Source organism: Giraffa tippelskirchi, chromosome 3 (genome assembly GCF_054371585.1).
Source record: "Giraffa tippelskirchi isolate mGirTip1 chromosome 3, T2T-mGirTip1v1.2.pri, whole genome shotgun sequence".
NCBI lineage: Eukaryota > Metazoa > Chordata > Mammalia > Artiodactyla > Giraffidae > Giraffa > Giraffa tippelskirchi.
Window position 1 is genome coordinate 92619069 of NC_137277.1, and position 248921 is coordinate 92867989.

A 248921-nucleotide genomic window follows, 5' to 3' on the forward strand; every position below is an offset into this window, starting at 1 on the left:
AGTAACCTGTGGCAGTGGACCTTATTTGGTTATGGTACAGAGGAAATGACTTTGCCAACTACTAAAATTCAAAATCAATTACATTCAGAAATCATTTGGGTACCATTAAAACATTCAAGGATCAACACTAAATTAAAAATAAAACAACAGCTAACCTTGGGCAATTTATATTCTAGTTTAAGATATTTGGGTTTTTCCTCTTTAGAAGAATTCAGATAAGGATTTCATTTCATTTCTTCTTTCTCTTTCATGTTTAAGTATCTTTTCAAAATGGTATATAGATCTTTGAATTTTTTTAAAAGATAGGCGCTTTATTTATGGCTAAGGAGAAAAGCTTGGTGGCAAGATAAAAAGAAGGAACAAAACAAAATTGGATAAATTTTGCTACAAAGTTAGAAATTTCAATTTTATTTTTTATAGGTTCCCTACTTAGAGACGACAGCAAAACCATATTAGGAGGTCACACCCCTGACAAGGTCATTTCTGGTCCTACCCAACATGGCAGGAGAGCTTGATAAAGAGCTTGGGTGATAGAAGCTCCTAGACAATTTTTAAAGAGATATTTTCCAAGTCAATTTCCCTTCTAAAAATACTCAGTAATAAATAACTTGCAATATCCTGCTAAGCCAGATAAAAATATTGGGAGAAAGCCACAAGAGAAAGGAGAATACCTAACAAAGAAGTATTCCAAAATTACAACTTAAGTCATTCAAACAGGTCACATAAATTAATTTAGACAAAGGCTAGGCTAATTCCTACCATAAATTTGTCTTCTCCTAAACCCTTCTAATCAATATACATTAGCTTAAAAATATTTAAGCGGCCTCACACGTCACTAGAATGAGTCATTGAACTGAGTTGATTATCGTCATGGTAACAAGTAATGCAAAGAAAGGAATGCCACCATTAGTACGCTGAATACAAGCACTGTCCAACATAAATTCTACATTCTTAAAACTTCAGTTCTGCCAGAAGCTTCTATGAGATGAAATAAAATGACACACGAGTTAGCTTTTTTTGAATTATAAGCAAGTGTAGAGTATCAAGTGAAAACAATTACCCTGTATAGTGATATATTTATCACAAGTGAAAGAAAGGAGTCAACAACCTGACTTAAATCTTTGAAATTCATTTTCCATGAATGTACCAAGTACCTGAATTTACTAAAATCACAGGCTATATGTTAGATTACAAAAACTGCATATAAAAATGAACTGGCTTAGGTTTTGAATCTGGTTGTACAGATCTTCCTGCTTCCCATCATTCTATCTGAATAACCACTGCCAGGATACAGAAATCAAGGCATTATTACACTTACTATCCAGACAGCACAAAGTTAGACTAACCCCAGGGCTGCTTATCAAGTAAAACCCAGGTCACATCAAGCTTTTAAATTTGAATTTCTGATAAGAAAGAAAAAAACCAAAACACTTGCATTGTTAGAAAGGGAGGAGTCTCTTGCTCCCCTTTGTAGGAGAGGAGTTGAAATAAAACTTGGAAACAACTGTTTTAAATAATCACATTCAATATACAGATTTGGCAGGTGAAATATTAAAGAGCTCTTTCATTTCCATATTCATGACTTTTCACAGGAATCTATCAGTCTTTTTAATATAAAATGTGTTTACATCTTTAAAATATTTTTTTTAATCATGCTGTACTCCATATTTTTTTTTTAAAGCATCAAATTATTTTTAGATAGGAAGATGTAATTGATAGAAATAGTAGCTCACAGATGTGAACACCAACTGGTGTTCACCAACTGTGAGGGTCCACACTGTAACTTCTAGGTTTTGGGTTGCCATTTATGAATACAGTGTTTCTAGTAAAATAAAATTCTAGTTTCTCAGCTCAGCTGAAACTTTATGATTCTTAGGAGACATCATAACTTATTAAGCTTATAGTCCATCCTCACCCCACCCGAAATTTCTATAATTCTAGTGAGTTTTCAAATTGCTGATATTCAGTTGAATTAAGTCAATTACATTCTTTAATGCTACAGAAAACATCTGATGAGCTGTGCTATTTGTGTAGAGCTGTCGCATTCGGCTTAGGCATTTAAGTTACTCAAGCACAAGTTAGCAGATTTCAGAATGAATAATGTAATCAGTAGTTGCAAATTTGTGTTAGAACTAAGAGTGATTAAGGCTTTAGCTTTTGGTATTGGTTATGGTAAGAATTCATAGCTTAGTTCCAGTTTTGAATTATAGTTGTCTTGCCTTTAAAAGCATGAAGCTAGTTCCCGTTTAAGGTTGGTAGTTTATTCACTGACTACAATAATAAATTCTGAACTATGAGACAACAAGGAGCAGATGCCATTTTGAAGAGAAAGATGAAGTCTGTATTTGGAGAAATGAAAGTCTCATGGCACCTTCTAAAAGGGCAGTCTTTTAACTTTGGAGGATGTCGATTTTCTACCTGCTAATTCAATGGTTTGTAATCCCTGGCTAAAAGTAAGGATGCCGAGTGACCTCTCTGTTTTCTACAAGCTGCAAGGCAATGCTGTTGGAACCAGGAACTCAAGCTTAGCTATTTTATAGGCTCTTTGTAAATAGAAATGAGTGATGGTGTTCTACATTGTTGCTTCAAAGGTTTCCTGAAAGGTTCCCTGGGTTATGTGTGAGTCAACCTGCCTTTGAAACTGTCTGGTAGGAGTGCTGGTATAAATTTAGTATAACTTACATAGGTCTAACACCAAAGAAGCAATTACGTGAAAATCTCTTTTTCATTGGGTTAAGTTTCTCTAGTTGTGGCCGAATTTAATTCATAAATTTCAGATAGAGAGGTAAGTAGGAGGATCCAGTCAGTTCTAATTTAGGCAAAAGAAGTATCTTTTTTAGTTGCAGTTTTCATGTAGTCAGACAAGAATTGATGTCATTTTTTCTAACATTACTTTATAAAGTCATAACTTAAAAGGACTGTAATGAGGCTTGATTATTTCATTCCACTTTTCATCATTATCATAATCCCTTAGAATTTGTAGTGTTTCCCCCTCTTTTTAACCACCTAGGACAGTTCCTCTAACATAGTAGGTGTTCAATAAATATTTTTTAAAAGAAAGAATTGATAAACACACTCTAAATATGTCAAGACCAAAGGATTTTGACTTGTACAACAATCTCAGAAGTTTAACCAAAGAATCAGTGATATATGTTAATAGGAAATAAATCATTCATTTCCTTGCTTAATGACAACCAAACCAGAATTCTGCCTAGAAGTCATCTGTCAGAGGATAAAATTTTAAAGAACATAATCATTTATAATCTCCTTTTTCTTTTGTTAACGTGTGACCAGTGTTTCTGTAATTCATTGTTTTTATTGGGGGAGGTATTGCTGGGCTATATATGATTATGAAGATTTTAATAATAAAATTATTAGTATTAGTTTGAAATTTTATATATGATTGGTACTCTGGGAAAAATGCTGTTTCATCACAAAGAAAAGACTGGCTTTCAGAAAGTAACCATTTTCTTCAATTAACCAAAAGACAGAAGACAAATGGATTTTACTGATGTCTTAAATAATCAATGATCAAGAGAAGGGAAAAAAGTAAATCTCATTGATTGATTTCTTTCTCCCAGAGGAAACCTAGAATGACAAAGAAAATGCAAGCTGCTCCAGCCACTTGACTTGCAAATCAATTTGGCCTGGATTATAACCAGGAATTAAACCCTAATAAAAGGTAGAGGGCTGGTGCTAAAACAACAGGGACTAAAGCACGAAGCTTTGCCATTGACAGTGAATTACTAAAAAGCCGTGTGTCAAAACAAGACTATAATTTGGCTAGCTATACTACGAGGGTAATACAACAGCTGCAGGTCAGGTTACTGTGTCTCCGTGTAAAGATCTGAAGAATCCACTGGCTGCGTCCAGCTCTTGGTCCCCATTTAAAAATGCTTAGAAAAACTGTAGCCCTTTCCTGGCATGTGGGCATTTTTTTGTTGAATAGACGATCTATTAATGGAAAAAAAAAAGTCAAATGGCACACTGTGTTCTCTCAGCTTTTCTGGGAAAAAGTAACAATGAAATGATTCCACCGTTAGTATTATTTACAACTTTGAGCCAGTATATTTAAACTATAGCTTTAAAAATTATCTTCATTTCCAGACCACATTTTTAGATCATAAAACCCAACCAAATGCTAGGGAAGGGAAAATTCAGTACTTGTTATTGACCTAACACCTGTCATTCTCTGATGTGTGGTATTACACCTACTGTGTGTGTTGAGGGAGGCATGTGCATGAGTGTTTTCATAGGTAATCTGTGTTTGCAGGCAATATTTAGGGGTTAGGTTATAAATATATATATGAACATTTGGAACAGAAGCTCTCATGGCTGGAAGGTTAATCCTGTGTAGCAGTGACTTTTGACCCCAATTAGACAGGGGAAAAAGCTCTGTTTTTTTGTTTGTTTGCCTGTTTCTAGGTTAAGCATCTTTTTGGAAATGAAGCTACAAAACAGAGACCCAGTCCAACATAAACAAGTAGGTGTCAACCTTCTTGTGAAAATAAAGCTGAACTGAATTAAATATCCATCCTTTCAGAATCTAGACTGGCATTCTACCCTTCAATTCTGCACAGAGACACCTCTGCCCCACTCTGCCTCACTATGTTCCAAGCATAAGCTGAGTGCTTCACACATAAGTAACTATTTCAAAGGCTTGCAATGGTCTAATCAATATGGCACACAGGATTTTTTATGTGCTCAAATGAAGGAACAATAGTTTCTTGTCATTTTCTCTTTGGGCCTGTGCTCTTTAGATTGTATTGATAGGGGGGAAAATTTGGAGATCAAGCACTAAAAATTGTAATTTTACAGACAACATGAGATATGCTATAAAGATTTGAGCAAAACCCCAATCTGAACAGCCCAAAGGGCCTGTCGTTCAAAAGGAGCATCCCTGCCCCCATAACTGCTACCTCCATAAAGACCAGCCCAAAGCTGCTTTAGTGTTAATACTAATGGTTCTAAGGTTGGGTTGGCCCATTGTGGGGATAGAGTAGGGGCTGTAACCAACTGCACAGTGGAAGAGCTGCCAAGTAAACATGTTTTCCCCAAGTCAAGTCTTAGTAGAAACTCTTCCATTGGAGGACTTTCTCTAGACCAAACATTTTTAAATTCAGTGAAATAAAATAGTATTTTTTAAGGACTTGAGATCTACAATGTATTTATATCCATATTTCTAAACATCCAAGTCTAAGAGACAAAAAATAAGCAGTGATGCAGTCACTGAATAGCAAGGCATGTCCACATTTCAAAGAGGCATAAAATGTGAAATGACATAACAATAGAAGGTCAAAAATATGAAACAGATTTAGCATAGTCATATTGCATTGGAACTAAAAGTTAGAACACACTATTTAGTTACCTAAACTAATTTACAGGAAAACAGGATCTTAGAAGTCCTCCGACGAACCAAGTGCAGATAATCTAAAGGTGGGGAGTGCATGTTTTATTTCTATCTGTCCCCTTTTATAAGAGAACATGAGGTAATTAGAAAGTATTCAACGCATTCTGGACTGTTCTGCTAATTGTCCCAGGCAAGAGAAATCAAAATGCTTCAGAAAAGTAAGGCCTAGTTGAGTATTTGGGTAGAGGCCCCCACTTCAGTCAGCTAGTCACTAAGTGTAAATTTCATTAGACACTCATTTTTGTAGAGACGGATTGATCACGCTGTAGAAAAAGGCTGGTTGCTGAGGCTGTGTCTCTTCCATGTTTTCTCAGCCTCCTCTGCTTTGACCGAGTTAGGTCTTGAGAGTGGTGAAGGAAAACAGGTCATTTTTCCTTCATAAAGTATCATTGGATTGATTCCTCTATTTAATTCTATGAACCTTATAATAGTTACAGAATTTTAAAATGTTTTTTTGTTTTTTAATTTTTCATCTCAAAGAGTTCTTAGTCCCCACCCCTCACAAGGTACCATGAAGGGGCACTAAAGTGCATTTTGATGCAGGGGAGTAGAGTTTGAAGGTGCTGTCCAAGCTAAGAACCAAGATGATGCTGTGTTTAAAAAAGAAAGGCAATTCCTTCTACCTCCATCTCTGGAGTCAGCTGAGGGAGGGCAATGAACTAGGCCCTCACCAGAGGATTGTCCTAACTCTTAACTTTAGAGAAAACTGTGTAACGACCTGCACATACAGACTCATTTGTTTGTCCAAAATAGCAAAAATAGGCCTATTTCACCCTTAAGAAAGTATTTGCAAATCTGATCAGACATGATCATAAAAACGTGAATGGATTCCAGAGGCAATCCATGTGGGCATGCTCGGTGGTACTAACTATGCATCTTCAGCTGAAAAGAACATGCTGCAGTTCGTTTTCATCAGAACATAACTTCTAGCTACCATAAATAAAATACACATGGGGCAATTAAATCTTTTTCTTACAATAATAACTTTTACATTAAAAAGTCACCGTCATCTTCAGATATATCGAAAATTAGGACTCTAAATCTTATTTCCCAGTCTTAGTTAACAATCTTGCACAGGCCCGATAATCCAAAACTTGGAGCTCTGATCTACACAGCTTGGCAGGTTTCACACAGTTTGACAGGTAGGCAACTGTGAGATATGCTTTTTTTTAAAATTAGCATTTTCTATCAAAACAGTCTGAAATCATTTAAAATCCTCATAGAGACTGCGTTTGTGCAATGGCACAGTCACGTAGCTACAAAGGAGAAAACAAAATACAGTCTGGAAGCTTCACCACGGGCCAAGTTTTCTTGGTCCTCAGTTGAAACCACAACGAGCCCAGGAAATCCAATTAAATACAGCGCTTTAAATAGGAGAAGAGTTGGTCCTAGAATAACTTAAACTACTAAACAGGGACAGTCTCGACCACGGGCGATTTGATGCACTCTTCGTGCAATCTACTCTTTTCTGCAAGACTCAAAGGATCCTCAGCAGGATGCTCTGAAATATGACTGTCACCATTCACCGCAGAGACAAACCCTTCCTGGGAAGGGCCTTTCAAGTATGAGTGAAATTCCACTTGAGGATGACTGGACCTGTGTTCGGGATATAAGCTATTGCAGGGCACGCCGCCGTCATTTTCCGAAGAGGAGCAGCAAACGATGACAGAGGGGTTGGCGGCTGGATAGTGGGAGGCGCCGTACGCCTCTTCGGCTTGCCGGGCGTAGTCCACGAACTGCTCCGGGGTCATGGTGTAAGGCACCAGCGAGAGGGTACCGCTCTTGACAGTCTCTCTTTCCGGATAGCTCTCAGAGATCTGGTTGGGAGTTCCTGGAATGTGGCTATCTATTTGGTAATAGAGGGTCGAAGAGTTGGCATAAAAAGGAGCGTTCTTTGCGTGGCTCTCGTGGACGGCGGTGCCATCGGAATAACAAAGGACGGAAGGAAGAGGGACCACCTCGGCGTGGGGACCCAGACCTTCCACGAAACTGTCCCCTTTCTCGTCGTCGTCGTCGTCGTCCTCCTCCTCCTCTTCCTCCTCCTCTTCCTCGGACTCGCTGGGGGCCAGGCTCTGCGTGCTGGAGTCCGTGACTCCGCTGCAGAAACTGCTGCCATCCTCTTCCTCCTCCTCCTCCTCCTCCTCCCCCTGGCAGTCTAACTCCTCGGCCGACTGCAGGTGCAGCACGGCGGCCTGCGGTTCCGTTTCAATCTCGAAATTGTCTGCGAGAGCATATTCGACGGAGTGAGCCACCGGGCCCATGGAACTACCGTGCGCACTTATCTCCCCGTGGCAGCCGTTCAGCGCGGGGATTTGCTGCTCTCGGTTTTTCTCCAGTTCAAGTTTCATTATTGTGTGCAAAAAGTGAGTCCGGACACGGATAGGATTAAATTCAATTCTACCTGCTGTGTTACTACATCCTTCTTTAGTGCAGCCACAGGGGAAAGACATTCGATCCACCTTGGGAGGAAGAACACAGATTAGCCCCCCTGGAACTCCTAACAAATCAAATCAAAATCCAGTACCTCACCGCAAACCCTTGGAATCTCGGATGACAAACCCACTTAAAAGCCAGAATAAATGACAATCAAGCAGCAAACAGAAACAAAAGGGGAAGCGAAGGCTTAGGACAGAAGAGTTAAACTAATTTTAAACCTATGCCCCGAATAAAAATGAGTCGATGGTATGGTTTTAGTTCGTTTATCCCTCCTGTGCTTTCTTTACTTCTGCTTCCATCCTCCCTTACCCCTTCTCTCCAGCCCATTAATTTCGGTCCCATGTTTTTTTTTCCACCAGTGCTTCTCTCCTTTTCCTGAGCTCTCCTTTTTCAGCAGCAAGTCAGCTTACATGCCCAGTTTTAAACAAATTTACTGCCCTCATACCCATCTGCTATTTTTAGTCTAAATAACATGACACTCCTCACACTCACCATGAGTTTTCTTTTCTTATTATAAAATGAACTTCTCTGCCTGAGACACCATTTAGTCTCATGCAGCCTGATAATTCATACATATTGGTTCACTGTCTTATTCTTTTGGGTCCTTGGTACTTGATGCACTGTGGGGGCTGCAATAGGTATGCACATTCATGACTGGGACCGGTGGACTCCGGTTTAGTTGCTGGCTCCTCCTCCCCTGTCCCTCCCTTAGACTACAGGCTTCTCTAGAGAAGCTGCTTATTTAATCAATACCCCCAAATTACTCCAATAATTGGACTCTGTAGATAGAGTGATTGGGTTCAGCAAGGGCTGTAAGACTGAGCTCCTCACTCAGGTGATGAGTGGAATTCTGGGCATCCCAAGGAGCGCCTAACATATGCTTACTGTCTAAGACCCCCATCTGTATGCAGACCAGAGTATAGGCAACCAGGAAGAACTTGCCTTTCTTGCTACCTTATTCAAGCTCAGGAATTTCCTTTGTTACAGAGAAGAAAGCAGATTCGATCCCAGTCATCCTGGCCCCAACAAAAAGCAGTAGCAGATGTCAGAGCCAGAATCTAGAGCTGCTTTCTGAGCTGTGATTTCCTTTTCTGTAAATCCACCTCAAGCAACTGCTCAACTGATGAGAACTGCCTTCTCCTTTTGTCTGCCTGAGGGCTTTAACTGAAAAAGTTGAATTTCTGCATAAAATACCACCCCCTATCTAATCACATAGTACCAATGATACAGATGGATAGGAACCTGAGAATCATCTAGTTCAGGGTTTGGTAAGCTTTTTTTTTGTAAAAAGCCAGAGAATAATTTTAAGCTTTGTGAGTCATACAGTCTCTCCAGCAACTACTCAACTCTGCTGTAGAATTATGAAAGCAGTTATAGGAAACATGTTAACAAATAAACAAAAACATGGCCGTGCCTCCATAAAACTTTATTTACAAAATCAGGTGGTGGGCCAGATTTGACCTGTGGGTAATCATTTCCCAACCCCTGATCTAGTCTAGCCCATTCAGGTCAGAGGTGCGAAAACTGAACCCAGTAAGCTTACCTGACTTGCCAGTTTCACATAGTGGCAGAAAACAGAGCCAGGAGAACTCAGTTTTCTGAAGTTCCAGTCTAATCATTATTCCACTAGTCTGCACCACTTCTAACCAATCATCATTTTATGGCCCATGGATGGATTAGAGAATGCAAACTCAAATGGTGGGGACGACATGATCTCCCTGGCTGCTTGTTACAAGCCAAAATGAGCTCGTATAATAAATGAATCCGAGGGGAAACAATTTCAACTGTTAATTGCAGCTTGGATTGCCTTTCACACTATGTCATATATGTGTATATATATATTATGTAATATGTGTATATATACACATTAATATATTATGCATACACATACACATTTATATATTATGTATACTATATATAATACATATAAATATTATATATACATATATTATATTATATAATATATAAATAGATTTATGTGTGTATAGGTAATACACATACATGATATATAAAATATTATGTACATGTATATTTATATAAATATGTATATATAATATATATTATGTTCAAGTATCTATATTACATATACTCATAAATGTCATTGAATTGGTGTTTCTCTCTTCTTGAATCATGTGGCTTGCCTTGCTTCAGAGTTTTTTCCACATGTGGGAAACTTCATTATATGTAACACAACTGCCTCTTTAGTGGGTAGTGTATAATGTCTTGCCTTTGGGTTCTCTGAAATCCCAGTCCTTACCTGACACTTAATGCCTGCCAGGCTGCAGGTACACGTTTCTGGATCACAGAACACCCGGCAGTCACAACCACAGTCTTCTCGAGATAGGCGGATGGCCCTCAGCTCATGCTTTTCTTCCACATCAATCTTTTTAACTCCAGAGGCCCGCAGCAGTGCTCTTCGTTTTTTTGTTGGCAGGGGTTGAAGAAAGAAGTACTCATCCACCTCGGTGTTGTCTAAATCAATATCATCATCAGAAATGTCATCCACTGTAAGAGTGCTCGCTTCTTCAGATTCCACGGTGCCATTCTTTGTCATCTAGAAATACAAAGCAGCAAATAAGAGACTTAGCAGGTTTGAAAATCCCCATTTTTGCACTTGGTAAGAATGAAGTTATTATATAACAATATGTCCCCATAATCCGTAAGTGTTTGTGGATAGTGTGGGAGATTAAGAGGTCTACACTTCCACTTACAAATGATTCATATGGGATGAAAACAAAAACAAACTGTGAGTCAAATCATTTCCTCTTACTTTTCTCTTTAGAGAAGTTACAGGAAGGCACATGAACATATCAAAATGATAGGCTTTTATATGGACACAAGACCTGTTAATTGGAACTCTTAACCTCCTAATCTAGGAGCTACAGTTGTTGGAGCTTTCAGCCAGCATGATGTGAAACAGGCCAAAGGTTACAGATGCCCATCAGTGAAAGCTATCTTTAGACTCAGTTTGTGATGGACACATTTGATGTTGGGATAAATGTGTCCTTGTTCAGAGGTGATAGCATCTTAGTGGAAGCTACTGCCACCTAAATCAGCAAAACATGTCTCTGAAACGACAACTCTGTCTTTTGGACTCCAGAGAAGCCATGTACTAGGAAATAAAGTTGTGCTGCCCTGTGCTGTTGGGATTACAAACATGCTTTCTCTACAGAGTGTTCCATGAACGAGGCCTTGATACGAAGCAGTCAGTCAGGTCAGTGTGCTCTCAGTAAGACAAGAGCAGATGGCAGTGAGGTAGGCTCTTGCACACAGGTACCCAAACAAACTCCGCCCTCAAAGGAGTTCATAGGAAACTACCCACAGCAGTACCTTCTGCAATATAGCCCCCGTGGGCGGCTGGGTCTCATACCATAACTGTTCTCTTCTATGTATATTTCTTTTCTAAATTAATTTCACTCATCAGGAAACCCAGAGTCAGTATTTCACTTCTTACTGCTGTATCACCACATGACATGTTTTCTTCATAAAAAAGCATTTAGAAAGAGACACTTTCTCTGAATATGAGCAAAACATATATCCTGAGAAGCAGCATAGGAATAAATGCAGAAACTCAGTAAGGGACTATTCAAGGAAGTTCTAAATAGAACTTTTTTGATTCTTTAGCTTTTCAATGTATTACTTTATGGATTTCACTAATTGTAATAATTACTATGCTTTTTGATCTTAACAACAATTCAGTTATTACACAGTTCAAACACCCTGGTGACACCCGACATCATTTTCTCATCTTCATAGGAAAAAGTCTGACATTTAGAGAAGAATACTTATTACCGACCAAAAATCCCAAACTTGACAGTTTGACAACTCTGAATGTATTGAAAAACAAATAAAAGGTTGATCTTTGCCCTCAGGTGGAGGAAACAACACAGTAGCAAGCATGTGTGTGTGTGTGTGTGTGTGTGTGTGTGTGTTGCAAAGAGTCCCTGAAATACATTCCCAAAAGCTGTTGATTTATTATATAAAATTTTTTTAATTTCAGAGCTTAAATCTATGTTCTAACAAAGGTAGGCATTTCCTTTTATTGGGTTTTGTTTCTTGCTGTGATCTGTAATTCAACCTTCCTTGAAATTTCTTTCTTTATAAATGCGTTGGTTAAGCTGTTTTCACTTTCCTTTGATGTCCACTAATAGGATGTTACTTTGTTTGGCTGCTATTAGCACTTTTGTTAATTCTTATTTGCCAACAGAAGCATCTTTCTATGTGTAAAGATTTGATTTTCTAAGGAATTCAAGTGTATAACTGCTTAACATAAACTCAATCTTCTGAGATAGGTAAATCTGCATTAACCAACAGGAGGGGTACCTTTCCTATTTTGTCATCTCTATGACATTTAAATTATGTTTTCATTAATTCTTGGCTTGTATAAGTGAACTTCATAAAAATTCTGACTCCATAGCACATGCAGGACACCCAGGACTTAGCATGATTCATTTCAGTACCTCTTTCCTACTTAATCTCCGTGTTCTATAATATGTATGCTTCCGTGTTTAGCTGGTAACACCACAAAAACAACAAAGAACTTCATTTCATATTAACAGGGTTTGATTTTTTAAAAAATAATGGTGGCTGTCATGTAACACATGAAATCTAAAAATCAATAAAGATAAGCAAACATTTTAAAAACATGAAAATTTTTAGGATAACATGAATAACCCAGTTGGCATCTAAGAATGAAAAAGAAACAACTGTATCTCAAATAAACTACAGATGATGCTTATTCCAATACTGCACGATCCACTGATCCTATTCCTGGGCATTTATCTGGAGAAAACTATAATTTGAAAAGATATATGCCCCTCAGTGTTCATTATAGCAGCACTATTTACAATAGCAAAGACATGGAAGCAGCCTAAGTGTCCACTGACAGAAAACTGATAAAGAAGATGTGGTACGTGTATATATACGTATGTGTGTGTGTGTGATGAAATATTAAAAAGAATGAAATGATGCCATTTGCAGCAATGTGAGTGGACTTAGAGATTATCATACTAAGGGAAATAAGTCAGACAGACAAAGATAAACACTGTATGGTATTGCTTACATGTGGAATCTAAAAAAAAAAAGATAAAATGAACTTATCTACAAAACAGAAATAGACTCACAGACAGAAAATAAATTTATGATTACCAAAGGGAAAGGAGAGAAGAAGGATAAGTTAGGAGTTTGGGGATTAAAATATCCACACTACTATATATTGTATAAAATAGATAACCAACAAGGTCGGTTGTTGGTTCCCCGTATAGCACAGGGAACTCAATATCTTATAATAACCTATAATGGAAAAGATTCTGAGAAAGATACATATATATATATAAATATAAATATATAAAAACTGAATCACTTTGCTGTGTATCTGTCACTTAAATTACAGTAAGCAGTTTCATTTTAAAATAAAAATTCAACTAAGACTCTGAAAATCCTTGATACAGAGTGCAAACTATTTTTACTCTTGTTCAAGAATACACAAGGGCTCTAATCAAGATTTTCAAAATCTCACATTATCACTGAAGTGGTCTGGCAAGGTTTTCTCCTCACCTATCCAATATCATCTCTGCCATTTCTAGTGAAGACTGGAACTATTCCAGTTCATCCTAGTTAACTGGCTTATCTTCCCTCCTCACAGTATCTGGTTTGGTGTGTAACCACTGACAGGTACTATATTCTCTACTGTCCCCTCGGAAGTCTTTCTCCAACTCCCTCCTCCAGGATATGCTCATTTGCACCTTTAAAACTCAGGACAAACCTACTCAGTTTAAATGCTCTTATAAATTAGAGAATTGCATACATTATTTTCAAATGCATTTTCTATATTAGAGCAATGGGGAAATAAGTCAATGAGCATTTTATTTCTGTTCGCTAACTCATGTTCATTTTGCTTTCAAAATCTAGTACAACAAACTCTGGGGAGTCTTCTAAGATTTCCTCATCTGTTTTTGCTGACTCCTTTACCCCATGACCCATCTTCACAGGAATATTTATTTTGTACAGTTTTTTTCTCTTTGACATGAATGATACCTTTAAATGTCTTTTTCCCATCTTAAAATAGAATCATTGAATTTTCAGACATTAGTTCATCAAATGCAGCCTCCTTATTTTATGCATTCCTGAAGCTCAGTTATTAACAATTACATTTTCTCTAAGACATGCTTATAGAATCTAATCCCCTGACTCCTATTTTAGTATGCTTTTCCCTGTATAATACAGATGGATTCCAAGTTTCCAATGGTACCTAATGCAGTATGGGGACTATTAATATAATGTGGGATTAAACCACAATGTGTCTAAAAATCCCTTTGTTTATAAAATAAATGCATACAGAGTAACAAGCACATTCCAAAAAATGCTCTCTTTTGAAGCTGATTCCTTAGAAGACAATCTGTATCTTGGACTATTTCTGGCTCAGTGTTGTTTCCCAAGAATGCTGCCTTTCCAAGAGCTCAAAGAAGGCTTGCTAAAAAATGTGGTTTAAGGAGACCTTCAAATGATACTGACCTTGAAACCTGCTTGTGTGTGTGTGTGTGTGTGTGAGACAGAGAATGAGAGAGAGAGATTGGAGGTGAGGGTGAAAGAGAGGTGAGAGATATGAGATAATAATAGCAATATGAATAACAATAGTTTTGAATATACAAGTCACTGCTTCAAGCACTTTACCTGCATAAGTTCACTGAGCATCACAAAATATCTCATAAAATAGATATTATCGTTAGATTATTTAACTGATGGGGAAACTGAGGCATAGGAATGTTAAATAACCTGTCCAGAATCATAGGCAGTGAGGTATGTACTATGTCAGAATCCTAAATATTTAACTCTGCAGCTTGTGTTCTTAACTGCTTTGATAATTACTTAGATACACTCTTTATATATTAAATATATATTCAATAATCTTTTGTGCTTATTTTACATTAGGCTCTAGGTGTGTTGGTGCACAAAATATGGGTCTTGAAATCAATGGATTAAAGAGAAGAGGAATCTAGTAATTTTTGAAGGCAGGAGGAGAAGGGGACGACAGAGAATGAGATGGCTGGATGGCATCACCAACTCAATGGACATGAGTTTGAGTAAACTCCGAGAGTTGGTGATGGACAGGGAGGCCTGGTGTGCTGCAGTCCTTGGGGTTGCAAAGAGTCAAACATGACTGAGAGACTGAACTGAACTGAACTGATAGAGATTTCCTAACTGAACTTGGACCCAGGGCATTGAGACTATGTAGAAGGGGCAACTGGTGGCTCAGATGGTAAAGAATCCACCTGCAATGCAGGAGACTGGGGTTTGATCCCTGGGTTGGGAAGATTCCCTGGAGAGGGAAATGGCAATCCCCTCCAGTATTCTTGCCTGGGAAATCCCATGGACAGAGGATCCTGGTGTGCTACAGTCCATGGGGTCACAAGAGTGATACAAATTAGTGACTAAACCACCAGAAAGGGGACCTAGTGGTGGGGCAAGTGGTGGAGTGAGGAGGGTAGACTTCACATCTAAGCTTGAATCTGAAGATGGGGTAGCAGTTAGCTGAACAGGTGGAGGCAGAAGGCATTCCCTGCTGAACAACAATAGCTTTAAAGGCCTGAGTGGGGACAGAGCTTTCACTGGCCTACAAAATATCCAGACTGGATGAACCTGTGTGGCATCCCTTCCTGTCTTGGCCCATAAGCAAAAAACAAAAAGTAAACAAACAGAATGTTTTCAGAAAGTAACATCCCCTTTCCTCTGCCTTAGCCATCTTCAGGTGATAAGTAATGTCTTAACTCATAATTTGATTTAATGATACTTATATTTATCTCATTTATGTGTACGTGTGTTTATACTGTATTGGAAATATCTCGAGGGATGGTGTGTGTGTGTGTTTGCTTTGTTCTAATGATGCTACTTAAGATAGGACTTAGTTCTTGAGCCACTGTGTAAATTTGTCCAGACTCACTCTACAAATTAAAGGATTGTAGCTTTTCTTAAACAGAATCGAAACTCCTTACTTTTGTAAATCTATCTGATATGTACTGATAAGTATGAGTAAACAGTTCCCAAAGCCCAACAGAGTAAAAGTTTTGCCCATCTAAATATGTCTGAGGGATGGGACACGTTACACATTACTTCCAGAATCAGCGGAGTGATTCTTAGACTATCCTGAATCAAGGACCAGATGGGATGGGGGAGTGAGTCGGGTAGGGGATTGGTGAGTGGGAGATAGTCAACTCAGTAGTCAATCTTTTTGTTTTTTTCTATATCATGTAGTGGAGATATTCCGCTGTAAATTCCAACAAGATGAACTTTTTGATGTATTGAAGGCTTAAAGAAACTAATTTAATGTAAAATAATTATAGCGAGGGAAACAGTACTGAAAATGTGGATTGACCATAATGCTAAAAACAAAGCAAAAACCCACAAAAATTAAAACACTTCCTTTCAGTGGTTTAAAGTGTTCTTAATAATAAAAACTCCTGGTTATTACAAAGTCATTAACACATGTAACAATGATAGTGGCAATAAGAATGTGAAAAAATAATTCAATTCCACAAATACTGATTACTGCCTATAATAATGAGGATGATGTGGAGAATGACCCAAGCCATCATATATTGGAAACCAGGTCCTGAACTCTCTACTTTATATAAATTATCTCACCTGATTTGCAAACAATCTTAGGAAGTATTTTAACAGTTGAGAAAATTGGAGCATGGAGAATTTGAAAAAGTCTAGCTACTTAGATAATTGGTGATTGTACTAAGAATCAAACTCAGGTTTGGTTTGACTCCAAAGCTTGAGTCAGGCTCACAAGACCAGTTTGGAGTGAAAATTCTTAGAGTAATATTAATAGAAAACCTGTATAGAAGAAAAGAGAAGGATATGGTTGCATTTACACTCCAAGAGCTGATCTCAGTGCTGTGGGGCAGGAGGTAAGAGAGCAGAAAAGCTTCCTTATAATTAGCTCATTCAGAAATTTTAAAAAATATGTGATTCATACACAGAGAACAAGAGCTCAAAAAAGAATACAGGAAGCCAGCTGAAGATATGACATTCTCACCAGTTAGCATTTCCTTTGAGTAATCTATTTTGTGAGCTTGTGGAGGTGTTCTTTCTAATAGACATGCCAGCAAAAGAAGCTAGTCCAAGTGATAGCTACCACTGTTGAACTCATGTGTTACTTTTGATTTTCTCAGCTGATTTGTAACTCATTTACCCTGTGCTATATGCTTAGTCACTCAGTCATGTCAGACTCTTGGGACCCCATGGACTGTAGCCCACCAGGCTCCTCTGTCCGTGGGGATTCTCCAGGGAAGAATACTGGAGTGGGTTGCCATTCCCTTCTCCAGGGGATCTTCCCAACCCAGGGATCAAACCCAGGTCTCCCGCATTGCAGGCTGATTCTTTACTGTCTGAGCCATCATCACTTACCCTGGGGGGCATTTAATCAGCAGAGTATGCGCCTAATTTTGTAGTAATATATTAATTTTGGTGATTGGTTTTATGTATATCTCCCTCATTATAATGGGAATATGTTGAGAACAAGGACCACCAGCTACTAGTCTGCTGGGGAGATGACCGTGTAATAAATATGATAGAGTGTGGTAAGTGCAACAAAATATATGAGCAAGTTATAGAAGCAGTGGAGAGGAGGAAATGACAGACAAATAAAATGGGAGGGAGATACAAAGACACAGAGTAGAATCATTTACTTCCTATTCTGATTCCATAGTCTATATCAAGGAGAAAAACCTTTAAACAAGAAATGGGAGAAGAGATACATTAGGAAGAATTTCATGTAAAAAAAGAAGGTGGGAGATACTGAAAGAGTGCTCAGCAGTTTTACGTAAGAATCCTTAGGCCTGGGCTATTCATGTTTTAAATCAATGAAAAAGTTGAAAGTTATGACTGCTCTGTCTAGTATCTGTGAAGAGTCATGGGGAAAGGAATTAAAAGGTAATCAAAATGCAAGTGAATTATTATTTTTAAAAGAGCAAATTCTAGATAAAATTCCAAAAAATGATGATTTAAAAAGATGATCTCTGTACAGGTGAGAACAGCGAACAGTGACTATTAGACTATTGCTTGGGCTCACTAGGGAGAGAATGTCCATTTGTCAAATTAAAGTCCATGCAGAATCTTAAAATATTAAACAAACAAAAGTGAGAAAGGTATCCAAAGCCCTGACCCCATGGAACATAACTGGAAAACCAGTGATCCAGTCTTGAGATTCTCTGACAAAGTTTCTTATGTTCTGTACATGGAAGGATGGAATACCAGCTAATTAATAAGGGTATGGTTGAATGCGTGGATTTTAGTTAGTCGAAATGTTGGAAATGTTTCAAAGAACAGAGATGCTCAGCCTCTTTGCACCACCAATAAGGCGTGTGCTGCATAGAGATCCTATTGGCAGTAGAGACCAACCCAGGAAAGGAATCTCCATGAAGGTCACCATGGGGTGGTGACAAGGACCCTCTGAGAGGGTATCATCAACTTGGCCCTGTCTTGTTAAATGTAGTTTTTAAATAATATCTTGGATGGATAACTAAAAAGCAGGTTAGCACATTTTTCAGATGACAAAATCAGGTTCATTCAAATAAAAAACAAAATTTTATTGACTGCTCTCTGTACACCATGTATAGTACTAAAGAGGATTCTTAACCAGGAGATGTTAAAAAGTTTTAATTTGCATGATGATGCAGACCTGATTTACCAGGCCTGATATGCATGTTTGCTTCCTTGTCTTTTTGTTGTTGTTTTACTTACCACCAGCATAATATGAACAAACAAACTGATTAAGATCCAAAAAGCTCCTGTACCTTTAGCATATATCTGTGGATAGAGTATCTACAGCTCGGTTAGCAGGTAATGTAACATATTCATATGTACTGAAAAAATCCCATCTTGAGTGCAATGTCCAGATCAAGTTCCATAATTTTTAATTGAAGTATAATTGCTTTATAATGTGTTTGTTTCTGCTGTACAACAACATGAATCAGCTTTATGTATACACATATCCCCTCTCTCATGAGCCTCACCCCCACCCCACCCCCAGGTTCCATATTTTGAGGTGGACATTAATAAATAGCATTATGTTCAGAAGAAGTAACCAAGGCTATAAAGTGTCTGGAAAGCAGGAACGTTAGAGAAAAGAACTAAGAATGTTTAAATCTATAGAACAGAGACACATGGAGCCCATATAACCTATTGTCAAATATTTGCATGTCTATCAAGACTGCTTTCAAACACTTGGAGTTTGGAGAACAAGGACAAGATTCATTCTATGTCTCTGGATTTATTATTAGGGTCAGAAGGTATAATTAGATGATAACAGGTTGATCAATATGAAGAAGAGCTTTCTAACAATTATCACTACAAAATGGAATGGGCTTTCTCAAAAAGCAGTGTGTGTTTATATACAGTATGTGTGTGTGTATATATATATATATATGTTAATCCCAACCTCCTAATTTATCCCTCCCCTTCTTTCCTCTTTTGTAACCAACTATACTTCAATACATTTTTTTTTAAAAAAGCAGTATGCTTTGGGTTGCCAGAGATGTGTAATAAGAGGCTGGATATACATATCTGCATTTGTATACCCAAATACACATAGGATACATATTTGATGAAAGGAATTCCTGGTTACATGTTATGAGTTGAATAAACAGCCTGGGTGCTAATGTCTCTGGCAAACCAAACTAAAACATTCATATCACTTTGATGTTCTGTCAAATCTTACAGTATAAGTCTTCGGCTCATTAGTTGTTAATTGTAGGTGGCAATTTGGAACCAGATTCATTATGTTTGGCTGTTTTGTCAGCTGATAAGAATTTCAACAACCTGAATTTACAATGAGTCCTTGGTTTACATATTACCCCAAAAGTCACCAGAAAAGATGATAATATCAACAAATAAGACATAAATTTTCCATACATTCCTTTATCCTTCCTTCTGGTTTAGACAAACATTGTCTCTTTTAGCAGAGGCTAGTAAGCAAAATGAATCCAAGAGTATTCTGGTAAATATTTAATAACTATGTCCCTGAAAAAAAAGGGAGGGGTGTTTTTAATTTGTTGTCGAGTTTGTTGTGTTTGTCTAATGTTGTGCTTGTTTCGTGCTTGTCAAGCCCCACAGTATGACTATTCCCATCACTGGTGATTTCAAGCTACCATGGGGAAGAGATGAGTCCAACCCACTTTAGTGAGGAAGTTTTTATAAGCTGACTCCAGAACACCACTGCATGAACCCCACATATTAATGAGAAGAATCAGCCGAATGGATGTCTCCTGAACTAGAAGATCACTGTTTATTGCATAGGAAAACTGTAGAGATTTGATTACATATGTTTAATTTTTCCACTTAAATAAAAATGCCAGCATTTTTGAAGGAAGCTATTCTTAAATGTATTGCATTTGCTCAGGGCTGAAGCCCAGCCTCTCAGGATGCACCACTTTGGTTAGGTGTATTTTCTCTGATCCTCTCAAAATATGTTGCATATATGACATGGCAAGTATTTGGGAAGTTCATGTTTTCCATTTGGTGTCGGAGCAGGCCTGGATTGAGCAATGCATTCTGAAGTACTGGTACTATATTAGCTTTTGAGTAATCTCTACAGAGGCTGACAAAGAAATTCTGTACGGAGTTTAAAAATACTAAGTGGAGTTTAAAAATACCAAGACCAGCACACTCTGACCCATCTAGTAAGAACTGTAGTATGAGGAAATAGTTAAAAACATGTCCCTAAATTTGGAAACTATAGGTTAGAGATATTTGGCGTCAGTCATCTCTCACAAACCTCTAATGGCTTCTATCTCCTAGAGCACTTAGGAATTTTACTTGAAGGTTAGTTAAATGACAAGACTGTTGAGAGGAAACAAGGGGGCAAGGCTGGAAGATGGGGCGTGAAGGTGGAGAATTATAACACTGTACAGGGAAATTACCAGCTGAATAAAGCACAGTCATGAATCTAAGATTTGGGGTGAAGGAAATTTAGATAGAGACATTTTAAAGTTTGCTCATTAAAGGAAGACTTACCATCTGGCAACTCTTTTTTTATGAAGAAAGAGAGCAAACAACCAAGCATTACTCAAGGAACACATGATAACCCCAAAACGTAGAAAAAGATTTGACCTTAGAAAGGAGAGGAAGAACAATCAAGGTTGAGAAAACATGGAGAAAAAGAATTCAGTGAAAGCTGTGAAAACTAAGTTACATTTCCTATACCATAGTAATAGAATCCAGAAAAATATAACCCTGAAGGCGAATTCAATGCCAAGGTTCTTTTGAAACATAGAAGCAGCCGCCAAATGGATTTTACAGATACATGTGAAATGGGAATAAAGGCTAATGTAATTGTTCAACAGTGTGGTGCAGATGATGAAATCTAAGGACTTAATTTGGAAAAATGTATAGTATTAAGATGACTGCAATGATTACTGTGAAGAGTATGACATGTCTGAATGGGCTTGACAGGGAAAAAGAACTGTACTCTGTAATTTAGAAATCTAAAGCTAGTTATTTCTTCTAGAAACATGTACTTTATTCAATAAGCTTTCTCTATTAATTGTTTCTAGACAATGTTTGGAACAACACCACCACCACGAATAAAGGCACACTTGAACCCCCCAAATAAAATTGGATTCATTCTACAAATCTAATTATATATATTACTTCTCAATATATCAAACTCATAATTAGATTGAGATGAATCACTAAGAAGACATTTTACAATGAAAATACAAATTTCTATCCTTATTTTGTTTCTGAAGTATTTTATTATAAAGAAACACCAAAACACATGTCTGTGTTCTTTTTACTAATCTTAAGACTGTCATATGGGCTTCCCTGGTAGTTCAGCTGGTAAAGAATTCACCTGCAATGCAAGAGATCCTGGTTTGATTCCTGGGTTGGGAAGTTCCCCTGGAGAAGGGATAGGCTACCCACTCCAGTATTCTTAGGCTTCCCTGGCGGCTCAGATGGTAAAGAATCTGCCTGCAATGCGGGAGTCCTGGGTTCAATCAGTTGGGAAGATCCCCTGGAGGAGGGCATGGCAACCACTCCGGTATTCTTGCCAGGAGAATCCCCATGGACAGAGGAGCCTGGCAGGCTACAGTCCATGGGGTTGCAAATTGTCCGACATGACTGAGCGAGTAAGCACATAACACAAGACTGTCATACAGAGCAAAGTAAGTCAGAAAGAGAAAAACAAATACTGTATATTAATGCATATATGTGGAATCTAGAAGAATGGTATAGATGATCTTATTTGCAAGTAGAAATAGAGACATAGACTTCGAGAACAAATGTGTGGAAACCAAGAGAGGAAGGGGGGATGGGATGAAATGGGAGTTTGGGATTGACATACATACACTATTGATACCAAGTACAAAACACATAACTAATGAGAACCTGTAGAATAGCTCAGGAAACTCTACTCACAGTGCTCTGTGGTGACCTAAATGGGAAGGAAATCCAAAAAAGAGGAGATAGGTGTATACATATAGCTGATTCACTTTGCTGCACAGTAGAAACTAAACATTGTAAAGCAACTATACGCCAATAAAAATTAATTTTAAAAAAAGGCCCCATTGGAGGATATGTCGTTGTATAAACTGATTCACTGTTTAGAACCTGAGACACCCTGGAAAGACACACAGGTAGAGTAGAAAGAAAAACGTCTCCTTTATGTCCTTTATGTCCTTTATGGAGCGTTTGTTTCTCGGGTAAGTAGGAAGGAAATGACCCAGTTCCCAGTCCACTGAATTTCCTGGTGTGTTTTATCTGGTCTCCATAGTGAAGGCTTTGGAAAAAGTTTGACACTGAAAGCTTTGCAAAGTGTTGTTTTTTTTTTTTTTCGTCAGACGTTCCTTCTCTCTCCTCCCTTAACGGGTAGATCACTGTCACCCGCAGAGGACCACCTCCAGGAAAAACCAAAGTGGCAAAGTTTGTCCTTAATAATCCTCCCTTTCTTCTTTGGGTCCCTCTCTCTGCTACTGACCCTCTTTAGCTGCTTTAGCCAAAAAAAAAAAATGGAATCAATTTAGTCACATTCTGTTGCTTATCCCAGAGGTATATTTCAAAGCAAATGTCATATTGAAAGTGAAATCTCAAGTATCTGAGTGAAATTTTTGGATCCATAATGTTTTTGGATAGCTAATTTTAGATTTTGGGTAGCTAAACCTTAGACAAGCATATTCAATGATATTTAAAAACTCATAAAAGTTAATATACATTTTCCTCTATTAATACCCCTCAGATTTTTTAGTCAATGAGTCCACATTGCTTTGATCTTTTATCAGTTTTCTGTGAAATGTGTTTCCCAGTTTCTGAATACTTTCAGCAGGCTTAGATCAGATCACCTTAGAAACCCATTCATTATCTTTTTGCTTGGTATTCATTTGAAAGGAGTGATGATATCCAAATGCCTTTTGTTTATATCTTCACCAAAATGGAAAGTTGCATGTTTTGAGTTATCAATGACAAACCAAGGCACGACACCCACTCAGAAGATTGCCTCTTCAACTTGCAACACTAAGCACAATGACAAAAGTAAATCAATAACAGAAGCCTCTTTTTGCTTCTTCTTCAGCTTGCTAAAAGTAAAACGGTAGAGGTAACTGAATACAAATTATAGGATCAGAATACATCACTGCCTGGTAAGGAGGAAGGTTCCTGCAGGTACGCAGGTCCCTCTAATAGTCACTGTGTGTGTGTGCTACAAAGGTCACCACAATAAATCTTCTGGTTCTCAGATAGAATTACAGTTCCCCACCTGTTAAAAACCACTACACACCGTACCAAACCCCAGACAGGGATGACTCCCAATAAGTACAGAGGTACAGAGATTGTCTTTCCCAACACCTCTCAGGGATAATCAATTAATTTTAGAGTAGTAAGTAACAAGATAATAGTTTTCTACTGAGTGAGCCAGTTAACATCTGTGTGCTTCTTTTTCTTCAGTTGTACACATGGTCTCATAATTTATCTATTCCAGGGTTTTTGTCAGGATTAAATTAAATAATGTTTATAAAATGTGTGGCAAATAAAAAATCATTTAATGAATGGTAGCCATCACTATTGTTCTGCCAATATTTGAGTTTGGAGAATGACTTCATCTTTTGAGTAAGGGTTACGGTTGGTTTGTAGTGAGTTAGAAAAGCAGAGAGTGGATTTCAGAAGCAAATCTGAGAATTATTATTAAATTAGGCTACATTCAAAACTATCATGAAGAACAGCAATAATAGTGACTTGTTACCAAAAAAATCTTAAGGGCCTTTCAATGAACTGTGTCAAAAATACCTCCAAAGGAGTTATGAGACTTGCTCTAGGCTAGGTTGTAACTAGCTTCATTTAAGCAACTGTCTTCTTGCACAATTGAGAACAAAACACATACACAAGGTACAAAATACCTAAAAACATGGTGTTTTGAAACACACATGACACCTCTGCTAACTGACTTCATATTGGCAACTAAAGGTACCGGTAACACAAGTGTGCTTACGGTGTTTCTACTACTTAACCAGTGATCCTGTATGTTAAGCATCCTGGATTATGTAAGAAAAATCTTTGTCTTTCTTCCTTTGTCATTAGATAATAATGGGAGGTCATTTACCATAAGCTGATAAGTTGATGGATCAATACAAATATAAAGAGTGTCTCTGATCGAGGAAAAGGTTTTCTGAGCTGTGTTTCTCTCCAGTTAATCTCTAAGATGGCACAATGATAGTTATCTCTACCTGGATCCCTCGCTGACATCACTTTAATAACTCAAAAGCGTCTCAGAATCACCTGGATTCCTTGTCATATTCTTGTCATTGAGAAAGGTACTATCACCCACAACCCATTCAGTTTTGCAAGCCAGAAATTTAGGAATCATTCTTGACAGTTCCCCACTTTCCTTCCAAATCCAACCCATCATCAAGGATGGTTGATTTTATTTCCTAAATTACTCCCTCTGTCCATCTCTCTTCATCTCCCCTACCATCAATGTAATCTAACCTACCATCATCTCTCTCCTGGACTATTGTAATAGCCTCTTAAATGGTCTGACTCCATAAGCTCCCCTGACACCCTTGCCCCTAAACCATTCTCAAATCATAGCATGAACCAGATCACATCATCCTGCCACCTGACCCCATGCGTAAAACTCTTATATGACTTCTGATGGCATTAGGATGAAGAGAAAAACGATGTCTTAATCAGACTGACAAAGCCCAACCCTACCCCCTTCACGTTACTCTACTCCTTCCAGCTCTGCTCCAGGCTCACTAGCCTCTGCGTGCTCTCTGTGCTTCCTTCTGACACAGGTAACTCAGCGTTCCCTGCTGCCTGAACCGCTCTCACCAACCCTTTCTGCCTAATTACCTGTTCAGATTTCGGTTCAATCATCACTTTCTTGAGGAAACTTTCCTTGATATCTGGCCCACATCAATTCTCTGTTAACATACTTTTCTAGCACCTAGCAACTCCCTTTTATGGTACTTCATAAAGCTGTAATTTTGTCTACATGATTAATATTTTTCTTTTCTGTTAATATGTAAGTTCATCTATTTTTCATAGCAGTTAGCCCCAGCCGAAGCACAGGGTTTATGACCCAAATAAATATTTATAGGGCGAATAAATAAACGATGTCAGGGAACTTTTCTGCCCTGTTTTCAGTGATGAGACTATACCGTTTTTCCTTTAAAAAAGCCTCAGCAGAGAGTCTGCTTGGAAAACACCCATTTTAATCTGCAGATCTAAATATGAAAATGGGTTAATGCAACCAGATTGAGGTAAGGATAGGGGGTTTGACAAAAAAAAAAAAAAAAAAAGTGCATTTCTAAGGTTGTTTTTACCTTTAGTTTTAGAGAATTCAGTTTTTCCTCCCTGAGGTGTTCTCTCAGCATCTCGCGGTGGAGCCTCTCCTGCTCTCTGGCAAATTCGCCCAGAGTGTACTGGCGCACGCTGTTGTGGCGGTTGGACATGCCCAGGGTGCTGCCGCCTTGGCTGGGCACACTCGTGAAACCCTGCCTCCTGGTGAAGTAGTACACAGTGACGCAACTGAAATGCACATTCTTGGTCCTCAGCCGCTTCTCTCTTTTGAGGATGGAGGAAGCTGAAAGGGAAAGAAACAATTCAGAGAACAGCCCCACAGCAGTTTTCGGATGAGGTGAAGAATTAGAAAATGCCACTTGATTATCTTAAATTTATGGTCCACCCTTTCTGGCTGGGAGACACTAAAAATGTTGTCACTCAGAACTGGCACAGACTTCGCATTCCTTGCTTAGATTTTCTCTAGCAGTGGTGGAGTAGACTTTTAAGTCCTCTATAATGGTAGTCCAAGCAAACTTATAGGCAAGTTTCCAGTAGTCTGTGAATCAGTGGCAGAATTTAATTTCTCATTTCCCTTAACCTTTTAAGTTTTGCTTTTCTGATTTTCACACGAGTTGTATTTTACTATAATCAGAAAAGACACATACTACAAACTCTGGCTCTCATTTGATATGGAAGGTACTTGGTGTGAAATAAATGTCTATTTTTAAATTTTAGAAAATTCCAAAATGCAATAAAAATTTATAGAAAAAGGCTCAATGGCACTATTTAGGCATTTTTACAATCTAAATCTAACCAAGTTTTCATCCGATGAAAACACCAATAAGTAACATATGGACAGTGGGACTTTAATCCAAGTATACATTGAGAATATTGAAAATGTCATGAGATATATCAGAACCTTTACTATTAGTTACAGAGACATCAAGATGCACAGAGTACCATGGAAGGTTGAGATGAACTCTGTAGTTGAGAGAAAGAGAGTTACACATTGACCTTTTAAAGTTGGAGGATGTGCCAGTCTGTTTATTTTGTTGTGAAGAAACCCAGTCTTATAGAATTTGAGTGATTTCTTTCAATGAAACAAAAAGAAACAATGAACCCCTCAGATGTTTTATACACACACACACACACACACACACACACACATATATATCAGCTAACATTTATGGACTGTTCAAAGAATTATGCAAAGGACTATCCATGAATTATCTCATTTTATTCTTATGACTGCTTGAGTTGGAATAATCCAAGCATCCATTTTGAGGAAAACAATCCACAAAAGGTTAAATGATGTGGCCAAGGTCATATAACTAGCAGTGAAAATGGGGTTCATTGTTCTAGAACCCAGTCTTTTAGCCATCATGTCACAGTAGAAAGCTGAGATCGAGCTAAGGAAGATGAACAAGGCTAAGATTTGGTGTCACACTGCTTCTGGGAGTTGTCAACTGCAGCAGACTCCAAAGATGATTTTTATTTGTAAGACTGTATAAACAATGAAAGAAAAGTAACTACAGGAGCACTTTGGATTTATATAAAAAATATGCTTCTAAGGGAATAGAATGAACTTCCAAGTTCAGTTGTCTCATTTTCTCCTTATAAAACCTTGAAGCCAAATAGAGAGGTTGCTGTGATACATATTATTTTGAAGATTTATATATTCAATAAATATAAATCAGTAGTTTTTCCAGGCACTTTCTAAATGATTGGATATATTGGTAGAAAAGGCAGATAGTGATCCCTGCCCACATGGAGCCTTCATTTCCAGTGATGAGAAACTCAGAATAAATAGACTCAAACAGAGTAAAAGAAATAAGACATTTGGGCAAGAACTTAGCTGTCTCAACTTTTCCTCCTCGTTAATGCTTTACTTCTCCAGAAGAGATTGCCAGGGAGCAAATGCTTCCAGCATGTATGTGGTTTTTCTATTTATTTTTTTCTAGTTATTTATGTATATGTTCATGGCAACATACTTGTACTCCTGGCAGTAGTGACAGTTTTCAACTTAGATTTAAAAGCTCTGATCTGCTTCATAACTGTAGATTTAAATCATCTCAAAACAAAGAAGATTTGTCAAAATGTAAAAGATTTCATCATAGAAAGCAAAATTCAACCATCTGCCCAGTAATTTGCTACCTGATCTGACAACCTCATCCATCACCATCTTACAGCAGGCTAGAGCCTCTGCTTTTTGGGTGATAACCTTGAACTTATTTTGTTCTTCATATCACAAAAATGATGCCCTGAAAATATTATCTTTCAAGGCCATAATTTACAAATAAAATAAAAATATTTTAATGTACTTACTTAATTATTATAAACACATCTGATAATTTTCTTATTTGTTTTTTAGATAATTCATAGTACTCTACATGAATTTCCTTTAGAAATTTTTACTCAGATTTTATACTTGCATTTTTAGATTATAAAAGAATTCCACCTTTTGGATGAATCTACTATTCCATCCTTTCACAAAAAGCCATATTATACTTTCCCCAGAAAACTGTTAAGAGATGATTTTCCACGGCTTGGAAGAAGACAACTGTGCAGAGAGTAGGAGCCCTTCACCTGGGCTCTTGGCATTTCTAACATTGTCAAAGTGCACATGGACTTATGCTTTTTCCTATCTACTACGGCTTATAATTCAAACGTGCTTATACTTGTTTCAGCACTTGCATATTATAAGTAGCACTGTAGAAACATGATCAAAAAGCCTATAGAATACATTTAAAAAGAAGGCTTTGAGATGCTGTAAGATTAGCCTTATGAGGAATATTTTAAATGTGGCTTTCCTAAACTTAGGAGGCACTCATGTCTCTCTTCTGATAATTGAACTGGAGCCCTAGAACAGGCCCTTGTGGGCTATCTCTTGCCTCCAGAACCAATTTGACTAACAGTCACAGAATGAAGTTATCAAAAAAGAGTCTGTGTTTTTCAAACCTGAGAAAAACAGATTAAATCCACTCAGCACATCTGCCGCAGGGAATCTGAAACCTTGATGGTGCACCTACCTAGTAATCTGTGCCCTTTACAGAATAATTGAACTCAACGTTGTGTCTCTACAGAGTTCAGGGTTCATTTTACTACTGTGAGGTTAAGAGCATGAAAAAAAAAATGAAGGAGAAGGTGGCATTCATCACTGCTTTGAAAAATAACTATTTTGTTTTCATATGCGATGCTAATATTTTGCTGCCTTCCAGCTCCTCTTCTTTTATCTCATTCAGTTACCATCCTGCAGCAGAAGTGTCTAAGTGAACAGTATTATTTGTCCTAACCAGGACACAGCTCTTGGAACCACCAGTATGGCTAGCACATCAGGGTGTACTGGTATTGCTGTAAAATCATCACATATTATGGAGATAATATTGATTCTTGTAAATTAAAGGAATAAACAGCACAGAGTAACCAGCATTAGTTATCTGCAGAAGCTACCCATCTTTAAAATGCTTTTAAAAATGAATGAAGAAGAGAGTTGAGAAACTAATCCATGATGCCAGGGTGAGAAAGTAAGTAGATAAAATAAAATAAGTTATACCATACATTCATATAAAGAGTTCATGCTCAGAGTGGATTAAAAATGGAAGCCATTTGGAATTAGCAGATGCAAACTATTATATATAGAATGAATAAACAACAAAAGTCCTACTATATAGCAGAGGGAGCTATATTCAATATCCTGTGATAAACCATAATGCAAAATAATATGAAAAAGAATATATATATTTTTATATATAACTGAATCACTTTGTTGTATAGCAGAAATAAACACAGCATTGTAAATCAGTGATACTTCAATAAAATACATATTTAAAAAATGGAAGCCAAAGCTAAGAGTTGTACAGTGTGTTTTCAGGGCCATCCAGGGGAGCCAGTGCTCTGAGGAGACACACATTCTGAATATTCTGATCCTACAGAGAAGATGAGTATATCAAGATATCAAGGCTGCCTCACATCAGGCTCTAAGAAAATGCAACCAACCTTGCTCCATTTCTACACACATAAACCAATCTGTTCATTCACATTGGAACATAATTTCAAAAGTCAACAAGACTATCTGATTGACTTGTCAATTCTATTTCTTGCTGAAAATAATCAAATTTGCTTTCAGGTTTATACTTTAGACATTTGTGAATGTGTGTGTCATTGCATCTGAGATTGCCCTCTCTGTATGCACAGAGACCATTGTGTGTCTGAGCCTGTAAAACTGAAGACAAGATTCTGGATCATTGATTCCACTATAGCGCAGTCACTCTGGGGCCAGTACTTGAGGAGTAATTCAGTTACTTTCTTAATGCACATTTGGCTCTTTTAGTGTCAACAACTATCAGCAAAGTCCAGATATAGGTAGAAAGGCAGACAGCAGTAAATAGAACTATGTATTTTGGCTCTGAAGTTGGCACATGGAGGTTGAGAGTTTTTGGTCCAGTCTGATGTTAAACAAGGGGAAAATATGGAAAATATTAATTCTACCATTTGGGTCTGACGAAGTTAATAGTATACTTCTTTCTCCTATGCAGTATGTTCAAAAGGAAAATACCAGATGATTTGTAAGTCAATGCTGAGTTTATTTTTCTTTTTTTGGGGGGGGGGCGGATTTAGTAGAAGCAAAGTGAGATTGTTGAAATTAGTTTATCTTGGTAAATCCTGGGTAATAAAAACTTGTTTTCTTAAATCATACAGGCCAAGTTAATCAGGGGCTCTGAAAGTATGTTGTTTCTCACCTTTTAAAGAATAAATCAAGATCATATCAGTTATGAAGTCATGAAACCTAACTTTCAAACAAAAACCCCAGTGTCATCAGAAAATATTTTGCATAGGAATTAACAATAACAGCTTAGATATTAAATCAACTTCCAATGGTTAAAGTTATTAAGATTTAAAAAAAATATGTCCTCCATCTTTCCAAGTGACTTCTACAAATCTCCTGTGATCATATTTTCACATCTTCTCCAGCTTGACACAATTGTCAAGATTAGCCCCTCTTGATCATGGTGTCACACACATGGTCTCAGATCTTAACAAGTAAGGAGTGAAATGGATCCAGCAACCAAGCAATACAGGATTACTTCCTTTGAAAATGAAGCAAGTTTGCTGTCAAAAGTAATTCTTCCTTGTTCTAATTGTTTCCTTTTATTCCTTCATGTCACATTCTCAAGTTTCTCAAATCTACTTACCACAGTCGTATTTTTGTGTTTTTTTTTGTTTGTTTTTGTTGTTTTGCTCAAGTAAGGTATTTAGGGAAATAGTAAATCTTTCAAGTGGGAACAATTCCAAAAGACTAATAAAAAGAAATATCTTAAGGCATGGGTAAATGAGAGGCAAATGAAAGTAAAGACTATTTGGGAGTATTTTCCTTCCAGCTGTGAATAGCATTTAAATTACCTGAAGTATATAACACAAAGTGGTGGCCAAATCAATAGTATGTTATACTCAGATGTTATTTATCTTCAGTGATGAAAGATATAGGGCTTCCTTGGTGGCTCAAACAGTAAAGAATCTGCCTGCGATGCAGGAGACCCAGGTTCAATCCCTGGATTGGGAAGATCCCCTGGAGGAGGCATGGCAACCCACTCCAGTATTCTCACCTGGAGAATTCCATGGACAGAGGAGCCTGGGGGGCTACAGTCCATGGGGTCACAAAAAGTCAGACAGGTCTGAGTGAATAACACTTTCACTTCATGAAAGATATAACATGTGCAAAAACAATCATGAAAGAAAGACTTTTCCAAACACTGGATCTGTTAGAGACAATATTGGGGTATTCCCAATGTTTTGGAATTGAAGTGCTTTGCACTTCCCAAAAGGCCATCAGAATGGAGACAAAGTTGGTAAATATAAGAAAATGTCAGGACTCATCAAATTAGGGACTTTTTTCTTTTACTACTGCCCTTATTTCTATGAAAGCAGCATTCAAAAACAAAAATCAAGGAAGAGTAACTCCCACTTGAAGTGATGCTTGAGATATCAAGTCCCAGTTTGTATCTGGTTCCCTATAGTATGAATGATAGCTCTAACTGCTTTTCAAACTGCAGCACATCTGTCTCTCTACCCCTAAATGCCATTCTTCCCCATCTCTAACCAACCAATTTATGTACTAGTAACGCGGCAAACCGACTGGAGAATATAAAGTATGATAAACATATGTAAGAACCAGTCAGCATTCTGATGTCAGTCCTTCTGTAGAGGAGGAATAGGTTTGCAATTCACAGACAAGGTTAGGTAGTTTAACCATTTAGCCCTAAGTATATTCCATCCTAATAACAGGTTGAAAATATTCACAATGGATTACTCTGAAGACTAATAACGTCTTTGGTGCATTGAAGCTTCTGAGTGGAAATAATTCAAGATGAAACCCTTTTGTTTAAATCGTTAGTTTTACGAAAACAAAAAAGAAAAAACCCTCTCGCATGAGACTGTGATAATAAATTTTCTATCAAGACATGTACAAATACTGCATATGCATTTAAGCAAAAATTTTAACAAGAACAGAAATAATATAAAAAGTTGACCCTTCATGCCGGATGACCAACGCTTTGTTTTGGATAATGAGCATGCGCGTCACGTCATCCATCTATTCAGTCTGTCAGCTACGTCCACGCAAGCAAGCCAGAGATCCGCGTGCAGGGAAGCGGCTCTCTCCCCAGTCTCTTGACAGCTACAGCCCAGGCCGCTCAGCACACTGCAAGCTGAATTTGACATTAGAGAAGGTGGTTTAATAGTGTAATCATCTACTTGCAATTCTCTGCTTGAAAAAAAATAAAATTTATTGCCCAGGATTTTGATATATATTTAGAAAGCTGCAAATAAAAATTAAGCGAGAACTTCGACCTCTCAGCTTTGATGTTATAAATAATTATGATGATTAACTCACAAAGAGTGGTCATTTCTCAGAACTAGCTCTTTTTTATTCATACATTTGAATTTATTAAAAATGCCCTCTGCACTTTCCTCCTAATTCTTGTGAGTAATCTAAAAAAAAAAGGGAGGGGGTCATTTTATTCTCATACTTATTAGAACAAAAGGAATAAATGCTGTATTTTGAAGTTATAAATTTGAAATAAAAAAACTGAAATAAATGAATAAGGACCTACTATATAGCACAGGGAATTCTATTCAGTATTCTGTAATAACCTATATGGGGAAAAAATCTGAAAAAGATAGATGTTTATAACTGATTCACTTTGCTGTACACCTGTAACTAATACAACACTGTAAATCAACTACACTCCAATATAATTTTTTTTTAAATTGAAAGAACAAAATTTTAAAAAGAAATCATGTTCGCTCTTATCTTTAATCTTTATAGCTGACTTAGCACTAACCCTTTCACTGCTTACATTAAATTGATGCCCACTGAAAATGCAATGTGACTTAGAAAGCCCTATCCATCAACATCAAATGCAATTAATACTGGGAATAGTGAACTGTTAAACTAAAACAAATTTAGATTAAACCATTGATTAAAATAGTACCATTAACTGAATGATCAACCAAGTTTCACTCTAATTTTCCTTTTTTATCAATTCATCCATCAAATTTATAGTACTAGGCATCATGAATCTTGGGATTCTAATTCTATACTTGATATGAAGTCTTCCTTCTGGCCTTCATATGATAAATTGTGTGTTTATATAACATATCACTTAAATAAAGTTTATATATTAAAATCCTTTAGCAAGATATTTGAAAGACAATATAATATTAAAGTGTTTTGCTAAATCTGGACCCTGCATTCTGCTCAGTTCTGTCTCAAACAACTGAAAGTTCAGAAATTTTTCCCCTGTTCCATATATTCAACTGGCCATCTGACTTTATTTCTAGTGAGAACAATTTCACAGAAATTGATCAATGTTATCACCACTTTTCTCTGTTAACAGTATGTATTTTCCTTTAGATAACATAATCATTTTCCAGAGAATCTAAGATTTCTACAGAGCTGATATTAACATTTACATATGGAACACTGATTATTACTGAGGTCTTTGTCATCTCATTTTTAAAGAATGCTTCTTTATTGTAAGCATACCATATCACTAATGAATTAGAGAAAGTATTATCCTATCCTCATACTTGGAAAATAATAAATTGTTAGATATTGTACTTAATTCAAAATCTGAATTCTAAATTTGCTGATCTCCATTATACAGATTAAATTAAGGGGCACCTGCATTTTTCAGTACCTCCGTTAGTATTTTCAGAATTATGTTTACCTCAGGAATATTATCAGAAATATTACCTTTGTAAAAAACCTTAAGAATCACAGATGGAAAGCATTACATATGCAGACTACTATCTTGGTGATGCTGTTAAACCAAACAAAAAGTGTGTTCCTTTATTATCAGTGAGAAAATAAATACCACCCACTTCCCAGCTTGTTTCCTTAATCTCTCATATGTGCAATTAAACCCTAAAACTACATGCTTAAGATATACATTTCACTGCTATTAAAGTAACAGCTATTTTCAAAATATATAAATTCTCATTTTATTAAAATCTCAACATGGATACCATCTTAGGACCATATCGTTTTTTACCGGGGAAAAAAAGGTAGTCGTCACTAAACATAAATATTCGCAGTTCTGGCTGCAGTCCAAGTTGTAAGCACTTTCCTCTGCTGTCTCAGCAATTCTCCTGATGTCAAAGACACATTAAAATAAATGGGAACCATATGGCTCCGCAGCAGAATACCCGTGCTCTTACAACCGAGAGGGCAATGCAATTCATTACCACCATCTGAGAAATATTTGGGGGACATGGAATATCTCAATGCAAAATAAAGCTGCATGAGGCAGGCCATTTGATTAAAATGCTCACACAATGACAGAAGGAGATATTTGCTATTCTTTGGCTCTACTAACCTGTTTTGCTGCTTTTTACAGTTTCTCAGTACCACCATGAGCCTCCCCTGTTAGAAGGATTAAACAGTACTTCCCACCTGCTCAACGACTTCCCCCACTGTATCTCATCTGGCCCAACAATGTAGCCCCATCAAGCCTAATATATCATGATAATCCAGGTCAGAGCATCACTGAAAAACAATAACAACAAAATGAAACAAAATCCTCAAAAATAACAAGAGCAACTAAGATCAAGTCATTCTGGAGAGGACTGGGTCAAAAGTAATGCACTTGAACTTTGAACTTTGCTAAGAAGGAGGAAACCTGGACGCACATTTCTTCCTTAACTTAAAAAGCCTTTACTATACTCACCCCAAACAAAAATCAAAATCATTAAAAAAACATAAAAGGAAGAAATTCATCAATGCTGTATTACTGGCTCCATATGTCAGACATTCTAAATTTAAAAAAGAGATCTAGGGCTGCAGAGTTGGGATTAAAATGGAGTCTGGGAAGGCAGCTGGGAGTGGGGCAGCTGGGGTTACTGTGGTACCTTCTGTTTCCTGGCTATCAACGAAAGATTTGGGAGGGTTGTAAACGTCAAAAAGAAAGAAAGAAAGAAAAACAAAAGAAAAACTTAATGATTTTTCTACAAAAATAGTTTTTTGTTGATTGAGCATATGCTTCAACTTCTCATAATCCTCTCATTGTCTGTTTTAACACTTTTAAAAACTACAAATAAAGAAACTGCTTAAAGTATCATGTCTGGCATAAAATTACCACCCAATATCTACTATTAACAGAAAAATTAGTTGAGATTCAGCTCAAATGTCAACTTTAAGAAGCCTTTCATAGAATCCCTAATATGTAGTATGTGCTCTTTCTACACATTTCCAGAGCACCCCTGACTTAGTACAGATAATATGAGTGCGTGTTTCTCCTCCACTGCCTGGTAAACACCCAGTGGGCAAGGAGTTCATTTTGCTCCCTGCAGAACCCTCAGGTTACAGCACACAGCCAGGCACTGAGGACTCACTTGATAAATGTTTGTGTAACCAAACTGGAGGAATGAATAACTGAGCTATGAGATAAATATGTAAATGTATACATTTCCTGAATACATTTTCCTTAGTTTTAAATGATAAGATGACATTTGACAGTTTTTCCCTAAAGCCTCATGGTCAGTGTCTTCCTTCTTCCCTAGTTTGTAGTCACTTTGTTTTCTGAAGGTACCCTTCAATAAAAAACATAATGTACCGAAGAGAGGACACATCGCCTTCATGGCTTCAGGGTACACATAACTTTTGTATTACAAACCATTTGAAATATGCTATATTTTACATTTCAATAGATCTGACATAAAAAAAAAACACCCTGGCACCATAATAAACCTCTAAACAATCCATTAATAATGAGCTGGTAAACTCATCTCTAAAAAGCAAGTAGCTGGTAGGGGAGTTACCTGAACATTATAAAACAGTTTTGAAAGAGAAATCCTGCTGATAAAACATCACTAATTGGTACTGACCTCTAGCAAAAACAAGACTGAAATTTGTGCCTTTAGCAGTTCACTCGTGATAGATCTACAAAACAATTCTGTCTCTTGGTATTTAAATTATTATCTTTGTCTTAAAGTCATGACTATCCTGTAAAAATAAAATCTTATCACACAAGATTTATTAATTTCCTATGGAATTTTGTGATATACAGCCATGTTCTAAGACATCTAATTTTCCTCTTTTTATAGTTGGTAGACATCAAAGTAAAAGCCATAGTTGTTGAGTTCCTGAGACAAATTGCAGAAGCAAGCAAGGAGAATTTTGAATTTTTATTGAAATACAAGAGCCAGACAGAACTGATACAATTTAGGCTACTATGTAATTTGAGAGAAGGCAGCTATTTATCTTGTCTGGGACACTTTTAGCCTGCAACTAAAGAGTTGTCCTCTTAATATTTCGCAGATGGGGGCAAAAACATGAGTTTCTAGGTCAGAAACAAACTATTTCATTATTTGCAGTACAAGAAACAGAACGAGCATCTTGTTTTTGTTGATATTCCTTGTTCACCAGATTCTATAGGGGCAAGGTGGAGGAGCCAAATAGATGCTGCACATACAGAACGTTTGCATTGTGCCAAGAGCACAATGAGCTTGGGAATCCACTGGTTTTCTTAGCAAACAGTAAGCAAGCCTGTTGTTCATTGGGAAGGAGACATTACCTCATCCTTCAGGGGGGTGGTGGTTTACTTGCTAAGTCGTATCCAACTCTTGCGACCCCATGGACTGTAGCCTGCCTGGCTCCTCTGTCCATGGGATTTCTCAGGCAAGAATTTTGGAGTGGGTTGCCACTTACTATTCCAGAGGATCTTCCCGACCCAGGGATCGAACTCGAGTCTCCTGCATTGCAGGCAGATTCTTTACCACTGAGCTACCAGGATCTCTTTGTTGCTCACAGATATTTCCCTTTGAAAACATCTTGCCAAAGGAGAGAACGAACCCAAAGTTCTTGGGAATGTATTTGGCAGTTCCCAGGAGTGGACCCGGTTATGATATGATATCACATCTATGGGGCAAATAGGGGGATAAAGGTGTCCATTGGTTTCCATGGGAAATTGGTGGTATCCATGGGAAATTGGTTCCAGGACCCCCATGGAACCAAAGTCCATAGATACTCAAGTCCCTTAAGCAAAGTAATATAATATTTGCACATAACCTATGTACATCCTCCTGTATACTTTAAATGATCTCAAGATTTCTTATAATACCTTGTTGTTCAGTTGCTAAGTCGTGTTTGACTCTGCGACCCCATGGACTGCAGCATGCCAAGCTTCCCTGTCCTTCACTCTCTTGGAGTTTGCTCAAACTCATGCCCGTTGAGTCAGTGATGCCATCCAACCATCTCATCCTATGTTGTCCCCTTTTCTTCCTGCCCTCAATCTTTTCCAGCATCACAATGTAAATACTATGTAGATTATTGCAAATATAATGTAAATATTATGTAAATAGTTGCCAGAGCACAGCAAATTCATGTTTCTCTTTTTAAACTTTCTAGAATTTTTTTCTGAATATTTGGAATCATCTGTTGGTTGAATCCGCAGATGCAGAATCCACGGATATGGGGGGTCAACTGTGTGCATCCACATATACTCAGGTACCTCAGGATGTATAGAAACAGTCCCCCTTTTGGGATCTATGGTTTCCCTTTTCTGTGCTACTCATGTGACATATGGGTTGTTATAGGAAATATTTTTTCCAAAGCTAAATGTGACTTTGGGCTATGAAGGAGAAACAAAGGTATAAAAAGGTTTCTTTTCCTTCTACATTTTAGGATTTTCTATTCCTTGGGATGGAAGAGAAAAAAATGAGCAGAATGAGTATACTCAGTTTCATAAAAGCAAGCTTCAACCCCGTCTATCTTCAAGAGCATCACTTCTCAATGATTTCTATGTTTCTTTTACATCTGGGGTGAATTCAAACTTGGATCCTTGGTTCTCAGCATCCTCCACTAACCAGTTCCCTGACCTCCTCTCATGTATATATGGTCTTCAGTGTCTCTAAGTCTAAGGTTTTCTTTTTAGTTAAAAAAATGTTTTTTACTGGAGTATAGTTTCTTTACAATGTTGTGTTAGCTTCTGCTGTACAGCAAAGTGAATCAGTTATATATATACATATATCCACTCTTCTTCAGATTTCTTTCCCATTTAGGTCACCACAGAGCACTGAGGAGAGTTTCCTGTGCTAAACAGCAGGTTCTCATTAGTTATCTGTTTTATACGTTGTTGTTGTCTGTTGCTAAGTCCTGTCCGATTCTGCGATCCTACGAACTGTAGTATGCCAGGCTTCCCTGTCCTTCACTATCTCCCTGAGTTTCCTCAAGCTCATGTCCATTGAATCAGTGATGTCATCCAACCATCACACCTTCTGTCACCTCCTTCTCCTCCTGCCCTCATTTCATACATAGTAGTGTACCTATGTCAAAAAAGTCTGGAACACTTCACAAATTTGCATGTCATCCTTGAGCAGGGACCAGGCTAATCTTCTCTGGATTATTCCAATTTTAGTATAAGTGATGCTGAAGCCAGCACTCTAAATTCAAGTTTCAAGTGACTTTCACAAGCAAAGCATTCATCTCCAGCCCCTGCCAGGGACCAATTCGCTCATCAAAGGGAATTGGTGCTGGGAGATGGCATAAGGAAAAAAGTGAGAAGCATAATCAATTTGAGGTTGACTCTGCCTTGACCCCCCAGACTTCTGGTCTTTGATCAAGGATTCAGTAGGGATAACACAGGATGTTTTTTGAATACTTGAATAATCTCGAGAGAGTTAAGGGACTATTATTGTTCCCAGATGGTAATGGATATAATTACTTTCCTTTGACAGAAGAAGTTACCCCCTTTTCTACAGCAAGCCATTGAAACTGAGAAAGACTAGAGAAGGCCGTAGGTAGCTTTGAGCAAAGAACTCTTCGGGGAGGAGAGGTCTGGGTACAAGGATCCAGGGGCAGCTTAGGGACATTAGGAAAAGATAAACCAAGACTTGGTGAATCATTGCGGTGATCCAGTTTAGAGTTTCATGCAATCTGTTACTACAAACCACTGCTACACATTTTGACAATCTATACATAAAGTAAGGATATTTGTACATAGGCCAGTTTTAATGATAGAGGTGTGTAATCACAGAGTTTGAAAACTTACTAATACACAAGTGGTGAAGCTGTAAAACTAGTAATGATAATTGGATAATTTCAAATGCTGCTTCTATTGATGAAGTTTTATTTGTGTGTTGACCACGTGCCAAAGCCTAAGTTCTTCATAGGTATTAATTCATTGAATCTTCATACCAATACAAGCATTGTTGGAATAGGTAGACTGTTCAATTTTATAAATGAAACCAAGGTCCAGAGAGGTGAAGCGATTTACCAAAACCTCACAGCCGGTAGCAGAGCAGCCTGATGTGAATGCAGACAGCATCAGTCCAAGGCTCAAGCTGTTAATCTTAGCAATCTCCTGCCCATTCTTAGTTCTGGAATGGGCTAAGACTCTTTTTTTCTCCCTTCTTATGTTCCATGACATAACTATGTTTGTCAGATCAGACTTTAGTCAAGGATTGCCATCCATAAAAATAAAGAGGGCTTATGCCAAGGTATGGGCTTCTCTTGTGGCCCAGCTGATAAAGAATCTGCCTGCAATGGGGGAGACCTGGGTTCGATCCCTGGGTTGGGAAGATCCCCTGGAGAAGGGAAAGGCTACCCACTCCAGTATTCTGACCTGGAGAATTCCATGGGCTGTAGAGTCCATGGGGTTGCAAAGAGTCGGACAAGACTGAGCGACTTTCACTTTCATGTCCCATGAGAATCAGCTTTCAGGACTCAGAAAAAAACCCTAGAATTATAGCAATGAAAATCTAGCTGCATTATTAAGAAAACAGGAAGAGAGAAGGCAAGTTGCTTTTGTTTTAGAAGCAGTTAGAAGCAACGTAGGTAGTAAACTGTTGTAAGCCTCTGCTGTTTTATTACCAGAATGCTAGTGGCCTGGAGCTATAAATCCTAAGGACACAGGCTTTAAAGTCAGACACACCACTAGGCTCATTGCTAACTTAGGTCAGTGACTTAACCCCTGCTTCTTTATCTCAAATTTCCTAGGGCTGTTGTGACAGAGTAGAGTTTATAAACATGAACTCTGAAGCCAAAACACTTAGTTCAAATCCTGGGTCTGCCATTTGCTTGTGGTGTGACCTTGGACAAGTTACTTACTCCCTCTGTGACTCCTGTATTAATATAAAATAGTTTCAATAATAAAATCCACTGTATAGTGTTGTTACAAGGATTAAACAAATTAATATTTGTTAAGCATTAAACAAAGCTTGGCGCATAGTAAGTACTATGTAAGTGTTCGTTAAATAAAAATAAAGAAATCAATAAGTCATTCATATAATTTGAATTGACATAAATCATTTATATAGAGCAGTAGAGTATGTGAAATGGAGAGATCAATGTGTGTTAACTATTCATTGGCAGGGACTAGTCCCACATGACAAGTGTTCTACAATGAAAATGCTCTATTCTGTATTTTAAGTGTACAATATTCTGGACTTTAAATACTTTTATTTTTCATTTTTGGTACATTTTTGTCATTGAGTATCTGACATATATATACACCTGACATAGCTGACATATATATTTTGGGAATTACACAAGGTCCTAGGGTTGTAGCTGAATACGAGACAAAAGGTACCCCAAGTGAGGTTTAGTCTAAGGAAGATATTTTAATCTTGATTTTATGGAGGAGAAAATAGAGGCCCAGAGTGGTTCTCATCCAAGGTCACAAGCTGGTGGATGAGACGCACGTTCTACTCTGTCTGGCTTCACGCTGGTGCCCTTTGCATCTCCCTGTTCTGCTCTTTCTCCTCAGGTGTCAGCATACATGCTTCACTATTCTCAGTTTTGCTCTTTCTGTGTTGTGGGTACTGCAAATCCTGTCCGTACTTCAAAATTGTAGGATTTAAGTAACACTTTTCTTTTACCTTCAACAAGAATTGATTTACATTTATCTGTCCATTCATTTCTTTACCCACCCATATTTATCACCATTAACCTGGGGCCAGATCACTAAGATGATGAAGATAGTGATTCCTCATTATTCATAGATTCTGGATTTGTGAATTCACCTATTTGTTGAAACTTATTTGTAACCTCCAATCAATACTTATGGTACTTTCATGATCATTCACAGACATGCATGCCCAGAGCAGTGCAAACTCTGAGTAGCCTCACGTTCTCAGCTGAGGCTGAACAAGCCGACTGCTTGAATCTATTTCAGCTCTCCTATTGTAAACCAGCATCCTTCATGTGGTATGTTTAGTGTCCCAGGATATGCACTTTGGAGTTTTTGTTGGTCAGTTTGCTGTTTGAAAGGGCCCCAAGCATAGTGCTGAAATGTCCAGTGTTCCTAAGTGCAAGGCTGTAATGTCATGCTAGATAAGCTTTGTATGGGCATGAGTCACTGTGCTGTTGACTATGAGTTTAATGTTAATCAATCAAGAATAAAAATTAGGTAAGCTTCCCCGGTAGCTCAGACAGTAAAGAATCTGCCTGCAATGCATGAAACTCGGGTTCAATCCCTGGGTTGAGAAGATTCTCCCATAGAAAGGAATGGCAACCCATTCTAGTATTCTTGGCTGGGAAAGAAAAGCCTGGTGGGCTACAGTCCATGGAGCCACTGAATCGGACACAACTCAGCAACTAACATTGCCACTACTACCTTGAAACAGAAACACACTAAACAAAGTATTAATTGACCCATGTATGAAAGCATGACCACAGGCTCCCAGAAACCTAACCCTATATTTCCTAGGAGCAGAGGTTCAGTATTTGCTAATTTATTGTTTGCTGCAACTTTATAGAACACAACTACTAGGAATAATGAGAATTAGCAGTACTATTTCTCTGTTCATGGGCCATTTTTCTAACAATTGACAGTTCAGCAAAGTTAATAGAAAAGTGACAAAAAGTGGTACTTAAATGATTAAAATATATAAAAAGTGTTCAAACTCACTAATAATCAAATAAGTAAAAATCAAAACAATAACAAAATACAAATTTTTCACATTTAATTAGCAAATAATGCAAAATTGGAATAATCTTAAGTTGTGGCAATAGTACAAAGAGATGAGCATTTTTTTATACTACTGATTGGTATATAAATTATTACAACGTTTTCAGAAGGCAAGTTCTCAATGTATATACCAAGAACCTCAGAGAAGGTTCATCTTTTTTTTTTTTCAATAAAAATAATTCTGGATCTAGGAATTGACCTTAAGGACACAGTAATCAGAAGTTTTAAAAATTATGTGTCCAAACATGTTCATTAAGCTATGTATAATAATGACAAACTGAAAACCACCTAAATGGTTGACATTGTAGAAATGCTTGAGTTAAAATAAGGCTTTGTCTATATGAAGGGACAGTTTTGTAGCCAATAAAATTAATAAGATTTTGCAGATATTTTAATAATACTGGAAAATGCCTGATACAATGTTCAGTATAAAAAATAGATTAGAAAAAAAAATGTTTAACAATATATAACACACAAAAGAAATACCGAAAAAATATACCACAATGCTAATATTAATCATCTTGGAGTGATAGTATTACAGTTCCACAAAATCCATTTCTTTACAGTTTTGAATTTTCCAACTTTTCTGCAGTGAATGCCACAAAAAGCAGAAAACTTATAGACATAAATTATCCATTTTGTACTTTAAGATAATTCTATAGCTTTTGAATGTAAGACAATAAAATTGTTTAATGCATTCATGAAGTGGCATTACTATAAATGAGTCATCTTATACGCTAGCATTTATGACCATATGTTTCATATTTTCAAAATTCCATTAAACATAACCACAAGTCCTTACACATAGATTCCATAGAGTAGGTTTAAGACCCTAAACTACTCCAAAATGGTTATGAATGTGTCATTCCTTATCTATCTCATCACAATCAGCTAAGTACTAATTCAGAGACAATGAGGATGAACCTAGAAATATGTTAATAACTTCATCTCCATTAGCATTCCAGGTATATGATTAGAATGTTCTTTTTTCACGGGACATCCTCACAATCGCTGGACAGGAGTGTTTATACCAATCTCTACATAAAGATTCAGACAGTTTAAATCAGCCTCATTCTTGGTTCTGAATTCAAATTCCATTTCCTTGTCAGAACTCAAGTTTTCTTATCGAGAACCCTAGTCTCATTAAGTTTCCTCCTACTCAGAACTTGGTTTTATTTCTTCAATTCCAGGCTACTTTATGAATAAGACTTGTTGAATCAACCAAGAATCAAGTCTCTATGACCTGCCTATTTCCTTGATCCCACAATATCTTCTGCCATCCTTCTTTTCACCATATCAGACATTTTAGCTAAAAGGAAATAATTGGCCTAGATCAGAGCCATATGCCACAACATTGTGAATAGGATTGCTGATTTTCTTACATAGGGGTCAACCCTACTGCCCAGTCCCTACTGCCCTCAGTCCCAATCCACTAGTCATAAAGCAAATCTCTGTGTGCTCTGCTCCAGCATTGGGAAAAAGCAAAAGAATTTGTCTGTTATCAGTCAACTAATGCTTAATTCTCTAATTACTTAAAAAATAATACAAGAGTAGGAGAATTATCATGATGGAATTTTGGAATGGATGGGAAAAATATCCATGTTTTTCTAGAATACAAATATATGTGTAGTTATATATACAAATAACATAGAGGTATGTCTAAATAGTCATATATCCATTTGTTTTAAGTATCTGGTTGATTGCTAATTTGGTTCTAGTGAAGACAAGGTTGTACATGGTAATAGTAATTACCTCTCCTGTGTTGCACATCAATGCTATAAGTTATGAGAATTAAATGGGAGAGATGAACCTGAATAAGGCAAATACATCAGCACTCCTGAAAGCACCTCAAGGCATATGTCTATGATGAAGTTAGAACAGTTTTCCTCATATAATTATAATAGTTTTCCTCATTTCAGATCTCTGAAAACACACAGATCATCTTCCTATGTTATTCACTCCTTCAAATAGTTCCTCACATATAAACGCCTAATTTATGCACCCAATTATGCAGGCACACATTCATATTTATTCATTCACTGAATAAACATATATTAAGCACCTATAACCCTGGCAATTTCTATGTGGCTTCCGCATAAATTGCCAATCTGCTGACATAATTAGTTTGCCAGTGGCCCCAAGCTGATAAGACAAGGATGTTCATTTGACCCAATGGAAGACATTGTTTTTCTTAATGTTTATAGGAACACTACTAAAACAGTGTCATGTGTTTATATAGATGTAGGAACTTGTTACAACAAAAACCAGGTTTCTTTACTCTTTAGTCTGCCACTCCCATGCTGTGTTTGAATGTTTGGGAGAGGAAGCTGGAGAGAGCTAAAGGGCTTTGCATAATGAAACGATGTGCCTTGCAGCTCTCAGGGGAGCAATTCAGGAGGAAAACAGAGAAGTATAGAGGAAGAATAGAGCTAGGAAGAGAAGCAAGGTTGCACTTTTTATCATGCAACGATTACCTATGAGTCTGAAACAGACTTTCAATTCTACAGAATCGTGTCATTCTCCTGTGCAATCCTGGTGCGCTTGCATTGGATGATGGCTACAACTCTGAGATGACTTCTGCCATCTGACACAAAATCTAGACCAGTCCAGACTAGTTTCACCATTAGGTGAGATACTGTGTGTAGGCAAGATAATATTACCTCATATGTAAATGGTATAACAAATAAGATTAGGGATTCAAAATAGCTATTTGTACTGCATGTACCAACACTCTATGATGCCATGTTTCTACCCGCATACAAATCACACACTTGCTCTTTCTTACTTGCTGTCTTTCTTTCTGCTTCAACAAATGGCCATTTTACTAAATGGTCAACCAACTTATTAAAGCAGATATTATCCTGAGAGTAAACTCTCAGACGTGCCTTGCGAATAAGGGTTATGGTTTCTGAAGACTTTGGAATTTAGTTTCCATTTAAAATTCCTTCTTTCCCTGGGAAAAAAATAGAGGCAGGGTTTTGTCAACCTGGATGAATCAAATTGCCCCGTGTAGTACTGGGATACATTTTTGATATATATATATACGGAGAGAAAAAGAGTATGAGTTTCTCCAAGTTCCGCCCACTCATCTCCACTGTGATCACAGTTAAGTTTTTCAAACAGAAAGCTAGAGGATGAACCTCACTGGCGCCCCGAGGGCTCAGCCTCCCCGTACTGCTCTGGCAGCTCTCCCACTCATCAGACCCTCTGCTGCGGGGTTCTCAGCGTGGACAGTAATTCACAGGGGAGAGCAATCGGCTCCCTCTGCGGAGAACGCCCGGAAGGAACTCCAGGCGCCTCCTCCCCCAGCTGCAGCTCTGCAGGGAAGGCTCTGCTCAGGACCGCACTGGCCAAGCCCACCAGTCGGCTGGGCCGGGAAGGCACCGGGCACCGTGAGCACGCCGGCGGACACCAAGATGAACAACCTGTCATTCCTTCCTAGACAAATTGACAATATAGCAAGGAACACAGAAGTACCTAAAATAGCAAGCCAACAAGGCGCTAGAATGGCTTTCCTCTAGAGATTGTGTTAGCTGTAGTTTTCCGACACTGCTGCTGCTGCTGCTAAGTCGCTTCAGTCGTGTCCGACTCTGTCCGACACTAGTGTGCAATAATTATCGCCTAGCAGCTAAGTTTCTTCATGATGATGAGAGCAAGGAGCATGCTTCACGTCTTTATCTTTTCAGCCCCTAGCACAAGGCCTTGCACACTTTCTCGTGTAATCCAGGTCTCTGTTCACATGCCTTTTGCTCAGAGAAGCCCATCCATCATTCTTCAATCCTTTCCCTCCTTTGTTGTCAGAGGCCCTATCACTGCCTGATGTTATACATTTGTCTGTTTGTTATCATTATGACCATCAGCATATAAATCTACAGGGCCTTATCAGTCTTTTCACCACTGTATCTTCAGTGCTGGAACATTGCAGAATGGGTGCTCAATGCATATTTTATAAATAATATTTTACAACAAATAAATACTTGTAGAATGAATGGATTGCTTTAATATTATAAAAGGAGTAGGAAATGCTATGAAAACTCAATAGAGAAATTCATCTTGGCTACTGAAGGATCAGGAAAGGTTTTATGGAGCAGGGCCTTGGAAGTGTGGGTAAGATTTCAATGGTACTGAAAAGAACCCCAAGGTTGCCAGTGGCAGAACACAATAAGGACCACAGAGTGGATGGTTGCAGATGAAATTCTGTTTATACTTTAGTTACTAGTTAAATTTAACAGATATTTATTGAGCACCTACTATGTGCCAGGCGCTATTTTTAGCACTGAGGAAGTAAACACAGGAGTTAGACACAATACAACACAGAACAGATCAGCTTGGCTTTAAACTCAGATCTTGTGATCAGGAGACTGGATTTTTAGTCTGTTCTCAGCGGGGTGTCTCAGAAAGCTTGTAAACTAGGGGATTGAAGTTATTAGGTGGAAAACAAAGAAAGGCATTAGAATGTTGAATAAAGCAAGACTAAAGAAGCTCCAATTATCAGAAGGGATTTCTTTCTTCTTGTAATTAAAAAGTAAATATTTCCCAGGCTGGTTCATAAGAAATTCTACAAAAATAACAAGATCAAAATAATGATGAATGCCAGAATCTGAGGTTTCATGATAGACCATTGCATTCTTCCTTAAAGATAGAAACCCAAAACCTGCTGACTCTGGGAGGTTAATGATCTGTATTCCAATGTACAGGTGATACAAGTGATAGAAACAATAAAAGACAGTCCTGGTTGTCTTCCTTTTAACAATATTATTGCATTATCGGCCCTTTGGAGTGAGCATCCCTACGTTTTAATCACTTGAAATGGTATTATCAGGTAATGACAGAGATGAAGGCTTTCAGAGACAAGGAATCAGCTTAACCATTCAGTGAGCATCTGGTTCACTCAGGTGGTCCTTTTGCTACGTTTAAGGTGACAGGAACATTTGCGTTAAGCATGACATGAAAGAATGGTCAAATATCACAGACTGTATTAAAAAAAGAGAAAGAAAATAAACATTTTTCACATTTATACCATAGCACTCAGTGTTTTTCAGGTTTTATCTCATTAATTCTTGGCACAGTTCTACAAATGAAATAAAGGGCTTCTACTCTGCAGATAGGAAATGGAAATTGACAGCTGCCTAAGTCGTTTCGTCCATGTCGTTCAATTATACTGGAGAGTGCAAATTCTGATAAACACAGTAGCAAAATAAAAATGTGGGTGAATCATGAGGTACACCACAACCATATTTACTGGGACTATCCCATGAGGAGATATTCATTTAATCCAAGGTTTTTTTGTTTTGTTTTTTTTAATGAATCACAGTCAAGTATTCTACTGGAGAATTTCTTTAAACACAAATGGTTTCAATTTGTTGATTTCTAGATTTAGGTTTGAAAAATGTAAATGTAGGACTCTCAAATCCTATTGCAGGGAGAGACTGTTGAAAGAGAAAACAACATTTGGTTTTTCTTATTTCACTTTCTTTTTTCTTAATAGGATGTCAGGCTTGCAACATTGCTAAGAAAATACAAAGAACATTTTCTCACTAAATTCAGAATTAGTACCTAGGCAGTATTCTAAGCATTTATACAACACTTAATGGTATTCTATTATTGCTAGTGTGAGGATGGTCATATTTCATTATTGTTTCTAGGTTTGACCACACTGTACAGAAATTGTGAAAATACTCCAAGCAATTCTCGAGTTGAAAGCTTTAAGTGCCAACAGTATTTGAACTCATCACTTTGAAATAGGTTCATGCATATTTTATTGCAGGGGTCAACAAACCTTTTTTCTGTAAAAGGCCAGATAATAACATTTTGGTTTTGCAGGCCATTATGTCTCCTGCAGCTATTCCACTCTGCTGTTACAGTGCAAAGGCAGCCACAGACGATGTGTAACATGTAAATGGACAAGGATGGTTGTGCTCCAGTCAAACTTTACTTACTAAAGCAGGAGACAGGAGAGGCTAGGCTTGCAATGACTATAGTTTGCTGAACTCTGAATTATAAAATAGATTACTGCTATAAAATATCATTTAAACAGAAGACATATTCTGATTGCCTGATTACTAGTTTGTGCAACTGATCTGTTTTCACTGCTGCCTCTTTTATTGGGTTGAGGTCTTTCAGAGCATGGAGTGCATCTGGCTTTCCCTTAATATCCCTGGTATATTAAGGGCAGGACAACTGGGTGGTTGCCAAGGGTACCTATTAGGGCATCCATAACTGGGTATTAGAATATCACAGGAATAAATAAAATATATGTGCCAGTAAAGCTGGATTTCCAGAGACTGGCAACTTGTAAATTGGTCTCATTCCCACTAAAGTATATAAAAAAGCCTTCACTGTCACCACTTATCTTTGTTGAGGATACACACGGCACACACCCCAGGCTGCTCCTTGCAAGGAAAGGAACAGCCATTTCCCTGCACACACAGTGCCCACCCCCACCCAGCTACTAAGTCAGTTGCCTGAAGTTGTAGTCACTGGGAGCTGAAATACTGGAAGTGCCTGATATATGGCATAACTACTGTTTACCAGGAACATGTGATTTATTTTATCATTTAAGTTAAAAACCATCTTCTATGCCTCCTCAGAAGTGATCTGGTTCAGAAAATTGCAATAGCGAGGCAATTACATTTAAGTTGTAAAGCTATATAATGTGTAGTGCAGGTAATAAATCTCTCATTTTAAACATAATGAAAAAGGTATACAAATAATTGAAAACCCTGGTCCTAGTAAGAGGATGTGGAACAAACAATTCATCTCCCCAGGGCATCCACACATTCCTGTGTGTCCCTGGGTAGGCTTTCAACAAATGTTTGTTGAATGAATGAGGGCAATAGGCCTTTGCTCCTCCAGTTTTGAGGTATCGAAGGGCTGACATGGAACATGTTGAATATTAGCAATTTTATGATAAGAGATGTAAAATAATTTCTGATAAAATTCCCACTGGAGGATAGCTGTGCAAGGTCATTGTCTCTTAAAATGGTGCTGAAATTCACCATGAGGGAGAGATATCCATGTCCAGGGTAAATATGAAGTGTCTACCTTATTTTTCATCTGGTATCTGGGAGAAAAAGAGATGCTGTGGAAGAGCAGTTTTTGGGGGGATCCTGGAGACCCAGGCTGGAGAAATTATTGGCGTCCAACTGAAGGGACAAAGCTCCATGGCAGGTTCTCATGAGTACCCAAAATGTATCCACTACTTGCTACAGCTAGTGCCCCAGGGAGGATGTGCGCTAACATCCTCCCTGGATGTGTTGTGTGTTGCCAAGAAAGGCAACAAAGCAAGGTGAATAAACACTGGAGGAAAGGGAATCAGATTTAGCAGTAGAAGAAATAAAAATTGCAATGCTAAATGCTGTTTTAGAAGAAAGAGAAAAGACCAATCCAAAATATGTATGCATGATTAAGATTAATACATTGTTCACTAAAAACACTAGAATTTAATTTTTCAGGCAGAAAAGGAGACAAAAAGGAGCTTTAAAATGTCTTTAAATATCAAAGAACAAGCACCCTCGGATGGTGCACCCCAGGTCTTATTTTTTTTAGTCTATATACAGATACGAAGATTAAGTCTGTTGAGAGTCTTTGAAAGAAAGCTTGTTTTAAACAATCAAACCCACCTGACTACAAAAGAAAAAGCTGCAACCTTTCTTTTAAGTGGTTGAGAACTGAACCACAGGAAATCAGCTTAGACCCCTCTAGATCTGAGAGAAGGACAAGTCTGCTGAATACAGCAGGCAGGGCGCCTGGGATTAAAAGAGGGAATCAATGAACAGTAGAGTGCAAAATGAAGATAAATAAAGATGAAAACTTTTAAATGGAATAAAGAGAGGGTGATCAAATAGGACTAATGCTCAGCTGATGCTTCAGGTTTTCACAAACCCAGTAATTTGATGCTTCTGGAGTTTCATGTTTACTAATTTGATTTCTGAATCAAACATAACTAGAGATAGCTTCACTTCTCGCTTGGAGACTATATCACGGTATCTGGAGGAAGATTACACTCTGCCTCCGACTCTGCCCTCTCTCCTGACTTGACAGGTACCCAAATGACCTTATGATGCTTCAGCTACTTCACAGAGATAGACGGATCACATGCACCCTCTTGAATTCAAAGCATGTGGGAGAAAAATCATGGGTGCTTTTTCTATGTGAAAGAGGTGCGTGAATTGGGGAATGAGAAAGCACAGCTACTCCAAGTGAAGTGAATGTGGGAGAGTTCCAGGATCATGGGATCCGTTGTTGTTGCACATTATTTAATGAGTCAGGAGGAGGCAAATGGTAAGCATACACAGTGGTCCTCTATCTATCCATGGGACCCGAAGCAGAAAGGAGGGAGGAACATCAGGAAAACAACTTGCTGAGAGCCTGAAGAAGCAGATCACCCCTCTGAGCAGGGTCATATGTGATCATGCATATGCTCTCAAACTGTAATGTGTATCACACTCTAATATGTATCCATAAATCGAACAGGCTGAGGCTAAAAACGAACCATTCTCTTCTTCAAGAATTCCACAATGGCTCCAAGAGAGGGCATCAAAAGCATGGTTTGCATGTGGTGCAATCAAGTGCAATGTGAAGGGAGAAGAGGGGTTTCAAAATGGAGAGACTGTCAGTGTGTCCTTTTAGACGAGGGGGAAAAGGCTATTTCTAGCAGATTGCCACAAATAGTTTCTCAGTAAAAGTGGGCTACGCCTACTTCAAGGGTCCAGAATGAAAGAACTCAGGGAAGCTACCTGTGGCTGCCATAGCACAGCAAGAGCAGCTAGTGTGAAAGAGCTTGCAGGCAGGATGGCAGAGGATTTCAGGCCATGGAAAGCTCAGCTTGGATGACACAGAAATCAAGAAAACAAAAAGGAAATTATTGCACCTGCTGAAGAAAGGAGATGGGTGGGCTTATATCAGAGGCAGAGGTCTTCTCAGGCTTTGAGGAGAATATTGAAGGGGAACATCCAGCCCAGTTAAATGGGTTCCACAAGGTCTCAACACCATCAAGTACTGGGTGACAAGAAGAGTCTTTAAGAGAATATCTGAGAAAACCAGGTGGTAGTAAAAGAGAAGAGTCTCACAGGAGCTGAGGGGTGTTCAAAGGAAGCCATGGAGAACCTCTTCGCTAAAGCGCATGAAAGCATAAAGCCAGAATAAGCAACATGTATCACACAAGAAACAAGGAGGCCGGAGATGCCGTCTATACAATGGCGAGGGGAGTGTTGCTGGAGAAAGAAAGGAGGAAGCTGTTCATTGTGCTCCTGGAGAAATGGGATGGGATTAGGGGTATGGAAAACTAGAGGCAGGAGTAGGGATTTTCTATGGTTTGAGGACAAACATAAGTAACTTTATCCTTGTGTTAAAAAAGCTTGGCAGAATAAAGAGTTTTCACACTGGGAGAGATTGGTCCACCCTGGGGTGAAGCTACTTGGCCACTGGGTACAAAGAGGAGACAGCGGGGGCAGTAAAAGGTGTTGGCAGCAGGCACAAAGAAACTGTGCATCTTGGCAGTGAAGCAAAACAGGAAGTTTTAAGATGTGTGCAGGTCTCACCGATGCTTTGCACAAGGAACTATTGAGTGTTAGCAACACACGAAAACTTTGAAGAAGAAAAGACAATATTTATGCACCTGAAAGATACCAATCTGTATGCACTGTCAGGATTAATTTAATAGTTTTTGTGTTAGTTACTACTAAATCTTGCTTTTGGCCCTTTCCACTCTCCTGCCTAGAATATTCTTATCCCAGAATAACCACATTGCTCCCTCTGTGAATTGCTCCTTATTTATTACGGGTCTCCGCTTAAGTTTTACATTCTTGGAGCGGTCTTGTCTTTCCCTCTTTTCTTTGACGCCCTCCTTTCCCCTATTTTATTTTTCTTTAAAGTGCTTACAAGATATGTATATTCATTATCTGCTTTCCCACTAAAATGTGGGTTCCTTGAGAGCAGGGTAACATCTGTCTACCCGAGGCTGTGCCCTCAGAACCTAGAACTGTGGCCAGCACATAAAAAGCAGTCCACAGGGACTTCCCCAGTGGTACAGTGGTTAGGATTTTGCCTTCCAGCGCAAGGAGTGCTGGTTCAATTCCTGGTTGGGGAGCTAAGATCTCACATGTTTCATGGACAATAAGCCAATGATTAAAAAAAAAAAAAGCAATGTTGTAACAAATTCAATAAAGACTTCAAAAAATGGTCCACATCAAAAAAATCTTTAAAAAAAACGTGCTCCGTAATATTTTTTTTGAATGAAATAACTGGTCATTGGCCCCATATTACAAGTGAGAAAATGAACTCAGAAGTTTAGTAACTTGGCTAGGACACAAACAAAATGATGGAGTCGAGATTTGAAATTGAATCCTTTGGACTGTCATGTTGTTTCAGTCACTCTGTGTGACCTCTATAGAAGCAGAACATGTATGTCTGAAGGGCAGTGTGACACAGTGTTGGCTTCCCAGCCAGAATGGGATTTCAATCCTGGCTCAGACACTATTTAGTTTCCCACCTTCTTCAGGCTTTGTCACCTCTCTTGTCTGTTTCCCCTTTGTAGAACAAGAATATCTACCTCACTGGGATGTGGAGATTAACAAGTATAACGTCTGACACCTAAGCAATTCCTAGTGAATGAAAGGTGAGACTACTGGAGTGGACAGAATAAATAAAAGAATGAGGTGTTAGGAAGGAGGAGGAAATAGGGAAAGGCTGGGAAGGAAAGGTGAGAACTTCGGTGTTTTTGGCTTTCCTTGAGAGCTGTAGGATGGAAAGAAGGCTTCTTGGTTAAGAAGCAAACACCAGGCAGCTTTTGTAAAGAGGGAGGCCCTCTAAGGGGAAATGTATGAGGCCCCAGTTTAACAATGGAGGAGAGCAGCTGGCCAGCAATGGACTCTGTAGATACCACGGTACCTCAGAACGGTGAACCTTCATAAAGTTGCAGGGATACAGGATGAGTAAGTCTAGACAGCTAATGTACAACATGAAGACTCTACTTAATGCTGTACTGTAGATCAGAACTTTGTTAACAGAGTAGATTTTAGGTGCTCCAACCACACACACACACACACACACACACACACAAATGGTAACTATACGAAGAGATGGATATATTAATTAGCCTCACTAGAGTGATCATTTCACTGTATATGTATATAACAAGACATCATGTTGTATATCTTCCATATATAAAATTTTTATTTAAAAATTACAAAAAAGAAAAGGTATCTTGACACTTTATGGTAAAAATGAAAAAAATCAAGGTGACATTTTAAAAATAAATCCTACATTGAGTGTATACTTTAAAATGTCGATTTTATTTTATGTGAATTTCAGCTCAATGGGAAAAAAATACAAGACGGAAAAAAATATAAAACAGGTGAACGCACAGAACATTTGTTGTAATTTAAATCCCTGAAAGTGAGGAAATTGTGAGCTTACATCAAAGGGGGAAAAAGCCTGCCTTTGGAGGCCGTTTTAGGAAGAAGAAAGGGCTGGCTTGAAAGAAGCCCTCTGTGTGATTCTGCAGCGCTGGCACGGAGGCTTTGTTCATGCCCTCAGGAGGTCCCACGGAACCAGGTTGGGGCGTAGATACGCACAATCCCAACACAGTTTTGTGTTTTGATAAACCCTTTAGCTTCTGAATATATAGGGAAAAGCCTAAGGTAAATAAAATATTTAATAAAATGTCCTTATTAAAAAGACCAAATTATACAAAATAAGGGCTATTTTCCTTCTACTCTTTCCCCCTAAATTCCAGGTTGACTTTTCTGAATTATCTTTAGGGCCCAACCCAGGATGAAAAGAAGAAACAAAGCAACTGACTGGAATAACAGAGCAGGTAGCTAGGACTCTTTTGTTATTGTTTGCAGGGATTGGAGGGGTGGGGTTGGCAAGAGAAAGCTCCAGGGAGGAACAGAAAAATGAGGCTGATAGACTTCCTGTGGAATCCAGGGAAATGCTAGACAAGGAGAACATAACTTTTGCAGAGAGGAGACAGTAACGGTCATTTCACTTGAGGTTGCTCTAAAATAGAAAGGAAGGGTGTTAGAAAAAGTGATGGTAAGAGACAAAAAGCTGAGGCAACAGCCACCTATAAGTGGAGTCTGAGGTTCAAAAGTGGGAACTGGAAGAGAGGGAGAGAGATTAATGACATCACACCATGATATCTGATAACCAAAGATTCTGCTGGGCAAGGAATCAAAGAACAAATAAACTAAATGTCATACAAAAGGCCTGGGCAAGACTCTTCAGAAAGGTGAGGGACAAGTGGATTTAAAGGCAGGAGGTCTGGGTTGGAGGAGGAGAAAATGGGATGTACAGGTGTAGAATAGCATAGAGACTGATAGTTCTTTCACCAATATTTTGACTACTTCTCTGCTAAAGTCTTTTCATACTGTTCATGTAAAGTTTTCACACTGTTTCATATAAAGAAAGCTGAGTGCCGAAGAATTGATGCTTTTGAACTGTGGTGTTGGAGAAGACTCTTGAGAGTCCCTTGGACTGCAAGGAGATCCAACCAGTCCATCCTAAAGGAGATCAGTCCTGGATGTTCATTGGAAGGACTGATGTTGAAGCTGAAACTCCAATACTTTGGCCACCTGATGCGAAGAACTGATTCATTTGAAAAGACCCTGATGCTGGGAAAGATAGAGGGCAGGAGGAGAAGGGGACAGAGGATGAGATGGTTGGATGGCATCACCGACTCAATGGACATGGGTTTGTGTGGACTCCGGCAGTTGGTGGTGGACAGGGAAGCCTGGTGTGCTGTGGTTCATGAGATCATAAAGAGTCGGACACGACTGAGCGACTGAACTGAACTGAACTGCTAATATCATTTCAAACTAGTCACCCGGCCTCCCTGACAGTGAAATGGGGTGATGAAGTGTCTAGATTCCAACTAGTAGGGATGTGTAAAAATCATATGGGCAATTTCTAGGTCTTGTGTTTAAAAGAGGTGTCTTTCTCATCATCCTTTTCTTATCCCCTACCCACGAGTGAAAATGTGAACATGGTGGCAGAAGACCAGTCAACCTATAAATTGTATATGAAATATCAAAGGTCAACAGGATAGAAGTAGCCTGAGTTCCCACAACCAGGGAGCCGCAAAATGGGCAGTGGGCTGCTTAGGCTTAGATGTTTATGTTTAGGGTGAAACAAATTTATTTTCTTTAAGCTACATAATAACCTTAACCATAATCTATATTCTATAGTGTAGCTGAAGTGGCCATTATTCTGTTACATCAGCCAAACTAATACATAGATACTAAAGAGAAGGCTTAAATATAAGCCTCTCTTTAAGATACTATTTTTAAAATATATATTTGACTCTTATAAAAACATGCAGACCCAGAACTAACCCATCAAAAGGTCTATAAACCCAGATGTCAATTAAGGAGATTTAGCTGGATAATGATGTGGTCGAAAATACATGTATGAAAGAAGGAAAATGGGCTATTAGAATTAGAAATATTTATCTGCAAGGGAGAACATTTTGAATTCAATTTGAGACATAGTCTGTTTTCTCACTGCCACAGTAACTTCTGAAATTATTTTTCAAAATGGAAAATATGGCAGAATACAGTAAGATGCCTATTATAAAAGAAACATTTAAAAATAGACTAGAAAGACCAGAGCAAAGAGGGAACTTCTACCTGCCTTTCAAGATCTGTAGGAGTAGTGGAGGTGATGGAATTCCAGTTGAGCTATTTCAAATCCTAAAAGATGATGCTGTGAAAGTGCTGCACTCAATGTCAGCAAATTTGGAAAACTCACCAGTGGCCACAGGACTGGAAAAGGTCAATTTTCATTCCAATGCCAAAGAAAGGCAATGCAAAAGAATGCTCAAACTACCACACAATTGCACTCATCTCACACACTAGTAAGGTAATGCTCAAAATTCTCTAAGCCAGGCTTCAACAGTACGTGAACTGAGAACTTCCAGATGTTCAAGCTGGATTTAGAAAAGGCAGAGGAACCAGAGATCAAATTGCCAACATCCATTGGATCATGGAAAAAGCAAGAGAGTTCCAGAAAAACATCTATTTCTGCTTTATTGACTATGCCAAAGCCTTTGATTATGTGGATTACAACAAACTGTGGAAAATTCTTAAAGAGATGGGAATACCAGACCACCTGGCCTGCCTCTTGAGAAATCTGTATGCAGGTCAGGAAGCAATAGTTAGAACTGGAAATGAACAACAGACTGGTTCCAAATTGGGAAAGGAGTACGTCAAGGCTGTATATTGTCACCCTGCTTATTTAACTTATGTGCAGAGTACATCATGAGAAATGCTGGGCTGGAGGAAGCACAAGCTGGAATCAAGATTGCCAGGAGAAATATCAATAACCTCAGATATGCAGATGACACCACCCTCATGGCAGAAAGTGAAGAGGAACTAAAAAGCCTCTTGATGAAAGTGAAAGAGGAAAGTGAAAAAATAGGCTTAAAACTCAACATTCAGAAAACTAAGATCATGGCATCTGGTCCCATCACTTCATGGCAAATAGATGGGGAAACAGTGGAAACAGTGACAGACTCTATTTTGCGGGGCTCCAAAATCACTGCAGACGGTGACTGCAGCCATGAAATTAAAAGACGCTTACTCCTTGGAAGAAAAGTTATAAACTACCTAGACAGCATATTAAAAAGCAGAGATGTTGCTTTGCCAACAAAGGTCTGTCTAGTCAAAGCTATGGCTTTTCCAGGAGTCATGTATGGATGTGAGAATTGAACTATAAAGAAACCCAAGCGCTGAAGAATTGATGCTTTTGAACTGTGGTGTTGGAGAAGACTCTTGAGAGTCCCTTGGACTGCAAGGAGATCCAAACAGTCCATCCTGAAGGAAATCAGACCTGAATATTCATTGGAAGGACTGATGCTGAAGCTGAAACTGTAATACTTTGGCCACCTGATGCGAAGAACTGATTCATTTGAAAAGACCCTGATGCTGGGAAAGGTTGCAGGTGGGAAGAGAAGGGGATGACAGGGGATGAGATGGTTGGAAGGCATCACCGACTCAATGAGTGTGAGTTTGAGTCAACTCCAGGAGTTGGTGATGGACAGGGAGGCCTGTCGTGCTGCGGTCCATGGAGTTGCAGAGTCAGACATGACTGAGTGACTGAATTGAACTGAACTGAGGAGTAGGGGAACATGTTAAATGATCTAAAGAAAATTCCCTACTTGGTAAATTTGATGGCTCTAAGGTGCAAGTGAAAGTTGCTCAGTTGTGTCTGACTCTTTGGGACCCCATGAACTATACAGTCCATGGAATTCTCCAGACCAAAATGCTGGAGTGGGGTAGCCTTTCCCTTCTCCAGGGGATCTTCCCAACCCAGGGATCGAACCCAGGTGTCCCACGTTGTAGGCAGATTCTTTACCAGCTGACCCACAAGATGGCTCTAAAGAGAAAAATAAATATTCGAATCCTTTGTGGAAATACTTACTAGCATACTTGGATAGAAATATCAAATGGGAAGTCAAAACAACGAGATGCAAGGAGGAAACAAGACTAAGGCAATATACTTTATATCTCACAGGTATGAAGATGAAAATGTGTTTAGACTTTAATTAATCTATTTAAAATAGATTAATTTTTTTCAATGGTATAAATTATTAAGAACAAGAAAAGATAGAGAATTTGATGAGAACATATATTAAGCTTTCTTTAATAAAGAAATACTATTGTTTGCAGCTAAATAAAAACAAAGCAGTTCAAATATCCCCTCATCTGGATGATCTTCTTGGTCCACATTCTTTTAAACAGAAATATTCTGCTTCTGAGCTGCTTCACACATCTTTCCTTACTTCTATGGATTCATTTTATGCTCCATTGAAAACTCTTTGCATCTTCGTTTCCAATCACTAAAATTGGGAGTTCCTTGAGGGCCAAGTCATGTTTTATTTCTTTGTGTCTTCCATTCTTAGCATATCAAACGAAAGAATACTTGAGGACAATTTTGCCTGCTGGGAGGAAAGTGAGATGAAAAGCCAGAAAAGAAAGCCAAAGCTGGCATCAATGGTATTTCAAAAAACGATTGAAGGAAGTGAGCAGAACACAAATAATAATATTTTGGTAAGACGCCTGCAGTAAAAGCTGCCAAGAACAGCTGTAGTTGGACAAGACTCAGCATAGCACCCAGGACAACAATGATCCACAACTGCTTACCAAGGATGGTATTTGTTTAGTTTGGCTTCTGATTTCCAGCTTAAGATGTATCATAATGTGACCATATCCATATGTTCTTTCAAACATCAGGGAAATAAAGTAAGAAAAGTAATGTCACTATATGATGGTCATTGCTCTCTTAAAGTATAAGTTTGCAGAAAAGCAGACTAGAAAAAGACCCATTAAAGAATTGATTATTACATATATTATACTATATATAATATATAATCGTATATAACACAATATAATTATATAATATATAATCATCATATATATAAATCATTACATATTCCCTGGCAGCTTAGCCGGTAAAGAATCCACCTGCAATGCAGGAGACCCCGGTTCAATTCCTGGGTCATAAAGGGAACAGCTATCTACTCCAATATTCTGGCCTGGAGAATTTCATGGACTATATGGTCCAGGGGGTTGCAAAGAGTCAGACATGACTGCGCGACTTTCATTTTCACGTATCTATTTATATATACATCACATACACATATGAAAGAGAAGAAAAAATTAAGGGATGGTAAACAAAGCTTGAGATCACTTAATCCATAGGTAATATTGACGTTGTGTTGTAGAGAAGGAATTATAATGTAATATCTTTCAGATAAACTCCTTCTATGAAAATATGTGAGTATCCACTGAATGAAAAGGCACCTTATAAATACCAAGTGTAAGAAGGTATCAGCCACAGAACTTCCCTGGCAGTCCAGTGGTTAAGACTCTGCACTGCCAATGCAGGACACACAGGTTTGCTCTCCGGTCAGGGAACTAAGATCCTACATGCTATGCTATATGACCAAAATAAATAAATAATTTTTAAAAAGACATTAGCCACTGCATTTATGGGATACCAATACTACCCACTATGAGCTTACATTACAAAATATAATGGAAAATCAGTCACAATTTATCAAGATTGTGCTTGCAGTATTTTGCAAATTTGATGGTAATATTTAAGTAAAATCTTTTTCTACTTTATTAATCTTATAAACAATTCTTAAACAAAATAAACATTTATGTTGAGTTGATCTGAGTAGAGTACTCATTGGAAGTGACAGAGGCATCTAGGAGATACTAATAAGTCCTGAACTGTCTTCCTTATCAACCCCACTGGACTTGTCCTTATTTCTTAATAAATCATATTGGAGTATCTAGAACAATGGTTTTTCAATGTTTTCAAACTGAAGCTCCCTTTCAATATCAAAATTACCATCCCCCACATTAACTTTTAATTGGGAAATAAATACACATAAAAAAGCCACTTTGGACTTGTAATTATTTTAAGTGAACATGTTTTATTTAACTACAAGAGCATCTACATAGATTTCCAAAAAAAGAAAAGAAAATTTTAAATATTTATTCACTTTGCAACGTTCCATTTTTTTCGTTTCTGTTTTTGAACAGTAGATGACCAGATATCTTAGATATTTTTAGGTTTATATTGTTATAAGTTCTGTCTGGATCAAATTGATCATAAAGAAAAACTAAAAAATTTAAGAGCTTATATGCTTTATCCAACAACATTTAGAAAACCACATAATAAGTAATTATTAACTACAAAGTTGCTTTAATTCTACTTTAAAAAAAATTTCAATCAAATACTTTTGCTTAGGTAACACATGCAATCTCTAAAAATACAGAAGAAATAGGCTGCATGTCTCCTGAGTGTCCACTTCAGATACATGCACTTCATCCGAGAATTTCTGATTTCCAAACCTTGCTCTTACTAAGCATCTATTCTTTCAATGAGAGTAGCAGGTTTAGTCTTATTAATAATCAAATGAATGATTTCACTAGTATGCTTGAAAAAACTCTTTAAAATATTTTTACTCAGAACTTCTAAGTCCTTCTGACTTAGATGATTGTATAAGCAATTCAGTCCCTTTATCAGATTGAGCAAGTAAGGGAACAGCACAGGTGGAAATTACCTTTAGCAGGATATTTGACAGTAAACCAACTCTGGATACAAGACAAAAATTTGTGAGCCTCTAATGTTCTCTTTTTGATAATGCTTGACATTGTGTGTGTAAAACTTTTATAACTGATTTTGAAAAGACATGTTCTCATAATATTTATACAATTTCTTGATTTTGCTAGTACCCACCAGGTACAATCTCTGGGTTGGGAAGATCTCCTACAGGAGGGCATGGCAACCCACTCCAGTAATCTCGCCTGGAGAATCCTGTGGACAGAGGAGCCTGGCAGGCTACGATCTACAGGGTCGCACAGAGTCAGACACTAGTGAAGCAACTTAGCACATACACTTGAGGTACTATATGGGGGGAATGACATGTGACCCCACTCACCAAGAAGCACTGTTTGCTCCCTAAGCTCACTCTTAACGTAACAAAATAGTCTGTGACAGCAAAAAGAGTCAGTGTGATTCCACAGTTGCTATCTTTAGCGTGTGTGAATATGACTCTAAAAGGAGTTGGTTGTTGAGTTGCTCAGTCGTGTCCGATTCTTTTACCACCCATGGGCTGTAGCTGGCCAGGCTCCTCTGTCTGTGGGATTCCCCGGGCAAGAAGACTGGACTAGGTAGCGTTTTCCTTCTCCAGGGAATTTTCCCAACCCAGGGATCGAAGCTCTGTCTCCTGCATTGGCAGGCGGATTCTTTACCACTGAGCCATTAGGTAAATAGGTAAAAAAAAAACACAACACCTTGTAATTTTTTTATTTCACAACTCAGTAAGTGGAAATTGAAGACACAGAAGAGGACACTCACATTCTTTTAGAAACAATTTTAGGTAAAATTATAAATTAGGAGAGATTTGGCTTTAGTGCTCTTTTTCTGGATTTCATTGTAGCTCTTCTATAATTCAGTCATGCAGGGCACTACTGGGGCCCCATGCACCTTCTATTAGAAATCAAGTCATTCACTACCTTGGCTCTGATTGACAACTTCATGGCTTTAAAGCCCTGATATTAACCATCCCCAAAGAAATAATGCAAAGGTGGCTTTAAAAGAAAAGGAATGTGTTCCTAACATGTTACAGCGCTTTTGAACAGCCTCCCAAAGTCACACCACATAAATAACAACATTCATAACGGTAATCCAGCATAATCCGCTATATAATTCTTTTTCCAAATTCTAATACATCACCAAATCATTCTTTAAGTCAAACCTGTTTGGTTCTTCTAATAAACCCTTTATAATTAACCTCAGAGCATTTCCCAACCTTGTGAAGGCTATTATTTCTAGCACTCCATATTCCTTCCACATATATAATTTTCTCTGTGTGGGCCTGTAGAGAGGGGGAAAAGGTGAGTGGATAGCAAAGATGTCTTAATGCTGGCTTCACAATTATATGAAATGGTGTAATTTGTGTAAATGTCAATTTTGTTTAGTTCTTGGTTCATACTGTCTTTTTGCTAAATAACAAAGGTACCTAACTTTGTGAATTTCAGAGTCCAATTAAATGACAGTACTGTTTGGGTGTTAGTAAATATTTGCTAATGTTGATGACAATGAGCGCTATATTAATCAGATAATACACTTCAATTTCTAAGAGGGAAAAAAAGACTCTCTTAGTTTTTCAAGCATCTACTTAAAGACAGCACAGAAAATGACCTGCCACCACTGCTAAAAAGTCATAGATGGAATTTTTTTGTTGGTACAATCTGTGTACAAAGATCATTGAGCACCAAACAGTTTGAACTGTGTTTTTCTGTTGCTGTGGCACATTTTCATGTATTTGTCCTCTACCTCATTTCTGTAGAATTGGAGAATAGATAGTGTAGCTATCTGATCAGAACTGGGGCTAGCCTGTGTCAATGGAGGAGAAGGAAGCTGAGGCAGTGGTTAGTCTGCAATTGTGCCTGATATTCACACTTGAATTGTAACTGAGCTAACTGACCACAAATCAGACAAAAGCTCATGGCATAAAAAGAATGGAAATGGTTGAGAAACATAAGAGAAAAGTTAGTATTTTTTAAAATATTTAAGTATCTATAAATTATCACCCAAATTATTTTTTCATTTTATTGTAATGAGTGCATTTCCCCCACCAATTCTTAACAATTTTAAGAATTTGTAATGAGTCAGTACTTATGATAATTAACAAAATATCATTTTATCAGTTAAGAAACACTAAAATTTTATACCCAGGGCATTCAAAAAAATAAAGGAAAAGTGTAGAAAAAGTTTAATGTGCACAAAAACTGGTGGGTTTAACAACAATCATAGAGCTAAATCTAATAGTTAACAACTGGCTCTCCACAAAAATGTATTTATTTATATAAAGAATGCATAGACCCACTATTTACAAATAATAAAATATAAATATTCTTTATTATAATTCCATTTAATCAATTGATTCTCACAGAGTTGATTATTAATTGAGTTTTGCCCAAGTTTTGTGTCCATCACCAACTTCTGGCTGCAAATGATAGATGAGTGTAGTAAAGATATGAATATTAGTTGACATTTTCATTTAAGAAAATGGGTAAGAGGGTTTCCCAGATGGTGCTAGTGGTAAAGGATCCACCTGCCAATGCAGGAGACATAAGAGACGTGGGTTCGATCCCTAGGTCAGGGAAAATCCCTGGAGTAGGAAATGACAACTCGCTTCAGTATTCTTGCCTAGAAAATTCCCTGGACAGAGGAGCCTGGCAGGCTGCAGAGAGTCAGACATGACTGAGCAACTGAGCACACACACATGGGTCAAAGGAAAATGAAATATCAAAAACATGCTGAAACTTCACTCATCCGTCAATGACATGAATGACTTCTCTGCTAAGTAGGATAAAATTTTTGAAGACCAGAAGAATATTTATTCAGCTTCTTGTGTTATGCACACTGTAAAAGCTACAGACATGATTTAATTTGCATTATTCACATTTTCCATTGCTTTTCTATTGTACAATCTATAAAATAATAAATTGATAGCTCTGATGTGAGGGTATTTGCCAATTTCTGTGGAGCAAATAATCCCACCAGGGCTAGTAAGTTAATATAATTTTATATCAATATAATATTTATGGGAATAACTCAAAGTACACAATAAACATACAAGCAAAAGCAAAAGAGCTCTTATGATAACCATAGAAATAGAGTCAAACAATATTTTTAGAATTTCACTGTTTTGATAATTATGATGTCATTTTTAAGATCATTTAAAAATCAAAATGGAGTAGTTATAGTTCAGGCATCCAAAATGAAGCCAGGTTACCATTGTAGATGTGGTTTCAGACATCTTTCTTCATCACTAAGAACTTGAATTTTCTCTAAAACATATCAAACTCAAGGAAAACTCAAGCCACTTCAGACCCCAACCAATCCTTGCTTAACGAATACTCTTACTTCTTACTAGCTCCAATCTTAATTATTGAAAACAATTTATGTAACCTTGCAGTTTTTTGCTTTCATCAGCCTCCACCATTTTGTAGTCAGGGAAACACAATTTCAAGTGCTTCTTAAATCTGTCTTCCAGGTTTTGTCTTAACAAATCCCAAATAAATGCCTCCTTACTTCAATCAGGTCTCTGTTTCTGAAATTTTGGTTAAGAGTTACAACCAATATTTTCGCCCATATGTCCTCAAACCTTTGGAAAAATGAATAAAGGTCATGTAGTACTCTGACACACACTCTTTTATACATGCATAGTTCTATCATTCAAGAATTCTAAGATAATTGATTTTGCTACTCTATATAAAGCATAATTTTGAAGCTTGGTGAACTAATTCTACTCTACTCTACTCTAATGAGTACCAAGAATAAACACAAAAATAAAGTTAAAAAAAACTTTGCATATGGCCAATATGCATTTAATACTTTGGCAAGCATTTTGTGGTTTTGTAAATATTACATAGACAATATAAAGGTAATCTTTATTAAAAGCAAAAATATATATATGTATATTATAAATGTTTTTACTTTTTAGGCAATACAAATAAAAGCTATACAATGAAGTTTTTTGGATTAAGATTATATTTTATACTTAGAGAATTAAATGATTTCATTTCATATTTAGAAAATTAAATCATACCCACATAGTTTTCTGCAAAGATTGAAATCAAGCCTAGATTAAGAACTGTAAATCAGAGGAGAAAAAGTTTCATTGAGCAGATCATTTGATGCTTCCATAGAAAGGTTCCTCTGTCCTTGGGATTCTCCAGGCAAGGATACTGGAGTGTGTTGCCATTTCCTCCTCTAGGAGATCTTTCCAACCCAGGGATTGAACCTGTGTCTCTTGTGTCTCCTGCATTGGCAGGCAGATTCTTCACCAGTGAGCCATGGGGGGAAGCCACAGAAAAGTAAATGTGCATGATTAAAGATTCAGGCGCTAGAATGAAGTGACCAGAGTTTGAATGTGGTTCTGCCCTTACTAACAATAGGACCCAGGAAGACACAAACCTCTCAATTCCAGTTCCTTCATGTGCAAAATTAGGATTAAAAGTAACAGCTGTTAAGTGTATTAATGCATGAAAAGTATAGCAGTAAATATAATTTTTAAAAAAAATCTCACATTTCTTTTACCATTTGAAAGGAAACCCACCCTTCTAGTGAGTTTGGAACAGATTTTGTCTCTTAATTGGAAACTCTAAGAGATGCTAACTAGAACACCAGAAATTTTTTATTCTTTTTTTAAAAATTTATTTATTTTTTAATTGAAAGATAATTGCTTTATAGTATTGTGTTGGTTTCTACCAAACATCAACATGAATCAGCCATAGGTTTACCCATGTCCCTTCTCACTTGAACAGCAATTGTTTTTTTAATGCATATTCTTATTTATTACTTGTTTACTGTCTGTGCTGTGGGCCTGGGCCAAGCACAGGCCTCCACCCTGCGTTGCTTTTCCTGCTTGTTACCCTTTTTCATTTCTGGATCCCATATTCTGAGTATGTAAGTATACATTTTCAGTGCTATCGACTGCATTATCTTCTTTCTCGCTCCCTTCCTCCTCCCTCCTTCCCTGACTTTTAAACCTCAAGTTACTATCTATTTCTTCTAGTACACTGTCCTTGATAAATGTTATAGAAAACTTTCTAGAAATACCTGTGCCAACACCGTACTTCTCTGTGCTGATATTTACACAAAAGTCACACCTTATTGATGTTCTGATAGTGCCTAGAATTCAGGAGAATAAATCCAACAGACATCGAACACCTGCTGTGACTCTTTCCCATAAATCCTGTGGTGGAGTGCACTCATAAAAGCTCTCATGGTTCCATTAAGATGGTCAAAGAGAGAACTCTGCAAATGGCTGATGCTAATGAGCCCATAGATATTTTTAAAGCCTGATGTGGTCAATCAAAGGGGAGGCAGCTGCCAAGACACCCTCTTCTCTGCAGCTCTGAAACACTTCCTGCAGGGAGGTGGGCCTGGCTGGTGGTGCCACAATGCCCAGCCTTATGCCTCGGTCATAATAATGTCAGCAACTCTTCCCCGCTTCTTTTACTCTAAGAAGAAAATACAACTCAGAAAAAAAATTAAGGGGTTCAGCTTCAAAAAACTTAAGAGGACAAAACTCTGATTATCTGTCCTGCATTTTAAACACAAAGAAAACAATAAGCCAATACACCTTATTTACTTTGAACCCAATCCATGTAATGAGTGTCAAATTAGCAGCTCTCATTTGAAATGGAATCTATGTACTATTTGATTAATTAGCAGTAGACTGTATATTTTCTGAATTGGAGGGCAACAGTTACGAAATGTTTTCAGAAGTCTGAGAAGTGATGCTAGAATGAGAAAGATTGTTAATGCTGTTCTCAACAATAATTATGGGAAACAATATGATCTAATAATACAAAGGAACAGAATCCAGAGTCACACTGACATAAAGACCAAAAGCTGGCCCCATTACATATTAGCTTTGTGATTTTGGGCAACTACTTAAAATCAGCATCATATTCTTCATAGGTTATGCCAATTAAGTAAAATAACACGTGTAAAATGTAAGTGCAGTCCTCAGTACAGATGTTTAATAAAAGCGCAATAAATGCCAGTTATTACTGCAATAAGAATGGAGAGTAAACTCTGGAAAAACTTACTTCCATATCTGTTGTATTGAATCTCATGATGTTCCCTAAATATTGTTCTACTGCCTAGATCACGAGTATCAAACAGGTAGTTAGTAAGCTGAACATGGCCTCAAGAAGAATTTCACTGGAAGAGATTTGCTGTTATTATTGTTACCATTAAATCTAAAGTCTTTGGGGGAGGTATACTCTAGATCCACCACTCCCTCACGTCATACACTTGGCTCCTTGCTCACAGTCCTACGACTTGCCTGGATCTGAAGATTTATTTGGATTTGCATCTCTGATCTAGATTTTTTTTCAGACTTCTACCCTACTCTACCAAAAACACAACTGTCATATGTCTCTTTCCTCTTAAAAGCTATTCTCTGCTCATGTAGTTTTCCAGAATAAGTATTAATAAAATTTGTGTTGTCTCTCATTAGAGCCATCATTACGATAATAGCTAACACTTCCTGGGCACTTAACAAAAATAAAGTACAATGAAAGCATTTTGCCTATATTCACTCATATAAACCACCATCAAACTTCCAATGTAGATATATTTTTTACCAATATTTATAGATGAGGAAGGCTTCCCAGTGGCTCAGGGGTAAAGAAACTGCCTGCCAATACAGGAGACACGGGAGATGCAGATTCGATCCCTGGGTCAGAAAGATAGATCCTCTTGGAGAATGAAATACTACTCTAGTATTCCTGCCCAGAGAATCCCATGAACAGAGGAAGCTGGCAAACTACAGTCCATGGGGTCTCAAAGAGTCAGACATGACAGAGAGACTGAGCATGCATGCACTCATAGATGAGAAAACCAAACATTAGAGCTACTACATTAGTTGCTACTGAGCAGACAATCTTTGAAGAGAATATCAGCAATTTGAGTCTAGACACTATATTTTTAACTAATAGATAGACTAGAAGGCCACTTATTGTGGATTTTAATAGTCATTCCAAAGGAATCATCCCAAGGTGATTATATTAATGGTGGGAATTTCAGTCATGTGGTAGAAGATATTTTAGGAGAGAAAAGCCTCTTAAAATATACTCCCCAAATGTCTGCACATTGTGTTGACAAGTAGGGTTGACCTTACCAGTTTTAAAACACAATTAGCACATAAATGAGACAAATGTAGATATTTAGTTTTATAAAGAACATTCCATGACATCAAATGACTATGTATTTTGTATTTTAAATATATTCCAGACAAATCATCCCTTTCAATTCTTCATTCTTTTGTGGCTTTCTTTAGAAATTTTTAGTTAGAATACTCCTTTGTGGTAATGAGATGTTCCAGAATTTTCACTTATACATTTCAGATGAAGACCGCATTGAAGATAATTTTTTAAAACCATAAGTACATGAATATTCTATTTATTTTCTAACATTTCACTGTCAATAGGACAACATACATAACTCCTTATTCCAACCATCATCACTTATTTTTACTCCGTCCTCATTAAACTGTCTCTTTTACAGTTCTAATGTACTATGGGTTTCCCAGGTGGCGCAGTGGTAAAGAATCCTGCCAATGCAAGAGATGCAGGTTCAGTCCCTGGGTCAGGAAAGATCTTCTGGAGAAGGAAATGGCAAACTACTCCAGTGTTTTTGCCTGGGAAATCCCATGGACAAAGGAGCCTGGCAGGCTACAGTCCATGGGATCGCAAAGAGTCAGACATGACTAAGTGACTAAACAACAATAACGTACTATACTTTGAGTGCATTATCTGTATAATCGGGACATCCTAAAATGTCATCAATTAAAATAATTCACATGATTTTCTGTTTGTTTTTTTTTTTCTGGTACAATCTATAAACTAAAAGTGCCAGATGGAATATTCTATTGGACTTATATATAGGTACATTAATGGTATACAAACATAAACACTGAAAACCCTAAGATGTCCTCAAGCATGATACTATAAACAATTCAAGCTAAAAGACCATCAGAGGCGTATTATATTTGGAGGGAAAAAGGATTACCTGAATCTTACACAATTTAAAATACCTTGAAAATCAATCTATTTCACTTTTTTTTTTTTCAAATAAACGATATAATCATGGTCAGAGCTACTTCTAACAGAACTAAAACTAGACAGGATCTTCTTGCTCCTCAGTTGTGGCTTTTTCAATTACAACAAACTGAAGGAATTTGCAGTAGTCTCATCCTCACAAATTCAACTGATCCAATCAGGAAAGTAAAATCATAGCAAATCTAAATATTTTTCTTTCACAGTAGCTCTCAAACACAAGCAGCTATTCACTGATAATCAAATAAAGAAACAATATTCCTTTTTAACATCATAAAGGAGACAAAAAGGTTATGCAGAACTTACTGTATATAGAGTGTAACAGTGTATAGTGTATTTTATAAGTATAAGAAGCAAATTTTGATGAGTATTTTTCTAGATAACACTGTGCAGCCTGGAACATGACACCTGGGAAAGAGATGGCTCCCTACATTTTAGGACACAGGCAATGAAGGTATGAGATTTCAGGAAAAAATTTGATAACATCACTTGGCTATCATTATGGACAAGAGAAAGGCTCTAAATGAATACATTAAATTTAGTTCTACCTAACGACCAAATGGGAGAAGGAAATGGCAACCCACTCCAGTATTCTTGCCTAGAGAATCCTGTGGACGGAGGAGCCTGATGGGCTGCCGTCTATGGGGTCACACAGAGTGGGACACGAATGAAGCACTTTAGCGTGCATGCATGCATTGGAGAAGGAAATGGCAACCCACTTCAGTGTTCTTGCCTGGAGAATCCCAGGGATGGAGGAGCCTGGTGGGCTGCCGTCTATGGGGTCACACAGAGTCGGACACGACTGAAGTGACTTAGCAGCAGCAGCAACGACCAAATTTGGCCTGAAAGTTTCTAGAGGGCTGCAGGGCTCTACTGCTTTTCCTTATTCAGAATACAATGGTATACAAAATACATATGCAATAGTAAACAAATATAAAATATTTGCAAATTGTGGTATGTGCTATGAAAGGGAAAAAAGTGCAGAGAAAGAAAATAAAGGGGATGTGGAGAGTGGGTGATTCACAGATTTTATCCCAAGTGAAAGATACATAAAACTTGTCAAAAATTGTAAAATATTTCAAACTTACAGACATAAAATGTACTTATTACCTACATTTAATGGATGTTAGTATTTAGCATATTAACTTTAGATTGCTCCTTTTAAAATATAAATGAAAATGAGAAAGTACAGTTAAAGCACCCACCATCCATTCTTACACCCTTCCTTTCTAGAGGTACCAATTTTCACATCCTTTTTTATCATCCCTTCCTGTGTATATTTTTTGTTTCATAAAATAGATTGTTGTTCCGTGTGTTTTAATGATGTAAGTACTGTCTTGCAGCTTGTAATTTTCACTGAACGGCATATGTATACATAAATCTGACTATTCACTTCAACCTATTATCTATTTTGTCATTGTACGAACAAAGCACAGCTTATCCACCCCTATACTGATGGGCACATGCGTGCATTGCGTGCCTGCTCAGTCGTGTCCAACTCTTTGCAACCCCATGGAGTAGGTGCCATTTTCTTCTCCAGGGGTTTTTCCAACCCAGGGATTGAACCTGCCTTGCTTGTTTCTCCTGCCCCAGCGGGGAGATTCTTTACCACTGAACCACCTGGGAAGCCCCATATTGATGGACAGTTAACGGTTAACTTTTCACTACCGGGTTTCCTAGGTGTCACGCTCACAGTACATCTGACACTTACAGAACATTATGAGAGCTCCTGTTTCAATATATGCTTGTCAATAAATGATATTGTCAAACTTTAAAATTTGCCATGTTGATAGTATGTCATGTGTGAAAGTGTCTTCTTTCAACTTTAATTTCCCTAATTACTAACCACAAAATTGAACATCTATTCATAATTGTATTACCGTTTTTCTGTGTATTATATACTTATATTCTATGTCTATTTTTTATTGGATTGGCTTTTATTTTTACAAGAGTTCCTTTCATATAGAAATAGTAATTCCTTGTCAGTTAATGAATTACAAATATTTTTTTTTCCTGTCTGTGCCTATTGTTTCACCTTTTTAATTGCATATTTGGTATATAAACAAGCTTAATATATGCAAATATATCATATTTCCTTATGCTTCATACCTTACTCGCATCATACCTGACATAAAGATAGTCTACATTTTTCTACAAGTTTTATGGTGTTTGATTTTTTTTTTTTTTACTTTTAAGTATTTAATTCATTGGGAATTTATTTTCATGTATGGTATGAGGCAGGGATCTAATTTTATATTTTTCACTGTGACTGGCTAGTTGTTCGAAGAATATTCACTAGAACAGTCTCTGCTTTTCCATCTCATTTGCAATGTCTCCTCTGATGTAAACTAAGTTGCCATTTAAATGTTGGTCTGTTTCTAAGCTCTCCATTTGTTCCATGTGCAGTCCCATATTTTTTAACTACTATAACATTTTCAGTACTGAGATATGTTAGGGTAAGCACATCCTCCCCTTTCCTTATTCTTTTCAAAATTTTACTGGGTCATTTTTTAAGCCCTTGACCTTTCACAGAAATTTTAGGATAAATTATACCTACATATTTTAATGTATTATGTAAAATTTTAATTAAATAAAAATATAAGGAGTAGCATGTTTTTCAATCTCATTTCATCTAGCTCTTTTTTTTTTTTTATTTCCTTTTTTTGCTGGGTTATTGGAAAGTAACTCCAAGATAGTATCATTTTTTCTGTGAAACCTTGCATATATATCACTAAGAGATGAAGACTTTGGATCAGCATGCTCTGGATGGGGTGATCAGAGACAGCTACCTCAAAGAGCAGATATTTAAGCTGGAACCTCAAATATCAAGAGTCAGTTATTGGAAGATTCTTCCAAGAAGGATCTTAGAGCAAGAAAGTTTGTTACATTCAAATAACTGAGTCAAGATCAGTATGGCTGGAGTTTGGAGATGGAGGGAAGGCAGGAGGGGAGTTGGAAAGGAGAGCAAAGTCTCAGTCATAGATTTTTGGAGGCTGAGGTAATGAATACAACTGAAAGCAACTAAAGGACTCAAATAGGAAAGAGATGTGATCCAATACATTCCTGCATAAAGAAGAGGCTGACTTTCCTACAAGAGAGGAAGCTCAGAACTGCTGGCAGGCTCCTGTAGCAGTCCAGAGGAGAGATGCAAGTTGTATGTACTGCGGGTACAAAACATATGGGGATCAGTGGACAGATTTGAGACCTATTATATAACATGTGACTCTAGGGGAAGACAAAAGACCAAAACAGAATTTTTAAAAAAAATCTTAGGCCTGAAATAAACAGCTCAACATAGTAAGTCATCATTTATTAAGGCTACATGTGAGGTCCTGATTCTAAATTTAAACCAAACCAAACAACACTAAATGAACTGTACTTATATAATGTTAGTGGTATGAGTAGGTAATACCTTTTTTTCCCCAGCTGTTTCAACGAATGGTGAAGGTGAAAGCATCTTGGATTCTCTTAAGTGTGTTATATTGCTACTGCCTAAATAGCTGCACAGCATCCAATTAAATAGTGATGTTTCTGCTTGGGAAAGCTGTATACAAGCAAATGAAACCAGGAAGGTGCATGTACATGCTGGGAATACATAATTACAGTGGGAACCTATTTAAAACCCAGTTCACCATTACATATATTCAGATATAATAACCGATAAATCAGGATCCTGATATATTACAATGACACCCATCCAAATCATAAATTATAGAGTTGGCCTGAAAATTGGTATTTATTTCCACTAATGTCCAGGTCATTATGAAGTCCTACAACAAATGCATCTTTTTTCTTTATGTGATTTATTTATGCTAAAAAAGAAAACTCTTTACAAAGCTAAGTGCTATTTATCAAGTATTTATTAGCAATTGAACCAGTACCAGTCTTAGTGCTTAGACTATATGCTTAAGGTCTATAAATCTCCAAAAAGATAAGGTATACACACAAATAACAATGGTGTAAAACAGAATACAATAATTTAGAGAAGGGCTGAAGAGCTATTAGAGTGTAAGTTTCTACAGAACTGGATGGTGTCTCCTTTACTTTTGTATTTCCAGCTCCTAGTACTAGCGCTATGGCAAACAGTAAGTACTTAATAAGTGTTCATTCATCCACTTACACAAATATTTATTAAGAGGTTACTAGATACAAGACATCCAAAGACCTAGCTCATGCCTTTGCTGAGCTTACACTCATTCCTTTAAAACTCATTTTGAATGCCCTGCTTAAAGACAGAAAGAAGGACATGCAGAAAAGGAAAATAGGAAAGTAGGGTTCATGATGATGAAAAGGCAAGGTAATCTGTTCAATATGAGATCAGAGCTGGAAAGACTTGATGAGTCCGGTAAGTACTCTGTGCTTTGAGATGGAAGAGAAAACAAGCCTAGGCACCTTAGGAGGAAGCCATGTGGCAATAATGGGCAGCCAAGTTGAAAACACCCAGTTTCATCATTTTCTCCAAAACTTCTTAAAGTGTTCAGCTGTTTTGAATAAAAAGGAAACATGGAGTAAAGAATATGGGAGCAAAACGGTTAAGAGTCTAGGCCTCACCGCACTCTCTGCAAAAAAAGCCAAAACAATAGAGTGAATATAAAGGGTGCTGTGGAAAGATATGTAAAGATAATAAGTAGGTATTATGTTGGGGAAAGGGCTTCCCAGCTGGTGCTAGTGGTAAAAAAACCCACCTGCCAATGCAGGAGACATAAGAGATGTGGGTTCGATCTCTGGGTCAGGAAGATCCCCTGGAGAAGAGCATGGCAACCCATACCAGTATTCTTGCCTGTAGAATCCCATAGACGGAGAAGCCTGGCGGGCTATAGTCCATGGGGGTCACAAAGAGTTGGACATGACTGAAACGACGTAGCATGCATCCACATGTTGGGGAAAACAAGAGTATGAGATAAAACATGGGTAGAGGGAGAAATGGAGTGGAAGGAGAAGGGGTATGGCCTGAGTTTAGAGCACTGAGATTTGATATTTCAACAATAGAGCTGTACTGGTTTGTAAAACTATCATGGGTAAAGCTGTGGATACAAGCAGCTATGAGGAGTGGAGATAAATGATATGAATGGAATAGAAGGCTCCAGAATAGAGGTGGTCAAGGAAACAACAGGCGAATGTTTCAGTGAGCTATCACATGGCTATTCACATCATGGTTTGGTGGGAAATACTGGGATGGAAAGAAGATAGAAAACCACTACTAAAGTGTTTGAATGTTGTGAAATACCAGGAGATTCAGGCAAAGTGGATGAGTAGAATAAGAGACTTGGTAAAGTTTTCATAGAGAAAAAAACATTTGATATGAGCTTTGTAGTGGGTACAGAACTTCACAGTCAGAGATTGAGAAGCAGAGAAGAACTCTCAGCCTGAGGGATGGGGTAAGTAAAGTCAGAGGAGGCAGCAGTGAGTGGTTGACTATTTCTGATTCATTGCACTGGACTTCCCAGATCTCTCAGACAAAATAATCTGAAAATAATTCCACTGTATATCAGTCAATGGCTTTTACAATACATTCGAGTGAGTATTAAATATTTTCCAAATGGACCACTACCTCATATCTATTTCCTTCACTCATAATTGTCAAACTACTTAAATCCCATATTTCCACTAAACCAAACACTTAATGACTTAACTGGTCCATGGCTAGTGTCCAGATAGGGACATGACCTACTATGTAAATCTGCAACTGGTTCCAGATCTGATCTCACAATGCCAGGCTAATTGGTTCTTTTCTAGCACAAGAAGATGCAGGGAGTCAAGGACTGGGAAGGTCTTAATTTAACAGCTTATCAGAGGTTCCTTGACCTATGTTGCTTATCTTTTCCTACTTGGTTTCTGCTCTAACTTAAGACCAATTTTGATCCTTGTTCTTAGAATCATATTATCACAAGGTAGAAAGAAGCTTTTGAGGGTCACATGGTGCTAACCCCTGCTCAAAGACTTCCCTAAAACTTCAATGTTCACTTTCTGCCTTAAGACGCCTCCATTGTTTGAAAAATCATTGATTCACGGATTGATTGCTATGTTTGTTTTTGCTATATTGTAAGTTCTCAAGTTATTATCACAATGCTGAGTAGACATGACCTGTCGCTGTAATCTGAGCTGTATTTACCGCATGTAGTCTATCATTTTGACATGTCTAAAAGCACCTACCACAGAGACTGAACATAAGATACACGATATTTGTCAAAACTGAATCTAAATGTTCAATGCATTTTAACTGCTTGGTAAAGAGAATAGATATGTTTTGGTCATAATTCCACCACAAAGTTTCACATCAAGATCTGCTTTCCATTGATTTTTTATCTCTAATCCCACTATAAAATGTGCAGTCAGGGGAGGGAAATGACATTAGAGGAAAACTGTGACTTGGGTGCACGTGGTAGCATATTCACGCCCTATGTATTCAGAGAGGAAACTGAGGGAAGTAGGAAAGGGAGGAGGGAGGGCGGGAGAGAAACACAGATTATAATCTCAGCCATTGGATAAATTAATAATATATCTCTGAATGTTAACTTCTACTTGTATAAAATGGATACAATAATGGCTCCTAATCAAACAATGATTTTAGGTTACCCAATGAACTCAAGAATGTGGAAATGTACATTAGAAACTCTTATCCTATATAAGACATCCACTTCCAGATTTCACGTGCAATTCAGAATACCTATCATTTTGCCTTTTGATATTTCCACTTTCTAAATACTATATATTTATTTGTAGAAACACTGTGTTTCAGGAAAAATACGTGTTCCTTGGGGGAGGATACTTCATCGAACAGCTTCTCATTACTTGTGTGAATTGCCAAGAACCTTCAGAGGGTACGAAAAAAATCATACTGGCTTCTCTGTAGCTCTCCTTGTGACAGAGATCAAGTACAGGCTGACTGGCTATAGAGCCACAGGGATTTGATGAAACAAAGCGTTCCACAGCAATACAGAATCCAGCTGCTTCTGTCTCAAGGGAAGTACAAGATATGACCTTGGTTGATCGCTGGTGAGTATGCTAGTTGCCTAGCAAAACTAGAAAGTCCAAGGGAAAAGGCATAATGTCTTTACTGATTTACATTTCGAAGCTTTTAATATCATAATGTGATGTGCTACAAACTGAATATACTTACAGAAAGCATGAAATTTTCTACTACCATAGATGCTGACTCGTACCACATGATTTTTATCAATTCCTATATTTGTAATGATAACAAAATGTTATGTTACACAATATGTTAGTGCTTATAAAGCACTGGGTGTACCTGACATTTTAAATTTGAAGACGAGCTCATGATGAGTGAGATTTAAATAACCGTATCTTAAAAGATCTGTGTGAAGCTAAATTTGGTTTCCTAATACCACACAAATTTGATAGTAATCAGAAATCCTTCTTTACTCTATGGTAATTACTTCTATTTTGAAAGTAGAAAAATATATTAAAGAAATAAGATTCATCAATAATAATACATATTTCTAAAAATGACTTCAGATCAGTCATTTACTTTAATCTAGCTGAAAAAATAAATAAAACATTTTACAAAAATTTGTGCCTCTATTTGGGGCTAGCAAATGATTTGAAATACATTTCAAGAAACAAGAAATCTTTTTAACTGCTCTCCATGGGTTAACATGTTCAGATCTTTTACACAGCAAATATTAATATTCTAAGGAGAATTTCTGTTTTTTGATGTTTTGCCTTTTTTTCTCTGACTTTTTATCCTTCCCCATAATATTAATATGGTGAACTAAACAGACTATTAAATCAAAAGGGCACTTTTTATTAAATCAGTCATTTAATTGTCTTTAAAAATCATGAAAAATCTCTGCCAGATTTTATTTAATACAAAGTTAAATTATCAAGTTTGAAAACTAACCATCGCCAACTATCACTGACAATAAATGATGAGTTGAAAATTTCGGTAACTTCTTGGGCATCACAAAATATGTCTATTTTATTCAACAGGAAAAATAACATCTGTTGGACATAACTCATAAAAAGTCTTTACTAGCTAACTGAAGCATTGCATGATTTAGCTGATCGTGCCATTTGCTTACATAAACACAATCTAAACTACAGTTATTTTAGTTTAAATTCAAAACACTTTTTGTGAGATATATAAATATTAACTGAAATAAAAATTAACAAATATGAAATTAATCTATCATTCTAATACTTCAAAAAAACAAATCACTTTCAGTTTTTAGAGTAACTTATGATACAAAAAAACAAAAAACAGATCACTTTCAGTTTTTAGAGTAACTTATGATACAAAGACATTCCCTGACAGTGTAGGTAAAATTGTGTGTTCTCCTTTTCTCAACACTACCTCATGTCTTCATGCTGTGCTGTGCTAAGTCGCTTCAGTCGTGTCCGATTTTTTGCGACCCTATGGACTGTAGCCAGCCAGGCTCCTCTGTCTGTCAGACTCTCCAGGCAAGAATACTGGAGTGGGTTGCCTGTGCCCTCCTCCAGGGGATGTTCCTGACCTAGGGATAGAAACTGCATCTCCTACATGCAGGCAGATTCTTTACCACTAGCACCACCTGGGAAGCCCCATGTCTTCACAACTATCATGAAAATGCATTAACTGTATCAGCTACCATAACTTAATGAATCGTTTCCCCATTCTTAGACACATGATCTTCCTCTTCCCTGCCCCAATCCCCATTTTTTGGCATTGCCCTCAACCATCAACAGTTGCAATCATGCATTTTCCCTGTGTTTTTGATGTTTTCCCCTTTAGATAAATTATCTGAAGTATAGATGTACAGAGATGAATATCATTATGGCTCTTATATTTCCAAAGTGTTTATAAATTTCATTGCCATCAATAGCAATATGGATGTACATATAATTTGTACCGTGACCATCACCAGCACTTAAGTACTGTACTAGTATTTTTTATTGGAAAGAGGAACACTAATTTCATGGAGATGAAATTTCCTCAATTTCATACAATGAAGTCTCACTAGTATTACTTTACTCTGTGCTGTTATTACTACTGTAATGCTTCAAAATATTTGCTAATCATATTTGCTATCATGTTGATTATCTTTGAAGGTATGTATCTTAATTTATATAAAAATTTACATGTGTATTTTGTATGTCATTAGACAGTAATGCTTTGCCATACTAACTGCAAATTTCTTTCCAATACAGATTATTTTACTTTGGGCTTTTGGGGGGATCAGGTATGTTTAATACTTTTATATTATTAAATATTTTAAGTATTTTGCAATATGACTTTTTTATGTTACTTCAAAGCTCAGAAAACAATCTTACCAAACATCTAGCAAATATGCAATTTCCCCCATGATATGAATTTTAAAAATCTCTGTCTACTTACTCCATGTGAAATGCATTTTGGTATACGTTGTGAGGTGTGTTTCTGAATTTTTCTATTTCAAACTCTAATACCAAAACCATTTATTTAAATACTTCCTCCCTCTCACATTGTTTTGTAATGTTGTATTCATATAACATATGTATATATGATATATAATTCTTATCTATACTATGTTGAGATTTTCTCTATTTTCCTAGATCTAATACAGTACCAAAAATGTTAAACTATATAATTTTATATGATTATTTGATATCTGGAGTAGCTTTTCAAGATTTATGGCTTCTTTTAAAAAATATCCTTTTATTCTCATTAGCTTATTTTTGCAAATAGATTTTTATTATTCCATCACCTTAAGAAAATCTAGTTGAGGGTTTTATAAAGATTATACTTTTATATCCACAAACTAATGTGGAAAGATTTAATAGATTTACCTTTATATCCAGAAGCATAACCTGTCTCTTCATTAATTCAAGTACTTTTCTAACTCACAATAAATCACATTATAAAGATATGTCCAATATTATATAACTAAAGGGCAGAATGAGATAATAGAAAAGGTGAAGACTATAGGATGGGAAACGGAGTAGCCATCATGGTCAACAACAGAGTCTGAAATGCAGTACTTGGATGCAATCTCAAAAACGATAGAATGATCTCTGTTCGTTTCCAAGGCAAACCATTCAATATCACGGTAATCCAAGTCTATGCCCCAACCAGTAATGCAGAAGAAGCTGAAGTTGAACGATTCTATGAAGACCTACAAGACCTTTTAGAACTAACACCCAAAAAAGATGTCCTTTTCATTATAGGGGACTGGAATGCAAAAGTAGGAAGTCAAGAAACACCTGGCGTAACAGGCAAGTTTGGCCTTGGAGTACAGAATGAAGCAGGGAAAAGGCTAATAGAGTTTTGCCACGAGAACGCACTGGTAATAGCAAACACCCTATTCCAACAACACAAGAGAAGACTCTACACGTGGACATCACCAGATGGTCAACACCGAAATCAGATTGATTATATTCTTTGCAGCCAAAGATGGAGAAGCTCTATACAGTCAGCAAAAACAAGACTGGGAGCAGACTGTGGCTCAGATCATGAACTGCTTATTGCCAAATTCAGACTTAAATTGAAGAAAGTAGGGAAAACCACTAGACCATTCAGGTATGACCTAGATCAAATCCCTTATGAGTATACTGTGGAAGTGACAAATAGATTTAAGGGTCTAGACCTGATAGACAGAGTGCCTGATGAACTATGGACAGAGGTTTGTGACATTGTACAGGAGACAGGGATCAAGAAAATCCCCATGGAAAAGAAATGCAAAAAAGCAAAATGGCTGTCTGAGGAGGCCTTACAGATAGCTTGGAAGAGAAGAGAAGCGAAAAGCAAAGGAGAAAAGGAAAGATATTCCCATCTGAATGCAGAGTTCCAAAGAATAGCAAGGAGAGATAAGAAAGCCTTCCTCAGAGATCAGTGCAAAGAAATAGAGGAAAACAACAGATTGGGAAAGACTAGAGATCTCTTCAAAAAAATTAGAGATACCGAAGGAACATGTCATGCAAAGATGGGCTCGATAAAGGACAGAAATGGTATGGACCTAAGAGAAGCAGAAGATATTAAGAAGAGGTGGCAAGAATACACAGAAGAACTGTACAAAAAAGATCTTCCCGACCCAGATAATCACGATGGTGTGATCACTCACCTAGAGCCAGACATCCTGGAATGTGAAGTCAAGTGGGCCTTAGAAAGCATCACTACGAACAAAGCTAGTGGAGGTGATGGAATTCCAGTTGAGCTATTTCAAATCCTCAAAGGCGATGCTGTGAAAGTGCTGCACTCGATATGACAGCAAAATTGGAAAACTCAGCAGTGGCCACAGGACTGAAAGAGGTCAGTCTTCATTCCAATCCCAAAGAAAGGCAATGCCAAAGAATGCTCAGACTGCCCCACAATTGCACTCATCTCACGTGCTAGTAAAGTAATGCTCAAAATTCTCCAAGCCAGGCTTCAGCAATACGTGAACTGTGAACTTCCAGATGTTCAAGCTGGTCTTAGAAAAGGCAGAGGAACCAGAGATCAAATTGCCAATATCCACTGGATCATCAAAAAAGCAAGAGAGTTCCAGAAAAACATCTATTTCTGTTTTATTGACTATGCCAAAGCCTTTGACTCTGTGGATCACAATAAACTGTGGAAAATTCTGAAAGAGATGGGAATACCAGACCATCTGACCTGTCTCTTGAGAAACCTGTATGCAGGTCAGGAAGCAACAGTTAGAACTGGACATGGAACAACAGACTGGTTCCAAATAGGAAAAGGAGTACATCAAGGCTGTATATTGTCACCCTGCTTATTTAACTTCTATGCAGAGTACATCATGAGAAACGCTGGGCTGGAAGAAACACAAGCTGGAATCAAGATTGCTGGGAGAAATATCAATAACCTCAGATATGCGGATGACACCACCCTTATGGCAGAAAGTGAAGAACTAAAGAGCCTCTTGATGAAGGTGAAAGAGGAGAGTGAAAAAGTTGGCTTAAAGCTCAATGTTCAGGAAACTAAGATCATGGCATCTGGTCCCATCACTTCATGGGAAATAGATGGGGAAAGAGTGGAAACAGTGTCAGACTTTATTTTTTGGGGCTCCAAAATCACTGCTGATGGTGACTGCAGCCCTGAAATTAAAAGACGCTTACTGCTTGGAAGGAAGGTTATGGCCAACCTAGATAGCATATTTAAAAGCAGAGACATTACTTTGCCAACAAAAGAACATCTAGTCAAGGCTATGGTTTTTCCGGTTGTCATGTATGGATGTGAGAGTTGGACGGTGAAGAAAGCTGAGCGCCGAAGAATTGATGCTTTTGAACTGTGGTGTTGGAGAAGACTCTTGAGAGTACCTTGGACTGCAAGGAGATCCAATCAATCCATCCTAAAAGAGATCAATCCTGGGTGTTCATTGGAAGGTCTGATGTTGAAGCTGAAACTCCAATACTTTGGGCACCTCATGCGAAGGGTTGACACATTGGAAAAGACCCTAATGCTGGGTAGGATTGGGGGCAGGAAGAGAAGGTGACGACAGAGGATAAGATGGTTGGATGGCATCACCGACTCGATGGACATGGGTTTGGGTAGACTCCGGGAGTTGGTGATGGACAGGGAGGACTGGCGTGCTGCAATTCATGGGGTCGCAAAGAGTCGGACACGACTGAGTGACTGAACTGAACTGAACTGAATAGGATGGGACACATAAATATATGGATATATATATATATATTTATATATACACACGCATGTATATATGTATGTCTAGTTTTAAATCCTATGTGATCTTGGGCAAGATATTTAGCCTCTTTGAGCCTCAGTTATTTCCTCTGTAAATTGAAGGTAGTGGTTCTTCCAGGATGGCTATAAAGGGTAGGAATAATGTATATAAAACTATTGGATCACAGCATGTACCCAATAAATGTGAGCTACGAGAATAAATTTTAATATAACATGTGCTCAGTACTTGACATTTTACAAAGTTCTTTCATGTGTATTATCTCACTTGCTCTTTGATCTTCACAAAACCATCTTAGATGATGATGTTGTTGTTGTTATCACTGTTAATATTAAGGCCAAACAGGTAAACATACATCTTTAAAATCAAAACACAAGCTCATTTCTCACTATCATGACATTTGTAAATATATCTGAAGATCAACCTACATCACACAATTATTTTGTCCCTGAATATTTGATGACTTTTTTGTTATAATAATTGTAGATGTCCTCTCATTCTATTTTCTATAAATTTTGCTTGCTTAAAGGAATGCTGTTGATTTTAGTACATGTGTTTTATGTTCAATAGTTTTATTGAGCTTCTTATTAACTCTTAAAAATATGATTAATTCTCTTGGTTTTCTCAGTAGTCACATTACCAAAATAAATTCTATATTATGTAATGACATATTAATAAAATCAGCTACTTAACTGAAAAATAAAAAACTAAAATTAGTTATCTGTCATCATATCACGATATATTAAAAGCTTCCTATTGGAAACATAAACTCAAGATTATTTAGCTAGTAACAGTCAGTTTCATTTAGCCTGTAGATTGTATTACCTTATGAAATTCTCGTCAGTCCTTCAAACCTCACAGTACCTTGCCTGACAGGAAGGTGTGATGCTACAGTGCAGTGGAAAAAGAGAAAGAATACACCTTTTTTATTTTGTGGGCTTTAAATATTATCCTTAAGGATAAGAGAATAAAGGGATGAGTACAAAGAGGTATAAACAGCACTCACTTGCACATTTGGCAGAGTTTTGCTGCTTTTTCATCTCTTAAGTCATGGCTGGCCATGCTCTTTCTCAGTGAACCCAGACCTTCCACTCCCAAATACATCCTCCCCACTTTTAATTTTTCTCCTAGGGTATCATTTCAGCTTTGACGAGGATACATTTTTTGTGCCTGGACATGTCTTTCCCCATCTACTGCCAGAGTAGGGCATTTCCTTTGAAAAGTAGTAATAATAAAAAGTCATTTTGCATTGAATCTGTTGGTTAATACTACCAAATAATCCACTAAATAAAGGAATCCACTGATACCTCAAAATTCTTTCATTTTTCCTTAATCATGTCTTGCTTTTAGTTCAATTGTAAAAACCAAAATCACCACAATGATACAATTATTTTCACTGTAGAACCAAACAATCAGCTTCAGTTATGGTTTCTGTACTCACGGGGAAAATGATTAGAAGTGGATGGATTGACACTGTCCCCGCTGTCAGCACTTTCACTGCTGGAAACTTCATCATCTGATTCCCGCACAGAGGAGCAGGGCGAGGAGCCGTCAACTTCTTCAAACTTCCTTTTTAAAATTCCACTCATCGCTGCAGTGCTGTCACAGGTACCTGTAACAGGAACGGGAGCAGCGGAGCATTGAAATATTTGACCGCTGGATGTGCAGCCAAGGTCTCTGGAGTCATTTTTATATGGCTTTTTATACATGAGCTGAGTTTTCCCTTGAAAGGATCACTAAGCAGTTTTTTAAAACATATTTTCAGAAATGAAATTAGATTAAATATGAGCATCTGACCATTTGCTTACCAAAATGTAACAATTTTTTAGACATATTTCATTTTAATGTACTACCTCTGTTCCTTTTTGTTGGCAAGTTGAGAAAATCCACTTAAGTATGTAAAATTCTGTAACAAAGATAAATGCTAATGTTCCCCAAAGTCCTAAATGATTACTGGAAGGAACACAGATAAGTATGCAAAAACTTCAGACTCAAGTTTTAAAATGCAAGAAACCCAATTAGCTGAGCACAACGAAGCATATGCAATCAGGTCTAAATTTTAGGTAGTTTCCACTTAACTGTTACAATAAAGTGAAATGCTTCCGCATGATACCTGGTTGCTGAAGCTGTTGCCACAGTATCAGAAACCTCCTAAGGATATTTACCAGGGATATAGCACTAATTGGGTGGGAAGAGTGAAGAGTGGGAAGTGGACGTGGTTTCTCCTCAATTCTTTCTCTAGGCTGACTGATGTGTCTCCTCTCCTTGAGCTGCCCTCTCTCCATCTTCATCATTTACCTTGACATATGCACAAGGGCATAAACTTTTTGCCAATGTAAAAATATTTCAGGAATAATTTATCTATAAATCAGCACAGATATAGGTGGATGGTCTAACATTGCTAAATTAAATTAACTAAGCTGAAGGTATTACTAGGTTGATTCCATTCATTCTATCTTCCATCTTATTTATGTCAGCAGATTTTTAACTCCCATTTGAGTTCTTTGTTACATTATCTAGGTACTGGCTTCAGAAATAGCTGTAATTACCCCCTTCTCTATGCAGATCACACAGCGCACAGCCTGACCAGATCCCCTGAGCTGGGCCAGCTTTTCAAATTCTATTTGGATTAGCAGCATCAGAACCACCTAAGGGGGAAATCTTAGAAATGCAAACTCTAACAAACAAAACTCTAAAGCCTCAATCCAGATCTATTGAATCAGAGACTCTCTCAGAGGTTAGGGCCTAGAACACTGCTCTATGAAGCCCTCCAGGTGATTCTGACACATACTCAAATTGAGGGCCATTTGTCTAATTTCTAGTCTGTTCTCCAGTAGCTCCTTATTTGGACTTTTCCTTCCTTGAGGGTGGCCACACACCAGCCCCAGAGAGTTATATAACTCAGCATTCAGTTCCTAATCAAAATCTTCTTCTGCATCCATCACTGGTGTGACTTCTAATAAAGTTAAGGACAGTATTAGATGTCTCTTAAGTATCATTAGTTTCAATTTACTCTACTCATCTATTCGTGTGTTTAGTAACCAGTAGGCATATGCTTGACTCCTTCGGTGGAGTAAGGGATACAAAAAGGAGTAGAAAGTGTTACCTGCTCCCAAGAAGCAAGCATTCACTATGCTGGGCTGCATGGAATTGAGAATACCTACAAATTCATGTTCTATTGCCTTGTTTTACTAATTTATGTCTTTTCATGACTTATATTAACAATAGATAACTGATAGCAAAAAGAAGATACCACACTGTCCACTCTTTTGAGAATAAAATCTCTACCCTGACTCTTCTTTTACCACTATTCAGATTGGCTTATTATTTTCTCCATCTTAAAGAGTATGAAATGCATAAAATGTTCATGCATATCTGAGCAGGGTGGAGGGGGAAAAAGATATTTTAAGTAAAGTTCCTGAAATAAAAGTAGGACAGGATATAAATTTGAAAATTGTTCACTTCAAACAAGATGCAAAGTAATTCATGAGGGAGAGACACCAAGACACAAAGTAATACAAGATGGAAACCCATGTTTAAAAAGTACATTTTTAAATAAGATATTGCCATGGTAACAATTAAAAACCATGTCCTTAAGCTCCACTTAACCATCTGATCTCCCCCAACTTCCTTAAGAAAGGCAGATTTCTTGAGAATCAAGGACACCCAATTGGCCCAAAGGAAACTATATTTCAGCATGGCAAAACATGGTACTTGGCACTCTTCTCTTCCTTTCTCACTTCCTCAAGCATGAGCGGGGAAATTTTTGGAGGGATGATAAGGGAATTCAAAAATCTCTTTTCCCATTGTTGTTACATTTGTACTGGCAAGACCTGAAGCAGTGCAGTTGAAGGCTGACTGCAATTTTTGTCTACATCTTTGGGACTGAAAGAGCCTAAGCTCTTCCCAGGTCAAAGGGAAAAAGGAACTGACTGCTTAGGGTGGGATTAGTATCTATGCTGAAAATTAAACATTCAAATAATTACAGGTGGGTATAACTTTAATTTTGGGCTTCCCTGGTGGCTCAGATGATAAAGAATCTGCCTGCAAAGCAGGAGACCCATTGAAAGCAAACAGTAGTGGATGGGAGAGAATAATTAGGAGGTGGTTGGCCTAGTCCAAGTGAGAAATGGTGATACCCTTGATTAATATGTGTTTCAGGGTTCGATCCCTGAGTCTGGAAGATCCCCGAGAAGGGCATGGCAACCCACTCCAGTATTCTTGCCTGGTGAACTCCCCGGACAGAGGAGCCTAGTAGGCTACAGTCCATGGGGTCACAAAGAGTTGGACATGGCTGAGTGACTTTCACTTTATAAATTTAACTTATAGCAATGAAACTGGTTAAGTGCTAAACTGCTTGTGCAGCAACCAAGCATAACACCTGTCTAGTTTCATAGCCTTTAAAAAATATTATGTGAGTATAACAAGATGTTATAACAAATTATGAGGGCCAATGACCTATTGCTTACCAGCAGATAAACCTTGATCAAGACCTAATAGTGGAATGGTAAAAGGAGCATGTGGTTTTCTCCTACATCATCTATACTATCTCACTAGGAAAAAAAGAATATAAGAATTTAAAGAGAAGGCCTGTTAATAAAGGAGTTGTGTATACTTGGTTTGCTTGTACCCTGTATTGTTTCTCTCAGAGTTTGAGGACAACCATATGTAGGTAGCTAGGTATAGATGCAGGTGAGCAGAATCAATGCTTGTCCTGTGGCTGCATAGCTCCTTAACTTGTTATATAATATACTTTTTTCCTAAAGATGAGACATAATTAAACTTGGTAGGTACGAAGCCAGTGAAAAAGTGGTCAACATTTCAAATTGGTAAACAGCATCAAAGCTCGAAGAACAGAAGATAAACCTGGACAGGCATTAATTTACTCTAAATATGATAAGCTGAAAATTTGTCTCGTTAACAGCCATTTAAATACAGCTACCATTTTCCAATTCAAGAAACACATGTTAATCAACTGTATCACCATTTCTCACTTGGACTAAGACAACCACCTCCTAATTATTCTCTCTCATCCACTACTGTTTGCTTTCAATGGGTTTTCCAGGTTGGAGGCAGAACGATAAATTTAAAATGCAAATGTGATCATGTCCGTAGCTTAAAACTTTTAAGTGGCTTTGGATTGCCTTAGGATAGAGTTCAAAATCCTCAAAATGGCTTATAAAGTCTTTAACAACATACTCTGGTTAACTTCACCTTTTTGGACCATTTGGCCTTGTTGCCAGTATTTCAGCTCTAATAATAATTCACTTTCTCCAACTTGTCTTTTCTCTCTGGACTCTAAGCCTTTTGATGTATGCATGATTTCTTGCAATCTTCTTTTTAATTTCTTTTCCCATAGCACTTACCACCTTCTAAATCTATATTATTTATTTATGTATTTTTAGGTGTATTAATTATTTTTCATCCCCTGCTGGAAGATACAAAAGTGGGAATATCTGTTTTCTTTACAGATGTTCCAAGCATCTAGAACAATGATTTATATCTAATAGGGGCTCAATAAATATTTGTATGATGAATGAATGAAACTCTTCCATTTCCATAGTTTAATTATGTTGTCAGTGTCTATTTTCTCTGATAGACTAAAAGCTCCATAAAGCAGAATCATGTTCATCTCATTCACCATTCTATCTCTCCTAACAAAATATCTGGCATATTTGATTAGATGAGAATCAAAATGAGATGAAATTGACCTCAAAATGTCATACAATTTCTTTTTGCTTGCAAGCAACCCAAAAGCCAATTCTAGCTAACTTAAGCACAAAGACATCTGTTAGAAAAATACTGAACTAGTTGATGCAATCTAAGATACAGCTGAAATGCAAAATTGAGGAACAGCAGGAATAAGGACAGCTTCTAGATTACGGTTGTAGAAATTCCTTGATGTGTTCTTTTGGTGTGTTTTTTTTTAGAGCATCACTGTTATCGGGTTTAAGTCTAGCAACTTTTGTGTCTCACAGTTCAAGCTTAATGTTCCAAGGCATGAGCAACCTTTAGCCCATTTTGGGTCAGGTGTCAGTCCTGTGACTATTTTACTACAGGGCCAGTGGGCAAGGAGCCACCCAATTAGGTATCACACTACAAAGAACCTCACTGCATAAGCTCACTGCATTTCAAAGCCAATAGTCTCCCTTGTCTAGCACTGATTTATCTAATTTCTTCATTTATTAATATAGTCCATGAATTCATCACTTGGCCAGCTTCTTGGTTTGGGATTTCTTTTTCCCTACACTCAAGTGTCCTGTCTATTGCCAAATTCAACTTTAAAATTCTAATAAACATCTTATAATCTTGGATATCTGCTATTCTTAATTAACATACACTATTTATTTCATATTTGTATTAGATGTAAGAAGCCTCTGGACACATTTAAAGGAAAAGTAGTAGAAAAGTAGAAATGTCTCCATCTCTACTCAAAAAGATACTGATAAACTACACTAGATTTTCTATGATTATAAGTACAATTATTTTATTTAATGTATTTCTGGAAAAAATTTCAGAAACCGGAAGGCTGGAGGGTGAAAATAAGTAAGACATTGGATAAAAATTTACATTTTAATGCCTCGGGAAGAATGACTGAGGCTAAATTTTGGGTATTTGTTGGAATCTTGTTCATGTTCCTCTTTCAACAGCCTAAAAATTTCATAGCTTTTCTAGGTAACTCACTGAGTTCTTACTATCCCATTTATATTCATCTTATGTTTAATCTTTTTTTCTTATGACAGTCTGTCCTTATTTTCTAATGTTTTGCTATGTATTATAAGGAAATGGCCACAGAAAATACGGCTTAAGAGCATCATCAATCTCTTAGTTCTGTACAGCAAGTTCTTTGATTTGGAGAAGAATCATTTTAGAGTTGCAAGATTTAGCAAATTAAAATAAAGGATACCCAGTTACATTTGAATTTTAGATTAAAAAAATAACATTTGAGATATAAATTTACCTATTTTTTGTTGGTCATCTGAAATTTAAATTTAACTGGGCATCCTGCTTTTCTTCTGACAACCCTAACTGGTGCTCTTGGCTCTTGGTGAAAAAGCAGAATGACTATGAAATCAAGAAAACATCTACATAAAAGATGCTACCTACCAACTGGAACTGGGGCGTCCCTGATAGCTCAGTTGGCGAAGAATCTGCCTGCAATGCAAAAGACCCCGATTTGATTACTGGGTCAGGAAGATCCTCTGGAAAAGGGATAGGCTACCCACTCCAGTATTGTTGGGTTTCCCTTATGGCTCAGCTGGTAAAGAATCTGCCTACAGTGTAGGAGACCTGGGTTCAAACCCTGTGTTAGGAAGATCTCCTGAAGAAGGGAATGGCTACCGACTCTGGTATTCTGGCCTGGAGAATTCCATGGACTGTATGGGGTCACAAGGAGTTGGACACAACTGAGGAACTTTTACTTCACTCCACTAACTGGAATTACCGCATATGAATATCCCTGTCCTTTACCAATCAGACAAAAGCCGGTTCATGAAACATGTAAGGTCATTAGGGTGAATCACGAGTTCATCAAACAGCTGGAAAAAAGGTGAGGGGAGGTGGGGGATAGTTAATAAGTTAAGGGCAAGCATGCTCTATCACTGATGCTGGAAAAAATGCATTTAAAAAGAAGTAATTCTGGCATGGCAAGAATTTCTTTATATTGTAATGGGGAGATATTTTCAGTGAGATGCTGTTTCTTCCCTAGCCTGCTGGTTCATTTGACCTGGCAGGTCCTTAATTCCATGGAAGTTACTTAGACCAGGAGCTATACATGGTCTTCTCTCGGGAACAAAGAGGTGTGTCTAGAGCCCCTCAGTTCAGTTTTATCTGGGTGTATCCTTTGCATTGGTTGCTTGCTAATTTTGTAGTTAATCAAAATGAGAGTAACCTTTAACTGCAAAGGTCATTAACAAAGACCCTTCTGCTTTGGTGATGTGGCATATATCAAAGGAGCACGTTAGCTTGCACTGTAACCTGACATGAAGGACATTTCTTCCTGGTTTGTCAAAGAAGAAAATAATTTACTTTACATCCTCATCAAATTCTTCCAGCAAGCACAAAAAGCTAAGAAACCATAATAAAGTTCTCTCCCAATGACTCTGATAAGCTAAGGCTGTTTGCTTCAGTCAGCAATGGGCCCAGAGCCCAGGAACCACCAGTGTCAGGATTCAGTTGCACAGAAAAAGCTTATTCTCCTTTATTGTTATGCAGGATGGAAAGCAATTTTGATGTTTCCTCTGGTTGCTTCATCAAATTCAAATGATGAGATGAGAAGCACTGCAAACAGGTTGATGAAAATACTGGTGTATGGCTCTTCTGTGATAGCAGGTGGGAAAAGCTTAGCTGGCAAAACCAAGGTTATTCACAATGTCACACTTCATCAACTAGAATGTCTACAGGGCCAGAGAGAGGATGAAGAGGACAGTTGCTCAATTGATGGTGTGTAGGTTTTATTCCAGTACTTAAGAAAAGAGAGCTTAGCTGAAAATATCATCCTGTAGTATTTTCTGGTGGGATATCATTAGTTATCAAGATGTGTTCCTAATTGCATGCGTGCTTGGTCACTCAGTCATGTCTGACTGTTTGTGACCCCATGGACTATAGCCCACCAGGCTCTTCTGTCCACGGGATTCTCCCAGCAAGAATGCTGGAGTGGGTTGCCATGCCCTCCTCTAGGGTATCTTTCCAACCCAGGGATCAAATCTGGGTCTCCTACATTGCAGGCGGATTCTTTACCATCTGAGCCACCAGAAAGCTCAGGACACAATTTTAAATGAGTTAGTTTAGATCAAAATCTTTTTCATCCTCAGTTTTTTACACCATGAATTTGAGTAATCTTTGTTCTACCCTAACATTCACACTGCTACTGCCCTTACACTGTTACATGAATCAAACACTGACTATTGGCTGAAGTTGCTACTAAATAAGATAATTATTATCTTAAGAAGTTGGCATCAGACTTCAATGCCTTGATCACATCATGCCAAACTGTCTCAGAATGCTTATGCATTTCTTTTTTAAAAAGGGGGGATATCTCCTTTCACAATACTAGGCCATTTCTGCCTTAACCCATTTGGCAAGAAATTAACATAGCTGCTGCCAAGAAGATAGGGATTTGGCAATGAATTCACAAGGTAAAATCCTGCAAGGTGTTTCCATAGGGCAGCACCAATGTGAAAAACGCTACTGGTGGCTCGCCAACTCAAGGAGTGCAAGTTAGCCAAATACGTTTCTCTTGTCCAGGTGTCTGCTTAAGCCAGAAATGCTGGGAGTGCTTTTGTCTAATGAATATTTTTGTTGGAGAAGCAATTGGAGGGTTCCCCAATTATGTATGAATTCCTTATGCCAGAGTTACCTGTGACCTTGAGTTAAAGGTCTGAGTTACTTTATATATTTTGAATTTCGACAATTTTGTAGCTTGATGATTTGCAGTTTGAGAATTTAATTAAAGAAATGAATGCTTGCCCCTGAAACAAGTGCACACGTGCATATGCCATTTATCCATGGATTTCCTGGTTAAAAACTTCTGCTCTAGTGACTTAATGCCATTTCCTCAGCTTTGGTGGACATCCAGAACTTGAAAGAATGATTGATTGTGAACACATGAGTTTAAAGTATCCTAGAAGCCTGAGCATCTGTTGCCTCCTGTTCCCTTTAAACCAGGGTCATCCCCTTCCTAAGGCAAGATTCTTTCTCCCCTAGCTTCTTCTGCCATAGGTGCAAAGAGTGAACTGCATCTCCTGTGGACATTCCTTACTGATTTCAAGGGTTCCTTTCTAAACAGTGTCTGTCTATCCTAAGATGTAGTTTAGATTGCTTCATTCCTTTTATAATAATGCCAGTCACCATTTGGTGAATATCTATTATGGGCCAGACACTTTGCACCTATCCTCTGTAATCTTCTCCCAAAACCTGCAGGGTAGTTTTAGCAAAGGAAACTGTGGTTTCAGAGATTTAGGTCATTTGCCCAGGAGACCTGAGACAGACTTTCTCTGAAAAATATTCCCTGACCAACATCACAGTGGGTCTAGTGACCTCCTTACATTCACAGCACAGCACCTGGTTGATGCACTGAGCAGTATTTACTACACTGCATCAGAATTACTAGTTCACCTGACTGTTTCACATACTTGACTGTAAGGTTCTTCCTGAACTGAATATGTATTCCAGTGCCTGTTCAGTAAATGAATGGTCATCAATTTGGAACCTAATCCTGGATCAGCTACTAACAAGTGGCCTAATTTCAGGTAAGAGGATTACCTCCTCTGGGTCTCAGTTTCCACATTTATCAAAATAAGGGGCAGGGCATACCTAGTAAGAACAGGCTCTGATGCAGTACAGTCCCCACAACCAAGGAGTAAATGATAAAAGCCTGGCCTCCATCCAAGGTGGGTGCCTCTAACTGTCAGTACTGTCCTCCCTCACTGTGTGCAAACTACAGTGGCTGAACTGATGCATGCCCTACTGACAAAGGAATGGAAGGCTACTCCACTTACTAATGCTAAAGGGGTTCTATAGAACCCCAAGAAGCTTTCCATACTACCTGTCATTGGCATTAGTGTCCATATAAGATAGCCAGAACTTGGTTTTCAATGCCCCTTAACCCTAAAAACATTGTTCATTAGTTGTTATTTGGCAACACGATATAATAGAATACCCGTGGACAGAAAGCCAAAGTTGTTCCCTAAAGTTAACTTTCAGGATGCATTTTCAATTAGCAAGAGCAGAGAGACCCAACCAGGAACATGATAAGGTTTTTAAAACTGTTTAAAACTGATCAAGTGCCTGTTGTAAGCCTATTTTTCCTACCCCAACGACAAAAGTACCAATGAAAAATTTATTTTATATGCTTCTATTAAGACTTAGTCTAATTTCTTGGATGACTGGCAAGACTTCCCACATTAGGGTAAAAAAAAGGACCACACAAATGTGAAAGAACTTAGAATTATTACTGCAGCACTGGAAGATAACATTTTTTTCTCCTGAGCACTTAAGAAGTTTCTCTTCAGATGTTTAGAAATTTTCTGACTAAATAGTAGAGTAGTCAGCATAGATCAAAAGATATTTGAGAGATATGACATCCTTTTCCTTCAGAAGAATCATGGGAATAGACTGAAGTGAAAGATTTTTTAAAAACACTTCCTTGTAAAGTACCCTAAAGTGGACATCATAATAAATATGGTCAAGCTTCAGGACCATACCCATCTAACCACTGGAATCCTGCCAAAGATACTGTGCTAAAAAAAAAAAGGAAGATTTGAAAAGTTAGAATAAGTAGAAAAAGCACTTTACCTGTTCTTTAAGATGATCACTACCTTAGGCAAGATATAGATTTTTTTTTACTATCGAAGGCATATAGTAAATAGTTATTCAATCTGTAGCTGCCACTGCATGAAACAGCAATTAGTAAAAATAATTTAGAAAGTAAGATTAAATACCTGAATTTTCAAGTCTCAGAGAAGTTTCTCCTGGCATAAATTAAAATCATTTCACAATAGAAATAAATCACACCAAACTCATACAATCTTTTAAAACTTGGAAACCCACTATTGAGAAAAGTTTCATCATTCAAACAAGTTTCACAAAAGCAGAATCATGATATTCCCCACCCCCCACCACCAATTTATCCAACACTTGCTACTCATTTATAGTCATCACAGAGCACTTCTAGGTATGCTACTGTTAAAATAATTTTGAAGTAAAAAAGATGTAGATATATTTTCTAGATTTCTTTTGAAAAACCTTGTGACTAAATCAATTGATACAGTATTTCTAGACATCATTCTGATACAGAGGAAGTTTAAAACAGCAGTGAGTCCATGAATATTTTTTTGTGATTTAAACAAATTAGCGCTTTTGAGTCATGAGGTAGAACTGGAATCCTGCTCTACAACAGCATTGGATAAGCAAATGTTTCTTGGGCATCGAACATGAGCCATGCTCACTCTATAACTGAAAGGTCCATATGTTAGGGGAAGCACACTGACTGAAACCGCCCACCCTGGCCAGGCACCATAGTAACCATTTGCATGAATTGTTTTACAACAGGAGGTCCTGGTAAGGGACACAGGAACTAATAAACCACCACCAACTGGAAGAGTTCGGGAAAGGTCAAAAGGAGACACCACATGTCCAACCACCTCCCAGAATCCTCTCTGGCATCCATCTTGGCTGAGCAAGGCATGTACCACCAGGAAGGACTCTGAGTCAGAATCATTGGCTAAAAACAACCTGGAAACTAATCCCATCACCATAAAACCCGAGGCTGCGAGACATGTGACAGAGCTGTTCTCCTGGGTTCCCTTACCCTCCTGCTCTCCTCCCAGGTGCCCTTTCCCAATAAAATCTCTTGCTTTGTCAGCACATGTGTCTCCTCAGACAATTCATTTCCGAATGTTAGACAAGAGTCCAGTTTTGGGCCCTGGAAGAGGTCCCCTTTCCTGCAACACATAGTCTATGGATACACCAGGCACTTTGGGTTGAAAATGAACAACTAATGCCTTAATTGGAAAAAGTCAACATGGAAAAGAAAAAAATAGTAGAGCAAAGCCTTGGAAATGAAAAATTTTAAAGCAACAAAGGATGTAAAACAAGAGAATTCAAAAAAAGCATATATTACCACATATATGAGGATTTTGTGGATATTATACTTCTAGTTGGTAGGACTATGAAACCACATATGTTTTGAATTTGATAACTGTGGTGGCTGCCACCTCTACTTGTCCCATCTGAATATAAGGTACTGAATATAAGGCTCAGTACTTCCTAGGTATGACCTCTAAGAAAGTCCTAGTGGGTTTCTATCTTTGGAAAACATGTCTTTTTCTCATCCGTTGAAATCTTATCAAGAGTGTTGTAACTATAGACTTAAGCTGAACTTGTCATATGAGGACCAGGGAACCAAATCCTGTGGGTTGAAAAATAGTACTAATTTATTACTATAGTTATCACTTATAATGCTCATATTCTGTGCCAGGCATGCATCATGCCATTTTGTTTTCATAAAAGCTCTTTGATATAGATACAATTATCTCCACTTTGCAAATGAAGATGAGGCTTACAGTTTTCAAGTACCCTGTCCCGGGCCACATGGATTGTAAATGGCAGACCATGCTTTAGAAGTGACGCCAGGGTTGGAACTTGAAGGTAAACTCCCAAACACCATGCTATTCAGTCTTTTCACACTCCACAATATAGTGTGAATTCACAGTCTTTAAAACTACATAATAAAAGCACTTACTTATCAAGAAAACAATATACAATCTTTTCCTGGCTTTTCAGTTGTTCATGAATTGCCCTAGATTTACAATGTTTTGTTGTATTAGACAAAATTACCCAGGCTTGTTAAAGTAGTTCTCAGGCATTTTTAAATGCTAGTGGGCAAAAGAAGACCATGATATAGAACTTTTCCCCAGTACTTTGAGTCCAATTAGAATTCTATTCTAATTCTTATAGAATGAGAAGCAATATTTCTTCAGCTCTTCAAAAATCTTCAGAATGTAAGAGACCATCTATTAACGAGTATGATATTAACTACTGTATGTATCTTAACATATACACTATACTAGTGAATTCTGAAGAAATAGGGATTGATGGCTCTGTTGTCTTACTTTTCTTGTATATGATTGGGGGGAATATTAGATGTACACACATGTGTACATGCATGCACACACACAAACGACTAAATAATGCATTTCTAAATGAATATGTGCATTCATAAGCTTACATGGAGATGAGAGATTGCCTGAGTAATAATTAGCATGGCGGTAGAAGGTGGTGTATCTCAAAGTCCCAGGATTTAAGAATGAAATAGACCACAACTCCTGAAATTGGTAAGAATAGGTATATGCACCAGTGTTTAGTCAATTGCCACCAAGATAATTGGCCTGTGTGTTTTCTTTGGTATACCTGTTAGAAATTCCTCACTTCCCTATTAGAAAAAGTAATTTCAAATCCCTGTTGGTGATTTAGTATGACAGATTCTCATTGTAGCAACAAAAGTCAATTTCTCATTTATCTGGAGTTCCAACATGATTTTAAATATCCTGAATGCAAGAAAAACGAAGACAAATTCTATGTTTCTGTGCTCAGTATACTACATATCTGCATGTGTCAGAAGGTCAGCACATAGGAGTAGTATAGAGGGATGTTTACCTCTCCCCACTTTGCCCACCAAAGTTTAAGCTATGTAGAATTTAATGTAAAATAAAGTGCATACACTTCATTTTTAATTATTATCAGATAAGGAGTAATTATTAATTACTAAAATAATAAATATTAACAGGAGAAAAGAAAGAGTAAAATATAAAAGGCACATAAAGTATATAGAAAGCATATAAAGCTATATGCTAAAAAGTATATAATAGCAACACTATTTAGTACTGGACTTTCCTATAGCTCAGATGGTAAAGAATGTGCCTCCAATGCAGGAGACCCGGGTTCAATCCCTGTGTCGCGAAGATCCTATGGAGAAGGGAATGGCAACCCACTCCAGTATTCTTGCCTGGAGAATCCCATGGACAGAGGAACCTGGTGGGCTACAGTCTGTGGGGTCGCAAAGAGTTGGACATGACTGAGCAACTAATACTATTTAGTATTGGGGCACAGTTGAGGAACAGTGTTATCATTTGCTATAAGTCAGTGTAATGGTGGAAATAATGATTCTTATGCCATGAAGAAGGGCCTAAATTGATTTCCACTTTGCTCGACAAAGCAGAGTGATATGTACCATATTTTACTTCCATGAAACCAAGTACCATTAAAGAAAAACTGGCCATTTAAGTTATAAACTTTACGTATTTGGAAAATTGGTTAATTTAGTAGATTACTTTCCAACTGTCCTAGACAAAGTATTGCTATAATGTTGCCATCTGTCTAATAATATGGAATAAAAATAAGACCTTTAAAACCATCTTACAATTTTATTATTCTTATACTCTTCAACAGAATTAATGCAAGTCTATTTACATTTTTGAATAGGCAATAAAAATGCAATCATTTGTTTTGACTGTTTCCTAAGAAATGCTGGGTTAAGATGAAAAAATGTGATTGTTTTGAATACTCAATTATTTTGAACATTTTCCACCTATATGTTGTAATTTTATTCTTTTTTCTTTTTCATAGGCACCAGAAGTTCAGGAAAAGGACACAGATATTGATAATACAACCTAAAACCTACACAAACAATTTTGAGACGACAACAGTTATTTGTAGATTTTAGATTATGTTCCATCCTGCTAGACTGAGTACAACATGTTTGACCTAAAATCTTTTCCAAGCTTACAATATGGTCTCTAGTTTCAAACGATGACAAAGACAGATTGGTAATCAGAAAGCAGGAAATTAATTTTTGAAAAATCCTTAAAGATTTCTTTGAAGTCTGATATAATACCACCTCTTAAAGTACACTAAGTGTATGTCCTTCAATGATTTGTTTTTACATTACTCTATTTACTCTTAACTTTCTAAATTTAATTTCACTTGCATTTACAGAAATGCATTTTTCTATATGCATTTAAGTATCCAGTCCATGAACTTACTAGGTACCTGCTGCTGAGATTTGTATGGAAGCTGTATGGTTCAAGCAAATGCAAAAAAGACTTCAAAGTTTTGAGTGAATTTGCATAGAGACATAAATTCTCCAGGATATTCAAAGCCATAAATTTGCTGCAGGACATATATAGCTCTCTCGTGGCTCACGAAAGCACAACAATTCTCTTTATTTCACATTTGTCTATTACCACGTTTTCTACAAGAATCTTCACAGGCGCTCCCTCTTTGCCCGCCCTGTTTTTATTTCTATATTCAGAATGTGCTAACGGGTAGTAGCAGTTGCATTTACAAAGTTAATAGTATTGGACAGGCTAAATGAACTTTAAACCTAGTTCTTTCTTATTCCCTGTGCCCTGCCTTTAACACATGTAGAGGGTTGGTAGGTATAAACTCTGGGCATGACCTGAGCTAAAAGTAAAGAGGTTTGCTTTTCAAAATTGTTGGATAAAATATAGTTGACTGGAAGAAAGACTTTATTTAGCTGTTTGAAATACATGTATGTATGTAGTATGTATGCATACATATATCATATATATTATATATAACAACATATGAATATATAAACTATATGTAAATATGTATTTCGTAACAATTATATACCTATGTATCAAACAAAAGTAACCAAATATGTTGTTTGGACCAAAGGACAGCATTTTCCATTCAACATAAAAAGGAGCAATTGACTTAAAATATACCCCCTTAAGCTGCAGTCATTACTGAAAGTTACAAAAGAGAGTTTAGAAGAAAATGGCAGTTTATTTGTTTTTACAAAACTCATACAAAATATGAGTATCTTTTCCTAATTTAATCTCAGGATCCTGGATAAATGTCAAAATGTCCCCATAGAGTGATAAAGGATGAGAATCTGGCCCTAAGTGACTACTATGAAGTGATTTCATAAATATTTAAAATACTTGTCCTTCACTGTTTTAAATGGCCATTCTCCTGTTTTGGTCTGCCCTCCATGCTCCCCATACCCCACTTTAAAATAAAAGATATTAGTGCCAAACTACAAAATCTTGATAATCATTATAATAAAATTAATGCCCCCCTTTTCAATGCAAAACAAACTATCTAAACATGTACTAGCTCTTTGTAGGTAAGGTTCATAAAATTCATTCAAAATATCTTAGGCAAATATGAAAGCATAAAGCAATTTCACAACGAAACATTATTTTGCCTCTTCATCTTTCCAACTTATTTTCATATACATATAACCTATAATGTAAACAGATAAATATTTGATGCAAATTACAATAACATTTTTCCCTGTCAGCATTGTAACTGCTGAATTGATATATTTGAAAATTTTAATGACATAGATAGTCTGATCATGCTGCTTTAGTTAAGTTTATTTAAAAATATGCTTTTCAAATAAAAAAAGCAATATAAACAATAAAAGTGAGGACACATTTGTTTGGTTCAGGTCAGACTTTACTATGATGTAATCACACATTTTACAAAAGTGTGAAATTTAGTCCATGGAAAAAGACTTTTTTCCTGCCTGTGACATTTATGAGGTTCACTTCACAATCCAGACTTAACTGAAAGGAAAAGTCACAGGAAGCTGAACATGTTGAGTTCAAAATAGCATTGTCTAAAAAGTCCCAAAGAAAATTAATAACAATTATGAAAATTAAAGTATTTAAAGGATGCAACCCCCAAATAAATTATTTCTTTGATAAGGTGTTTAGTAATGAAATACAGAAGGAAGACTCTTCAAAATGAACCCTCTCTTAAAAGGAAATGAAAATACAACTTATTGAAACTGTCCTTATGGTATCATGTGGGTTATGAACAAAAGAACTCCATTATTTAGTTCCAGATACCTCACAAGAATCTTAGGTTCTTATTTAAAACAGATTTCTTAAAAATGTGAAAATCCTCTAAAAGTTTAAAGTCTTGACATTCAACTAGATGTTTCAACCCAGATACCTCCCTGCAATCAAAAACTTTCTCCAAAATGGAATTATTTAGAATCCTCAACCCAATTTTTTTTCTCTCATGACATTATTCCATTGGAAAAAAACACCCACGTTTCAAATTGAGACAACATTAAGAAGATTTAATAAACTAGTTAAGGGAAGCTGAAAATCGAGAACACTCTGCCGATTTCCACAATGATTTAAAATAGCCAATCCTCATCGGTGTCTTTTATAGAAATAAAATCAGGCGCATCAGGAAATCTGTCACCGTACCTGCGTGCACTTTAAACGACTACGGCACACACGCTGTAAGATCTTCACTCTGAGACATAAAGCACACTTCATGTAACTGCTGCAAAACACTGCTGCAGAGGAGCCCAGTGCATTTTTTTCGGGCAACTGATCCAGCTTTCCACCAGCCCTGTGACCTTTGAACTCCCTTCTGCCCCCCTCCTCTCGCTTCTGCAGTCAAAGCCTCGGAGCTGGTCTCATTTGCATAAGGCTCGGGCGGCCCTCCAGCAGCTGAAACGGAATGCTGGGTAAGGAATTGTGGAACTGCAGTTCTGCCAGAATACCTGAATCACCCGAGAACTGGAATCCGCGATAGGGGGTGGGCACCGACTGCGCCGGGCTGCCCGCATCACAGCCCCACCCCCAGCCCCCCTTGCCTATTAATGTATAAGTGTTTTTAACTCTTTGTTTTAGAGTCCTGCTTTCCCTTTCCCCACCAAAAAGAAGCTGTCAGCAGCGACTATGGTAACCAAGGAAACTCCAATAGTCAAATACTTCATTTAAATACATGTGGAAGGCCAATTTAAAATTTTCATTAACTCCTCTTGTTTTTGAAACATAGCTATTTTTCCCCCCTTGGAAGGCACAGTGCACGCATAATCAGGGACATAGGATATTTCTTTTTGTTGTGGTTTAAACAGCATCTTACAGGCATACATTTGAGTCACTATACGAATACGTGAAGTCACTGTGGTAATTCTATAAAATGTTAAATGCGCCCTAGTGCCTTAAGATCATCCTTAATGGTGTCCGAGAAATTAATTGTAAAGAATTTAGGTCCCACGATGCCTTTAAAACAACACAGCAGTAAAAATGTAGAGCAAAGTTAAACTATGTGTTTTGATCTAAAGATTCATGCAGCAGTAACGCTTGTCTCTCTTTGGCAGAGATGTTCAGTGTTGTGCTATTATTTGCTAGAGTTATTTCTTCCCTTGTCTTCCTACACACAGCAGTCTCTCTATTTAAAGTACAAACTCTCTTGCTCATAAATCTAAGAAGTGATTATTTTCTAGGTACAGAAGGTCATGTATACATACTTTTATAAATATCCATGAAGGCACATATTCTTTTCTAAATGGTGAGTCAATGGAAATATGCATCATCACATAATTAATCCATTCTTCTTTTTCAAATTAAGCTAATTTGTTTTCTCCTTTAATGAGTGAATAATATTTATCAAGTAAGAGGTTTAATGCAATAAAGAAATATAACATGAAAAACAAAAGGCACACAACAGATTAATATAGATATATGCTATTTTATAGTTAAATATATAATGCATTGTTCTGGGAGATAGCATTATTAACGTTTCAAAATTTTCTTGGTTTTAAATTTTTTTATTTAAATAATTAACTATGTTAAACCTCTTGTAGTACACTAAAAGATATCAATAAATTTTGAATGATATATCATCCAATTCATAAGACACAAACTATTGCAGTACAGAATTTTTTAATCCTGGAAAAATAAATGTGAAGAATTTTATTTGAGCTATTTGTTAGTATTCTGCCATATGTTATTTCTGCATTATAGGTTAGAAATTACTGAATGATTTTTTAACCCATAAATTTTTAAATAGGATAAATAACTTTTCAGTTTACTATAATCATATAAACATTTCTCTATCACATCTGACTACATCAGCCATTTAATTGAGTTGGGTCAATTCAAGTGCATCCTTCATATTACACACTGTAAATATCTTGCAAAGTTTTTAAGGCAAAATACACATCAGCCCATCCTAATTTAAATCCAATCAAACACAAGAAAGTGTTGAAGTAATTTATAAAATCACTGACCTGTTCAAATAGCTGTAGTCTTAGTCCTTGCACTCTTTTTTCATTAGAATCCAAAATAAATTGATTATCATTTTCTAATGTGTGTCAGCATCACCGAAGGCACTGTTCTTCCTGGTTCAGCGGAATCTTCTGAAATTTGCCAGCCCTGTGTTTTATTGCTGGTACCGTATGCTTTATTGTTCAGCGACAAGAGCTTCACTCTGCACAAAGACTCATTACCTACTGCTTGCTGCACGGCATCAGCCTCACTGAGGCTGCCTATATGTGATCACATGGGAGTTTTGTCTGAGAAAGCCAGGCATGCCACTGACTTCACTGTGTCTATGGATATTTTTATCAGCTGAGGTCTGCTAGGAGGAAGGAATAACAGATTAGGGAGCTGCTCTAAGTCATTAATGCAGCACAACTTATGGAAATCCCTTCACAAGATTTTTTTATTATTATTATAGAAAACATTTGAGCAGGCGTTCAAAAGAAGTTCACTAGATTTCATTTTAATAAGAGGCTGGAAAATAATTTAAGGAAGGGGAACTAAGAAAAAGCTGTTTCGCACCTTTTGCTTTCTAAAAGTACTTTTGTACAAATGTTATTAAAGAACCTTGCTGAACTGAATGATTTGACAGTATGTTTTAACCTTTAGATTGCTGGTGTTTCTTTTTCTTGGTTGTTTTCTAAAGGATAAGTCACTGTTTCCCTCAAAATCACCTCAATGAAAATCTCAGTCACTAATAGATACGATATATGAATAAAAATAGAGATGTTCTAATTACTTTTAATAAAGTAGATGAGTGTCTTTTATTGATGTATATAAGTGAGGTAGATGATTAATTTATCTTCTCAAAAGATGACACATTCCTAGAACAGCTGACTTAAAAGAACAATGAAGATTTCAATTTAAAGATCTAAAGGGCATGTGGTTCATATTAATTCTTAAAATCGCAGTAACTTATTTTAGACAGCTTACCTCAATAAAGCATATGGTTTACCTTATCTGATTTCAGTGTTAACAAGTAGTTTCAAAGCTGACTACTCAACATTTATAGTAATTTTTCTCCTATGTAAATATTGAATTAATACACATACATATATATGCATAGGTATAGTCAGATTATCTTTCCAAAATATATTTTTAAATAATTACCTAAAATTATTTCTCAAAATTTGAAAATGGATAAGTGGATTTCCAAATGAAAAAGCTATTTAATAATTGGAAGTTGATGAAAAAATAAACTTATCTCTTTAATAATCTAAATTGAATTGGTAATTGAAAGCTTGTTTCTTGTTAATCTCAGTGGAAATCTTAGGACAAATACATGCAATGTACAATGAAGAGCACAGAAGTAAAAGTCAGAAACATCATAAATAAAGATCAGAAAATAAATTTTTCTGTACAGGTAGATATATGGAACATTTTAATAATGCCTGTAAGTAATATAGTAATCCTAAAAATAGTAAATCTATATACCTGTTTAAACTTTTCATTAATGAGAAGGTATTTTTTGGAAATAATTATAACTTAAAATTTTTTTGTGTCAGCTAAAATTTTAAAAAATAATATAAAGCTAGAATAGGCATGTGTGGCTAAACAGCCAGTCTCTAAATACGATGATTTAACATCATTCTTTATAATATTTTTCATAGTGTTAACATTGATTTAGGATGTTTCATGACTTAAATAAATGCCTTTTCATAGATTTTTCTTAACCTTGAAAAAATATTCAGATATGTTTCAAATGCCACCATTTTAATGCATTTGTTCCAAAATGCTCATGTTCATTTTCCCCTGCATACAAGAGACGCGCTAAAGCTAGAAAACCTTGGGGCATTAAAAGAAAAAGGAAAACAGGGGTTTCTGGCTTATAGTGTAATTCTGGGTTCTTAAAGATATGCATATTCTAGCTAATATCTTTGATGATGTCATCATGTTAATGTACAAGGAAATAAACAAAAGGCAGCCATTTTTCTGTTACTGCATCACTTCAAAAACAGTGAAATAAAATGGTCGCCAAATGGAAAAAAAGAATCAGCAGAAAACAAAGTTACTTTCAAATTCTTGGGAGAGGGAGGGGCAAAGGTTGTGAAATTAGAAGTAAAAATCCATATATATATATTTTGTGTGAATATATGTAAAGAAATAATTTATAATAAGAGAGAACTATAAATAAATACAAGGGATATAGAAATAGCTAGCAATTTAAACAAATTACCAGTAAAATAATATCTCCAATGGAAAGACTATAGTCTGTAAACAGTGTATTAAATGTAAAAGCTTATTAAATTCATTAATGTTGAAAAAGGTATTTAAAGATGGACAACAGAGTTGGAAAGATCTAGAAAAAAACAAAATGATCATGAAACAGTAATAAACTTCCCAGGTCTACTATTGTCTTAAATGAGCTTGGTGAATTATTCTATCATCTTATGCCTTATTTGTCAAGTCTGCAAAACAGGAACAGAAAAATCTTTGGAAAACATGTCATGGAAATAAATAGCAATATTTTTATACTTCAATTCTCTAAATAAGTTTTAACTAAGCATTGTCAACTAATATTAGTAAAGTAAGGAGAAACGATGTAAAATTCTAATGAGTAATTAAGAGAATTTTTAAAGGCATTATCTTAATAGCAGAGACAAACAGTTCTAGTAAGTAGATAGGACTTTCTGAAACAAGTGGTGATTTCTCCCTAATACCTGCAGAAAATAAACTAGAAATGAATTTAGTAAGTAATTTGAAATGAATCTCAAAATTGCCTCAGGATTAGAACAAATTACAAAATATACCCATCCTTCCAATCAAAATTCTGTAACTTGGTCAGGGACATAACAAGAGAATTGCAGGAGAGTTTCTGATTCTCACACAATGAACAGCAATGCTTCTGCTTGTATAACAGGTTCACCAGCCAAGAGTTCTTTACATTTGAAATTATGAGAGAAACACAAGATCACAGTTTAAAGAAGGAAATTCCATCCAAGATTAAAAGAAAATTTTAATTTGCTTTGTATATGAAAAGCTGTGAATTCAAAAAAGATATGTCAATTCTTATTATTGACTCTTACTAGCTTGATTTTTCTCTAATGACAAAGAGGCATAATAGAATCATTTTGTTTGCCCCTCTTTTCTACAAAATAACTAAAGCTTGTCAGAAGTAATCCAGAATGTTTACTATCCAATTCATTCAGGAGCTTGGATATAGACATGCCAAGTGAATGGTCCCTTGAAAATTCTACTGCATGAAGGAAGATGAAGATTATCAGATACCACCACCTGCATTAACTGCTGCTGCTACTGCTAAGTCGCTTTAGTCGTGTCCGACTCTGTGCGACCCCATAGACGGCAGCCCACCAGGCTCCGCCGTCCCTGGGATTCTCCAGGCAAGGATCCTGCATTAACTAGAACTGTATTAATTGGCATGTACGCACACACACACACATATATATGTGTGTGTGTATATATATATATATATATATATATATATATACTGGCATGTACCAGTACCTCATGTTAGATGAGCCTTTGATAAGGCCAGATTTTCAAGTTACCTTCACCCTTCTTTACAGTACATTCAGAGAAGTCAATAAATTGGCCACGTCAATGTCAAAATCCAGGACTAACTCAATTCAATTCAACAAACATTTGAGTGTTTACTGTGTACCAAGCTTGAGAGAGTTTCTAGGGTTATAAAAATGAAATATACACTGTACCCAAGAAGATTATAATCTATCTAGCTAAAAAATAAAAGTTGCTTAGCAAGTTATGGGAGGGGTAGTACAGTAGAAATATGTTTTCCAAAGTTTGACTATTTTATTGACTTAACATGTATTTAGGTACAATGAGTATAATTTCTTTTCAATATTGTTTCATAAAATCAGAAAATCATTTACCAAATGTCATACCTAGATGTCTATATCTATATATATAACATGTAATAGCTACATATTCCTATGGTATCCTTCTCATCAAGAGGTTGAATTTAATTTCCCTTGCCTTCATTCTAAGTTAGCCTTAATGATTTGCTTAACTAATAGAGGCTGCGTAAGTGATGTTTTGGAGATTCCAAGGTTAGGTCCTAAGAAACTTTAAAGCTTCCACTTCAGCCTCTTGGAGTCTCTTGAGTCTTCCAGGAGCCTTGAGTTGCCATGTGAGAGGAATAACTACACTAAGACTGTCATGGTGAAGCCATATTTTAGCACTCTGATCAAATGATCTGAACTGAGTCCAGGATTCTGGCCATTCCTGATGCCTAATCCGTATGTAAAGCCTCATGGACCCTCCAAATCTACCTATCCACCAAACGTGTATCATGAAGTTACCCTAGTTGTCACTATGGGGCAAGAATCACTGAGCTGAGTTTTTCTCAAATTCTTGTCCTAAATAATTCATAAGATGTAATAAAATGGTTGCTGTTTTAGGCACTAAGTGTTGTGGTAGTTACTCGGATATTGATAACTAGAACCTATTTACATGTGTAGGACAGAGACAACATAATAGACATAAAAGTACAAGAAAGGGTAGTCTAATATATATACATATATGTACACACACACATATACACATACACGTTTCCCAGGGAGTGCTAGTGGTAAAGAATCCACCTACAATGCAGGAAACATAAGAGACAGGAGTTCGATCCCTGGGTTGGGAAGAGCCCCTGAAGGAGGACATGATAAAGCATTCCATTATTCTTGCATGGAGAATCCCCTGGATAGAGGAGCCTCGTGGGCTACAGTCCATAGGGTTACAAAGAGTTGGACACGACTGAAGCGAATTAGTACACAAACATTCAGTGAAATGGATGAATTTAATGGATTCATTAGAAGAAAATACAACCTAGGAGGGTGGAGAGAAAAGCGAAAAAAAAAAAAAAAATCAGTGCATGTCCATGAGCTCTGAGTAAGCACATGAGGACTGAGTTATCTAAGAAGATTGGATTGCAGCAGTGGGATATCTGAACTAACAGAGAAGAGAGTGCTTCACTAGCCGGAAGAAAAGGGAATTCCCAGTAATGGTACTCTGGGAAAAACCCAGAAACAGGGGCAATAGCTTTACTATAATGAGAGGAACTTTGAGGAAGCTTGGGTGGCAGGAGATTTAGGCATGTGCTGGGAGGTTAAAGGAGAGAAAAGGAAGTCTGGTGCCCCTTCTTGGAGTGGGATGAAGCTTGAAGTGCAGAGATTTTTGCAACATAGGAGACACTGGGAAGTGACCAAGGCATAGAAAAGGAGGTATGGTCAAAGTAATGAATAAGGAAAGCAATGTTGGCAGGAGAGAAGCAAGGCAGCAGGGAGTCTGAGGAAGAGGAGATATGAAGAAATGATGAAACCCTGGCAACTGAGGAATGAGAAAGGAATTCATCAAAAAGAAAGAAGGAATTTTAAATTGGTTGGATAAGCCAAGCTCTCTGATTTATTGTGTTAAATTCAGCAGTTCTGTAATTTAGTTACCAATTGTATATGAACAATATAGAGCATCTAACTAACTTTGTTAGATTTAGTAATTTCATGGGTAGTTTGATTTGTATTGGCCTCAGTTTGTCTACTTTCAAATATTGTGAAAATTGGTTTACATCAAATTTTGTTAACGTTGTGTTTGGGAGCTTACAAAAGACTATAAAACAACAGGATCTTCCTTAAATAGAGTACATAGAGGAGACCACTTATATTTTTCTGCTATTTGATTCCTAAGTTGGGAAAAGAAAATTATGTCTTAATTTTACAAAGATTAAAAGGTAGATACTTTTGGATAATGCAAACTAAGACGAAGTATGCTCCTCCACACCCCCGAAACCTCACACCATTACCTATCAAAGTATACAAGTCTACTAGAGCTTTATTTTTCTGATTCTTCATTCTATTTGGATACTAGACTACCAAAGTAGCAGATGTTAGGTTAAGCAGCCAGTGAACAGCCATGCAGAATGATGCAGGTTAAATGGTAGGTATTACTATAATTGTTGCTGCTGCATATACAATATGTACATAAATCATCCGAACACAGCTGCAAAGAAGTCTTTATGCAAAGTGACCCAGAGAAGAAAGTATCCAGGTTTCCCCCTGCCCTTCATCCTCTTTATCAGCACAAAGGCATTAGAAAACAGCATTTATCCAAAGAAAGGAGTAAATGAAGCAAACCTCCTCTCTGAGAACACAAAGGATACATTTATTTCTTAGTGACCATCAGCTTTGATTATAAAGATTTCTTTTTATGCTGAATTAGATGTCTAACATGGACCAAAAATATGGAGCCAAACAGCACATGCAAAAGCAAACAGGAACTGAGCAGGTAAAAAAAGAAAAAAGAAAAAAATAATAATTTAATAGGACCAGTGGCTTTTCCATGTCAATGGGAAGGTTAAATCATAACTAAAAGAACTATCAGTGGTAAAGAATCTGCCTGCCAATACAAGGAGACACAGGACATGGGGGTTCAATCCCTGGGTCAGAAAGATCCCCTGGAGAAGGAAATGGCAACCCACTCCAGTATTCTTGCCTGGGAAATCCCATGGACAGAGGAGCCTGGCGGGCTGCAGTGTGTAGGGTCTTAAAGTCAGACATGACCAAGTGACTAAGCATGCACACAAAAGAGCTATGACACTGCTTTGGGGTTCAAGACACAGGAAGGAGTTTGTTATATTTTACTTCACTAACACAAGTCTATAGGTACTTGACTAGAGTGAATCTACTCTGATTTATATGAGACATACAGAAATAGTTTTAGCATATTATTTACCTGAGTTCATTCATTCATTCACATATTCATTTTACATTCACTGATTACTATATGCTCAGAATCTGATTCAGGGCTCCGACAGGTTAAAGAGATGAATAAGTCACAGGCAGCAAGCTAAATGGTTTTCCATCTAGAGGGAGGGAACTATATAAAGAAATAGATACAACATAATGGGATACATTCTCTATTGAAAAATGTATAAGAACATAAAGACAGAAGTGAAGAAGCTGTATCAAGTACTTAACTAAGACTAACGTGTTTTATTTTACACATATAAATTGACTCATATAACAATTGCAACAAGCCTATGAGGTAAGTTACATTTACCGTCTCCATTTCATTGATGAGAAAACTAAGGAATAGGCTAGTTAAGTGACTTTGCCAAGGTGACAGAGTCAGTATCCAAACCTAGATAGTATAACTTTAATGCAGTGTGTCTCTACTGCTATCATGTTACTTGAGATAGTCACAGTGGGCTTCATAGAGGAGGTGATATGGAACATGAATCTTAAGGGATGAGTAAGAGTTCTTCTGTGGAAAAGGAGAAGAGTATTCTAGGCAGAAAAGCTAAAATATATACAGAGTCTGAGACATGACTAATGTATATGTGGAAGAAACTAAAAACTTTACTGTGAAAATGGTAAGTTTATTTGATCTTGATATGGGATTGTGCATTTGTAATGCTGGCTTATTTGGCATTCAAGTAAAAATCAGTTTGTACTTATAGGGGATGTAAAAATTGCTTGACTACATCTGTGTTTTGTTATTAGATGACTCCCGGAGAATGAATTGGAGAGAGGGTCTGGAAAAAAGAGACACCAAATGAGACAGTTGAAATATCCAATAGGAAAAGATTACAAAGCTCTGAATGAAGACAGTAGCAGCCCTAGTTATGGAAAGGAAAGATATTAAGGAAGTAAGTCAGCAGATACTTAGGTGGGAATGAGGGGGAACCCTGAATCCAGGATTTTTAATTTGGGGGACAGCATGGATGATGATATCAGTAACCAATGTTAGAAATACAAGAGGAATTCTTTTCATGCCTAGGACAGCCATGACTTGTGGTCCCAAGAAGCATCTGAAACGTGTAGCAGCTCCAGAGCATGGCATGCTGGATATACTGACTGGTGTGTTTGCTCCTCATTCATCTACCAGTCCCCATAAGCTGAGGGAATGTTTCCCCCAAATCATTTTCCTAAGGAACAGGCTTAAGTATGCTCCAACAAGGGATGAAGTAGAGAAGATCTGCATACAGAATTTCATTAAGACTGATGGCAAGGTCCACACTGATACAACCTACCCTGCTGATTTTATGGATGTCATCAGCACTGACAAGACTGGAGAGAATTTTCCTCTAATCTATGATATCAAGGATTGCTTTGCTCTTCATCATATTACACCTGAGGAGGCCAAGTATCAGTTGTAGAAAGTAAGACAGATCTTCATGGGCACAAAAGGAATCGCTCATCTGGTGACCCATGATGCTCACACCATCTGCTACCCCGAATTCCTCACCAAGGTGAATGACATCATTCAAATTGATTTGAAGACTGGAAATATTACTGATTTCATCAAATTTAACACTGGTAACCTGTGCATGGTGACTGGAGGTGCCAACTTGGGAAGAGTTGCTATGATCACCAACAGGGAGAGACATCCTGGTTCTTTTGATGTAGCTCATGTAAAAGATACTAATGGCAACAGCTTTGCCATCCAGCTCTCCAACAATTTTGTTATTGGCACAGGCAACAGACCATGGATCTCTCTTCCTCGTGAAAGGGTATCTGCCTCAGCATTCCTGAGGAGAGAAACAAGAGATTGGCAGCCAAACAGAGCAGTGTATAAAATGGTCTCTAGGTGACATGACTGGCAAAGTTTTTGTACTTAATTAAAGATATGGAGCCCCTCAGTGGTAAACATTGAATGCCTAAAATGCACCCAGAAAAAGTACAAGGCCCTAAGAACACAACGATTCCATCCTGAGTGTTCAGTGCCTGGCAGAGGAGTTCGCAAACAAAATCAATTGTCCGGATATACATTTCTCTCCATTCTCTTGGTGGCCTGATTAAAGATAAAGAAAGTACAATCAACTTCACAATCAAACTTCAAATCTGGAATACCACTAATTGAACTTAACTGTGATACTCATATAAGGAAACTATATAAAATTGTTCTATGCAGATTAATATCATGGTCCAGATCACAAAATCTACCTCCATGCTTTATATTAATCATACAACATGAAGACATACAAAAACTAAATTAGATTTCTCCTTTAGGCAGGTGCTTTAATGAGCTTAATCCCAAGGCTTGCTATTAATGCTAGTGACTGACTTCTTTGAAATGAGGAATGAATTTTCTTTCCTGTTCATATAGTCAGCTTCCTGTTTAGTATTCATTATTCATATCTATTTTTATCAAAGAGCACTATTACATGAAACCATGATCCAAGCATGTTTGGCTCTAATTTTTAACTCTGGAGGGAAGGAAATTATACACCCTTATTGTACTGGTATATAGTTGACTTCCTTGGTGGCTCAGGCAGTAAAGAATCTGCCTACAATGCAGGAGACCTGGGTTCAATCCCTGGGTTGGGAAGATCCCCTGGAGAAGGGAATGGCAACTCACTCCAGTATTTTTGCCTGGAGAATTCCATGGACAAAGAAACCTGAGGAGTCCATGGGGTTGCAATGAGCTGGACACGACTGAGCAACTAAAACACTCACACACACACACGATTGTTATATACACATGTGATCGTAGTTTATATGTGTTCCTTTGTATTAGATGGTGGTGTTTTTTAATTCAGGTTGTCAGGCTAAAGAACCTTTCACATCTATCTCAATTTGGAACATCAACATGCCATTGAAGAAAAGCCATCAGTCTTGCAAATAAATAATAAAAAAGACTTTTGATCACAGTCTCATTTAAACTCTGTCTAGATATTCTAAGAATTTCTTACCTTGGATTAAGAATAGAAAGAACTGTAAATACATTTTATCTGAATACTGTGACTCCTGAGGGATTCCTGGGTGACTCCTGATAACTTTAGCTGACAACTGAGGATACCACAGCTATTGCTACTCTTTTGAAGCCAAAGCAAAATTTTAATCTTTGCCTCTTTAATTACTGATAGTTATCTACATGTATGGGAGAAGGCAATGGCACCCCACTCCAGTACTCTTGCCTGGAAAATCCCATGGACAGAGGAGCCTGGTAGGCTACAGTCCATGGGGTCGCTAGGAGTCGGACATGACTGAGCGACTTCACTTTCACTTTTCCCTTTCATGCACTGGAGAAGGAAATGACAACCCACTCCAGTATTCTTGCCTGGAGAATTCCAGGGACGGGGGAGCCTGGTGGGCTGCCATCTATGGGGTCGCACAGAGTCGGACACGACTGAAGCGACTTAGCAGCAGCAGCAGCATCTACATGTATGCTAAGTCACTTCAGCCGTGTTTAACTCTGCAACCCTATAGACGGTAGCCTGCCAGGCTCCTCTGTTCATGGGCTTCTCCAGGCAAAAATACTAGAGTGAGTTACCATGTCCACCTCCAGGCTATCTTCCCAACCCAGGGATCAAAACTGCATCACCTGCATTGGCAGGTGGATTCTTTACACCTGAGCCACCTGGGAAGCGTGATAGTTATTGATTGTTGTTGCTGCTGTTATTCAGTCACTAAGTCATGTCCCACTTTTTGCAACCCTTTGGACAGTAGCCCACCAGGTTCTTCTGTCTATGGGATTTCCCAGGCAAAAATACTGGAGTGGGTTGCCATTTCCTTCTCCAGGGGATCTTCTTAGACCAGGGATTGAGCCTACATCTCCTACAGTAGCAGGTGGATTCTTTACCACAGAGTCACCTATGGTGGAAGCCCATATTTATCTATGAAACACGGAATTATGATGACTGAGACAAAATTGGGCGTTATATTACTACCATTTCCCTGCCATGCACAGTGAGGTGACTTTAACGTTGTCTACTGATGCTTATTACATTGTGTCTGTACAGTATCTCTTTGACCCAGGAAGCCTATGTCTACATTATTTTTATATATACTTATATATTAATATATTATATATATATAATATATATATTATATATTATATATATATTTATATATATACTTATATATTTTTATATATACTATTTTTATATATACTTCCATTTTATTTATTTATTTTTTCCCTTTGCTTTAATTTACTATATTTTATAGCCACCCTGAAACCAGGTGGAAGCAATAAATTTAAAACTTAACAAAGTACAAGATTAAGTATTACATATATGTAATTAATATTAATACCTAATTACTTATTACATATTTATCAATGTCATAGAATAGCATATAGCCATTAAAGTCAGCATTATGACTATATAAAAATATAAATGTTTAAAAGATAATAATTAGTGAAGAAATTTACCAGAAATATAAACAAACATGATTACGACTAAAATGTATAGAAGAAGACTGGTGAGGAATTAAAAGAATTTAGGGATTACGTGTGAGTTTAAAACAATATACACATTGCAAGTTCAGTGTTTTAAGCATAAGATAATTAGAAAAGTAGAATCAAAATCATAAAAAATAGTTATCTCTTGGACATCAAGTAATAGGTGATTTTGATTTTTGACTTTGGCTTTTTCTAAATTTTATAAGTGTTCTGTTTCCTATTACTGATACAATGAAAAATTAATAATATTATAATTTTTATATTGAAATTAATTATGTTAAATTAATTTAATGGTAGAAAAAGAATTTAAAATTAAGGCTATTGTTCAAACAATTTCAACTGCTGTGATTTTAAGCCTTCAGATATCAAGGAAATTGAACTCTGCCTCCACACTCCACCCTTAGGCCGGATTTGACACAATGCCATCTGGTCTACTAGGTTTTTTAAAGATGTGATTTTTTTTCATTGATGAACAGATCCCTTTTCAATATTTTCTTCAAGCAACTACACACTGTGTGTGCTGTTTTTCTAAATTCACCTTTGAGGTACTGCAAGAATGTTCACGTATCTACTCCCAGGCCTTCTTTCAGTGGCAGTGTACCAGAATGGGTGACTAGAGGTGGCACAATAAGGTCTCAGTGTGTAACCCTACTTCTGAATGAGCTGCTGAGCCTTACATTATTTTACATTATTTTACTTTCCTGGAGGAGATGATTGTTGTTTCACATACAGAAGAAGGTAAGGGCCCTAGAGTAAGAGATACATGTTTAAATTGGAAGATGTTGGGATTAAAAAAAAAATCTATAGCTGGGCATTATATAGTTCTAGTTGAAACTCAACAGCAGAAAAATTGGAAAGCCTAGGGTAAAAGCATCTAATTGGGAAAATATTAATGTATTCATACAAAATATTCCTTATGCATGAAAAAACAAATGCCCAGCCATTTACCTCTGGCTTTCTTGCTATCCCAGAGAGACATGATGCTAGAACTTATGAACCTAATATCCCATTGTCAGTTTTGTTACAGTTAATCATATACTGGAAAAGTATAACATAGTTGGGGAGTTTCCCAGGCAACAATTTGAGGGGCGACTTTGAATCCGCAATGACCCATAAATCTTTGGCGATAAATAGGAGAATCTGGAATAGAAAGCCCATTCTCAGTCCACAGGCCAGTATTAACTGAGAGATGGTCCTCTGCTTCCTTATACTCTCTTCTTTCCTTCATCAATCAACTCTTGCTCCCCCTTTAAGACTTAGCTCAAAATTGCCCTCCCTTTAAAACCTATCTCCATATCCCTTGCACATGGAGATAAAAGGCCATTCCTTTCTCTGCTTCATATGTCTTCATTTATTACTCTACTATCCACCTCACAACATCATACTGTAGTAATGTGTTTGCATTTCTAGAAAGATACCAATAAACTGAGATCTCAAAGATAAAGGCTCCACGTTATTCACATTTATATCTTTAGTGCCTCCCACAAGCCTTTCATGCTGGGGGATGCTCAATGCTGTTGAACAAGTTCTTGCAAAAGTGTTTCTAGAATATAGACATAAAATGTATACAAGATTTTAGATAGCTGTCTTTAGAATATTTGATAACACTGGTAACACACAGGTTGCTATTCAGAGGACAGAATTATTGTTTAAGACCAGCTTCCAGTTTGTGTTTTCTGAGTTTGTCTCAATAGAAAACAGATGAAAAGCTGGAAAGATTGTGCACACTTCCTGTCTCACCCATCACAACAGGATTATGAGAATTGGATCAGACAGGATATCTTGCAATTTCTCTCCTCCAGTAGCTGTCCCACAGCTGATAACACATGTTCAGCCTTGTTAAAAATTTCTCCAACTGATAAAACTTCTCGGGCCTTTTCCTCAAGTACCAATCATCATTGCTATCCCCTTTGCCAACAATTTTTCTCCCTTCCCTCCTTTTCTTCCAAACACAGAAGAAACATGCTTCAACTGTTGCTATGTCCAAGAGAGGGGCCTGTGACTGTGCTTGTACTTGTTTGCCTAATGTGATCTCTTGGAAGTCAGAGGTCAGTTTCTTTCAGAGCACAGACACTTTCACATCAAGAGGGATTCAGGCTTCGCTAATGGGCCTTAACAAACATGCCACATTTCAGATAGACACGTCTGCCAATATGCAAGCCATTTCAAGAACACTTTTTCTGTCAACAGAAGCTCTCTGTCAATTCATGACATGTGTTAAATGAAAATATGTTAGATAGACCAAAATGTCCACACAGTAACAGTACATACAGAAGAGCTTTGTATTTATATTCGTCCAGCATTAAGTTCACAAGACTCTAACGGTCATTAACATAAGAAATATTTATTGAGACATTGACTGATGATGAGAACCCCCTCCCCCATCAAACCTACCGCAGAGGGACCAGAAGGAAAAAGGGTTTACAAAGTAGAAATTTCTTACTTCGTTTTTGTTTATTGCAACTGTCTATTCTTTCCTCTTGAGGCAAGGGACATACTGTGTTGTGGAAAATAGTAAGATTTCAGTTTAGTTGTAGAGAATTTCGTAAGACAAAAGAGATTATAAGGTGAACTGTACTGCAACAATTTTGTAAACATTGCTGTTAAATTTATAGAAAAAAATACAATTTTATAATATTTGCAGAGAGAATAAAACCCAAAGGTTTCAGTGAATATATTGCCAAAATTGAAATGACTTTTTACTGAATATCAAGAGCACAGAATAAACAGAAATATCATTACTAAATTGTAAAAGTAAGAAATCATTCTTGGAGAGGAAGAAAAAATATTTCAACCATTCTCCCTTTCTGAGTCCAATTTCATATGGCCTTTTGAGGGTGTTGTGCTGAGTAACTTGAATTTATTCAACCTTTTGATGGACTTAAATTTTCTCCTGAGATGTTTTAAACATTTCTTTCATCCTTAAGTAGCCATGCAAGAAAGAGGCACCACTGTAACTTTATCCCATTTTACTGATGGGAAAAGTAAGGGATAAATATTTCAAGGGCCCATTTTCTTAGTTTAGACCAATGCTCTTTTCAGTCAAGCACTCCAGCTTTTTATTATTTAACTACATAAATGTATTTGACAAGCAATAGTTCTTGGTAACTAATATAAGAAATTAAAGTCTTTCTTTTTGTATGTTAGATAAATGGATAGTGTTTAAAGGGATGCTTCCTGTTCCTAAATGCACTGTATGAAAGTGGACAGCTATAACCAAATATAAAAATAATAGCATTTTTTGCTTCTCAAAACTTTAAGCTTCAGTGAGCCAAATCATATCATAGACACCAGTGAAACAGTTTAGAGATTGAAGACAAATCACGAATGGAATAGATCTGCAAGCCAAGCACATAACGGGAAAATGTCTGGTTCGCCATACGGACCTGAATTTCATATCTGATAAGTAGTTAGCCAAATTATACACAGACATTTTGAGCTTTGCTTTTAGATAGGACTTTATCACCTGATTACTGTGTTGCTTTTCTTCTTGTCAAAAACAGAGTGATTTGAATAACTCAAGCTCAGCTGGGGAGCCAGGCTTCTGGTTGTTTGGGTGGATACTGTCACTGGAGATGGGAAGGTTGTGGGGCATGAATGGAATCATTTGGTGAGAAGTACATGGCTTTAGGTTAGATAGAAAAGACAGTAGAGAGCTTGGGTTGGCTATGGAATAACTTGATAAATGAAGATGCAGGAAAAGAGATGGGCACATAAGGATTATTCACATGTGTTATGAAAACTATGTTTGAAATGAGTGCTATAAAGGGCTCAAACTACCTTATTTTCTTATTTCAGAGACCTGTACCTTGGGGCATTTTCAAAAAATCTTTATAGAAGTCACTAAGCAACTTCTTCTGTCCCTAGGAGTATAGCTATAATATTTTAAATTGATATTCCTGTTAAAAATGTATTTTTCGGGATGAAATCCATTGATTCCATCATTTAACAAGGAAGAAATTTCCAGATAATAGTCTGTGAGCTCTCTAAGACAAGAAATAGGACTTAACTATAACATTATAACCTTTTGTCCCTGGAACAGGATGAATTAAAAATGATATTGGTTTTGAAACGTATCACAGAGAGTAATTCCATAATATGGGATAAATAGGAGACTAGAAAGATGACTTAAAATGCAAATATAATATTTTTCTGATTTGTTCTTATAGATCTCTTAACTTAGCTATATTCCCTTAAATTCTAATGTGTCAAAGCTAAATGGTGACAATAGAACCTGATTTTGTTCGTTAGTATAACTATTAGTCCTATTATACATTCTTTTTCTTTACTTGTGAATAACTGGGACTCCTTTCAAAGAATAGTCTGCTAATAAATTATGTTTCATTCATTTTTTTTTAAAAAAGTGTCAGCTTCCCAACATTTACCTTGGTTTAATGCATTTAAATGTTGTTCAGTTAGAAAGCCTAAAATAAGATACTTAATAAAAAGTATGTTCACCTGACAATCATATCCTATTTCTCCTAGTCTTTATCTATACTGAGTTTGATACCATTTAAAACAAGTGATCTTAAAGGTGCACCTCTATCAGTAGAGATCAACAGTTAACAGAATATTTTTATTGCTGTTTCTGTCATCTTTATGCACTGTTTTGTTTTGGGTTTTTTTTTTTTTTTTTCTGGTACCAGAGTGATCTTTTGAGGAAAATGGCAAAGATCCAAAAATTTGTATTTTTTGAAAACCAATGCAGTTGGAAATAAGAAATGAAAACTCCCATATTTGAAATCTCATATCCCAAATGAATTGATTAACATGCAAAAGGTTTTGATTTTTTCTTTATACATGCCCCCTCTCTCTCTTGCTCTGCCTCCTATCCCCAAAGCTTCTGATATATCATTTTACTGTACGCTTGTCCTGTACTTTAGATCTGTTACACAAGTGTCTAGTTTAGAGGCAGCAGCCTGTGAGTGTGAAAATGTGCCTAGTTACTATTATGTTGCATGTATAGATATGTTTCTCTGTCATTGGGCACTATAATGCTATCATCAGTAATTCAGAGTATTATTTTCAGCAATCTATGTCTTACTAGATGATTAATAATAAGGATGATCATGCCGAGAAGAGTATCATCATATGTTGCCACATGTATAGCTCCCTTTGGAGATTGGAAAAATTTATTGGGGGGCTAAAGAAGATTAGATAACTGAATGCTTGCAAAATCAATCTTCACATTCACAATGGATTAATAGGTAAAGTCACTAACATTTCCACATACGTGCTGTCACTTTTTTAAAAATTTGGTGCTTACTTATATTTACTTATTTATTTGTTGTCTTATAATTGACACATAACATTGTATATGTTTAAAGTGTACAACATGATGGCTGGATATATTTATATATTGCCATATGATTACCACTGTCACGCTGTTACTTTTTAAGTAAACAAGAGAGAGCTGATTGGGGTGAGTTTATGTATATTTATGTAAATATTCTTGTATGTGTATGTGAGCAAGTATATTTAAGTCATGATAAACATAAACCTTAAGCTAATCACTGTTCTTATGATTTCAGATGACTCTTCATTAGCAATTACAAACTTAATTTGTAATTAAAGCCCAGGTCTGGGCTGGCAGTGTATTCGTATGAGTAGGTATAAGACAGTAGAAACTGTGACAGTGGCAGTGAATGAGTAGTATATACCCAAGGGTGTTAGAATTCAAACTCTTAAAACCTAACATGCTGGCCAAATAAAATAACTAAGAGTTGCCATATATTCTACTTTATAATAATCTTCCCCCTTAACTTTTCAACTCTCCTATGGTTTCTATTTTTCTTTTACATTGTTAGTAGCTTTTTAAAAATCTGTGCTGACGCCTTATATTTGTATAGTATTTATTTTTAAAGCCCTTTAGAGATATACAATACTATTCAGGCTGAAAGAAAAGGGAAAACGGGCCAATTTTAATAAGAACATTAACTCTCTCTGACTACATTGACTCCATTTAGTGAACTGGAAATTAACTGAGTAAGAAGCCAGCTTCCATTATCTTTACACCTCTAAACATAACATCAAACTTTAATAAATGTGGGCTCAGATAGTAAGAGAATTAAATGCAAGGCCCTAAGGGCAGAGGTTTCTAGGAATGTGCTTATAATAGAGTTTCACCTGGGATTCAATTAAATATTTAGTGAGAGTGGCTGAAAGAAAGGTGGTGTGCTGAAAGCTGTGTGGGAGACAGAGATGAATACGACACAGTTTTTGTCCTCTAGAATGTCATGATCGATGGCAGCTAACACATTTCACCTCAAGTGTGGGATGTATGTGGTGGTGAGGGGAGCTCCCTCCCCTTTCTCCTCCAGCTCCTACAAAACTGTTTATATTTGTACAATCCTATCACGCTTTCCCTGTTTCGTAGGACGAAGCATCTTTTTTCCTTTTATTGGCCATGTGCCCTTGATCCCATATTCTCCCTCTCTCTTCCTAGGAATTGTGCTATAAATCAGTGGTCAACAAGTTTTTTCTGTGTTAGACCAGATAATAAATATTTTAGGCTTTTTTAAGACATATGGTGGTCTTTGTTGCAACAATTCAACCCTGTTGTTGAAATGCTAATGCTACTATAGACAATATGTAGATAAATCAATGTGTCTGTGTTCCAATAAAATTTTACATATGGACACTGAAATTTGGAATTTTTATGAGTTATGAAATGTTATTTTTCTTTTTTCCAATTATTAAAAAATGTTAGAACATTCTATGAGCAAATACAGTAAGTAGCAGGTCAAACTTGACCCTCAACCATAGTTTGCTGACCTCTGCTATGAATAATGGCCATTCTTCCATATCTTCAACCATTCCTTTTCTACTTTCTTCCTTTTAGCCTACAATCACACTAAGGAGAATATAAAAATTATTTAGCAATGACTCTGGATACTGACCGATGACTCTAGATTCTGACCAATCAGAATAGGTAAATCTGCCTCTCATATCTAATAGGAGCCATAAGCAACTAGTGAGTAATTTTGATGTGTTTAGGACAAATACCAACACACCTCATTTCATTTGAAAAATGAAACAAAGCAAATTTTGCACTGCCATCTTATATTGGCCTACTCTCTTTACACCCAATATTTTAGAAAATTATTGTAATTTATCCATCTCTCTTCTATTCTTAAATAAGGCATCTGTTTCCATCATTCCTTTAAAACTGGCCTTTCCAGATGAAACTTTCTCTTTTTAATTTTTCAGCCCTTTTTATGTGTTCAATTTCTGTCACTTGCATTAAATCCCCCTAGGCATTTTCTACTTTTCCAACTTCTGATTCTTGGTTGCCATGGCACGTTCCTCTTTATCCAGCCCTCTTTTCTGCAACCATTCCCAACTGGTATTCCCCAGCATTCTCTACCCACTTCTCCCTGTTTCCTGTTCTTGCTTTGGCAGTCTGATCCATTCTCAGGGTTTCATTTTCACTTTTATGCAGATGACCTCTATGTCTACATTTCTGACTTCGACCTGTCTTTAGACTTCAGACTCATTTCATCACTTGGATTTCCCTGAAGTGTCTCCAAAGTCACTGTGTCAGACAACGAACCTGTAGACATTCCCACCAGACATGCTTCTCTCTCACATTCCATATCTTAGTCCAGCAACGCCACCACTTTTGCTAAAGCCAAGAAACTTAGAATCATTCTCAATGCTTTCCTGCCCTTACACCTAATTCCACTTAATTAAGCACTGACTTCTCCATCACATGTTTCTTAATTCTGCCCCTCTAGACACATCCCAGCTATGGCTGTCTTTGCCCAGGCTTTCTCACTGAGCTGGACCACTGTGCTGGTCTAGTCCCTGCTCTCCCTTTTTATACCTGCCATCAGGTGGGCCATCTCAAACACAATACAATCAAGGAAACCACCCTCTCCACTAACCTCCTGAGTGCCTCACTATCAGGATACTTAGCATGGCCCCAAGACCCTCCACCATATAGATTCTGCTTCCTGCCTCAGTCTTCCTTTCTATCAAATCCTATATGTTTTATTTCCATCCCACTAATAGGGGGATGGAAAAAAACTAATAAAAAATAATAACACACACATATATATAGTGCCCTATTATATAATGCAATCCTATACCTCCATGTCTTTGAACATGTTATTCCTATCAAAAATATCTCCTCTTTTCTCCTCTGCCTAGTCCTACTTATTTATTCAGCCTCTGAATTCATATGACTGCTCTAAGAGCCTTTCCTCATTGTTTCCATTTTATTTTTCAGTTTCTATTGAAAGTATGACTTCTCTTTTCTCTAACTATCTCAGTTTCACTATTACCAAACAAGTAAAGTATGGATAGCAATTGTCATCCCAGCTCCTACTCCAGTAACTGGTAAACAGGTCTAGGTGAAGACTACTTGGCAAGGCACAGGATTTAGAGTGTCTGGGTTCTGTTCCCAGCATCACAGCTAACTTGCTCTATGGTTTTGGGTTTACACTTTCTAAGCCTCATATTTAAAATGGAAACTCAAGTTATTCATGAAAAAAATACTTTTGGGACACAGATTATGTTTCAGGCATTTTTCTAGGCACAGAAAAAAATTCTAATCTTCAAGGAACTTTCATTTTACTAGACATAAGGGAAGGAGGGGAGAAAGAAAATAAATAAATAATAAGAAAATAACTAAAATATACACTCTAACATATGGAAAGTGCACAGGGCATAGGTAGTAAAGCGATAGGATGGAGGAGGAAGATGGGAAATTTCAGAGAGTGATTAGGGAAAGTCTCACTGAGAAGTGATATTTGAGCAAAGACCTGAAGGAGGTGAGCCATGAGAGTATCTACAGTGAAGAGAATTCCAAGGAAAAAGAAATAGCAACTACAAAAGATCTGGCCTGTTCCATAAATAACAAGGAGGCAAGAATGCTGGAAAAGAATGAGCAAGGGAAGGAGAGAGGAGGAGACAAGTTGTGGGTGAGGTGGTCATGGTATCAGAAGAGCGCAGACAGTACTATCACTTGTAGCCTCTTGTAAAGACTTTGAGTGAAATAGTCACTCGGGGATCTTGAGCAGAAAAGCAGATGATCTGAATAAGGTTAAAGATGACTCTGGTTGCTGTGTTGAAAATATATCATGGGAGAGGAAGGCTAGAAAGAGGGCCATTTAGGAGGCTGTTAGCAATGAAGCAGATGAAAAATGATGGAGGTTTGAATCAAGTGAAGGTGATACGACATGGTTTATTTTTAACATATTTTGGAGTAGCGTAAAAAAAAAAAAAAAAGACTTGCTGGATTTGGGATGTGGGAAAAGAGAGGAGACAACCTTGACTCCAAGGATTGTCATCTGTGCAATTACAAAGAGGGTGTTAGTGCTTTTACTGGGAAATTCTGCAAAAATTTCCCAAGGAATAAATAAGAATAGGAGTTTAGGTTAGATTAAAATAACTTTGAGTTGTCTATTATATATTTAAGTGAAGAAGTCAGATAGATAGTTCTATCTATATATGAGCTGAATTTTATGGAAGGTCTTTAAGCTCAAGATTAACATTTTCCAGTGAACAAATTATATACATAAAGCCTCTAGATTGTAGATAAAAAAGAGAGGCAGTCTGAGAACTGAGTCCTGTGTACCCTAGTATTTAGCTATCGGGGAAATGAAGAATAACCAGCAAAGGAAACTGAGAAGAGCCAGCAAACATGGCAAAAAGACAATTAGGAGTGTAGCTTCCTGGGAGCAAAGTAAAGAAAGTAAAAAAATAAAATAAGACAACGTACAAGAGGAAGTGATCAACTTTCTCCAAAGCTACTGATGGGTCAGGTAAGTGGAAGACTGAGAATTCAATTTTATTTTCTTATATTTAGAAACTCAAAGGCCAATGTGACCTTGATGAGCAGCTTTGATGAAGTGGTAGGGGCAATGCGTGACCAGAGAGCATAAATAACTCTTTCAAGGAGTTTTGCTAAGTGCGTGGATAGTAATGAGGCATAGATGGAAGGTGATGTGGAGGAAAACAGACTTCACTTTTAAAGAAAAAAAAAGGCATACTTACATGCTGATAGAACTGATATAGTAGAGGGAGATATTGATGATATGGGAGAGAAGAGTAAATATCAGAGTAATATCTTTGGATAGGCAACAAAGAATGAGATCTCATGTATACACTGAGTGTCTGGCCTTGGATAGCAGCATGAACAGTTCATCCATAGTGACAAATATTAATAGAAGGTAGAGCTATGGAGGAGAGCCTGCGCAATTTCTCTTCTGCTTCTATTCCTCAGTGAAGTAGTAAACAAGATCATAAGCTGATCACAAAGATGTCAGGAAGAGGTGTTAGAATTTTGTTATAAGAAGAGAAAGAATGTCTTTTGAACGCAAAGGAACTTAGTGAACCTGGAGAATATGATAGGATTAGTGACTACCAGCAAAGCTCAGTTGAAATTAGTGGTTATAAGTTTAAATAGAAATAAATCAGTACAGTTGTACATTTTTCTCCAATCATGTTCAACTGGAAATAGGTCTGAAATAGGCAGTGTTAGGTTGAACCTGGGGTGGGATCATGCCAGGAATGTACTATAAAGCAGGAGAGATGGGCAAAGGGAGTTGAGGATAAATTTAAGGAAGTGATTATAATAATGGGCCGTGTAATCTAGTTTATTTTGGGAAGAAAGGAAGATATGACTATAAAAGTGGTGAGATCCATGCATGGTAAGTCCCTAAGGGGTTGAAGAATTACAAGATTCATATTACTAGAGGGAGAAAGTAACTAAGACAGGAGGTAGTTAGAGAACGGTGATCACAGAAGAGTTCCTTGAAATTGAGATCGTGGAAGGATATGAAAAGGATATTGGATATAAAAAGCTGTATGGTATGTACACAGAAAGAAAGCAAAACATAAAGTTATTGGAGAAGGTAGTCAGAAACCTACCACTGGAAGGCTTATCTGCCTGGACACTGATATAACCAAGAATTAGGTTATGAAGGTATGATGTTAGGGAGTGTAACAATAAGACAAGAACTAAAATTTTCAGTGAAGGAAGAGGTGATATGGGGTTTGTAGATAGCTGTATATGAAGATATTGATAGTTTGTACCTTTTAGGTTGCTGAGGATTAAAGAAGATATGCATATAAAGTGATTTCCAGAGTACTAGTCCACAGTGAATTAAAAAAATATTGATTTTTATTATCCTATCAAATCCATAGCTGACAACTATGTTGCCAACACCAAAGCATATCTCACCTTAACACTGGCCGATGGAGGAGAAGTATTATACTAAAACAGATGGTTGGTTTTCTCTCTAGATTACTAATAGAGATGGCTGTAGGAGTCTGAAGGGAATGGGCTTAAGAGCACAGGAAGTAGAATTTCTATGATGCGATGATTTTGGTAATATACTTAGATTAATCAGAAATTCCATGAGATCATAATTCACCTGTTTGCATAAAAATTAATAGCTTTTTTCTCTTTTAATTAAATTTCCATTTGAGCCACTCTGCCCAACATGCTTATAAATGAAAATGTAGGGCCACAGAATGGGTCACAGATTTTGTCAGGACACTGGCCTTCCCAGCAACATGAGTTCTGTTCATAAAATGTCCATAAGCAAGGATGTAGGCTCTTCTGTTGTTTATCATCACATCATGAAAATTAATAGGCTAGATTCTTCATTGAAAATAAATATGAATGCTTTTTCACATTTTCTCTACCGAATTTCTGTATTTCTTTGACAACTCTTTAAAATCCTCTGAGGATTTCCTTCCATGTATCTGTCTCATTTGAGAACAAGTTGACATTACAGCCTAAAGTTAATTGGACTTCTGAACTTTTTTTTTAGAGTAATCTACATATTTTTGTTTTGCTCCCAGATCCAGAATGATAGCCCAATATTTTATGACACATCAACAGAGCTTGCAAATCAGTGAACATTATTTTTACTTTGTTATGAAATGCTACCATTTAGATTCCTCTGGGAATGCAATTTTATTCTGCTCCCAGCTTTCTATTTTAGCAATGAACAACCAGAATTAGAAAGAAATCATCATTATCCAGATCTGCAGGGGCTTTTGAAACTGATTTCTGCCATTGCTGGATACATATGAGTGTTTTTAATGTATAATTTCTCTATCTCCATTTGCAATTTAGCACTCAGCGACAGCAGAGAAAGAGAAGGATGAGTGGTAGAGAGACAAGCAGTGGGAGTTCCCACTATTCACTCAGGTATTGGGGGAGACTAAAAGGTTTGGGGGAAATAGATAAGCACTATGGAAATAAGTTGTGAAGGATACTTCATTTTCTCTTAGTGGGAACTCCTAAAATGTCTGTTTCAACATCTTTTTGTAGAGTCACACTGGGGTGGGGAGAACTCATAACAGTGTGTCTATCCTAGGGTTCCGAGTGGAGATGAAATGACTAGGGGTATTAGCCTGATCTAGCCAGTGTGAAACAGGAGCTTCAACACTCCGTAAGGGAATGACCTTGGAATTGCACTGAAAGCTCAGGCAGATTTGAAATCAAAGAATGAGAGCACAGGAAGGGACCGTGAAAGCTGTGTAGTTCTGGAAGCAGATCATAGAAAAAGGGTAAGAGAAAGTGGGTCTAAAAGAGCAACTTCAGAGGTAAAAAACAACAAAAATGTCTTCGGGATGTGAGGTGGAGAAAGTGAGATTATATGATAAAATTAAAAATGCAGAGAAACTGTGTTTGAGGAAAAGCTGATCATGGTTGTTTCATCAAATAATTGTTCTTGTCAGAGGCCTGAATCCAAGCAGAACGACTGATGAGAAAGCCTTAGCCCCCTGTGGAGTGATGGTGGTCTCTTAAGACATAGCTAGTGAATGTGAGCTGGAGACAGAGAGAGAAAGTAGGACAGCAAAGAATGGGGAAGATTCAGAAGAGCTGGGCCAGATTTTTGCAGTGAAAATGTATCTCTATTAGCCTAAATATAGAAACTTAAAAGGATTTGTGCCCTGACAGTGTTCTAGAAAACAATAATGTGTGAATCTTCATTTCTCCTCAGCAGATGAAGCCTTTTCTGGCTTGCTCTGTTGTCAACAGGAAAGATGTAAGCACATTTTAGTTCACATTTATGTGAAACATAAAACAAGTTAGAACAGCTAGAATTTATTTGTCCCAGGAAGACAATGACTCTCAGTGAATTCTAAACCATTGGCACTTAATTGAGCTGTTAATACCATTCCTACTCTATTCAAAATAAATTGTCCACTCTGTTCCCCTTGATTTTTCTTTTTCCCACAGGATCACATTATAATTCATCCACAGACTTACTGATGTATTGAATTCTCTCTAAAATAAGGCCTTACTTACAATAATATTCTGCAACATCAAAATCACATTTTTCCTTCTTTCAGCTAGCATCCATTTCTTTTCTCTTTTCCATTTTGTTCCTGCACCACCGGTGATATTTGAAAACTTTGTTGATGTTTTATTAATGTCTTTTTTTGCCCTCAAATCACTAATAATAATCGCTTGGGAAGATTGTTTACCATTTTACCACAACTTTAATTCCTTCCTAAAGCTAGGGTTATCTAGCCAGCTCTTAGAATATTCAAGGTCCTACGCATATAATGACAATTAAATTGCTTAAAAACTTGGTATGCTTCCCACTCTAAAATGTTATGATTCTTCAGTGATGAGCAACAGACTGCAGGAAAACCTTTGGGCTGGACTAATGATTTATTTTCCTCTGCACATTTCCAAGGTCATTTTAATGATTATCTCTAGATGTCAATACAAATGTGGAAGGACACATCATCTACAGCATATGGACTTCAGAAAGACTGAAAGCTCCTTTAGGCAGCCATAAAAATGAATCTTTATTGTACTCGAGAGCCTGTGTGGCCTTGTAGGGGGTTTTAATAGGTAGAAAAAATATGGTCTCTATCTTCTTGTCATGCTAGATTGTGTCACATTTCCCACCCCTTCAGTTCTTCCCAGTTTGAGTGCTGATGAGGAGATGTATCTTTCAGCAATTTTGTGAAGATTTAAATAGAATAACATGGAAGAAAAATTTAACAGTTCATTGAGAACAATAATATTACATGTAATTGAGAGCTATCACTTTTAAACTTAAATTACAGTTGAGTAACTAGGGTGTATTTCTTAAGCAAAGCAAAAAACTGACTCTCTAGCATAGAAAACCCCAGAGCTTTCTATGCCAGAGGCCAAACTCTATATCAGCTTAGTATCACAAGCAGACAGTTGCTATTAACTTGGATTAGTTGACTATAAGTGTAAACTTTCAAGCTGGTCCCATAAGTTTAAATATACATTTATTACCCTGACTTTCAACTCTCCCAAACAAATCTGTAGTTTATAGTTGTGAACCTTGGAAAAGCTATGATATTTTTACATTGAAAAATTGAGAAGTATTTCTGGTACTTCCCAGATTTAATAGGACTCTGAAATGAAGACTTCATAAAAATGCAGTTTCTATTAGCTCAGATTATAAATAGAATCATCTTCACAATATGAAACACCAGCTCAAAATTATTCCTTCAGGCAATCTCAATATAATTAAGAGCAGATTAAATAGCCAGATTCAAAGAATTCAAGAATTCAAAAATAGTTTCCCTTAAGTAAGTCATAAAACTCTTTACTAGTCTATGTATATTCAGTGTGTGTGTGTGTGTATCTCCTCAGTAATATATATATATATATATATAAAACTTCAGTAAAACAATTACCAAAAACGTTGAAAGAATGGGAATGTAAGTAATGGGAAAATATTTTTAAAAGTGAATTCTCTCTTTATTTAGATTGGAATAGAAATTCCTAAAGGAGTAGCTTTGAAAAATACCATGAATATGGGTTATATTAATTTTTGACATAATTCTGTCTAAACCTTCTATTTAAAGAGTATGTTGTCCACGATGGATTCCTCACAGAAATATTGAGATACTATGATTAAATATGATACTTTAATGTCACTTAAAAAGAAAAAAAACGATGCTATTGGTAGTTTTTATGTGCTTGCTCATGTTTACACTTCTCAATTTTTAGGATATATAACCATCTCCAAACAATTTAGATGCCTTTTTCTTGAAAATAATAAATGTTAAGACTTAGTATGAAGCTCTTATGTTTTATGTCACAATATTGAAGTCTTGTATGCTGTCTTTGTGATAAGACACAAAAACTTTTGGTTATATATTTATAACTAAATATATATATATTTATATTATATGATGTGAAAATAACATTATTTCCTATGTAAATCTAGTTGTAAGGTAAATATAGTTATATGGGATAGTTTGGATAATTCAAATTCAAGCATATTTTTTGGGCAGTTTGCCATGTGTCAGGCAGTAATGTCATTTAATCCTTAGAGTATCTTGGAGAGGTCTATGTTACTAATCCCAGTTTACATCTGAGGAGGAGAGAAGTAGTTCTTAATGTCAGACTATTAATAAATAGCAGAAATGGGACTCTAATCATGTCTTCATAACCAAAGGCTGTGTTTTATTTGTGATACTTCAGGAAAAGCAAAGTTCTGTGATTAATTATTCCCAGTGCATACTTTGAAGGAATTTCCACTTCTTTATTGCTTAAGTAGGCTTTCTCTGTGGATCTGAATTGGCTTCCCTGGTGGCTCATAGAGTAAAGAATCTGCCTTCAGTGCAGGAGACCTGGGTTCAATTCCTTGGTTGGGAAGATCCCCTGGAGAAGGAAATGGCAACCCACTCCAGTATTCTTGCCTGGAAAATCCCATGGACAGATAAGCTTGGCGGGCTAGAGTCCATGAGGTCACAAAGAGTCAGACACGACTGAGCCACTAACAAACACACACTCTGTGGGCCTGAATACCAAAATAATAAGACAATTGTTGAGGAAATGATTTAGCAAACCCAAAAATTAGCTTGTGCAGGAGCAGGGCTGAGCATGAAACTTTGAGTTCCACATCATAATTTTCTAGGCATTAGTGTGCTTTACCACGAGCATGCATTATTTTCATAATAAAAACAAAATAAATTACAATTTAAAACACTTGCAGTTTAAAAACAATATGCACTAATATCTTTTATTAATTTTGTAAATTAGTATGCTACAAAATAATGTAAAGTATATATATCCACCCAAATGTTGATAGTGGGTACCTCTGGATTGTTATTGTAAGAGATTTTAACATTTTTCTTGTGTATTCTTAATAGTTTTTTTTAATAGTTTTCTGCACACCTGTATTTTATTTTTCTTATCATTATCATGACTTACTTTTATAGTAAAAAAATCCACAAAAAGAAATATGCTTTTTATTTTGAAAATAATTATCTGTGCATTTACTCTTAATTCCTGGGTAAAGTTTGACTACCCTTTGGACTATTTCAGTCAAACCTAAAAGCAAAAATCATTGATAAATTGGGCGTATTTTGAATTCTATGCAGGTACTTAATAGAAAAAAGAAACACTAACTGTCAATATACATATGAAAAGATCCTCAGGGAAATGCAATCAGGGAAATGCAAATTAAAACCCAGAGATACCAATAAAGCATGCACGCTAGATTGGCAGATTTCAAGACTGATGATATTCTATGTTGGCAAAGGGCTGTGATAGCAGGCTTTTGCCTACTTCATTGCAGAGACAGGTTTTTTTTTGTTCAGTAATTTGGCACTGTCAGAATTTTTGAATGTCCAACTCTTTTGACCAGCAATTCTACATCTAGTTGCATATTCTCTGGAAATACATAGGTGCTTTCTGTAGCACTATTTGTAACAGTGAAAAACTGAAAAGAATTTCAAACATCTTTCCAAATGGAAATAGATAAATGAGTAATGACTCATTCACAACATGGGGTGCTCTGCAGATGTAAAAATGAGTGTGGTTCCTATGTATGTTCCAAAGCAGAGAACACCAAGGTAATGTTTTTACCATACACAGGAAAAGGCTTAAAAGAAGATATGGCCTTGACTCTGTTTATCAATTAGAAGAAAGGAGAAAAAGAAACTTTAATTTTTACTTAATATATTTAATATTATTTGAAAAGATTTTCACAATGCTTACTAACATACTTCAAATTTTTAAAAAATTGCAATATAGCTAAAATAACCCCAGATACCTACCCAATGAATTAAATTCTGTACTTTAAGTCAGTGAGAATTCTATCTTTGAAAAAAGGATATGTAATTCGCTTTCTGCTTTATAGTGTTTTCGGGGGTCTCAAACTATGAACGGGTTTCAACTGTAAGCTCCTTCTCTTCTCCCACCTTCACCCAGGAGGAAAGTTAGGCACCTGTCAGGAAAAGCAATTTGGCTACACAGTATTACTTAAGAGAAATTCTCTCAACTCAATAAAATGTGCTTCCACATTGCTTAAAAGGCTATTGATTAGATGTCCAGCAGCAGATGAATGGATAAGAAAGTTGTGGTACATATACACAATGGAATATTACTCAGCTATTAAAAAGAATACATTTGAATCAGTTCTAATGAGGTGGATGAAACTGAAGGCTTTTATACAGAGCGAAGTAAGTCAGAAAGAAAAACACCAATACAGTATATTAACGCATATATATGGAATTTAGGAAGATGATAACGATGACCCTATGTGCGAGACAGCAAAAGAGACACAGATGTAAAGAACAGACTTTTGGACTGTGGGAGAAGGCGAGGGTGGGATGATTTGAGAGAATAGCATTGAAATATGTATATTATCATATGTGAAGTAGATCACCAGTCCAGGTTTGATGCATGAGACAGGGTGCTCAGGGCTGGTGCACTGGGATGACCCTGAGGGATGGGATGGGGAGGGAAGTGGGAGGGGGGTTCAGGATGGGGAACACATGTACACCCATGGCTGATTCATGTGAATGTATGGCAAATACCACCACAATATTGTAAAGTAACTAGACTCCAATTAAAATAAATTTAAAAAATAAAGTATATAAAAAAATACATTTTAAGACAAGATTAAACTGCTAGGAGACAATTTTGGATTTATGGTGTGAAAAACTGCTTAGGATGAATCTGATTCAAAGAAAATGTTGCATTATCTCTTGGAGCAATATTTTTATGCAGAATACCATCATTGCAAAGGACAAAATTTTGAAGTAGAAAGAGCAGGAAGTCAGACAGACCCAGATTGAGCCCATGTCTTTCACTTCACCTTGTGATATCAGGGAAGATATTTAACATCTCTCAGCTTCAGTTTCCTCATCTCTAAAATGGGAGTATTTGTAATATCTTACCTCATAGTATAAAACTCTACCACATTATTGGCATCCAATATATATTATTTTTATTTTGGTTTTGCTATCTAAAAATTAGTGCCTTGTGGAGGCACTCACCATCTGCCTCCACAAGGATGAAGTCACTAGCCACTGCAACTGCTGACCTCCAATATACCCTGAAAGGAGTTTGGGGTGGAGATCAGGAAGGAAGCACTTTGTGCTCTGAGGAAAATTGGCAGAACAGGCCTTAATATAGTCAGATATTTTCAGGAGAAGATTTTATGAGCCCAAATTCTTGCCTTTCCTCCTATCTAGAAAAGCACTAAAATCATTAATGGAGACATATGCACCACGTGACTAGCAGAAAGCCTCTGCCAAAATGGGTACCTGACTGCGCGTATTCCCTTTCGTTCAATTAATGTGTAACATTGACCTTCACCCTACCTCTCTGGTGCAGAGTCTCAGAGCTGAGATGTCCCCTGAGCTATAGTCCTTATTTTGCCCCCAAATAAATCTTTGTTCACAACTTTCATGTTGTGCTTTTTTTTCAGTCAATAGTTCAGAATTACATAGCACTTAGCAAATCACCTAAGGTAGACTATTTTTCAAATACTGCATTTCATTTGAAATCACCAATTATAGGTTCCTGGATCCATTTATTTCTTGAAGTCTAATAATGCTCATCCTTTAATTTAGAATGTAATAAAGGTATACACCTTAAAAGTATACAGTGCTATATGTCAATGGTCTCTCAATAAACTAGGAAAAAAAGTAGTAAGGGTAAATTACACTAGTGTAATAAATATAGAAAATAAAATGTCTCCTTCATCAGTCAGTTCAGTCACTCAGTCGTGTCCAACTCTTTGTGACCCCATGGACTGCAGCATGCCAGGCCTCCCTGGCCATCACCAACTCTGGGAGTTTTCTCAAACTCATGTCCATTGAGTCAGTGATGCCATCCAACCATCTCATCCTCTGTCGTCCCCTTCTCTTCCTGCCTTCATCTTTCCCAGCATCAGGGTCTTTACAAATGAGTCACTTCTTCGCATCAGGTGGCCAAAGGATTGGAGTTTCAGCATCAGTCCTTCCAATGAATATTCAGGACTGATTTCCTTTAGGATGGACTGGTTGGATCTCCTTGCAATCCAAGGGACTCTCAAGAGTCTTCTCCAACACCACAGTTCAAAAGCATCAATTCTTTGGTGCTCAGCTTTCTTTATAGTCCAAATCTCATATCCATACATGACTGCTGGAAAAACCATAGCTTTGACAAATGGACCTTTGTTGGCAAAGTAATGTCTCTGCTTTTTAATATGCTGTCTAGGTTGGTCATAACTTCTATTCCAAGGAGTCAGTTCAGTTCAGTCGCTCAGTCGTGTCCGACTCTTTGCAACCCCATGAATTGCAGCACGCCAGGCCTCCCTGTCCATCACCAACTCCTGGAGTTTACCCAAACTCATGTCCATCGAGTCAGTGATGCCATCCAACCATCTCATCCTCTGTCGTCCCCTTCTCCTCCTGCCCCCAATCCTTCTCAGCATTAGGGTCTTTTCCAATGAGTCAACTCTTTGCATGAGGTGGCCAAAGGATTGGAGTTTCAGCTTCAACATCAGTCCTTCCAATGAACACCCAGGACTGATCTCCTTTAGGATGGGTTGATTGGATCTCCTTGTAGACCAAGGGACTCTCAAGAGTCTTCTCCAACACCATAGTTCAAAAGCATCAATTCTGCGGCGCTCAGCTTTCTTCACCATCCAACTCTCACAACCATACATGACCACTGGAAAAACCATAGCCTTGACTAGATGGACTTTTGCTGGCAAAGTAATGTCTCTGCTTTTAAATATGCTATCTAGATTGGCCATAACCTTCCTTCCAAGGAGTAAGCATCTTTGAATTTCATGGCTGCAATTCCAAGGAGTAGTGTCTTTTAATTTCATGGTTGCAGTCACCATCTGCAGTGATTTTGGAGCCCCCAAAAATAAAGTCTGCCACTCTTTCCACTGTTTCCCCATCTATTTGCCATGAAGTGATGAGACCAGATGCCACAATGTTATTTTTCTGAATGTTGAGCTTTAAGCCAACTTTTTCACTCTCCTGTTTTACTTTCATCAAGAGGCTTTTTATCTCCTCTTCACTTTCTTCCATAAGGGTGGTATCATCTGCATATCTGAGTTTATTGATGTTTCTCCTGGCAATCTTGATTCCAGGTTATGATTTATCCAACCCAGCATATCTCATGATATACTCTGCATATAAGTTAAATAAGCAGGGTGACAGAAGTATAAGCAGGTATACAGACTTGATGTACTCCTTTCCCTATTTAGAACCAGTGTTGTTTCATGTCCAGTTCTAACTGTTGCTTCCTGACCTTCATACAGATTTCTCAAGAGGCAGGTCAGATGGTCTGGTATTCCCAACTCTTTCAGAATTTTACACAGTTTGTTTTGATCTACACAGTCAAAGGCTTTGGCATAGTCAATAAAGCAGAAGTAGACGTTTTCCTGGAACTCACTTGCTTTTTCGATGATCCATAGATGTTGACAATTTGATCTTTGGTTCCCCTGCCTTTTCTAAATCCAGCTTGAACATCTGAAATTCTCAATTCACTCACTGTTGAAGCCTTGCTTGGAGAATTTTGAGCATTACTTTACTAGTGTGTGAGATGAGTGCAATTGTGTGGTAGTTTGATCATTCTTTGGCATTGCCTTTTCTTTGGGATTGGAATGAAAACTGACCTTTCCCAGTCCTGTGGCCACTGCTGAGTTTTCCAAATTTGCTGGCATATTGAGTGTAGCACTTTAACAGCATCATCTTTTAGGATTTGAAATAGCTCAACTGGAATTCTATCACCTCCCTTAGCTTTGTTCGTAGTATTGCTTCCTAAGGCCCACTTGACTTCACATTCCAGGATGTCTGGCTCTAGGTTGGTGATCACACCATCGTGATTATCTGGGTCGTGAAGATCTTTTTTGTACAGTTCTTCTGTGTATTCTTGCCACCTCTTCTTAATATCTTCTGCTTCTTTAAGGTCCATACTTACCATTTCTGTCCTTTATTGTGCCCATCAATGCATGAAACGTTCCCTTGGTATCTCTAATTTTCTTGAAGAGATCTCTAGTCTTTCCCATTCTACTGTTTTCCTCTATTTCTTTGCATTGATCGCTGAGGAAGGCTTTCTTATCTCTCCTTGCTATTCTTTGGAACTCTGCATTCAGATGGGAATATCTTTCTTTTTCTCCTTTGCTTTTCGCTTCTCTTCTTTTCCCAGGTATTTGTAAGGCCTCCTCAGACAGCCATTTTTCTTTTTTGCATTTCTTTTCCATGGGGATTTTCTTGATCCCTGTCTCCTGTATAATGTCACGAACCTCTGTCCATAGTTCATCAGGCACTCTGTCTATCAGATCTAGTCCCTTAAATCTATTTTTCACTTCCACTGTATAATCATAAGGTATTTGATTTAGATCATACCTGAATGGTCTCGTGGTTTTCCCTACTTTCTTCAATTTAAGTCGTGAATTTGGCAATAAGGAGTTCATGATCTGAGCCACAGTCCGCTCCTGGTCTTGTTTTGGCTGACTGTGTAGAGCTTCTCCTGCCTATTCAAGGACATCGTGTCAGCAATTCTTTCCTTTTCCTATTTTATTAATTTTTCAGTGTCTACTGGATCCTTCTCACGTGAACATGCTGTTGTCTCTTCTAGTTAAGAAAATGACAATCTTTTCCCAACACCATTTTCTATTCAGTTATTGTCCCCTCCTTCTTTACTCCCCTTTGTGGCAAAATGCCTTGAAATAATTAGGTACACATACACTAAATCTTCTCCACTCATTCTCTCTTAAATCTACTTAAATAGGGCTTTAATTCCACTGGCCCACTACAGCTGCTATTAAGGCCATCAGGGGTCTCCATGTTGTTAAATGCAATGGCCAGTTCTGGATCTGCCTTTCCTTGGCCCATCAGAAGCAAGTGACACAACCCATCACTTCGTTCTCTTTGATGCACATTCTGGTGACCCATGATGTCACATCCTTTGTCTTTTCTCCTACTTCACTTTTTGGCCCTTCCCAGTCCCCTTTGCTGGTAGTCCTCTCTCCCCAACCTCTCAATTAAATTAGAGAGGTTCAGGTCTCAATTTTTGGATCATTTCTCTGTTTACATTGACTGCCTCTGTGAGCGCATGCTCACTTTCATGATTTTGCATATCATCTCTGAGTGCTGAGTGCTAAGTTGCTAGGATGAGTCCAACTCTGTATGACCCCCTGGACTGTAGCCCACGAGGCTCCTCTGTCCATGGGATTCTCTAGGCAAGAATGCTGAAATGGGTTGCTGTGCCCTCCTCCAGGGGATTTTCCCAACCCAGAGATCGAACCCCTGTCTCTTATATCTAACTGCATTGGCAGGCTGGTTCTTTACCACTAGTGCCAAGTGGGAAGCCATCACTTCCCTGTTGAAGCTATATATTTGGTCCTAACTCCACACCCCGTTACCTAACTACATCCTCACTATCTCCACTAGAATGTATAATGGATATTTTAAACTTATTGTTCTCACCTCAACTTCTGATTTCCCCACTCTCTCCTGTCATATGCGGCCATCTCCATCTCTACTTACCGTATTTTGATCCCAGTTGCTCTGTTGTGTTTGTCCTCTCTCTTTTTCCAGCACTTCACAACCTGTCAATAGGTCCCATTAGAACTACCTACAGCACATCCAAAATTAGACCACTTCTTACATTCCCACTGCTATTGCTCTGTCCAACTCTTTTTCTTAGTCACTCTTCTTAATTATTCTAACCATCCATGGGCTCACTGATGTCTTTAAAGTGGAGTCACTTCCTGCTGAAAGCCTCCATTCTGGCCAATTGCCCCTGATAACCCTTGACTACCTCCTGCACTTCTCCACGTCTTTCAGTTCTTTCCTTCTCTCAGTAAAGTGTCTACCTTATTTAATACTACAATCTGCCCCCACCCCCACTCTGTACTTCAAATCTCACTTTCCCAGTTTTCTTTTTCTTTTTCCTTCATCTCTTTTTAAACTACTATATGATATTCTGGATAGTTTACATATGCAGAATCTATTTTATTCTATATAAAGAGCATATAGGATATACATATATAACATATACATAGAACATAATATTACATTAAGTGTTCATTGTCTATCTTCTCTTTCTAGGAAGTAAATCCTTATAAGGAAGGTATCCTCATCTCTTTTCTTTGTTGATGTGTTCAAGGCCCTAAAATAATGTCTTGCACATAAAATAGAAACTTAATCAGTACTTATTGAATGAATTATTTAAAACCATTTATTTTATTGCAGCTTCAAAATAAGTTAAGTCCTACTATTTTAATTAACTTCTGCATTCATTAGAATATCAACACAATCCTGAATAAGAAGAAAATAATTGAGTATGATGACTGAGAAATCCTACCTTTAGTAAATCAGCTTTTTAAAAATAGATAGAAAATAATATATTTGACCTTTTAAAGCTATAACTAAATGATAATGGAGATGTGGTAATAGTTACATATCCAGTTTCAAATTCTGATTAAAATATAATTTAAATGTTCACAGGAGCTTACTTAAATCATTTCAACTAATTTCTATTTCTATCTTTACTACTAGATGTACTTTTAAGTTGCAAGCTCTTTGCTACAGATATTTTCTTCTATTTTTAAAAAAGCAGACCAGTTAGATAAAAATCCAATAGTAGGAGGAATAACAAATGTAAGAATCCAGGAAGACCTTAGAGACAAGGGCAGCTATAGCTCTGTAGTCCAGGGAGATGCTGGGCATAGTTAGGGAAGATGATTGAAACAACCCGGTCTAGTAAAAGAAGAAAATCCCCAAACCTCAAATTAAACAGGAATCAATTGATGTTTCAGCCAATCCAGGAAGCCAGATAACTGTCCCCCTCAGCATGTTCAGGAGAGGACACAGTCATATAACATATTTCAACTATTAGTAAGAGCTGACTGATTGCTTGATTTGTTTCAGAGGAGTATGAGAATCTACTGCTGCTTACAAAAGCACAGATCCTTGATAAATTCAGAGAATATTATTCAGATTTACTTCTGGATACTCCATTAAGATTTGTCCCCAGAAATCTTGAAGATTATGAATATTCCTAAATAATCATATCTATACCAACATAAAACTTTACTACTAAGAGAATACTATGATCGGTTGAAATTAAAATATGCAAGATAAATGTCCATTGAGTTGTCATTTCTAATCAAAATCTTTAAAATTCATTTCTAAGAATTTCTGCAGAGAGAAGAACTATCATAAATGTATTTAAGCATTTAACTCTAAGGATCACTATGAATAATGGGAAAATATAAGCAATCTCATTGTTTTAGAAAAGAGAATTTACCATATAATTTGATATACCCATAGTGTAATATTATTCAGTCATTAAAATTGTGAGGCCATGTATATCTGCTGATATGAGAAGAGATTCATAATATATTGACAGCTGAAGTGAAGTGAAAGTCACTCGGTGGTGTCTGACTCTTTGTGGCCCCATGGGTTGTAGCCCACCAGTCTCCTCTGTCCATGGGATTTCCCAGGGAAGAATATTGGAGTGGGTTGCCATGCCCTGCTCCAGGGGATCTTTCTGACCCAGGGATTGAACCTGGGTCTCCTGCATTGCAGGCAGATTCTTCACCCTCTGAACCATCAGGGAGTTGACATTACATAATGAAATGCTTGAGGGCTTCTCAGGTGGCACCAGTGGTAAAGAACCCACCTGCCAAATGCAGGAAATATAAGAGTTGCAGCTTCAATCCCTGGGTTGGGAAGATCCCCTGGAGAAGGAAATGGCAACCCACTCCAGTATTCTTGCCTGGAGAACCCCATGGACAGAGGAGCCTAGTGGACTATGACCTATTGGATTGCAAAGAGTCGGATGCGACTGAAGTGACTTAGTGTAGACACACACACACACACACACACACACACACACGATGAAATGCTTGAGTCTTTTGTTTAAGTAAACATGTATATACTTACATGCATATACATATACTGTATTTCACTATATATATTTCACAACATATATCTTACATATATATATATATTTATTTACGTATACATACAGTCACTAATATTGACAGGATCAACACCAAATGATAATAGTGAGTTTTAAGAGATTCATGAGTCCTAGGAAAGTATACACAAATATTTGTGTGTATGGGCCTTTTATTTTTTCCCCAGAAAGCTTTATCTAATTTTAAAAGGTTTGGTAGTCAACACTTTTACTTTCTCCATACAATTCACTTTCCCAGAACAGTCCCATTGGTGATATTCTGCATTCAGCAAACGAATTTTCAAGAGGAAGGAGTAGAGTGTCAGGAGTGCTAGGATGAAATTATAAAAAGTTATGGAAAGGAATAGGCAGTTTGGAAAATATCTCTGAAAATTCTAATCACGGCTCCATGGCTGCAATAACTATGTTTGGAGACTACCAGCAAGGACGTCGGAGTGGAGAACAGATTTCCAAGTTCTAGACTTGGCCAAGATTTTGGACAAATCACTAGACCATAGACCACACAAAGTCTCAGGTTCCTCGTTGGTAAGAAGCCAATTCTGCCATCTCCCTATGTGACCTTGCATTCAGGACACTGTATAAATGTTTTTAGAAATATAAAATCTGTAGAAGGAAATAATTTACTCTTTTCCTCACAATGCTGGCCAGTATGAGTTAAGTCCCTTAAACCTGGGGTAACTGGGGAGTTGTGACCTCAGCAAGTGCACAATGGAAAGAATGGAGACAATTGCTTGGGTTGTGCCTCACTTAGAGTAAGAGTTGCTGAGGGTATGAGATCTTCAGGGATACCATTAGTGTTCAGCAGGCATTGTACCTAGATTTGATTGCTTTTATAGGCATAGATTATCTAATTCACCTTCCTACCCCACGAGTGTGTCCCTTGGGCTGGGTACCCTGCAGTGCTCTAGATGTGTGTGGAGAAGAATTTGTACTATGAAATGTTCAGAACAATTTGATAGGAGGTGCTATCCATTACCTGGTAGTCAAACCTCCAATTTCAAGTCATTTTAAAGTAGCTAAACACAGAGGAGAGGGGCCTTAGGATAGTCAGTGTCCTATAGGAAAACCTCTATTAGTGCTCATGAGTCACTGAGAGCTTGCATTCTAGAAGCTATGTGAAAAGTCATCACCTTGAGAATAAGGCGAAAGGACTTTTCCTTTATGAACATCTCTAATCTCCAACATTTAGGTTACACAATAAGTAAAAGAACTGATAACCTTTGTCACTGTCTAAAATATCCATTTGGTAGAGAGGATGTGATTACCTAGCAGGTAATCAGGTAGAGAATTTCTAGAAAGGGATTGAGTCAAAATTTGAGCTCTGAGCATTAACTGATCCTTCAGATAGATCAGTTAAAAAGATTAAGTAAAAAAGATCGATTGATGGAATATAAAATACAGACTCCAAATTCAAGACATCAGAGCAATACAAGGTGTTATAATGCAACATTTTCTTTGGAAAGGCATGCTTTTCAGAGAAAATCTTGCCATATAGAAATATTGGATTTTTAAAAATATATGCAAAATGTTCCTGCGATGTTATTTCTAGATGCATAAATTATACAAATTATCCAGCAACTGTGTTAAAGATAAATACAGAATGACTACCACATATCAGCCACAGAAATGGATTGTCCTTTCTAGGCAGGCAGGCCAGGCAGCTAAGTTCTCCCTCTAATTTACCAGAATCCAGAGTTCAGGCTTTAGAGATTTTAGACTAAGTAGGTACTTCAGAATTCAGCCAGAATCCTGTAGGGACAAGCTAGCAGGGATTCTTGTGGAAAACCAAGAACTGGTGCAATAAAACTGGAAAGATCAATGAGGTGTCTTGTGGAACAGGAGGGGAAAGTTCACATGTGTCTCCAGGGCTTAGTGAGCTGAGAATGATGAGGAGAAGCTGACTTCACAGTTAAGCACTGGAAGGAGATACAGACTGAGAATGCCTTGCCTAGCTGTAGAGCAAAGGACAAGTTCATAGGTATTAATTATGTTTTCCACAGAATTAACAAAATTTTAAAAGCAAAAATAAAGACTTTCTAGGTATTGAGTAAAAGAATTCCAGAGAGGATGAGATGCGTTTTATAAGCTTCTTTCTCAGAAAAAATATCAGTTTATCCAATATTGTTTACACTAGTAGAAATGTTAAACATTGGGCTACCAACTAAAAGTAAAACACCACCAGTACACTGAATTTAACAATAAAGACAGGGAGTAATTTGCCAAGGCAAGCCACTGAAGCAAATAATATAAACAAGTTCAACAGCCTATTCAATGCATTTTAGAGCAAAAAGAGAGAGAGAACTGGTTGCCTGCCAACACCTTGCCTCAGTGAGACAATGCACTCTGCTCTCCAAGAATAGTAATAGGTTAGAGGTTTGGGTTGGAAAGCATTGTAATTTCATGTTGTTTTATTGGGGATGGATGACAGGTCAATTACTTCTGGCATTTCATCCTTTGGGTTTATTGGCAAATTATCAGAAACTCTGGAGATCTCTCCAGTTTAAGGATTAGGCATCACCTATGGATTTATTCTGATTCCAAGTACCTCTAGCTTTAAGTCAAGAAATCTCCTTTTAATTTGCTGCAGCATGGTCATTAACAGACATCCTTAACCAAGAATCAGTCTCACGTGAAAACAAAAAACCCCAAGCATGTATTAAATTAATTTTTAAAATTTATGCCATTTCTATATCAATAATCATTACTGTTATTTCTGATTTCTTTCTTATTGTTAACCATATCTCCAACAGGTAACCACTTGGACTGCAAATATAAATCCACATTCTTTCAAGAAAAAAAGTTATACAAAGAAAGCTATGGAAAAAGAAATTTTAAAGTTCTCATTAAAATGGCAGTTTTAATGCATCATTAAAATGCAGTTATTAAATATCTTGTTATACATTAGCTGTACAAGTCACACTATAAATTAGACTAAGAAACAAAACTTTCATCTTCTTGGAGTCTTCAGACACCTAAAAGGATCTACGTAAAAATGTTAAAAAATACACATAAATTTGGGAAAAATAACCAAATATTGGACAAATTGGTGAGGCTTTTATACCATGTCAGGTGAAATGTCACATAGGAGTGAGGGGAAAATTGGAAGTGTACATGATAAGGAAGAAAATCAAATTGATTAACCATAAAAATTCAGTGTTCTAGTTGGGTGGGATGAAGGAAAAAACAAATTATTGTCTATTCCTGTTTCTCTATCAGGGAGATATGATAGACCTAACATGAAACCACAGAATAAAGACAGTGCATATTGATCTGTTGGTTTTACTGAAGAAACTTAGAGAAAATGCTGCAAGTAGTCAAAACATCCTATTGCATTATAATAAACATAAATACACCATGGAGTTGCCTGCACAGAGTGCATGGATTTTAAAGATAAAGGGCAAGATTAAAAGTTTAAGCCTGTCTTGGTTGCTTAAACATCACTTCACCTTCCCAACCTGATGTCCCATGATAGTTCATACTTTCCGAAAATCCATCCTTAAGAATATTTCTCCACCAAATGTGGGAAAATTCTAAATATAGTTTGGGTTATTTCGAAGTAAGAAGTGATAGAAATTTATACATAACAGTTTTTGCTATTTGAGAATTGGCTAGGGCAGATACCTAGCAATGGCAACAGACGCTAAATCCTTCAAAAATGAGGTGTATGTCCCTAAAATAGTATTCACAAATGTTATTGTCACATTCCAGAAAATATGTCAAGATCCAATGAAAGAGAAGCCATTTCATTATTCTTTAATGAAAGGTAGGGGAACAAATCAACTGAAGCAAGAGACTATTTCTATTCCTGGAGACGATGATGAAAAAAATGGGAGAAATGTCAAGGCAAAATACTAAGAAGGATGTCACTGAAAATGTCAATGACTCATTTCAAAAACAATTCCACGAAGTGGCCCTTTAAGACCGTATGAAAACACTGGAAGATTAGACACATTCCCATCATCCTCGAGTTATGGAGGAAGAGACGGAATGGAAGTGCAGGCAGTGGGTAAGTGGTGTAGAACACAGAGTTAACTACTTTATGGAGATAGGAGAAAGTAGAGACAGGTAAGGCAATCTTCAAAGAAGCAAGATTACTAGGGAGAGGGATGAAGGTGCTGCAGGAAATTAACATCTCAAGCCTTAAAATGGCTTGTCCCACTTTTCTCCTGCTGTTTTGGGGGAAATAGCATAGTTAGAGACAGGATAGTATATAATAATAAAAATAACAATAATGAAAGAAATTAACCAATGCACCATGGGAATCTCAAATAGGGAGAGCTTAATTAACTAGATTTCTCTCAGGGGTATTTATATTTATAGACATTCCTATAGTGTAGAATGAAAGATTTTGCCCCTTTAAGGACTTATAGTCACAACTGAACTGCTGAGGAATCCTGCAGAAGCAGAGCTGGTTCTTGCTAATAATGCTAAAGATAAAAACTTGATTTGTCCTCCTCCTTTATGCATAAACATTCTGGTTTTGTTTTACTTACTCTCCTCAGAAGCCAAAGGTATAAACTCCATAGTTTCCTTAAGGCAGAAGCTATTTCCTCTTCACTTAGGATTCTCAGTGCCTGTGCACACGGTAGATAATAAATGTTTCCTGAATTGAACAAATCAGAAAGAAAAATGGAAGGCAAACAGTAGTTCTAGGTCATAAATTTAATTAAGGTGAGGGAAGGAAACCCTAAGATCGACAAGAAGAGAAGAAAACAGAAAGGGGAGAATGGAGAAAAGGAAAAGCAAGAGAATGAAGTAAGGAAACATTAAAAGGACACAGAAAAGGAAGCTTAGAGGGAGTAACATAATATTTATTTGAGGTACCATGAATGAAATATGAAAAAAATTATGAGCTCTTTGAGAGGAGGCATTGCATTCTGAAAATTGCTAATAATTCATAACAAATGAGTGTAAAATTAATGACAAATTTTTTCTCCCATGTACACTTATAATACTGACAAAAGATAATTAGTTCAGTTCAGTTCAGTCGCTCAGCTGTATCCGACTCTTTGCGATCCCATGAATCGCAGCACGCCAGGCCTCCCTGTCCATCACCAACTCTCGCAGTTTACCCAAACTCATGTCCATCGAGTCAGTGATGCCATCCAGACATCTCATCCTCTGTCATCCCCTTCTCCTCCTGCCCCCAATCCTTCCCAGCATTAGGGTCTTTTCCAATGAGTCAACTCTTCGCATGAGGTGGCCAAAGGATTGGAGTTTCAGCTTCAACATCAGTCCTTCCAATGAACACCCAGGGCTCCTTTAGGATGGACTGGTTGGATCTCTTTGTAGTCCAAGGGACTCTCAAGAGTCTTCTCCAACACCACAGTTCAAAAGCATCAATTCTGCGGCGCTCAGCTTTCTTCACAGCCCAACTCTCACATCCATACATGACTGCTGGAAAAACCATAGCCTTGACTAGATGGACCTTTGTTGGCAAAGTAATGTCTCTGCTTTTAAATATGCTATCTAGGTTGGCCATCACCTTCCTTCCAAGGAGTAAGCATCTTTTAATTTCATGGCTGCAGTCACCATCAGCAGTGATTTTGGAGCCCCCCAAAATAAAGTCTGACACTGTTTCTGCTGTTTCCCCATCTATTTCTCATGAAGTGATGGGACCAGATGCCATGATCCTAGTTTTCTGAATGTTGAGCTTTAAGCCAACTTTTTCCCTCTCCTCTTTCACTTTCATCAAGAGGCTTTTTCGTTCCTCTTCACTTTCTGCCATAAGGGTGGTGTCATCTGCATATCTGAGGTTATTGATATTTCTCCCGGCAATCTTGATTGCAGCTTGTGCTTCATCCAGCCCAGTGTTTCTCATGATGTACTCTGCATATAAGTTAAATAAGCAGGGTGACAGTATACAGCCTTGACACACTCCTTTTCCTATTTGGAACCAGTCTGTTGTTCCATGTCCAGTTCTAACTGTTGCTTCCTGACCTGCATACAGGTTTCTCAAGAGGCAGGTCGGGTGGTCTGGTAAGCCCATCTCTTCCAGAATTTTCCATATTTTGTTGTGATCCACACAGTCAAAGGCTTTGACATAGTCAATAAAGCAGAAGTAGACGTTTTTCTGGAACTCTCTTGCTTTTTTGATGATCCATCGGATGTTGGCAATTTGATCTCTGGTTCCTCTGCCTTTTCTAAAACCAGCTTGAACATCTGGAAGTTCATGGCTCACGTATTGCTGAAGCCTGGCAGCTACCCCTTATATAACATTGATATGAAATTGCATATAAATATCATTCATTATGTCTAGGATTTAGTGATACTGTTATTCAGAAAATTTGAGGTTAGGTTTCTAGTGTAAAGGGCTTTTGGGTCCCGTTGTTGTTCAGGCTCTGAATATCTTTACCATTTTGAAACAAATCTTGAAATCTCAGCATTCACAAGGTCAGGATCTGTAAATACACTGGCATTCAATAAGTTGCCTCCTTCCCCCTTGTCTGTCCATTTGACATAAACATGAAAAAAATGGGATGGCACTGAATGTATCAGTAACAGTAGAGTTTGCTGTCTACTATCCTTCTCTCCTGACATTTGAAGACATTGATTCATCTTCTATTCTGTGGTTCAGCTGGTAAAGAATCTGCCTGCAATGTGGGAGACCTGGATTCAATCCCTGGGTTGGGAAGATCCCTGGAGAAGGGAAAGGCTACCCACTCCAGTATTCTGGCCTGGAGAATTCCATGGACTGTATAGTCCATGGGGTCACAAATAATCAGAAACAACTGAGTGACTTTCACTTTCACTTTCTGGGAAGCAGAGACAATAAAGGGATGTGAAAAATAGAAATCAGGACTGCTGGGGATTGCTCTTTTGGAGAATCCACTGACATTGAGGAAAGGAAAGGCAGAATTTCCTGCTTGATTGTTTGTTTTATAGATCATGTTTTCAATTTCAGTTTGGAGACTACCATGCATCTAATACAATATGGAAACAATGGCTATAGCCACTGCAACATATTGTTTTTTCACAGATCTTAATACATATTGACTAATATTAATGCATATTATTTATTCATCTATTTAATTGAAAACACAATTTAAAATCCTGTTCTCCTGTGACCCAACATTAAATGTGTCCCATGACTGACACACAAGAAAGAATTACATGTAGTGGATCATGATTAAGTATCACTTTTGGGAGAATGAGTAGATTCTACCAGAATGTGTCTGAGCCAATGTCTCTGTGGCAGAGTGCTTAGTCGTTCAGTCATTTTAGACTCTTTGTGACTCTTTGGACTGTAGTCTGCCAGGCTCCTCTGTCCATGAGATGTTTTTAGGTAAGAATACTGGAATGGGTTGTGGTTTCCTTCTTCAGGGATCTTCCTGATCCAGGGATTGAACCTGCATCTCTTGTGTCTCCCATATTGCAGGCAGAGCACAATCTTATACACATTTCCATTTACTGTGTTGAATTGAAGGGTCTGACACATGTTTAACATCACACACTCTAGAAATTCTATGGGAAATTTTGTAAGGATGTGGTCAGTAAATATGCAGAATAATACAGTTTTAAAGACAGTTATTATCTATTTCACTTCTGACAGAACCAATATTTTAAACAGTTAAGTATAGTTTTCATGTGGTCATTAGATAGTGACATTTTATTGATGGGGGAATAAAGCGAAATCGTGTTCAGCTGAAATTTATGGAGACATTGCAGAAAACTTAGTCAATTGATTCTTAAGAAATAAGTAAAAGAATTCCTAGATTCACTTTGAAGAAATCTGTTTAATTATGATCAATAATAAAGAGATAAGCAAGAGTAATTTGAGGTCAAATGAATCTACATTATAAAACTTTGAGTGTGCATGTCCTGGACTGATGTTAAAACAGCAGTAATAACAATAAAACTACTGTTTTGGTTACTGTTCTTCTTACTGTTCAACAAGCAACCAGAATATTTGACATCTTAAACTGGCAAATGTGCAGAAAGGTTGTGTTACCATATTTAATTAAAGTGAATTTTGGGAGCACACTGTTGCTGCACACATGTGCATACTAACCTGGAGTTAAAAAATAAACTGTCTTTTCCATCTTTTGTGTTTAACCTAAGAAAATCCTTTTAAAGGGAAATCAGGGACCTATGGCTGAGTGAACTTCCGATTTTACATGCAAAATTTGCGTGTATTTTTTTGAGAAGAGTCATAGTTTCATAGGAAACAGAAACTTTCGAATGTTACCAATTCTGGTGATGTCAAGAATGACTAAATATACCATTAAATCAACTTTATAAATATATACCATTCTGTCAGCTTCTCCTGTGGGTTTTATAATATCAGCCTCACCACGCTTAATTCAATGCCTTTCATCTCATGAGTTCTCAGTATATTTGCTATTGATAATAATGACAATAGTCCAAGCCATGATCTCATTTTCGAGACTATGATCCTCTCTCTATTTTCAAGTTGCTCTCTAGGCCAGCCAGGTTTTAATTCTCTCTCATAAACCTGTCATTGTGATCAGGTCAGACATAAAATTTTCCAAGGCTAGCACACAAATTCTTTCTCCCACATGAAAACTTGCCTCATTCTTGATCCTATCCTTGATGACAAGAAGGTCATCTTGTATATCATCTGTCCATTTGTAGACCAAATGGGGAGGGCATCTAAATTTTGCCAAGTTCATTTTATAACACACTGCCTAGTTCATGATTAAGGCTGAGATGACAAATTTTTCATTTTAACATCAGAAGGAATATGCTTTATTTTCCTTCCAAAATGGGTTTTACAGAATTTTAAAATGCGACTCGAAGAAATATCTAACACATCGAGAATAGACCTGGTCCACAACATAAAAGTATTTGTGAAGCTCCAAATAAGTTTCTCTTCTTTAGTCTATGAAAAATATGTAAAATTTTTAAGTGTTTTTCTTCTTCCTAAGAATATGTTAGACTCTAACACTTTTAACCTATATTTCTAGCAATGCATTTTATTCATTTAAATAAGGAAACAAAAAAAAAGTAACAAAAATGTGGTAAACATAATCCAGTGAATGTTTATAATCTGGACCATATAGTATATCTCTATTCTTATATTATACCTAAGGTATATACATGGGCTTCCCAGGTGTCTCAGTGAAAAGAATCTGCCTGCCAATGCAGGAACTGCAATAGATGCGAGTTCAATCCCTGGGTCAGGAAGATCCCCTGGAGTAGGAAATGGCAACCTGCTCCTGTATTCTTGCCTGGAAAATTCCACTGACAGAGAAGCCTGGCAGGCTGCAGTCCATGGAGTCGCGAAAGTCAGACATGACTGAGCAACTGAGCACACACTCTGAATATAAATGTATGAAAATGGTTTCTACTAATTTTTTATAGAAAATGTCAGTGTTTTGGATGTCTATAGTTTAGCTTTTTATTATGAGTTGTGTATGCTTGCTCTAATAACTCAAATATTATAAGAATACGGGTTTAAAATACATGAAACCCATCATAAAAGACAGTTACATAAAACCCACCCCATAAAAGATAGTTACCATTCCCAGTTTGGTATACACTAGCACAATGCTCATGCATTATCATTTTAATAATATGAGAAAATTATTCACAGAAACATGGAAATATTTTGCCACTTTCTTTTTTCACTTAATTTTTACTTAAATATCTTTCCATATTAAAGTGCATTAGAATCACCTCATTCTTTTATTAAAGAGCTATGTAATATTTCATTATATATATTTACTATAATTTACTAATCCAATACATTATTGACAGTTATTTGGAAGGTTTCCTATTTTTCACTCTTCATCAATTTATCAGTGAACATCTTTTTATGCTCTTATATGAGTGTTTCTGGAGAATAACTTCAGTGAGATGGAAGATTCAAAGGCATCATTGTGTTAGTAAATATTGGCAAATACCCTCAAAAAACATTGTGAAGAATTGACTTGTCTACTGACAGTAAATAAGAGAATCTGTTCTACATACTTGCTTATATTTTTAAAATCATGCAATAACAATTTTTTTGAAGCTGGGGTTACAAATCCAGATGACTTCAGGGCCATATAGATAACAAAACATGTTAATGTTGTATGCATAGAATAAGGAAATTGGAAGTAGTGGATACTCAGCAAATTAATTTTTTAAAAAGCCAACTATAATAGCCAAAAAAATATATCTTGGGTTTTCAGGCTACCAGTTTTCAGCCTTTGTCCTAATGGAATATATTTGTTTTAATTCTTTAACTTTAAAGCATAGGTTTTTCTTTACTAAAGAGAGCAATCTGTGATAAGATCATTTCACCACACGTTATCTTTATTGTATTTTCTTTCTTCATACATAATAGACACATTGAAAACAATACAAAACATAGTCATATTTTGCCCATTCATAAAAACAAGTAAAAGTTTTCATCAACTAGGTGCAAAGCTTTCAAATTTAAATATGTTCATTTTAATATATTCATATATCAGTAACAGAGGGAAAGAAGTGGAAACAATACTTGTTCTGAACATAAGCAATATTCTGCTAACATTTATATTTGATTTAGTGAAATGTCCTTGGGAAGAAAAAAGAAATCTCATTACTTTAGCTTTATAAAAAGCAGAGGAGGAAAATTTTAGTTTCCTTTTGATAATGGTGGTTATCTTGTGGTCTATGGGAAAGGGTGAAGGCCAGGGAGAAAATTGGTTCTGGTTCCATTTTTCTAGTTTCACTGCATCAATAAACTTCTGGAAGTTTCAGTAGAGCACACAATATGAGCACGAGGCAGCTTGGCTTCTGTTAGCACCTTGTTATGCCCTTTAAGCTTACAGGAATGTCAAGTCAAGGTGGCTAAATAAGGAATTCCCATTGCTACAGGATGCATCAAAAAGTGGATTTCAAAGCAGAATGAGAATCCCAGTCAGTCTCACATGAGGGTGATGCTGATTAAAAGGAGAGTTTGGAAATACTGTTGTTATTATAATTGTACTTTTGTGTTTTTGACTATTACTTAAGCTGTATTTCTTTTTTTAGAAATCTGAAAAGTAGAATACCTAGAGACAAAATTGCATCTATTTTCCCAACACTTTCTATTTATATTTAACAGAAAGGATGAAGCTACCATCTCTGCTGGATGTAAAAGAAATTAGTTACATAATCAAACCTATGTTGAAGACAATTCCTAAATGTTTATCTTCAAAATGTACCATATTATCCTGGTTTGAAAAATCATTTCAGAGAATAAAAAACTTTGGAACTGTGAGATTTTTGTAGGTGTTCTGAAATAAGTTCCATCTGTTAGTTTTTACTTTTTCTTAATATATGAGGCCAAGAGAGAAATACCGCAAACCTTAGATTCATTTCTTTTGATTCTTAAAGGTAATCATGAGTGAGATAAAAATAACATTGTTTCAGGAATGTGCGTCTTAGAGAAGGACAGAATTGTCCAAGAGTAACACAAATTTTTAGATATTTATGTCTGGCTTGATGTTTAAAACATTAAAAAAAAAAAAACCAAACAATTAAATTGGATAAGCTCTAATTAAAATAAAGAAGGGGCAGGAAAACATAAAGCTATAATATTTTGTAAGAAAAAAAAAGTTCAAGAGGGCCTCTTTATTCATCATATTCATAAAGTTTTTTTTAAAAAAAACTAATCAGAAGAGAAAAACTCTTTTTTAACATCTGTTATTATATTTAAATATATACTTTAAATTCATCCTGAAGCCAAAACCAAAACACAACTTGTAAATTTTATTCATTCATTTGTGTACCTGTTTGTTTTTATACAAACCATAATGATGACTTTCCTTAGATTTTCCTTATATTCTATGTCTGGAGTTACAAATAACTAGAACTATGATTTTATTAAAATCAAGAGAGTCATTCACTATAAAGTAATCAAACATTTGAATGGAATTTTTCTCTCAGGTTTAGACTTCTGGTCCTTCTATCAGTATTAAAACTAACTGACAGATATTCCAATGCTGGGTAGCTCCTTGAAAAGAGAATTTTTTTTTTTTAATAAATTTATTTATTTTAGTTGGGGGCTAATTACTTTACAATATTGTAGTTGTTTTTGCCATACATTGACATGAATCAGCCATGGGTTTACATGTGTTCCCCATCCTGAACCCCCCTCCCACCTCCCTCCCCATCCCATCCCTCTGGGTCATCCCACTGCCCCAGCCCTGAGTATTTGTCTCATGCATGAAAAGAGAATTTTTAAAGGACTTTCAGGTTCTGAGCTTACAGAATTGGAGTATACAAACACAGTCTAGTGGGGCTTCCCTGGTGGCTCAGTGGTAAAAAATTTGTCTGTCAATAGAGGAGATGCTGGTTTGATCCTTGGGTAAGGAAGATCCCCTGGAGAAGAAAATAGCAACTCACTCCAGTATTCTTGCCTTGGAAATTCCATGGAAAGAGGAGCCTGGCAGGCTATAGTCCAGGGGATCACAAAAGTGTTGGACACGACTTAGTGATTCAACAACAACAAAACACTCTATCCTTAAAATTTAATTTCCTTTGAAAAGGGATACTCTCATTTATAAATTCTTGTACATCTAGTCTAAGACAATGTTGCATTTTTACTGTATCTGGGAAACTACAAGCATGCATCTGTTAAAACTTTGTATTTCTCATGATTTAAAACCACTTGCAATGATGAACGTTACTTAAGTATAATATTTTCCTCTATCGCTTTCCACTTTTCTGTCTCAGATTTCCTCTAACTCTCATACATGACAAGTTTAGTAAACAAAAAAGAATTTTCCACCTTAACCTAAATTTTTAACCACTTCACAACTACCTTCATAAATGTGGATAAGAGTTTGCTAAAATTTTACTTTCAGTTAAGATCAACAGAGTATCTATGCCCAAAATTTTGCCATATGCTATGGATAAAAAGGCATATTCCCTGCCCTTGCAAAGCTTCAGAGCAATGGTGTTCAAGCATGGCAAACCATAGATTCCCACCAGCAGAAAAAAAAAAGTTTCTGCATGAACTCTACTCTTATATATGCATTTATATATAATATAATCTATTATTGTACAAATATATTATCTCAATTATATGAATACTTAAACATAGAAATTAGAAATGAAGAACAAATATAAATGGAGACAGTAATATTTTTGTTTCTCAAAAGACCTGATTGCTCATTCCTAGTTTACGTTCATTATACTTTGGAGCTCACTGGTCTTGAGAGGAGGATAACACAGTAAAAAGATAATTTGAAAGAAGCAGTTAATTATCTGATAGACAATAAACATAAGGAGCTAGAATATGGAAAAAGCTCTGAAAAAACAAACTTTTCTGCTTGAGGAATCACTAGATCTAAGACTTTCAGTATAAAGAGGAGTTAGCAAAGCAATAAAAAAAGAGAGGAGGATGAACAGAAGACTATTATAATCAGAACAAGCATCTGTTTCAAGGCACAAAGTTGTAGAGCCAAGGGGGTGAGTATAAGAGTTCAGAATGACGAAATGTAGAATCAAGGTTGGGCATGATGAATAAAGATGCTGAAGAAGAATGAAAAAGGCAGGTACTTGAGACAAGCAACTTGGATCTCGTCAATGTATGAGACTGCTGAAGAAATGTAGGAGGGTGAATGAAGACATTTGTTTTAGATTGAGTCGCTGGGGAGCTGCATTGAGAGTGGATCTGAAGGGACACAAATGGAATCAGGAAAACTCACCAATTAGGCTATCACTGTATCCCGCTGAGAGATGAAAAGCAGCAGAATTAATGGTAGTGATAGTGCAGCTCTCAGGAGGGGATGAGAAGAGCATGAAGAAACACTCATTCAAATTTAGTTGTAGTTTTCTGGCAACACTGATGAGTGAGAAGCTTCCTGATTTTCATGACTGGCTATTCTTAAATGATATGGTAAATACAATAGCAGGAAAAGATTTGAGACAGAAAGGAGATAAGCAAATTTTTAAAAATTAAGATTTACATATTAATGAGAGTTCCTTGGACTGCAAGGAGATCAAACCAGTTGATTCTGAAGGAAATCAGTCATAAATATTCATTGGAAGGACTGATGCTGAAGCTGAAACTCCAATACTTTGGCCACCTGATGTGAAGAACTGACTCATCTGAAAAGACCCTGATGCTGGGAAAGATAGAAGGCAGGAGGAGAAGGGGACAACAGAGAATGAGATGGTTGGATGGCATCGCCGATTCGATGGACATGAGTTTGAGCAAGTTCCGGGAGTTGGTGATGGACAGGGAAGCCTGGTGTGCTGCAGTCCATGGAATTGCAAAGAGTCAGACACAACTGAGTGACTGAACTGACTGAACTGAAGATTTACATGATATCAACAGATAAACGGATAAAGAAGAGGTGGTATATATATACAATGGGATACTACGTCAGTCACAAAAAAGAATGAAATTTTGTCATTTACAACAACATGGATGAGCTTGGAGGGCATTACTAAGAGAAACACTAATACTGAATGATATCACTTATATTTAGAATCTAAAAAATAAAATAAACTAGTGAATATAACAAAAAAGAAGAAAACTCAGCTATAGAGAACAAACTAGTGGTTACCTGTAGGGAGAGGGAAGGAGGAAAGGGAAATATAGGGGTTGGGGATTAGTAGATGTATTAATATTATGCATAAGATAAATAAGCTACAAGGATATTTGTACAGGAAACAAGGCCAACACTTTATAAAAATTAAAATTGGAAAATACCATTAAGATTTGTGAATCATTATGTTGTACACAAATCTTACATAATATTGCATAACTATATCTCAATAGAAAAAAACTATGAATATTTAGAAATGAAAAAAACAAACCACTTGCCATTCTACCTTAGAAAAAATCTGTATTTCAAATACTATTTATAATATTTACATTATAAAATAATTTAAAATATTTTAATTTCTCTGTCATTGATTTACTTTAATGCTCTTTTTATATATTTATATTATATCCACTTTTTCATGTCTAATTTTCTCATCTAACGTATTATGAATATTTTTCATGTCATTAAAATTTTTTGTAAAAGAAATTTCAGTAGATGAATAATATTTTATCTTCTGAATGTACCACAATTTTTCAAACAATGCTATTACAGAACGTGTTTATTATTTTCAGTGATTCAAAGTTATATATAATGCTATGATATATTTGCTTTTATCTGGAAATTTATTGTTTGTTTAACATAAGAAAGCATAAGCATATGGACCTTTAACATATTTTGCTACTAACATATTTCCATCGACAGTATATGTCAGTGAACAGATAGGTAATAAAAAATCTGTGCTAATTTGATAGACAAAACTACAACACTTTATTTTCATTTCTTTGAGTATTGTTAAAGATGAAATTTTTTATGTTTATTAACTATTTATATTTCATTTTAATGCATGTTGTTCTTCCATTTTTAGCCCATTTTTGTATTGTCATCTTATTGATGTTCATATTAATTTGTGAATTTCTTTAAATAATATGGCTAAATAATAAAGCTAACCCTTCACTGTCATCTATGAAATAATGTTTTAAGTAGTTGACTGTTTATCTTTTTATGTAGTTTATGATTTCCTACACTTCCATATTCTATTTTTTAAATTACCTAATTTTTGGTAATAAAAAGATGTATTTTCAGAAAATTTGGAGACTACTGAAAAACACCAAAAAAGCAATAAAATAAATCTACATCCAGCCACTCAGACATAACCAACTTTATATATGTTTGTGTATGTGCATACACCCAAACACATATGCATTTATTTAGTCATCCTTTCTTCCATGCATATACATCATTTTAAAGCATAAATGGCATCATACTGCAAAAACTGTTTTATAGCCTACTTTTGACTTATTGGCATATTTCAGATAGTTCTCCAATAATAAAATATGCTGTGGAAACATCTTTATTTTAACCATCTCAGGATATTACTTTGATGGATATTAAATAATTTAATTACTTCATTATTATCAGACTTGCAGATGTTTCTTATTTTCATTATTTTAAACATTATCTTAATAAACATTTTTGTATACATAGTTTTGTGTTCATAATTGATTATTTCATTAAGGTTTTTAAATATCTGGAATTCCTAAGAAGATGCAAAGAATACAATTATCTGACACATAATGACAAATTACCTTCTAGAAAAGTTGAACCAATTTACTTGTCTATCCCAATAGTATGACACGGTCCAGTTGTCCACATCTTCACCAATAATAATCCACATCTATATTTACAATGTGTCAGACTTTGTATCTATTTAATTGATAGAATATCTGAACATTAGAAAATTTAAACAGTTTGCTTAAATCTTCAGACATAAGCATGAACTCTAAGTTCAGGCTGACCTTTAAAATGATACTCTCCATATGCTATACTATCTCGAAAAGTTTTATATACTTATATGACCATCATTACACATCAAATGTTTCTAGTTGCTTAAATTATTTTAATATTTCTTTTTTTTAATTTAGAGATGACTAGAACAATTTTTGTAAAAAGTTCTCAGAAAAAGCCTTGCTGCAAGTTGAGTCTGCCCAGTTGCGTCCAGCTCTTTGTAACCCTATGGACTGTAACCCAACAGGCTCCTCTGTCCATGGGATTTTCCAGGCAAAATATTGGCGTGGGTTGTCATTTCCTTCTTCTGGGAATCTTCCAGACCCAGGGATTGAACCTGTGTCTCCTGCATTGGCAGACAGATTCTTTACCACTGAGCAAACTGGGAAGCCCCAGAAGGCCTTAGAAGTTATCTTAATGAGGTTTACATTTTCTTAGTGATACCTAACAACTCTATATTCTAATAATATTGACTCTTTGTATCTTATATATTCTGTGAATATGTTTTCAAGTGTTTTTTTTTTTTTTTTTTAAAATAATAAATTTATTTATTTTAGTTGGGGGCCCCCACATGTGTTCCCCTTCCTGGACCCCCCACCCACCTCCCTCCCCATCCCATCCCTCTGGGTCATCCCATTGCCCCGGCCCTGAGCCCTTGTCTCATGCATCGAACATGGAATGGTGTTCTGTTTCACATACGATAATATACATGTTTCAATGCTATTCTCCCAGAACGTCCCACCCTCACCTTCTCCCTCAGAGTCCATAAAATTGTTCCATGCATCTGTGTCTCTTATTCTGACTCGCATCAAGTGTTTTTTAATTTAAATTAAATTTTAAGCATTTAAAAAATACATATCAATGAGCTTCCAATTAAAATTTCTGCAGGATTTTTTGTAGATATTGACAAACTGATTTTAAAATGCACAGTGTAAAGAAATTTTGAAAAAGAAGATGACACACACTATCTGATCTCAAGACTTGCCACAGAGTACAGGAATCAAGATTGTGATAATGGGAAAAATTACAAATGCATATATCAGTGGGACAGAAAAGAGAGGCTAGAAATAGACCCACACAAATGTGATTGATTTTTGATGAAGGTGCAGAGGCAATTTAATGGAGAAGAGAGAGTCTCTTTAAAAAATAAAACATTTGGATGTCTGTATGTAAAATATTGAACCTCAATCTCTTACTCTATATAAAAATTTACTCAAAATTGATCATATATCTAAATGTAAAACATGACATTATAAAACATTTTGAAGAAAAACAGGTGAAAATCTTTGTGATCTTGGGATAGGCAAAGAGCTCTTAGATGCAACACCAAAATCGTAATTCAGAAAAGAAAAAAAATAATACATATGACTTCATCAAAGTTAAAAACTCTTATTCTTTGAAAACAAAGTCAAGAAAACAAAAACAACAAAAGGGGAAAATATATGCAAATTTCACATCTCCCAAAGGCTTTTTATACAGAACATTTATAAAGAACTCTCAAAAACTAAACAGAAAACAACTCAATAAAAAAATAAGCAAACAAATATATACAAAGAATTCTTAAAAGTAAACAATAAGAAGAAAGATTAAAAAATGAGTCAAAGACCTGAACAGACACCTCAACAAAGATATACAGATGGCAAATAAGCATATGAACAGATGTTCCACATCATATGTCATCAGGGAAATGTAAATTTTAAAAGTGAGATACCACTATCTAACTATTAGAATGGCCCAAAATCCAAAACACTGACAGCACCAGATGCTGAATAAGATGTGGAGCAATAGGAATTCTTTATTGCTGCTGGGAATGCAGAATGGTACAGATACCTTGAAAGACAATTTGGTGGTTTCTCACAAAAATAAACATACTCTTACCATATGACTTAACAAATACACTTTTTGGTAGTTATCCAAAAGGTTTGGAAACTTAAGTCCATGCAAAATCTGCTATTGAGTATTACTAGACATTTTATTCATAATTACCAAAATTTAGAAGCAACCAATATGTCCAACAGTAGGTGAATGGGTAAAGTGTGACACATCCAGACAATGAAATATTTTTTAGTGCTAAAAATAAATGTGGCTTTTTAAGCCACAAAAAGACATGGAGGAAACTTAAGGGTATATTACTAAGTGAAGGAAGTCAATCTGAGAAGGCTATGGGCTGTATGATTCCAACTATATAACATTCTGGTAAAGGTAAAAACTATGGAGACAGTAAAAACATTAGTGGTTGCCAGGGACTGAGGGTAGGGAGGAAAGAGAAATCAGTTCAGTTCAGTCGCTCAGTCGTGTCCGACTCTTTGCGACCCCATGAATTGCAGCACGCCAGGCCTCTCTGTCCATCACCAACTCCCGGAGTCTACCCAAACCCATGTCCATCGAGTAGGTGATGCGATCCAACCATCTCATCCTCTGTCGTCCCCTTCTCCTCCCGCCCCGAATCCTACCCAGCATTAGGGTCTTTTCCAATGAGTCAACCCTTCGCATGAGGTGCCCAAAGTATTGGAGTTTCAGCCTCAACATCAGACCTTCCAATGAACACCCAGGATTGATCTCTTTTAGGATGGATTGATTGGATCTCCTTGCAGTCCAAGGGACTCTCAAGAGTCTTCTACAACACCACAGTTCAAAAGCATCAATTCTACGGCACTCAGGTTTCTTCACCGTCCAAATCTCACATCCATACATGACCACTGGAAAAACCATAGCCTTGACTAGACGTACTTTTGTTGGCAAAGTAATGTCTCTGCTTTTAAATATGCTATCTAGGTTGGCCATAACCTTCCTTCCAAGGAGTAAGCGTCTTTTAATTTCATGGCTGCAATCACCATCAGCAGTGACTTTGGAGCCCGAAAAAATAAAGTCTGACACTGTTTCCACTGTTTCCCCATCTATTTCCCATGGAGTGATGGGACCAGATGCCATGATCTTAGTTTTCTGAATGTTAAGCTTTAAGCCAACTTTTTCACTCTCCTCTTTCACCTTCATCAAGAGGCTCTTTAGTTCTTTTTCACTTTCTGCCATAAGGGTGGTGTCATCAGCATATCTGAGGTTATTGATATTTCTCCCAGCAATCTTGATTCCAGCTTGTGTTTCTTCTAGCCCAGCGTTTCTCATGATGTAGTCTGCATAGAAGTTAAATAAGCAGGGTGACAATATACAGCCTTGACGTACTCCTTTTCCTATTTGGAACCAGTCTGTTGTTCCATGTCCAGTTCTAACTGTTGCTTCCTGACCTGCATACAGATTTCTCAAGAGGCAGGTCAGGTCGTCTGATATTCCCATCTCTTCCAGAATTTTCCACAGTTTATTGTGATCCACAGAGTCAAAGGCTTTGGCATAGTCAATAAAACAGAAATAGATGTTTTTCTGGAACTCTCTTGCTTTTTTGATGATCCAGCGGATATTGGCAATTTGATCTCTGGTTCCTCTGCCTTTTTTAAAACCAGCTTGAACATCTGGAAGTTCACGGTTCACGTATTGCTGAAGCCTGGCTTGGAGAATTTTGAGCATTCCTTTACTAGCATGTGAGATGAGTGCAATTGTGTGGCAGTTTGAGCATTCTTTGGCATTGCCTTTCTTTGGGATTGGAATGAAGACTGACCTCTTCCAATCCTGTGGCCACTGCTGAGTTTTCCAGATTTGCTGGCATATTGAGTGCAGCACTTTCACAGCATCACCTTTGAGGATTTGAAATAGCTCCACTGGAATTCCATCACCTCCACTAGCTTTGTTTGTAGTGATGCTTTCTAAGGCCCACTTGACTTCACATTCCAGGATGTCTGGCTCTAGGTGAGTGATCACACCATCGTGATTATCTGGGTGGTGAAGATCTTTTTTGTATAGTTCTTCTGTGTATTCTTGCCACCTCTTCTTAATATCTTCTGCTTCTCTTAGGTCCATACCATTTCTGTCCTTTATCGAGCCCATCTTTGCATGAAATGTTCCTTTGGTATCTCTAATTTTCTTGAAGAGATCTCTAGTCTTTCCCAATCTGTTGTTTTCCTCTATTTCTTTGCACTGATCGCTGAGGAAGGCTTTCTTATCTCTCCTTGCTATTCTTTGGAACTCTGCATTCAGATGAGAATATCTTTCCTTTTCTCCTTTGCTTTTCGCTTCTCTTCTCTTCCCAGCTATCTGTAAGGCCTCCTCAGACAGCCATTTTGCTTTTTTGCATTTCTTTTCCATGGGGATTTTCTTGATCCCTGTCTCCTGTACAATGTCACAAACCTCTGTCCATAGTTCATCAGGCACTCTGTCTATCAGGTCTAGACCCTTAAATCTATTTGTCACTTCCACGGTATACTCATAAGGGATTTGATCTAGGTCATACCTGAATGGTCTAGTGGTTTTCCCTACTTTCTTCAATTTAAGTCTGAATTTGGCAATAAGCAGTTCATGATCCGAGCCACAGTCTGCTCCCGGTCTTGTTTTTGCTGACTGTATAGAGCTTCTCCATCTTTGGCTGCAAAGACTATAATCAATCTGATTTCGGTGTTGACCATCTGGTGATGTCCACGTGTAGAGTCTTCTCTTGTGTTGTTGGAATAGGGTGTTTGCTATTACCAGTGTGTTCTCGTGGCAAAACTCTATTAGCCTTTGCTGTGCTTCATTCTGTACTCCAAGGCCAAACTTGCCTGTTACGCCAGGTGTTTCTTGACTTCCTACTTTTGCATTCCAGTCCCCTATAATGAAAAGGACATCTTTTTTGGGTGTTAGTTCTAGAAGGTCTTGTAAGTCTTCATAGAATCATTGAACTTCAGCTTCTTCGGCATTACTGGTTGAGGCATAGACTTGGATTACCGTGATATTGAATGGTTTGCCTTGGAAACAAACAGAGATCATTCTATCATTTTTGAGATTGCATCCAAGTACTGCATTTCGGACTCTTTTGTTGACCATGATGGCTACTCCATTTCTTCTAAGGGATTCTTGCCCACAGTAGTAGATATAATGGTCATCTGAGTTAAATTCACCCATTCCAGTCCATCTTAGTTCGCTGATTCCTAGAATGTCAACGTTCACTCTTGCCATCTCCTGTTTGACCACTTCCAATTTGCCTTGATTCATGGCCCTAACATTCCAGGTTCCTATGCAATATTGCTCTTTACAGCATCGGACTTTGCGTCTGTCACCAGTCACATCCACAGTTGGGTATCGTTTTTGCTTTGGCTCCATCCCATCCTTCTTTCTGGAGTTATTTCTCCACTGATCTCCATTAGTATATTGGGCACCTACTGACCTGGGGAGTTCATCTTTCAGTGTCCTATATTTTTGCCTTTTCATGCTGTTCATGGGGTTCTCAAGGCAAGAATACTGAAGTGGTTTGCCATGCCATTCTCCAGTGGACCACAATCTGTCAGACCTCTCCACCTGAGAAATAGGTAGAGTACAAAGGATTTGGGGTGTAGTGAAAATACTTTGTATAATATTACAATGATGGATAAGTGTCATTATACATTTATCCAAACTCATACAATGTACTGCACCAAGAATGAAACTTAATGTAAACTATGGACTTTGAGTGATTTTGATATGTTAATGCAGATTTATAAGTTACAACAAAGGTGCCACTCTGTTGAGGGATGTTGGTAATGGGGGAAGCTATGCATGTGTAGAGGTGGGAAATATATGGAAAATCTGCTGCACTTTCCTCTCAGTTTTACTATGAACCTAAAACTCTTTTAAATAATTAAGTCTTTTTAAAATTTGGACAAAATATTTGAATAAACACTGCACAAAAGTATATATAGATGGTGAACAAGCCCAAGTAAAAATGATTAATATTATTATTTATTAAGGGTATGCAAATTAATAAAAACCACAATGACAATTAGAATGCGAAGAGTTGACTCATTGGAAAAGACCCTAATGCTGGGAAGGATTGGGGGCAGGAGGAGAAGGGGATGACAAAGGATGAGATGGTTGGATGGCATCACTGACTCGATGGACATGGGTTTGGGTAAACTCCGGGAGTTGGTGATGGACAGGGAGGCCTGGCGTGCTGCAATTCATGGGGTCGCAAAGAGTCGGACACGACTGAGTGACTGAACTGAACTGAACTGAAAATAAAAATAAATTAAATAAAAATTGGTAATACAAAATGCTGGTAAGTGTGTGAAGCAGTATGAATGCTCTTACATTGCTGATGATACCAACCATTTAAAGCTTCCCAGGTGGCACTAGTGGTAAAGAACCCACCTGCCAATGTAGGAGCCATAAGAGATGTGGGTTTGATCTCTGGGTCAGGAAGATCCCCTGGAGGAGGATATGGTAACCCACTCCAGCATTCTTGCCTGGAGAATCCCATGGACAGAGAAGCCTGGCGGGCTACTGTCTGCTGGGTTGAGTCGGACGTGATTGAAGCTGCTTAACATGCACTCATCAACCATTTTGCAATGCATTTTTGCAGTGTCTTAGAAAGTTATAAACATACTTAACACGTGACACATAATTCCACCTAAGCCTTTACCCATGATAAATGAAAACTCAGGTTCTCACAAAACATTCTAAATGAACGCTTATAGTAGCTTTATTCGAAACAACAAAATCTAAACAACCTAAATGTCCTTTATTGGATAAACAAACTATGATACACCCATACAATGGACTATTACTTAGCAATAATACGGAACAAACTATAGAAATATACAACAGCATGAATCTATCTCAAATGCATTACAATTAAGGGAAAGAGGTTGGTTATAAAAGGCTACATTCTGTATGTTTCCATTGATATGACATTCTGGAAAAGGCAAAACTATAGTGAACTAAAACAGATCAATTGCCAGAGATTGGGATGGGGAGGAGCCAACAAAGTGCAGCTCAAGGGAATTTTAGGGATGACGACACCATTCTGTATCCTGATTGTGGGAAAGATTACATGACACTATGCAATTGTCAAATCTCCTGTAACTATACACCAAGAAGAGTGAAATATAAATATTCACTATACTTACAATATTTACAATATAATATTTGTAAATATTTACAAATTATATATTATATAATATATATTTAAATTATATATAATATATATTATATAATATATGTTACATATAATATATATAATTTACAAATTATATATTATATTTGTAAATATAATATTTACCATATAAATATTGTATGAAATACAATATTTTACAATATAAATATTGTAAATATAAAAATGAATAAATGACTTTTCATTTTTCTTTGCTTTCCTGCATTCCTTAAGTGCTTCCCTAAACCAAAGACACATAAATATCTGTGAGTTGCCGAGCTTACTGAATGTTCAATAATAACTTTAAAATATTTAAAGTAATTTAAAATATTTTAAATCTTTATCTGCAGTTTAATATGGTATGATATATGCTGCTGCTGCTTAGTCGCTTCAGTCCTATTTGACTCTGTGTGACTCTATGGACTGTAGCCCACCAGGCTCCTCTGTCCATGGAATTCTCTAAGCAAGAGTACTGGAGTGGGTTGCCATGCCTTCCTCCAGGGGATCTTCCCAACCCAGGGATCGAACCCTGCATTGCAGGCAGATTCTTTACCGCTGAGCCACCAGGGAAGCCCATATGATGTATAGGTCACACCTTATTTTTCCCCAAGTAAAGAATTGTTTTAGTACCTTCTACTAAGTAAGCCACTGTCCCTCCTGCTTCTCCCCATTCAAAATGCCTTCTTTATCAGACACTAACTGTATACCTGGGGTTGCTAATAGACTTCCATTGGAAGGCCTCCCCCATGACAGATGATTATTTCTTTGTTGCATTTTATGATCATATGTATATAGTGTCTGTTTTTGAACTTTGTATTTCCATTGCTCTGATGATTTGTCTTTGTGTCTGTCCTTACCAGGCATTGATATCCTGTAGATATGTGTGTGTGTCATATGCAATTCTGTAGTCACTGCCACCTATGTCATTAATAAACTCTTAAGTGTGGCTTTGCTTGATCACAGATAGCCAGGAGGGTGGAGGAGCAGGAAGCTGAAGGTGGGTTTCTAGGGAGCACTATCCTCCGAGCAGGAGTAAAATATCAAGACCTTTTGCAGGCATGTTGTTTGGTTTCTACAATATTTATTGTTTTCAATGAGTTGATTTCACTCATTTATATTACTTCTGGCTGCCTGTTGGTATTTAAGTTATGGTTCTGACTTGGGAAAGGATACAGAAAGAAGAGCCCATGAAAGGGGAGTTTGTGAAAAGGTCTCCAAGGGATAAGGTAGACCAAGAGGGAGGGGTGTCACAACAGCCCAGGAAATGAAGGAAGAAAAATGAAGTTAAAAGTGTCAGATACCCCTGAGAGAGCCAGTCAAGATAAGGGCAGCAGGTCATCTGAGCCTTTAGAGAGAGTGTGCTCTGTTAAATGGGGTTAGATATCAGATCGCACTGTGCTGAGCAGGGACTGAATCTTGGACGTTGCAGATAATGAATGTGGACCGCTGCTATGGAGAGCCTGAATGAGCTGGGGAGCAGAGAAATTGGATGGTAGCAGCGGTGAAATCAAGTGAAGGGAGAGGTCAGTTTGCTTTTGTTTGTTGACTTACTTTTTTGGATAGAAGTTTGAAGAGCATGTATAGGTTGAAGAAAAAGGGTCGGCAAAGAAGAAAATATTGAAGGTAAAGGATATAAAGGAAATTAATGGAAAAGGCTTTAGCATCAGTGATATGGAATAAAATCAAATCCAGGCTTTGCCTTGAATAGCAGGAAGGACTCCTGATCCCTTAAGATTGGAGGAAAGAAAGAATGGTGATAGATGTTGATGTTTGGCGCTAGAGGGAATCACAAGGATGCACAAGGAGTTTCGGTACAATGACCTCAATTTTCTTGTCAAAATAGGAGGTTCACTGAGAGTGAAGGGCAGGGATTGTATGGCTTAAGTTGGGCAATAAACTTTTGAAATGGTGGCTGACCACAGTCAGTGACAGGATTAGTGAATGCTACTGAGGGGTTAACTCAGATTAGAAAACCATCTATCTGCAGAGTGGTATAATTCACTCCTGTAACACCCATGGGCCTGAATTTAAGAAAAGAGATTTCTCATATGAATTCAGGTTTGTGTGTACAGTGTACAAAGGACAGGCAGTAGAAATGTGGAGAGTAAGCTCCTGGTGTCCAAGCCAAAGTCCAAGTAAGGCTTGGGAAAATGGAAAGAGCCACGGATTCAAGAAAAACAAGAGTGACAGAAAAAGGATTTATTCATTTGTAGCCTAAGACATATGTGCTGCTGCTGCTGCTAAGTCACTTTAGTCGTGTCCGACTCTGCGACCCCATAGACGGCAGCCCATCAGGCTCCTCTGTCCATGGGATTCTCCAGGCAAGAATACTGGAGTGGGTTGCCATTTCCTTCTCCAATGCATGCATGCATGCTAAGTCACTTCAGTCGTGTCTGACTCTGGGCGACCCTATGGACAGCAGCCCACCAGGCTCCTCTGTCCATGGGATTCTCTAGGCAAGAATACTGGAGTGGTTTGCCATTTCCTTCTGTGACTCCCAATAAAAATTTATGTTTTCACCCTATTTTTTCCTTTCCCCTAATTTTCTAACTTATTTCATATTCACTCATTATTCTGTTAGACACATTTTAGATACAAGGACAGGTGAAAGCAAATGAAAGGAAACTAAAAACATATACAGATGGTTAGAAGTGAGTTTCACTTTAACAATGGTGGCTGGAATTTAAAATGTCTCACTTGAGCTTTAATTGAGAACAAGATGCTGTTAGTGGTTGGAAGGATTTTTGTTGATATGGGGTGGATGTTTATTGAGATTGTGGAGGTTAGGATGTGATCAGTGGTTCTCATGTTGGGATAATTTTTCCCAAGGGGTTATTGGGCAACGTCTGGAGACATTTTTCGTTTTCATGGCTTGGGGGGTGGAGTCCTACTTGTGGCTAGTGCTGGAGATGCTGACCTTAAGACATCACCCTTTTAGAAGCATTTTGTGAGAAGCATAGTGCTGTGAAATTCCATCTTCAACGGAGTTTAGGCTCCCACTCCACAGCAAATCTCTTTACTTACCCATCTATTTGCATATGGATTCCTTAAGGGTTTATAGCATTCAAACCTACATTACAAGCATTGAAAATCTACATGCCTTTCTAGGTCTTTGGGGAAATGATTTAATTCTCTGGTTAGCTTAATAAAGAAGTTGCCTGTACAGGAATAAGAAAAACTAAGTAGGCAATGCTCACCTTTGTTCTTTTCATGTGTTTGCATGACTATTTTCTACAACATTAAATTTGCAGTTGTGGCAAAAAAGAGACTTTTCTTTCTTAGAATCTCTTATTACTTACTTGTATTGTACTTGAAGAGCTTTAATAAAAGGTCATTTGACTGTGGGTTGTAATGGAGCAGTACTCCAATTGGTATAAACACTCAGTATCATTGGCTAATAAAAGCTATAATGTGAACGTATGAATAATCCTCATATAATTCCCATTGTGCTTTAGGATTCATTATTTGCCCTTTTAAATCTAGCCTGGCTTTTTAATTATGTGTTGCTTGCATTAATAATAAAATTAATTTCCCAGTAACACAAAGGTTGCACAATTCTTGAGAACAAGAACCATATCTTATTCATTTTGAAACAACCAAAGCTTCACTCAGCCCATTGTCTTGCACATGGTAAGTCCTAAATAAATTTTGAATGATGTATTCTTGGATGAGTGAGGAAAAGAAGATACTGAAGGCAAACATGATCAAGGCAATCAAAATAAAAGATCATTACAGAGAACAGAGTACTTGTTACCAGAAAGGAAGGGCGTGGGAGGCAGTGAACAGGTAGAGGATAGGTAAGGAGGGTCAACTGTATGATTACAGATAGAAATTAAATTTTTTACAGCGAGCATACTATGTTGTATATAGAAGCAGAAATATAATGTACACATCCAACTTATATAATGTTATAAATCAATGTTACCTGAATAAACACACAAAACAAATAAAAATAAATAAGAATCATTACTATATTTCATTTAAAATTATTAATATTTGACACTGGGTCCCCACAATACAAAGTAGTCAGAAATTATCCACTTTCTCAAGTTATCCCATAAGAATGAACCATTTTTAAACTACATTGTAACTCAAATTTCCAAATGAATATTTTATGTTCATTTAATACTATAATAAGCTGTTTATTATTGAATTGTGGTGTTGAACTTGGTGTTGGAGAAGACTGTTGAGAGTCCCTTGGATAGCAAGGAAATCCAACTAGACCATCCTAAAGGAAATCAGTCCTGAATATTCATTGGAAGGAGTGATTCTGAAGCTGAAACTCCAATATTTTAGCCAGGTGATGAGAAGAACTGACTCATTTGAAAAGACCCTGATGCTGGGAAAGATTGAAAGCGGGAGATGAAGGGAATGACAGAGGATGAGATGGTTGGATGGCATCACCGAGTCAGTTGACATGAGTCTGAGTCAACTCCAGAAGTTGGTGATGGATAGGGAGGCCTGGCGTGCTGCAGTCTATGGGGTCGCAGAGTGGGACATGACTGAGTGACTGAACTGAACTGAACTGAAGCTATTAAATAAGAGCACGCTTATTTTGCTTTGCTTTTCAGATTTATGACTCTAAACAACTTGCAAAATTCCTCACATATCCTTTTGCTCATTCATACCAACTGTCATTTTATTGAGGTCACACTTTCTGACAAAAGTAAAATTTTTTACTGTACTTGGGAAAGTCAGGGAATGAGGTTCTAAGAATTTTAGAAGGATTGCTCTTTAGTGGTCCTTCTAAACAATGTGTGTATGCTGTAACAAAAGATACAAAAGAAATTAAAAAATTTGCTAAATAGGTATACATTCCTTAACAAATTCAAAATAAAAATGTATAGGAATGCATAATGTTTATTTTTATGCTCACAGTGTTACCGTTTAAAAAAGTGAAGAAAACTTTAATAAAAAATGGATTCTATACTAAGAATAAATTCTTGTAATTACCCCCAGTTGAATAAAATGATACATTTCTAGTATAAATGAATTTCCTGAAATCTTAAAGAGATCATTTAAATATATGTATTTTATATAAGAGCATTTTTCCTTATTATCCAACTACACATTAGCAGTAACAGCATGGGGAACAGTGTCACAGTTACATCCCAGATCTGTATAACTATGAAAAGGATCACGTATACTAACCTTGAGATCTCATGAATGCCAGTATCTTCCTGAAGACGCTATGCCTTTGAAAACATCTTTTCGGTCTGTTGGTATCTCCTTATTTTTTCCTTAAAAAAGAAAATATGCTTCAATATGTTATATAAGGCTATATTTTCAAGAAGTAAAGTTGACAACAAGGTGTAAATATAATATGACATCAATAGGATTCTTGGAATATAAAAATAAGGCATTAAATTTAGAACTGAATGATCATACTGTATACAAATTAGTGCAGAAAGAATATCCATCTTAAAAGAATGTAGTAAATGTCTAATCATTCATATACTTTCATTCGTTTACCTGTTATTCAATCAACAACTGTTACTAGGGACAAAAAAAATTAAAGGCACTTTATCTTAGCAATCAACATCAGATTAAATTTACATAATTTTCTAGTCTCCAGAGATTCATATCTTCAAACAAAAATAAACAAGAAAATCAACCAAAATATTGTAGCTATTTGATGAAAATCACAATAAATATTTATTAGTATTAGTGAAATAATTTAAACAGATGATAAAATCCTGGCAGTAATTAAATGCTTTTATTGTTCCAGACTAAAATGTATCATATATAATCACTTTTTCTAAAGAACTTACAAACTTTCCATTCTAATAAGTTAAGATAAATCATTAAGTCCATATACAAATGTAAACTTTTTCCTTAAACAGGACGTAGAGAAACTTGTGAACTGTGGTTCCTTTATTGTGTTTGCATAACAGCCAGAGATGAACTATCACTGATCATAGCCAATAACAACAGCTAATGTAAGAGGACTACAAATGGATTATTGAATGAAGAAATAGACTGAGCAAACAACTTATGCTGATGTCATTCAAACAAGCTTAAAACAGCAAAAATCTTTAAGAAAAAAGTTGTCTTAAGAAAACTATATCTGTAGGAGCCTCTTTCTCTGTTTAAACTTTATGTGTATCTTCATGGATATACATTTTAAATAGCTTTAGAACATACTAGAATACTTGCAGTACTCACAACAGTAGCATAGTGTTATCAAATTGTGGTTAGCATTACAGGGTTAATAGAGATAACTGAGTTCAGTTTGCTTCTGAGAAAGCCCAGATTCAGCAGAAGAATGAGAAATTTTGGAAAGATAGATTCAAAATTCAGTTTTAAGTATAATTTAAAATATCTTAAAACCCTATTAAGAATATTATGCATAACATGATGACATACTGAAGACCACTAAAGCAATAAGTTACATCACCTTTGTACTTATTTTGAGGAATAATTCAGAAAATAACTGTCTTCTCTGTTATGATACATATCCTAGATTGCATGTCAAGCAACTAAGAACCAACAAGCAAGCATGCTAACAGATCTCGACCTGTTTGTAATGTGTCCATTAAATGCAGACTTTAAAAACTTACCTGAAATTAAAATCAAATACTAAAAATAAATTAGATCTGAAATGAATCTGTCTATAAATGCCATTTAAAATCTCAACTCTAATTTTCTTGTTAATGAAAATGAATCCCATGTTATTTAAATGTCATTTTTACGTATTGAGGTATCATTAAGATTTTATCCTAAAAATAAAATGAATTTTTGCTTCTATAAAAAAGTGGGAAACTTAAGTATAAAAACAAATCAAGAAGTAAAAAAAGTGGAGAAACTGCTATCTAGTTCAGTTCTCCCTATTGTACAAACAGAAAAACTGGCTACCATGTATTTGTGATGTGTAGCTAACTCTAAAGGAAGAGATGTATGTTTTTTGACTACCAGTTGGAAAAATTGAAATTTAAAGCATAATTGCATTTTACAACCAAGTAAATAAAAGACTTTCTTTAGTCATTTAAGGTAGTCTATAGTGTAAAGCAAAAATATTGATGCAGAGTACATCATGAGAAATGCTGGGCTGGATGAAACACAAGCTGGAATCAAGATTGCTGGGAGAAATATCAACAACCTCAAATATGCAGATGACACCACTCTTATGGCAGAAAGAGAAGAACTAAAGAGCCTCTTGATGAAAGTGAAAGAGGAGAGTGAAAAAGTTGGCTTAAAGCTCAACATTCAGAAAACTAAGATCAAGGCATCCAGTCCCATCACTTCATGGCAAATAGATGGGGAAACAGTGGCAAACTTTATTTTTGGAGGCTCCAAAATCACTGCAGATGATGACTGCAGTCGTGACATTAAAAGACACTTACTCCTTTGAAGGAAAGTTATGACCAACCTAGACAGCATATTAAAAGGCAGAGACATTACTCTGCCAACAAAGGTCCATCTAGTCAAGGCTATGGTTTTTCCAGTGGTCGTGTATGGATGTGAGAGTTGGATTATAAAGAAAGCTGAGCGCTGAAGAATTGATGCTTTTGAACTGTGGTGCTGGAGAAGACTCTTGAGAGTCCCTTGGATTGCAAGAAGATCCAACCAGTCCATCCTAATGGAGATCAGTCCTGAGTGTTCATTGAAAGGACTGATGTTGAAGCTGAAACTTCAATCCTTTGGCCACCTGATGCGAAGAACTGACTCATTTGAAAAGACCCTGATGTTGGGAAAGATTGAAGGTGGGAGTAGAGGGGACGACAGAGGATGAGATGGTTGGATGGCATCACTGACTCGATGGACATGAGTTTGAGTAAACTCTGGGAGTTGGTGATGGCCAGGGAGGCCTGGCATGCTGCTGTCCATGGGGTTGCAAAGAGTCAGACATGACTGAGGAACTGAACTAAACTGAACTGTGAATTACATACCTGTAATTAACCTATAATTCAGACTGAGGCCAAGGGACCCTTGGTGGAAAAAAAAAAAATGGACTCAAACTCTGATCTGTTTGAAGGTCAAGGATGTAAAAATAAATTTGATGGACAGGATTGATCCTAACTCAGGCCAGTCAAGTTCCTGAGAGGGAATCATCACAAAAATAAAATAATTTTAGAAGAACAAGTCATATTCAATGCCATGTTCCGAGTCCTGGCGATATGAGAATCAACACCAGTTCTGGGCACAGTGTGCAGTGGCTAATGCTGGAAACAATTTCAGTTCAGCACCTTGGCTCTCTGGATGTGACTAGGAGACACTGGCTGTGTGAGACTGTGTGAGGAAGCATGTGTCCACATGTGAGAAAGAATGTCAAGAGGGGTGGAGCTAGGATCCACCAATCAATAGCACTCACTTGAGACCCAGACAATACGTAGAGGAATACCACCTAGATGATATAACTCAGGAAGATGCAGAGGCTGCTGGACTTCTTTTGCAAGCCCTGTGGGCACATCAGTGATGGTCTACACAAGATCTGTGGGAACTGCCACTTTCCTGAAATCCTATGTCTATGATGTGATCATGACTTAAATAGGATCTCCCCCTAGCGTAGCCTGTTACACTTTTCTTGAATGAGATTGCAATCCCATGGGCAGCCTTAACAATGACAAGTGACATCTGGGACTGATTTGTGGATACATATAACTATCCCAGGAACTATGAAAAGTATTCAAGAAAGGTGACATTGATGGAATGGAACATGTATACTAATGTGAATGTAATATCATTTTGTCCTCACAAATCTTTTGTTGTGCTCATCTAAAGAACCTCAGTTTCTGCTTATGAGTTCCATGAAAAACAAAATTGACATAAACCTACATTATTAGTTTAAAACGTGCACCTAATACTTACAGTTCCCATCTGGTCTTTTCTCATACCTGGGGTTCAATTGAGAAATTCCCTGAGAACCATTTTTCACTTACAGAAAGTCTTGCAATATTGCAGGGGGAAGGTGAACACCACCTCTTCTAGTTCTAGGCCCTGTGGCTTCTTGGTTGCCCATACACATTACTGTAAATCAGCCTAAGATCCCAGAAGCCATTCAGAGTGGCAAGCGAGGGTCAAAGAACTCTCCCATGTTTGGCAACATTTTCTCTAAATGGTACCTTTAGCAGGTCAGTGATGCACCAAGTTCTTGCTGGCATGTTTTAATCAATAGCCATGCTAGACTTCACTGAGGTCATTAAAGGTCACATCTCAGTGGTAGCCTTGACTGAATTATAAGACCAGTTTGTGTTGTTTTTAGTGGGTGATTCAGTGGTTAGATAGGATGAAATATAACTTGCTTACAACACTCGTTTACCTTGCTTCCATCCTTAAAATTTTTATTTTTTTTTGCAATTGTGGGGATTTTTCAGACTAAGCTTGTTCCTCCAAGGATCAGGGAGTTTGAGATCCTCAAGTTGATCACTTCTACATGTCTGGGAGCCTCGCTTATGTCACAGTTTCAATATATCAAAGGAAATATTTTATGAACACAAGTGAAGAAATGTGAATTGTCTATTCAGTGCTTCTAAGGTGATAATACAACTTGTAAGTTTGGTGCAACAGTTTAGTTACATTTGCAACTGCATCTCAAAACACAGTATTGTGTATTTAATATTCCTGCAACCAGCAAAAGCATCTTTCACTCTGAAGGACAACTTCCTGACAGAAGTAAAAGGCCTAGGACAAAGGAATCTAGCAGGAAACACCAATCTGTCATGTAGAGTTTGGCCCTATTTTTTTAAAGACAATAAAACACTACTGAAAATCACATTGATTCTATTTAGATTTATTTTTTAAGTAACAATACCACTTCAATTTTGTGCCTACATACACCTGTTAAAGTGCATTTATCAAAATACATGTAGCCCTTAATCCATTTTTCCTAACATGTGCTGAACTATAGTGAACAGTATCACATGACCGAAAAACTTTCTAAGATTATAATAGCACTTAGTCATTCTATTTCAGTAAAAGTGTACAAGAGTTACTGAAACAAATTAAATCAGTCCTAGTTAGGATATTTATATATCAGGTTCACCATGGAATTCTTCCACTCAATCAGCTGTGCTCTCAAGTGTGCAACACAAATCTCTGAAATAGTTCAGATAGATCTCTATTTAAAGACATGGGGAAAGACATAACTATAATTACTAGGAATTTGCAAGAGCTAAAAGAAAATTTGGGTGAAAATTTAGGTAAAAATTAAAAAACCCGAAGAAGCAGATAAATTCCAAGAAAATGGTAAATTAGCAAGACTGACCCAAGAACAGGTGCAAACTTGACTTGACAGATTATCATAAGAGAGATTGAAAATATTTTTCAGATTCTAGCATTGCAAGAGCTGCTGCTGCTGCTGCTGCTAAGTCGCTTCAGTCATGTCCGACTCTGTGTGACCCCATAGACGGCAGCCCAACAGGCTCCGCCGTCTTTGGGATTCTCCAGGCAAGAACACTGGAGTGGGTTGCCATTTCCTTCTCCAAAGCATGAAAGTGAAAAGTGAAAGTGAGGTCGCTCAGTCGTGTTGGACTCTTCAAGACCCCATGGACTGCAACCTATCAGGCTCCTCCGTCCATGGGATTTTCCAGGCAAGAGTAGTGGTGTGGGGTGCCATTGCCTTCTCCATTGCAAGAGCAGATAGCATCAATAGGGTGCAGGGAAGCCTTAAAGAATGTTTACAGTGAAAGTCTCCAATAAATCATACACTTAATCAACAAGAAAGTTTCTTGACCTCTACATATTTTTCTCTCATCCCACGCACATTCACATTTCCCCATTTACTGAATTTAGGGTCCATTATTCATCATTGTGGTCTCCCCCTCACATATACACTCACTATGATGGACTTTTTCCTCTCTTCTTCAAATAAATGTGACAAAAATGGCTAGTTAAACTCATCTCTCTTCCTACTATGAACATGCCTCTCAGAGCTGAACAGATGATAATGACTAGAGAAAATGTAGACTCTTGCAAGTGGGTCCCCAGTAGCAGTGTCTGACAATCTTGTTACATTTCCCTTATTAATTCATGCTTCAACTCTATACCACAAAAGGCATCTTTACTTCTTTTCAACTGTCCAACATTTCTTCCCATCTTTTCCAACTCAGTTTATGATACTGCTTTTAAGAAAATTGAAAAAAAACCGTATTCAATTTCCTCTTCTTACCACAATACTGTGTATACTCCTAACACTTGTACACATGGAGTCAAGCTTCAATCCTGTTACGATGGAGAAAGTGTTCTTTCTCCCACCTAAGGTGATTTCTCTCTTAAGCTTTGGATTCCATTTCTTCTCACCAATACTAGGTCTTTGCCACTTTAATGATCCCCTTTCTCTTCTGCATCATCATTTCTCCCTCTTTTTTCTGGACTATTCCCATTTGCCTGAAAATATGCTGCAATGTCTCCAAACATAAAAATAAAGTCCCTTTCCATCAGTTTCCCCATCTCACTATCAACTATTTCTCTACTCCATTTGTAGCAACTTTCCAAAGGAAGGTATTTTCTGTTTCTCAGATGTAATTCTATGTTCAGTTCAGTTCAATTCAGTCGCTCAGTTGTGTCCTACTCTTTGTGACCCCGTGAACTGCAGCACTCCTGGCCTCCCCTGTCCATCACCAACTCCCAGAGTCCACCCAAATCCATATCCATCGAGTCGATGATGCCATCCATCCATCTCATCCTCTGTCGTCCCCTTCTCCTCCTGCCCTCAATCCTTCCCAGCATTATGGCCTTTTCCAGTGAGTCAGCTCTTCACATCAGGTGGCCAAAGGATTGGAGTTTCAGCTTCAACATCAGTCCCTCCAGTGAACACCCAGGACTGATCTCCCTTAGGATGGACTGGTTGGATCTCCTTGCAGTCCAAGGGACTCTCAAGAGTCTTCTCCGACACCACAGATCAAAAGCATCAATTCTTTGGCGCTCAGCTTTCTTTATAGTCCAACTCTCACATCCATACATGAGCACTGGAAAAACCATAGCCTTGACTAGACGGACCTTTGTTGGCAAAGTAATGTCTCTGCTTTTTAATATGCTGTCTAGGTTGGTCATAACTTTCCTTCAAAGGAGTAAGCATCTTTTAATTTCATGGCTGCAATCACCATCTGCAGTGATATTGGAGCCCAGAAAAATAAAGGCAGCCACTGTTTTCACTGTTTCCCCAACTATCTGCCATGAAGTGATGGGACCGGATGCCATGATCTTTGTTTTCTGAATGTTGAGCTTTAAGCCAACCTTTTCACTCTCCTCTTTCACCTTCATCAAGAGGCTCTTTAGTTCTTCTTCACTTTCTGCCGTAAGAGTGGTGTCATCTGCATATCTGAGGTTGTAGATAATTCTCCCGGCAATCTTGATTCCAGCTTGTGCTTCCTCCAGCCCAGCGTTTCTCATGATGTACTCTGCATATAAGTTAAATAAGCAGGGTGACAAGATACAGCCTTGACATACTCCTTTTCCTATTTGGAACCAGTCTGTTGTTCCATGTCCAGTTCTAACTGTTGCTTCCTGACCTGCATACAGATTTCTCAAGAGGCAGGTCAGGTCGTCTGGTATTCCCATCTCTTTCAGAATTTTCCACAGTTTATTGTGATCCACACAGTCACAGGCTTTGGCATAGTCATTAAGCAGAAATAGATGTTTTTCTGGTACTCTCTTGCTTTTCCGATGATCCATCAAATGTTGGCAATTTGATCTCTGGTTCCTCTGCCTTTTTTAAAACCAGCTTGAACATCTGGAAGTTCACGGTTCACGTATTGCTGAAGCCTGGCTTGGAGAATTTTAAGCATTACTTTGCTAGTGTGTGAGATGAGTGCAATTGTGCAGTAGTTTGAGCATTCTTTGGCATTGCCTTTCTTTGGGATTGGAATGAAAAGTGACCTTTTCCAGTCCTGTGGCCACCGCTGAGTTTTCCAGATTTGCTGGCAAATTGAGTGCAGCACTTTCACAGTGTCATCTTTCAGGATTTGAAATAGCTCAACTGGAATTCCATCACCTTCACTAGCTTTGTTCGTAGTGATGCTTCTTAAGGCCCACTTGACTTCACATTCCAGGATGTCTGGCTCTAGGTGAGTGATCACACCATCGTGATTATCTGGGTCGTGAAGATCTTTTTTGTACAGTTATTCTGTGTATTCTTGCCACTTCTTCTTAATATCTTCTGCTTCTGTTAGGTCCATACCATTTCTGTCCTTTATCGAGCCCATCTTTGCATGAAATGTTCCCTTGGTATCTCTAATTTTCTTGAAGAGATTTCTAGACTTTCCCATTCTACTGTTTTCCTCTATTTCTTTGCACTGATCACTGAGGAAGGCTTTCTTATCTCTCCTTGCTATTCTTTGAAACTCTGCATTCAAATGGGTATACTTTTCCTTTTGTCCTTTGCTTTTCGTTTCCCGAGTTTTCACTGCTATTTGTAAGGCCTCCTCAGACAGCCATTTTGCTGTTTTGCATTTCTTTTTCTTGGGGATGGTCTTGATTCCTGTCTCCTGTACAATGTCACAAACCTCCATCCATAGTTCATCAGGCATTCTGTCTATCAGCCCTCATCCTTTAAATCTATTTCTCACTTCTACTGTATAGTCATAAGGGATTTGATTTAGGTCATACTTGAATGTTCCAGCGGTTTTTTCCACTTTCTTCAAATTAAGTCTGAATTTGGCAACAAGGAGTTCATGATCTGAGCCACAGTCAGCTCCCGGTCTTGTTTTTGCTGACTGTATAGAGCTTCTCCATCATTGGCTGCAAAGAATATGATCAATCTGATTTCGGAGTCGACTGTCTGGTGATGTCCATGCGTAGAGTCTTCTCTTGTGTTGTTGGAAGAGTGTGTTTGCTGTGACCAGTGCGTTCTCTTGGCAGAACTCTATTAGCCTTTGCCTTGCTTCATTCTGTACTCCGAGGCCAAATTTGCCTGTTACTCCAGGTGTTTTTTGACTTCCTACTTTTGCATTCCAGTCCCCTATAATGAAAAAGACACCTTTTTTGGGTGTTAGTTCTAGAAGGTCTTCTAGGTCTTCATAGAACTGTTCAACTTCAGCTTCTTTGGCATTACTGGTCAGAGCATAGATACTGGTCAGAGCATAGACTTGGATAACCGTGATATTGAATGGTTTGCCTTGGAAACAAACAGAGATCATTCTGTCGTTTTTGAGACGCATCCAAGTACTGCATTTCCGACTCTTTTGTTGACTATGATGACTGCTTCATTTCTTCTAAGGGATTCCTGCCCACAGGAGTAGATAAAATGGTCATCTGAGTTCAATTCACCTATTCCAGTCTATCTTAATTCACAGATTCTATGTTGAACTCCCCCAAATTAGGCTTCATTTTCACAGTTCCACTGAAATAACATTTGTAAAGGTAATCAGTGAGCTTGAATATTACCAAATCCAATGGTAAATTTTCAGTCCTTCTTTTCCTTAATATCTCAAGAGAGCTTGACTCAGATTTCCTGTCTTGAACTCTTTTTTTACCTGGTTTGTAGGATACCACACATTAGGTAGGATTTTCTCCTGCCTCATTTGCTGCCCTTTCTCAACTTTTCTGTCTGATTTCTTCCATTATACTTAACCTCCAAAGCCTCTTGTGAATTGAAGTTTGAGACTTTTCTATGTGACTCACAGCAAAGCAGACCTGGTCCTATGTCTTTAAATGCTACCATTTATTTGTGAATCCCAAATGTAGATATGTAGCTGAATCTCTTCTCTGAGCTTTAGATTCTTATACTCACTGTCTACTCTATAGGTCCACTTACATGGCTAATAGGCTTTTCAAATTTAACATTACGAAATAGTAATAATAACAAAAGAAAGATAGAAGGAAGGAAGGGAGTGAGGAAGGAAGGAAATAGAGAAGGAAGGTAACATACTCCAGGCTTCCTCCCCTTCCTCCAGTCTTTCCCATTTCACTAAGTTGCATCACCATCTACCCAGTGACTGGCATTAAAAAAAACCTCTTTGAGAAATGGCTAATTCTAGGAATTGTTGCAGGTAAATATCAGATGAACCTGAAGGATCTTACAGTGATGAAAAGTAAGAAAGGGAAGGAAAAAAAGAGGCACAGTCTTGTCAGAAGGACATAAGAACTGACCCAAAAGAACTCTCAATGGTCAAAGTTGGAATAATTTAAGCAAGAAAAATTAATGACAGTATTAGATTATAACCCAAAGAATAAAATGAATATCTATGAATCAATACTGATATAAATAAATGATTGAATCAATGAATAGGGGAGAAGGAACAAATCTTCCTTACATTAAACAAATTCTGTGATATATTTACGACTTCACATAAAAATGCATATGTGTGTGCATAATAGAAAATTATTCAACAAAACCAATTTTGAAGCACAGAACAGTTTTTGGATATTGGGTCCACATTTTTTTTTCAAGCAGAAACCAACTTTTAAATATAAAATTAACTGAAGGGCTCTTAAATTTACAAAGGAAATAGAGAAAGGCTGCTAGAATTGATCAGATTCCCAGGAAATGCTTAAATTCTTACAGATGGTCCTAGGAACATAGTTAAATTACAGACTATGTTAGTCAGTGTACTTTCATGCTCAGCTGCAGAAAATAGAAATCAAACCTAAAAAAAGAAAAAGCAGCATCCACTGACAGGAACGAAAGAGAAAGATAGCATTTGTTCCCTCCACTTTCAGTTAATGAAGCAGTCTACAGTATCTACCTTAATTATTTAGATTCTTTCTCATGGAAACCACACAGGGTTACTATTCTGCAGGGTAGGAATGCCAAAATAAAGTCTTGAAGGCTTGCTTGCACTGCCCTGATAACTTCCATTCTCTCAAAAGAAATGAGAAAAAACCCCACGAATTTGTTGCATAAGAATGTGTCCTTATCTTCCCTGCCACTATAAAATGTAAGAAGCCTCACCAATATTTCCCTGTAGAAAGTGCCCAGAACCTAGTTAGTACTTAACGTTTTTACACACTTTCTCCACATTTCAGAAGCAATGCATGTAGTGGCAGACAGATATGGGGGATATATAATTATGTGATTAATCTGTCCCCAAATCGGACTGCTTGTAACATGAAGGAGCACATCCTGCTAATGTCAGGTATAATGTGTAGATGAAGAAAAGAGGGATGCGGTCTAGATATTATATGAGAAAATTTTGTTACAGAGTCTATCTGTTGATACACTTCATGAGAGATGACTTAATAATAAAATGATTTTACCATAAAGTGAACAATGAATGAAACTTGAGTGGAGATTTTTACTAATAAGAGTAGACAAATGAAGATTCAATGCAGTTCAAGAAAAGTATTAGTGGCATGACATTGTTAGAAAAAGTGCTTAGGTTCTGGAGTAGCAAAAAACAGAGGTTGCCATCATTTTTATGTTTTCATCTTTCTTATTTCTGTGACTTCGGGCACATCAGTTTACTTAACATCAGTTTCTTCATCTATTAAACAGACATATGAACTCCAATTTTGCATTTTGTAGGGAAATCAGTGGTCTCAGGTGGCGCTAGTATTAAAGAACCTACTTGCCAGTGCAGGAAATGTAAGAGTTGTGGGTTCGATCCCAAGGTCAGCAAGATTTCCTGGAGGAGGGCATGGCAACCCCCTCCAATATTCTTACCTGGAGAATTCCATGGATAGAGGAGCCTGGTGGGCTATAGTCTATTGAGTACATAGTTGACACACTATGAAGACATGAGCTATTTCACCATCTAAACTATTGGAGCCAGGGGTGGAAGAGAGGTTGTTATTTGAGCCCTAGAACCATTTTGATCTAACCATTTAGATCATCTGATATGATCTCACCCATGTCTCTCTCAGCTACATGAACTAATATATCTCTTTTTTGTTTAAGCCAGATTGCATAGAGTTTTTTTCACAAGCAATAAAAAGTCCTGACTAACATAACCAATGACTATTAGCTGGATATTTCAAAGAAGTGCTAGGACAAATGCCAGGTATTACCAGTAAGAAATGCAGTTAAAGAACGGATATAGTTATTTATTACCAGTAAGAGAAATTAAGTGAAAGTGATTGTGTTGATAGGTCCTCAGTGACCATCATATCTTAAATAGAGAATTGAAATACCAAAAATAAAAAAAAAAAAGGAACGAAATCTAAAAAGAAAATTTCTTCCAGCCTTTTAAGATAGAAGAACTAGTTGATTTCTTTGATTGTGCCTGGTAAGCAGACTACAAAAAAATGCAGATCAATACCAGATGGAGGCTATCAGAACAAAAAATAGCCACAAAGAAACAAAAATGTATTTAAAATTAATCTACAGCTACACTATGTGGGCTTCTAAACAGAGCAGTTTTATTTCCTTTTATTGTACCCCAATGTTGAAGTTTTTTTTAATAAAGTGGATGATTTATCCTTCAACCCATTTGCAGAACAGATAAAGGAGACTCAACAAACCATCATATCTATTTATTTGTATTAAAAACTAATATTTCTAGCTTTTCCTTCTTTCACATTAAGCAATATCTATACTTTATCTTTTTACTACTCCCCTGATTTAACTGATTTAATCACTTTGTCCTCATGAAAGTGAAAGTCACTCACTTGTGTCCGAATCTGCGACCCCAGACTATTGAGTCCATGGAATTCTCCAGTCCAGCATACTGGAGTGAGTAGCCTTTCCCTTCTCCAGGGGATCTTCCCAACCCAGGGATCGAAGCTAGGTCTCCCACATCGCAGGCGGATTCTTTACCAGCTGAGCCACCAGCCCTATTTTCCACCAGCCCTAAGTGGAAAATAGCATAGGGCTTTTTTGCACCATTTTTATATTATTACCATCTGTGTGTGTGTAAATTTGAAGTATATTTTTGAAATATTTTGTTCATTTATTTTTATAGCCTTTGACCAACATCGCCCTGTTTCCTCCATCTTCCAGCTCTGGTAACCATAATCCTATTCTGTTTCTATGAGTTTTCTGTTTTTTAAATATCACATATAAGTGAGATCATACAGTATTTGTCTTTCTCTACCTGACTTATTTCTCTTAGCATTAATGCCCCAAATTCCATCCATGTTGTCATAAATGGCAGTATTTTCTCCTTCTATGGTTAAATAATATTCGATTGTACATATATGTATATATACACCATAACTTCTTTATTCATTCATCCATTAGTGGATGAAAGTGAAAGTGAAGTTGCTCAGTCGTGTCTGACTCTTTGCAACCCCATAGACTGTAGCCCACCAGGCTCCTCCATCCATGGGATATGTATATATATACCATAACTTCTTTATTCATTCATCCATTAGTGGATACAGGTTGACTATTGCAAATAATGCTGCAGTGAACATAAGGGATGTATATTTCTTTTTAAGATATGACTTTATTTCCTTTGGGCATTTACCCAGAAGTGGCAATATGGTTTTAATTTTTTGAGGAACCTCGTATTGTTTTCCATAGGTTCCCGGAAACCTATGGAAAACAATTTACATTCCTAAATGTACAAATTTACATTCCAATGTAATGTAAATTACATTGGACTGTACCAATTTACATTCCTACCAATAGTTTACAAGGGTTTCTTTTCTCCACATTCTCCCCGACACTTTCTATCTCTTGTCTTTTTGATATTAGCTATTCTAACAAGTGTGAGGTGATTTTTCATTGTTATTTTGATTTGCATTTCCTTAATGATTACTGAAGTTGAGCATCTTTTCATGAACTTGTTGGTCATTATACATCTAGAAAAATTCTTTTCCATCCTTTGCCCAATTTTTTAATGGATCATTTATTATTCAGTTTCATGAGTTTCTTATATATTTTGTATATTAACTCCTTATCAGATATATTATTTGCAAATACTTTCTCCATTCCATAGATTGCTTTTCATTTTGTTGATCATTTTATTTGCTGTGCAGAGCTTTTTAGTTTGGTGTAGTATTACTTGTTGATTTTTGTTTATGTTGCCTATGCTTTTAGTGTCATTTCAAAAAATTCATTGCCAAGACAAATGTCAGGGAGATTTTCCCTATATTTTCCTTCAGGAGTTTTGCAGTTTCACCTTACATTTAAGCCTTTGATCCATTTCAAGTTAATTTTTGTGAATGGTATATGACAGGGGTCTAGTTTCATTATTGTTATGTGAATATACAGAATTTTCAGTACCATTTATTTGAGAGACTATCTTTTCTTAATTGAGTGTTTTTGACTCCTTTGTAAAATATTAGTTGGCCAAACATGCCTGAGTTTATTTTAGGGGTGTTTAATCTGTTCCATTGTTCTGTGTTTTTATCCTAGTGTCATAGTGCTTTAACTAGTATGGTTTTGTAATTTAGTTTGAAATCAGGAAATGTGATGCTTTCAGCTTTTTTTTCTTTCAATGGAACATTTTTAAGTAGATTTTTAAAATAATGTTGAACATTTTTAAGGACCTCTTGTGTTCTTGCATGTTAAGTTGCTTCAGTCATGTCTGACTCTTTGCGACTGCACGGACTGGAGCTCACCAGGCTCTTCTGTCCATGGGGTTCTCCAGGCAAGAATACTGCGTGGGTTGCCATGTCCTCTGCATTGGCAGGTGGATTCTTTAACACTAGCCCCACCTGGGAAGCACATTTTATTTAAAGGAGACGCAAAGGCAGGCTTCCCTGAGAGCTCAGTTGGTAAAGAATCCACCTGCAATGCAAGGAGACTGGTTTGATTCTTGGGTTGGGAAGATTTGGTGGAGAAGGGATAGGCTACCCACTCCAGTGTTCTTGGGCTTCCCTTGTGGCTCAGCTGGTAAAGAACCTGCCCATAATTCAGGAGACCTGAGTTTGATCCCTGGGTTGGGAAGATCCCTGGAGAAGGGAAAGACTACCTACTCCAGTATTCTGACCTAGATAATTCCATGGACTGTACAGTCCTTGGGGTCACAAAGAGTCGGACACCACTAAGCGACTTTCACTTTCATACTCAAAGGCAACAATGATTTTAATATTAAGAAAAATATTTTTCAGCTCATCATATTAGAAGTTTGAATAAAAATAGGATCATTTAAAAAAGTCTCTAATAGGTACAAAAATATTTTAAAAACTTAGGGACTCAGCAAGAAAAATGCACTGCAAGAAGAAATGCACAAAACTCTTCTGTGGGTAGAATGACAGTTAAATATGGAAAGATATCTGGTATTCCTGGAATGGAATTATAAAGATGTCAATTTGTCTTGTGGCTCAAATTAACCTATAAATGTAATGTAACTCCAGTGGCATAGCATGTAATGTAACTCCAACGTCATGGTTTGTTTGGTAGTTTGACAATATTCTTATAAAATTCAAATAATAACTATGTGAGAATAACTAATATTCAGAGTATATCATGAGAAATGCTGGACTGGATGAAGCACAAGTTGGAATCAAGATTGCCAGGAGAAATATCAATAACCTCAGATATGCAGATGACACCACACTTACAGCAGAAAGTGAAGAAGAACTGAAGAGCCTCTTGATGAAAGTAAAAGAGGAGAGTGAAAAAGTTGGCTTAAAACTCAACATTCAGAAAACAAAGATTATGGCATCCGGTCCCATCACTTCATGGCAAATAGATGGGGAAACAGTGGAAACAGTGACAGACTTTATTTTTGGGGGGCTCAAAATCACTGCAGATGGTGTCTGCAGCCATGAAATTAAAAGATGCTTGCTCCTTGGAAGAAAAGTTATGACCAAGCTAGACAGCATATTAAAAAACAAAGACACTACTTTGCCAAAAAAGGTCCATCTAGTCAAAGCTATGGTTTTTCCAGTAGTCATGTATAGATGTGAGAGTTGAACTATAAAGAAAGCTGAGCACCGAAGAATTGATGTTTTTGAACTGTGGTGTTGGAGAAGACGCTTGAGAGTCCCTTGGACTGCAAGGAGATCCAATCAGTCCATTCTGAAGGAAATCAGTCCTGAATATTCATTGGAAGGACTGATGCTGAAGCTGAAGCTCCAATCCTTTGGCCACCAGATGTGAAGAACTGACTCAAGGCAGGAGAAGAAGGGGATGACAGAGGATGAGATGGCTGGATGGCATCACTGACTCAATGGACATGAGTCTGAGTAAACTCTGGGAGTTGTTGACAGACAGGGAGGCCTGGCATGCTGCAGTCCATTGAGTCGCAAAGAGTCGGACATGACTAGTGACTGAACTGAACTAATAAAGTTCGTAAAGAGTATCATAATATATTGTGTTTCTGTTATAGTAGTGGGTATGGAAAATTGGGAACTCTTATGTGAGATAAAACTTACTACAGAGTCAGTATTGTTGGTTTAGGCATAGCCATTTAGCTGATGAAATGGAAATTACAGACACTGATCCTACTGTATATAAGAATTTGGTTCAAGAGGATGACAGAACTTCAAACAGCAAATATTATATTATTCAATATATGATTTTATTTTTTTTTATTTTTTATTTTTTTAATTAGTTTATTTTCTGTTTTTTAACTTTACAATATTGTATTTGTTTTGCCATACACTGACATGAATCCACCATGGGTGTACATGTTTTCCCCTTCCAGAACCCCATTAGTTACTAGATGTGAGCACATGAATTGGTAAAGCTTTCTGGAGGGCAATTAAAATGATACCTTTGAACTATGATTTCTATCTTATGGAAAAAATTATAAGCATGTTATAGCAGCAGTAACTGTATTAGTGAAAAATTCTAGAAAGCTATTGTAATGAATGGAGACAATAAGTCTTAAGCTAAAATATATTAATATAAATTGAGAAAATATATAGATATTGTGAAATATTGAGAAATGTATAGATAATTTAAATTACCCATGCCACTATTCAGAGAAAACTTAAGATTTTCTGTTTCTTTAGAAAAATACAATGGACATGAACTTGGGCAAACTTCGGGAGATGGTGACAGACAGAGAGGCCTGGTGTGCTGCAGTCCTTGAAGTTGCAAAGTGTCAAGACACGACTGGGTGACTGAACAACAGCAGCAATAGAAAATATGTGTTTCTCTTTCTGTTTCTAGATCTTATTGCTTTCACACCTCATGTGTAAGATTTTACAAATGGGATGAATCTGCAAAATAATTTTGCAATTAATGTGAATTATTTATTAATTTGAATATATTTTTATGTCAATGGATACATTTGTTTAATTCTTTTTAGTGGCCACATGATAATCTATTGTATGGGTATTCCATATATTATTTAAACAATTTCATAGTGTATAGTTTCTTTATAATTTTTCACTGTAGGGAAAATATTGCAAAAATTAAAGCTAAATTTTTTAATGTTTATTTTTAAGTCATAAACTTTAAATATATTTATTAAAAATATTTCAGTGTTCTCATATTAAAATATTGAATTCTGATATTGATATTAATAAATTTAAAACTATGTAGGAAGTTTGGAAAGTGATTTAATTTATACTGACAATATTATATGCATACTTGGAAACTTCATGAACATCTGATATAAAAACATTTTTCATATGGGTCTGTACTCATTGAAGAAGACCCTAAATTGTATCCAGCAATCTTAATTATTGGGTTAGCCTAAAAGGTCATTCGGGTTTTCCTGTAACAGCTTATGGAAAAACCTGAATGAACTTTTTGGCCAACCCAATAATTTCTATACAGTTAGCCTGTTTCAGTTCACTCGTTTCATGTTTAAGATGACAGAAATCATTTTATCAATTAAGACATGTACGTTTTAGAAAAAGTCATGAACATACCAATCAAAAATAAATTTATTTAGGACTGTGTATTAATAGAATCAAAATAATTGGGGAATTGCTTGGTGACCTAGTGGTTAGGACTGGGTGCATTCACTGCTGTGGCCTGGGTTCGATCCTTAGTTGGGGAGTTAAGATCTCATAAACCACTGAGTGTGGTCAAACAAAAAGAAACCTCTGGAAGATAAATTCTATAATGAAACTCAATAATAATTATAATAATAATAATTTATTTAAAACATCTAGTACAATGCTTGGCAAATGACAATGCTTAATAAAGCTTGCTGCTGCTACTGCTGCTGCTGCTAAGTCGCTTCAGTCGTGTCTGACTCTGTGCGACCCCATAGACGGCAGCCCACTAGGCTCCCCCGTCCCTGGGATTCTCCAGGCAAGAACACTGGAGTGGGTTGCCATTTCCTTCTCCAATGCATGAAAGTGAAAAGTGAAAGTTAAGTCGCTCAGTCATGTCTGACTCTTAGCGACCCCATGGACTGCAACCTACCAGGCTCCTCTGTCCATGGGATTTTCCAGGCAAGAGTACTGGAGTGGGGTGCCATTGCCTTCTCCAATAAAGCTTGCTACTATGATTATTAACATTAAGTAATGTGGGGGACATATGGCTGTGAGAGCTGGACTGTAAAGAAGGTAGAATGCCAAAGACTTGACGCCCTTGAAATGCAGTGCTAGAGAAGACTCCTGCAAGTCCCTTGGACAGCAAGGAGATCAAACCAGTCAATCTTTAGGGAGATAAACGCTAACTATTCACAGGAAGGACTGATACTGAAGCTGAAGCTCCAGTATTCTGGTCTTCTGATGTGAACAAATGACTCATTGGAAAAGTCCCTGATGCTGGGAAAGATCAGGGACAGAAGGAACAGAGGGCATCAGAAGATAAGATGGCTGGAAGGCATCATCGATGTCATGAGCATGAACTTGGGCAAACTCCAGGAGATGTTGTGGGACAGGGAAGCCTAGCACGCTGCAGTCCATTGGGTCACAAAGAGTTGGACACGACTGGGCAACTGAACAGCAATAACAATAATGTGGGGGAAATAAAAGACAGTTCTTGACACCAAGGAACTTAAAATATTGCAATTATAAATTTCAACAGTTTCCATATTCTAGCTGCAAAACTAGTGAATGCTAAAAAAAAGTACCAGTTGCTCTGCTGAAAATAACAATTCTTATTTAGGTTGTTATCCTGAATTTCATTCATTCTTTAATTTTTCATCAAAATATCTCATTTTGAGAGGACTTTTTAAATATATACGCTTCTTTGTTAGTATCCATAAATTTTAGTTAAGTTTACTCCTCGGTTTGCTTTTGCAGTTCCTCTAGCTTTATGCATATTTTTTTTAAAAATCTAGGCCAAATACATGATATATGTTTTATGCAGCCATGATCTTAGCATAGTATTTTAGTACTGATTAATGACCATCATAATAGTTAGATTAATCATCAATTCTGTTAGTAAATAAAAAGTTCTAAAAGTGAGTGTGTGTATGTGTGTGTGTGTCTAGAATTATAAATGTATATATCTGAAATAGGTACTACTCTAAGCCAACATAATGGTTGCCATAGAAACAGCAAACAGCAAAAACACACAGCTGACATAGCAAGAAGATAAGGGGCAACACTTTTGGAGAAATTATGAAATACAACAGGCTAAAATGTTGGAAAAATTAACTGTTTAAAATTAATAATTTTTATTTCTTCTAAACAAGTTTCCTCAAAGATGGAATTAAATACCCCAAATGCTGGCATTGTTAAGATTCAAAATATATACATTTTTTTAAATGTAGAAAACTGTGGGCATTAGTGCAAATTTTAAAATGAAATATGTTAAGTATTCTTCATGAATAAAGTAATTTTATTAATATGATTTAAATCTAAAAGATGTACAATTTTTATATCCACTAACACTGTCATGAAGCATAAAAATATATACTACTGAATGCTTTTCAGCCTCCAAACATCGCAATTAGTGGGACCCACTATTGTAATTCAGCCAGAAATATCTAGTGCTTTTAGTATTTGGTGAAGCAGTCTTTACCAGCTTTCACAGTGCTTTGGTAATCATTTTAATAGAATTTGCTTTTAGGTTTTTATTTTTATTTTTTGTCATGCTAAGACCACTGCAGATATCCGTGAAGGATCTTAAAGTGATTTAATAGTTCATTATATAAATCAAGTTTCATAACATTTCATGCAGATTTCTAGAGTTGTAAATTACATAAATCTTTATTACCACTCCATTATTATAATACTTGTGAGATGAGATAAAACCAAATGCAAAAACTAAGTGTCCATTTCAATTTTATCTCACTACAAATGCTTCCCTACCTGAAAATTAAACACCATTCAAAGAAAATGCCTTTCTAGTTTTTAAGTATTGATCCTTGGTTGAAAATAAAATATTTATGTTTTGCTATGTTTATTATGATTGCTCTTTCTTCATTATGCTTAAAAACTGTACTTTTAACCTTAATCTAACTCTCAATAGAATTCAGTAAATTTCAGACATTTAACTATTATAGTTCATGCCAGATCACTGTAGCTGAACATATAAAACATATGGTACAACAATTCTGTGGCCCTAACACATTCCCAGTTTATTTCTAAATGGTTCAGACAAAAAAGAAGCAACATTTTCAGAGTGCAAACAAGTACTTTCCAGAGTGAAATGGTTAAATATTGCAGCCAATTCAGAAATAGCAACTGGCTCTTTTTTTTTTAGCAGAACCAGGTTTAATACTTTTTTGCATTCACATGCACACAAATATGCTTTCCTCGAGCTGTCAGAAAGTATCAGATTGCCTGATTTGCATGATGAATTTTAAAATCTTTTGAGAAACACAAGGACATTTGCTTCAGGCACTATGATTTTATCATCACTATTGTAAACAACAAGTAGAATGCCAGTCAACCACTGGTGATCAAACCAAAGCCAAAAGGTCTTAAGACTTTGAATGGTTAGTAGAAGCATTGTTAGTAGAATGGTTAGTAGAATTTTAATCACCTAAATTCACTTGGATCCATTTTTCAAGTTACAATATTTTGCAGTTGGATAATCATCTCTTTATTGCCCATGATCACTCTGGATGACCCCAAGATCAAAATATGATTCTTATCAAGAAGCTTAAAAACTCAAATACTGTAAGAAATATTTGTAAACAAATTATATTGTCAGACAAAAATATTCTGATTACTAATGTAAAGATGGTGTCTTTACTATTTAATTCAACTCTAATTCTCATACTGTTCATGAAATACCACTACAATATCAATTGCACCTATAGATATCCTGAGTAAAAAAGAGATGTGCGAGAATGGAAGATTTTTATATGGTTTTCTATTTTGGATTTCATGCTAATAGGGTCTTATCCCTTGAATGATGTGAGAAATAGTACATTAACACCACCAGAACTATCTTTATAATTATAATACCTAACTGAGAGTTAAAATCACAAGTGATGTACTGCTTTCCTAGATTTACTATGATATCGACATATAAATTTCATTTCAAACTTGGTCTAATTGTGTTTTTATATTTAAAGTCAAATTTAAGTTTTTCAGGGCTTAAAACAAGCAAATATGAAAGCCAGTTCTTCACCTAACCAGTAAAACAGAATATAATTACTGCATTTAGTCAGAAGCTGTGACTGAGTCTCATTGAAATGCAAGGTAAGTGGGTTTCTGAAGTCTTGACTTATTGAACAAGTAATGTAGGGTCCTGGAGTTCAAGGGGTGGAAGGGTATCATTATCTTTTTTTTTCTTCAGGGAATCCAGGATGACCGTTCACCCTTCTGGCAAAAGTGGAATGCACAGGTTTCTATTTCTAAGTAAATCAAAGAAACTTCTATTTGTTAGCTGCTGTTGAAGATGCACACTGCAAACTGCATCTCACCTACTTTCATCATCATATTTTCACATTATCACAAGCAGCATTATGTCACCAAGACAAACCAATTTCATTCATGTAAACATAAAACATGTTTGCTGTAAGATATTTCCATCATTGTCAGGGACACACAAGCAAAGTCTCAATCGTCTGCCCTGTCACAGAAAGAGGAAGAGGAATTGTTCATTCACACTCAAACTGAATTCTCTGTCCACTATTTCTTTAGGCTCATTGAATTTATTCACAAACTCATCACTGGTATTGTATCACAGCCAGGAGATAATCATACCTTCTATAAAAACCAACTTAAAAAAAAAGGCAACAGAAGATGAAGTGCCAATTACCTTCACCAAAAGATGTGCTCATTCTAAGAGGAGATGGCACAAAAGATAAAGCATGTCTTTGACTTGATGATTTGGGTCCTCTACTTAAATAGTCAGTGACGAAACAGACCTGTTAGAGAGCAGCACAGTCTAGAGAAAGGCGGACCCTCTAGGGATCTACAATAAAGTTCTTTGCCACTATCTCACATCTGGATTCTTGTCAAGTTAATCTCCCTGGGCTGTGGTCTCCATATCTGTAAAATAAGGGTGTCTATCTAGATGTTCTCAAAGGCTCTACTAGTTCTAAAATTCTTTGAATTCAAAATGAGGGTTGTCAGTACTGTATTTTTATTTTGTCTTACTCATATAAAAGATCATTGGATCCTCTAAGAAAATTAAAATGGAATTTCCTCCTCAATTGCCCGATTTTATAAAATAATCTCCAGTTTTGTACTGGAGATCAGGCTGAGAATAACCCACAGAAAACAAGAAATCCCCCCATTACTGTTACATTTCCATCTATTCTTTTTTGCCCCTCCTCCCCACTGTTTATCCCAAATCAGAGTTTTGATCACACATTCAATTACAAGTTGTTCAATGATGCTATCTCTGTTTCCTTACAGAGGAGTATCAGTAAATATTTCCCTCAAAACTCTTGAAAATTTGCAACAAAAATGCTGAAAAAGCTAATCAAACGTTGCAGCTGCTTTCTTTACTAGCCTGCTGTCTTCTCTGTACACAGTAGATGTCTCCTCCTCCACAGACTTGTGCCATGGTGATGAAACAGGAAAGTTATGACCAGATAGCAAAATAGTTATCAAATGGTTTATTTCATCAAAATAAAACCACTCTCCACTCCAACTTTTACCCTCCAGGGAACTGTTCAGGTGCTCATAACTAGTGCCTGACCTATAATTTTTCAAACCCCTCTAAACCACCAGAACATCACTTTCATCTGGAAAGTATCTTGAACTGAAATTGTAAGAGCTGATGGTGTTTAAACGAACATTATAGGTACTTTGTGAACTCACAAGCTATAGAAATCAATAGGCACCTTGCATAGAGAAGGCTTGCAATTGATTTTTCCAGGAGAGAGTCAATTTGTAACTTTAGGAGAAGTACAGACACCAGGGAGGAGGTTTAAGCATGCTGCAGGCTTAAAAAAAAATTGTGTGGAAAATGCTACAATGCACTAGAGGAGGAGGATCTCAAAGAAAGAGGGTCTAGGTTGGTGATGTTTTTCAGGAGTGGCTAAAGGGGAAAGAGTTGAGAAATACTAGGGGACTCTGCCATTATCTGGGACTTGCGGAATGAGCGCTCTCAAGGGACACACAGAAGGTATTTAACAGAGTGTTCTGAGGATCTTTAATTTAAATGCATACTGTTGCTTTTTGAAGGACAAGGGCATCCAGTGGACTCTTTCTCTCCAGTTTTAAAAATTTGTCTGAAATTATCAAAATAATGTATTTTGTTCTTGAAACTGGCCAAGAGAGTAGATCTTATGTTCTCACCACCACCAAAAAAGAAAAAAAGTAATTATGTGAGATGATGAAAATGTTTATTAGTTTGGCTGTGGTAATCATGTCACAATGCATATGTGTATTAAAATATCATGTTGTGCACATTGCTGCTGCTGCTGCTAAGTCGCTTCAGTCGTGTCCGACTCTGTGTGACCCCATAGATGGCAGCCCACCAGGCTCCTCCATCCCTGGGTTTCTCAGGCAAGAACACTGGAGTGGATTGCCATTTCCTTCTCCAATGCATGAAAGTGAAATTTGAAAGTGAAGTCGCTCAGTCGTGTCCAACTCTTTGTGACCCCATGGACTGCAGCCTACCAGGATCCTCCATCCATAGGATTTTCCAGGCAAGAATTCTGGAGAGGGTTGCCATTGCCTTCTCCAGTTGTGCACATTAAATATATATAATTTTTATTTATCAAGAAAGTATAAAAATTGTCTAAAAATTAATCTGTTCACTCAATATAGGAGTCTAAGCATCATTCGCTTCTCTGGAGGCTCAGACGGTAAAGAATCCGCCTGCAATGCGGGAGACCTGGGTTCGATCTCTGAGCCAGGAAGATCCCCTGGAGAAGGAAATGGTAACCCACTCCAGTATTCTTGCCTGGAAAATCCTATGGATGGAGGAGCCTGGTAGGCTACAGGGGTCACAAAGAGTTGGACAAAACTGAGTGACTTCACTTTAACTTTCAAGCATCATTCAGCGTTCAGTGCTCTTCCAGGCACAATACCTTCCAGGAAGGTATTGATAAATTTCAAACAAAATGTATCCCCTCAATAAATCTAACTTCCTTTTGTAACCAGAAAATCTTATTCTCCAAACAGCTATTGTTTTCTCCCTTTGCCTGAGTGTTCCTATATCTTCTCCCTACTGTTTTATACTTTGTACAAGTTCATTAAAACTAAGTTCTACTTTAGTCAAGAGATACATAATACAGAGGCTAAACATTATTATAAAGTTTTACCTATTTTTATTCTAAACCCTTCTAACAGTGATGATGGAGAATTCATGAAAACCAAACGATTTTTTGAATTCTTGGCGGTTGGGGAGAAGTTTAAAGATGGAATTAGAGGGGTCACATTGTATAAATGTCAGTGTGAATTTTAAAAGGTTGTTTTGGTGAGCTAAAAAAAAAGTCCCCAAACACAAATGCCCTACAAAAATAATGCTAGGAAATACTATCGTGGAAAAGAAAAAACTTCTTTTGTGTTGGATAATTTTCACCTTTATTTAAGGAATGCACCTTTAAAAAGAAATTTATACCCATCAGGGTATAAATTAAGAGGCTTCTATTGACTTTTTAAAGTTTTTCTTTGAATGATACTACCTCTTCTAAAAAATAATTTTAAAATCACATGGTGTTGAATGGACATGGATACATTAGAAAAGATTTGCCTGTTTCAAAGTCTTCGTATGAGCATCTGTCACAAGGAATGCAACTTAAAATGGCTACAACTTCAAGTCTGAACATATCACAGTAAATTAAATGATGCTGTTCACATTAACAGCATAGGAGAAGTATATATGTATGTATGTATGCCCAATCACTCAGTCATGTCTCACTCTTTGCAACCCCATGGACCGTAGCCTGCCAGACTCCTCTGTCCGTGGGATTTTCCAGGTAAGAATACTGGGGTGGGTTGCCATTTCCTTCTCCAGGGTATCTTCCTGACTCAGGAATCGAACCCATGTCTCCTGTGTCTCCTGCATTGGCAGGCAGGTTCTTTACTGCTGAACCACTTGCGAAGCCCATATATGTGTAGAAAGCTACATTTACTGTAGTACGTGAATCTGGCCTTCGGTTTGAGGTTTACCAGTGTTCAAACAATTACAGAATCTTAGAGTTTCCAAGGCTTTCATTTCAGAGTAGCATTCTTTTAAAAACAAACATTATTTTCTCACCCTGGAAGTGAATATTTTGTACTCAGTACTGCAAATATTCCACAACTCATTAACCAGTATTAGACGTTCAAAAGAGCTCAAGTGATTTAGATTTCAAAAGGATAGCTCTGCTTCAGAAAGCTGAAGACACACAGGAAATTATTTTCACTTGCTATTTGCTTACCTTAGTTTGGACTCATTTCTGCCTCTCATACTCACTCTGTAGAGATAAACATGAGTAGACTACTGAGAGTTAATTAACCAAAATGGTATCATGTTTTACAAATTAAGTCTGTTTTGAAAAACAGCTGAGGGGCAAATATAAGCCAATAGATACAGATAAAAATTCCAAGAATCACCTATACAACACAATTTAAAGTACAACCTGAAATACGGCCTCAGATACTTACCAGTAAAATGATTAGAAGTGGATGGATTGACACTATCAACACTGGCAGCACCGTCACAGCTAAAAACTTCATCATCGGATTCCTGCACAGAGGAGCAGGGTAAGAAGCCATCAATCTCTTCCAACTTCCCCTTGAAAATTCCACTTATCACTGCAGTACTGTCACATGTGCCTGTAATAAGAATGGGAACAACAGAGTACTGAACCATCTGACCACTGATTGCACAGTCAAGGTCTCCAAGTCATTCTTTGGAGGTGGTGGGGAGGGCTGTAATTTTTTGAAACACATCTGCTAGAGTATCATATCCATGCAGAAATAATTCTTTCCATAATGTATGAAAGCATTTCTACCCTGATTCATTGCTATTTGCATTCTCATTCTGACAAGAGTATTTTATAAGAAAAAGTCAAAATTAAAAATGTGAAATCAGAGGGCTGCATAAGGAAATATGGTTCAGCATTTTGAAACGTCAAAACAGGAGTCAAATACATTTATTTGATTTGTTCTAGTAAATCGTGTTTTGTCATTGACAGAGCCAAGGTTCAGAACGAAATAGATCACTCACTTGCATGCTGTCATACCCAGAGCATACTGATTAGGGCATGTCTATCTTGCTTGGGATTTCTTTTTTTCTCAGGTACAAAGGCGTCTGCTTTCCTGGGGCTCTTCGTCCGTCAAAAATCAAATTGGTTGCTAGGAATGGCTGTACCTACAGAATTTAGATGCCTTATCATGTTTCCAGTCAGTTCAGTGGAGCTACAGGGAATTCTGGAATCCTGTACCATGGAGGCTGGCTGAATAAATTTTATACAGGGTAAATCACAGTCCCTAAATCTTTTGCTGGATAAAATATTAATTTGAGCCTCTTCATTCTTTGTATCAACATGGTCAGTGAAAGCAAGTCTGAGGTAGCCTGATACATTTTTTAAAAATTGTTAATATCAATTTAGATGAGTCACTAGACCTCTGAGAGTAATAATTTTTTCATAGCCATAAAGTAATTCTGATGATAATCAGTGGTTCCAAACACAAATTCTTACAATGGCAGTTAATTTCAATGAGTAAAGGGGATCAGATATAATAAAATCATCTCAGTCCTCTCATTTTTCTACTGTTATTTGTAACAAAGGTATCAAGAAATACTTCTTTACCCTAAGAAAAATGATAGCATAGGAACCATAATAAATGATCTCACAGCCAAAGAGACAGTGGGTAGTAAACAGTGTAAACTGTGGAAAACTGGAGATGCACACACAGGCCAAAGTGGGAAGCCACTACTTAGGTCCAGGTCATTTCACCTCCATGCTCTCCCAATATAACCCACTCTAAAATCTGGCCAATGCCCCATTCACATTCAGAAGCAATCTTTTACACTGTTAGCTTTCACATGTCCCACCTCCTTATTAATTTTATTTATAAAATTAAAATTAAAGGAGTGATTCTTATGTTACATTGTAATGTAAAGGCCCTGTTAGATTGGCTCTATAAGATAGACAAATAACGGTGTAGATCTGTGGCTTAGAAAGATTAACAGAATAAGGATTCAAAACACTCTCTTACTTGATAGCCCAACACAATAACTTAAATGCCTTTGCTAGAGACACATAAGTTGGAAGAACAAACTTATTTTACAAAGATGCTTGCACAGTACATGCTACCAAGGAGAGGTGGTATCTTAAGCCATCAAACCTCAGCATGGCAATACTATCTGTAATAAGGAACAAATCAAAATAGAGTGACTTTCTTAAAAAGTCTAGCCACTTTCATTTGCCTCTCAGTGACCTCATGGAGTCTCAATTTTGGTACCTCATGTCAATTTTGGTAGCTATACTTCTGTGGGGTGTATTTGCTCCAAGTCCTTCCGTTGACTAGCTTCCTCTGTTTCTGTATTTTCTGCTTTCTAGAATCCTTAGTTATATACAGTTTTATTTCTGAAATAATATCTCCTATCTTATCGTATCCTGAAAACTTCAACACTAAACACCAATTCTCTTGTTCTTTTAATATATTCCAGTTCAGATTGTTGAGTAAGGGAATCTGAGTGTGTTCATTCAGATATTTATGCTGTTCTAATAGAAAAGAAGTGTGTTTGTTTTCCGTACTTTAAGGCACCATTTATTATTTATTCAATAAACATCTCTTGAGCTTCTACCATATACCAGGGACTATTTGAGATGCTAGAGAATGCTAAAGTAACCACACAGGAAAAAAATCATTCCTCTAACAGTGCTCCCCTACTCGGTGTTGCTGGGGAAAGAGTAAATAAACAGATAAGTAAATTAAGTATGATATATGTTCTGTGGAGTTAAATACTATGAAGAAAGTTAAGTGGTGAAGTGATATAGCAATCAGAAATTTGGCTGTTAGAGAACACTGCATTTTGAGTTAATTGGTGAGCTCACGTTACAGTAAGGAAGGTAAGGGAGCCAGTCAGTCTGGCTTTTGGGGAAAGAGCAGATCAAGCTATAGGAGGCAGGTGCCCAAGGTCCTGGTCTGGGCGTAAGAGGCAATGAGTTTAGACAAGTGTTGGGGGCTTGATTGTGTAGAGACCGTCAAAACTTTGGACGTTGCTCTACATGAGCTAGATGGCTTAAGTAGTGGAGTGATAAGATCTCACTTAAACTTTAAAAGGACCACTCATTTGCCTATTATTTCATTTTTTTTAAAAAAGAGGGCTTATGATAAAGGAATGGGGTTCCCTAGTAGCTCAGTTGGTAAAGAATCCACCTGCCATGTAGGAGACCCTAGTTCGATTCCTGAGTGGGGAAGATCCACTGGAGAAGGGATAGTCTACCCACTCCAGTATTCTTGAGGGATTCCTTGGTGGCTCAGCTGGTAAAGAATCTGCCTGCAATGCGGGAGACCTGGGTTCAATCCCTGGGTTGGGAAGATCCCCTGGTAAAGGGAAAGGCTACCCATTCCAGTATTCTGGCCTAGAGAACTCCATGGACTATATATCCATGGGGTCACAAAGAGTCGGACATGACTGAGCGACTTTCACTTTCACTTCACTTATGATAAAGGAAAGGTATATTTGATGTGGAAATGGAAAAGTCTAGAATTAAGGAGGACTTAGCAGCTCAGATGAATAGTTAAAATCAGAACCTGATAAGTCAGAGGGCTTAAGAGATTTCTTCTGGGGGAAAAGAATTTAGAAAGAGGTCAGAAGGTTGAGGAAGGTCAAAGTGCTTCCCAAAGCAATGTGGTTACTTAATTTTACCTACAATCATCTCTGGTATCTAAATCTAACAAGTATTTGATGATAATGGGAGCCACCTTACCTGTTAGGTTTCAAATAGGACCAATTCTGATATATCCGAGCACTTTGTGATACTGCTTTGGCAAATAAAATTAACAATGAAAATGTAAGCTTTCTTTCATTATTATAAAAGAATACTTTTAATTTGGTAGAGAAGAGGCATTATATGAATGGTGACCATTATCAAAGATTTACCTATTGATGGGAAAATAGAGGCAAAGAGTTAATAACTATTTTATCCACCATCTTCTCCAAGGTTTCTCATTCAAGATTTTTTTCAAAGTAAAATCCATAATTACTACTTGTTACTACAAGGGTTATAGGACTCTGGCTTGGAGCTGACCCTGTTTGAAGGCCATTGGTTGGAGAATCTCTCTTATCTGTAAGCAAATTATGGAGATTTTAAAAGAACTGCAGAAAACCTCCTAAAAACTGAGAGCTGTTGATGGATTTTTTAAAATGTTGATGTACTCTGTTTATTAGTTATAGGAAACTATTTGGAAGTTGTTCTTTAATTGGTATGAAATCAATGTAAATAATTGTGTGAATTTGCTCACATTTTTACTTTTAGTTCTAGTGACCTTGAAGAAAGTTGAATAGCCATTAAGGAGAAAATGAACCGTGTAATTAGATAGCTCAGTAAATACAAAGAAAGGGTGGGAAAAAATGTCTCAAAGCAAAAGAGATACTTGGAGAGAGAGAAGAAAAAGAGATTCATCCTACTTTGTGTTTGCCAATTTGATTCTATTGTAGAGTGCTCCAGTTGTAGTACTACAATTGCAATGTTACAATTTTTTCCATGGCAACAGACAGTGAGATCATGCAGGAGAAGTTAAATTGTGAGAGAAATTAAGATGCTACCCCATTCAGATGTCTGCAGTAATAAGTGGGAAGGGAGAACAGAGTGATTATAAATATCCTTGATTGAATTTGTCCCAGCCACATAGCCCAGGGAGAGCAATTCTAAACAATATTAAGTCACCCTATAACTCAGAATGCTCTTTTGAGAGTACATGGCTGGAAGAAACTGTTAGCAAACAGAGCAGAGTATGAATGAATTGATTTATATTTTCTAGCACCTAAACTATTACAATATTTGTTAGAAGTCAAAGGTTTTAGAATTCTAATTCAGGGTCCCATAACAAGGTCATATGTGTCCTAGGTTCAAAAAAAAAAATGGAGTTAAATTAGGTTTTCTTTATCTAACTTAGAGGAATGCAGTATTGTTACTGATGCTATATCCAACAATTCCTTTTAGAGAGGTATATAAAATAATTTCCTTAATACTTTTCCTAATATGAAAACAGTTAAAATTTTGTTTGTCAGTCCAACATAGGAGTCATATTTTAATTAAACTATTCAAAACAACAGCTGAATGCTTTTATACAAAACTAGACACTCCAATACACCGTCTAGGTTTGTCATAGCTTTTCTTACAAGGAGCAAGTGACTTTTAATTTCATTGCTGCAGTCACTGTCCACAGTGATTTTGAATTCCAAGGAAATAAAATCTGTCACTGTTTCCACTTTTTCCTAGATAGTGTATTAAAAAACAGAGACATCACTTTGCTGACATAGGTCCATATAGCCAAAGCTATGGTTTTTCCAGGAATCCTGTATGGATGTGAAAGTTGGACCATAAAGAAGGTTGAGTGCTAAAGAATTGATGCTTTTGAATTGTGGTGCTTGAGAAGACTCTTGAGAGTCCCTTGGACACTAAGGAGCTCAAACCAGTCAATTTTAAAGGAAATCAGTCCTGAATATTGATTGGAAGGACTGATGCTGTAGCTGAAGCTCCAATACTTTGACCACCTGATGCGAAGAGCCAACTCAATGAAAAAGACTCTGATGCTGGGAAGGATTGAAGGCAGAAGGAGAAGAGAGTGGCAGAGGGTGAGATGTTAGATAGCACCCCTGATTCAATGGACATGAGTTTGAGCAAACTCCAGCAGATGGTGAAGGACAGGGAAGCCTGATGTACTGCAGTTCATTGGATCACAGAGTTGGACAAGACTCAACGCCTGAACAGCAACAATGCTGGATTCTAAGGTGGTATACAAGATTCCCCACCCTCTCGAAGGCATTCTTTGTATAACCCCAGGGTTGTGACTATGGTGAAATATCACTCGGTCCACATCATATGGCAAAGGAAATTTGCATATGTAATGGAGGTCCCAAATCAATGACCTAGTAGATTATCTAGGTGGGCCTGACTTAATGACATAAAATTGAGATTCTCTCTGGTTGACTTTGAAGATAGAAGGGGTCATGTGACAAAGAATATGTGCAGCCTCTAGATGCTAAGAGCGGCTCTAGCCACAGCAAAGGAGGAAGCAGGGACCCTATAAGCACAAGGAACTGAATTCTGCCAATGAGCTTTGAAGTAGATTTTCCCCTAGAGTGACCAGACAAAAATTCAACTGAGCTGACCCTGAGTTCAGCCTTATGAGACATTAGGCTAAGAATTTAGTCACACTCTGTCAGACTTCTGATCTACAGCACTATATGCTAAAAGCAGGCATTGTTTTAAATTGTTAAGTTTGTGGTAATTTGTTGTAAGGCAATAGAAAAGTAAGACAACATGTATCAACTTATTCAACTTTGTTGTACACATATGAGGTAAGCATTATTATTGGTAAGCATTATTATTAATATCATTTTCAGATTAAAAACTAAAGTACAGAGAGGTTAGATAATGAACCAAGATCATAATTTGTCTTACAGGCAGCATTCCAATCCAGGTGTTTTGGCACTTGAAATCATATTTTAATCATTACACTCTTCTTTGACTCTTAATGGTATCTTACTGCTTAAATTGTTTTTGCAATTTCACTATCTCATACAGTACTAATTTAGCCAGCTGATATCCAATGAGTTAATTGCAGCTAATATGGAAAAACAGGAAGAAGAAAGGAATTTTTTAATCCCCTAATGAGGAATAGTATTTAGGAAGCCATTAAAAACCCTGGGGATTACTTTGCCCTTTCCATTCTTAGTTTATTAACAGAAAAGAATGACTAGCAATAACAACTGAAATTGCATACCATTCATGATTATGCCTTAAATTCTGTGGTGAAAAATGTACTACATGGATCTACCAATCTTTACAATATCGTCCAGGTAGATTACTGAATTTCACAGAAAGGGAAACTGAGGCTCAGATAGCTTAAGTAACTTGCCCACATTTACACAGGCAGTAAGATAGCATGTCTGGGAACTGAATTATTGTCTATATAATAGCAAAGTTTACTATGCATTCATCAATCATTATGCTATACTATCTAAAGAACTAAAGGTTAGCCAAGGTTATCAATACAATACCCAATTTGCACTAGAGGATGCATTTCTAGAAGCAGATGTGCTGACTGGCTGACTGAATCCTCCATTTAGGGGATATATACGTAGGCCAGTCAGCAACAAATGCAAAAATGCAATGTACACCACAGTACAGTCCCCACACACATGAGTATATTTGAAGATATATTAGCTAGCTATTATCAGTCTTCTTTCTCTACAGTCTCCCCAGACAATACATCCTGTAATTTTTTTTTTTTTTTTTTTTTACTGGAAGATCTATTCTACCTTGCCATGGTAGACTGGGACTTTCACTTGCCCTGTATTATTGCTTACCTTTGCCTTGAGACATACTAAACCCCAGTAAAATGGGTATATTAACTCTTAGCACACACCCTTGGTTTTCTTGTAGCTGATTCAGCATTGTCACCTGCCAAACATGATGACTTAAAATTGTTCACCAGAATACAAGATAAATGGCAGAAAGTGGATCTGAAGCAGAAGAAAAATATTGCTGAACAATTTAACGTTTAATCAGTGTTGCTGAATAACCTCGAATCAAGAGAGTGAGTATTTATTAAACAAGAGTATTAGAGTATTAGAGATTGATAAGATACATATTACTGTATTTTCTTACACAAACATTAAGATTTATGTTAATATAAAATTATAATTAATTACATTAATATATAATTTGTCCATTGATTTAATATATGATGGTGTGTGTTTGTGTGTGTGTGTGTGTGTGTATTCTACTCTTCAAAGACAGAAGAAAAGTATAAAGGAACAGCACAGTGCAGAGAGGCATGGTGAGGACTGTACACAGATGCGATTCCCTGTTCAAGTCAGAGAGAGCTCAAAGGGAGTTTGCACAATAAAAAGTCTGTGATACAAACTATTTTGTGGCTTAATGACATTTATGTAACACAAACACTGTCACACTGAAGGGTGTTGACAAAGAAGTACATGAAAGAAAGGGACTGTCTTAGCACATAATGAGTGTCTGTCATTGAAAAGATACAAGGAAAGGGTAAGACGACTATCTGACAAGATCATTCACTTATTTACTCTAAAAGCAAAACAATTTTGGTACAATTTTGATACATAAAACATATCAGGTATTATGATAGATATTGATGACATAAGACAAAGGAAACCGCCTGCCACAAAATTATAACTGAGATAGTTATAAAAGGTTATAGAGAGGTCAGAGGAGTGAGTGGAAGGACCACACTAAGAAGCCATGGCAGGGAGTACAAGACAGGCCCGAGGTGGTCTTAAAACTGCTCTTGGTGGTCCTGCCCATAGTGTGTGATGATCTCTGAATATAGAAGCTTATAATGGAGTCCCTAAACTCAGTTTTCCATTTGACACTGAGTCCTTGGGCACCTCAGTGGGCAGGTTGAGAGAGTCCACTCAGGGCCCTGTACTGATCCAGACATCACAGTGGCCAAACAATCTAAGGTTTAAGTTTTATGAGCTATATGAAAGGAATTTTATGACAGCAAAGCAAGAATTTTTCAAATGACTTTTGAGAACCTTTCCGAATCTTTCTGCCTTAACATGCTGACAGCATCAAAACCAGTTTTACCTGGGTAATGACTGATGACAAATATTGACTTTCCATGGCTAGCCTAAGCTGACATAGACAAGGAAACGAAAATCTTTGTAAATACATTCAGGAGTCCTGTTTAAGAAGTTGCTTGTTTCATTTATTAAATATATTGTGATAGATCCACAAGATGACAGCAGCTAACTGTATCAACACTTACTAGAAAAGAAAACTAGAATGCAGTTTTGACCCTGACAGCAAACTCACAGAAAGTCAAGGAGATTGTGACAATAAGTCAAAGTGACCAGGATGACAGGAAACCCAAAGCAGGTCTAAATGGGGAGTTCCATGCAACTCAAATTGCTGTGTTGCACATTAGGGAGCATCTGGTACACCATGTTTCCTCACCCTCTTCCAAAGTCTTCCTAACTCTTCTTTTCATTCATCCAGTATTTAATGCATTATAACCAATACTTAATACAAACATAGTGTTTGGCTGTTCTTGTTTTGCATAGTTCTCAGTTTCCCACTACAATATCATTGTGAGAATCCTTCTCTGTGCCTTACTTTCTTCACAGGTAAAGTAAGATGTCCAGGAAGGAATTATCTCTACAGGCCATTTATACACTTCTAGAATGATGGAAGACTAAAATATTTAAAGAGAATAATGAAAATTAAATGAGTGTTTGCCAAAGGACTTTGTAGTCTTCATTGTTTAAAGATACAAAAATTTACATAAGAACTACTTTTACTTGGTGATTTAATATTGTTACAAATGTGCATGTGAGTCAGGAGAAATATATGTACAGGAATGTGTTGTGTGCACTAACTTTTGTTGCATTGGAAGATGATGTGTTAAGCCCTTGATCTAACTAAAGTACACAGACTCTCTGGAAATAAATCACATGTCTACTATCTATCTTTTTGGCCATGAGACTAAAATGAATGAATGGCAAAATTGATCTCCCACTAAGTAATTTTCTTGGTGAAATGTCATCCTTAGAATTAGCATTGACATTTATCAAGGTCATCATAATCTTCCATTAAATGCTTGAAAAGTTTCATTGAATCTCTATTCTCAGAGTATGTATATTCAGTGATTTTCAGGTCAAACTATTTAGTCTATTTGTCATCCACTGAGATCTAAACAGTTGACTAAGAAATAGAATGAGTTGCCCAACTGATTCACTGAGATATGTAAAACATCCAGTTGTGACCATTACCTTGATAAACAAATCCATTCCTTGCTCCTGGATTCACAAAATGGTAATTAAAGAATAATAATGCTGCTTTGAATCAACGCTCTTTCTATACTGATATAAACCTTATACTATACTATCAGGTGTTAGATATATACCAAGTCAAAAATAAATTCTGATCAAGAATATTTTTGAGTTAGACCTGTGCTGTGCTGTGCTCAGTCACTCAGTCATATTCGACTTCTGTCTGCCAGGCTCCTCTGTCCATGGGGATTTTCCAAGAAAAGTGAGTGGATCTTCCCAACCCAGGGATCAAACCCAGGTCTCATGCATTGTGGGTGGATTCTTTACTGTTTGAGCCACCAGGGAAGCCTGAGAATACTGGAGTGGGTGGCCTAACCCTTCTCCAGGGGATCTTCCCGACCCAGGAATTGAACCGGGGTCTCCTGCATTGCAGACAGATTCTTTACCAGCTGAGCTATCAGGGAAGCCCAAATCATGGTCTACCACAGTACAAATGCTAACATGGTTTTTCATTTGCTTGAATTACTTGAAGTACCTAGCACATTTTGAACAGTGAAACCTGACCCGAGCTCCCTTATCCTAGTGGAATTTCCATTTCTTTTAAATCCCACCCTTCCATTTCCAGCAGTGTAGGGTTATTTGCCAAGGCAGCATATTTCATTATAGATATAAAGTTGTCTACCTATATTATAGGGGAAACTATTAATATTTCATATTCCTGAATACATTTTGTGAGACTTAAGAGACCTATGTAAATTCACCTATGAATCTGGCAAGCTACTTTAAGCAAATAAAAAAAGCATAAAGCAGTAAAGAATCACTATTAACAAACTGTACTTAGAATTATCTGTAGCTAAAGTCCACGCAATGCATTCTTTTCAGCAACTTGAAACACACTTGATAATTTTGAATGTGCCTGAAATGAGTTATTTGCACAGGTTTCATAATCCATTTACTAGTCTATCTGATTTGTTAGCATGCTCTTTAATGTCATCTGTGTTTATGATGAAAGTGCTGCCATTGAAGTGCTTTGTGTGTGTTAATTGATAAAAACTAAGTACTTCCCATTATCCTAACTCTTTTTGAAAAATAACATACTGACATATCAAATTAATTTAACTTTAAATAATGTATTGCCTACATATTAAATATATTAAAACATGGTTTAAGCTTGTAGTACTCTATTTGCTCTATTGCTAACAATTAATCTAATAGACTAAGGTTAATATTATTAAAATAAGATATTATATGTCAAAAGCATTTAAAAAGTGGTGAAAGGGAAGATAGAGTTAGGACTCTCATCTGAATTATAATAAAATGCATCCTCCTGCAGTGTAGAAGACACGGGAGGCACAAGTTTGATCCCTGGGTCAGGAAGACCGCCTGAAGAAGGAAATGGCTACCTGCTCCAGTATTATTGCCTGGGAAATCCCATGGACAGAGGAACCTGGCGGGCTATGGTCCATAGGGTCCCAAAGAGTCAGACATGACTGAGCCCACATGCTTCTAATGAGCCAGGAAATGTATAGCAGCTTTATACCGAATTTTCCCTTTCATGAAATAGCTGAGATAAACAAATCATAATGATAATGTTTTAATTTAAAAAATTGCCTAGGGTAAAATACAATGATAGTTGTGATTTTTATTTCTTATAAAGAAAAGCCACATAAAAATTTCATGTCCAAAAAATAGCAAAAGGTTTCAAATAAAATAAAAGTATGTATGTGTAGTTATAATAATTCCTATTAAACTTCAACTATATTACCTTAATACTATTGAAAAACAGTTATTAGGTTGTTGAAATATGTGATTTTTTATATATGTTAGATATATTATAAAGGTAAGGAAATGACTACATTAATAAAAGATGGTTTGGACATTAAGTTAAAAGACATTTTTGATCTCATATGTCAAAATATGTATTTAATCTGTTTCACTATCCATAGACTGAACATATATCTCAACCTTTTCTCTTTTTATGATTGAAATGACTGACACATTAAAAAATGCTTCTTAATTTATTGTCTTGCTCAGTATCCTACTAACTGCTACAAATATAAAGAGAAAAAAGAAAGAAAGTATTCTGCCCAGACGACAAAGTTGGATATAGTGGTCTGTATTAAAAACCTACATTTGAATCTTAATGTTTGCACCAAAGGAAAAGCAAATGGTCTTCCTTCGGCATCTCTCACACAGCAGCCTTACATGGGTTTCATGTGCCTTGTTTCATCCTTCACTTTGACGGGAACCTCTTAACTGTTTTCTTTCATACTTTTTTTTCTCTCTTGCCTCCACTCCAGTGTGTGCATGCACACATGCACACATACACACACACATTCTTTTTCACGTTGTCTCTGCAGAAAAGCTATCATAGTTATCTCAGCCTGCCCATGGAGGATAGAAAAGTCTGATTGAGAAAGGGTTTAACTACTTTTCATCCAAAATATGAGAGCCATTAAGCAAATTATAAAAAGCAGCAACAATATCCTCTGGTTTTATTCAGAACCTTTCCCTTAGCGATTATTAAAAGGATGATATTTTTAGCCAAAGAAAGCAAAATGCATCTGCAGCAGCTGGTTTCCAAGGAAACAGAATAATTTAAAACCATGTGGAACTCTGCTCTCTAATTTTCATCAATTCCCCTTCATTCTTAGAGGTAGATTTCCTTGGAATTTATAATTTTCAAAAAATGTAGCTGCCTTAACTTATTTTCTTGAACACATTTCAGGAGATGAATATCTGGTGCTACATATCACCTTAAATTCCAATCTAAGGGATGTATTAATTTCTACCATCATTTTGTTTTGAAAAACAAGATCAGAAGAATCCATCAATAATTATAAACATGGCAGTATTTTAACATCACAAAATTTTTGAAATCCAAAAATAGCTCAAAATAAATTATGCAAGAGTATTTGCTTGGGTCAATATGACATTTAAGTGTATAAACATATTATTAACTATGCTTGGCACATTTAGATAATTAAAGATAGTCCTCCATTCATTTAGATAATCATTTCATTCAGTAGTTTTTCTCTCCCTCTTTTTTCAATTTTGCAAGAACTGCTATGTTTTTGTCTGGTCTTCAAAGGTAAAATCCATTTCTCAACAAAAACAGAAAGCAAACACAACACCAAAAAAAAATCCAAAAACATTGTACACATCCATTCCTATTAGTTTGTGAATCATTCAAAAGAAGCATTTTTAAAATATATGAACAACTCATCATTGAAAGACTTTTATTAATATAATCAACAAGTATAAAATTGATGGTCAATGTGTTCAAGTCAGTAATAACCTTTCTTAAAAGGAACTCCATTTTAATGAAGTTTCCCAACCTAAATTGATCTATATTTACAAATTAAAATCACTATAAAATTAAATGTACTTGGAGTAAATTATTTTTCATATGTCTCTGTTATAAGTGTGTCATTTAAGTCTATACATTTATCCTAAGGGTACATAAAAGACAATATTGAGAGAGAAGGAACTGGTAAAATAAAATCTTAATTTTTGAACTGTTAAAATTATTGCCTATTACCAACAATATAAATGCTGTGATGGAATTCTTATATAGATATATTTGATTAATAAAACCACCAATGAAACATGCCTAATAAGATGCTATTTTTATAGCAGTGTTTAATTCTTCACAAACAGGTTTCTGGACTTTGAAAATGAAAACAGCTCCATGCATGTTGATAAATAAAGACAATTATTTAATTATCAAGTGAGCTTACAATTTACTAAATAAAATGATATAACTACTCAATAACATGTTCTTTATCAAGAGGAGTGAGTTAAATAAAATGCATATAAATCATTCATGCTAAATTAGTGTTCAAAGAGTCTATAAACTGCAAAAATTATTTTCCTAAGCCATTTCTTGTGTTGTAAATATTAAACCACATGAAATTTTATACCGTATATTCAGAGAAAGCTCCATTTTCTCAGGACCTGTGGAATTTACCGAGCTTTCCTCAGTCTTCCTTTGATTCACAATAACATACACTTGAATAAAAGCGAACAATAAAAGACACTCGATGACTCATTTTATCTATTAATTTTGCTCCAGTAACACTTGCTAGGAAGTTATCCAGGATAAAACATGCCTCTGGTGTTTTTATCAGCTAAGGATTTTATAGGGAGAAAGAACAGCTCATTGCAAGCTTCCTCAAGTAATGTGAAGCACACTTTTAAGGAAATGTCTTCTGGAATAATTTCTATATCATAAAATTGTCTCAATAAGAATTGAGAAGCATTCTCTTTTGAAGAAAAAGAATGTTTTCCCTTCTCTTTTGCTCTTACCTGTAAATATGGTTTCTGTACTTCGGCTCCGTCAGAACAGACTGAAGAGTTCACTCCTCCCTCTTGTATCCATCAGGCAGCAGCCAACCAATAACAAAAGCCAGATCCTGGCATTCTCTGGCTCATGCTCCCTGTCTGCTTTCATCCCTGTTCCCTCCCACCCCCACTCTTTTAGAGGACAAATCCTTGCAGCTGGGAGAGAGGCAGGGAGTGGGAAAAAAGGAATATGGAGAGGAGAGGAATAAAGAGATGAAAGATATTTCAAAGAACAGTTCTAAACTATGGAAAATATCTGCAGGTGAACTCGACTGAAGTAAAAATGTCTTGCTTTGGCTTTAGGAAAATAGGGTTGGTTAATCAATGCCTTACCCATCTGAAATCAAAGTGAAACACTCATGGTAGAGCTTAGGGACATTGCCTATTTTTCAGTTCCCACTGATTTTTTTTTTCCAGTGGGAAAAAAAAAGATCTTCTCATTGTACGTTTTGATATGTAGATAGAAGAGGTTGAGGCTGAACATCAAGATAACATTACGCACATTTAGTTTTCAAAGAGATAAAATGAATCAAGACCCTTTACATTGATGTATAATACTATTTGCATTTCAACCTTTGTTGAGCACTGTTTTCATTTAAAAACAGTTTCTGAGCCTAGTCACAATGAAAAAGATGTTTCATCCCAAGCATTAGAATATTTAAATATTTCAAAGTTATGTGGTTTGCATTACTTCATATTTCTTAAATGCTGGCATCAATTTCTCTATGTGAATAACGGAACTTGTTAAAGATTAAAAAGGAATCAGCCATTTTCTTGCCATGTCTCAAAGTGACTAATTGAATTCCAATATTATTCTATTAACCTTGGGCAAAATCATTTCACTTCTGAAGTAAGAAGCCTAACATGTATATAAGGACATTTGAAGAAAATATCGTCAGACTTCTCTAAGGCAATAAAGCAAATTTGTCCATAGCTTAAAGGAAGTTTGTCTAGAACTGACAAAGAATTTAAACTATATACAGCTTGAACTCTTAACTTAACAAAATATCATACAAATCATGCCTCTTTATGATAAAAAGTGCTATTAATTGAGTTTTCACTAGTGGAAGTCTGAAAATTTTCCATGGGGAGACATAAACAATGAATGTTATCTCAACCACAGAGATGTGCACTTTCTACCTGAGATATTTAAAGGCTTTGCCGTTCAATTTCTTAAATTAGTAATGTGTCCTCATGGAAATAAGACCAAAGAGAGAAAAACAGAGAAGTGACAAGAAAATATTTTTTAACTCCAAGAACAACTGGAATGAAAGCAAGTCACTGGTATTCCTGGTAGTTCAGGAATAACTATGGGAAAGTTTTAGGGGTGTCAATCTGGTTAGGAGGGGAGTGACTGTCACTGACATTGACTTTAGATAGAATTGCACTGGTTTTACCTTGTGTGCACGGTCATTTGGGTTAGCTTTGGGAGGCTCTATTAGAAATAAAGGGAAGCTTAAATTATCTCTGATTCCCATTTCAAGTCCTTTCCTGTGGAAGATGCTTTCAGAGCTTCTGTGTAGGAAAAATTGGAGAAATCCCTCGGATAGCATTTAACTTGGAGGTTGGGGCCCATCTGCATAAGAGTCATTGCAGGAACACTAATGAAAAATGCAGATCTTCAAGCCACAGGCCAGACATGAGGAATCAGGATTTGGGGAGATTTTGGCCTAGCATTTTTAGCAAGTTCTCCCAGGTGATATTTATGCCAACCATGCTGTAAGTCATTGATTCAGTAGATATGCATTTTTCTGAAACCAACTCTGACCGGAATTTTTTGTTGTTGTTAGATTATAGCCCTGTTATCTCAGAGAAAGGAGGAAAAAAGAGGTTTTGGAGGTAAATATAACAGATTTAGTTTTGACATTTTGAAGTTTTTGAATAATCCAGATTGAATTATTATGTAGTTGGTTGAAATCATGATGAGGTCTGGGGTGTAGATTTAATACAGACATCATCTAGGGTTTAACTAGAGCAATGAGAGTACATGAGTGCCCTTAGGCAGTGCTTCTCAGAATTGTGGTTCAAGAAACCCATTTATCAGAATTAAAAATGCATTGGAGTTGTGCCACTGTTATCATAAGCAACTATGCATTTTCATCACCCTCAAAAAGAAACATCATGCTCATTAGCAATTACTCCCATCTCTTTCCAACCCCTAGTTCTAGGCAGCCATTAATCTATTTTCTATTTCTCTCTATATACAAATCGCCAATTTTGGATATTTTATATAAATGAAATCATACAGATACAGCCTTTGTGTCTGGTTTCTTTCACTTAGCATAATGTTTTCAAAGTTAATGTCTGTTGTAGCATGTATCAGTACTTCATTCCTTTTTATTGCTAAATACCATTCCATATCACATTTTGTTTGTTCATTTGTTAGTTGGTGGACATTTGAGTTGTTTCAATTTCTGGTTATTGTGATTATGCCACAATGAATATTTGTATACAAGTTTATGTATGGATGTATATTTTTATTTCTCTTAGGTATATGTCTACGAGTGGAATCACCAGGTCTTATGATAAGTCTACGTATAACCCTAAAAATATAATTAAAAATGCACACTAACAGACTACTCCATACCTACTAAATCAGAATCTCTGAAGTGGGGCTTAGGAAACTCCATTTTAATCAATTTCTCAGCTACCTTTCCTTTTATACTAAGGTTTGAAAACTCTCACTCTGAAAAGAGAAGTAGATTGAGAATGACACTCTGGGCATTAAAGAACAACCAGAGGTAGTGGAATGAAGAAAAGATGCTTGGAGAAGGGAAACAGGAACAATCATCCTAGAGGGAAACCAAGAGAATGATGGAGCAAAATCCAAAAGAGTAAAGAATTTCGAGATTATGTCTTATCAAGGCTCTGCCAAGTCTGGTGCCTTGCTGTAGATAGTGCAGTCCACTGAAGTCAGCTTAGGCATCCTCTGGATCTTGTGATGATGCAGAATCTCAGATCCATCCCAGTAAACTGAATCATAATCTGCATTTTAACAAGATCCCCAGGTGAGTAATATGCACATTTAAATTTTACTATTTTTTTCATGAAAATATTTTTGACATATAGCACTATGTAAATTTAAGGCATCCAACCTGTTAATTTGCTACATTTATATATTGTAATGGGATTGGCATTGTAGATAATTAGCACCTCTAATTATCCTTTCGTTTTAGGAGTTGGAATAATTAAGTTGTAATCTCTTAGCAAGTTTGATGTTTATAATATAATATTGTCTATTTTCACTCTGCTGTGCTTTATATGTAGCTATAGGGCTTATTTACTAATCATAGGTTGCTACCTTTTTTTTTTTTAATTATTTATTTGGCTACACCAGATCTTAGTTGCAGCATGTGGGATCTAGTACCCTGACCAGGGATTGAACCCGGGGCCCCCTGCTTTGGGAGCACAGAGTCTTAGCCACTGGGCCACCAGGGAAGTCCCGCTACTCTTAAACAACATTTTTCCTGTCCTTCCACTCCCATACCCTTTGGTAACCACCAGTTCTGTTTTTACAAGTTTGGCTTTTTTAAAGTCTACATATAAGTAATATCATGCACCACTTGTCTTTCTGTCTGCGTTAAGTTTTAGAAACATTTTTTTTCCATTGAAATTTGACTTTTAGTTCTTGGTGAACTGAAAGTAAGCAGTTTCAGGGGAGTGGTTGGGTCAAGAGGCAAATGAAAGCAATTTTAAGAATGAACGGGAGATAAAGAAACGGAGGCAAATTCTGTGCTTTGTATATACCTAGGGCAAGAATCTTCTAGGACATTGACCACCAGGCTCTCTCTTCAATTCAAAGATGCTGAATTGAATTTTTTATTTAAAAAACTAAGATCATGGCATCTGCTCCCATCACTTCATGGCAAATAGAAGGGGGAACAGTGACTGATTTTATTTTCTTGGGCTCCAAAATCACTGCAGATGGTGATTGCAGCCATGAAATTAAAATATACGATGGTGTAATCACTCACCTAGAGCCAGACATCCTGGAATGTGAAGTCAAGTGGGCCTTAGAAAGCATCACTACAAACAAAGCTAGTGAAGGTGATGGAATTCTAGTTGAGCTATTTCAAATCCTGAAAGATGATGCTGTGAAAGTGCTATACTCAATATGTTGGCAAATCTGGAAAACTCAGCAGTGGCCACAGGACTGGAAAAGGTCAGTTTTCATTCCAATCCCAAAGAAAGGCAATGCCAAAGAATGCTCAAACTACCGCACAATTGCACTCATCTCACACGCTAGTAAAGTAATGCTTAAAATTCTCCAAGCCAGGCTTCAGCAATACGTGAACTGTGAACTTCCAGATGTTCAAACTGGTTTTAGAAAAGTCAGAGGAACCAGAGATCAAATTGCCAACATCTGATGGATCATCAAAAAAGGAAGAAAGTTCCAGAAAAACATCTATTTCTGCTTTATTGACTATGCCAAAGCCTGTGACTGTGTGGATCACAATAAACTGTGGAAAATTCTGAAAGAGATGGGAATACCAGACCATCTGACCTGTCTCTTGAGAAACCTGTATGCAGGTCAGGAAGCAACGTTAGAACTGGACATGGAACAACAGACTGGTTCCAAATAGGAAAAGGAGTACGTCAAGGCTGTATCTTGTCACCCTGCTTATTTAACTTATATGCAGAGTACATCATGAGAAACGCTGGGCTGGAGGAACCACAATCTGGAATCAAGATTGTCAGGAGAAATATCAATAACCTCAGATATACAGATGACATCACCTTTATGGCAGAAAGTGAAGAAGAACTAAAGAGCCTCTTGATGAAAGTGAAAGAGGAGAGTGAAAAAGTTGGCTTAAAGCTCAACATTCAGAAAACTAAGATCATGGCATCTGGTCCCATCACTTCATGGGAAATAGGTGGGGAAACAGTGGCTGACTTTATTTTTGGGGGCTCCAAAATCACTGCTGGTGGTGATTGCAGCCATGAAATTAAAAGACACCTACTCTTTGGAAGGAAGGTTATGACCAACCTAGATAGCATATTTAAAAGCAGAGACATTACTTTGCCAGCAAAGGTCCGTCAAGTCAAGGCTATGGTTTTTCCAGTGGTCATGTATGGATGTAAGAGTTGGAAGGTGAAGAAAGTTGAGCGCTGAAGAATTGATGCTTTTGAACTGTGGTGTTGGAGAAGACTCTTGAAAGTCCCTTGGACTGCAAGAAGATCCAACCAGTCCATCCTAAAGGAAATCTGTTCTGGGTGTTCATTGGAATGACTGATGTTGAAGCTGAAACTCCAATACTTTGGCCACCTCATGCGAAGAGTTGACTCATTGGAAAAGACCCTAATTCTGGGAAGGATTGGGGGCAGGAGGAGAAGGGGACCACAGAGGATGAGATGGTTGGATGGCATCACCGACTTGATGGACATGGGTTTGGGTAAACTCTGGGAGTTGGTGATGGACATGGAGGCCTGGTGTGTTGCAATTCATGGGGTCACAAAGAATCAGACACAACTGAGTGACTGAACTGAACTGAACTGAACTGAAAGAAAGCTATGACAAACCTAGACAGCATATTAAAAAGCAGAGACATTACTTTGCCAACAAAGTTCCTTATAATCAAAGATCTGGTTTTACCAACAGTCATGTACAGATGTGAGAGTTGGACCATAAAAAAGGCTTAGCACCAAAGAATTTATACTTTCTAATTGTAGAGCTGGAGAAGACTCTTGAGAGTCCCTTGGACAGTAAGGAGATCAAATCAGTCAATCCTAAAGGAAATCAGTCCTGAATATTCACTGGAAGGACTGATGCTGAAGCTGAAGCTCCAAGACTTTGGCCACCTGTTGGCAAGAGTTGACTCATTGGATAAGACCCTGATGCTGCAAAAGATTGAAGACAAAAGAAGGGGGCAGCAGAGGTTGAGATGGTTAGATAGAATCACCGACTCAATGGACATGAATTTGAGTACATTTGAGTACATTCCAGGGGATAGTGGAGGACAGAGGAGCCTGGCATGCTGCAAGTCCATTGGGTCGCAAAGAGTCAGACATGAATTAGTGACTGAACAACAATAACACAAACAAGTGGCCTTCCTCTTGACTACATGTCTCTGCCTAGATCACTGGGCAGACAGAAGTGATGAGAATAATAAGGCTGATGGTGATAGAGAAGATGTTTTCCTAAGGAACTGTGACAGCGGGACCTTTGATCACTGTGGGAATTCAGTTACATGTTGTCAGAAGCAGAGGTAACAGAACTGAGGGTAGTCTGAGTGACTTTAAAAATCTTTCCTGAGAAGTAAATATTACGAAAATTCTAAAGGTTAAATACCATTATTAAATAATTTAAGAATTTTTAAAAACATGGATAATGAAGACAAGCCAAAAGAGTAAAAGAATTGGGAAAATTTACAGAAGTCTCAAAATTAGAGCAATTTGTAATAGGAAAGGACTTCAATATTTTATGTCTTAACTGGGTGACATTTTCCTCAGTTGAGCAATAGAGGTAAGGTAAGGTTTTAGGATCATGTAAATGAACACTGTGGAAATAAATGAGGCTTGGCACAGACAAAATAATTAAATAAAAATTAACCATGTTGAACTTGGCTTCCCAGGTGGTGCTAGTGATTAAGAATCTGCCTGCCAATGCAGGAGATGTAAGAGATTGGCATTCGATCCCTGGGTTGGGAATACCCCTGGAATAGGATGGCACCCCACTCCAGTATTCTTGCCTGAAAAGTTCCATGGGCAGAGGAACCTGGTGGGCTACAGTCCATGGTGCCACAAGGAATCACACATGATTGAGCACACACACCACCATACCTAACTAGAGACTATCTTAATAAAACTTATATTTTGAAAGTGAGGGATCTGTGAAGTGAATGGAATTGGGAGGCTCTTAAGCTGTGGTAGTCCAAATGCATCCACGATTACGTAGTTGAGAAGCAAGAAGCCCTCTGCAAGGAACCAGATTGTCAAAGATAAAAGACTTTCAATGTATTAATGTAGGCTGAAGGATCAGTAGAACTATTTCATATCTTGGTCTCATAAACATCAAGGGATTAAAAATATAGAAAATCATTTTTTCATTCCAACCTTCACTATGGATTTCATTAAAGGATTCTTGAATTGCCTTTTGAAATTGAGATTCAGAAGCATCAAATCAAAAGGTAATAAAGAATACTGAGACTACTCTCGAGCTAGATGAGCCACAGAAAAGAATGGATCAGCAAGACTTGTTGGCAACTACCCAAATGCTTATAAGAACTCAAGGGTAAAATTTGGTGAAACTGGCCAAAGTATTTTACATGTTGTTATAAATTACCTTGGTGCCAGGAGACCATCAGTGTGACTTCTACCCATGTGAGAACACCATGATATTCATCATACAATAAGAGATGTTCAAAGGTAGTTAATAAAAAAACAGATGAAACTAGCTTCATTAGTTACTTGTGAAATATTAACAATGTACTTCTGAAAGTATGAATTCACAAATATTTATTGAGATTTTTGCGTGAAAATTATTGTTGGTATTAAAATACTACAGTAAAGAAGGTCATATCTCTGACTTTATGGAGCTCCCATGCTAATGGAGGTAAATTATATCTTATCTGTATACATTTGTGGTCTACACTATAGAACAGGAGTGCTGAATTAGGCAATGTGTAGAGAACCAAATTAAATAGCAGATGTACTTCCTGCCCTTGAGATGTATCCCAGGAGAATGTATAACAAAGAGGAGGATCATAGATTATAGCAATAACTGGAATAACTATGGGAGCAAAGGTGACAACAAAATTTGGTGAGAAAAAAATGTGCCTTGTGATGTTAAAGAGCTTTAAGAGTCTACATTTTTATACGGGTGTTAATTAAAAAAAAAATCCCAAAGTATCACAAAATATAGAAGATTGTGAAATATGACATATCAAAAATAAGGAATTTGCTGAGTGATAAGATGCTCTGGATAAAAATAAAATTGGCAACATGGTTTCCTCAGGAATTTATGCTTAAGACAACTACAAATAGGGTTGTTAGTTTTACAACAATTGATATTAATAAAATGTTTTGAAAAACAGTAAAATAATTTGTGCTCTGATTCTACTTACATTTCCTGGAGAGTTCCATAAAAAACAAAATTAAAAAAATTTATAGGTCAGCATTAATGAATAATAAAGTAGTGGGTGATTTTCATTAGGGGTAGATATAAAGTTATTTAAATTTAAGTGTGATGATTTTTGAATATCAGCTGTAACTCAGGAGGAGACATATCATTTTGGTTCATGTCACCCAAAATGCCCACAAACCTACGTGTCTTCTAGAAGCATGATATATAAGAAATTTTTAAAAGAAAAGTGTATTCACATAAAAGATCAGTTTTTCTATCTACACATGAAATGCCACAGTAGTTTCTGGTTACCACATATCAAGAAAGAAACAAACAGAAAATATATGGAGAAAGGCAAGTTCAATGATCATTGGAATTAACAAGTTTCAACTGAGTTTAACCATGAGATTGGAAAAAGAACATAATCCAAGTTCTTAAAATATTGGTGATTGTGGATAACGTAAAGAGGACTTTATTGACCAAATTATAAGGCATCTAGAACATTTGAGAGGGAAATCATTTCATGATCAATAAAAACAAGTAATTGTTTCCACCTGCTCTCCTCCCAGTCTACATTTTTATTACCCAACATGTATGAGAAATTCAGTGATTTAGACTGGACTGGTTTCAAAATAATTTGATGTTTAAACTTTCAGATTTGAAAATTTTGTTAGAAGTGCATTTTATTTAATATTTAAATATGCAGAGCATAGCACAGTGATTGGCAAGTAATGTGTTCAGTAAGCATGGGAAAATATAAATCCATAGCAAGAGAGGAATGGAGCTGGGAGAAAATGTTGAGAAAAAAAGAAGAAAACAAAAAGGAATGAGAGAGAGAGAGCATATGCAAATAATGATAAATGATGATAAATTGATCTTGTCATTGTTGGTTATCCTCTAGAATTATATAGAATAAGAATTTCAAACTCTGTAAGCAAAGCCAACTTCTAGAATAAGGAGGTAAAAATAAAGATCCTAGAAATAAACAAAAAGTAGCAACCTTGTGAAGTGGACCTGAGACACTGTCTTCTTTGTGATTCATCTTGCTAATGGTTCTTTGTCCAGGATGTTCTGGACAGAAGAATAAAAGTAGAGGAAAGCAAGATATTGCCAAACTCCTTAATAGGAAGCAATTTGGCAGGTAATAGTAAGAGAGAGCCCAACTAACATGGAAATATGCAATACATCTTTAAGATCCCTGCTGACTTTTTGGTTAGCTCTCAGAGCCAAGAAGTTGAAAGGATGCTTGCATTTACGGCTGGTGAAGACTACAGAGAAAGTCTTTACTAAAGTGTGAGTTGGCTTTCCCCCAAACATTACATTACCCTTGAATGGAAAATTGATCGGATGACATATGGTGATAACATCTGCCACCCATGGATAAAGCCATAGTGCCATGTGGGTGGTAATGGAAGCTGTAATAGTGAGGGTGGAGAATTTAATGACAGTATGTAACAGTGAGGAAAGTAACAGCAATCTGAAAGAAAGGAACAATTGCTGTAAATCTTAGTGAAGTGTCCTAAAGGATGATGCATCCTGTTCTTCCATAGTCATCTCAGAGGGAATGATGGAAATGAAAGATGCTTTGTCATTTTATTACCTCCAACTTGATCTCTGTTATAACCCCCTGGGAGGCATTTCTCCCAGATAGTATCTGGGTAGACACTCTTTCCTTATCGGTATATAGATATTTATTACAAATCTGGCATGGTCATAGCAAGAAATCGTAGCACATCAGGGTTATTTATATAAAAGACAAAAATGAGGGTCAACACATTACTTCTAAAGGTTTCTTTTACAAAATGTTTATGTAGTTCTGCTTACGTGGTAAAAATCATATAATAAAAAACATACTATTTTAACCATATTTAACTGTGCTAAAGTCTTCTTTAAAATATATTATTTAAATATAAGTTTCCTGGAAGCAAAAGAAAACAGTAGTAAAATAATTCCTAATGTTTCATAAATGAACTATGTTCGTTTGTTTTGTCCTTCTCATGCAGGTAGCTCAGCTGGTAAAGAATACACCTGCGATGCGGGAGACCCCGGTTTGATTCCTGGGTCAAACAGGTCCACTGGAGAAGGAATAGGCCACCCACTCCAGTATTCTTGGGCTTTCCTGGTGGCTCAGCTGGTAAAGAATCCGGCTGCAATGTGGGAGACCTGGGAAGATACCCTGGAGAAGGGAAAGGCTACTCACTCCAGTATTCTGGCCTGGAGAATTCCATGGACTGTATAGTCCATGAGGGTCACAGTCAGACATGACTGAGCAACTTTCACTTTCACTTTCCTCATACAGGAAGAAAAGATGTAGTACCTACAGCTGCACATTGCAAACAGAAGAGTTTTATTTGCAAAATAGCAAAAAGAACAAGAAAAATCTTGCCATGGTTATATGATAATGTGATGTTGGGCCAAAGTTTCCCATGGAATTCAAATATTTGAATTGGTAGCAGGTGCTCTGAGACACTTGGCCAGTAAAATATTGTCAGGTGAACTTTCTGTTTCTCAAAATGGCCTTAATATCCTACTGCTGTTTTTAAAAGTATTCTTGATTAGTTCAACATTTTCTTAAATTTCAAAGAAAAACTTTTGGTTTTCCTCTTTCCTCAAGTAAAACAAAGCAGCAGCTGGTTCACCATGCAGCTCTGAACACTCAGCGGACCCTAAACTGACTCCTTAGGGCAATCAATTAGAACAGAATGGAATGCCAGGGCCACTTTTTTTCATCCAGTTTAAAAATTTTCATCCACTTTAAACCAACCCAACTAAAATCACTGCATTTACTTACCACTCACATAGAATTCTAAAGTGTTTTCATTCTCTTAGTTTTTCTCCTGGTCTCCATTTGCAGGAGCAAAAATGACATCAAGGTATTTAAGTTCTAATCGTGGCTCAGACGGTAAAGAATCTGCCGGCAGTGCAAGAGACCCAGGTTTGATCCCTGGGTTGGGAAGGTCCCCTGGAGAAGGAAATGGCAACCTACTCCAGAATTCTTGCCTGGAGGATTCCACGGACAGAGAAAACTGATGGGCTACAGTCCATGGGGTCACAAAGAGTTCAACTCGACTGAGCAACAAAGGCTTTCACTTTTCACTTTCACTCACCAAAGAGGATGCTGTCATTTGAGACAGGAGGGAAGGCGGCAGGGCACAACCATTAAGAGAATGACACAGCCATGGAGAAAAGCAGGACATGGGAAAAACAGTTTAGAACTGACTAGGCTCGAGATGGCGGAAGACTCAACTTCCCATAAGACCTTGAGCTTTACATGCTCATTGTAATATATTACAGCCTATCTAAATGACACACCACAGGCACCGGGACAGTTCAGAGGCTGACAATAGAAGGCCAAAAAGTGAGTGGTGGAACAATTCCTGGAAATCCCCACTCCTCCAAAACAGACTATTCTTTCCACTTATTAGCATATGAAAATACCTAGCCCATAAAAACTAACCACTACAAATTTCTGCACTCTCTCCTTCTGAGACAGACCACATTCTGCTATGGAAAGTCTATCTGTCTAAGTAAAATTGCTTTCACTTTACTACAGATTGCTGTTGAATTCTTTCCTACACAAAGCCAGAGACCCTTACTTGGCAGCTCCTCCTAGGAAATCTTCTGAGATGGCACCCCCTTCTCCTCCAATAACATGATTAATATTATTGTTGTTATTGTTATTTTTATTTATTGATAAAGATCAGTCTGCAGTTGTGAACTCATTTGAAGCAAAGGATTAAGAATAAACATAAGCTTGCATTTGTGCTCAGTTGCTCAGTTGTTCAGTCATGTTCCACTCTTTTTGACCCAATGGACTATAGCCTGCCAGGCGCCTCTGTCTGGGATTTTCCAGGCAAGAATACTGGAATAGGTTGGCATTTCCTTCTCCAGGGGATCTTCCCAATCCAGGGATCAAAACGTGAACTTAGAAAAAGATAAAATGAGTAGGTAATGTTTTATGATATTTTTCTCATCTAAGTGAAGCAAATAGTAATTGATCATTCAGAGGCATATATAATTAGCTTTAAAATGTCTCAGCATCCAACCTTTGTTTTCTGAATTTCTCAGGAAAAATTCTTTTAGATTAAGGCACATACACTCCCTTCAAGAGGAATAACAGAAGTTAAAAATGTTTGAAGTTCTTTCAGATAAAAGAATTAGATATATCAGTGAAATTGTAGAGAAAATAAGAATAAAGGTTAATTGTTGTCTCATTGTGAAGATAAAAACACACCTTAAAATTATGGCAACAGGGTATATGTAAGCAAAGTCCTAGGTCTTTATAAGTCTCCTGGCCCCCTACCTACATGGATCCCAGGCAAACCTCTTAGCCCTCTTTTTCTTTTTTGTAGTTGTTTTATTTTTATTTTTTAAATTGGAATCCTCTTGTTTTGCCATACTATCTGGTTCAAACAACTATGAAAAGAAATCTTCATCTTGTCTCTAACTTCAAGTCTTCCTTCAGGTTACCCAAATGACTGTGCATGTTGAATATGGGCATTTTATAGATCCTTAGTTCTAGATTCTTTCCTTTTACTATTCCCTTCATTTCCTCCAGGAGGGTCCTGATACTATAAATCTGACCATAGTTTTATGAGACAATACTCTTCATTTTTCTTGATTAATGTTTCTCTCCGTGCAGCTTCTTCCAACCAAAACAGGATCTTGGATTGGAAATTCTGAGAGTTCCTCTGGAAAACCTGATTAAGAAAATCTTTTTTCTTCAGTCTGCCAAGGCACACATTTTATGAGCTTCCTAGATAATTGGGCCTGAGAAATAACTTTTCTGGCAAAGAGTAAATTGGTCTCAGGCCAATACTGGGTCTCTAGGAAAGATTGCTTAAAAAGGAAATTCCAGGAGAGTTATAATGTGGGAGTGGCCAGTGACCAAACAGGCATGTTTTCCTTTTAAATGCCATTAGTAGCATTGAAAAATATGTATTTTTCTGCAGATGAAAACACAGTTATGTCACAACTTCCTCCTGTTTTAAGGCTTCAGGCTCAGATTATGGAAAGAGGAAAAAAACTCCATTTTCATGAGATGTTGCCCAGTGTATTCCGTCCTCTACTTTAAATTCTGATGTGTGAAACAAACATGCATAGCCAGATAGCTCCCTAGTTACCACGCAGGTGCAGCTGCCGAACATAGCATGATTGCAACGAGTTTTGACACCAGCCATTTGTGCTTGAAGAAGTGTCTGATTTTTTACTTCCCTCACATGGTTTCCCACTCCTGTAGCAAGCGGGGGCTTTTATATAACACCCATTTTGGGTCAAATGACATCCATTTTTGGGAACCCACCAACACAAATGTTAATGATATGCAGATCTGGCCTTTCCTAAGATGGCATTGCATCAGCCAAACTTCATTTCCTGGGGAGGTTGCTAAGACAATTCATAACTCTTGCCAAATTTCATTAATGTGCTGAGTAGACCCAACGTTATCATATGGGTGTTTGTCAGAAGCCAAATCTCTGTACATGCATATTGATCATCTCCTTTTGGTGTATTTTTCCTGACTACTGATTTCCATAAAAATAGAAAGTTTGAGGAGTCTCGACAATGTGTGTTCTCTTTCAACAATATCCATCACAATATTTTTATGTACTTTCTCACATGAAAGCCAAATAGCTCAGCATCCTCGAGAAATAGTCTCGCGTTTTAATGCAGACTCTGGTTCTTCTGTTGGTCTTGAGTCCTCTGTTGTTATGGGTCATAAAATCCACCTCTGTGAAAAGCAGATTTCTTTTCCAAAGTTGGCAAACTGGACATTTCCACCTCTATATCTTACAAGGTTCATATCTATCCTGGCTGATCATTTGCTGTGGCTTTCACTTGATTTCTGGAATTTGAAGTTCATTGTAAGTTTGTAATTATGGAATAGTCTCTCATTTCCCTACATTTATACATTTTATTTCATCTGCTCTCTTCCACTGAAAAGCATGGCAATAATCTACTTAGTCGTAGGGCCTCAGACAAGACGCTGCCTGGTCTGCAGCCTTTCCTGTTTCTTTCAGGGAGATTTGGGCAGTCTTTTTCCCTTTTGCCATCATCTCCATTACAGAAATGTGCATTGTGTGATAATGGTTTCTTTCCTGCCTGACTCATGTATTATGAGATAATGGTTTGTTTCATGCATGTGGGCATACATGACTCTCAAATGTTTTTTTAACTTTAACCCATGTTGAGGGAGAGGGGAACCTTTCGTTAAAACATAAACTCTACTTATGTCTAAATTCCTATGTGTAAAATAAAAGAACCTAATTACAGCAGTAAAGTACCTCCTTATAAGAAGATTTGGGATATGGAATTATGTACACATTTTCTATGGATAGGCATCACCGTTTTTGTTATGGACGGAAAGTTTATTGTTGTTCAGACATTAAGTCACGTCCGACTCTTTGTGACCCCGTGGACTGCAGCATGCTAGGATTCCCTGTCCGTCACCGTCTCCCAGAGTTTGCTCAAACTCATGTCCATTGTGTCGATGACGCCATCCAACCATCTCATCCTCTGTCTGTCCCTTTTCCTCCTGCCCTCAATCTTCCTAGCATCAGGGTCTTTTCCAATGAGTCTACTCTTCGTATCACCTACCCAGAGCAGATAATCAGATTAAACATTTACTGAGCATGGCTCTGCCCACCAGAACAAGACCCAGTTTTGCCCACAGCCAGTCCTTCCCATCAGGAAGCAAGAACTACAATCCCACAGCCTCCAGAATGAAAACCACAATCACAGAAAACTAACCAAAATGATCACATGGATCACAGCCTTGTTGTGGTGAAGGTGTATGGTCCACTGGAGAAGGGAATGGCAAACCACCTCAGTATTCTTGCCTCAAGAAGTCCATGAATAGTATGAAATTTCATGTCTCCCCCAAATTCATATGTTGAAATTTTAACCATTTAATTCAGGAGATGGGGCCTTTGGAAAGTGATTAGATCATAAGGGTGGAATCTTCATGAATGGGAGTATTTCCCTAATTAAAGACTTCAGGAATCATCTTGTTCCTTCCACTAGGAAGCAGGAGCTCAGCAGAACCGGAATCTGCTTTTGCCTTGATCTCTGACTTCCTAGCCTCTGAAACTGTGACAGATAAACCTCTTCTGTTTATAAGCCACCCAGTGTATAGTATTCTGTTATACCAGCCTGAATGTACTAATACTTAAACTATAACCTGTATTAATCTTCAGGTAATACTGTAAAAATTATAGACCAAAAATATTGATACAAACACTGGACATTCCAGATGGATGGAGTTAAGCCAAAAATTTTATGACCCACTAAATATGTAATGAAGATAAGCTAAAAGTAATTCAAATTCAAAAGTAGCAAATAACTTCAAATAAAAATCTCAGACCAAAGACATAACAAAATATTCTTCACAAAAATTGAAGAAATTTCAAATATGTCTTTGTGTTTATGTGCAGTAGATTTGCAAATCTGCCAAAGTTTTTGAGGTAAATAGAACTCCTGAAGGTCTAAAATCACTGAGTGGATTCTCAAAGCTCCCAGGAAAAGGACAAACATTCCTAACATTGCCTATGATCTACCACAATCTGGTCTCTGATACTTCACAGATTTCATCAAATTTCATGCCGATTTCTCCTTAATAGAGGTTCTCAGCCATTTGAATTTCCTTTAGTTCCCTCTGCGTCACAGCCTTGTCCTCTGTCTATGAACACTTTATTTAACCTCTAACCCCTTTTGCATTACAAGCATCAATTTAAAGCTTGTTTATACTTGAGAAAGCACCCAGGAAAAGGGCATGAAAATCTGTGAAGTATCAGAGACCAGACTGTGGTGGACCATAAGCAATGTTAGGGATGCTTGTCCTTTTCCTGGGCGCTTTGAGAATCTATTCAGTGATTTTAACTTTTTGAGTTATTTTCTCTTACCCTGTCAGTTTATGTCTTGTTTCCCATGGTAGTTTTGTTCTAATGTCTCATATTTGCACTTCCAAGTACTTATTGCTATTTGTGTTTACATATTTGTGTAGTGATTTAGTTAATTTCTGTCTCTTCAATTAGATTGTAAGCTCCACGAGGTGAGGGAAGGTATTTGATGTACTCATCATTCAATTCCCAATATTCAGTACAACGTAATTAAAGCATGGGATCCAGATCCAAACCCTGATTCCAGTCGTGGCTCTGGAATGAAAACCTCCCTAAGTTTTAGTTTCTTCTTTGGTATTATGGAGTTAGTAATAACACCTTCTTTATGGAGTTGTTTTTGTGTGTGTGTGTGTGTGTGTTTAAAGAGACAATATTTATATTTATAACATATATACATATGTATATTTATATAATGGCTTTCCTGGTAGCTCATTCAGTAAAGAATCTGCCACAGTGCAGGAGGAAGATTCCCTGGAGAAGGAAAATGATAAACCACTCCAGTATCCTTGTCTGGAAAATCCCATGGACAGAGGAGCTTGGTGGGCTGCAGTCCTTGGGGTTGCAAAGAGTCGGGCACTACTGAGTGACTAACACTTTCACACTCATTATAGTATGTATTTAGTATAATGCATTTAATAGTAGTAAGTAAATGTTAGATATTCTAAAAATAAATATTTGCTAAAAGAATATGTAATAAAAACTGATGCAGAGTCCAGTAAATATTATTTCACTGCTAATTTAAGTTTATGAATAGTTAATTATAGGAACCCTTGGTAATTTAGTTTTGAGTTTGAAATCCAACCTATGGACATTTCTATCATTCTTCTACCAGATGGAAGGAAACAGATTAGTATGGAGCTTAGCTCTGGAAGCTTCTTAAAGGTCAGAGACTTTTATTCATTCTTAGGTCTTCACTGTTTAGCACTTGCCAAATGCGTAAAAAAGTGTTCCAAAATATAATTGATAAATAACACTACTTCACGTCGATTTATATTTGGGCCTAAGACCAAATGTATGGTGTTATTTCTATCAGTTTATCTCAATTTATAGGAAATGGGAGATTTGTTCAATGAGGGTAGGTTGGTGAAAGGGGTTATTTTATTACTACTTCAATAAACTTTAAAACAAAGTCTTCCTAAATTTTGAAATGATGAAATAGAGTCTAAATGCTTGCACTCTTTTCTGTCAAAGTTCACAAAAAGGCAGAAACTAGCAAACCTCATAAGCCAGACACAATGGGCAGCAAACTGAATATAAGGCATACATTGAATATGACGCTTAGTCTGAATACAGATTTCCTTTTTCCAAAAGTGAGAATAAACACTCCTAATAGAAAGAATTTAATAGCAGAAATGCACTCTTAGTCACACAAGTAGTATCTGGTGCATATTAAGCACTCCATGAATCTCCACTGAGTAAAGGAACAGAATGTGTTTATTTTCACCTCTCTTTTAAAATGTTTAGGTCTTCATGTTGCAGCAGAAGCAAAACAGTAACACAGCTTGAGCAAGTACAGCCCTAAAGAGTGAAACAGCATGAGCATGACAATTTGCACAGTACCAAGGTAAGAGCAGACACCAATAGTGCAGAAAGCACAGATGAAAGTCTCCACCTACTAACTTCTTCTGGAAACATTCAGACAAGCCCACCTAGGGAAAAAGGAAAGAAAAAAGAAAGAAAGGAATAAAATGCCTGGTATTAGAAGTGCAAGGTTTGCAAATAAAGATTAACTAATTCCCACCTTGCTGGGGTTTTTTTATTATTATTATTTTTATAGAGCGGAGAAATAAAGACATGAATTTTGTATATATTTAAAAATCGTGTACATGTACACACATACACCAAGCATGCATATTTGTTTTTGAGCTGAGTCAAGATCAGTGGTTTTATCTTTCTTTTAAATTTATTTGCCATGCTGTGCAACATATGAGATCTCAGTTCCCTGACTAGGAATCAAACACATGCCTCCTGCATTGGAAAGTGTTAGTCGCTCAGTTGTGTCTGACTCTTTGCAGAAATGCACTCTTAGTCACACAAGTAGTATGTGGTGCATATTAAGCACTCCACGAATCTCATGGACTTTGCTACCCCATGGACTGTAGCCCGCTAGGCTCCTCTGTGCTTGAGATTATTCCGGCAGGAATACTGGAGTGGGTTGCCATTTCCTTCTCCACTGCATTGGAAGGGCAGAGTCTTAACCCCTGGACCACCAGGGAAGTCCCAGTGGTGTTTTCTGTTTAGTAATAAGCCTTAGAAAGAAACTGTTTAGATAAAGATAATACGAAAGATTGATAAAGCATTCCTTGACCAGAATATCCTTGCGTGTGTGTTTGTGTGTGTGTATCCTAGTGAGAAGGGATAGAATTTTTCTTGCTTTATTCCTTCACTTGCTGGGTAGGTTTGTAGGTGCAAACAAACCTGTGAGGTTTGACCAGGCTATCTAAACAGCTTTGTCAAAGAAAAGCAACCACTTTCTTTATTGCTTGACTATTATGGAAAATGTGTAAACTGTCAGAGTATCATATCATTATTTTCTTTCAAAAGCCAGTGTATTCCATAAGCACATGCTGAATATCAACAGAAACTGAAGTCATAAATTCATAACCCAACAGGATTTATTGCATTTTGGACTTGATGACTTTGTTAGTTTGCCAGATAGGAAAGAATTAAAGAGAGAGGAAACAAAATCAGAGGAAGACAAAAATTGTAAAAATATGTAGTGCTTAGAATAAACAACTGAAAAGCATATTGATAAAAACCATATGGAAATAACAGCAGGAAGCACGGTTTACTCATAATTGTTCAGTTCAATAAAATATGTTTAAGCATTTTACAGAGTCAAACATGTATTATTTACTCATGCATTCAACTGACTTGAAAAATCATGGATTATATTTCTGAAAACAGAAAGTTTCATTTATAAAACAGAAAATAACCTCCTCATGCTTTTATGCACCAGGAACTTTAAAAGCATGATCTCATTTAATTACAATGATACATCAAGGCAGATATCATGACCTCTAGGTCACAGGTGGAAAAATGAGATCAGAGAAATTAAATAAATTGCATGAACTAACCCAATAAGGAATAATAACACAGAAATATCTGGTCTTAAGAATATATCACTAACATCTTTGAAAACCTTGAAATCTACAGTCTCTTGTCAGCAAATGACATGCGCTCAATATTTTGCACACAATAGGTATCCACAGATCCCTCCAGCTTTAATCACATATAAGAAACCTGTGCCGTTTCAGGCTTCATGGAAGTGAATACTCACATCAAAGAACTAAGTCTACCAATAAGTTTCTCTTCCTAAGGAAGTTTTTCTTCCTTAGAATTGAAAACTTAGTGGTAAACACAGATATTCGTATCAAGTACTTGGTTAAAGGTGGCTACTGTAAGATTTTTTTTTTTTAATTTGAAGTAGGAGATAGATGGGCCCCTGGGCGAGGTAGGTGATGATTGTCAAATGGAACAAAACTTCACTTTTGTCCTCAGTCAGGCAAGAATGATGCTTTTTTCCCTTCTTCCATCGAAATGGAGGGAATAAGTAATGGGTGTGTGTGTGTGTGTGTGTGAGGAATTTGTTGCAGCAAAAACAGCAATGAGTGAACAGCCTTTGGCACATACCAGCCAAACAGGCCTACAAGAGTTAAACAACTTGGTTATTCTTTAGCCATTACTATTAATACTAACAAACACTGGTAGCTGGACTAGGCCTTCACAAAGCTAATTACTCTCTCTTACAAAGCTAATTCTTCTCCCCCTACACTCGCTTGTAGCATTCTGAGTTTCAGAAAGAAGGTCACAAGCTGATAATTTCAGGGACACAAGACTCGGCTGCTGAGTCGCCTGCAGAAGAAAAAAAATGAAAGAACTTCATGAGGATATAAAACCGCCCCCTATTCCCAAGAGACAGAGGCACAGTTCTTGAGGTGCTAGCCAGCTGTGTTTCTCTTTTGCTTGGCAAAAATAATAAAGCTACTCTTTATTTCCTCCAAACTGTCTCCATATGTCTGTTTAACATCAGTGGACAGGGAGTCAAGATTTTGGCAACAAAGTTTGAAGAATTATTTCAAAGGAAAATGCTAAAATTGTTTAAGGAGGATTTGGTAATGTCATACCCATTAAAATAAAACATGAGAAAAATATAATAGGCTCATATCTTTTTCCAACATATTAGTATCTCAAGCCTATAGTGTAAGTGTTTGATAATATGTTTGATAAAGTTTGATAAAACTTATTAATAAATAATAGAACACTATTATGTCATTTAAGTGACTATATATTCATGGTAAAAATGTATTTATTGATATGAAAAGAGTTCATAATATGTACTTTATAAGCCAATTCTTTAGTGCATGTGTGTGTATGTGTATACAAAGAATCCTCCTGACAATGCAGGAGACATGGGTTCAATCCTTCATTTGGGAAGATCCTGGGAGAAGGAAATGGCAACTCTTTCCAGTATTCCTGCCTGGAAAATCCCATAGACAAAGGAGCCTGGCAGTCTATAGTCCATGGGGTCGCAAAGAGTCAAATACAACTTAGTGACTGAGCAGCAACAACAGCAACATCAAAATGTTTGTAATTTTATTTGTGAAGGCAAGGTCATGTCACATAGATTTCCCCTTTTTCTTTTGCTTATTTGCATTTAAAATGTCCTATATAGTAAATATACACTATCTACAATTATATAATAGATTAGCATAGTACATAATTGCTTAAATGTCAAAACTTCATGGACATTAAAAATCCTCTGGTTAAAGCCAAAAGTTCCTTTTATGACTTGGAATAATTTTCTTTTTTTTCTTTTTTTTTCTCTCTGGAATAATTTTCAACACAGAGATATGCCATTAGGTTGGAGGAGAAATAAGAGGTTTCTGTCAGAAAACTGAAGGCACCTTCCTGCTAGTGTGTTCTGTTAAAAAAGAAAAACATCAGTCCTGACACAAGTGTGGGGTGACATCTAGTGATCTGTTGTTGCAGACAATTGCCAGGTTATGTCCTCATGGCTCCCTCTCCTGCCTCCTTTCTTTCAGTACACAGTCCTCAATGATTGTTCTTTTACAAAGCATGCATGTTTCCCCAACATAAAGAAGAAAATACAGAGTCATGCATTTAAGAGAGTCCACATTTTGTGGAACTTGGCAAGAGAGAGCTGTTCAGTTTGCCATGTAAATAATACACACTCTTCTGTGGAAAACAATGGTAGAGCTTCAGACTTTGGATCATGATATATCTAGCTTTTCATCTGCTAGTAGTTAATAAGATGACTCTAATTTGCTAAGGCTTCTCAGGTGGCACTAGTGGTAGAGAATCTGCCTGCCAATGCAGAAGACACAAGAGACACGGGTTTGATCCGTGGGACAAGAAGATCCCCTGGAGGAGGAAATGGCACTGCACTGCAGTATTCTTGCTTGGAAAATTGCATGGACAGAGGAGCCTAGCAGGCTACAGTCCATGAGGCCACAAAGAGTCAGCCATGACAGAGCAACTGAACACACACATATTTGCTAAGGCTTAGGATAGGGAGGAAGTCAGTGAAGCCAGTGTCTGCAGTCAATCAGCAGGTCACAGACCAACTCACCCCCCACCAACAAGCTTGAGTTTTGGCGAACAGACAACTATCCCTATGGAGGGCCAACAGAGACAAAACCAAATACCTTGGTCCTTGGGTTCAAGATAGATAAGTTAGTGATCAGTACTGAAGCTCAAGACTGGACTAGCATGACCTGTAACTTAACGCTAAGCTATATATTAGTGAAATGGAAACTGTGATCTAAAGTCAGGATTGCTCCTAAAGAACTGGGTAAACAGTGGCCAAGTGGCCTTGGCAATAGCAGGCAGAACTTGGCATTATATGAAATAGTCCTCTGTAATGCTCTTACATAATCGTCTGGTAACTTTACACCTTAGTTTAAAAGTTATCAAGATCTGATTTAAAGACTTTCCATAGGATAAATTATTAAATGTAAGTTTGGGATCATGTCTCTTCCGAGTTTTAGAGAAAACGAAACCATAAGCAGAGATTTAAGCACTGGATATTGTGTAGCATCATTCTTGTACTAAAAAAAAAAAAGAGATCCACTAAAATACAAAATTTAGAGGGTAGAATGGGGATGGAAAGTGGTGAAAGTGCAAATAGTTGGAGTCACATGACAAAACTTGCTACTCATCTTTAAAAAGCATTGTCACATGTTATCAATATTTTCCCTAAAACATGAGGTTGGGGGCTTCCTTGGTAGCTAAGTGGTAAAAAATATCTGCCTACCAATGTGGGAGACATGGTTTGATCCCTGGTCCAGTAATATCTCACATGCCACAGAGTAACTAAGTCCATGTGCCAAAACTGCCTGAGCCCATGTGCTGCAACTACTGAAGCCCACTTGCCCTAGAGCCCATGCTCTGCAACAAGAGAGGCCACCACAATGAGAAGCCTGCACATCACAACTAGAAAGTAGCTCCTCCACCCCCCAGCCCCAATGAAACTACAGAAAAGCCCGTGGTGCAACTGATGACCCAGCTCAGTCAAAAATAAAATAAATAATTTTTTTTCAAAGCCATGAGGTTGGCTGAAGATTCTATTACACTGGAAATTCAGATTCTAGTCAATAAATATCAAAGTGAAAGTGAAGTCACTCAGTCGTGTCCGACTCTTTGTGACCCCATGGACTGTAGCCTACCAGGTTCCTCCGTCCATGGGATTTTCCAGGCAAGAATACTGGAGTGGGTTGCCATTTCCTTCTCCAGTAAGTATCAAAAGAGTAGAATAAACAGCTTTCATACTGGAATAAAAATAAAGGCAGTAAACCATTATACTCAAAATCTGGAGATTAAATAAAATTGCCTCAAATCAAATTGAAAGTACCAGTATGTACCCATTAAACTTGAAAAAGCAATAAAGAGCCATCAGTGACAGGTTAGGGTAAAAAACGATACACTTATATATTTTAAGTAACATTGTAAATTGGTTCAAATTTTCTGTAGAGCCATTTGTGACAAAAGCTATACAATGCTTTCTTTTCTTTGACCTAGTAATTGCACTTTAGGAAATATACTCCCAGAAAACAATCTAAAAGAAAACAAATAATTTGTTCCAAGTTGTTCATATGAAGCAGTTTATGAAAAGGAAACTTTGAAAATACTAACTCAAATGTCCAACAATAAGCGATTGTCCAAGGAAACTAATGTTTAATACCATGGAACACTATTAATAGCTTGCCTGTTAAGATGTATGAACTACCTTAAAATAGGCCCATCTTTATAGTAAGTAAGTGAAGTAAGAAGAAGATATACATGTGAAATTTTGTTAAAATCATACAAACATAAATTAATGTGCATGAAGGGCTATCATAAGAGACTTCAGTGAGAGAAGGGAGTGAATTCAGTTTTCTTGATATATTGAGGACTTTGCATTTCCATAATTCCAAGATATTTATAATTCATATATTTTAATCTCAGATCAGTCTTATGACACAGATATTATTTATATAATTTCTATTCAAGAAATCTATTTGAATAGTTTGTCCACAGTCACACTGATGGACAAGTGACAAAGTGGGATTTGAACTCTGTCTGGGATTCCAAATTCCATAGCTTTTCAGTGTATCATGTAGAACACATTTTCTGAAGTTCTTTTTAAGACACACTAACCTCATGACATGACCCTCCAAGATAGATTGGTTGGCTGAATACATTTGAAAAACATGCTAAAATATATCCTCTTGATATTAATTGGCATAATCTTTTGAAGTTTTAGAGCAATTAATCCAGTTTACATTTCATTAAAACAGCATTTCCCAATCCTGTGAATTCTGTGTGTCTGTGTGCCTGTATGTATGCGGTTGTATCTACATGAATACATGAGTGAACAGGGCAACTGCTAATAAACCATAGAACTGTAGGTCTGCAGAACACAGTTTGGGAAATACTGATTTAAAGTCTTGTGTTCACTAGATATATTCTTTTTAAAATATTAAAATCTTTTTAAAATATATTCTTTTTTTAAAATATTAAAATTTATAAAAGTTGGTTATCTCTACTGTGTAAACCTCTAACTGTAGGCTTTCAGAGAATTAAATGTAAATTAGGTAATTATTCAGAGCTTCAATGAAAATAAACATATAGCCATATTTTCTTCCTGCCATAAAGTGATAAGTGGCAACTCTAAATATTGGCACAGAAAATTGCCAAAGACTCCTGGAGGTTAGTTTCCCTTAAAGAAGCAAGTTCACGGCCATTTGTCCTAATTATCCTGTAGATCAGGATAATAAGAATTTTGATGTTCCGAAGGTCCAAATATTAATAATAACTGTCCAAATGGACATTTAGGAAGAAGTAGAAGGTGAGGATTCTGAATCCATAAGGTGGCACATACCAGAAACAAAGCTGACCCAGCACCTTGGGAGATGATTGAAATAAACAAACACTAAGAGCTGTAACCCTCTGAGGTCAAGTCTAGTCAAGAATGAAGTTCTCAGCACTGAGTGTGATTGAGAGGGCTGATGTTTTCCTCAAACCCAAAACTTCAAGGTGTGTGCCAGTGGCCATTCTAGAGCATTCAGCCTCCCTCTCTGCACCTGACCTGTGTTTAAAATTTGCTTTGACAACTAGCCAGCTCTTAAACTAAACCATCACAGGTGTCACAGATAGATGGCTGGCTTGGGTATTTGGTCAATTCCATAATCTCCATCAGCCTTTCATGGCTCTGTAACTTCTCGTATTGCAAATAAACATAAGCTTTAGGTAAACTAGTGATTTGTTATGGAAATATAGCTTTAAGACAGGTTTCAAAGGATTATTCTCCTCCCTGACAGCCAGAGTTCAGCCTTCCATGTACGACTCTGGTGCTATCTATGGAATGCTCTTATATTTTCTTGTAGGTGGACTCTATTGTGATCATCATCCTAAAAGATGATACTGTTAAAGTGCTGAATTCAATATGCCAGCAAATCTGGAAAACTCAGCAGTGACCACAGGACTGGAAAAGGTCAGTTTTCATCCCAATCCCAAAGAAAGGCAACGCCAAAGAATGTTCAAACTACCGAACAATTGCACTCATCTCACATGCTAACAACGTAATGCTCAAAATTCTCAAAGCCAGGCTTCAACAGTATGTGAACCATGAACTTCAAGATGTTCAAGCTGGATTTAGAAAAGCCAGAGGAACCAGAGATCAAATTGCCAACATCTGATGGATCATCAAAAAAGCAAGAGAGTTCCAGGAAAACATCTGCATTATTGACTACGCCAAAGCCTTTGATTGTGTGGATCACAACGAACTGTGGAAAATTCTTCAAGAGATGTGAATACCAGACCACCTAACTTGCCTCCTGAGAAATCTGTATGCAGGTCAAGAAGCAACAGTTAGAACTGGACATGGAACAACAGACTGGTTCCAAATAGGAAAAGGAGTATGTCAAGGCTGTATATTGTCACCCTGCTTATTTAACTTATATGCAGAGTACATCATGAGAAACGCTGGGCTGGAGGAACCACAAGCTGGAATTAAGATTGCCGGAAGAAATAACAATAACCTCAGATATGCAGATGACACCACCCGTATGGCAGAAAGCAAAGAAGAACTAAAGAGTCTCTTGATGAAAGTGAAAGAGGAGAATGAAAAAGTTGGCTTAAAGCTCAACATTCAGAAAACTAAGATCATGACATCTGGTCCCATCACTTCATGGCAAGTAGATGGGGAAACGGTGGAAACAGTGGCTGACTTTATTTTTGGGGGCTCCAAAATGATTGCAGATGGTGACTGCAGCCATGGAATTAAAAGACACCTGTTCCTTGGAATAAAAATTATGACCAACCTAGACAGCATATTAAAAAGCAGACACATTACTTTGCCAGCAAAGGTCTGTCTAGTCAAAGCTATGGTTTTTCCAGCAGTCATGTATGGATGTGACAGTTGGACTATAAAGAAAGGTGAGTGCTGAAGAAATGAGGCTTTTGAACTATGGTGTTGGAGAAGGCTCTTGAGAGTCCCTTGGACTGCAAGGAGATCCAATCAGTCCATCCTAAAGGAAATCAGTCCTGAATATTCATTGGAAGGACTGATGCTGAAGCTGAAACTCCAATACTTTGGCCACCTGATGCGAAGAACTGACTCATTTGAATAGACCCTGATGCTGGGAAACATTGAAAGCAGGAGGAGAAGGGGGTGACAGAGGATGAGATGGTTGGATGGCATCATCGACTCAATGGACATGAATTTGAGTAGGCTCCGGGAGCTGGTGATAGACAGGGAAGCCTGGCGTGGTACAGTCCATGGGATCACAAAGAATCTGACAAGACTGAGCAATTGAACTGAACTGAACTGGGACCATGACCCTGAACACGCCCAAAAAGTGGTGCTTCCTTCTGTCAGTGTGCTAATCTCCTCTACTGCTTTGGGTCCCCAGAGAAGTGAATGGACTTTAATCTTAAAGACACAAGCCACTTAATCTGAAAACTGTTGTGCTGGTCAGGGAAATAGACACTGATAAGGAATTGTGAACTGATCAGCCTTGGCACTTATGATGCAATTATTAAACCAAGGCTCTTGGTTCACTCTTCAGTATCCAGTACATCACCATGGGACTGAGATGGACATATATCACTCATGTCTAGTTACTGATGCTGGACATCACAAGATGCAGGGCAAGGACTGATATGAGCACTTAGAGGAGTGTTCACACTACGTCTGGACCTTTTGTTATTTCCAACATGTGTCAGTATCACTACATAGAAGTGGACTGGGATAAGATATCTGTGTGCCCACCTCCCAGATCAATTCAATCAGAATTCTTTGCTGGGCACTGGTTTTTGTTTTTGTTTGTTTGTTTGTTTTTTAAGTTTCTCAGATGATCTGGACTGAGGACAACTGATGTAGAGGGTCATTTTTATTTAACATTTCAAGTGTGCCTTGCTAGGTATTTTGTGATTTAGGCATTTCTTAATCTTTGCAGCCATACTCTCACTTTCAGATTTCAGCCATTTCTAGTTTTGTGAGACAACCACAATGTGTGATGAGCCATTATAACACAAAATCTTTTCAGTGGTGAAAGTTTTTTCTAAGAAAATAGAAACTTTAATTTTCATAAGGAAGATCTGGATGAGTTTGACAATGATCTATTGAAAATTCCTTGAGCCATTAGGGAAAAAAGTACTTTAAATGCAGAAAAAAAAATGTGATGTAATAATGTAAATTCAGGGAAAGAGATTATTCTTGCAATTTCATAGATAATTTTCTTTCTCTATATTACAAATCCTAAATCCTGATGCATTCATCAAAATAATAATCTAGTAATAGAAAATATATCAATTTCCTTCCATTATGGAAACTTTAACTGAAGTTCAGAGACTGCTATGTTATTCTGCACTAAAGAACTTGGAGTTATTAAAAAATTCAGAGAACACAAATTAAACATTATTACTCTACTTGCCTCTCAAATGTTGGACCATTAACCTACTCAAACAAAGCCTCGTTGGCACTTTCTAATCACAAAATAAATGCCTTCTTGCTTCCATCAAAGATAACAGTACAGTTTCCAGACACTTCATCTCTGCAGAGTACATGCTTACATACTTCCTTCCTGACTTGCTAAGAAAATATTTATAACAAGCCACCAACATTTATGGTTGATGTGCTGGAGTTTTTGTTTAAGATCTGGGATGGTCTTCGGCAAGTTTTTATATTAGTCTGAATTTTATTTTTCTCAGCTATAAAATGAGAGTTTGGTCTAACCACATTTTGAGAACTGGTAGCTCATGGACTAATTTTGGCCTGAGGATATGTTTTATTGGACAAAGTGTACCTTTTTTTGTTTATTTTTTGGCCATACCTCATGACATGGGAGATCTTAGTTTCTCCATCAGGGACTGAACTATGGCCCCTTCAGTGGAAGATCAGAGTCTTAACCACTAGACCACCAGGGAAGTCTTGGACTAAGAGTATTTTTTTTGTGTGCATCAGTTGCCAGCATTTAAAAGATGGGATGTTACTGGGCACCTATGTGTAAAAGAAAGAAACTAGAAAGTTTTCTCATACCATATACAAATACAAACTCAAAACAGACTAAAGACTGAAATATAAGACCTGGAACATAAAATTCTGATAAAAAAAGTAGACAGTAAACTCTTTGAAATCAGTTTTAGCAATATTTTTTTTTTGGATCTCTCTCTTCAACCAAGGCAAGAAAAGCAAAAATAAACAAATGGAAAATAATTAAAGTTCAGAGCTTTTCCGCAGTGAAGGAAGCCATCAACAAAATGGAAAGGGAGTTTCCTCCATTTCTAGTGAATGGAAAAAGATGTTTACAAATGACTTGTCTGATAATGGGTTAATATCCAAAATATATAAAGAACACATATAACTCAATATCAAACAAATAAGCTACCCAATTAAAAAGCAGAGGACCTGAATAAGTATTTTTCCAAAGAAGACAAACAGATGGCCAACAGGGACATGAAAAGATGCTCATATCACTAAACATTAAGGAAATGCAAATCCACACCTTCCACCTGTCATAATGACTATTGTCAAAAAGACAAGAAATAACAAGCTTTGGTGAGGATGTGGAAAAAAGGGAACACTTTTAGTGTTAGTGGGAATGTAAATTGGTACAGTCACTATAGAACACAGTATGAAGTTCTTCAAAAAACTAAAAATAGAACTACCATATGATCTAGCAATTCCACTCCTGAATATTGATCCAAAGAAATTTGAAATTGAAGAGTAATTTTAAAAGATATATGGTTCTCTGTGTTCATAGCTGCATTATTTTTTATTAATTTATTATTTATTATTAATTTACCTTTTAATTGAAGGATAATTGATTTACAGAATTTTGCTGTTTTCTGTCAAACCTCAACATGAATCAGCCATAAGTATACATGTATCCCCTCCCTTTTGAACCTGCCTCCCATCTCCCTCCCCATCCCACCCCTCTAGGTTGATAGAGCCCCTATTTGAGTTTCCTGAGCCATGCAGCAAATTCCCATTAGCTATCTATTTTACATATGGTAATGTAAGTTTCCATGTTACTCTTTCCATACATCTCACCCTCTCCTCCCCTCTCCCCATGTCCATAAGTCTATTGTCTATGTCTGTTTCTCCATTACTGCCCTGTAAATAAACTTTCCAGTACCATTTTTCTAGATTGCATATACATGCATTAGAATATGATATTTATCTTTCTCTTTCTGACTTACTTCCCTCTATATAATAGGTTCTTGGTTCATCCACCTCATTAGAACTGACTCAAATGCTTTCCTTTTATGGCTGAGTAATATTCCATTGTGTATATGTACCATAACTTCTTTACCCATTCATCTGTTGATGGACATCAAGGTTGCTTCCATGTTCTAGCTATTGTAAATAGTGCTGCAATGAACAATGGGATACATGTGTCTTTTTCAATTTTGGTTTCCTCAGGGTATACGTGCTCCTAGAAGTGATATTGCTGGGTCATATGGTGGTTTTACTCCTAGTCTTTTAAGGAATCTCCATACCGTCTTCAATAGCAGTTGTATCAATTTACATCTCTACCAGCAGTGCAAGAGCATTCCCTTTTCTCCACACCCTCTCCAGCATTTATTGTTTGTAGACTTTTTGATGAGGGACATTCTGACTGGTGTGAGGTGATATCTCATTGTAGTTTTGATTGGCATTTCTCTAATGAGAGATGTTGAGCATCTTTTAATGTATTTGTTAGCCATCTGTATGTCTTCTTTGGAGAAATGTCTGTATAGGTCTTTTTCTCACTTTTTGATTGGGTCGTTTGTTTTTTAGGAATTGAATTGTTTGAGCTGCTCATATATTTTGGTAATTAATCCCTTGTCAGTTGTTTCACTTGCTACTTTTTTCTCCCATTCTGAGAGTTATCTTTTCATCTTGCTTATAGTTTCCTTTGCTGTGCAAAAGCTTTTAAGTTAAATCAGGTGCCACTTGTTTACTTTTGTTTTTATTTCCATTAGTCTAGGAGGTGGGTCATAGAGGATCTCACTTTGATTTATGCCATCAAGTTTTCTGCCTATGTTTTCCTCTAAGAGTTTTATAGTTTCTGATCTTACATTTAGGTCCTTAATCCATGCTGAGTTTATCTTTGTGTATGGTGTTAGTTCAGTCCAGTTTAGTCGCTCAGTCGTTTCCGACTCTTTGCGACCCCATGAATCGCAGCACGTCAGGCCTCCCTGTCCATCACCAACTCCCGGAGTTTACCCAAACCCATGTCAATCGAGTCAGTGATGCCATCCAACCATCTCATCCTCTGTCGTCCCCTTCTCCTCCTGCCCCCAATCCTTCCCGGCATTAAGATCTTTTCCAATGAGTCAACTCTTCGCATGAGGTGGCCAAAGTATTGGAGTTTCTGCTGCAACATCAGTCCTTCCAATGAACACCCAGGACTGATCTCCTTTAGGGTGGAGTGATTGGATCTCCTTGCAGTCCAAGGGACTCTCAAGAGTCTTCTCCAACACTTAGGAAGTGTTCTAATTTCATTCTTTTACAAGTAGTTGTCCAGTTTTCCCAGTACCATTTATTGAAGAGGCTGTCTTTGAACATTATATATTCTTGCCTCCTTTGTCAAAAATAAGGTACCCATAGGTGCATGGGTTTATTTCTGGGCTTTCTATGCTGTTCCATTGGTCTATATTTCTGTTTTTATGCCAGTACCATATTGTTTTGATGACTGTAGCTTTCTAGTATAATCTGAAGTCAGGAAGGTTGATTCGTCTAGCTCCATTCTTCTTTCTCAAGACTGCTTTGGCTTTTCAGGATCTTTTGTGTTTCCATATGAATTGTGAAATTTTTTGTTCTAGTTCTGTGAATAATGCCATTGGTAATTTGATAGGGATCACACTGAATCTGTAGATTGTGTTTGGTAGAATAGTCATTTTCACAATATTGATTCTTCCTACCCAGGAACATGGAATATCTCTCCATCTGTTTATGTCATCTTTGATTTCTTTCATTAGTGTCTTATAATTTTCTATGTACAATTCTTTTGTCTCCTTCAGTTCAGTTCAGTCACTCAGTCGTGCCTGGCTCTTTGTGACCCCATGAACCGCAGCATACCAGGCTTCCCTGTCCATCACCAACTCCCAGAATCCGCCCAAACCCATGTCCATTGAGTCAGTGATGCCATCCAACCATCTCATGCTCTGTCATCCCCTTCTCCTCCTGCCCTCAATCTTTCCCAGCATCAGGGTCTTTTCCAATGAGTCAGCTCTTCACATCAGGTGGCCAAAGTATTGGAATTTCAGCTTCAACATCAGTCCTTCCAATGAATACCCAGGACTGATTTCCTTTAGGATGGACTAGTTGGATCTCCTTGCTGTCCAAGGGACACTCAAGAGTCTTCTCCAACACCACAGTTCAAAAGCATCAATTCTTTGGCGCTCAGCTTTCTTTATAGTCCAACTCTCACATCCATACATGATCACTGGAAAAACCATAGCCTTGACTGGACAGACCCTGTTGACAAAGCAATGTCTCTGCTTTTTAATATGCTGTCTAGTTTGGTCATAACTTTCCTTCCAAGGAATAAGCGTCTTTTAATTTCATGGCTGCAATCACCATCTATAGTGATTTTGGAGCCCAGAAAAATAAAGTCAGCCACTGTTTCCCCATCTCTTTGCCATGAAGTGATGGGACTGGATGCCATGATCTTAGTTTTCTTAGTTAGAGAGGGAGGAACACTGCAAACAAATATCACTGGCGTGTGTAGGAAGTGCTCACAGTGTCTCGGCCACACTGGATTTGCCGCAGCTCACGGCATGTGTGCTTTCCCAGTCTACACTGCTCAGGCTCCAGGTTGCTCTTCAGGGGAACTGTTTAAAGCAGGCCCTGTGTTGCCTGTAATTCCCAGGTCTAAGCAGCTCAGGTTCAGGTTCTTGGGTACTCCACAAAGACACAGACTCGGTTGGGCCTGGGTTTTTTGCCCTTCCCAGGTCTGAGCAGCACAGGCGACCAGGTGCTTGGCGAGCGCACACACCCGTGGTGCCGTGTGTCTTATCACCTCCCCATCCCAGCCTCGTGGTTTCCTGGGTGCACAGCAGGAGTGTCGTCTCAGGTGTGACATGTGTCTCTTCTGGGGAGTTGATCTCTGGCTGCAACCCTCCTGGTGGATGTCAGCTGTCCAGGATCGCAGGAAGACTTGGTTAGCAACTGGGAGCCTGCTCGCAGTTTGGTAGTGGATGTCATCTCTGGGGCTGAGATTGCCCCTTTCAGGCTCTGGCTGTTGCCCGCCTGCCTCCCTGCCTCGGGTGGGGGATGGGCCAGTCTGCTGCTGGCTAGCTCTCCTCTGGTATTAGTTCAGTCTTTTTTTCTGTGAACAGGCTGGCAGTGCCTTAGGTTAGGGCTTTTCCTGGGAAATTTTTCTCTCTCTCTCTTTGGCTATCCCACAGTTTGGGTTGCTATCTCACGTTAGCTCCCTCAGATTGCCCTCAGGGCATTCAGGCCCGGTCCTTATCCTATGCAGTGCAGCCCGTGCCTCCCTGTTCAGTCCCCACTGGCTGGTCGCAGACACGAGCATCTGGGCTACTTCTCTGCTGCGAGTTGCCCTTATGCATGTAATCTGTGGGGTTTATCTAGTTATTTATTTATTTTTCCTCCTGGTTATGTTGCCCTCTGAGATTCCAAAACTCCCCACAGACCCACTGGTGAGAGGATTTCCTGGTGTTTGGAAACCTCTTTTACGACTCCCTCCCAGGATGGGTCTCCATCCCTAACTCTTTTGTCTCTCTTTTTATCTTTTATCTTTTGTCCTACCTCCTTTCAAAGACAATGGGCTGCCTTTCTGGGTGACTGGTATCCTCTGCCAGCATTCAGAAGTTGTTTTGTGGAATTTGCTCAGTGTTCAAACGTTCTTTCGATGAATTTGTGGGGGAGAAAGTGGTCTCCCCATCCTATTCCTCTGCCATCTTAGGACCGCCACCACACTTCAAAATTTTAAATCATTATTTCAGAGGTGGTGGAGGTTGAGAAAAACCTAGGAATATCACTGTTGTATTTACCCAGTTATGCAGAGCTGAGAGAAAGGTCAAGGCGGAAAGGTAACTACTGAATTTCACTTTTGCTTTATTTTAAAATGTAGATTAGTTTTTTTTTTTCATATTACAAAAATTTATTAACTTTAGAACCTGGAAAATTCAGAAATGTAGAAAGCAATACATGATTAATATTTGCTCAATTGAAATATACAAGAAGATAAAATATTTTATTTCAATTGATTAATCAAGCATTTATTGTGCACCTATGTTAATGCTAGGCACTACAAGGGATACAAAGACAAACCAAAGAAATAATATTGAACTTTAGGTAGCATATAACCTACAAGTAAGAAAGAATAAAAGTACATACACCACTTATACAGTACAATAAGATGCAATTGGTAAAAGGAAAATACCAAATATAATTAATTCAAGGTGTATAATTCAGCAAAAGTTGCAATGAAAGAATATAAAGAATTCTTATTTTCTTGGACAAAGAAAAATGAAAATATTTTCAAATTTTCATTGAGTTACAGCAAATTAAAAAATTATCAATTAAAATGGAACCATTGCATATCAATGTGATGCATATTTGTTGTTTAGTCAGTAAGTCGTGTCCAACTCTTTGGGACCCCATGGACTATTGCCCGCCAGGCTCCTTTGCCCATGGGACTTCCCAGGCAAGAATATTGGAGTGAATTGCCAGTGAATTGCCATTTCTTTCTCCAACAGATCTTCCCAAGGCAGAGATTGAACTTGAGGCTCTTGCATTGGCAGGCAGATTCTTTACCCCTGAGCCACCAGCAAAGCCCCATGATGCATATACCTGATTATATTTAATCAAAACTATTTCAAGGCAATAAATTTAAAATATTTCAAAAACAAGTAGAAAATGGAGCCCCTCTCTAATTAATTTTGTAGTAGAAGAAATGCCGTTAGATTTTACAGCTTCTTAGATGAACAGTTTACTTTGACCCTGACTTCATGGGACCTAGAACTAAAAGTAATTACTGTAATTTAGAACACCTCTTTCGAAAGATTTCCCTTCTCATCTAGGTTGTAAATTAACCAGAACATGATTTCAGTATGTTATGAGCATTTTAGAGAAAAATGGTCATGCCCTGACATACACTGGTAGGAAAAAAAACCAGAGAGACACAGACACACAAAAAAAAACTTGTTCCTGATTTAATTTAAAACTGATAATTGGTTCTTTTTTCAAAGGACCTTAATTCTGAAAAAATTTTACCATAGCATTTTTGTGTATGTAAAACCTAATGATACCCTAGATAACAAGTTCCCAAATAAAATTACCAGCAATTAGATGTTACATACATTGCTTTCGAGTCTACAGTGTTATTAAATTATCATTGCTTTGCAAATTAATACTTGCTTTCATTTTGTAAAGTGACCAAGGGGAAAATAGGTTCAAATGAGTGTAAAACCATGACTATGAATCACCAAAATCTGTGGCTCTTTTTCCCTAGAATCATCTTCTCCTCCATGAAAAATATAGTTTATAAGAATAATAAAACATTTTCCCCAGCTTTTTATAGTTTTAAAGGCTGATGTGCTTACCACAGGATCTCTATTTGTCTAGAAAATTTAGTGGAAATAGCATACTGTCCACTGGATAAAACATGTTTAATAAATGTGATCCTGCAAATTTACTGCTGATTTATCAAACTACAGTTGTCAACTTATTCAATTCCTTTGGTGGATCAACATTTCCATTACTGAGAAAAAAGGTACACCTCTGAGCTGTATACTATTCTCTGCAGACAGAAAACTGTGGTTGTCATGGCAACTGCAAACTGTGCAGAGTCTGTCATGACCCAGTAACAGAATAATGGAAAACATCTGCTGGGAAATCACAGACAGACTGGCACAAGGTCTTTGGGAGGAAGTATTTGTGAGAATTTAACCTTAAAATATTTCCTCTATTCTGATCTCAGATTCCCCCAATACAAATATTTAAAAAGGTGCTATTCTTGCCCATATCTGCAGCACATAGCTTAAAGGAAACACAGAGAGAAGTTTTTTCATTGTCAACAGCACAACTTTTAAAAAATTAAGTTAGTTTTTAAAATATAAAATTATTAAAACATCTTTCCTCCCCACAAACATGGGACAGGTAATTTTCATGATTTGACCTCAACCAGCAGTATTCAGCATAAGTGTGCATTAGAATTATCTTCAGGGCTCCTTATAGCACAAAGTGCTCAGCCCCTGTCCCAAAGTTTCTGATTCAGTGAGTGGGGTGTGATCTGAGAATCTGTATTTCTAAAGTTTCCAAGTGATGCTGTTGCTGCTGCCCCAAGGTCCTTATTTTGAGAAGCACAGATCTAAGCTAAGAATCTCAAAGAACTCTGAAAACCTTGCTAGCCATGGAATCATGTGAAGAATAAGAAAAATGTCAGTTTTTATTTAAAAAGTTCACTTCAATGATGGAGACTGCATTGGTTTTCATACCGGTTCCTACCGGAGAAATCGATTCAAAAATACAAAAGTCCAGGTCCTACTCCTAGAGATTTTAGTTGCTTTTGGATGGAATCCAGTGTCTGGATATTTTTAACAAGCATCCCAAATTAATTCTGATATATGCCTATTTCTCTACTTTGCTTGAGAATCACTGATTCAAGACAAGTTGTCACTTTGTAGTGTATAGCTTGTAAAGCTTGTTTTTAAATCTCCGATCATTGACCCAGTAGGTCTGGATGGGACTCAGGAAGAAATTTTATCAAGAATCACCAGGACTTGGTGAAGGTGATGAACACCATCATTCTTCAAAGTGAGCTGTTCAAGACATCTATTTGAGATGGGGAAAGAAGAAACTAAAAATATTTTATTTTAATGTGAAAACTAAGAAAGGCATTAGATTTTGCTCATACTCTGGCCTTCAAAATGAACCCATCAGCAGGGCCAGTCATGAGTCACCTACTGTGGAAGGAAAGGTGGGTCTTTAGCATGGAGAGGTTGACAGCAACATTCTCATTCAAACGTTATTATAATACAAAGCAGTTCACTAAGACTCATTTAGGTGGACATATGGATCTTTTCCCCTGATTTTCACTGACCAATGTCTTCAGAAAATGGACTAGTGGCTTAAAAGGAATCGAGATTGATTGAAGACATTGTGAGTAATGCAACCACTAGTAAGCCATCTGAAAATGATATGGCTGACACATTTCCTACTCTTAATGAAAGTTATTTCCCAACCTAATTAAGAGGAACAATCTACTAAGATCCAAGAAGTTGATCAATAAAAAGAACTCTTTTCTAAAATAAATGCAGGCTGTGGAAAGAGCATTTTGAAAATGAATGTTTCTATCATTACATAATTTTGTTGCTAAAAATCTGCATGCTTAAAAACATGGAAAATGCATTTTCTACCCTGAAAATCTTCAAAAGTGACTCAGTGGGTTTTGAACCATTATTTAAAGATATAATTAACGTTTGGTTAGTTTACAAGAAAAACTGACAGACTTCAGTTCAGTCGCTCAGTCGTGTCCGACTCTTTGTGACCCCATGAATTGCAGCATGCCAGGCCTCTCTGTCCATCACCAACTCCCACAATCTACCCAAACCCATGTCCATCGAGTTGGTGATGCCATCCAACCATCTCATCCTCTGTCGTCCCCTTCTCCTCCCGCCCCCAATCCTACCCAGCATTAGGGTCTTTTCCAATGAGTCAACCCTTCGCATGAGGTGGCCAAAGTATTGGAGTTTCAGCTTCAACATCAGTCCTTCCAATGAACACCCAGGATTGATCTCTTTTAAGATGGATTGATTGGATCTCTTTGCAGTCCAAGGGACTCTCAAGAGTCTTCTCCAACACCACAGTTCAAAAGCATCAATTCTGCGGCGCTCAGCTTTCTTCACCGTCCAACTCTCACATCCATACATGACAACTGGAAAAACCATAGCCTTGACTAGACGGACTTCTGTTGGCAAAGTAATGTCTCTGCTTCTGACTTCAGGGAAGATTCAAGCTTGCTTGAATTTCAACAAAAATCTTTAGTGGATAATATAGAGAAATAAGTAGGATGATTTCATATGCAAAGTGAAAAAAAAAAAGACATTTTTTTCCATTTGTATCTTCATCTTTTTTTTTTTTTTTTGGTCAGCTAAGATGGTCACTAAACCCAAATATCTAAGCAAACTGAACCTAAACTCATATCTGCAAATTTCTACATTATAAAGCATCAAGCTGAAATATTTTGTTAAAATAATGAAGCATATGAAATATTAGTTTTGTCCCCATATCATACTACATATTGTTTACCCTCAAATAAAAAAAAGCTTTGTTATTCTTTATATTAAAATAGTTATTAAAATGTTTGTGGTTTTCTCAGTTCAGTTTTTAAAAACTTCTATTTGCATCCTTTGTAATTTAAGGAATATATAAATAAATTTATTTATGGCATAAATACATATCCATGTGCTGAGGGTATTTGTTTGAAAATACTGACTTTCAGAAGCTGGATTAGAGAGAGTATTTTTCTTATAAATCTGTTAATAAATTAGAAATTCTTTCTTTTCTCATCTATGAATTAGAAGTAAATACCAATCGATGATTACAAAGTGAATATTAGTTATTTGAGTATTATAAGCATTGTCTTGATGCTACCTCTTATAGATGTTAAAAACTTTGGCAATTATTAATTAGTGGGTCAAAAGTAACTGACATTTATTATTCTTTTTGTAGATAAATAGTGTTTAGTGTCAAAGAAAGGTTTCGGCATCACAGTTGAGTGAATATTCATCAGGATCTTGAAATTGAAAATTTGAGAAATAAAATGCATATTTTAACTAAATTATATTAACCATCTTTGGGAAACTGGTGACAGATTCCTCAATGAAAAACAAACGCCATTTGCTTTTCTACTATAGACTGAATAGACTTAGAGAAATGTACATTATAAATACTTTTTAAATGGTTACAAAAATCACACACATATGCTCACCCCAAATGGAATGCATAATCTAGTTGGAGAGAGAAGACAAAAAAGTGTACCCCATGTATCTTTTCACTTGAAGGGAAAGAATATCATATGACTGGGTCTTTAACAGTTCCATCTACACTAGTTGAAGGTGCACACTGTGGGTAGTGAGGAAAGTTCTCGCCACTTTGTGCATGCACGCTCAGTTGCTTTAGTCATGTTGGACTCTTTGCAACCTCATGGACTGTAGCCCACCAGGTTCCTGTGTCCATGGGCCTCTCCAGGCAAGAATACTGGAGTGGGTTGCCAGTCTCATCCGAGTTCCAGAAATTTCTTCTTCAAATTTGGTAGAATTTGTTTCCTTGTAGAACTCATACTGACTCATCCTTCAAGGTCAGAAGAACGGCTTTCTTAGACGCCACCTCTTCCTAAAGGGCTCACCTTAATTAGATCAAATTCAGGAACAATCATCTCCATTGTTTACTAATTTCAGTTAAATTTGAGATATGACATAGAAAATAAAATTTCTTATAATCGAAAACATTGTGGAAAAGAAATTTTATTTAAAAAAATACTTTTTGTTCCATTGGCATAGACATATAAGCATAGAAAAATTGCATTTCTAAATTATTCTCTGCAAAGTCTTATGAGTTCTTTTTTGTTTAATCACAAAGTCAAGTCCAACTCTGCGACCCTGTGGACTATAGCCCACCAGGCTCCTCTGTCCATGGGCCTCTCCAGGCAAGAATAGTGGAGTGGGTGGCCATTTCCTTCTCCAGGGGATCTTCTCAACCCTGGGATCAAATTCACATTTCTTGGGTCTCCTGTGTTGGTGGGTGGATTCTTCACCTCCAAGCCACCAGGGAAACACAGAAGTTCATGGGAGCCCCCTTAGAATCACAATTATTAGTGGATAGGAATAAAGAGATAGAGAAAGAAGTGAGGAAAAACCAAGATTTGACTTTGTTTAAACAAATTGCCACTTGTTTATTTGTTTGAAAATCAAATATCTAATTCCTCAGAGAGAAATGGACCAAAATAATCCTAGATAGGTGTTGCCTAATCTTTATGGTACAAAGGAAATAATTGCATGCTTATTTAAGTATTTGGAAGAAAAACTTCTGGAGAACAATGTTGAGTTTATACATGTATGAAGATGACACAGCTATTATTCTAAAAGACGATCAGGCTCTGAAAATTTTGCATGAAGCCATTATTCCATCACTAAGAGATGGGGAATGGTAACTAATATTGGATCAAGTTACAATACACTAGTTAATGTGCTCAATTTAATTTTTAAAAATCTTTATAATTTAATGCGTGGTCAACTTCCAAAACTTTTGCATTTATTAACTTGCAGAGTCAGGATTCAGTTAAATGCACTAATTAAGTGAGATTAACAATGAGTAAAAATGATCCAGCATATTAAAATACTTAATTTTTCCTTGGAATCCAAAGTTTTTTATATTCTAAATCTGTTCTTTTTAAGTATGCTTCCCAGGAGGCACTAGTGGTAAAGAATTCACCCGCCAATGCAGGAGATGCAAGAGACTCAGGTTCATTCCCTGGGTAGAGAAGATTCCCCTGGAGAAGGAAATGGCAACCCACTCCAGTATTCTTGTCTGGAAAATTTCATGGGGAGAGGAACCTGGTGAGCAAAGTGCATGGGGTTGCAAAGACTGAGCACACATACAGATTCTCCTTAAAGAACAAAGTTGTCTCAGTCTAGTTTTTATTATTAAAACAAATGACACAAAATCTCTACATACAGCAATAACTGCTTCTTCCTGATGAGAGTTTTATAAATCACACATATGAAGCATAAACCATTTAATATCAACACAGCTTTTGAAGTAAGAGCAGGACAGATTTTGTATGTGATAGCAGTTTGTGGTTGTTTGGTTGTCTAAGTTTCTGTTGCAGCCATTTCTTTTCTTTTGCTAACCAACCATCAAAAATACTAACTGGGGAAGAGGGGTATAGAAGGGAAGAACTGGGAGTTTGGGATTAGCAGATGTAAACTAGTATATATGTGTGTGCGCTAGGTTGCTAGGTCATGTCTGACTCTGCGGCACCATGGACGGTAGCCTGCCAGGCTTCCTTGTCCATGGAATTTCTCAGGCAAGAATACTGGAGTGGGTTGCCATTTCCTTCTCCAGGGATCTTCTCAACCCAGTGATCAAACCCGTGTCACAGGATACTATACTCAATATCCTGTGATAAGCCATAATGGAAGAGAATATTAAAAAAAAGAGAATGTCTATATAACTGAGTCACTTTGCTAGACAGTGGAGATTGGCAAAACATTGTAAGTCAACTACACTTCAATTTTAAAAAATACAATTAAAAAATACTTAATGGATGATATAGTATCCTGTGTGACAATGGAAGAGAGAGACAGTCTCTGCAATCACGTAAATGTGTATGATAAAATATGCTAAAGATAAGATTTAACATAATATAGCATAACTGCCAATTGATAAGTTCATGTATTTGAGTGGTAATTGAATTTATATAAATGCCACATCTTTTATGATAATGTATTGTAATAATAATCTTTGCATTGTTCTTCCATGAATGGCAAATGGTAAAACTTTTTAAATAGATGGGGAAACAGTGAAAACAGTGGCTGATTTTATTTTTGGGGGCTCCAAAATCACTGCAGATGGTGATTGCTACCATGAAATTAAAAGACGCTTACTCCTTGGAAGAAAAGTTATGACCAATCTAGACAGCATATTAAAAAGCAGAGACATTACTTTGCCAGCAAAGGTCAGTCTAGTCAAGGCTATGGTTTTTCCAGTGGTCATGTATGGATGTGAGAGTCGGACTATACAGAAAGCTGAGCGTAGAAGAATTGATGCTTTTGAACTGTGGTGTTGGAGAAGACTCTTGAGAGTCCTTTGGACAGCAAGGCGATCCAACTAGTCCATCCTAAAGGAGATCAGTCCTGAGTATTCATTGGAAGGACTGATGTTGAAGCTGAAACTCCAATATTTTGGCCACCTGATGTGAAGAGCTGACTCATTGGAAAAGACCCTGATGCTGGGAAAGATTGAGGGCAGGAGGAGAAGGGGATGACAGAGCATGAGATGGTTGGATGGCATCACTGACTCAATGGACATGGGTTTGGGTGGACTCCGGGAGTTGGTGATGGACAGAGAGGCCTGGCATGTTGCGGTTCATGGGGTCGCAAAGAGTCGGACACGACTGAGCGACTGAACTGAACTGAAAACTTTCCAAATCCCTTGATACATTAACTTTCCAACCTATCTGCATCTTTCAGATACACTTGTCAGATATTAAAAATTAAGAATGCAGTATTAGTGGTGGGCTTCCCTGGTGGCTCAGTGGTAAAGAATCCACCTGCCAGTGCAAGAGACACAAACGACGTGGGTTTGATCCCTGGGTCAGGAAGACCCCCTGAAAAAGGAAATGGCAATCCACTCCAGTATTCTTGCCTGGGAAATCCCATAGACAGAGGAGTCTGGCAGGCTACAGTCCACGGGGTCGCAAAAGAGTCAGACACGACTGAGTGACTGAACAACAAGAACATTATTAGTACTGATATTCAAGGAGGAAACAGACAGAACAAGCTCCATCTTGAAAGCAGAACTCCACCTTGGGCCGGACATATGTCTATATATATAGATATATGCTCCGTATCTATGGAAACAACATACGAACTGCAAAACCAGACCCCCCAGATAGAAGAGCCCCAGGGCTCGTACCTAGACTGTCCATCGACTAAAAGAATACCCTAATTATCTGTGTAACTGAATAGAATCATAAATTCTATTATGCTTATTGGGGTATGACCACAGGCCTATTGATAATTGTCCACTGTTAACTACCTAGGCTTAAGGCATATGAATCATGGGTTAACTTTGATTGTATCTTTCTTTTCCTTTGTTCAGGCTAGTTTCAGGGAATTTGGGGAGATGGGTTTGGGCACACACACTTAGGGTATATAAGATTTTCACAAAAAGGGGTCCTTGGCTAAGAGAAGACTCTGCCTTGGGCCCACCGGTGTAATAAACTTCACTCCACTATTTGCATTATCCTTCTGAGTGAGTTTGTTTCTCAGAACACATGTCTACATCAGGTGTAGAATTATGCTTTGCATTAGGAAAGAAATATAATGTTGTTGTTGAGTCACTGGGTCACTTCCAACTCTTTGCAATCCTGTGGACTGTAGCCCGTCAGGCTCCTCTGTTCATGGAATTTTCCAGGCAAGAATACTGGAGGGAGTTGCCATTTCCTACTCCAGGGATCTTCCCCACTCAGGGATCAAACCCAAGTTTTCCATGTCTCCTGCATTGGGGGCAGATTCTTTACCACTACACCACCTGGGAAGCCAAACTAGATAGCATATTAAAAAGCAGAGACATCACTTTGCCAACGAAGGTCCGTATAGTCAAAGCTATGGTTTTTCCAATAGTCATGTATGGTTGTGAGAGTTGGATGGTGAAGAAAGCTGAGCACCAAAGAATTGATGCTTTTGAACTGTGGTGTTGGAGAAGACTCTTGAGGGTCCCTTGGACTGCAAGAAGATCCAACTAGTCCATACTAAAGGAGATCAATCCTGGGTGTTCATTGGAAGGTCTGACGTTGAAGCTGAAACTCCAATACTTTGGCCACCTCATGCAAAGAGTTGACTCATTGGAAAAGAGCCTAATGCTGGGAAGGATTGGGGGCAGGAAGAGAAGGGGACACCAGAGGATGAGATGGTTAGATGGCATCACCGACTCGATGGACATGAGTTTGGGTAAACTTAGGGAGTTGGTGATGGACAGGGAGGCCTGGCGTGCTGTGATTCATGGGCCGCAACGAGTCGGACACGACTGAGTGACTGAACTGAACTGAACTGAACTCCAGGAGATCTTCCCCACCCAGGGATCAAACCCAAGTTTTCTGTGTCTCCTGCATTGGGGGTAGATTCTTTACCACTACACCACCTGGGAAGCCCTTTTAATACTAATTTACAGTGCCTCAAATTTGATAAGATTAAATATTGTCAACAAACCAAAAACTTTTCCTTTACCCTCTTAAGTGAAGTGTTTGGGGCCTCCAATTGAACTGACACGTGACAGACTAGGAAGAAAAAAAAAAAAGACTTAATACATATGTGCACAAGGGAATTCACAAAGAAATGGGACTCAAGGAGGGGAGTTTGGAGCTTACATACCATCTTAACAGGGGGCTGGGTGGGGCAGAGTGCCACTTTTGGGAGAACAAATGAGTCCTTAGAAGGGAATTAAAAATGCCACTTAATGAAAAACAAACAGTTTTAAGAGATAAATGGGCTATAGGAAAATAGATGGGAGATAGGATTGTGTCTGCTTAGGTGTGGTATGTACTCACTTCTGTTCTCCAAAAAGAGATGAGCATAACTCCTAGGGATGTGATTTGTGACAATGAGGTTCTTCCATTTGTGACATGGAGGCTCTGCTTTTAGGCAGAGGATTTCAGGAACTCAAAGATCTTCAGATCAAAATAAATTTTTACACCACCGTGGTTTATTCTGGATCCCTATAAAGCAACAAGCTATGAATATATTGGAAAAAAAGAGAGAGAGAGAAAGCTTTCATTTTGAAAAGTCAACATCTAAGGCTTCTTAGATTGTATCAAATTCTCACTGAAGTTCATATTTTTGTTTGGTGTAATGTGTTAGAACCACAAGTCAACAGTTTAATAAGCTTAGGGAAAACACAATTTTTTTTAAAGACACTTCTGAATTGCTGAATCACAGATCACAGACAGGTGAGCAGAAATAATATAATTAAGAGTAAATCAGTGGTTTATCATACCCTTTAAAGATCAGAGACTTTAGAATGTTTTTCTGAACTCATGAGTTTATCACCAATGGTGATTCAGTAGTTTTGTTTTTAATTATTTGCCCAGGCTAAATCTGAGCAGAGTAATCTGGATTCTAATAGGGAAGCAGATTTCTTCCAGAGTGTACACTTTTTTAAAAGATTAAAGTAAAATTTCTTCAACCATAGATGTTCCCAGGTTAACCACTCACCCCTACAAACATCTTCCCTCTGCACTTTTGATTCTTTCTCATCTTCCTAGGATAATTTTTTTTCTTATCTTTATGGGCCTTCCTTCCTCTGTAGAAGGATGGGGATGAGGTAGGATTTATTTTCTTTCTGAAAATATCTCTATTACCCATTGGCAGAAATTTAGCATCACAAGGCACTCATGGATCAAACGTATGGGAGCAGCTGCTCTGAAGACAAGGAAAATGAGAGAAATGGATGAAGATGATTTTTAAGTTAGATCAGTGCTTTTCAATCCTTAACAAGCATACAAATCTCCCGGGGGATTTTGTTAAAGTGGATATTTGGGGCCTTGGAACTGAGATTTGGCATTTCTAATAAACTCCCAGGGAAGCTAATGCTGCTGGTCCAAGGACTATCCTTTGTTGGCACGTCAAAGAGTTGGGCTTTCTCTTTATGGATGTATCTTTTTCTAGAAGCTTCTGTAAAACACTGAAGAAATAAACTGAATTTTATTATTTTTCTTGCTGCCTTATTATTTTTTCGCATTTACTCAAGGCAGGACTTCCTAGGTGGCACTAGTGGTAAAGAACCCACCTGCCAATGCAAGAGATTTTAGAGATGTGGGTTTGACTCTTGGTTTGGGATGATCCTTTGGAGGAGGGCATGACAACCCACTGCAG

At 37.1% G+C, this 248921-nt stretch overlaps 1 protein-coding gene, 1 long non-coding RNA gene, 1 other non-coding gene and 1 pseudogene across 5 annotated transcripts; 2 read left to right on the top strand and 2 right to left on the bottom strand.

The window, feature by feature from the left end:
- Positions 1–5278: 5278 nt before the first annotated feature.
- LOC145542437 (uncharacterized) lies at positions 5279–58355 on the top strand. Of its 2 annotated transcripts, none has more exons than XR_014079852.1 (5): positions 5279–5436; positions 10281–10463; positions 52628–52708; positions 53853–53908; positions 57995–58355. It is a non-coding gene; the product is annotated as an uncharacterized LOC145542437 (long non-coding RNA). The 2 variants fall into 2 exon arrangements; XR_014079853.1 differs by lacking the exon at positions 5279–5436 and adding an exon at positions 7318–8092.
- On the bottom strand, positions 5439–204349 carry CSRNP3 (cysteine and serine rich nuclear protein 3). Of its 2 annotated transcripts, XM_081581245.1 has the most exons (7): positions 204312–204349; positions 190676–190846; positions 165200–165288; positions 82311–82481; positions 25666–25925; positions 10104–10400; positions 5439–7869 (listed from the first exon to the last, which is right to left on the bottom strand). In XM_081581245.1, exons 3-7 carry the CDS (start codon positions 165210–165212, stop codon positions 6817–6819), a joined length of 1794 nt encoding a protein of 597 aa, XP_081437371.1. In that variant the 5' UTR covers positions 165213–165288; positions 190676–190846; positions 204312–204349; the 3' UTR covers positions 5439–6816. The 2 variants fall into 2 exon arrangements, with proteins under 2 accessions (XP_081437371.1, XP_081437372.1); XM_081581246.1 differs by lacking the exons at positions 165200–165288; positions 190676–190846; positions 204312–204349 and adding an exon at positions 98623–98793.
- LOC145543893 (U6 spliceosomal RNA) lies at positions 38456–38562 on the bottom strand. Its single transcript, XR_014081138.1, has one exon. It is a non-coding gene; the product is annotated as a U6 spliceosomal RNA (small nuclear RNA).
- Positions 108221–109011, top strand: LOC145542499 (small ribosomal subunit protein eS4, X isoform-like; annotated as a pseudogene).
- Positions 204350–248921: the final 44572 nt, after the last annotated feature.

Coding starts and splice junctions, on each gene's coding strand:
- CSRNP3 (XM_081581245.1), bottom strand. Junction 25,926..82,310: donor CACTTCTAATCATTTTCCCC/GTGAGTACAGAA, acceptor TTTCCCTTTCAG/CTTCCTCCATCCTCAAAAGA. Junction 10,401..25,665: donor TGAATTCTCTAAAACTAAAG/GTAAAAACAACC, acceptor TTGTATTTCTAG/ATGACAAAGAATGGCACCGT.